A 261,862-nucleotide genomic window follows, 5' to 3' on the forward strand; every position below is an offset into this window, starting at 1 on the left:
GTAGCATCAACATAATTAAGTGGAAGCCAAAGCTCAGGAACATAGTAAGAGGACTTCTTAGTCTATATATAGCGAAGTTTTGCTCTCTTCTGGTGAATGAAGAGGTGGTAACAAAACACCATCCCATGAGTTCAGACGTTTGTGTTTCTTTCAGATGTCATCTCAGGGTATAGAAGGAATCCTGCGAATGAGAATGCCTGCTCCTGCTGAAAGTCTATGAGGCATTATGTCCAAAAGTGAGGGGAGCTGAAAACCAGGCATGGTTAAATAATACAAGTCACAGAAGGAGGGAGAAGGTGAAACTTGCAAATTCTAGGTTGGGCTCCATCGAAAGCATAATTTTGGAAGGAATATCGAAGGGGTAGTTTCTGGGTGCCTCTCTTGGAAGGGTGGGGTGACCACTGAGAGGCAGCATGGCTTCCCTCAAAATCACTCATTTCCCTTCCCATTGGCCATGGTTAGAATTAGTGGTTCTCAGTCCGGGCTGAATCACCTGGGTGCTGATATCTAGGTCTCATTGCAGAACAATTTTTAAAAATCTGTGGAAGCCCGAACAGTGGTAGGGTTTTTTTTTTTTTCCTAACAGTTTTATAGAGATATAATTCACATACTATACAATTCACTTATTAAAAGTATATAATTCATCTACAGCCATGCTTCCTGAACAAGCTTGATTCTGTCTGATCTTGGAAGCTAAGCAGGGTTGGATCTGGTTAGTACTTGGATGGGAGACAACTTAGGAAGATCAGGTGCTCTAGGCGTAAAAAATAAATTAAAAAACATAAGGGATTTTAAGCTGAAAAGGTCCTTGCAATCTGTGAGGTCAACCAAGGGTTGCCTTGCCTAAAAAATAATAAAGTGGACAATTCAATGGTTTTTATTATATTAGCAGAGTTGCACAACCACAATCAATTTTAGAATATTTCATCATTCCTAAAAAGAAACTCTGTACTCTTTAGCCTTCACCCTCACTCCCCCCATTTTTCCTAGCCCTAGGCAACCATTCATTCACTTTCAAATAGATTTGCATATTCTGGACCTTTACTAAAAATGGAATAATATATAACCTTTTGTGCTTGGCTTCTTTTACTTTCTATAATGTTTTCAAGGTTCATCCATGTTGTAGCAGGAATCAGTACTTTGTTCCTTTTTTACGGCTGAATAATATTCTATTGTATGGCTACACCACATTTTGTTTATGCATTCATAAATTGATGAACATTTGAATTATTTACACTTTTTAGCTACTATGAATAATGCTATTATTATGAACATTTTTGTAACATGCTATTGTGTGAATGTATGTTTTTATTTCTCCTGGGGATAGCCTGGGGTGGAACTGCTGAGTCACAGGGTAATTCTATGTTTAACTTTTTGAAGAATAGTAACAGTTCTGAAAAATTCCCAGTTGATTCTAATAATATCATTAGAATCACAGTCAAGGCTGAAAACTAATGATCCCAACAGAATAACGAAACAGAAGGACACACTCTGATAGCTTCAAAGGTGACATTTCATAATCTTTGGGGATCCCTGTGGAACAATGAGGTTGGTTCATAGATGATTTTCCAGCTGTACCCAAGATACTAGTGATTGCTGTTAACATGCAGGGAAATGTGCCTTAGCATCTTTTTCTTAATTCCATTCAATTTAACATTTATCCTAATGAGTTTGGGGGATGAGTATCTGGAGCAACAACTTTCATACTTTTTTCTAACTGTGCAATCTTTTATTCCAATGTGGAAGCTGAAACTGATAAAGGTGGAGTTACTCTAGGGACCACTGAGAAGAGGGTGGGTTCTCAAGACCCTGTTTGCTGGGCCTGTAGACACTTTTCTCTTCTAGTCACCCAGCCCCACCCCTTCTGAGCCCTTCCTCACAAGACCCAGGGATTTCTAGAGCATCATTTGAAAATCAGTGATCCAGAAGATATTTTTAAAATTAATGCATGGATAACCCAAACCTGAGAACATAAAATACATTTAATGACAGACTCAAGGTCAACATGAACTGTAATAGGGATCGATATAAAGTAAACAAAACCAAATCCAAACTGAACTTCTCTAGAGTAGGTTATCTTGAGAAGTAAAAAGTTTTCTTTCTTGCAAGGTATTTAGGCATATCCCAGGCGGCTTTTTCTATGAAGAAAACATAGAAGAGGATTCAAAACCAGAGGTAGTTGGCCTAAGTGATTTCGACAGTGGTCACAACTCTAAGCCTTTGGGCAACTAACTGCAGACTGCCAGAGCCACCTGTATCTTGAAGATCTCTGCTAGACTGGGGAAGGGCTTGGCTTGCAGGATAGGAAGCTGCTTTTCTCCTTTCTCTTCCTTCTGATTTTCTTAATCCAGTTTCACTGGGGTTTTGGCTTAAAAAGGGCTGGCAGTGATTGCACGGCATATCCGATCTACTATTGTTATTATTTAATATTTAATCTACTATTCTCCAACTAGATTACTACTGCAGTAAGGCTAGCATTTTATCTGCTTTTTTAGTGCTGCTCCTAGAAGAGTTCCTGGCATGTAGTAGTGTTGTAAACTGAATGTTTGTGTCTCCCCCAACTTCCTATGATGAAATTCTAAATTTCAGTGCGATGGTATTAGGAGATGGGGCCTTTGGGATGTGATTAGGTGAAGAAGGCGAAGCCCTCGTGAATGGGATGAGTGCCCTTATAAAAAGAGGCTCCAGAGAGCTCCCTTGCTTCTTTTTCTGCCTTATGAAGATATATATGTATAACGAGAGTCAGCAGTCTGCCATCTAGAGGAGGGTCCTCACCAGAACCAGACTATGCTGACACCCTAATCTCAGACTCACAGCTTCTAGAATGGTGAGGAATAAAATTCTGTTGTTTGTAAGCCATCCAGTCTGTGGTTATTTGTTATAGCAGCCCAAATGGACTAAGACAGTAGGTGTACAATAAATACATGAATGACTGACCAACTAGATAAAAGCTATTCAACAGGTGTCAGTTAAGCAAGATGAATATTTTCTAGAGACCTGCTGACAAACACTGTGCCAATAGTTAATGATGCTGTATTATATACCTAAAAATTTGTTAGGAGGGTAGATTTCACATTAAGTGATCTTACCCAATAAAATAAAATGAAATAGAATGAAATGTCATTTTTAACTTTTTTATGTCAGCATACCTTTTCCATTACCCCCATCCAATCCTTTATGGTTTCTCTCAGCAGTCATTCTTACTTCTATGACACACCAGGATGCAGCTAATGGAGAACTCAGTGTTCTATAATTCTTCCCGGTCTTAGCTCTAACCCACCGCCCTAACCCATTCCTTGCCCATCCTCCATTCTGGCCTCCTTCTTTGTGGTTTCTGATTCACATCTCATCCTCTGGTTTTCAACCTTACGTCACTTAAACTTGAGTTAATCCTTTATCACTTACTGTTCAAGTTCAAGCAAGTTTCCTAACTGTTCTGTGCCCCAGGTTTCTCATCCACCCAGGAAAAAAGCTTAAATATGTAATGAAGAATAAAGATAGAATATTGAGAAATACTAACATATAAAGGCTCAGACATAGCAACATCTTATCTTATAGATTGATTGAATGCATGTAAAGTGCTTAGTCTCTTACATATATCATTCAGGCAATAAATGTTAGTAATTATCACTTTTATTATTTTGAGACTTATTGTCTTTATTAGGATGAGTTACATCTTTCAGAGCTGATGCTCATCAGCACTTTGTTGATGATGACCTCGATTCTCCTTGGCCACAATGCAGTTTCTTCCCTCAACTCTGCTGCCTTGAGGAAACTCAGCCCTTAGGTTTCCTCCCTAGATGTTAATTCCCTCTGGGCAGCACCCACACCCTGTTACTTACCTTCAAAGCAGAAAGAAAACTCTGTACTACTGAAGAATAACAGTTGATTCTGCATTTTTGGTTGGGTATTGTGCACCTAGTTGAGCTAGTTGCCTGTTCTTGAAACTGCTTCGTGCCAGGTCTAAAAACTCAAAAACGACCACTTGTGATGATCTGGGTTGCAGTCAAAATTAGTTTAGTTCTATCAGCCACCAGCAGTCTCTTAGAATCTTTGCTGCTTATTTCAACTGCAGGTAGTTCCAATAGCAGTGGAAAATGCAACAACCTTTTTACAATTGGAATAGCATTTTGCCCTTGTTTTGAGAGAAAAAATAATTCCATTGTGCTTTTTCTAGGCTTTCTGTTGTCTTCAAGCCTCTGACTCACAATCCCCAGGCTTCAAAGCCTAAGTCCTTTCCTTTCTGCTCAGAAAGGCAATTTGATCTCTATCTTCTAACAAACTTTATCATTTACTGAGGCTTTTATGGCTTATGATCTCTCCCCTCCTCTAATGTAAACTCCATAAAGGCAGAAGTCTTTTATTTTATGATATATTCAAGGTTTTTGTAACAGTGCTCAGTTTATAGCAGTACTAAATAAATATTTATTGAAATGGAATAAACAAAGAAAACTTTGTTTTGAATGCTACAGAAAATTCAAGTAGAATAAGAACAGAGAGAGAGCCCCTGGTTTTAAAATAGGAGGTCATTCTCGATATTAGAGTGAGTAATTTCAGAAGAGTGTGCTGTGTAAGCCAAAATGAAATGTTGTTATTTTAAATTCAATTTTTGGAAAAGCTCATGAAGGCACATAGTTTCAAGAGGTAAGGAAATAAAGCTGCAAGGTTAGACTAGTTTTCTGTATGATAATTTTTTCATTTATTTTTACTGGCTCCTGGAAATTGAAATATATTGGTCTTTATTTGATGGGGATGATGACTTGAGAAAAAAACGTGCCTGAAATATAAAGCTAAATTCTCAACGGGCCATTCTACTCTACCTCAGACAATTGGAGACAAAATACAAATACGAAGACAGGAATTTCCATTTTCATTAGATAAATATATAACAAAAGATTTTGTTAATATATGCGAACATTTCTGGATCATGTTTCTTCTAGGAATATCTTAGTGCTCACTCATATATTATTGCTCTCTCGGCTTTGCTTCACATCCTAATAGAGCTGTTTCATGTGTTAAGCATTGTTTGACATTATTGTAAGTCATGCCCAGATTCCTATAAGCATGTGCTTCTTTTAGGGAGATTTATAAACAATGCGAGTAAATCTTTATCTCAACCAGCCATTGTTTTTCTTAGTTGCTCACAGAGGCGCAGATGGAGGATTCTCTGAAGTCATCATGACTGAAACAGCAGATTAGGACTGAATTCACATGCCATCCAGGTGTCATGACTTTACGACTCTTGCCTATGAATTTAAAATTTCTTTTAAGAATAAAATTCGGTAGTTTGTACACCTTCCTTTTGGTTTTGTGGCTGGAAGCTGTTCCCTGGCCTATCTGGTTTGGTGGCTGGAAACTGTCCCATGGCTTGTCTGGGGGTGCCCTGGGCCATTTTGCGTGAAAGCAAGTGGGTTCCTTGTGTTCCTCTCCCCCAGCTTCCTTGTCAGTCAGTCACACTGTTGCTGGTGACCCTTGTGAAATTGCCCCTCTGCTTGGCACGGCTATCTCTATGGGCACTGTAACTGCTACTACCATTTAGGTCTCAAGGAAGGGAGCTGTTCTGTCCTTTGCTATTCAGGCTCAAGAATGGACTCTTCTCCTAGGCCATCACAGTAGAGAACACACCTTATTGTTCTTTTACCATTTATTTACTCCATGTAAAAATAATAGAAGGAAAGTTTCAATCTGAGAATAATTTAACAACTAACATGAGATGTGGCTAGGCTTAGAGCTTACAGGCTTAGATCTATCATGTTTTAGGTGTGCTGCCCAGAAGCTGACTCAGAGGCACTGATTTGAGCAAGTAGTTCATTTGGCAGATAATCCCAGGAAGCATCAGTAAGAGAGTGGATAAGTCTTTAGGGAAGAGAAGAAGTCTAGATAGCGTGCACGGATAAGATTACCATTCAATCCGATTAGGAATCTTTGAGAGACAATAGAGAACTGCCCTCACCAAGATGATAACCACTAGCAACACATGGCTGCAGAGTATTTGAAATGTGGCTAATTGGAAATGAGGTCTGCTCTAAATGTAAGTTACACATAGAATTTTTAACACTTAGCACACAAAAATGTAAAATATCTAACTGATAATTTTTATACTGATTACATATTGTCATGGTAATATCTTAGATATATGGGATTAAACAAAATATATTATTAAAATTCATTTCACCAGTTCCTTTTACTTTTTAAAATGTGATTACTAGAAATTGTAAAATTACACATGTGAATCACATTATATTTCTACGAGACAGTGTTCATGTAAAAGATGCCTCAGAATTGTCTTACCTGAGAACTGAAGAAAGTTGGTGGATTTATCCACCTGCTCCAAATCATCACTGGCCAAACACTTTCTTGGGGGTGCTAACTCCTTGGTACTTCTGGCTGCCACGTGCAAAGCAGAATGTGCTTTTGAGTTGGAGAGGGCCCTAGGCAAGGAGTCAGTAAGAAGTGGTGGATGCCAAGGCATTTTTGGGGGGCACACACAGTGCTCGGTACACGCTCTCATTCCTATCTTCCATAGCAAAGGCCATCCTAATCAACAAACTCGAACTTCAAGGGAACACATACCTTCATTGCTAGAGGTGAGGTCTGGCATGCTGGTCTTCAAAAGACAAAAGAATGCAAAGCTTAATATCAATACATTTTCCAAAATCTGGTTTCCTCATTCAGTTTTTCAACAAGACATCGACAGCTCATCCCAACTTGTGCAGGACCAATCCAAGTCCAGCTACTTTTACTGCTTTCTCCTCCATGTAAGTTCCACATGTTTGTCTTGCAGCCCTGCAAGAAACCATGTCAAGAATACACGTCCACAATAATAAGCCTTACATTATGGGTGCAATGCCTAATCCAAATGGAATGGAATAATATTTTAAAGAATTATTTCTGTGTTCTCATACTGCCCCTCCCCCCCACCCAACCCTCACAACCCTTCCAACTCTGAGCACACTGATTTTCTTCACTTGCACTGGAAGATCTTTCTCCCAGCTCAGAAAACTAGATATGAGTCATCCACTGCTTTAAGGGAAGGATGTCACTCTTGAACCAAAGAATAAAGGAGGCAAATTTGTAGCATTGAAGTTCAAAAGTCACGGGTGCAAGTGTAGGACTGAAAGAGCCGGATGTATAACTGCCTGATTGCAAAGCAAGCCCTATCTCCCAGACTAAAGATTCCACAGGCTGGGGGATGGGGAGAAAGAAAGAACCTCAAGGACAGAAAGAAAGACAGCTGTGCTTCACTGGAACATGGCCCGTGGCCCATCAGCTCATACTCCTAGAGACTTTCACCTGTCCTAGAGACCTAGATTAGATGTCCTGTTCACCAAGGGCGAGGATGGCCTGTGGGCTGCAGCTCTATGATGATTAGCTAGGTCCAAAGACAACTACCTGTGCCCCAGGATTTTGTTCCGCTCTCTGCCACACCCATTCCGTGTGCAAAGACCCCTTCCAACAGATCAGCACACTTAAAAGCTCCAGGGTTAAAGTCTTGGTCACCTAGAGGGTCTTCATGGAGTAAGACCTGGGTAAGTAGTACCGCGGGACACGAGAGAATTGGTCCTAACAAGTCAGGACAGTGGTGGACGCACACCTGCATTACACTTCTTAGGGTAGGAGTATTTCTCCAAAGGAAATGTTATCTCTGGAAATCTGTCCACAGTTATGACAAATCTTACATTAATGTGCAACTTCTTTCCTTGAAGCGACCTTGTTTTAACCCTCACCTCCACCCCACCCTAGTCTATTAAATAGGCTTCCCGTGGCAGAGAAGCATTTTGCTCAAAGGTAAATCAATTGAAAAGTATCCAGTGTTCAAAAAGCCCAGAGTGTGATCTCACCTAGTGTCTTCTCGTATCACATATACTTGGACTACCTAACCAGAAAACCATTTGAATGAGTCAGACATAGTCAGTGAGAGAGGCATAAGGCTGTGTGAGCTGGCCTCATAATTACCCATGCAAAGGTATGTTTCGTGTGGACTCAGCATACACCGTCTTGTTTTGTTGAGGTGGTTTGACTCAGTGGGTACATTACAGCAGTTGTTTTTTCACGCCCCAAAATTGATTAAAGAGGAAAGTAGAAAGCTGCCCATGGGAGTTCTGTAACATTTGGCTTCCTTAGGCTAATTTTGGGCAGCACATGTTTCTCTGTCATTGACTTGTGATTGCTGCTTTAGATCTGCTAACACTGGAAACAAGTGTTCAGTGCCCTATGGATCCAGCAAATATTTCAGAAGGCAGCCTTTTATACTATATGCTTCCAGTGCTAGGTGATTGATTGTGGGTTAATGATAGAGAAGACAAATAGAAAATATCTGAAATATTTGAAAAGAAATGACAATAAATCGCTTCTCAGATATTTTTACAGTCTGGGGTACACCATCTGTTGACCAAGGTAAAGATGGTGAATGTTTTTGGAGTGATCCCAAGCCATATACGCCCTTCTCTGAACCCTGCACCAGTTGCCACACCCATACAACATGGCCCCATCCCCCATAACTGATTGGAAGGGATGTGGGCACCCAAGCTGGATCCATCGGATTTTCCCCTGTGGAATTGGGAAAAAGGCATCTGAGCCTCCTGAGCAGCCATATTTGGCTCCTGTGTACAGATCTGCAGTGAGAGCAGAGAAGGAAGCAGATGCACAGAATATAGGAGAGATGAGGATGGTGTGGCCAGACAGACAGCAGCATTGTAGCCTCTGGCCCCTGGCTTTCCAGGTCTGTGCCAAGCCCTCCAGAGGCCTCATTATGCTACCTATTCATGGGTGCCATGATGTATCTAAAATAAACCCTCCTCTCTGCTTAAATGCCTGAGTGTCTGTGCAAACCATGTCCCCATTATTTTAACAGAAACTCAGACTGTTTTTACTGCATACAGACAGCGTGACTGGAACTGTATGTAGGACGGCTCTGCATCTCTGGATCACCGCATTCCTTACAGCAGGGGTCTCCAACCCATGGGCTGTGGACTGGTACTGGTCTGTAGTCTCTTAGGAACCAGGCCACACAACAGGGAGTGAGTTGCAGGCAAGTGAGAGAAGCTTTATCTATATTTTCGGCTGCTCCCCAGCGCTAGCATCCCTGCCTCAGCTCCACCTCAGATCATCAGGCTTTAGATCCTCATAGGAGCACCGGCATTCTTTCTTCACATCTTGAAGGAGAAATAGGTCAAAACATTGCTCGCTTCCCTCACCTGTTCTCCCACTAAAGACGCCTTCTGGACCCTGAAGTCCACATGAAAAAGCCAGGAGGCAGGTGAGCAAAGGGCAGAACAGCTTCTCTTTTCTCTGTGTAGGTTCTCACCACTCTACATTTTAAAGTTGATTAAATAAGGCATAGGTGAGAAAGGATACACTACCTTTTTTCCTGTCTCTTTTTCTCCATTTACTCATTCAATTGAAACTTGTAAGGCACTTACCACAGACCAGGCACTAGTTGAGATACTAGAGATATAGTACCTCCTTGAGCTTATATTATAGTGTAGGGAGACAGGCAATAAATAAACGTCCAGCTGAAATGATTTCAGATCGCGAGGACCCATGAAGCAGACAAAACAGGGATGGAGGATAGAGAGTGATTGTGCATATGCATACATGCGTGCCAGTGTGTTGGCTCCTTCAGGAAGAAAGTCAGGAAAGGATACTCTGAGGCGGTGATGTTGGGTGGACACAGGAATAACAGAGAGAGGAGAAGCTGGTCATGGGAACTTGTGTGGGAACAGCTTTTTAGGAAGAAGTAGTAATATGTTTCAGGGTGCTGGGACCCTGTCCCTCCCCTCTGACCTCCCTCACTTCTTTCCTTTTCTTTGCCTTTCCTCAACTATTAACTGAGGTCCCACTAGGACTCGGGGAGCTAGCTGGAACAGATCAAAAGAATAGGACAGAGTTTTGCCTTAGAGGAATTCACCGAGTAGGTAAGGAGAGAGACAGAGGAGCAAGTCATTAAAATACAGGGCTATGTATGGATCAGAAGTATAAAGTGCTATTGAGATGATGGGAGCACAAGGGAGGCTGCAACTACCTGCCGGTTTCTCTTGAACACCTGCCAGCACCTGGGTCCTCGAAGGAGAAGGCTGAGCCTCTGAAGAATCAGAAAGTTCAGTTTCTTCTTAATGTAATGCTCTTTACCTTAATGCCTGCGAAACAGAGTGAGAAGTTTATTAGAACAATCCAGCAAAGCACACACACCAAACACTAACAGGGAAACCCAGTAGAAAACTGGAATTGATTCAAGTTGCTGAGAAAACAGGAAAGGTGACATTTATTTGCTGACACTAAACACACACACACACACACACACACACACACACACACACACACACACACACTGCTCAGGGAAGGACCTCTGGGGGGAAAGGGAGAAATTGGCAATCATCCCTGAAAATGTGTAATCCAAGAACGGAAATTTTACAGAACAAGGAAAAAAAAACCTTAACATAACACAGGGTCAGAGTGAACTCTTAGTACTTATGTAACTGATTGACGGTTTAAAGGAAATGGTGTATTTACTTAATAGTGTGACTCATTTAAATGGAACAGACTTTAAAAAGCCCACAATGATAAGGTTTTCCATTTATTGTTGTGGGTTCATGGGACACTTAATGACACTGAAGTCCAAAAACAGGGAAACTGCCAACAGAATGTGTCTGTGCAAAGACAAAAGAGGGAAAGGTTGTACTGTTTAAATAGTTCCAGAGGAAATGCTAACTCAGGCCATGCTGTTCTGCGTGTCCTCAGACTACAGCTGTTGGTGAGTAGGTGTTGGATGTTAGGTAAACGGAAGAAGTGACTGTAGTGGTGGGAGGTGTGAATGCCAGAGCGCAGCTTGGGTTTGCGGTAAACACCAGAAAGAGCATGGAATAGAGGTGTTTTAATTACCGTGTCAGAACAGAATTGATTATAGGGTAACCAGATGTCCCTCTTAAAGGAAATTGTCATTCTATAAACATTCACCTCAAGAAGACTTTAAGAGAAAAGACTTGGCTAGGACTGGTTTAGCAACGTTACTTCTTCTTGGTGAATTTGGTATGAAAAACTGGGAGCTTGGCTCAGTGCCTCGTTTTTCCTGCTTGAGAGCAGGCCGATCTGCTGTGAGCACATGTTCTCCTCAGCTCCTCGGGGGCAGGATCTGTCTCTGCAGGGCGAGGCTAGCTGTGGTTTAGCACTACCTTGAAAGCATCGTACCTAAAGCTGAGGTTCCATTTGCCAATAGGCACAATTTAGATCTTCTAACCTAAACTTTATCAGCAATAAATGCAATACTTTGGCTTCTAACTACTTGGTCTTTTGTCTTATTTCTGAATAGTTTCAGAACTCAAGCTGGGAAGCAAAACATCATTACACACCACACAGGAACCTGGGACAGGGCACCTCAAAGATTCCTCTAGAGCTTCAGTCAGAAGCCCATGCACCTGCCACTCTGGAGAGATGAGTCTTATATGTTAGAATAAAGGACACACTCAGTGGTTTCTGATCTGATCCCCAAATCAAAAGTCACAAGGACACTCTGCGTGCCGGGTGTGACTTGGTAGTTGAGCCACTTCTTACTTGAGCGAGTTTAGGTAGCGTGCTGCAGAGAACAGCTCTCAGGAGAACAATATTCCTGTTTCAGCCATGCTGGGAGGCCAGCTAGGTTTTAAAAATACCACTAATTCCCTTACGGGTTGGAATGTGCACGGACACCAAAACAATGACAACAAAAAAGCAAACAAGCAAACAAACAAAAAGCTCTTCAAAACAAAACCAACAAATAAACCCCTATATAAATAAAACTAGCACTTTAACTGATGGTGTGTGACATATATAGGCTAGTTTGGGTACTGAAAAATAAAACAATATAACATAAGTTCTGTAGGGCACCTTACAGTTAACAAACCACTTTAGATACACCCATTTATGTGAAAGGATGAAAAGAGGAAGAAAAATGGGAAGAATGGAGGGGGCCAGAGACATGGGGTGAGTTAGACCAGATTGTGGGCAGATTTGCCTGGGACCACCATGTACAGTTGTACTTGGCTATGTACTTGCTCATTCATTTATAGTGGTCTCAGAGATATCTGCCAGGTTAGAAAGATCGTAGACTTATGATACTATTGTCTTTTATATCTCTAACTACATCAGATTCCAGAAATAACTTATACAACTAAGTGAGGCAACAATTCTGCCATTCAGAAAGTCACATGACCCAAGTCTCATGTGCAGGGCCCTGAAAGTCTTTCTGGGCCAGTAGTGGGACTCCTCTTTATCAGGCTTGCACACCAGAGCTAGATTTCCCCATAGATGTCCATATAATGCTTTCTAGGGACAGGCCTGACTAGGATGGAAGAAAAGTTATGTTTACTGAGGACCTTCAATGTATCACAAATAGAACAGAAACATGCATATTATCCCCTGAAATTCTCTTAGTGACCTATATGGTAGGTGTACACTATTTTATAAATGAAGCATTTGAGACTCACAGAGGCTAACTGACTTATCCAATGTAACCATGGCATCAAATAACATCTGAAATCTCTAGGAAGAGCTGGGCAAATATTAAGATTAATGAAAGGAGTGCTTGCTAAAGACAGGGATGGGATAGGTAGATAGAAATATGCAGATATATGAAATGTGATGTTATACTTTGAAATACCAGCAAGAAAACTATGTGAGTACTTGCCAACAACTGACCATTTGCAGCAATTCGGTGAAGAGTCTGCCTGAGAAGAAAGCAACTCAAGAGGGACGTGTTTCTGAAAAAAAGCCACAGAGAGCAGATGCCACCCAGGTTGGGAGCCCAAAGACAGCACCCACCCAGATATTGAGAATGAATAAATTTTTGCTCTTGAAGTCATAGTATGAGAAATGACCAATTTTCATAGAATGCATAATGATATTATAGTAATATAGGAATGTGGTATTTTATGAGGCAAGTTAACTATGATAAGCAAGTAGTTTTGAAAAAATAACTTTTACTTTTTATTTTGGGAATAAAAAATATATAACTATAATGAAACCCCATGTGCCCATCACCTGCTTCAGTGATGACCAACATTCATCACACTTTTTTTTCCTGGAGTATTTTAAATGAAATGACTGTCATCATATCACTTTACCCGTAAATAGTTCAGTATGCATACTATAACAAAAAAGTTATTTTTAATATAATCTCGATGTTATTATCACACTTAACAAAAGTAATAATTTCTTAACATCGTTCTTAATTTTTTAATACCATTCAGTATCTATCTATGTTAAAATTTGCTGGATTGTCTTATAAACACCCTTTTATAATTGATTTGTTTGAATCGAGGGCAAAAAAAAAAGACTTATACATTGCATTTGGTGGTCATGTCTCAATGTGGAGCTTTTCACCCATATCCACTGCATACTTAATAAGTACCACATAAACTATAGCACCATGAGGAAGTCTGGAGTCACAGGGCTATAGATGAGTAACCACAGTATACACTAGGAAATCAAACACATGAAGAGCCCTAGAATTGTAATCAACTTAAAATGACAGAATTTTTTTTTTGGTAAAAAGCCTAAGTATTGTGCCCAAACTGCTTATGAACTATAAGTGGAAAGAGTGTGATGGTGGAGAGACTCAGCAGACACCAATCAAGTGATTATTAAAAATATCTCTATTAGTAAGACATATCAATCTTATTAACCTCTGGATACGATGAGAAGAACACAGTATCAAAAATGCATAACATGATTCCAGAAACAGAACAAATCCAGATTTGACAAAACAATTGACCAGGACTCTTTGAAAGTGTCAAGTTCATAAAAGACCGAGATACTTACAGACTGCAGGAAATAAGAAGACACGACAACTAAACGCAATGTGGGATTCTGGATAGAATCCTGGAACAGAAAAAGAACATTAATGGAAAAAACATGGCGAAATTCAAATCAGGTCTGTTTTTTAGTTAATAATATTGTACCGATGTTAATTTTCCATTCTTGATAATTATACTCTGATCATGTAAGATTTTAACTTTAGGGGATTGGGTTAAAGGCTATAAAATAATTTTTTGTACTATTTTTTGCAAGATTTCTGCAAGTCTAAAACTGATTCAAAATCAAAAGTTTTATATGCATGTTGGTTTCTGCATGAAATTATCCAGAAATGGTCAGCTATTTCTCCAGGTTGAGATAATTCATTATTTTGTTTAAACAACTCAGCCAGAATTTTAGTTTGTCTTTCTTCTTTGCTGGCTTCTGATGCATGGGAAGCATAGATCATAATCACTTTCTCCTGATAGTGTATACTGTCCCATATCCTGCTCCTGGTCACCACCATCATTAGCATACACGTAGGCTTTTTGATGAAAAAACTTTCATACTCAATTTTCTTAGTTTCCTATGTGTTCTGCTTCCCACCCCTGCCAATTCTACGACTCCTCCCCACCATCTCCCGGGCTTTGGGTGGTACCCTCAGGTCTTTCCCCTTTCAAGTGAACCAGGCTGTTCCCCACTTTCAATCTGGTCAAGGAGGCTTTGGGAGAGGATAACCACCACACCTCAAATGGCAGTGGGCGGCATGAGTGCCCATGTCCAGGCTCTGACAAGAAAAGCCTTGCAATCTGATTTCCAGGCAGTGGCATGTGCTGGAGTTTCTGGTGGGCTGGACTCTGACGTGCATTATCTTGTATTAATGGCAGCCCTGCCAGTCTTTCAGCAGAAGGGAGGGAGGGGGATGGAGAGCCAAAGAGCAGTGCTGTCTTGTAGATAAGGACAATCCTGACATTTCCATTCTTCATAATGGACTACGCATACTGAACTATGGACAATAGTATTGCTGATTCTCTGCTCAAATCTCTCCTAAGCAGAGAGGATGTTCTTCCTAGTCTGTTCTCTCTTTGAAGTGGAGTTTGGAGGTGGCAGGGGCTGTGATCATGAGAAGGGCATGGGACAGTACATAAACTCGCCGAGGGCAGGGACAGTGTTATAATCTGTAATCTTCTCTATAACACTAGCAATCGGTTGACTGCTGGCATCTAGTAGATCCTCAGTGAAATTGTGTTGAATGAAGGAGTCGAATGATGAAAGAAGGCCGTTTCATTTAGTGTCATTTCCTTAGCAACTTTTTCAGTTCAGATCTTCAGTGGCCCAGCGTCAGTCTCCCCAAATCAGTTTTCCCAAAGTCAAAGGTTTTTAAATTCTTCAACTTCCTGTTTCCTAAAGTTTGAGAAGTGGCCCAGGAGTGCCCAAAGAGGAGCTTGTGATTCAAAGAGCTTTCGTAGTCTCTTAATTTTCAGAGTGATATACCATGAAGAAATTAGCCAAGCAAAGCCAACTCTTGCCTTTCCGCTTTGGGTGCCCAACTCTTGGTCTTCATTGCCAGAATTCCCGTTTTAAAGAACTCAAAACTTATACATTTCATTGCTCATCCAATCAATATTCAAATCAATATTTATTGAGCTCCTTTGGTGTGTCAGGCCAAGAACTGGGACTGCAAAACTAGGCATTGCTTTTCCTCAGGAATGAACTATTCTACAGATTATAGCTGCTCTATGATCTTTGGGAAATACGTCTGCATCAGCTTGAACTTGGTTCCAGGTATCTGGGGAGGGGCCCTCTCTGCTCTCTCTGATGGGAACAATTCACTTCTTTTTGCATCCCAGCCATTTTCACCCAGAAACCCATGTTTTTTCCTTTGAAACCCTGAAGACTGGTCCTCTGACCCCTCAGAAAAGGTCTAGCAATGAAGGTTTCATTGGATTTGGTGGTCTGCTGGCTAGGATTCTGGCTAGAGTAATCTCATTCTTGGACCTGGATATTGGGCTCATGATAAACAATTGACAAATGAGTACAGGCTATGCTGCTTTAACCAGAGGACCGAACAGTTAAGTTAGAAGTTTACAACTCTCAAGGAAAAATCCAGAGATAAATGAGTGGTCCAGGGTAAGATCATCTAGGAAGCCAGGCTTCTTCTATCCTGTTGCTTCACCAATCCCAAGGGCTTGCCTTTGTATTCATGGCTGAACTTGCCTCACCAAGACCAGGTCTGGGTTTCAATCCATAGGAAGGTAGCAAACGAAGAGGACATATGACCTATAAATTGTTCATATCACTTTTATATCCTGTTGACCAGAACTTACTCTCATGGCTATAATGGAAAGAGGCTGGGAAATGTCTCCAGCTGAGTGGCCACACGCTGGGTAAAATTTCCAGGGCCTCTTACTAAAAAGAAGGGGATACTGGATACAGCTGGACAATTAACCAGTCTCAATCACACACTCCTTTAGTCCTTTTTCCCATTGCCCAGATTGTTTTGGCGATTGTTTTGGCATCCTTACATTATTGGCCTTCAAGTCTCATTCTCATGTTTCCTAACCCTGTGGCTCTCTCTGGACTCCTGAGCTTGGCCAACTCAAGACTGGTTCTTTCATCTCTTCCTCTGAGTTCCTGTTAGCAGCTTGCTTAACCTGGGTATGGAGAGGGGCTTCTCATGTGAGAGGTTGTCTCCAAGAGAGAAACAAGATGTTGACAGCAGAGGCTGGAGCCACCCAAGGCCAGATCCACTTATTTATTCTACAAATGTTGCAGGCCTCCTCTGTATATAAGCTTATAGAGATAAAACATGTATGAAGACATTGCTGAGACATTTCAGGGCTTATGAATAGGAGAGAAAATAGCTGAGAATGAGCACTTGAGGAAGGGTCCAAGTATCAGCTGGAGACTCTGTCCACCGAAGTCATGATTGCATCATCTTATTCCTCCTTCATCTCCTCTTCAGCCTCTCTAGCATCACTATAACTACCATTTATTGGGCACCACCAGTGCCAGGCATTTTACATGCATCATCTCTTTTAACCTCTACTCCAATCTCAAGAGGTAGACATTATTATCTCTGTCTTACAATTTGAGATCAAGCGAGGCACAGAGTGGTAAGGGCTGACTTTATATTGTTGTAAGGATTAAATGAGATAATTCATATAAAAGCAACTAGTTCATTGCCTACAAAATAAGAAGTATTCACTAACTATGCTAGCTTTTATTGTTTTAACAGAGGACGAAACTGTGGCTTACAGAAGGGAAGTATTTTTGGCTGTGTTGGCTCCAGATTTTACATAATGAAGGGGTTTGGGGTTCTGTTCTGGTTTAGGAGTGTTGGGGGTGCTGTTAGAGGACTCATCTCAAAGCTATGCTTGCATCAAAAGCACATCATGTTAACTCAGCTTGTGCATAACAACGGCACCAACATTTTCTAGTATGGTTATATTCATACTTTACATAAGATAGAAACTATTTTAATTGTTTATTACAATGATGATGATTATTATTTGGAATACCTTGAGGTCTGCTAGAGATCATGGGTGGTTAAAACCCCTCCAAGCTGCCTTTTGGTGTCACCATCGTAATGGCCCACGCTAGGATATGATGAAGCCAGGATGTGAGAGTAGCCCTGATTCTAGAGCCCATGTCTTCACTACTACCTGTGTCACCTCTGTGAGCTGGCAGATGTGACTAACTGGAGGTTTGGTTTTCCCTCAGCCTGGCCTCCTGCCTGAGGAGTTGAGGGTTGATGAGCTCATGTTTCTGTGGCTCTGTCTTGGGGCCACTGTCACCGTTTCTCACAAGTAAAACTGAGACACAGAAACCCTAAATGTAGATTTATCTCTCATGCATTTCCTGAAGAGCAGAGAGATTTCTAACACATAAGATGAACTTGGACTGGGTCTCTTCACTGTTCTCCATTGTTCTAGAAACTTGTCTCACAGCATTAGGGCAAATCTCCTGTCAGCTCAGCATGCTTTACAGCTGTGAGAATCTCCATTTAATCAGAAGTTTCATTCTTCCCAAGAAAAGCCCAAGGTGCTGTCTAAGATTTCCACTGATAGCACTAATTGTACGGCCTTCCTGGCTAGCCCCCAAAGGGGTCATAAAGGGTTTAACAGTTTCTGGTTAACTGCGGTGGCAACAGGGGAGCTGGGATTTTACAAACAAAGATTTCTTAAATCTGAAGAGAATGTCAAAGACATTGGTTTTTAAAAGCCTGTGTCAGATTCTGACCAGAGGTAAAAGTGTTTTTTGATTAGCTCTAAGTGAAAAGCAAAGCTAGCTCTGCCCTAGGGTCATAGATGGCTGACTCTAGCCTCTCACTCCTTGATTGATCCATTTATTCCTAAGTCGCCAAATATTTATTGAGAATCTACTATGTGTCAAACACCATACTAAGCTCCTAGAATGTGATAACCTCCTGGAATGTGATAACCTGCACAGCCTCTGACTCAGAGCTCACTGTGTTCCATAGAGAACACAGGTGTATAGTGAGTGAGACAAGTACTATATTTTCTTTATATTGAGCCCAAATCTGTGAGTTTCTTCATTTATCAGTTTTTGTACTTTTCGAACATCCTGAGCACTTGCTGTGTTAGATCCTGAGGGTATGATGTTAGGGAAGGCTTTTTCTACCCTCAACCTCTACTATCTAGGGTGAGAATAACCTGAGCAGGAAAAACCAAAAAGCAGTGTACTGACAAGCACCATGGTTAATTTCGTGTGTCAACTTGACTGGGCCACAGGGTGCCCAGATATTTGGTTGAATATTATTTCTGAGTGTGTCAGTGAGAGTGTTTCTGGATGAGATTAACATTAGAATAGGTAGACTGAGTTAAGCAGATTGCTCTCCCCAGTGGGAGGGCCAGCAGAAAAGGTAAGGGTAAGAAGGAATTCTTTCTCTCTGCCTCACCTCTCTCTCCCTCTCTCTCTCTCTCTCTCTCTCTCTCTCTCTCTCTCTCTCTCTCTCTCTCTCTGCCTCACTGTCTTTGAGCTGAGACATTGGTCTTTTCCTGCCTTCAGACTTGAACTCAGACTGGAATTCATATCATCGGCTTTCCTGAGCCTCCAGCTTGCCAACTGCACATCTCAGACTTCTCAGCCTCCATAATTGTGAACCCAGACTATACACCAAGCAATTGGGAGAACCCAATGGGAGCCCTTGAAATGTCTGGTGCATTGAGCAAAAGTGCCTTTGCAGGTTCATGCTTTTGAAGTGTAGGGCAATGAGGACTGAGTCAGACTGCAGAACGGTCTGGGCTAGCCTCCTCCCCTGCCGTCCTTTCCTCTGCTCTCGCCCCATTCCCTCTCCCCTATCCTCTCTTCTTGTCCCCTCCCCTGCCCTTTCCCTTTCTCTCCCTCTTCTCTCCTCTCTTTGATTCCTCTTCCTTTCTCTGTTTGTTGCCTTCCCCAGCTACTCCTGGCTTACATTATTCTTAGATTCTTGCCTTTCTTTTAAAACACAGGTTAGGGCCAGGTGGTAGTATTTCATATAAGATGTGAATAATTAATAAGAATTAAAGTGTTGTCATCCCCACACTTACCCCAGGGTTGGTGATTTTTTATTTTTATTTTTTTAGCAAGGGAACAAATCCTTAGCTAAAAAGCTGATGCTTCATGGGAGAAAATGCAGACATGAGTCAAGGAGTGGGTGGTAAAGGGGTAGTTTCCTGGCTATAAAGCCTCTGGACCCTCCCAGATTACAGTGTGTACAGATTTTAAATATCCCTGAAGGGACTTTGACTTCATTTCTGGTTTCAGCAAAGGCAAGAGAGGCAGTCACAGAATCTGCACAGGCCAGGTCCACAAGCAGGTCATAGGAAGGAAGGCTTTGTTGACCCAGGGGTCACATGCGCTACCAAGGCTACCAAGTCAGTAGCCACAGCAACTTATCTCCACTTCTCTGTGCCTAAAGGCCTCATGAAAAATGTAAATGACCACTTGAGGGCGCTGTTACTCCACATTTTGGGGGGGGGGGGCGGTAAAAACTGCAGTCAGCTAACAAGCATGTCCAGAATTCCTTTGTTTTGGGGGCTCAACCTAAGAATGCCTCCAGGAAAGAGGGGAAACACATACTCCTAGATCTGCATGAAAATGGAAAAACAGTGGAAGGGAAACTATACATTCTTAAAATGCCTAGGCGTGTAATAATTTTGAAATTTTAATAGGGCACCTGTTTTGATGTGCAGCTTAGAAGGCATGTCAAACAGAATCAGGGTTTGAGCCCCAGGGCCATACCTACTAGCTGTGTGATTTTGTGCAGTGACTGATTCTCTCTGGGCTTCAGCTTTGTCATTTGCTTCATAGGACACTTGTGAGAGTTAAAGGAAAGAGGCACATAACACCTCTGGGCACCATGCCAGTAATATAGAGCAGAAAGAAAGAAAAAAGAAAGGAAAGAAAAGAAAGAAAGAAAGAAAGAAAGAAAGAAAGAAAGAAAGAAAGAAAGAAAGAAAGAAAGAAAAGAAAGAAAAGAAAGAAAGAGCCATTGTCACTAAATTCTATTTATAAAATTTTTAAAAGTGACCAAGATAAGATTGGCTGGGGTCTAAATCTGTACAATTAAACTGTATGTAAAAGGAAGGGTTATTTAGACAGAGGGGTGGGCCACGTCTGGCCAAGCAAAGAAAATGGCACCAGAGAGGGTAACTTGATTTCTCCCTCCTCTGTACAAACATGCTGTATTAGTAGTACTGCATTCATAGGCTTGACTGGCAGAGAATCGGCTTCTTTTTATATTACTCTCAACCTTGTCATTTTGAGCAAATTTTATTCTCATCTGCTTTTGCTTATTCAGGCTGCCGTTCACAGGAGCAAAGTGATGGCCAAAATATAATGCAAGATTTGGGAACTTGAGAGGAAAGAAAAGATTACCAGTTAGCAAATTAATATACGGGCCATGTGGACTCCAGGGTTGATATAATGAGGAACTTGGTATGTGTGGTAATTATGTGCACTTGATTTGTTTTAGAAAAACGTATAAAAATAAACATTATTTCCTCTTTAAAAAGGCCGTGATGGCAAGAAGCATTCTGCAAGCAATTATTTTATACTCTTTGAAGGGTTGGGCTCTGTCAATGAGTTTTAACCACTAAGGAAAAGGAAATCTAATTGGGGGCTAAACTAGTTTTAGGAATGGCTGCTTCTGAGTTTTGTACTGACAGGTGCTGGTGAAAAGCTGATGAATCCCATTCAGGAATATAATAGGCTACATCTGTATGGCACCGCATAGAGTACCAAGTACTTTTATATATACTCTCATTCGATGTTCCCAACCACTCCCTGAGATATGAAGAGAACAAAGTATTATTACTGTCATTAAGAAAAATAGCTTTATTGAGATTTAATTCACATAGGAAACAACTCACCAGTTAAAGTACATAATTCAATAGTTTTAAGCATATTCATGGGTATATGCAACGATCAGCAAAATCGATTTTAGAATATTTTCATTACATCGAAAAGAAACCCCCTATTCCTTAGCTATCACTCCCTCTATCTTCTCCTTATTCCTTTCTCCCCCTACTCCCAGCCCTGAGCAATTACTAATTCACTTTCTGCCTCTATAGATTTGCCTACTTTGGACACTTCGTATAACTGGATTCATATAATATATGGTATTTTGCGACTGTTTTCTTTCACTTAACATGTTTGTTTTGAAGTTTCAATCATGTGTCAGTACTTCATTCTTTTTTATTGGTGAATAATATTCCATTGTATAGAGGTAACACGTTCATTAGTTTGCATACATTTAGGTTGTTTCCCTTTGTTTACTTTGAAAAATGTTGCTGTAAATAGTAATGTACAAGTTGTATGTGTGCGTGTGTGGACACATGCTTTTATTTCTTTTGTGTATATACTTGAGTAGAATTGCTAGATCATATGGTGATTCAGTGCTAAGTGTCTGAGGAACTGTCAGATTATTTTCCAAAGTGGTTGCAGTTTACATTTCCATCAGCGATGTATGAGGGTTCTGATTTCTCCACATTGTTGCCAATGCTTATTATCTGATTTTTTTTTTTTTATTTTAGCCATTCTGATGGGTGTAAAGTGGTATCTCATTGTGCTTTTGATTTGCACATCCCTGATGACTAATGAGGACAAACATCTTTTCATGTGTTTATGGGCCATTTAAATATCCTCTTTGTATTTATGGAGAGCTGTCTCTTCAGATTCTTTGCCTGTTTTAAAGTTGGCTTGTCTTTTTTATTATTGAGCTGTAAGAGTTTTTTATGTATTCAAGATATAATATCTTATGGGTATATGATTCGCTAATAATTTCCCCCATTTGGTGGGTTGTCTATTAATTTTTTGGATAATTCCTATGAAGCACTAAAGTTTTCAGTTTTGATAATCAATTTCCAGAGACTTTAAATGTTTGTTTTTAAAATAATAATCTTCATCAGTTATATTGGGGAGCCAGTTCACAAATCTCATGCTGTCATGCTAGACATGGAAACTTTATTATCATTAATTAATAGATTAGAACAATGTTTATACATTTGGGAGATGGAGGGTGGCAGAGGGCAAAGGAAAGTCACCTGGGAAAATCATAGAATTCCAGGGTGGTAAAGGACATTAGATGTTATCTATATCAGATTCTACTGAATAGAGCAATCTCTCTACAGCTACTCTTGGATGTGATTCTTAGGTCTCTACTTGAATCCCCCCAGGAACGAGGAACTCACTGCTATTAAATAGACTATTATCCCCAGGAGCAAATAACTAAGTAAAACCAAAGCAGCTTGTACTTAGCAAGGTCTGCTGTATGTACAAACAAAAGAGGAAACAGAGAAAAGAGGTTCTTTGGAGTCCTAAACAACCTCGTGTAACCAGCAGGTCATGGGCAATGCTGTAGAAAGGCAACTAGCTGTTTTTGGACACCAGGTGCCGAAGAGACTGCTCTAATTTTAGCATTAACACAGTGCTTACTAAAGAGGTCCAGGACTCATGGGTCTGGAATGTGACATTCTTTTCACCCTCAGGTTGTGCAGACTCATGTTCTACTGTTGATTTCCTCCAATCATTTTCCGATATTGAGAGAGAGAGAGAGAATAAGACCACATAACTGTCATGTGCCTGAAGAATTTGCCAAGAAATATGATTTCAATGCCAACATTGAGAGATAGAGCTGGCGATGGTCACTCTGACGGGCTATGAGCTCATGTTCATGCTGGCATTGTGCTGATTAGCATCTACCCTCTCAAAATCCTTTCTCTGCCCTTCTCTACCAGTCCTGGGACTGACGAGGTTTACCCTAGCTGGGGTCATCTCGTGGGCCCCGTCACTAGCCAGCTTGTAGTTTTTGTTCAGTCAGTAGGGAGCACCAGAAGATCAGAGAGTGAGAAGAGAGGCTGAGGCACTGCTTCCCTGCTCTGGAACCTGATGTCTAGCTAGAGCAGTGGTCCCCGCTCTGTGTCAGATCCAGTAGTATGATTTCCTGTCCTTGTCCCGTTGGGCCTAGGAGTACTGTTGACAGCTGTTTTTTGGGTGTCACACCATCTCTAGTCTGTTCCATTAATGCCCATACCTTTGAAACAGACCTTCACTGAAATCTCTTTATTTGATTCAAGTAGGGGTGAATCCTGTTTCCTATCAGACAGATTCTTTGTTACCATCTCACCATGGTAACAGTGTTCCATCCATCTCTCTCAATGATGGTCAAGCCCAGAAAGAAAGCAAGCCCCATGTTGCTGTGGTACCACTATCTCTAGGGGACCTCATCTGTTCATCTGGGTCCCAGGAAACAAAATAAGTAACTTTGTTCATATCCTACCCTGGAATTTCAAGCCTCTGTTGGATTCATGAATCTGTTCATTCCACAAGCTTCTTCCAGAGGTAGAAGAGCTAACATTTCTACATGGCTCAAATGCTGCTTGGACTCAGGACTTGTTCAGTTCCTGAACTCCCCTGCACTACTGTGAAATATGCAGAGTCTTTGTGCTGTTACCGAATAGTGGGAAATTTCGGCACGTAGCCCTTGGCATACTGGTTCAAGGATGGACATGATATCCCAAAGTCTGAGCTAATCAATTAATTTCCTTGCCCATGCGCAAGAACGTTTTAAAAATCAGTTTTGAAAGGTTTAAGCTTATGAAAAAGCAAACTACCTTCTTAGGTCTGTGTTGATTCACTCAAGCTTGCTCTTTGTATTCATAGTCAAATGACTAAGCCTTCTGTTTATAAATAGAGGAGTCTTCCCAAGACCTGGGGATCCATCATGTCACAAGCCAGCCCAGACTATATTTTACCAAATGGTTAGCTGGTATACTGATGTGAATCTTTTATTTATTTATAGTTACGGTAACATATTTGGTACTTACACGTTCTCCTAAAAGACTGATACCCATTATCTCATGCTATAAGTGGCCCAGCTTTCACTGAGTTAAAAACGAGTGTTTGAAGGGAGATGGGAAACATTCCAATTTGCCAACAGTTCCCTAATGGAAGTGTGTCTTTGGAGCAGCGGTGTCAGCTACCAAGGAAACCTGTGAATTCTCCATGGAAGCTGTCAGGCCAGCTTAGAGGCATCAGTGATGAAAATCTTGAGTTATTTCTGGAGTAGGTGATTGATGTTTCAAATAGAAGATGACACTTTGATGGGATCCAGACTTGATGTGATAGGAGTTAATGAGGATAATGGTGATGATAATGATATTTACATTATACCGTTCTTCCAAAGAACCTTTCAGTCCTTTTATCTTGTTCATATTGAAAATGTCCCTTTGGAGAGGGGGAAGGTGTTATTAATCTGTTTTTCAGGAGAGAAAACATAAAGAGAGTTAATTGCATAGCTTTCAGTTTGGTGGTGAAATTTTTAAATGACACATTAAACTTGGAGAAATTAAACTTAATGCCAGTTTCAGTTTTCATTCATCCAATACAATTTTGCTGTACCAAGCTCCAGAAATATCACTCCCTGACCCAAACAAAAGTCTTCAGGGGATCCTCACAGACTGCCAAATTCAGTGTACTTTAACAGTCAAGGCCCTTAACATTCCAACCTACATAACTTCACTATGTTCTTATATTTTCCTATGTTTCTGCCAAACGAGTCCACTTGCTTGCCCCTACCATCTGTCCTGAGCACCTCATTCTTTCCTAATGTTCATCACACTTGCAGTAACTTGTTTCATAACTGTCTTCCTATTCAGATGTAAATTCCAGGAAAGTAGGGACTGTCACCATTGTATCCCCAGGGCCCAGCAGAATTAGTTGGCACACAGTAGGTGCTTCTGGAGAACACACCATGCTCTCCTACCTCCATGACTTTGCTCATGCTGTTCCCTCAGCCTTGAATGCCTGCACTTCCGTCTTGGCCTGTTGAAGCCAGAGCTGTCCTTTCAAGCTCAGATCAAACCCAACTCCACTGTCTGGTGTACCCTGCTTAGCAACCACCATAGTGCTGTTCTTTTTAGTTCTTACTTAACTTTCTGCTGTGTCGTGATCATTTGTGTACACGTGTAGTCTTCCTTCTCTGCCCGTCTTAGACTGTCAGCTCTTGAAAGACAGGAGCTGTACCCAAAGACTGGCAGAAAGTGGGTATGTTAAACATGTGCTCACATAGCCAAAACTATTGTTGGCTAGCATTCTTCAGTCAGCAAAATTCCAATTTCCAGAATCTGCAACTCATCACAAGAGAGGATTTTTCTCATTCTTATCTTCTTCCATCCTTCTGGAAGGCCAGGAAGTCAGGGAACCCCTGCCAACTCTTCCTTTAAAGTGTGTCTCCCTTCTCCACTTTGAGGAGCACTCCGGCACTTAGATGGCCACAGAATGTGTGCAGGGATGGCTGTTGGCATTTTTTAGCTTCATTGCCCAGATCGATGACCACCTGAATAAGAAAGATCTAATCAATGCAACACCAGCTGAGAGGGTGTGATTGAATCAATGACCTCTGCAAGGATTTTTAGTACCCATCTGTGCTTCTGGTGAGCATTTACTCATACTGTTCAGTTATAATAAGAAGACACTAGTCTGCACTAACTCTGGGTGTGTGTGAAACTTTATAAGCCGTGCATTTTTGATAGCTTGAAGACCCCTCAGCTACTAGCAATGTGGGATACTGAACACCTGCAAGGTAACACACCACATGAATTAGAAAGAGCTACTTCAATAACAGTATCATGGAATATTCTAGGTTGTTAAAATTGATCATATAGATCTATATTTATTGTCATGGAGAGATGCTCTAATATATTGGTAAGTGAAGGAAGCAGGCTATAGAACAGCATAATTACGTAAAATTATTTTATTTTTATATCTATTCATAGATGTGTAGATATTTTCCAAAATGTTAATAGTAACTATCTCTTCTAGGTGATAAAACTTAAGGTAACTTTTTTTCTTTACTTTTGTTTTTATAGTTTCTTTTGTGTTTTTCAAATTTTACTTTTACAGTGAGCAGTTAATTTTACGATCAGAAAAAGAAAACAAAGCTACTTTAGAAAAAAATTGTTGAAAATAAAAAAGCCTCGCCTAAGGCCATGCTGCCCTGAACATGTCCGATCTTATCTGATCTCGGAAGCTGAGCAGGGTTGGGCCTCATCAGTACTTGGATGGGTGACCACCTAAGAATACCAAGTGCTGCAGGCATTACAAAAAATAAATAAACATAAAAAAGCCTCATTAAAGAAATCTTTAAATTTCCTAAAAGATGCTTATTGTCTAACAAACAAAAGCAAAACCCCAAACTCTTGGATGAGTGAAGAGAAAATTTGTTCGATTGCCTCTGTGCACTGTACTGACCAGATAGGAGTCAAAGGGAGCAAGGGAAACCTTTTAGGGAGGAGCACGGGTGAAAGCACGATCTTCTGATGCAGCGTGGAGGGCACGCGCACTTTTTAGGAGCCTGAAATAAAGTCTCTCTTCAACTATCATTTTAATCCAGGCTACTCATGGCAGTTGATTTATAGTCACAGTATTTCTAATTCCACAGCTTATAAGAGAAGAGAGAAAACTTCCCCATCTCTGAGAGCAAAGAAATTATGACTTCATTTGCCACAGCAGTTTCTGTTTGTTTGTTTGTTTGTTTTTTTTGTTCGTTTTTTTAAAAAGAGACATACACTGTTGATCACAGTACAACTCACACTTTATTCCATCGTGATTGGTATACTTGTAGGTTCAGGACAGCAAGAGACTAAAATCAGTGCAGAACTTCTCTGGACTACAGGGCTGTGAAAGGCATTACTGGTTTTGGCACACAGAGTGGATAACCATACATTGGCTGAAACAAGATGGTCAGTAAAAGAAAATGCACAAACCTAACACTGTGTGGAAGTCATGTCTGAGTTCTGTAGAATGTTAAAGAGTAAATAATTACAAAGACTACATGCAACTCTAAATAAGCCACGGTATTTATCTACAGACTGTTTTCTCCCCTTTGAGATGAAGAGATGGCCTTAGAAATCTGTTCACAGTAGCTTAAAAGAGCAATCAATACACATTAGTGAGATCTGCTTATTGATTTCTATAGCAATCCATCACAGTTGAAGAGATAATGCTAAATAATGTACTTTCTCTATATCGTTCTTATTAAATTGAATCTTACTGACTGACCAAGTAATTCAACTTTTACTTACTTACTTACAACTACTAATGTCTTTATAATGTCAAAAAGCAGTTTTTGTTAGTTAATCTATTCTTATAAATCACAAAGGACAAGAGGGGAACCTATGAAACAGATTATCATTCCTCTTCAAAGATAACATTATGCTGATGAGAACACCAAGGAAGTAATACTACTACGCTGCAAATCTTTTAGATTTTCACATTATCATATCACAACGGGAGTCTAAAAACCCAGCCTAGTTGGTGACATAGCAATGCAAAATAAGATTCTGTAGAAGAGGCACACAGATTCTAAGTGATTTCTTGAGACAAAGAGAAGGAAAGAAGGAAAGGAAAAGTGAAAAACAGCCTTCTGTAAAACCAATTGTTCAAAAGAAAAATCTAATCATTTGCAATTGACTAAACATACTAGAAAACCATTCTTTAATTTGGAATGCTAGGAGTAAAGACATTGGAAATTATATGCCGGTTAACTTTAACATTAGGCCTAATCCATCTGGTTGGGTTTGTTTTCCTGTGGTTGCATTGAGATGTTGAACTTTCAGAGGGGATGTCCCAGCAGAAGGCCATATTTAACCCCAAAGGGCAACCGTAACTGCTAAGGACAATTTTTCTTTATTAACTTGGGCATGTGGGTAACATTTATTTTTTCTTTCATAAAAACATATTATTCACCCATGATAAGACAGTTGGAAATATGACATTGACTAACATAAGGATTATTCACAGGATGCATATAATTAGATATTTGCATGTGAAGTGAATTTTAAAGTTAAGCAATAAGGAGGAGAAGAAATTCCTCCAAATTTTGGCAAAAATCATCAAATATATGAAAAAGACAAAAAGTGGTTAAATGAGTCCTGGTTTTCTCAGAGGTTTATCACTCCCAATTGCTAAGGGGGAGATGAAATGAATGAAGGTGACTGATTACATACACACAGGTGAGCAGAGCAAGTCTTGAAGTAGTATTTCTTAATCTCCCTGATTCTTACTCTTAAACAACAAGCCACAGGCAATACAGGAAAGGTGGAGATGACTCGGAAGTTCTATAACATGTCTGGATCAGTCACCATTCCTTGGAAAGTACCATTTCCTTGGTCTGCTAAAAGACATTTTTTTAATTGCACACCTAAAACTTACTGGATTTCGTTTACCAATGTCATCATGATAAAAATAAAATAAAAATAAAATATAAGTAAAGTCATTTCCCATCAAAAAATAAAATAAAATAAAAGACTGATTCTTTCAGGTTTAAGTAAAAGACAGCGATCTCTCGCCTCACGGAGGCATTGTTCTATGTAAGAGATTCATGTCGGTTTAAGGTTGTGCAATTTGAAGGCTAGAGAGAAAAGAAATTTTAATTGAATTCCACAGTAAATGTTCATGGATATTTTAAAGTGTAATTGTCCATTGTCAGCAGTTGGTTTCAAGCATCAAGCCAATCACTTCCTGAACATGCTCCATCTGGCTTGCACTGGACCATCAATAATCATTTTTAGATGTGATGTCTCTTTTGAAGTAAATAACTTTGCTAGGCCAGGATAACTGCTGGGGGTAGAAGGCTGGAAATAGGGTGAGTCACAATGGAAGGAAATAGAAATGAGCTGAAGAAAAAATAAGTATTTTCCCCAAGGTCTATATGTGGATAGTAATGAAGCAAAAATTCATGTAATGTGACTTAAAGACTTTCTAAAACGTACCCATGGGGTATTTCCACGTTTCCTGATCTACAATCCCCTAGCAACTGTCTGGTGCTGAATTTACCTTCTTAGGTGTGGTGCCCTACTTCTTCTGGAATTTAGATCTCTGGGGAAACCCTGTCAGGATGTGCCTCTGTGTGATGAACTCTCCCCCAAATAGCAGCTCTGATTTTGTTCACAGTTCTGCTGAGGGCTCTGTCTGCCCCTCTGGGGTAGAGTTGGGGTGGTGGCAGAAGATGTAGCCGTGAGGCAGAGGAGACAGGCGGCAGACAGGGTGAGCCTGCAGGAAAGAATCCGGGAGGCAAGACTCCTGATTTTACCCAAGGTCAAGGTGACTGTGATAGAAGTGAGAAAAGCCAAAGAAAGTAACTGGAAAAAAGGTTTTCAGAGTTGCAAGATAAAAAAGAGGGAAGGGAGGAAAATCCATGGGCCAGGGAATTTCACAGGAAGCAAAGATGATAAATGATACACACACACAAAAAAATACACCCCAGCTTATCTGACTGATCAAGAAGACCTTCTTCTGCGTATATTGGCAACTAAATGGTTTTCACACTAATAATACAATCACTAAATGAGTGTTTTCTTACAACCATTAATCACATTTCAATAATTCATTAGCTCTATATTTTCTAGGTTGCTTAATTCATTTAGCAAATCCACAGCTTAGCTATCACCCGGAAGGGGCTATCACCGCAAGGGGAGGGAGGGGAAGGTGCAGAAAAAAGCAATTAAAATTAAAATTAAGCTTTTGTAAACCAAAGTTAGTCACACAGTGGCACAGTAGATTGTCAATGAAAACGACAGGAGTGGGGACAGTTGTTGGCCTTTTGAGTTCAGTATTGCCGGCTGCAGGGACAGACTGCCACTCAGGAGTCTACCTTCTTGTTAATTAAAACCGAGCAGCAGGTGAGCAGCCCATCCACCTTTTCCAGTTCAGACAGGCTCACGGGGATCAGCATATGGTCCTTCAGCTTTTCATAAACCTATTGTAAAAATCAAGGAGAGCGAGAGAAGAATAATTATGTTTCTGCTTCTGTCTTACCACCTGTTGTAGAGAATTAATTTGGTTGTGAATTTAGGCTTTTCACCCATTTAACCCCAAGCTGTGCAAGCAATCCAGACCACACACATGCCCACAGAGCTCAGAGCATTGGTTAACCACTAGCTCTGTGCTTTAACTTCAAAGCCAGAGATGTGTCAGAAATGTGGTTGGTACCAGACATGCCTCTACTCTGCTGTTGTTGTTGGTAGATTACGTGATACAGGAAAGGTGGTGGCTGTGTTTTCAATTTGAATGTCACTTTCTCTCCACACTTTAAAACTCTCTCATCTATACTTTAACATTTCTTTCTTTATCAACACCACCAGGAAAAATGTGACAAAATATAATTTAAGCAAAGTATTTCATGTCATACTGCTTTTAAATTACAGTTATGAATTTTATAGCATCTTTCGACACTCATAGAAAGGGTGTGCCTAAACTTGAAATAACAGTCCACAAATTTTTCTCTAATAATCAAACAAAGCACATTAAAAAAAAAAAAAAACCCATCTGAAAACACAGTACCTAAAAGACAATCTACTATGCTCCTTTAGGAAGCACCTTGGTCCTTAAAATTCACTGCAGTGGTTAAGAGTGCTGGAGCCAGACAGAGTCAGGTTCCAAACCTACTTCTGTCAACTCACTACCTACACTGTGACGTCAGTCAAGTGACATCGGATCACTTTTGAACCGTGGATTATTTCTCTGAAAGACTAGCATAATAATAGTGCCCTCACAGGGCTGTTTCAAGGAACTGATAATATAATGCATGTAGTAGTGTACTTGGCACAGTGCCTGGCACAGGGAAAGCCCTCGGTAAACGTGGATTCTCTGATGGGGAGCAGCTCAAATTTGTCAAAAACCATGACACAGTTGACTTATCTAATTGTGTGCTTAATGAGTATCTGAGTGTGGGCAAGGGCATTTAATCAGAGCTGGAACACAAGTACTTATTTGAAAAGCTCTGACTACCAGGCATGATCAGCTCCATTACAGTGCATGCATTAGTGACCAATGACATGAATGAGGAAAGTGAATTAAATAACTTTTCTTGTGCCCTAAATTATATTATCCTTTCTGCTTTCTTAATAATTTGATAAGTATAGAGGAAAAGAAGTCCCTGTTATTTGTCGCTCCGACATAAAAGAAATCTCCAGGCAGGGAGACTGTCAGGGAGGCCTACCTAGGTGCAGTGGCCAAGAAGGATGATTTTTACCTTTGCACTTTCTGGATACTCTTCTGGGGTTCGGTACAGCAACACATGGCCTTTGCTGGGGATATTTAGATAGATACAGTTTGCAGCCACGTTATCAGGCACAGTGAGTTTGTCGTAGCGGTGGTCACTCATCTGTTGCATGGTCTACAAGAGAAACACAGCAGGTTTAAGCAGAGCGTCTCCCCATACTTTCAAATAGAAGGAAGGCAATGCGATGGAATATGAGCTTGTAAGCGATGCCTAAAACTTTCCTCTGTGTTGAAGTTCCTGTCTGTTACCCTTAGTAACTTAAAACCAGAAAAGGAAAACCTGATGAAGCTGTGATTCTTTGGAAGAACTGCAAGGGTTCTTGTTGTTGTTGTTCTTTTAAAAGCGTGTAGTCTCTAATTTTAAAAAGGTTTTAAAGCTGTCTATAATTTTTCTAGTTTTTGTTCATAAGACTTAACAGTAAGACACAAAATGGCCACATATTTGAAATACCCATCTGGGGTTTTGACATATCTTTGGCCGAGTAAGCAGGGCTGACCCGAACTATAGGAAAAAAAAGACCAGAACAATGATCAGATGGTCAATAATCTGATCTACACACACACACACACACAAACACACAAAGACACACACAGACACACACAGACACACACAGACACACACACATACACACAATTTCTTCTATGAACATTTAAACTGAATTCACCTGTCCGTTGGCAGGTTATGCCCTTAAACAATGAGTGAAAAAATCACCTGGGCTTCATCCTGCCACTGGATTCTGGGTTGGCAGATTTGAGGTGAGGCATAGAAATTTGCATTCTGAAAGCCCTCCAAGTAATACTGAGGCAGACCCCTGGACCACACCTAGATAAAAACTGATTTAGCAGGTCTATTAATCAAATAATGGGTTTATTAGTAACTTAGTATAAAATAACTTTTAAAACAACACAAAATTTAAAATATTGATACTCCATCCTTCCACCTCAACACAATCAAAACAACATCCCCCCAAAAATAATCACCTCCCCAAACCACACACATAACAAAAATGCACAAACATCAAAAACACAGCAAGTATTATTTTAGGTTTAGTATGTAGAGTCTTTCCATTCTTTATGAACATCTATATGTTTTAAGGAATCAGCCTAAACGTCATATAACGAAGCTATAGCAAGCTCTTTTCCACAATCTGGTTCTAATCTTCCTTTCCAGCCAGGTGTCCCTTTACCCTTCACTATTTTTGTGAAAATGTGCTTCTTATTATTAGACGCCAGAATCAGGTAGACTTGCCCACTTGGTTGCGGTGGCACCACTGGACAGTAAGATTTATGGTATGAAAGAGTGGAAGAGACAGAATGCTCCCAAGAGAACATGGAGAGTGGCATGTGGTAAGCTTTTCCTGACTCACCAATCCCATAAACCATTCACTTCTCCTAGTGTGGAATATGTCAAGGGCCGAGAAAGGCCAGGAGTAGATTGATCATGGAATATCCTTTGTAGGGAAGGAAGGAAGCATCATGAATGGAGAGAGCTTATGCACTACATCAAAAGCCAAGAGACACAAATGTGAGCAGGATATAGATTCAGGTTTTGAAGAGGTCACAGTGTAATGGAAGAGACTGACCATAACAAGCAGGGTACCATGCTAAATATTTTACCTTTTATTTAATCTCGAAATTCCCATTTTATAAATGAAGAAACTGAACTGAAAAAGGTCAAATCGCTGGCTCAAGTTTACATAGATGATTTCAAACCCAGATCTACGCAACTCAAACCTTTCTTTATTAATCATCTCACTTTGGTCTCTTTCTTGGCTTCCAGAGCTGCAGCGGCTCCCTCTCTCCTACGAACTACCATCAACATTTGGTATTTATTATTTATTCTCTTGTGGTATTATGTATTTTTTTTTTCATATGTAATCCTATTATGACACGGTACAGTTTGGTGTAGCTCCAGGACTTGACTGGGCACCTCTCTTGCACTTTTTAATTTAAATTGTTCTCTGAAAGGATAGGGCCCCTATTGTGGATCAACTGTAGGGTGGGTTCTTCTTTAGAGTTCTGATTGAGAAACCTTAGATCTATTTGAATATGTGAACAATTAAGAAGTTAAATTCCCTTTTATGTTGGTATATGTTTAAATGAAAAGTAGATTTGGGAAGAAAAATAAGATTAGAAAGGGGAAGTTGCGTTTTAGTAAACGGTATTAAAGGTTATTTTGATGGCAAAAAAAAAAAAAAAGATGTTAAAGACACTCCTAAAGATTGTCTATCCTAAGCAAATTAGCAACTTCTTCAATTTAGCCCTCTTTATAAAATAGATATGATCAGAAATAATAGGAAGAGGCTTATATAAGAGGAAAAAATCTTAACTCAAGCCGTTTTCTATTATGAATTGCTATTTAATTACATCTTATGTGGACTTCCTTTTGGGCTGCTTTCAAAACACAGCAATGGTGGTTTCCATTTATTATAGTCTTGGGGAGGGCACATTAAGAACATCAACTTGGTCTCAGCTCCAACCTTTAAGAGCTAGTAAGCTTTTTTAAGTTTTTTTTTTTTTTCTGACTTCTTGGTTTGCTCACCTATAAAATTGGGATAATAATAGTCTCTCATTCTTATTGTGAAAGTTAAATGAAGGTAATGTACATAATAAAGCACAGTAATAAGCTCTTAATAAGCCACTAATATTTTCTGACAGCATGAACAGACAAAGTTCAAGTTTCCAGTTTGCAAGCTCATTTACTATGCTGCCAAGCTTTAATCTTCAACCTCACTCTTAAAATAGCTTTTTTTTGGAGGTCAATCTTTACTTTTAAAACCATATAACACTGTACCCTCAATTTCCAATGGTGATTTCTTTAGCTGTTTTCTTTCTAAAACCTACATTCTTTCATACATAATCTAATGGTTTAGCATCTTTTCTGCTTGGATCCCCTAGAGAGAATCGCTAATATGTTCCCAGACTTTTCAAAATTAGGAAGCATTTTCATATGAGAGTTTTTACAAAGTTTCTCTTTCTTTTCCAATGGATTGCTAGCTCTTGAATACAGGTCCAGGCATAATGTAGTGAACAAAGCATGAGGTTTGGAATCAGAATTGCTCTGCCACACACACTAACTCTGTGACCTTGAGCAAGTCACTTAAGCTTTCTGAACCTCAATTTCCTCAGCTGTAAAATGCGATGACAACGTCATTACTTATTCCCCATAGGGCAACTTTGAAGATTATTTAAAAAAACAAAACAAAACAAAACAAAACAAACAAACAAACAAACAAAAAACCAGAATGAAGCAGAGAAAGGAAAACCTCTTCAATAAATGGTGTTGGGAAAACTGCGAAAGAATGAAACTAGACTGATATCTATCACTGCACATCAAAATTAACTCAAAATGGATTAAGGACCTGAATATAAGAGCTGAAACAATAAATTGCATAGAAGAAGACATAGGAACTAAACTCATGGACCTTGGACTTAGAAGATTTTATGAATTTGACCTCAAAAGCAAGGGAAGTAGAAGCAAAAATAAATGAATGGGACTACATCAAACTAAAAAGCTTCTGCACAGCAAAAGAAATTGTCAACAGGTAAAGAGACAACCATCCGAATGGGAAGATATATTTGTAAGCAATGCCTCCAATAAGGGCCTAATATCCAAAATATTCAAAGAACTCAAACAACTCAGTAACAACAAAAAAAGAAATGATCCAATCAAAATGGGCAGAGGACCTGAATAGACACTTTTCCCTAGAGGACATACAAATGGCCAACAAATATACAAAAAGATGCTCAATATCACTAGTTATTAGGGAAATGCAAATCAAAACCACTATGAGATACCATCTCACACCTGTTAGAATAGCTATAATCAACAGGACAAGTAATAACAAATGTTGGAGAGGATGCGGAGAAAAAGGAACCCTCATACACTGCTGGTGGGACTGCAAATTGGTATGGCCACTATGGAAAACAGTATGGATGTTCCACAAAAAACTAAGAATTGATCTACCATATTGATCCAGCAATCCCTCTACTGGGTATTTACCCTAAGGACTTGAAAACCCATATCTGAAAAGATATTTGCACACCAATGTTCATAGCAGCATTATTCACTGTGGCCAGGACGTGGAAGCAACTGAAGTGTCCTACGATAGATGATAGGTTAAAGAAGCTGTGGTACATATATACAATGGAATATTACTTGGCCCTAAGAAGAGATGAAATACTGCCAGTTGTGACAACATGGATGGATCTTGAGATAATCACGCTAAGTGAAATAAGCCAGACAGAAAAAGTTGAAAATCACATGATATCACTTATATGTCTGATATAAACATAAAAGCAACAAATGAACAGGACAAACAAACAGAGACTAATGGACATGGACAATAGAATAGTGGTTACCAGAGGGTGGGGTGAGGGGAGAGGAGGGAGGTAGATGGAGTAAAAGGGGTCAAATATGGTGACAGAAAGAAATCTAACTACAGAAGGTGAACACACAATGCAATATATATAATATATATATATAATATATATATGCCTTACTGTTGAATTGTACACTTGAAACTTACTGGATTTCATTAACCAATGTCATCATAAAAAATAAAAAATTAAAATAAAAAGAACAAAACAAAATGATCATGAATGTGATATGCTTAGCACAAATTCCTAGCACATATTAAGTGTGAAACAAATATGAGCACTCTTCCTTCTTTGTTTCTTGGAAGTCACCTGGCATATAGCAGGCAATTAAAATTTGTTTATAACTAATTGATTAATTTCTCCATTTCTTTCAAGGGATATAGGGAGCACACCAGGATGGACTTTGTGATCAATTACGTTTTTGAACAATTGCATTCCTTCAGGAAAATGAGATATGGCCTATTCCAGAAATATAAATATAGTTCATTACTTAAAGTAAATCAGGTTAAAATCAGTGAGGCCACCTTTGTCTTTTTCTTTACACTGTACAGAAGGGTACTGTACTCTATGGTTCTGATCCGAATGACTCTGGATGTAAGACAATAAGGAATGGTGGACCTGGGGTGAACTAGTGAGTGCACAAGCACCTAAAAGCATTAAAATAAAAGAGTAAAATAAAAAGCTTCGTATATAGCCATCTTCTAAGCAAGTGAGAGAATTGTGGGTAGCATATTTTGGTCTATCATAATTGTGAGAGCTAGTTGCTCCCACCATTCATAAGCTCTAGATAACTGCCAGTTGGTTTCCAGATTCACAGCCTATATATAATTCATTGCACTCTTTTCCCATAGGTAAAGAAATCACCTATGGCTCAGTACAAGATGAGTTAAAATAGAAAAAAGCATGGCAAGACCACACCTCATAGGCTGACTATACCTTCAATGGTCCTATAAGTTGCCTGGGCAAATTTCCTACCTCTCAGTCTGACTCATGCATGTCCGGTGTGACTATGAAGCAGAAACATGAAATATGGAATTGTTGCACATTCCAGAGGAAATGTTATCAAGGATCGTTATCGGTGCTGACTTCTTGTTTATCAGTGAGGGAACAAACTAAAATTCCAGGGTTGTGCCTACCTCAGAAAGTGCCCAGTTTCTTTGGAGTAACAGAGACTGTATGCTTCCTGCCTCTCCCTGCAATCGTTGTGCTTTATTTACTTGGGCTCAAGCTTTCTCCATGCTCCCTCCCATCCCCCCACCCATACCTCCTTGAGTGAAAAATCCCCTCCATTCCCTACATAGTTCCTATGTGTTTGCTTTGTTCTTCAGTTATTTGAAATTCTAATCACTGCTTCTCCTCACTCTTTAGTGTTTCTCTCTTTTCTGGGCTTTATATTTATAATTTATAGCTTCTGTTGGGGGCAGTCCTAAAATTACTGACATAAAGGCCAGTAAGCATTTAAAGTACAGTGTTAGAGAAAAGCTCTGCAGACACCCTGGACACCAGAAAGATGAACAAGTGGTTCCTAACCACTAAGCAAACTAAGCCTGAAACGTCATTGGAGGCAAAAATGACAAAACCGAAGCTGTCCTACTTTGGGTGCATTACGAGCCAGGGTTCTTTGAAAAGGAAAAAATGCTGGGAAATATTGAAGGCAGCAGGAAAAGAGGAAAACCAAATATGAGATGGATTAACTCCCTAACAAAAGCCATAGGCATGAGTCTACAGGAGCCGGCCAGGGCTGTTGAGGACAGGACATTGGGGACATCACTCACTGACAAGGTCGCCAGGAGTTGGAACAGACTCAATGGCACATAACACACACACTCCCAGCCTAGCATTGTTTGAGAATAGTTTCATTTTTTTTTTTCATTACTGTAAGGAAAGGAATTACAATATCCTTAGTGGGGAAATAACTTAAAGCTGGGAATGCATAAAGTAATTTACTGATAAATTCTACCGAGAGTTATTCTTAAAATAAATGTCTTAAGAAAACGAGCAAAGCCACCTTAGAAGAAGGTTTTCAATTAATTTATCAAGGCCCTCAGGTTATCATTTTAAGACAGGTTAGAAAATGTGCCAAACGAAATGACTTTCAATAATAGAATGGGCCCCATTTGGGACAGTGAGTGGTTCTGCTTAACTGTGAAAAGACAAAAAATACAAAAGCAGCCAGGTGTAGTCTTTCTAAATGAAAAGGATTTAAGAAGTGTAACTATAGATGATAAACAAAAAATACTTTTTATTTCTATAAAAGAGCTAAAGGTGTTTATTACAAACACAAAGAGTTTCTGTCTTTTGGAACAAAGCCCAGGTTTCTTTTTTTCCTGTCAGAGTAATTGTTTTCCTTTTTTTGTATATGTTGTTATTGTCTAAATAAGACAGCTTGCCATCTATTTATAGCTGGGTTCAGGAGATTCATGTATATACACAATGCAGGGTGCCCACCAGTTAGAGGAAAACACACAGAAAAAGATTCGGGAGACTGGATGTCCCTCTAACATCTTTGCCCTGCTGTATTGGAACTGGCACTGTGAGGACACACTCACAGGACCAACTCGCCTGGCAGGGCATCACCTCAAAGAGCTCAGACTCCCCAGGAAGGAGCCAGGGTGAGGTGGAGGAACAGGTTTTGTTTCCGCTTTGTGGATGCACAGAAGCTTTTGTTAAAATATGGGCATCATTTCAAATATCCTGAGAATGTAGCAATTTGACTGTTTAGTTTCATGTTCCAACTTTTTTTTCTAAAAAATGGTAGAGGAAGTGAATCGCTCCGGAGCACTGTGTAAGTTAGTGTTCTTTTAACTGCAGGGACTGTACTTATGGCCTCTCACTGCGTCCCTTGCCAGAACCAAAAAAAGAAAGCTTTATACCCTCCACAGCCACTACCAAGTCCCTGGAGACCCCAGACTCTGGAAAACACACAGAAGTTCCATAGCACATTCATGGAAGATCCAAGAAGTCAAGATACTGCTTCAAATACCTTTTCTGACTTTTACATTCTCCCTCAAAATTATTCCACTTTGTGTAAAATCGAGTAATTATTATTTAAATTGGATATAACTGGTGTTCAGTTCAATTCCATAGTCTTTGTGGAGGTTCCCCTTTGGGCCAGGCACCATGGCGATGGGAGGTGGGAAAGAGAAAGAGATACAAAGGCAATGCTGTCACAGGCTCTGCCTTCGGGAGATAATACTTTATAATTCAAGGCAGGACAAGCAAGTGAAGGGTATGCTGGCAGGAAAAAGAAAGTCAACCTCACTTCCATCATAGGCTCCTCCTTAAGGAAGAAGGCACGCAGTAGAGAGGAAACGGCTCTGAGTATCGTCTTGGTCATGTTGCGGTCTGTTACACAGCTGCTGCTTTGGCGGAACCGGCCTTGCTCCCCAGAGTGGAGCTGTCACAAAACAGAGTGGGAAGGGTCTGGCTTTCAGCCCAAGAGAATTTATATGGCTAGCTGCATTAACAATCAAGCATTTCCGGCAGTTCCCAACATTTCTGGGAATTTTCTCATCCAAAGGACTGGAAAGCAGCTCCATTTTCCCACTTGTTACTCATGGTTTCTTTGTATTACAAGAATTAAAAAAAAAAAAAAAAATTCCTGGGCTATGTCATTTCACAGAACAATTTAGGACAAATTGGTCAAATGCCGCAGTAAAAGAATATAGAAGGTATTTAGAATATTTAGGAAATATCTGGAGCACATTTTTGGCTTGCTCATAATTGATCTTCCTATGAAACATACATATGTACCCAACTAAACGTATCAAAACTGAGCCAATATTAAAAGCAACTGATTTTAGATTCCACTGAGATATACAATATATGGTGCTCAAGCACACTTTTCATTGCTATAGGATATCTAAAATCATTCATTGACTTATTTATTCATCCATTAAGAGTTTATTGAGGGTATAGCGATAGAGCGACCAATAAGTCTGGGCAGAACTTTTAAGGCTAAGTCAATATAGCTTATGGATGAAATTATAGAATTGATATCATGTTCTCATTTTTCATAGTCTTTCTGTAGATCAGGTCAAAATAAACAGAACCTGAGAAAGGTTATCTTTTAAACATCCTGTCTGAATTGATGGGCTGGCTGTACAGATTCCAAGAATGAGGTTACATGGTTCTTTTTAGTTAAATCTGAGCATACTTTCAATGTCAAATATTCCTTTCGAAGCTAGCTGCCATCTCCTCCACAAATTCTCTTTCATGTTTGAAGATGCTGCTTTTGCTCAGATATATGACCTACATGAATATGCGGAAGAAAGATTTCTGTTATTCAAACTACAACCACAAATCACATGAACCATTTTTGAAAAGACCCCCAAAAATAAGTTTTTGTGGAAGGCTGGGAGAACCTCCCACTCTAAGCTCTGTACATGAGCAAGAGGAATGAGATTCTCTGGGCGAGTCATAGCCCTGATTAAGTTTCTGATTTCAGAGGTGAAGAGGAAAGAAATTCATACCAAAGCACTCTTTTCAAAATGCAAAATCTGGGCTCCTACCCTCCCTTCTTACCCCTGCCCATGCATTCTCTAAGACTATGTGCAGAAGCAAATCTTCCACAGTCTTAGCGTTATGTTTTATATATAAGTACAGTAGACAGCTGTCTACTTGGCTATCAAAGTCATGCCCTGATTATGCTTGTTTCCCCAGATACCTGTACCCTAAATCTCATCGTCAAAAATTAATTCTGGGTATTGGGGGCTTGATCTTTCAGGTTCTCTTGGGTCATGTGATAGCAAGAAACAACTGGAGCATTAATGGAGGTATTTCCTATTTATTTATAGTTTATCAATTCTTGATTCATTTCTCAAAACAAAACATTTTTACAGATGAGAAAACCCAGGTTCAGAGAAGTTCAATAATTTGTTCAAGGTCACATGTTAAGGCAGTAAATCCAGAATTTGGGTCCAGGTATGTCAATATCCAAATGCCCATCTCTTCCTGTCACACTAAACTACCACGTTGCCAAAATACCTTGAAAGACTAGACTCTGAGCTCACAAACTGGCAGCCTGGGGGCTAATTTATTTGACATGCAAATATTTAAAAATTTGCATTTAAATGCATTTGCGACAGAGAAGGTCTAGCCCCTGAAGCCTTCCTAGTTGCTGCTGGATGACCTGGGTTGGTTTCCTAGAAGCTAGGATTATGTTCTTTAAGTAGATGAAAGAGGAGCAAAGTCTTTGGGAATGGAAGAAGACAGTGGGTGGCAAGGCATTATTGTTTCTGGGAGCAGCAAAGGGGCAGGGCAGGCTCCAAGGTAAGAGACCAGAAACAGCCAAACACACACACTTTACGATGAGGCTCAGGACCAGCCCCATTTACTCTGACTCAACTGCTCATGGATTAACGTTTATTCTCTGTATGAACAAATGATTCCCTGGTTATTTCATCAGTAGGGTATGCACTAAATTTTTTTTTTTTTTTTTTTGCAATAATTGTGACTGTTTTGCACTGAGTCATTCAAAATCCTCTACTCAAACTATTTGCCCATTTATGAAAGAGTTTTTACTGTGAAAGGGTTAGGGAAGAGACTGTGCCCACACAAAAGCATTCTTTTTTTTTTTTTTTCTGGAACAGGATGAAGAAAATCATCATCGGGACCTCCAGTCACGCTATTAAACTGTACTCAGCCTAGGTGGCTAAGGAAAAAGTCTTCAGCACATTTTAGTGTCCTGAGATCTTCAGTTCCAGGCAGTAGTGTGCTGGTGAATGTGGGGAGAAATCTATGTACAATATACCCATATACGTTTATTATATCTAACTGATATAAAGGATGGGTAGCACATAATTTATAAATAATAAAATGTTCAGTACTCAACTGTAAATGTCATGTTGCCAGTTGATTCTCACAGAATGCTTCTGTTTGTTTTTTCAGTGCTTGTGTATCTGAGGCCAACCTATAGTTGCATTTGACAAATCAGTGTCGTTCCCACATGGATGTTGGTTGATATTTTTTGTTTACACTAATGAGACAAGTGAAACAATGAAGACATATATTGGAAACTTTGCTGGTTTGGCAATAACATGAGTGAATTCTTTGCAGTACAACAGTTTTTGAATACTAAAAGAATATTTCTTCATTTTCCCTCTCAACGTAATGGCTACACACATGACTTACTTTTAAGTTTAATCTGCGGGATTAAATTTTCTGTCACTTTCTTATGTCTAGACAATCAATAAAATGATGAATCAAGCCCTGTTTTGTAGCGTTTGCTGATTTCTGGAATGTAAACATCCCACTGTGTCCAATTTCAAGTTACTAATGTGCCATATGAGTATGGAGTTGAGAATAGATGCGTAATGGCACACCATTGTATAATGTTACCACCATAGCACATACAACAGATGTAAATAACCTTAAGAGCACAGCCATGGTAAAATGGAACATACTAAGGAAGTAATGAGTTTTAAATATTGATTACCCTTGTTTTTAGTATAATAATATAATTTAATTGTTAAGTTTATATAATCGAATGTTTAATAATGACTATGTTTAACAAGCAGCTGGCAAAATTACTAAAAATTTAGCGACTGGCCCTCATAAAGTGGTAGGAGCTGGCTCCAGCAAACCACTGCCCTCCATAGGTGATTTCGTGGTTTTACAATACTTGGTTCCTAGATTTCAACGTAAGTTGGCCTTATGTATGGATTCACTTTAAATTACCTTCCACCCTCTGTTAATGCCCTGAATAAGTTTAGCTTTAAAATTTGGCCCTTGTAACTTTTGCTTCCTCATGGGTAGACAAACTCATTGGGGGTTAACCTTTAATGAGTTTATGAAATACACTGATGGTACAAGGTATCATGAACTCTTGGAAGGAATGATGGCAAATTGGATTTGCTAAATAGGAGCCTAAATTCATCAAAGCTTTCAAACATACAAGAGAAGGTGATGGGGTTTCCCTTTTCACATGGACTAACTGGAAGCTTAAAGTCTGAATGTTCCATGTGTAAACAAGGAAATGAGAATCCATGGTCTGCATTTTAAGACTTGGCTTCAGTTCAAATCATTGTTTCCCACTTTACATCACCTTTTCCTTTTATTTCTGGTTATTTTGCTATGGTTTACGCATCTTTCTAAGCCACTGTTACAAAATATGTTGAGGTATGATTATATAATTTCAACAAGTTCTCCTAAAAATATTTTTCTAATTAATGACAATACAAATTATAAACAAACTTACAAGCTTCATGTTAAAGATTCCAATACGAAAAGTTAAAGTTTTATTGGACTTAGTAGAACTGAATACACTTGTCGAAACTCATTGAATTGTACATTTAAAATTAGTAAATTTTACTGTATAGAAATTATATTTCAATAAAGCTGATTTAAAAAAATTGAAGTCCACACAGTATAAAAATATATATACCTTACCGTTAAAGTGTACAGCTAAAACTTATTGGATTTTATTAACCAATGTTACCATAAAAAAATAATAAATTGAAAAATAAATAAATAAACATAAAATAAAATAAATTAAAAAATCGAAGTCCTCTTTCTTCTCCCCTCTCTGTCCCGTCTTTCTATCTCTTCTCCCTTTCCTTATGGGTAACCACTGTTAAAATTCAATATGGGTCCTTTCGTTCTTTTTTTTATACACATACATGCTCAAAATAAAACTTGTTTACCACATGCCACTGCCAAATTTGTTAGTGAAGGAGCCTGAATATCCCAATTCAGAGGCCTCTAACTCCGCTTCCATCAAAGGCTGGTTAGCTCTGCACCCATGAAGGCAGTGACATATGACTTTGTTACTCAATTTCTGTGATTGTATCACATTTATTACATTTTTCCTATGTATACTAAGTAGTCCCAATGCATGAAAATAATATGTTACACACAAATCTAATAAATATTGGGACTGTATATAACTGTTTAATTCCCTGCTACTGAAAAACACTGTTGCTGGCATGGACTACTCGATGTTCAAGACTCACTGCTGTCCCTAAATGCATCAGGGAGAAGTACCCTAACTCTGATGCGCTCAAAAACTGAAATTTCTGTGAAACAGAGTTGACAGATCTCCTTCATATTTCAGGATGGGGTTTCTTAACCTCACACTATTGACATTTGTGGCTGGATAATTCTTCGGGGTGGAGGAATTGAGGGGGGTGGGGCCTGTCCTGTGTATTGTAGGATGTTTAGCATCCACTACATGCCAGTACCATCCCCCTATCCACCTCCATATTGTGACAAAAGTATTTCCAGACATTGCTGATTGCCCCTGGTTGAGAAATGCTGTCTTTAGGAGAAAGCCATAAAATCTATTCATATGTTAGGAAAAGACCAGATTAATGGGAAATAAGAAGGAAAATATAAAAAGAAAGAGAAAGAAATCAAACTTCCAAATAAGTATACTGTTTACTCTTCTGTTCTTCCTCTAAATTAATAAAATCCCTGAAAATAAATAAATTGATGTTTAAGAAAAACAGTTGTCCCCACATATCTTTTACAAGACACTCCTACAAATGACTATAACTAAGCCATGGCTAATGAAAATAGCCATCTCTACTTTGCCTACTCTTGTGTGGGGAGTTTCAAGTTTTATATTTCTGAAATGAAGAGGAGAAATCTTGGTTTATATCTGGATATGGTTTTTGTTAGTGTCAGACACTTGGAGGCTTGAATGTTGATAAGGTACTCTGAGCACCAGGGAAAGTGATGTCATTTTATAGAAAATTAAGAATTATAAGTTTAAGAACTAGGCAACAAACAAACAAACAAACAAACAAAACCCCCTACTCTCATAGGGTAATAAATTCTTCTCAAATTTGGCAGATTGGAATATGGCAGTAATATAAAGACTTAAAATTGAATACAAAATGTTGGTGTTTCTCAAAGACTTGGCAACTCTCATTTGTGATTCAGACCTCTTCCCTTCCTGTTCTTTCCTCTTTCTCCATCTGTACATTCCCATTGCTTCTAACAGAGGACATTTTTGCTTTCTCTTTTGCTGTATTTTCTCTTGCTGATCTCAAGTCTCCAAGTGTCTCACCTTTCACCCTAAAGGACTTATATTTTCCTAAATAAAGATAATTTTCCTCCTAAGAAGAATTGAGAGTTTAGCTCTTCCAAGGGTCTAAGTGGACATTGTGGCTGCTTCCATCACATCAATTCCCTGTTTTCTCCATAACAACTCCACTTTTCATTTGTGTACCCACACATTGCTGTGAAGTCAACATAATTGGGGGGAAGCTAATTCTACCCCTGACTCTAAGATTGCGACTCTAGGCCAGAGGTTCCTTTCCTGATTCACAGTACCCTTAGATTTCAGTAATATATTCATAGTGTCTCTAAGTCAAAACAAAACAAACAAAACCCCAAAACAAACAACCCCCCCCAAAACAAACAAAATAAACTCCACAAATCTTTCAAATCTAACACTTTTGTTTATTAAGTAGTTAGGCCCAAAAAACTTAGTAGAACGGTGTGTGAAATCTGAAAAGTGTATCTGTGTTCTTTCTGAAAATCTAAAATATGCCATAGCAGCCCCTTTGCTGCAATGTCCCAGCGTGCCTCAGTGCAGTCAGGGAATGTAGCTGCAGTATAATTCACCATGGGGTTTAGAGTTATTCATTTAGGAATAAAGAGATGACTGATTTGGACTAATAAAAATGATCAAGATCTGAAAGCAGTTTTCTTACTTTTCTGAGAGGACTGATGTCCCCCTCTCTGAATGTGGGTGAGGAAACACGCAGACAGACATTGCTGGCAGTCCCCTGAATAGGAGCTCATCTGTGAAAGATGGAAAAGAGACAAAAGAATCTGGTTCTTTGATGGCACCTTTAAGCAGACAGATCAAACCTGCTCCAAAGTCTGCATTACTTCAGAAATATGCAGATGAATCCTTACTGTTTCAGTTGCCTCGAATTAAGGTTTCTGTTAATTGCTAGTAAAGACAGTCTTTATCTTTATGTCTACCCCCTACAGTAACTTAAAAAAATTTCTTTCTCATGTGAAAGGAGTTTTGAGGTCATAGTGTAGTGTAGAGACTTGACAGTCATCAGGGGTCTAGACTCCCAGCTTTTTCTCTGCCCTACCTGAAATACAGCCTTTGTTCTCATGAAATGAAATAGCTATTGGTGTTTCAATCATGACATTTTTTTTTTTTTTTAAGCAGTAAGATTCAAGAAGGGGAGAAGGTCACAATTCCTCTAACACTTACACTTTCGCCTCATTGGGAAGTATTTAGTCTCATTGTTATACTCAGTACAAAGGAAGCTAAGAAATGCAGACTTAATTCCAAGTGGCAATGTGCTCATTTAAAACTCAAGGTTCAATTCATAAAGAAGGAAAGTTGGAGTGGAAATTGAAGAAGGCAACTAGCTGACTGCTATTAGCTGATTCAGAGAGTAATATTTCTTTTACATTCCCACTATACATATTTTAACCTCTGTCCATTTAGGCAATTGACATACTGTTTGAATTAAATTGAGCCAAGGTATTCAAGTCACCCCAGAAGCAAAGATGATTATCGAAAAGCTTCCAGGGAAGCACGATTACATCACAGGCCCTTTGTGCAGTGCCTTGCAACAATGCTTGACATGTGGTAGGCACTCAATACATTTTTGTTGAATGTTAAATGGATGAATGATCTTTTAGCAGTGCATTTCGATAACTCAAAATCTTCCTAAAATCTCTTACTGCAATTACCTATAAGACACGCTCACTCAGACTCAACCTTCAGTGAAGAGCAAGGAGTTGTAATCAATATTGGCCACTCAATCTCCGACTTCAACCAGCTTAGGTTGTTCTCCAGAGGCCTCTCTCAAATTCTCCCCAAGAAGCTCAGGGATGGGACCAGACAAACATCTTATCCAAATGGAGACTGGGGAGATTGGGGTTTCCCTTCTTCTTTCACTCTTCCTACTTGAAGAGTGTGCTATCATGTTTGTTTTCAAGCCACAGGACTTCAGAGCTGAGAAGGAACGCAGACTTCTCTATTCAAGTCCAAGGGCCAATGCACCTAATGAGAATTAGAGCAATGAGTACTCACTGCAGATACACTGTATTTAATATACGAATGTTATCAACAGTGAGAAAGACACTAGATGGAATGCATGATAAATGTCTTTTATTCTGTGAGCATGTCCCCCAAAAGACACAGTATCTAAGAGAAAAATTAGCTCTTCATAGCATTTGTATTTCAATGATCTAGCAGAGTTCTCCTAGATCTAATAGTTTTCTTCCATGTGACAGCTATTTCTCGGAAGTGCCAGTTATTTTACTCAATATGATATTATTTTGAATGATATTAAGTGGCATTTCTGTTTAAGGACATAACAATTTACTTTGGGAATAAACTTTCTCCCCCATCCTCAAATGCTAGCGTAGGAACTGACGCCCGGTGAATTCCAGACAGAGCCAATGTTTCTCACAGTGTGGTCTATGGATTACCTGCCTCTGAATCAGTGGTTCCTGGGTTCCATCCCAGACTTGCTGAATTAGAATTTCTTGTGGTGAACCCCAGGAATGTGAAGTGCATTTCGAATGTGTACTTTACGTGATCCTTGGGTACACTAAAGTTTGAAAACTACGAACTTAGACTTTTCAAATTAAATTAACATGATCTTCATACCTAAAAGGTATTATTACTGCTACTGATATTATAACTACCAGTAGCTAACCTATATAGAGCTCCACTTGCCAAGGTATGTATAGAAAAGGAAGTAAATGACTAGAGAAAGTGCCCAAAATGTAACAGATTCGACAACTTTCATCTAATTTCTAAATGTTTTGTTGTTTTTTTTTTTTAAATCCTCTGTATCATGAGTCACCTCTGGATATGTGGTGACTGCTTTGAACTTGGTCCCATTTCAGAAAGAGATAAAAGGGAATTGTTGTTGCAACCCATCTCCAAAGCTGACTTTCACATTTGTAGACAGATAGTTTCTGAGAAACACGGGGCCCAAACCACAGCATCCAGTGACCAGAAGTGAAAAATAGATTCGGAAATATTCTTTAAGATTTCTGAACTCAGAACACTGCGAGAGATGAAAACAAGGAGAAATAGCAAGTGGTTGTTAAGAGCAGGCTAATACTAGCAGAATAGTTTTGCAGGAAAGTGGTGGCAAATTTATTTTTAATCTGTTTCGCTTGCATGCCATTATTTCTAAGGATGATCCAAATCCCAGTATTGTAACAGGTACTGTGGATGTTTTCCTTAGAGGCCTGAGAATAATTCACAGTTAAAATATCACTTCTAATTTAGTGTCTACGTTTTACCATATGCTTTATTAGCCTTCAGCTGAGCAATAGGATACTCATCAGCACCTAAGGCATTTCTACATGTGATTTCCATGGAGAAACAGTAACCCAAAACTCAACCATCCTCCCTCCAGCTCAACTGACACATTTCCTAATCCCTTCAGTATCATGGGTACCGATGCTGGCATAGCTGAGAGTGTCACACAGGTCATGCTGTGATGTACTATCTCTGCCCATGAGGCAAGAATCATCTTGGCTTTTTCTCCAGCCTTTTGCCAACTCAAGTCAGCCAAGAAACAATAGGACACTGCTGGAGATGAAGGGCATATAAATGTTAATGTAATTGTTTTGTTGTGCCTAGAGAGTGAGTAGATAGAGACAATAAAAAAATAAATGGAAAAGGGTAAAGGAGAGAGACTGCAAATTTGGATGAGCCACTGACTGCTGCCAGCGGAAACTGAAATGGGAGCCAACCGCGTTAGTGTCTTACAGGCTTTGCCATCCGGCGTCTACCAGAGCTGCTGTCAGTTGGATGCGTTTGAGTATAGCGCAGTTCCCAACATGTGACTCTAGGTCAGTGAAATCCAGCAACATACTCTTGCCAAACAATTTTCTGTAATTTGTTCCTGTGTAGATGAGGAGAACTGAAGTCATGGTGACAGGGAGAGTCTGAACTCTTTTCCAAAAATTCCACCAAAGCCACCCCATCTGGTAGTCATTTCTGAAGTCATTTTGTCCATCACTGTCCCCCAGGGCCTAGTACAGTGCCTGGTAAAGTACAGTAGCTCTATAAATATCTATGGAAGTGTTAATCTGCTCCTTTTTTTCCCCCGAGCTCCTTCAGGTCCACCAGCCACGTCTCTAATAGACCTTAGCTTCTGCGTGGCCCTTTCCATTTCCATGGCTACTTCCCAGTCCAGAACCTTCTGCCTTTACCTACGGACTATGTATCTAACTAGTTTCATTACTCCTAGTCTTTCTTCCTGTTAAACACGACAGGCAGAATGTCAGACATCTTTCTGAAATACTGTCTTCGGCTTTTACACTTCTGCTAAGAAAACTCTGAGTGGCTTTCTACAGCCCGCAGATAAGAAAACCTCAATTCCTTGGCCTTTGGACCAGGCTCAACCTATATTTTGGACCATGACTCTCTTTCTTTCCTGGCACACACCCCCTTGTTCTAGCCATTGTCTTTTGATTATAGAATAGATATTCTCCCAGTTGTCTTATTTGTAATGACCCCTCCTCCTCTGTGCCAGTATATAGCCTGTTGTTCTCTCAGACTTTGACTCCTGCCTCCTGTGATCACACCATCCTCAGAACTCCTATCACCTCTGCTAGGACCCTGCACCATTTATCAGGCATTTACCTTGTGTTACACTGTGGCAGTATTTATCTTTAAATGTCCCATCCTGTCCCTACAGTTAAGCTGGAGGAACCCTGAGGACAGAGACTGTTTCTCACCCATCTCAGTGTCCTCCGTGTTTGGGACAGTATCCTTCGTATAGTTGCTGTTCAGTAAATATTGCTGTATGTGTGTAAGAAGCCTTGGCTTCAAGCTCAACTGTGATCTCCTTTCCATTGCCTTTTAAAAAGTCATTTTACAGAAAAGACAGTAATAAAAGGTTTTGGAAACCCTACTTTTTTTTTTCCCTATTAGATTTCTATGCATGAATTAGAAAATGATGTCATTAGTTATATATCCAACTTAATAGTTATACATGTCACTGAAACCTCAAAGAAAAATGGAACTAGTTTGGAGTCACCTGTGGTTTTCTGTCCTCAAACAGGCATGAAGATGTTCAGCTAAACACAAGTCTTCCATCACCTACAGCCACTGAAAGAATGATATTACAGTGGTCAAGAGATTACAGTGAACCTGCTTTGGAACTATCCTTATCACTGGTACTTCATAATTAAATGGTTGCTACTCTTTGCCAAGTATCTGTATACCCAAGACAGTCTTTCACTTTGACTGCATATCATGACATTTCCAATAGGGAGGAACGAAGCTCTCATTCCCTAGTGAGGCTGATTCAATTCTTTTTTTTTTTCAGGTCAAGACTGCGTGCAGGAAACTAGGGTCACACAAGGAGAGTGGGAGGTAGAACTGGAAAGACAACCTGTGGATTTGGATTCTAAGTTCTCTGCTTTGCCCTGGTAATTCATTTTGGCCTTCTAGACAATTATGCTTCTTTAGTAGAATTGACATGTTATTATATTAAAAAGTTAAGTTCTTTTCTAAAATCAGTAATGGCATGAAGTTTAATCTTTTTTCTTTGTCACAGATCTTCACACATCATGATCAGGTCTTGTGAGAGAACTGTGTGTGTGTTGGGAAAAGGAATATGAAAACATGAGTCAAATGCAAATATCCTGTTCTCAGAAAATGATAACATTAACAATTTTTGGTAGCTCAGAACACTTTAGTAAGAAATTTTAGCATGCTAAATGGATTTAATGATGGCATTTCATTTATTACCCAGTTAGGTATTATATTTTAAGTTTATACAAAGTTGAACTCTAGGAAGCAAAAAGGTAAGGAGTTTCTAGCTTTCTATGGCTTTAATTTGGCTACTTGCTCTACTTGTACTGCTACTTGGAGTATGTTATTTTGCACCTATATTACATAGTGGTTGGCCTCTTCAGGTGCACATTATTCAGGTGCTATTGGAAGTTTTAGGGATCCTTGAAAGCAGAGGCTTTCAACTTAGTCTGTGCACCAGAACTGCCTGTGGAGCTTTTAAAAAATGAGACTGCCTGGGCTCAATCCCAGACCCAGAACATCGGAATCTTTTGCCGTGTGTTTACAGAAAGTCCCTTAGGTGACTTTAGTTTATTATATTTACTTTATTTTTTTAAATTAATAATTTTTTTATGGTGACATCGGTTAATGAATCTGATAAGTTTCAGCTGTACGTTTTAACAGTAAGGCATATATATATTTACATTATATATTCACCTCCCATAGTTAGATTTCTTTCTGTCACCACATATTTGACCCCCTTTACCCTGTCTACATCCCCACTACTCCCTCACTCCCTACCCTCTGGTAATCACTAGTCTATGGTCCATGTCCATGATTCTCTCTTTGTTTGTCCTGTTCATTTGTTGCTTTTAGGTTTATATCCCATGTACAAGTGATATCATGTGATTTTCATCTTTTTCTGTTTGGCTTATTTCGCTTAGCGTGATTATCTCGAGGTCCATTCTTGTTGTTGCAAATGGCAGTATTTCATCTCTTCTTATGGGTGAGTAATATCCCATTGAATATATGTCCCACAGCTTCTTTCACCAATCATCTATCATAGGACACTTCAGTTGCTTCCATGTCCTGGCCACTGTGAATAATGATGCTATGAACATCAGTGTGCAAATATCTTTTCGGATATGAGTTTTCAAGTCTTTGGGGTAAATACCCAGTAGATTGCTGGACCATATGACAGACTCATTCTTAGTTTTGTGAGGAACCTCCATAGTATTTTCCATAGTGGCTATACCAATTTCTCAGGTGATTTAAAACTCTACCTCTCATTAGAAGTCACTAATTTAAGAACACTTAGAGATTTTTTCTTTTGCAAGCGGGAGTCTCAGATTGAAAGGCCCCTGAAAAGACTATTTGCTCAACCACCCAACAGATGCTTGAATACCCTCTACAACATTCCATAGAGCCTGTTGAATACTTTTTGGTGTCCCATCATGTAATGGACCAAATGAACAACAGTTTGAATATAATTTCCTCCTTTTTTTCACCTGACATTTTCTTGTATTTTTCAAGAGAAAAAAAAATAACGTTATGATTCCCTTTCTCCTACTTGGCCAGTGTTGCCTTCTTTCTGCCTTGGGATTAGTGTTGAAATTCATCATGGCTGTTTTGGTCTTATGGCTTCAGATTATTTATTGCCCTATTATGCCAATGCATTTTATTTTGGCCACCTTAGCCTTGTTGGCATACAGCTCTGGGAATAGTGTCAGATAAGGCAATTACTGCCAAGGAAAAGAAGCATAAACAGTTGTTACAATCTCAAAGGCTATTTGGTTTTATGTTAATTTTTTAATTCAGACATGGTCGTTTTTTAAATCATTGTTTTGTGGATCTGGTGAATACAACTGGAACAGACAACCAGATAATAAGACTAAATTAAGCCTACAATAAAATTGTCAATATGCCCTTCATAACAGTGATCCAACGTGGGAAATCTGTGGCTATACACCATGATTCTTTGTGACAACAATTAAAAATTCAGTCTTTATTTTTCCATTTCATTCACCCTGTTGATACTAGTTAGCTCTCATTTATCTCTTTAGTTTTTGCTATTGCTTTTCCTGTTGTCATTAAAGGAAATTCCAGGTAATTAAAAAAAAAAAACATACAAAATTGACGTACATTAAGGGGTTTTCCATCTTCTTTTTTTTTTATATGATCGTATATAAAATAACATGGACATTTTTGGACATAAAACTAATGCTGAAGCTGAGTCAGAATGAGAGGAAATACTGTCTGAGTGACTACTGTTATGCAGTCTTTCAGAAGAAAAATATGTTTGTGCTATGCAATTTAAATTAGCTGCAAAACAGCCCAAGTTTTCATTCAAGGAATCTTACAAATGTAGTTAGTTATTTCAGGAAGCAGGTAAGAAACCTAAAAGACATTTCTGTCAAAATGTATTATGAGTATTTTAATTTAAAATTACAAGTCTACTGGAATTATACTTACTTTATTTCATCTCCATTTACCTGATAAAGACAAAAATGGAGTAGTAACCTCATAATTCTTTTCTTACCACATCTTTTTAGTACTTCTATTAAAAGCATTTAAAATAATAATTCCTTATGATACAAAAGAATAGAATTATTAATAAAGGCCACCAAACAAAACTGCAGATGCCAAAAGGAAAAAATAACTGGTCTCCTGCATGGGGTTAGGAAGGTGAGAGTGCTCCACTTGTCCAGCCAGCAGACGGCACAGCCCCCAACTTGTCAGTACTACAGCCCCTCAAGCTCCAACTCTGAGCTCTGCTAAGTTAGCAACTTCCTCATCTGATTAGTTTCAGGAAAATTTTGGCTAAATGTTACTCCCTTCCCCTTTACCTCCCCGTCTTCTTTTCTTTGTCCTCCTTCCCTCCCTCCCTCCTTCCCTCCTTCACCTCTTCCCCCCTTCCCCCTTCCCCTTTTCCTTCCTTCCTTCCTTCCTTCCTTCCTTCCTTCCTTCCTTCCTTCCTTCCTTCCTTCCTTCCTTCCTTCCCCCTTCCCCCAACCGACTGGAGGACTAAATGCTATCAAGAAGATTGAGTTAAAAATCATTACTGTGAGTTCCTCCCAAGGGCAGGAATTACAACCGGTTCTCTTATGACGGAGAGCATGTAATTAATACAGGTTCTTTCAAAGGAAGTCGATTTTGAAACGAATCTAGAAAAAGAACGGCCGGGATTCAATGCAAATCTACTGTTTACTGTCTCATTTTTTTCCTCCCTTACTTTATTGAGGTATAATTAACAATTAATAATTGTATATATTTAAGTTGTACAGGGCTGTGGGGTGGAAATGGGGAGATGCTGGTTAAGTGGTACAAAGTTTCAGTCTTCTTTTTTCTTAATTAAAAAAATTTAAAAAAGGTTAGTCTGTGGAAAAGACAGGCTTCATATAGAAGGTAAAGTAGGGGTTTGGAAGTTAGACCTTAGCTATTGGAGAATTATTTCTGTAAGTTAATCGCAGCCCGCTTCCAACAATATAATGTATGTATTTTTCTTCTGAACTTAAAATTAAGAACAGACAAAGTGGCCCAATGGACCAAAACTCCCTTTTTCCTTCTTAAAGTAACCACTATCTTGACTGCTAACAAAAGAATAGTTTTGTCTCTTGTTAACTTTAAATGAATGAAATATTTATGTATGTATTTTTTGAAGATTGACATCTTGTGCTCGAATTACACTTGTGAGCAGCATTTCTGGCCGTGTAGCAACTAGAGCTTCCATATCTTTGAGAAGGTAAACATTCCTTCTGTAAGATACAAAATACAGGTCTATTGCTTATGTATGAATTAATTAATCTTACACTATTTTCATCCTTCCAGAGGGGCAGGATGAAGGTGGAAGTTGTCCAGGGGCATGAAGGGAATAATAAAAAAGTACAGGAGAAAAAATATAGAAAGGGCCAGTTGGTCTAAAGACTAATTTTGCTTGGATAATAGTATTTCTAACATGACATGCTAAATATCTTTAGGACTTTGTTCAATCAACCTAACCCCCATACTTTGGCCATGTCAACAGTAAAACGCAGTAATAATATGTCCTCCTTTTTGTCTTCCTTATATTAAACATACTCTGTGTTAAACGTCTATTAAATGTACACTGTATTAAAGGTGTTTTAAAAAAAATGTTCTAGGCTTTTTAGCAGAGAGTTGCTAACGTCTTCCTAGATGGATGATTTCACTGAAACATACAACACACACACTATTAAGTCTACTAAAACCTAAACAGGTCTGATGATTATCTTCATAAAAATCCACTTCATTAACCAAAAATAGATTGTAGGCCATTAGAAAGTGTTTTAAATGCAATAGGAAACCCTTGGGCTCTCAGCTTTGCATAAACATGTAAGAAGTAGTTTTCAGACTCTGAAGGAAACAAGTGCTCTGCAAGCAGTGACAGATGTAGGAAGTAATCAAGCTTGCAGTGTGCGGCACATGAAGGCACAATTCACCTCTGTTTAAATGCTATGCCCTTCAAAGAGATGCCCAACTGGCCAGAGGCTTCTCTACAGAGACAAGACTGAGACATGAAGATTTGCAAGGGAAAAACATATTTGGGACCGAACTCACATCTTTCCTGGATCCTAGCAAAAAAAAAAAAAAAAAAATGGGAAGAGAGGGATAACTGGAGAAAGGGAAGGAGAAAGGGGACGGTCCACTGGAACCAATCTATGGCAAAATAATGAGAAAGACTTCCTAATAGAAAAAGAATGCATGTGGGATGGGGTGGGCAACTGGAAAGAGGAGAATCAAGACCCAGGAAATCTGATTCTGAAACCATAAGATCCTATTCAAAATGCTTTATTTCAACTGATTTTGGTATTTTCACCTATGAAATGATAAAAATAAAACCGACATGCTTTCATGTCTCCAAAAATGCAGTAGGATTTACCCCACTACTAGTTTCACTGATTGTTCTAATAAAGGAACCAAAAATGTTCTCCATCAGCCATTCAGTTCTCTAATCTGGATCCTGCTGACCCACCGAGCGTTGACCTGAGAACAGGCCCTCACAGAAAGCTCATCATTCGGTTCGGTTTGTCCTCCTGTTTTTCATTGCAAGGTAAGAGGGCCTTTTTGATGTTAGAACATGGCAGGTGGGCATTTGCCAACTCCACAGGCCCCTGGTTTAGGAAGCACATCTGCTGATGGAAATATGATCTCCACAGAATGCCTTTCTAGTCAGTGAGGCTTATTTATAACTTCTGACACAGAAGGTTTTAAGGATAGAGCAAACATCACTATTAACACTAACTCGACTAAACATCACAGGAAAGAGGACTATAAAAGTTTGGTTGTCTTTTCTAGGTCATCAGTGGTCCTCTTTACTAACTGCAGGGTCTTCTCCGTAAATTTTTTTTTTTTTTTTTTTTGCAAAAGGAATGATGATCCAACGTTTCTGAAGCAATACAGACCCTTCTGCTCAGAGCCTCATGGGGTACCCAGATTCCTGCTTCAATGGGCATAAACTCATCCTCTTCCACACTGTTAAGTCCCTGCCTCTTCAGACATCACCTGCCCCATCCAGCTGTATCTCCAGGAGAGCCCATAAGAAAACTCTTTATTAGTTGGGTCAGTTTGTTCAGATCTCATGTGTGTACTTTGCTCAGTCTTTGCTGATACCATGTCTCTATCTGGAACAATCTCTCACTGAATCCCCCACTGCCAAAAATCTTTTAAGATCCACATTCAGCCCCATTTTTCTCCATGAAGCTTTCTCTGAATATCTAGCCCTCAAGGAGCTCCCTTCTCTCCTCTGAACGGTAGTTAGAGCGATTTCATATAACATAGTGCTAGTTTACCATATTGTATTATCTCTTAGTCTGTTATGTGTTAGTTTCTCTGGACTATTTGAGTTAGGGCGCCAAGATATTTGAGTTAGGAACCTGGTCTATCCAGAATGGCAAATGGGGCTACTTTTTCTAATTTGTCTACCCAGAGGAGGCTTTTTTTTTTTTTATTTTCTAATTCACGCAAAGGCACAATATGAGCCAGCTTCAGCCTTCTGCTTCCCCTGTAATCAATTTTAGACATGTGTAGATCAACCCACCTGCCATGGATAAACACCACAGTTAATCCCTACGGAGAAAAATAATCTTCCTAGACCCTCTGAGTGACAATATTCATCAAATTCTCTCTTTCAAGACACTATCTTTTTCATATGCTCAAAATTAACAAAGCCTTCCAGACGAAGAAGAATAAAAGACATTTTCTAAAGGAAACATAGGAAAGCCATCAAATTTAAATCCTGAGTCAGATTGTTCAGGAACAATTGTTAAAAGTCTTAGAAATACAATCTGTGATGCAGTTTGAAAAAAGGAAGACAGAAAGGCCAGGTGAACTGGTTGAATTGAAGAAACTGGAGATGATGAATAGGAAAAATTCAGCAATTGAGAGGCAATGACTGCTTCCCACACAAACCGTACCAAGTCTAGCACTGAGGTACTAGAGTAAAGACTGATAGGAAAAAATAAATAAATCGTGCACCTTGGGGCACACAGATTTCCTCTCTTTACCTAAGAGGAATTTCTGTCTTTGATCCTTTAGTAAGTCATGTAAGCTGTTGTGCAGGACCACTAGAGACCAAAGGGTGGTAGTCCCAGCCCACTCTCTGGGGTGAGTCACTTGATCTAGTTCTTATCTACAAAATGGAGATAATACCAAATCTATCATTCATTCATTCATTCATTCATCCATTCACCTGATATTTATTAAGGGTTTTCTGTGGGCTAAGCATAAAGGAATGCAAAGGTGAGCAAAACATACATGGTGTTTGCCCTTATTTAGCACCCACCTCATCTCATGGGGCTGTTAGTTACAGAGAAGGAAAATGTTTTTGAACTGTAAAGTACTGTAACATGGAAGGTCTTCTTCATTATCAATGAATTCCAGTCTTGATCTAGTCGTGTAACCCTAGACAAGTCGTATTTTTTTCCGGGCTTTCCTATTCTCAACTGTGAAATGAGAAAACTTTCTGTCCTAAAATTTAAGTATTCTAGATGCATATGAAGAAGTTAAAATTTTTAGGTACTTCTGAATCATGGCTTCCTAAAAGACTGTTGTAAAATAGTTCAGATATACAAAAGGATAAAAATAATATAATGACCCCTGTGTACCAATTACTGACTTAAGAGAGAAAGATCACAAGGAGCTCTCCTGGTGGCACTCTCACCACAAATCACTGTGATGACTTTGGTGTTTGTTATTCTGAATCATGGCCTTTCTAGGAAACGTGGTGTGTGAGTAAGAGTGGTTCGTCAGTGAAGAATTCCTCTTGCACTTAGGCGTTCTTGGTTCCTGATGAATGAGAGGTCATGACAGTGTGTGTCAGAGAAAGCTCAAGTACCAGATTGTTCTCTTCCTTGTCACTTCTGCTTGTTGCCCACCTAGCAGACAGAATTAGAAAAACCATGTGGCAGGCATTGCTTCCTGCATTTCGAAGGTGCCTAGTTTTGTATTTACCTTGAGGGCCTTCTGTGCAGATTCACTGGATCCGATTGCGATAAGGTTAGGCCCAGCCATGCTGCAGAAACTCTTCAAATGCAAAACATCACCTACTGGGACTGTGGAGACCGCATAATCCTATGCATACAATAGAAACAAGTAGTTCGGCATTGCAGAATAATTCTAAAACTGATTTAAACCTGCCTGAAACATTCCTGCTCCTTTGGAGGCTGCCAGGGGCCTAAATATCTGGAAGAAAACCTGGAATCCACAGGTTTTGCTATTGGCAGTTAAATGAAGACTGCATCTTAGAAGGAAGTACACAGCCTTCTTCCAGGTGTGTGTGTGTTAACAGCTTTGCTAGTTGGGCTTACAATGGGCTACTGCAGAAGGATGTGCCTGAATATCCTGTGCAAACTACAGCCTCACACCTTCATGGGGTAACAGAGCTTCATGGGGGTTCTAGCAATTCCTAAGCAGTCTGGTGAGCCACCTATTAATGAGCAATAGAGTAAAGAGAACCTGAAAGGATGTACGGCAACACCTGGAACAGTTTCTAGCTCATGGTAGGCACCCAAGAACAGGTGATCCTTGATTCCAGTCTGAAAAAATCCACATTTCATGTTTGGATCAATTCGGTTTCTGGATTTTTTTTTAAGTCATCAATTGTGCCATTAACATCTGCTTTTATGATTATACACTGGGAGAAAGCAGAGATCCATGATAACTTTGGTGCTGCTGGGTAGCCCATAATACCTATTTATTGAGAAATTTGAATTTGATAACTTCTAAAATTCTAGTAAACATACAAATATTAGGAATTATTTTGCAAAGCCAGTTACATGTAAATACTATTATTCATGACCTATCGATTTAATGAATCTATGAATATTTATTAAGTAATTATTCTGTGCCAGGCGTAAATTTTCTTTTACCTACCTTAAAAGTGTCAGCCAAGATTTCAGCACCTCGTTGATTTGTCCTTTTGGAAAGGCCCACAAAAAATTCTCTGCCTATAATAAATGTCATGAAACATAGTGAGTGGGTGGTACCAGTGGTGGCACACTATTTATTTATCAATAAATAACAACCTTAAAGCATTGCACAGTTCTTTTCTACCACAGAAGGCAGGTGCATTCATACTCTGACCGCTGCTTTCTTTACATAAATCCGATTTCAAACTATTGCCCTTAGAAATAAACTTTTCAAATTCATAAAGGTGGAAAGTGGAAAGGTAGCTGCCAAGGGCTGAGGGGAAGGGGAACTGGTGTCACTGTTCAATGGGTATGAAGTTTTAATTTGGGAAGGTGAAACGGTGCAGGAGATGGGTGATGGTGGTTGTACAACAATGTGAATATAGTTAATGCCTCTGAACTGTGCACTTGAAAAATTTTATGTTATGTGTATTTTACCACAATAAGAGAATAAAGTTTTTATTTAGGAAATAATAGAATTAAATATATTAATAATCTGTGATCAGAAATTAAGTAATAGCAATGACAAGTTAGCAGTGCTTCCTTTTTTCCCCTAAAAGAACGACACTAGACATTCTTGATAAAGTTGGATTCCTTTTCTTATAATGATGATATAAGGGCTGAAGAAATCACCTAGTAAAGTGAGTTTCCTGCTGATTGAGTTTCAGGTATGACTCTGAGCTGTCTTTAAAACTATACATCTATGTATTTCAAACCAAAAGATTAAATATTAAAGTTTAGGAAGACAGAACTTTCTTCTAATTTGTCTTTTCTGAAATGCTGCGATTTTCCTTCTTAGAAGACAAAACACTAAATAAAAATGGTCTCCTAGTTATAGGCAAACAAACAATTTAGAGTAGAGAGAGTTTGGCAAAACATAAACGTGGGGATTCTTATTCTCCGTTAATTCTTTGGAAAATAATTCTACATGAAAGGAGGGGAAAAATCTTCCAAGGTAAATCAGCATATTTTGCCCCAAAACAGTAGGGTAAAGTAGAAGAGTAGCCATGTAGAAAAAACTGCTTGATAGATTTTACAAATGTTACTACTTTAATCTTTATGTCATACTTATAAAAGGAGTAAATGACATATGTCAAATGATGTTATGATAAATTCTAATGGCTCATGTTTTTGGTAGACACAGAAATCTTTGGTAGCAAATTGACTTTTTTTTTGGTAATGGTATGACTGTGTTGTCCCTTAAGAAAATTCACTATGTGCAAATTAAGGCTTAAGTTAAGAAAACGTCTTTTATCAAATAAAAGTTGACTCACTTAAATTGTCAGCTACGATTTTAAAAAATTAAATCTCCTTAATAAAACAGATCTATAAATTAGACCTATACATGATTTTTAAGAAAAACATTTAATGCATTATGCAAATTTTAACAAATTTATAATGGGGCTTGTACACTATTTCCATCTGCAAAGACTAAAGGGAGATAGAAAAGTACAAAGAAAAGGAAACTGCATTTTCTTTTAAAAGTAAGTTGGACTTCTGTTTCTGGCAGTATGATGGGCTAGATCCCCTAAAGGGCCTTCCCAAAATACTAAAAATTTTTGTTTTGGTTGTTATGCCTCTTATTATATTCTTCTATGCTAATTTCTTTTCCTTCCTCATCTCATTCCTTATAGGAGAAACCAATCATTTGTCCTATTGACTATCCTGCATTCTGCATTTGGCGGATTGCTTCCTTGTGTATCATCTAACATTAGAGTGTTCCTTTATGCTTTATATTTTTGGTAAACAGAGTTTCATGTGGATGCTTAATGAGATTCTTGTTAATTTTTTTTTTTTTTTGATAGGAGTACTTCAGTGGTGGGGTTATGCTTCTATTACGCCACATCATGAAGCTCATGACTGACTGTCAGTTTTAGTGATGCTAGAATGATCAGTGTGTTCAGGTGGTATCAGCCTGATTGCTCTATTATATGAAGTTCCCCATCATTAACAGCCTTTGATGAACACTGATCCATTATTTTATTAGTGATCTACATTTACAGGCTAGACTTCTAAAAAGAAAAGCTTTCCTCAATCAAGTATTTGGTCTACTTGAAACAGAATTCATAAAAGAAAGATAGGTTACATGTTTGAGTCTTTGTCCCAGCAACTTAAAGTAATAACCAATATGTTTTTTTTTTTTAAATTATCATCAACTAACGAGTGGAAGAATAAATCATAATGAAAATCAGAAAACATTTAGAAGTAATAACAAAACTATTCATCTCAAAACATGAAGGATTCAGCTAAAGCAGAACTTGGGGAAAAGTCACATAGCTTTAAGAGATGGAAAGGCTCAAGATTAAAGACACAAAACTCCAACTTGAAAAGTAAGAAAAAAGAACAGAATTAAAAGCAAAGAAATCTGAAGGAAAGAAATAAAGGTAGAAACAGAAAGAGGAAAGGAAACACACAAAAGAGGGTTCAACAAAGCCAAAAGTTCAATCTTTGAAAAGATTTAAAAATTTGACAGATCTTTGGCAAGAAAAAAAGAGAAGGCACAAATAAACATTATGAATAAAAAGGGGACATATCTATAGTTGCTGTAAAGCTTAAAACATTTTTAGAACATATGATTAATTTCGTACCCAATATTTGAAAACTTAGATAAAATAGATAAAATTTTAGAAAACAACTCACCAAACTCACTCAGAAAACCTCAATAATCACATAATCATTGAAGAAACAAAGTGTTTAAATCTTCCCGCAAAGCAAGCACCAGCCCACAAAGGTCTGTTTATAGGTAAGTTCTATCAAAGGTCAAGGAACACACAATTCAAATAGTACTGACTCTAGAGAATAGAAATATAGGCAATATTCCCTAATACATTTTATGAGGTTCATATAACTCTTTTACCCAAGCCAAGCAAGAATAACAAGAAAGAAAAATTACAGGCCACAGAAACAAAAGTTTTAAACAAAATATCAGCGAACTAAATCCAACACTTTAGTAAAAAGAGAATATACTACGATGAAGTTTGTCTTCCTCCCGGGGATGCAAGACTGGTCAAATATCAGAAAATCAATTAATGTTATTAACCACATCAATAGATTAAAGGAGAAAATTATATCGTCATCTCATTGAAGCAAAGGAAAAGTTTTTCACCTGAAATTCCATTTCTAGCTTTTTAAAGAAACTCTTATACATGTCTCCAGGAGACACACATGAGAATGTACATAGCAACATTGAAGATACAGACAAAAACCGAAAAACACTCAGATATACATTAACAGGAAAATGAATATGTACATCATGGCCTATTCTTACCACAAAATACCACACAAGAATGAAAATTGATGAACTATAGCTACATGCACCAAACTTGATCAAAAGCAGAAAAATCTCACAAGACAATGCAGTGTGACTTTAATCGCATAAAGCTATTAGAAGTCAAACTAAACAACACATAATTTAAGAATATGTACATTGAGGTGAGACCCCAAGAAAGACAAAACAGTGATTAACACAAAACTCAGAACAGTGGTTATCTCAGGCTGGGAGGAGAGAGAGGTTGAGATTGGGCTTCTGTGGTCCTAGCAATGTTCTATTCCTTAAGTCAGGTGGTAGGCACCCAGGCGTTCACTTTATTATTGGTCTTTAAACTGTACATAAACATTTTATAACTCTTTCTTATATGCTCCATATTTCACAAAAATAAATATAAGTCGAGATAAACTGATGGTGTCTAAGAGAAATAGGATTAAAACAATTTCTGCCAGTAGCTAGCCGTTCACCCAATAGATTTCCCAGCGGAACTGGAGTTGGAAAGCTGCTCTCCTTCTGTCCATTTCCTCATCAATAATTAATGAAGCTGAGTTACAGCAGGAAAAGGACACAGAACACGTGAAAGTACTACAGATTCTGTTTCTTACCCCGCTCTGCCTAATTCAAAAATCGAGTGACGATGGTTGTGCAATATTGTGAATGTAATTGATGCCACTTGAATTGTACACTTCAAAATAGTTAAAATGACAAATTTTATGTTATATGTATTTTACCACAATTTTTTAAAAGGAAAAAAATTGAGAAGTAGGAAACAGAATGCCGGACTAGATATTAGGTGCAAATGAGATGTTAAGCAGATGAAGCTCTTAATATCCCAATATGATCTCAGCTTTGAATAAAATAACTTCTAAGATACTAACTTACATATTAAATATACCCCCCAAAAAGTTTACAGATAGTGTCAAAGGCAAGCCTCAATGCTGAGTACCTACTTAGAAGTTGGAGCAAAAACATTAGGCTTGAGATGCTGTGGAAAGACCTTTGACCAATGGAAGAGGTTCCTGGTATAAGCTACGCCATAACACAGATAAGATTTTAGGGAATCTGTTCAGCTCATCTGTTAAGATAACTAAATGGCTGTGAATACAGCTTGTTTTAAACCATAGTTCTAATATTATCAGTACTTGTTTAAAAGTAATTTATTAAATGGCTACATTCTGGCAAAAAGGAGTTTTATTGTTAGGAAATGTGATTTACACATCTAGCTTTCCACAAAAGCTTATTTTCTAAAAGAAACACGCTGTCATTCTGCTCTGCCAAAAAGAATGAAAGTGCCATCAATGAATATTCTAAGGGGAACTTACTAGGCAGATTCAAAGAATGCCCAAGTCTGCTTGGACACATCCGGAGTCGAGAATGAAGCGTTGGCCCCTTTGGCTGCTTGTTCTGTGTTCTTTAGGCTCCATGGGTATGCACACCAAACTCCAGAGGCAGGGCCTTTGCCACTGACAGTGGTAGCTCAAGTTGTGCAGTATACAACCCCAGGGTACTGTTCACAAACCTATAATAAGAATGGTGCCCCCTGGAGCTCAGCAACACAGTGATCCCACCCATAGGTACGTGACACCCAAATGTCACAGGATAAATCCTCCAGGAACATTATATCAAAATGTAAGTAAAGCAAAACATTATTTTTATTTTAAAAAGAAGATGGCTATGTTTTGTCTATATACATAGGATTCAATAAAAAATTCACATTGGCTAAAATATTAAACTTCCATAAAGCTTCATGCTTTCAATGGGCCACCTGGGGCTACACTCCAATATCTCTGGGGATCAGCCTCTGCTGTTAAGGCTACATCTGTGAAACAGGCATTAATTCTCTGATATATAAGGTAAAATGAACTCTCACTATAAATTAAAAATTATTATTGATTGTCTTGCTTATCGGTACAACTAGAATGAATCTTGGGATCCAGATTTTAACACATGATGTTACAAAACATCATATGATCATAAAGAGTTAAAAAGGTTAAATGCTGAAATTAGTGTTTCTTGAGTAACTGTATTAAACCTACTGTAAAAATTGATTCCAGTTAGACCAATAATAATATTAGGTATTCATATTTGTTGACTTTTGCTATTATTCATCTGCTTTAAGCCAAGTTAATTTTCATTGATAGTTATTTAAATTCATCTTGCCAGTTGGAATGAAAATTACTGTAAATGAAATATCTTGAATTAAGAATCTTTTAAATGCAAATCAGATATACTGCCACACAATGCAAAACCCATAAACTCACATTACAGAAGAACTAGTAGACAAAATCTATGGAACGATATGTACATACCGATTATGTTCTTGTAAAATATATGTAAATATATGCATACACCCAAAGGACATACACCCAAATATTGAAATGTTTATCTTTGAATGAAAGTTCATTTTTTGCTTTTTTTTCTTCTGTGCTTTTCTGTATTTTCCAAATTCTCCGCATTTAGCATTTTTGCTTTGGTAATTAAAAAAATCTATAATAAAACAAGAGAATATAAGCCAGATATTAGAAATATTTTTGTATCGCAAAAAGTAAATACAACTGTACCTGTGAATAAGACGTCTCCACCGTCTAAGGTTGCATTTTCATCTTTCATCTCTACTATACTGAGCTGAAGTTTTTCTAATGCTTCTTTTATCATGCCAACCTGTTGAAAATGATTCAGATTAATAGCCTACCATTTTCTAACAAGAAAATGAGTCATCTAAAACTTCTGAACATTGAATCATGCCCCCATGTGCAAACATGCATGCGCGCGTGCACACACACACACACACCCTTGTGAATATATGAATATATGTAGTATAGTCTGAACTAGTCATAATCATTTGCAAGAGAAAAAATTACCTATTAGAAATTCTCCCTTTAGTTCCCTCTAGTCTAAGCTCAAGTCAACGTTATAGTCCCTTTTTCTGTTGGAGGCTGACTAGTTAGGACACTGTTGGAGAGTGACTAGTTAGGGCGCATGAGTCAAGAAAGATGGGAGGCAGAACACCCAATCCTCCTAGCCTTGCCAGAAAGCACAAGATTTAATTTTGAACATTAAGTCAGTCAGAATTACACACACTCAGAGTAAGACGTGGGAGGAATATCAATGACAATAACCAGTACCTTAAAATCACTCGAAAGGACAGTCATTGTTTTCTATGCAGATATTTTCTGAAATGTTAGAATATCTAAGCCTTCTCTGTATATTTGAACTGTTATTTAAATTTAACCTAGATCCCTAGAGGAGATTAACAAATACAATAAGTATAATAAAACTAAAGAATATTTGAAAATAAATTTCAGGGACTTTCTATGATTCCAGGCTGTAGTCTCAAGCAGAAGAGATATTCTGGGCTGAACTAGGGAATACTTCTAAGGATGTTTAATACAAGAAAAAAATTTAACACATAGCAAATGCTCTTTAGAGTTCACAATTTAATGCAAGTCTTTCCAGCAGCTCAACGAAATGATTTAAATATTTCTAAAGGTTTGTATAAACTTTAACATGGTAAAGACATACATAGAGAAGACATGAATTGGGACTAAGGGCAAAACTGAGATCACATGACACTGAGAAAAGCAAGTAGTGCTGCCAAAATAATGCCCGGTTCACATAGTGAATTGTCAATGAAGAGTTTAAGAGACACAAATATAGTAGAGTAACTTCTAAAGTAATAAAATATGAAAATACTTTGACAACAAGTTTGACATTCATACAGTCAAAAAACATATGAGAGAGGATACAAAAGAAAATAAATATATCATCTCATCCTTGTCCTGGAACTCATGTAAAAATTCCACAAACCAGAGTGACTCAGAACAATAAAAAATTATTTCCATGGATAAAATGGTCTTAACGTTGTAATAAATACATCTAGCGACTTCTTTTAACAGTAGGTTTTCCTATGTAACAGGAAGTAGAAATCATTGGTATAGCATAAAAAATAAGCAAAATACCATTTACTATGACTAGTTGGGCTGCAGCGAACCCAGGAAAACACAACTGTTTCTGGCATCTGCCTCTGTGTCCATGGAAAATTCATTCAGCTTAGAGAGCGATCGTGAGAACTGAGCTACTATTACCTTTTAGTTTTTATTATGAATGCTACTGCTTCTGTTATAACGACATTTCAAAGATTACTAGATATTCAGCAATAACATGTATTTTGGTATAAAAGTTTATAACTAACTTAACTCAGGAACTTTATTCAACTCTTTAAGAGTTTAAAGAGAACAGAAGTTTCAGAAACATTGTATTTCTTTAAAAGTCCTACATCTTTCGAATTAAAGTTTTAGAGGATAAAATGCTTGTGGTTTCTTAAAAGTTAAAACAGCTGCACTGACATGAAAAAACTGGCTTTTGTGCAAAGGCAGTAGTACTTTAAAAAAAATATTCAGTCACATCTATATAAACAAAGTCATCAAGATAGGTCTATACCACAAACACCAATGACACTCCATTACTTTCAGAATGAAGGGGAAACACAAGTTAAAAAAACATTTTAAGCATCAACACAAGTTCAAAAAAAATTTTAAGCATCAAGTAAACAGTTTTGAGATTTGTATGACCATATGGCATCAAGTCGGCAATGCTAACCGCTGGGAAATTTCTGGAGAAGAAACGAGAGGCTAAACTGGAGGTCGTCCATTGAGAACCACATACTGTTGGCACCAGGGTTTCATGCAGCAGACAAACTCGGCTGCAAACAAGGCCCAGTGTTGCCCTGACACATGGACCCACAGCAAGCCTACGATTCTGGCAGGTAAAACACTAAACATAACTATAGATAGAAGTGGGAATTTTTGAAGGAGAAGATCCAAACCATGAGCCTTCAAGAAACTGCCCTTTCTGTGGTTACATAGCCATGGTTAATGTTGACTTAAATAGCTTGCAAGAGGAAAAAAAAAAAAAGACCAAATAACACACCCACCTTTCACTGAGACACCGTCAGAACAAACAGTATTAATTCCAAAGGCTGAGTTGAACGGGTCAGTTTAGCCAATGAAATTAGAAATAAATAGGGTAAGTTAGAGAAATGACATTAATTTATTTAAAAATTAACTATATAATTTTCATACTCTATTCTAAAGATTTACAAGACCTTTCTTCCCTTTTTACTCTACATGCATCGTTTCATCTTTTTACTTTATATTTCTATTTTTTTTTGCCCCATCTTTTTTCCTCCCACCCTTTGCTACAGATTTTTTCTCTGCCACAGTGGGTTCAGACCACCAATACTCCCAATCACTCAACCCATATCTTTCTTTTCAAGAGCTGGTCTAGTTTTTGAGGTAATTATCTTTTCCTTTTCTTCTTCCCTCCCTCCGCACCCCCTTTTTTTTCCTGGAGTACTATAATCAAAAAATATAGTTTTGGGGGTGATACATTCATGGTTACTCCACTGGAAAAAACTGTATAATGTACTGATCAAGAGCCTGGGATTCAAATCCTAGCTCTGCTACTTATTGGCGGAGTGACCTAGGTTTGTTTAATGTTCTGAGCCTCAGTTTTTACGTTATTAAAATGAATGGTTAGTCATCATAAACAGTACTAAACTCCTCTTGACCATTAAATACATTTTAAAGCACTTAGCACATAGTAATTGCTCAATAAACCTTAGATACAATTTTTATTATTTTGATGAATACCAGCTTGTGTGCACCTAGTGACAAATACTTGTGCTATGAAACTAACCCACGAGAGAAAGCTGTTTTTTTTTTTTTTTTAATTTGGACAAGTTTCTTGTGTTTTACCATCCCATGACAGATGTCATCTGCTTTTCAGTGTATTAAAATTAGTCTTTTCTACAAAGCCCATGTAAAGTTAGAGCACAAACACTGAGGACAGATTTAAATTTAAATCAATCCAATTTGATTCCTTCCAGATCCTGGAAGCTGTCAGGCTATGCGGTAGATTTCTTGTATAATCTCTGCTTTGAAATAGCCCCTGGAAGTACTATATAGGGTGGGAAGTGGGCCTGTCTAGTAAGATGTCCCATAGGACTCAAAAGAGTGTCAGCGAGATGAAACAGAATAATTATAGTTACCAATAAAGACATTGCCACTTTAAAGGATTCAGTCTAAAGAATTCCCTCTCTTTCTCAATGCTGGTCTCCTTTTCTTACCTTTTCTAACCTACTCTCTTCTTATCTTCTTTTATGGCTTTCATTTTTGTTCCATTATTTGTCCTATCATGTTTACATTGTCATCTTGTCTTCTTATTTCCCTCCTTTTGAGTTCTCATGGTGATGAGAAAGAACCGGGGATTTCAATACAGCCTATGTTATTTATTAGCTGTGTAAGTTAGGACGAGTTTACCTCTCTGAGCCTCAGTTTCCTAATCTGAAAATGGGATAACGTTTTCTAACAGGGAGTATGCAAGTAACAAATAAGCTAATATACAAAAAACACCTAATTTAGTGCTTGGCACATTGTGCTCAAAACTAGTAGTTGCTGAGATCACTATTATTTTAATCTAAATTAATTCAGTGCTTGGTTTGGATTCTGCTTACCTTTCAAAAAGAATTAAAAGATAAAAATGTACCATTTTCAGCATTAAATAAAACTCTTTTGATACCAACTCTCTTGTTCTTCTTGCAAAATCTCCCCCAAATACAAAATACAAAAACAAACATAAAACCTTATATGTTTTTATTCATAATAGCTTGCAATAGCACCGTAATTAGTTTAATATTCTATTTAGATATCAATATTTTCCAGTTGGCCCTGTCCAAAGTTGATTTTGTTGCGTATTTTAAACATATCGTTCACTTTGAATGTTTCACACATTCACTTTGGTTGCCATGAATGTTGTTGTGAGGCCTGTTGAGCAATTCTGTGCAGCGACACCATTAAAAATCTGCATCAACCTCTGTGTACCAAGCTGCTTTTCTCTAGCCGCTCCTGCTCAATTAGCTGCCAGATGTTATGACTACAAATACGGGCCATCGCAGTGGCCTGCCTGCAAACGATATGTCTCAATCACCTACTGTTCGGCCCTGCGGTGAGAGCTGTGCTATCACCATCATCACCACTAGGCTTTCAATGCTCATTTAAGTGTTCTGAGTCCCTTTTAACTTATCGTGTTTATAGGAGCTTTAAAATTACACTGTCATCCTATTCATACTCTTATCTAGCACTAAAAAAATGAATTGCAGCAGCCTAGCTTCATTGGTAGTTGGTAGTTGGAGATGTTTTCATTTTCTCAACTTGTTGCTGATTTTGTTTTGCCTTTTAATGTTAAGTATGACATACAGATCATGCTGAGAAAGCCATGCAAAAGGCTGATGTGACAGCTCTTGCATGTGAAAAGGTAGCTGGCTTGGAACTTGATGGTGCATCAAAGTTACACTGTGTCGTCCTGGTCAAACTCAAAAGGCTCTCACATTTCATTTGTTTGCGCCACCTTAATGTTTTGTGTTAATCAGCATATTTTTGGTCCTGTGGCCACTTGGAGTAGTACATTTGGCTGAATTTTTAACAGTACTTAATGTCCATATCGTGCTTTCACATGTATTTTCTTATTTGATCCACATTTTAGTTTGATAAACATTTAGTGGATTCCAAATATATATATTTTTAAATCAGGCCACAAATAATAATAACAATAATAATAAACATGAAACCACAGTCCTTGTCTGTGGGAAATTAACAATCTAATGGGGCAGGTTTACCTTATGAAAAATAATGACCATAAGATGAAAAATTTGTTGTGATGCTGACAGTAACTCCAAAAAGTAAGAAGAGTAGGCATCAGTATACGTATTTTACATGGGTGAACTGAGACTAAGGGAGGTTGACTGACTTGCTGAGTTAAGCCTCCTGAATTCATGCCCATGTCCATGTTCACTGCACTGTGTGATTATGATTCTCCTGAGGTCTCATCATGAAGCACAGCCTCATCAGAATTGGAGCACACGCCTTCTGTTTTCCAACTCTGTACATTTAAGTCCACTGGGTATTACGAGATCCTATGCCAAGGTGACTTTGGATTCCATTATCTCTTCCTATCAGAGATGGATGACATTTTTGTATGTGAGGGTCTTAGAATTCTAAGGTGCAATGTGATTAAAATGCTAAGTAAAATGAACATTACACACAAATCACATTAGGAATGTTCACCAAGGATGGCTTATATATTATTTACAACCCTTCACTGTGGGATGCCTTAGGTTCATGTTCAAAGAATGTTCAGCAGTTAATTCCTTAACTTTTCCACATGTGCTGACTAAATGACTAAAACTAACCAAAACTACAAAAGAAAAAAAAAAAGATCAAAAAGAGGTTTAATACTAAATGACTCAGGCTTAAAAATTCCTAAATAAAAACATACTAGAATCCTCTTTTGAACTCTAATTTTAGGACAAAACTCTTAGGAGGAATTTAGTTAGCAATATAGTAGCAAACAATATTTTCCTCCTATGTGCCAGATGCTCTCCTATGAGCTCATATTTAACTTATCTAACCCTCATAATCTGATGAAACTAGTACAAGCATTATTTCTGTCCCATAGATGAGAAAACCAAGGAAAGGTAATTGACTTGCCCAAGCTCTTATAGCAGTAGAGCTGAGATTTGAACTTACAGAGCTTTGCTCTGAAGTTTTTGACCTTATTTCTTATACAATTTTCAGTATCAAAAAAAAAAAGATAAATTAGGTATCTGCTATGCAGTCAAATGAAAATAAAAGTTACAATGACTGTGAGAATCTACAATATCTCTTAAAAAGAGATTATGTTCACTTTGTTTGAACAAAAATGTGGACTCAGACATTATGGAAGAATAAAGGGACAGGCTACAAATTGCAGCAATCTGAACTTAGGTTTGGTTTCTAAAGATTCTAATTTTTTTTTCCCCCAAGCACAGACAAACTAAGGTTAATTAATCTGGGAAGCCACTACTTCATCTTTCCAATATCTAGATCAGATTATTAGAAGGGGTTATTTGTGGAAAAATCTTTGTAAACAGTTGTATTTTAATTACAGTGAGATTATAAAGCATATGGACATGTGGACATACTCCATACCCAGGCACTATATTGACTCCAAACCAATCCGATTAATCTGGAAAGATGAGAAGGGTTTCTACTGCATTGGAAAGTATAGTAGGCAGAATTCTAAGATGGTGCTCAAGAATGCTACCCCCTGATGTATATTTTGAGTCAAAATCTCTCTTTGAATGTGAGAAGAACCTGTAAATACAATGAGATATCATTCTTGTGGTCAGGTTATGCTTCATGGCATAGGTAAGATATGTTGCTGATGTAGTTAAGATTTCTAATTAGTTGAGTTAATCAAAGGGGAGATTATCCTAGGTGAGTCTGACTTAATTGGGTGAGCCTTTCACAGAAGGTTTAAAGGTCAGAGGTGGATAAAGTCAGAGAAATATTCTATTGGTATGGAAGAAAGTAAACAACATGTAGGGAACTGCCTATGGAGGGGGCTGACACGGTGGCCTCTAGGAACTGAGAGTAACTCCCAGGTGATAGCCAGCAAAAAAAACTGGGGCCTTCATCCTGTATCATAAGAAATTGAATTCTGCCAACAACCTGAATGAGCTTGGAAGAGGACCTAAACTCCAGAGGAGAACACAGCCCAGGTAACAACCAGGTGTACTGTGCCCAGGCTTCTGACCTACAAAAATTGTGAGATAATAAATGGGTGCTCTTTAAAGTTGCTATGTTTATGGTAACCTGTTACATTGCAACAGAAAACCAATGCTGAAACCCCAAATTTAAACAGATTTTTTTAAAAAGTGTTTTTAAAGACCCTTCGTTAGAGGTGAAAAAGTTGAACTCGAATGTTCATTTCCAAGTTGTTTGTTCAAAATACTGCTCACATACTCTTAAGGTATTTTTAAGAAGTTACCAATAAAATAATGTTTTAAATGAGTTTAGGGTCTCAGATCCATCAATTTCCTTAATCTGTTATTTACTGAAATGTTGTACAGTTATATTTTAAAATGAGGAAAACAAGTTGCAATCCTGCTTTTTATTTTAGTTAAAAATCTATACATGCTCATAGAAATTAAAATGAGAAAAGTATATTTGTAAAAAGTAATACAAAGCAAGAATATTCTTTAGGTCATTCTAATCTTATCCTTGTGAGCAAGACACCATGCTAGGCAGTGGTCAGTTACCATCAAAATAGACATGGCCTCCGATGTATAGTGCCCATAAGGAGACAGACGTTAAAGATTCACACAAGTCAACAAACAGTTATACATTATAATAAAAGCTTTGAAGGAAAACAACAGCATGCTTTGAGAAATAGAAGAGGTACTTGATTCAGGGGTCAAACAAAGTCACTTTGAGGAAGTAATATTTAAGCTAAGAAATCAATATGTTAATAGTAGTTATCTATCTCTGTTCATGGGTCATCTGGAATTCTTCCTTAGAATCAAAAGGGATGTCTGAATGATCCTCAGATTGTGAACAGTTCAAACTTAGTCTATCAGACGATTTAGCAAAGGGTTTACTGTATTTAACAAATGGTCAATAGAACTGGAAATTCTTTAATATGTTAAAATCTTCAAAAGTTGTTAGGGTCAAGGACATGTCAATAATCCTGTAATCATTCTGGGAACTCATGATATTTATAGAATGGTTAACATGTACAAAAGTTTTATAAACTTCTGGCTCATTTTCCTCTTTTGTAATAATAATTGTTGCATGAATAACTCTTGAAACATTTCCCACAGACTATTAAATATCCATTGCATTTTTTCCCATTGATTTCTTGGATTTTTAAACCTACTGGTTTATTTCTAGTGGCAAGTTTTAAGAATTAACCAGGATATTTAGCATCTTTGTTTCCACATCTGTAAGATGAGGGGGCAGAGCTTAAAAATGAGGTAATTTCCAGCTCTGGATTTCTGAAAGTTGTAGTCTCAAAACAATTTTTGGCATTCATAAATGCGACTTTAACTGTAATTCTATCTCCTTTCCATGGAGTTTACTGAAAGCATACCAAAAGATTACTCACGAGTAAACTATGATGATGTTTAACCAAATTCAATCGGAAATCAGAGGTTGGGTATATGAATGGAGAGAAGATAGGGCAAACCCATAAGTGGATTTAAAAATCCTAGAAGGATAGGAACCCTCAGAGGTGAACAGAAAGATTCTAATATAGTAGGGAAAGACTATATCTAGAAAACAATGTGCGTAAGTACAACTTAACACTAACTTACGATACTTAAAAAAAATTAATTAATTAGTTAATTTTTTTTTATTATGGTGACATTGGTTAACGAAATCCAGTAAGTTTAAAGTGTACAATTCTACAGTAAAGCATATATATATTGCACTGTGTGCTCACCACCCATAGTTAGATTTTTTTCTATCACTACATATTTGACACCTTTTACCCCATTTACCTCCATACTTAGGTTTATTTTATTTTTTGAGTAAACCAAGGTATTTCTGATTACCTGCCAACAGTGGGAATACTTATACTATACAGAGCATCCTCAATGTCTATCCACAGGGCCAAATGTTGTCAGGCCCTGCTTCGCTGCTAACCTCTACATACTTTCTCATATCTACGTAAAGTATAGTAGGTTTCATCAACTTTGGATTAATCCTTACTCAATTCTCAGGATCAGCCATGACCTAAGAAAGGAAGATCTAAGAAGCTCCATCTAGGCACATGCTTTGGGATTTAGCATTAAATCATTCTTTATACTTTGTCCCACTTGAGACTGGACACGGGCACTGCTTTGGTTCTTTTCTCTGAAGTCCTGTGCTAGTAATTTATCTCAGTCTCTTCCTATCAACTGAGTCCTTCTCTGTGCTATCCCTAAGGATTTGAGCATTGGTTCTTCAGTCTAGCACTGTAGAGGAGCTTTCCAGGTGCCTGCTATATGCATACGATCCCTGTTATTTCTCTCCATCTCCTCAACATAGAATCAGTATCACCAAGAGCTAAGAATTCACCTCTTAACAATTCATAACTCTAGTCCTCTTTTATAATTTTAATGCCACAGACTTACCATCATTAATAGCAAGTAAAATTTATTAAGCTCTTTTTGAGTGCCAAGCATTGTGTTAAGTGATTTTACACAGATTATCTCATTTAATCATTAACATATCCCTTCAGGGACCTCCTAGGCTAAATCAGTTATGGCAATTCCACCTCTCTTGCCAGGAACTGGTGCAAATGACATAATTTTGGCCACCGAAGGGAGGTCTGTTGAGAGGTTTCTGGAGGCACAGAAAGAAACATACTCTCTTCTTCTTTTGGACATTGTCCTGTCTGAATAGGTGCTGATCTGAGACCACAGCCATCACTAAGGATGGCAGGACAGGGAAACTGAAAAACCTGGGTCTTTGATGATATTGACGAGCTGACGAGTTGATCCATTGATCAACCTCAGAGGCCTGGAGCTCTTAATTTATGAACTTTTGAATTTCCTTACCTATTTTTAATTGAGTTTTCTGCTAGCTGCAGCTAAAAGCAACTCACTTACTTATATAACCAAACTGACAAGCAGTACGATAAACCATATTACTAAAATTTGTTATATTTTGATGTAGAAACAACCATTAATGAAGGATTTTTCTTTCTCTAGGAATACATCCTGACTTACCATTCCACAAATTACACAATATGCAAGATGTGACTTTTTAAACTGTCTTGGTTGATAAGAATGCTGATCAAATGCCATTTATAACACTAAGACTATCCAGCTTACAGAAAACAGCAGATTATAACTAATACTTTGTAAAGCCAAAAGTGCCCAAGGAAGTATTATATTACTCAGTTCTGTAGATAAAGCGCAAATGTTATACTCCATATTTCAGACTTAGAAGTTAATGTTCCAACACTCATCTCTGAACCAGTGCTCAAATCTGGAGGATGTGGGAATAAGAAGGTTAGACAGAAATGCTGAAAGAAAGCTAATGGGGCTAGAGTACAAAGGAGAAATAAAAACAGCCCTGAATAAAAGTGAGAAAGATCCCTCTCATTATCTGGAGTGAACACAACAACAAAGTTCTAGATGGTTAAAAGTTCCTCCATAAAGATGTCATAGGAAGACACAGTCTTCCAAAAGAAGGCTGGAAGCAACGTTTAGCTTTTTAAATGAAAAACAGGGCAGGAGCTCTGCTGATGTTGTCTCCTGACATACAATGTACTAATTCGAGTGGTCCATTTCCTTGATGACAATAACGATATAACACATGTACTGAGCATGTAAGAGCAACTCACATTGCATCTGCAGAGAACAAATAAAAACATGATTTATCACTAAATACTGAATGAAAATAGGTATCAGCTGCCAAAAGGCCTGCAGAATTTAATATGTTGAGAACTAGGGAACTGACAAGTTTCTAAAATTTTAAACTAATTTTCCTGAAAGTTGAGAAGCATAATTTGCTGTTCATATTGTCCAAAATAAGCACTGGATAGCCTGAGGTGCCCAAAATTTTGTGTGAATTCAGAGAAGCTGCATGCTGCCATTTATAAAGGCAAACAGCCTTAAAGTATGAGAAATATTTTGTATGTTCAGTGCACAATTCATACATTGTAGGCATTAAGCTGCCTCAGAAGCCTTCTAACAGACCTCTGTTTCCACTCCAACTGCAGGCCCTGGCTGGGTTAGATATGCCTTCTTTGTGTTCCCATGTGCCCCAAGGTATCCTACTAACTAAATATCTGGCCCCAGTAGACTCTCTATATGTTTATTGAATGAACAACTGGACAACTTTGCAAGTTAGACAAAATTTCTAGAAATGCTATAACAAATTTCTGTATAAGGCAAAACTACCCACTCTATTTAGCCAAAGCATAGTAACAAGGTGGGGTGACCTCTTCTAGACAACTATTGTAACATTTCAAGGGTGAGCAGACTCATCTTTACTTCTAAAGACCTCCAAGTGAGAAAACTACCCTGCGTATTCATCATAATAACCACTAAAGGCCACTCTTCTCTCAACCTTCTCCAATAATTTCTTTCATTTACCTAGTCATTCAACCGAGCATCTATTCAGGATTTTTAATATACTTGGCACTATTGTAGGCCCTGGGACTATACCAGGGAAGAGAGAAGACCCCTGTGTATCATCTGGTAAGGATATAGAGAGAAATACAATAAATAATAAACATAAAAATTATTACACATATTAGATAATGGTAGGTACTATGCAGAGCTATAATTCAGGGGATGCAATACTTAAAAAGTGAGTGATTATTGTAGATTGGGAGGTCAGGAACAGCCTTTCTGGAAATGTGACATTTGGGCTGAGATGACCGAAATGACTGAATGACTGAAAGGACCAACCCTGTTGCCATCAGGGAGAAGAATGTTCCAACAAGAGCCAGGCAAATGCTTTAAGATGAAAATAAGGTTAACTAGTTCAAAGAACAGAAAGATAGACAGTATGAGGCTTACACAAATAAGGCAAGTGTTATGGGCTAAATTGTGTCTCCCCCAAATTCATGTTAGTCCTAACCCCCACTACCTCAGAATGTGACTATATTTGCAGTCTTTAATGAAGTAATCAGGTTAGCATGAGGTCACTAGGGTGTGCCCTAATCCAATATGACAGGTGTCATAAGAAGAGCAGATTGGGATACAGATAGCTATGGAGAGATGACCATGTGAAGACACAAAAGGCAGCCATTTACAAGCCAAGAGAGGCCTCAGGAGAAACCAACCCACCAACACCTTGATTTTGGACTTCTAGCCTCCAGAATTGTGAAAAAATAAGTTTCTATTATTTAAGCCACCAGTCTGTGGTACTTTTTTATGGCAGCTCCAGCTCTAGAAAACTAATACAGCAAGGTAGCAGACAAGGGGGGTGGCGGGATTCAGGAAGAAGACAGAACAGACAGAACTGTGTAAACCAGCATGAAGGGTTGGAATTTTAAGTGTTATCAGAAGGCTCTGGAGGTTTAAAGGAGGGGAGTGATGTAATCTAATTTACAAAGATAATTTTGGCTAGATGCATTGTGAAAATGGATTGGAAGCAGGGAAATTAGTTAAGAGGCAACTGCAGTAGTCCAAATGAAAGATAATGGTGGCTTGGACAAAGATAGTAATAGCAAAAACAGAATAGTAGTGAATATGGAATGTGTTTTGAAGGAGAGTTCATAGGACTTGGTGGTAGATTGGATGTGGGAATGAAGGAAAGACGGGAATCGAGAATAACTTAGATTTTTGTCTTGAGCAATTGGGTGCACAGTGGACTAAATTTGATATAGAAAAAGCAGAAGGAAGGAGCAAGTATGGGGAGAAAATTTAAGAGTTCTGTTTTGGCCATATTGAGTTTGAAATGCCTTCTAGATATTCAAACAGAGAGGCCAACACATTTTTCAGAACTACACATAAGATTTAGGGGTCAATACAAAGAATAGAAAACCTAGGGACATTAGAACTATCTCAAACTGTGGACTGCAGGAAGAGGCGTGAGAAATCTGGTCTTGATAATTCCTGTTAACAAGTATTACAAGAAAGAGACTCTTGGACATATTTTCGGTCCATTGCTATTGCAAGGTATTGTGGCTGTTTGCAGCAATGAATGGAAAAATCTCCCTTTGGCAGGAAAGGGCTTCTTAATGAACATTCATTATGATTGCACAGATAAAGGTCTGAAAACACAGAAATGGATTGTAATAAACTTTCCTAATATAATAGGTGCGTGAGGGTTTCAAGTGCTACTTCTTGCCAATTGCCTGTACCTTCTCTTGTTAAATTAAATTTTGTGGAAACTATAAAACATAATGGTAGTTAAAGATTTTATTCTTTCAGAAACCATCAATTTTGAAATTATGATCACTTGAACAGGAGATAAGGTGAAGTTCATTAAGCAAATAAATAAAGTAAGCAAGGCTATAGGAAGACCTTTCAGACACGTTTTAGATCAGCTCATCCAAAATACATTGATACTATAGCACCATAGGACTAAGGAATCCTTGCTGTGCTAATTAAAACACATTCTTATTTCCTTATTAAAGTAAGCCCCCTAAGATCTTGGCTCAGAAACTCTTCATTAGCATATTCTCAATGACTGCTGTAAAGTGCTAAAAATGAGCAAGGCTGCATTTCTTTAAAAAACACACTATACTTACTAATATTTTAACAATAGAAACACATTTTCTTTGTAACTTGTGCAAGTTGGTGCTTTTTTGATTGTACCACATTATCCAGTTTTTGAACACAATATTTAGGATGGTTTTTATAATACCGGGATTATTTTTTGGAATGCTGTTTTTTTTTTTTCCCCTTTTCCTAGTCATGGGTTTTTAGGTTTGTTGTGATTAAAACCTTCATTAGAGATGTTTGTGACAGGCTCCAATCAGGGCTAACAGATTACAAAGAAATTCATTCTGAGAAGCTGCCTTCCGATGCCAGGTTGCTGTGTGGCAAGTGATTTTGTAAATATTCACCCTTTGTCATATGTTCAAACATTTGCTTCTCTTGGAGCTTATTTTTAAAAAATGTTAATGAAAAAACCACCAGCTGAGTATTTATATGCTTATGGATATTAAATAAAGCTTATTTCCAAACAAGGTTTTACAAATTTGCTAGTTTCAAAAAAAAAATTGTCCTTGTGTTTTGACAGTTGTCCGTATTCTGACATGGTAGTAATAAAAATAGTGACTAATTTCTCTTCTCTGTTATCAAATCTGGGCATGATCAGCTGGACCGAGACTGGAACAGTTTGGTAATATTTTCCTAATAGAAATTTCTAGTCAACGTTTTACCAAGATAAACTAATTATTGTCTAACTAACGAGTTTTGCCTTTCCCAAATTACTTTAGAAAAATATAGTAACGTTCTTGCCATTATAGTTTTTCCTCCTCTAAAAAAGAAGAGTTTATTTTTGCTTCTTATTATCACTAAGTCATAACTAATTTTTAAATAAACCATTAATTTGAGGAATAGCTACCAGCGATATAACACAGAAAGGACTTCATATTTGGTTTTGAGTACCACTCAAAGTAAAATAAACTTTATGCCATCTAGTGTCTCTCCTTATGAGGTAGAGCATGATGAAATTAGATTCTCATAAATGTCATTGCCTCTATTTATTGTCTTTTTCCTTGAACCAGGGCTGAGCTGGCTAGGATCCATTGTCTCTCAACCAGACTTATCATGGATCAGGTGCATTCCATTTCACGACAGGAATGTGCTTATTATAAAATGTACAAAGCTCATAGTCTAACAGCGCACAATCTGTTGGCAAAAAACATATTGTTTAATAGTAGGTCTAGTCTGAAAGTTTTCCGATGTATTGAAACTAAATTTAATATCCCATAAGTTGACACTCAAACCTTAAAATAAATCTCTAATGAACACGGTAATGTTTATGCTGTCTAAACTAAATGCATTTTAGCATTATGGAAATATACTCCTTAAGCATTTCTTATTGACATTATATGTAGTTAGCTAGATTTCATTGTTGCTTCCATTTCTCCTGGATGATAACTTGGAAACTTTGAAAAGTAAATTAACTCTTTCAGGTCCACAGAGCACACTTTAACATACTGCTTCTTTAATTATTAGTGTCATTTAATATTTGTGCAATGCACTGAAGAGTATCCTTATAAATACCCAGGGTGAAACTAAGAGCGACCTTTAAGAATAAGAATGTGGATAAATTGAGCAATTAAAAGACTAAGCAAAAACTAGATTACAAATTCTTTTTACAAGTATGACTGTTAATAAAGACTAAAAGGAAATGTGCAAAAATGAAAAGAGCTATATCGCTGGCTGGTGGATAATGGCTGTTGTGTCACTGGTGGACGGAAGAAAGTGAGAAATGCCTGAACATTTCAAACTTCATCTAATACCTACAACTACAGGTGCTACTGCCCACTCTGGCCCCCAGGCAGATCTGTGCGTAGAGAACACGGCTTGTCGGTGCACGCTTTCTATTATTCTAAACTTCTAAATAATATTAATGTAAGTCTGGGTAAGAAATAGTGAACCACTTATAGCTGTATAGAAAAAGTTTTTTTTTCTGCTTGATCTTTCTGCTCCTGGTTCATCTATGTTTCACTCCATCCAAGCTATCATTATTGGGGTCCCCTTGCTTTTGGGGGCTATCCCCTTGGACTGGACTTGAAACAGACCCAGCTTAGCTTTTGCTTCTGCATGACCCATTTCCAGTCCATTCAAACATTTCCACAAACTCTGGCAGTGCAGCTATGCTCAACACAGTAATGCTTTTCTGACTCTCTAAACAGTTAGTCGCCCAGTTTCTTGCTCTCAAGATCTTCTAGGCTTGTTTTTCAACTATAGGGAATATACATATCAACTCTCTGAGGGGTCTCTTTAAAGCCCACTCTCTGTAGACATCTCATTCCACACAAAAATCAGAAAGTATAGATCAGTAAAAATAAAATCATTAAAAATCTTGGTAAACTTGACACCATGCAGAGATACCATTGTCACATAATTTGTCACATAAACTTTCAGAATTTTCTCTTGAAGTATTTTTACGAAAACATTTTTTGCTCATACCACTATAAAATTATACTCTAAGCAAACATAGTCTATATTTAAATAAAACATGGAGCATTATTATGAGGTAATTTAAAATAAAGTCACACTTTGGAGATTGCTTTAAAGTGGACTTCCTGAAATATTGTCTTTTGAAACAATTTTTTAGTTATTAGGTAATTCCAAACATAAGTAAAGCTCCTTGTATTGAATTTCAGAATGCTTCAAAGACTTAATCCTAAATAAAGGTTCAGATTTTTATGGTGGTAAGAGAATTTGGAAACAACTTTATAAAACATTTAAATATTGAAAGACCTCAGGATCATTTGGGATATATGTTAAAATTTTAAGATACAAAACTATGTCACAATTCATAGAGCCTTCATTCTCTGAACATGAATGAGCCAGATAAGAGAAAGAAAAAAATAGAACTATTTAGTTATCAAAACTAATTTTTCCTGAGACGTTAGTAAAAATTTTCTTATGTGATGGCATGCAGTTTAAGTCCTGAACCAAATGCTGGGAAAGTAACCTTATAAATGCAAAATGATTAATTATTAAATATTGGACAGAGAGAGGTCCTCTGTTTTTTGTAGATATGCACAGCAGACCCAGAAGGCACCTGGTGAATCCAGGTCCTCATTGTTTTGAAGACACCTGATATCCCATTTCATCCAACGAGGCTGCCAACTCCTTGTCTGCACCGACTACATGCCATGTCCCCCATGTTATGACTAAAAAGGATCTGAAATTCATGAAGCTTGTTGAAAGCTCAACTGTCACATTCAACTCATTCCAAAGGGTATGGGAAAAAGAGCAGAGCAGATATTTCAACTGAAGCTATTATTGTGCTTGAATAACCATATTCCATTAAACCTACCATGAGATGTTGATCACATCAGCCATACAGTTGCATTCCTTTCCTTTATTCCAACTTGCCCAATTTCATTCTATGCAGTATTACTCTTTCTGTGCCCTTTATTACAAGGTTGTCCAGAATTCAAAGCACTTATTCAGTAAGTTTGTAATCCAGTTTAGTATGCTATTAACAGAGTTCTTGAGAAGATCATGGAAAAAGAAAATCAAATTTATTTTTGGGTCAATGACCAATTTTAAAGGAAACACATACTAAACTAGCTTCAAGGAAAAGGTCAAAATCCATGAGGTATTAAATGAAAAAAAAAGAAAAAACATTCATTTCCACAATTTTCCGACATTCCTTAAAAATAAAAACAAGCCTAAGTACGGGATGGCAAGGTCCTGGTTCCCCTGTACTAATGGCAGTGAACAATCCTGCCATTCATAGGAAGTTAGAAAGCAAGGGTTTTTCTTCAACGCCAGGGAAGTTTTGGCTTCCTTTCCCTTCATTTATTCTGGGGTTCAAAATTGAGCCTTATAAATCTTGAGTTAGTCTCAGAACAAATAATAATATACAATAAATTAAATGCTTTAAAGCTTGCTTTTAACTAGCATAACTGTCTCTCCATTATAAATGGTATATTAAAACCACTGTTGTATTACAGTGCTAAATACTAAAAATATATAAAGCTGAATATATAACCTAGAGAATCAAGCATTTTAAAGAACTAATATTCTACATATACTACATATTACTCAATGACTAATTTAGTTTATTCCTCATTTAAAGGTTAACTGGAAATATATGATGGAAATTACACATTAAAGTTAAGGAAATAAATGTTTTACTTTTAAAATTTTTACATCAAACAGAAAGCAATTATTTTCCTATAATTTTTTTTTTCTATTAGGTATATCCATATAAGAGCCTTAGAAGAAAGGATAGATCTCCACGAGCTCAGGGTACCAAATACGTGTCTCTGTCCAGAAAGTTTTCCAGTGGGTAGAGTTGGGGTAGCATTTCTTTCTACAGAGCAATTGGTTTGAAATAACCTGCCAATGAACTCAGAACATTTTTTTTTCACCAGCAAAATTAAGCTGAATAAAAGTAAAATTCATTTTCTGGATTTTTTTATGATTATGAAAATATTTGTGTCTATCTTTTTTAGAGTGACCAAGATTAGGTATAGTGAAAGAATTTTTCCTCTCTGAAACACCTTAGTGAGAACACATAAAAACCAACTCTAAATCATGCACAAAGCCATAGTAGAGAGAAAGTAAATGTTAAAGCAACAATAACATGATTCAACAAAAATAAAAATGAGTAATAGCCTAATATAAAATGCTGGGAAATTACAGTAATGTCACAATCCATCAGAAACAGCAAAACACACCATTACTTTAACAAATATTTATTGATTACCTAATAGATGTTAAAGGTACATGCAGATATATGTGTGGTAAATTTCCAGACTGGAGAATAAATACATTAAATAAAAAGAAGCTAGCATAGTATATATAACTCACAGAATCATGGAATACTAAAATCAGAAGAGATTTTCAAAGTCGCATAGATTAGGAGACCAAGTTCCATTAGGTTTAAGTAACCCCCTAGTCATGGGAGCAGAAGCAGGGCTAGAACTAAATCCCTTCATTTAAAGTGTAACAAGATGCCTGGCTCAGAAGAAATGTTTTTGAGACAAAAAAATTAAAGGTTAAGACTATGAATAGATAGTTGTTTCTACTTAAGAAGTTTGAGAATAATTAATATATTATTAATTATATATACATATAAATTTAAATTGTCTTCTTAGACTGAAGTACGGATTACCAGATTTCACTTAAAGTTTTCATATTGGCTGGGATTTCACTTTTCATGGCATTAAACAAGGAAACATCTGCCATCTGACAAAACCGAAGACCACAGAATAAATGTGCCTTGGCCCCGGAAGACAAGAGTGAGGATCATCATCCTCTGTGTCAGTTTTAGAGGTTTCCACACAATGCAGAGTTAATGGTCCAGGTGTTCTTCAACTGTTTTTCAAATGATTAAAAAATCAATCAATCAATCAAAGCTATTCACAATGTCTGCTAGATTTTCCCTAAAAAATTTTTTGATGAAGCAAAACATCCCTCCCTCTCTCTCCCTCTCTTCTCTCTTCCCCTCCCTTCCCTTCTCTCTTTCCCTACGCCCCTCCCCCATCCCCTCCCCTCACAGACATACACCCCCACTCCCCTACACACACATTCTGTAAGATTTTGCAGTAATCTGTTTACGGATTTAAGATTTGGCTTCTCAAATAAGATGATGACCTCTCTTCTTCTTCATTAATATTTGAAGCCTGCCTACATGAAAAATTGGAAAATACATAGTTTAAACTGTGACACAGTTTTTGTATTTTGTTTCTAATTTCTGATAGATGGATATTTTGAAATGTACCTAAAGTGAATAAAAACGTGTCATATGAAGAAAGTTTTCGTCATGAAAATGAGGTAATAAGGTAATTAGACTGATTTTTATAGATGACTTAGTGAACTCCACCCCATTATTTCAACCATATTCTTCATATTGCAATTTACGAAGGACATAAGTGAAAAATAAATTTGTTTAATACATGTGGGTGGATGTCAAATTTTGAAAACTAGAAAAGGATAAGAGAAGTTAATGACAGTGAATGAAATCTCCCCTATTGGGAAAGGCAAAGTGATAGAGCAGATATAAGCTATTAAGAGGGAGTCCTTTTATATCTGCTCTTCTCCTTAAAGGGTGTTTCCTCATAAGCTTTTCTCCAGATATGCTGAAGGTATATAAGCTTTGTTTATGTTCCTATTAAAAAAAATTTTTGGAAACCTAATGAGATGAGGGTTGCACTCTGCCCTAAAAAGCTTATCGAAAAACAGTAAATTAGTCTCTTGTCTTTGGAACCTGGGATTCTTTCTAACGAGTGAAAATTCTGGCAAATAAAATACCCTATTCTTGTAAATGAAGCAAAGATCCAGACAGATGTTTTGTGACATCACTAAGCCAAGAGTAACAGGAGAAGTCTCCCTATATTTATCTGAAACTCTACAGAAATTTATAGTGACAGGCAAACAGAAAAAAAGCCACTAGAATAATGCACAGCTAAAATTCTAAATTGAAAAAAAATCTCCAGTGGCAAATTTCAAAAATCTTTTTACCTTTACCATGTCTAAATTCCCTACTGTGCTTTAAATGTAAAAATATGTTTTAGGCTGAACACATAGGTACTAAAAATGTGTTGAAGGTCATCGATTGCCTCTTCATTCGTGAATAAATTATTTTCATTTTGGTTTATTGTAGCAAAGTCTGCTTTTAGCCTCAACACAATTATACAATGGTCTAACAGCTGTATAGGGCTTCATAGAGAATTAACCAATCTTTTGTTTTCACAGGTGAACAAACTGAGGTCCAGCTGAATTTCTTGTTCAGAGTCACCAGCTATTACAGTTCAGAGATGTATGTTTTGTCACTCAGATCAGTGAGCAGTGCTCTTTCCATCATGTTCTTAGCACAAACAATGATGGCCGAATAGCTACATGCAATGATGGTGCCCTTTGATTCGCTCCATCTGGGTGACTTTATATTCAAGCTTCACAAAAATCCATGAAGTATGTTTTATTTTCACAACCATTCTACAGAAAAGAAAACTGAGGCACTGAGAGCTCCAGTAATCTTTTTGCAAGCATCTGCCTCCAATTCAGTGTGTCTAAACTGAGCTCATCTTTCCTGCAAAGCTGCTGACATCCTTACAACTCAGTTAATGTCATCACTGTTCTCCTCTCTATCTGCCTACAGCATCTGGTCTTCCTACCTAGGTGGTCTCCCATCCAAGTACTAACCAGGCCTGACTCTGCTTAGCTTCTGAGATCAGATGGGATTGGACGTGTTCAAGGTGGCGTGGCCGTAAATTCATCACTGTTCTCTTAGTCACCAAGCCTGGAACCTTAGAGTCATCTTCGACTCCTTAATTCCCTACCCTTCTCTACATTTCTACCACTACAGCAATTTCCTAAGTGTGGCCTCATTCTCCATTGCCTGAACAATTACAAAGCGTTTTAACTGGTTTTCTCTTAATGGCTTTTCCCGCTTCAATTCATCACGCACATTTTACTCAGAGTAATAATAAAATTATTAGTAATTTTCTAAAACAACAAAAATCTCATCAGTTTAAAAACCTAAGCCACCTAACATTCAAATTTGAAACTTTCTTTTAAATGTATAAAGCTTTTTCTTCTATAAACTTCTTGTAATCCTATACAGTTGTGTGCAGTTGGTCTTATTTTCTCTGTTTTAAAGGTGGTGAACCGGGCCCCATGACATTAAACATTACACTTATGTAGCAGGTCATTTAGAAATCCACAAAATGAATATAAAAATGCATATAAAAATGCACCTCTATTTTCTCATAACTGCATATAGTTTCCAGAGACAGAAAACAATCCAGGTAAATGCAGTTAAATGCAGTAATTTCTTAATCATTTAAACTTTAAACTCAGTTAAATTTAGATCCTTCCCCCTCCTTTCCACCTCTTTCTTTCTAGGTGGTATTAACACTGAGCATTTACACAGAATTCTGTACTGGCATCTCCCAGGATATACAACCACCCCACCACAGTCACTGCCACTGTCAAAGATGAAATAGTCACACCTGCACTACTATCTGGCTCCATCGTCCGTCATGCCTTTTCTAACCATGTAGTCTGGTCCTGACCATAAACTCTCTTTGCACTATTGGCTCTCTCCTTTCTCTCTCTCCCTCCTTCTTCCTCTTCCTTTAATGTGTTGGCTGTTGTTGTTATTTCATTGTTACTAATTTTGTTCTGTCACACACACCCACATACACATATTCTTCTCTGCTTACTCATGGTTAAGGCACAGTAGACTAGGGATTGTTCTATGAACATCAAGGCCACCAGAGTACGTGTTACACTGTTGCCATAGAGTCCAGGAAGATGTAGGTTATTTCTACTCTACTAAAGACTTCCCATGTGGATCCCTGGATTCCATGAGATCCGAAGTCTCTCTGGGCTTTGCCAAAGGGAGCTCTTGGGTTCTATAATGGCAGTGGATGGTGTCTTTGATAGAAAATACTGAGGATCCCTCCTCTTGGTTTCCTCAAAGAGAAGGCAGGGGTTCTTCCTGCTTGGGAGTGACTCTGTCACTTAATCTCAGCCTTCTTTTGGGCAAAACTGGGATAATAACATACATTTGGTAAGGATTAGAGGTTATACAGGTACAACATCTAGTAAAACGATGAACAAAATCTCTTATCCACAATTTTGAAATACCAAAGTTCTGAAAAGCAGGAGTCTTTTTTTTTTTTTTAATTTAGTAGCAAAATATGACTTGTGCTGATGTGAAGGTATTTATAGACTTATTTATGTCATCATATTCTGGCTTCCGGGGTTTCAGAAAAGTAATTGTGCACCTGAAAGAGATTTTCTCCGGATATAGAATTCTAGGCTGACACTTTTTTTCTTTTTTGGTACTTTAAAAATTGTCATTACATTGTCTCATGGCCTGCATTGTTTCTGATGAGAATTCTGCTGTCACTCTTATCATTGTTCCTCTATATTCAATGTTTTTTTTCCCTCTGACTGCTTTTAAGATTTTCACTTTATCACTGGTTTTTAGTAATTTGATTATAATGTATCTTGGCTTTATAATGTGGTTTGGCTTTCTTTTGTTTCTTTTGTTTGGGATTCATTCAGCATTTTGTCTGTGGGCTATAGTATTCATAAACTTTAAAAAATATTTAGCCATTATTTCTTCCTTTTTACTGTCCTCCCTCCACATCCAACTGTTAAGTTTTTTCTTCAGTGTTTTTTTCTCTCTGTGTTTCATTTTTGGAAAGTTTCTATTGCAATGTCTCAAAGTTCACTGATCTTTTCTTCTACAGTGTCTAATCTGTCCTTAATTCCATCCCGTGTGTTTTCCATTTAAGATTTTTTTTTTAATTTCTAGAAATTTTATTTGTCTTTTAAAATACATCTTTCATGTTTTGCTGAACTTTCATTTACATATTTATGAGATTTTATGATAGTTGTTTTAAGATTCTTGCCTACTATTTCCACCATTTCTATCATTTATAGGTCTCTTTCCCCTGAATTGATTTTCCTTCAGAATATGGTTCATATTTTTCTGCTTCTTTGTGTAACTGTTAATTTCTATTAGATTCTGGACATTGTAAACTTTTACATTGGGTGCTAGATTTTACTGTATTCCTTTAAAATGTGTTGGCTTTTGTTTCAACATACTGTTATACAACTTTCGATAAGTTTGAGCTTTTTGAAGATTACTTTTAGGTTTTGTTATGGTGCCTCCAGAGCAATCTTTATTCTGGTATTGATTTTCCTTCACTACAAAGGCGCCATTTTTCTGAGGTTCTAAGCAATGCACTCCATATTTTGAGATCTCTCCATTCTGGCTGGTGGGAATATGAACTGTTCCCATCTATGTGTGAGTTATGAGAATTATTTAGCCTGTTTTCTGGTTCTTTTTACAGTCATAGGTAGTTCTTATGCATGCACAAACGAATTCTCAGCAAAGGCTGAAGGAATAATTTTGTAGCTCTCTAGAATGCTCTATGAAACTCCCTTGTCTCCAGTACTCTTTCCTGAAAATTCTATCATCTTGGTCTCTCCAAATTCTGATCTTTGGCCCCTCACCTCAGCAAGACCACTGGGCTCTGTTCTGCTCCCCCTCCCTCTTAGGGGCCTGGAAACTGCCTCCAGAAAATAAGCTGGAGTAATTAAAGATCTCGTTTCAATTGCTTTTCTTCCCTCAGGGTCATAGTTCTGTTCTTCCTGATTTAGCCATTATTTCATATAATTGGTCCAGTTTTCTAATTGTTTACAGCAAAAGGGAAATTCCTGTAGGCTTTCATGGACAGAAACAGAAGGTTCAAACCTGTACATTTAAACATTGTTACTTTGCTTCCCTGCCAACCTCTGTGTCAATGTTATATAATTTCTTACAACTCCAATGACCTTTTTTCTCATTAAAATAATGAGGACTAATATAGTCCCCTCTATCAAATACATGGATGATCTAGAGATTACTTCTGTGAGAACACGTATAATGATTCTTGATGATATTGGTGATGTTAGCATGAGAGGGAGTGGACAGTGAATGTGATAAAATTGTTTTAAGATTTATTTAAATGTTATCTAAAATGTTAACTCTAACAAAGCTTGAAAGCCATTAAGGAGACCATTTGTACCTAGACAGGAGATGGTCCTGTAGCAAAATGATTAATAAGCAAATCTAACCATTGTATTAAAATTAACAGAGACCCTGAAGCACAGCTAATAATTACTGCTGATTCTTTTCCTCTTCTCTTCTGCAATATCTATTTAAGCTCCTGAATAAGACAACCTTGGCGTGCCAAAGTACCAGGAGTTAAAGACACTAGCACAAAACAAAGCATCTAGAAACTGGGTCTACAGCTATACCCAGAGAGCTTTCCTAACTTAATGCAAAAACAAAATCAGAAAAGCTCAGGAAAAAACATTCCATTTAGGCTTGGTGTAGAAAATCAGGAATATCTTAGAAGAAAATAAAAGGTTAGTAAAACAGGCACTAAATTTTATCTTAATGACTGTATTCTTTAATAATTTGCTTTTAGGTGCGATATCTCATTTCAAAACACATTTTAAAAGGATATTATCAAATTGGAAAACATATAGTTATCTTCCTAAATCATTTTGCCTGTGGGAAACCCCTATGTTTGGACTACCAGCCTCACATAATGGCAGTTTAGTCGGCAATTAGACCAGCCCTGCAAAGATGTAGTCTAGGAGAGTAATTGAGTCATGAACATTGAAATCAGCCAGACTACATTTTGAGTACAAGATTAACCACTTACTAGTAGTGTGACCTTGGCATATTAGTGAACCTCTCCAACTTTTGGTTTCTTGACCTGGAGCTATTTTACTCAATTTCACCAATTTCGGGGTCTTTGTCTTTAAAGTGGAGATTATAACAGTGACTGCTTCATAGGGTTGCCCTGATGATTAAATGAAATAATGCATGTAAAAGCCTTAGGACAATCCCAGGAACACAGAAAATTCCATTTTAGTTACTATTACTATTACTACTATCATTAAGAAAAAAACTGCCTTCTGAACAGTAGCTTTATAAATACAAAGTAAATGTTATAAACAATGAGATTACAAAAATAATCCGAATGGTTGAATAAAATAAAAAATAATTATATAAAAATAATTTTAATCATGCTCATTGTTTCCTTTACAAATGAAACTGGAAGCATGGGCAAAAACAACACATATCACTTGCTTCAGTTCCCGGACCTCACTCCACCCAGTTCCATGTTAAATCTGTTGTCCAGAATCATTAGGTCCCTTAGTAAAGTATATTATTATGCTTTATATTTAAAAAATCATGACAATTTTATTATAAGAATCCGTAGGCCCTTCTTCTTTAACTTATCTATCTGGATGTAACATCCGGGAAAATTCTGGTAGATACTATCATTCTAGGACAATCAATGGCTTTCCAAAACAATGACAAAAACAGAAGAAAGTGTCACCTTCCTTGTCACTCCTGAAGATATTTTTATCTACTTTCAATGTAGAATATTTTATTTCCTGACTGATAGATGGTTTCTTTGTTAAGGTCCCACTGTCTCAGGGTTCACTAAAAGAAATTCAAATAAACAATTCCCAGAAGCTGTACAGCAAAGTGTTTAAATTTACAAGCTTTGGAATCGGACAACTTGGAGAAGTTGCTAGGTGACCGGGCAAGTTATTTATACTCTGAGCCTGTTTCTTCACCTGTAAAATGGACATTTAAAGCTGTTTTTACCTGTCAGTGTTGTTGTGATTAACAAAATGGTGTATATAAATCATTTAGCATGGTATCCTACCCATAATCAACATGAAAAACTCAGAACATCGAGTATATGCCACTTTCATGATTTATTCATCCACCGAACAGACTCATGTGCGGAGTGGCTGGTGCTGTGTCAGGCCTGCGTGCAATTAGTTACTTAGTTGAAATCCTCTTGACACGAGGGTCTTCACCAGAGACTGTGAGGCCTGCGAGGGTGGTATGTATCTCTGCGTTCATGTTGACAGCTACATCACTATTGGCCTGGCATGGTGCCGACTAGATAAGAGATGCTAATAAGATGTCGGGGTTTTTTTTTTTTCTTTCTTTCTTTCTTGAATTGATAAATGAGTAAGGAATGAATGAAAGATGTGATACAAGGATGATTAAGATGAACTCCTTGACCTCAGGTAACTCATATTCTAGCTGGAGTTGAAATTAGGCCCATAGAAGGGAAATGGAAGCAGAGAGAGTTAGGGAGGGAATTTTAGGCAGTGGGAATTTACTCCCTATGAGTAAAATACCAAAAGTTTCTATTACGGTAATGTTAATACAGTTCGGCAATAATGGCACAAGAATGTGTAATCGAACTTGACATTTCTAGACCTCTTAATTTCTAACAACAACAACAAAACCCCCATAAATATCTTTATTACTTATCATGGAAAAAGAAACTCTGGTGAATTTTATATCTGAAATCAGAGAATAGAAAGGAATACCTTATCACATAGTCTTCTGTGTTAGCTCAAACCCAATCCTACCCCCAATGTCCCTATTTGCCTTTGGTTAGGGGTGCCAAAACTAGCCTTCTCCTTTCCTCCCCGCTATGGGTACTTAGGAAGAGACATAGGACAAATGAGGATCAGATATCAACTTTATTCAGAGTTCCCTGACAATGACCAAATTGAAGAACTGGTAATGTCTCCTACTTTCCAGACAGAAGTAAACACAGCCTGATCTGCAAGCAGGGTGAATCTGATTTAAAAACCCAACTGCACCATCCTCCACTCCACCCACCTGCCCCAAGGCATTCCACAAGGAAACAGGAAACAGAGGCACAGGGCATGCTCTGCTGTGCAAAGAAAAAAAGGTAGAACCTGTTTCCTACTTTTGAGGCAAAGTGACTCGCCAATCCACTCAAAAATGTGGCTGACCAAGGGGATTATTCACTTCTCAGCATGGATCAAAGGACCAAAATGGTTCACTGCAATAGTTTCCTTTATGGAAACATGAGGAGAAGCAATAAAGGTTCCTGCCTCTTGTACTCCCTGTGCAACTTTTATTTAGGAGAGAGATGATCCTGTACTGTTTTTGACTGAAACAGATGCTTGTTCTTCTGCTATAGATAGCAGAAAGCCAAGCATTCTGATTTATTTTATCCTTGACCAGGAATAGCCTGATAAGACAAACTTACTAATAACAGAGTAATAACCAAAACAAGGAACTACACTTCAAATATCCTAAAATCAAAGTTTATTTTATTGTTTATTTGTATTATGAGTAATAACCTGGGAAGAATCAAATCATTTAGTTGCTTGGATGTGCTGTTCTCAAATAGCTCATCTTGGAGACAACACAGAAAAATGGTATTGCCCATGTTCAATACACATTTTATTGAGATTTTATTTTGGTCACGAGGAGTCCAGATATAGGATCTTACATTATTTTGAGGTTGCATCTACATCAGCCCTGTTAAAGGAACAGAACTGTGAGGTTGTAAAAGCCACCCCCCCTTTTTAAAATCTATGTGCCCAAGTACACCCAAAGGTTTCTTTTCCCCTTTGGAAAACCTTGGACTTGTTTTGCTGTATTCCAGCCACTTTCTCATAATAAAATCTTGGGTTCATTGTTACTACCTATGAAAACAACCAGGGAGGATTGCCTGAAGACTACACAGTCTGCTCTTCTGGAAACTGTAAAAGGTATATCTGAATTAAGAGTTCACCTGCTGTAACACAGAAGTCAGCGAGTTGCACCTACTATAGGAATGTGATAGATGATGCTATTTATATCATCACACACTGTCCACATGGGATCCCCAAGAGAAATTCCTCTCTGAGCTTAGCAGAAAGAAGATTTTTCACTTCTCAGTAACCGATTTTTCTGTATCTTTGCATCCTTGCAGGCTGAAATACCTACCAGGTTCACCTCTTAATGCTAGCAGTTGGAAAGCTTAGAGTGGAATTTGTCATTCATACATATTAATTGTATTCCTGGCTTTACTTGATGTTAATTATTCTTATTTTTTCCTTTATTCATATTTTCAATGGATTCTATCTCATATTTTACACATCTTATGCCTCTCGTGCAGTATGATGATGCATAAAGGGAAAACATGAAAATGTAAGCAGAGATAAGATCCATGCCCACAATGTGATTATACTCTTCAAAGATGTGGTTGGCAAATGTCTGGGTTTCTAAAGGTTTACTTATACAATGCCAGAACATTAGGCTTGTGAACAATTCTGAGTACACTAGACTCTCTTTCATCACTAAATTCTGGTGCTGTGTAGAAACTGCCTTTGAGTACTTAAAAGTAGCTATAATAATATACTGTGTGGATACAGTCTGACAATAAAATGACAGAAATGTTTTTTTTTTTTTCCTAAGAGCCTAGAGCTCCAAAGAGAGAGGGAGACTACTATGAAAACTTGAAATTTATTAAAAGCGAAATCTTTCATTAGCGATCCCTTTTTACCTTAATTTATTCACTTTCTGGAAGCACAAGAGAATGACAAAATAAATCAGAAATATTAACATAGTTCTAATAGCATATACGGAATAGCATGGTTAATGTTTACCTTAAGGAAAAAAGGTTGTGATGAAGCTGAAATATAATTTTACTTTGAATTTTAAGGGAAGCAGCTTTTGAACTATTTACATTTTCTATCATTCAGCTGTAGAACCAGGTACTGTTATATGTAAATTTTTAAAAAGAAGCACTATTACTATCTTATTTGAAAGAAAACATTTTCATAAACTTTTCTGTACCTAGTTCTTTTTTATTGTGTCCTGAAAGTCTAGCCTTTTAAAAGTTCAATTATACTTCTCTTTTCCAGAGTCTGTGAAAACTTTCCCAATCAGTCTTTTACTTAATAGCAAATGAGACTACTTTCCAAAATTCTTTATAGACAAAACATTTTTAAAAGACAGTATATACAAATCTCCCACACTATTTTAGATTCAGATTAATTTGATAATTTGTTCTGAAATCTATAATTCCAGTTACAAATACCAAGTGGATTATCTGGTAAATACAGCTGACCTAAAGTTTCATTTCTAGAAAACACAATTAACTAATAAAAATATTCTCAGAATTCTTGCTTTTGCTCCAAAAATATTAGTTTAACCTCAACAGATACCTCTCTTAAGAGAGCTGTGTACGAGCCCATGGAAGAGTGCCTGTTCCAAGTGATAAGAAGGATCTGTGTGTGTTGGCAGTGGGCTGGGGCTCTCCCTTAAGGCCTCCTAGGATTTGATCTGGAGACTAATGATAGCAAGTTTAACGGAATTTTCCCCTTGGACATGTAAACTCCCAGGTTTACCAAACAGAATTACAGAAAAGAAGTAAAACAAATGGAATAATAGTTACATCTAGGAAAACTCTGAGATGAGCCATTCAGAACGTGCAAGACACACTGTACTTAAAATGTACTTGAAGGCTCATTTCTGTATGGGCAGCCTAAACATCCCTAAGCTCTACTATTCAGGAATTTTATTTCCAGGCACAGTGTCCTGGAGCATTTGCAATTTTTCAATTGGAACTCTCAGCACTTTACTTTAAAAATAGCCTGAAGTCAGAAACTGAAACACTGATTTATTTTTTTTTCAACCCCCAAGTTGCTCCTTAGTCAACATAACATTGAACATTTCTGAACAAAGGGATTCTTAAGGCTAGCTGTGGTTCGGGCAAGTCCTAAACTTATCAACAGGAAACTAAGTATTCACAAAAGAAAAAAAAATATGTCTTTCCTCAGTTGAAAAAAAGATCTATTTCTCCCTAATGTTGAATTATGTATTAAATCAGTTCCCATTTTATTTTGGACCATTAATCTGTAATTTAACATTGTTAAAAAATGGATGGTTTGGTCTATTCGATGTCAAGTTGTTTACAAGAAAAATAATGCAATGAGTAGAACCAGAAAATAAATATCATTTCCCTTGTGTGATTGTTTACAAATGGATACATGTGGTATTCTTGGCAAAGTTTACACGTTACATTTTAACCACGTAATTGATGACAATAAAACACTTCAGTTAATACAAAATAAGTTCTATATCTTAAATCATAACTATATCCATTGTTATTTTTAAAAGGCTAAAAATTTTTTCTACAGTTTTAATAGTAAATTTATAAAATATTTTAAAGCCCACACGAAAGAAAAAAAAGTTTATAAAATTTTCTTTTAAGAACTGCATATTGTATTTCACAAATAAACTTAATCAGAAAGATACAGAGCAAGATTACAATTCACAAGTATTAAGAATTCAATGACCTCTATTGCTAGGATCCCCTTCTTAGGTGATGCCACCGGATCATATAATGACCCATTACACATGAAACTTCTACCTGTCGGATGGCAGGTGACAAACCCTGCAAGACCACATTCTAGAAGGCACTGCTAAGCTTCATTTGTCCTTACCATAGCTGACTGCCATCAAACTGCCATCCAAAATTGCTTTAGGGAAGCAGTTCCTCCGCAATCTTTTCAACAGACTCCCTGTTTTAACATCCACCTGTGTTACTGCAGAACAGTCTGACCCGGATTGAGCCATGGAGCAAATAATAACACTAACGGCAACTCCAGACAGAAAAAAATAGAAGTTAATTTTCCAGACTCTTGTGGGAATACAGAGCATGTCTGCTGAAACTGAATCCAAGAGTTCAGCGATATTGTAGACTCAAGTATTTCTTTATATTCCACGTAATGGCTTTTCCGTTCTTGGTATTTTATAACACACTACTGAGCCATGATTTAGAATGTGAGGGAAGTTTTCTCTTTCTCCCTCCTTCTCTCTCTCAGGTTGAATTATACAACAATTATAACTACAAAGTGAAACTCTAACAGAAAGCCACAAGGGTTGTTCTATTCAGTGCTCTTACTGAATGCCACCACTGCAATTTAAGTTGGTTTATGACAATTTTGTTTGTTTGTGTGGGGCGAACATCATTTCTTTAGGCATTAAGTCTATATTTCTTTCTTTTGGGTTTTATGTTGCTTCATTTTTGCCAGGGAATGACTAACTCTACAATCTGCCCTTGGAGAGCCTGACATTACATCCTCACTCTCTGTCATTTTCAACTCTGTTTTATCTTCTTTTGGCAAAGACAAATGCTCTTTTGTTGATACTACAGTTAAGCTATCATAAGCCTTTCTCTTTTTGTTAATGTAGAGACTACCAAATTCTCTCTCAGTTTTATACAGTTGCCGCTTCACATTTTTTCTGAGAGTAGACATTCTAGCATTTCTCTTCAGTTTATCTATCACTCGGTAGGCCAAATGGGTTTGATTCCATTTGGTCTACAATCTAGCATAACAAAGATTACCTAAAAGAAATAGCTTCTAAACTGTATCTAAGATTACACAGGGAAATAGTGAAACACCTGAGGAAAAGATCATGTTTTTCCCTGACATTAAAAATCTTACTGTAAAAATAATGTACTTGGTTCTATAATGGGTATATGTTGATAAATTGTTAGTACAGACATGGAGATATTTCTTCTAAACAAACACAGGTGTCAGGAAGCTTAAGCATATAAACAGGGTCACTCCTTATTTTTCTGTAAGTTTGCTTTAAAGTCTTAAAAAGTAATGTCTGGATCAACAGAATAGGGCTGGTACTAAGGTGTGGTTCATTCCCTGATTCACATTTGCCTGGGGAAACACTTGATCACTGGCTGAAATTAAAGTGCCCTCAATGAAGTTCTGCTTTATAGTCAGAATAGTCAATTGGAGATGGCATGCCGGTATAGAAGTCTTGAAAAAAGTTGGGGTCCACATGAGAAAGAGAAGAACTCATCAAGAGAGAGGAGGCAAGAAGCCAAGAATTACAAATGTTTTGTTTCTCCTCAAGAAAGAAGGCCAAGGTGCAAGGCTCTGCCATGTGCTCTTATCCCAAGTTCCCCAACATGAAATGAACGATCTTTCTATGTGCCAGAGCTATGATGTTTCCTCATATAAATCCCATAGCAACCTGGTATGGTGTGCATTATTATGTTACAGATGTGGAAGCTGGGTCCCAAAGAGGGTGAATAACTTGTTCAAGGCTACACCATCTAGAACATGGAGCTGCAGGATCTTAACTCGGGTCTGTCCAACTTTAAAGCCCATGTTCTAGCTCAAAAGCTTCATCCTCATGAGAGATTTATAGAATAGAATTTTATCCTGGGAAACTAAGAAATAGACGCAAATCCAATAATTTTTTTAAAAACTTGTTTTTAAGTTGACATGTTATACTCTATCGCTCTCTCTTTTTAAATTTGCAGTCCAAATAATCCCTTTCCTCTCATCGAAACAAAAAAATAATCTCTGTGATAAATTATGGGATTCTCAATAATGTGAAATCATCACCAAGTCCAAAAAGAGCATAAATAAAACAACTATTATATATTTTTAAACTTGAAATATTCAGGAAGGAGATACATAGAACATAATATACTTTACACGTTCATAAATTACAAGCTGAAAAAATTATACTTTATTCTTTTATGGTAGTTCTTTTGTTTTTACGTTTAAAAATAGTGTGCTAAATTACAAAGAAAGTCTTTATGACTCAAAGAGTAATGATGATAATTAGAGTATATTTAATAAAAAGAACACCTTCATTTGAAACATATAAGAAGAAATACACATCATATTTCCGTGGGAGTTTAGACTTTCCTCACTGAGTTTTTGTTTTTGGTGTCTGTGTCCACTTTTTAAATGTTTCCATTTCCTCTGCACACATATTTCTGAAGAGTTACGAACAGGATGTTTTCTCCTGCCTCTTCCCAAGTAGATAGTCCTCCAGCTTCATATCAACTTTCCCATTACCCCGATATTAAAATTCTGGGCAAAGTTTTAATTACTAATTTAGGAAAGATGAGACATTTTAAAATTTAATACGTTTCCCCCCTTTTTAAGACTACGTAGAATGAAGCCTCAGTGTGCTTGAGAAATCTCTTAGCAACTGAGAGTGGAGCTGGCCAACAATGGATGATTCACTGATTTAGCTTGAGTGCGCAGGAACGTCTGCCAAAAGGTCTGAATAAACTCACATTGCTAGACACTATGGTAAAATGTACCCTGACCTCTTTTAAAACTCTACCAGAGCGGAAAGTCAGAACTTACAGCTTTCCAGCAATTCACTGGCATCTGGAAATATGATTGAATTATAACATCTTACTTTTACAACAATCAATAGACTTCTTTTAGTTTATCATCTTCACCTAATTAGACAACTGATGCTACTAATTGGAGATTTCCAAAGGAACAATGCCACTGTGTTTTTAAGCACTAAAAATAATGGTTGCCCATTTAATTTAAATCTGAAAGGAGGCTTTTTGAAATCTGAAACTGAAAGAACTGATTGTTGGTGTGCTGCAATATTGACTCAAGAATTATGCAAGATTACCCTAAACAATAATTTTCACACTTAAAATTGGTACATATCATGTAACAGATATCCAGTGTCTGTCAGTTTATACATATATGTAGCAATTATATCAGAACATCCTATCTTATGTTGATATACAATTGAAAAGACTTCATTTCTTTTGGTTACATCTGTCATTTGTCTCCCCCAACATCCTTTTTAGGGGGTAAGTATTATTTCTCCTGCTTTAGAGCTAGAAGATGACGCATATGGAATTTAAATTGTTTGCTTGAGCTCATAGCTATTCAAAGGCAAGTCCAAGTTTGTAGTACAGATTTTCTAGTTTAAAATTGGAAATTAGACCTATTGTACTATTTCACCAATCACAACTTCAGCAGCAATAATGAAAATAATTCATGAAACTAAAGCCTTCTTTCTCAGTGTTGAACAAAAGCATATTTTCTTTTGCTGTGGACCAACATTCATCTTATCCCTCTTTATCCTCCTCTTTCTCTGTCTTCGTCTTGCATTTTTGGGGGCAAATATTCAAACAATAAAGATTAACTTATCCTCCCTCCACTTCTGGTGGTCACTGTTATCAATTTGGAAAATTCTCTTTCATTTTCTGGGCATTTACATAATTACATAAATACATTTAAAAGATGTAACTTTGATTTGTAGGTTTTTTTTTCTCTATTTACTATATTGTCACATATTGGTCTACAAATTAAAAAAATGCCTCTTGATAACCTTCCTATATTTCTACATATAAATCTACTTTGCTTTAAGAATGCTAAAAAGTATTTCATAATAGGTATCTTACTTTCTGAAATGGGGCATATTACACGTATCCACTAAAAATATACCTGTGCTTCCACTTTAAGTTTCAGCCATATCAAACTTCCTATTGTTCCTTAGAGATGCTCTGTTATGCCCCTTTGCCTTTTCACATGCTGCCTAAAATACCCTTCACTTTTCTCCATATGGAACTCCTACTCATCATCCTAGACCCAGCTCAAACACTGCCTCTTTTGTGAAGGGCTACCTAACTCCCACAGCAGGTATTTACTTCTGTGCTCCCAAAACAGTTTGCATTTACCTTTGTGGCATTTCATGCTGTTTCAGCATTATTCATAATTCATATATGAGCTTTCAACACTGTACAGGAAATGTTACTTATTAGTTAAAACCAATTTTGATGGTCCTATGCTAAAATTGTTATTAAAACTTAAGCTGTTGGTCATGATTTACTATTCTATTAGTCTTCATCCCTACTTGAGTTGTTGGGCTAAAAGTTACCTGGGCTGATAAAATGTCTGTTGTAATCACAACAATTCTCCTTATGTATATACCAACAGAGAGTATGAAAAGACAGATCTAAAGAAATTCTTTTAAATTACTGTTTATCTTCTTTCGAGAAAAGGAAAGAGATTAATATTGAGGACTTTTAGGTTTAGGTACTGAATATTGTTTAGTTTAGAGTGTATAATTTCAATACATTTTTAAAGGTAATTTTGCAGTAGTAGACATGACCTAGTCCCAAGCACATTTTGATTTTCAATTTTACTTAACTTTATCTTATAAATAATTGAGTCTTTGCTTCTCTGATGGGATACCAAAGCAAGTATATCAATAAGAAACACCCCTTCGTTTCTGATGTACCAGTCTTGGGGAATATGGACCAATAAGAAGCAGGCACTCTGATGACGGAGGGAGACACTAAATAAGCAGAATTATCATCAAGGCGGGGGCTGGGCAGCTGTAGACAGTATTAATCATTCATGGGCTGAGATAATGTCTTAAGACCCAACTCTATCCAACTGTATTCTTCAGAGGTCCTCTGATTGAGTACCTAGAAGAGACCCAGACCAGCCAGTTTTGGTCTAACCCACAAATAATCATAGCATCACGTAAACCACTGTGGTGCCTGTGAAAATATTCGGCTTCTGTCACCCATGAAACAGACCACTAACAGTATGACAGAGATGCAGGAGTCTAAGAAATAGCAATAAATTGTTAGGAACTGTCCAAACTAAATTTTCACAAAGCTTTTTAAAATAGAATTATTGCCTAAGAAAAGAATTTTATTTTAGCACGGTTTTAAAAATAATTACCTTCAGAAAGTAGAGGAGCTAGGAGAAAGAATTATAAATTAAATGTCTGAAAAAACTGCAATAAATAGTTACGAGCAAGATTTTAGAAACAAGTGTTACAGTCAAGTAAGACAAAGAGAAGACTTCACATAGCTGGAAAAACAATTAGAAGGAAAAGGGACCTGCCTTAAGCAGGAGGCTTCTTGCCTGACAAAGTAAATGTTGACCTTGATGAAGGGACTGATGCCGTGTTGACTATCAAACTGTGCTGTCACTGTTTGTCTTTCATTTTTGAATCCCAGCCCTTACCAAAATGACTGCTCTGTGTACATCCAGATGCCAGGACAGCAGACAGTTAATTCTATTGGGCCCTAAATATAACGACTGTGAAAAAGACATCTACAGTTCCTGAGAGCTGCCATGATGACAACTGCTGAGCCATTTGAGGGTAAACGTGTGTTTCGCTATCATTCTGAGGCTCCCCATGGAGACTGCTGCTGAGGATTCCTTAGAAGTGCTCTGGTCATGCTGGCTGGCTTCTGCTCTGAAAAGGAAGAATCTTAAGAAACCAGAAAAAGATCAGCTGACACTTCTGCTTCAGCCCTGCAGAGGCCAATCCATAGCTGGAAAAGGAATTTAAAAAGGATGAAAGTGAACCTCTACCCGACCCAGGCCTGGAAGAATTTTCTACACTGATATTATCAGGGTTTCCTTCAAAATTATCTTGTCAATACAGAATGTACTTGTAGAATTTAAGAGAGAAAGAGGTATTGGACTGATTTTTTGATTTCTACATGTACCAAATTCCAGGCATAATATTAGTGGTAGAAAATAGAATTAAAAAAATAATAATTTAAAACATTTTGTTTTAAGGCCTGAGATAGTCTCTCAATTACTATAAACTGTCTTTATAATTCAAGTCTATCTAACAAGAATTTATTGAGTGTAAAGTCTATTATACCATAATACATGCTCTAATGCTATTTGTCAAATGATACAAATGAACTCATAAATAGCCTGCAGATGGAAGACACTAAATCTCACCTTTTAGGATCTTCTACCAATTGTGACCCCTCTTCACTTAGGGCAAGACCACCTTCTTATGACTATAGTTTCTTGGTCATTATTGCCTCTGTGCATTTATTTAGTTGTTTCCCCCATCTAAAATGTCTTCCCTTTTCCACTATCAATTGCTAGGATGTGGCTCAAAAATCTCCCTAATCCCACTTCTTCCTACCCTCATTATGCTGAGGGTATCTATTGATAATACCCCTGTCATCAGTTGGAGGGATGAGGTGGATGGAAAGGATGCTCTTTCCATTCTTTTTTTTTTTTTTTTTTTTTTTTTTTTTTTTTTTTTATAGCAGAAAAGAAAATCTTTTTTTAGAAGGGAAAGTGTACTTCCAGATGTGGAAGTGGGCCTGAGTAAGAGAATCATGGCTCAAAAGGCCTCTCCATTCTTGAGAAAGCACAAAGTTAGTTTTCTGGGAAATAATGAAGCCTCTCAAGAAGAAAACAAATAGTGAATACATATAAAATAATTTGAGGAAAGGTTACTTTGATGATGTATTCTGAAATTTATTGCTGGTATAAAATGTAAAATAAATTCATCATTGTGTATATATTGGCAGAATAAAATGTAAAAACTTAAATCTATATTACTTAACAGAACCTACACGTCACCTTGATATATAACTCTTACTGTTATCAAGCTACAATTAATTTTAATGGAATCAAGAAAATTCGGTGCCTTTTAAGCAACTGAAATGAACCTCTGCTAACCAGGAGGTAAAGAAAATGTATTTATAGGTTTATTTTTGAAAATTACTTATAGTTTTACCATATAAGGACACCAGATCCCAGGCCTGTGAACCTGTGCCTTCACACATATTTTTTGCAGCTGCCGATATACTTGAGAGCCAAAGCTGGGCTTTGAAAGTTTGGATTCCTGTGTGTTGTGATAATCAGCTGGGGTTTGGAAATGCCTTCAAAAATCTAATGCTTTGGCACTTTAACAAGGCTTCTGAAAAAACAATTTAACATCTGGAATCAAGTATTTTGTGAAAGTCCAAGACCAACAGAGCAAAGAACATTTCTTTTAGTAACAGTTAAACTGTGGCACTTCCTTCTCCATCAAATAAATGGGTTTATTTTATAAATATTCCGAGGTGGCTTATAATAAGTAAAACACGGAATAGAAACAAGATACAGAAAACTGGATGCTCTAGGTATTTATCATTGAAAGTCTTTCTTAAATATGCTTCTTTATTCTTTCCTATAATTGTCTCTTCCAAAATTCAATTATGAAAAAAAGAAAAAGAAAAACCTACCAAAGTCAAGCCTCCTTCATTTAGCCTTTCTAAGAGACTGCAAAGTGAGGATGAGTAAAGAAGCTATAGAGTTTATCTTTTACCTTTCCCTACATGCTTCAGAAGACGGCAAAGGCGACAACCATGCATATGTATTTCCTAAGTCTCTGGACAGCCAGTTAGCTCAGGTCGAATGGAAAAAGGAATGGTGATTTCTACTGAATGCTTACTAATTCTCCAGAGTTTTAAATATTATTTAAAACAACATATTAAAATGTGTTCCCTACTCAAATAATAATAAATGATATCTACTAGTGATTAATATGTGTCCAGCCCTGTGCATTTAACTTCCAAAATAATTATTATCCTTTTCTTTTAATGATAAGTAATTAATACAGTAGTAGAGTGGAACTGGCATAAAGAGAGACAATTAAAACAATAAAATAGAAGGAAGAATCCCTAAACAGATCCATACATATACATGGGGACATAACTCTTGGCAAAAAGAGGATTGTAGATTAACAGGTAAAGAAGAGACCATTCAGCTGTGATGCCAGAAGACTTCGAGGGAAAAAATAAAAGGAAAGGAATTGGGTCTTTTCCTCATATAATACGTAAGAGTAGGTTTCAAATGGATGTAAAGTCTTAAATTTGAAAGGCAAAACTCTTTTAAAAGCTTTTAAAAGACAAAAGAAAAGGAATACAATTACATTAAAATGAAAAGTTTTTGTTCATCGAAAAATACCATAGAGTAGAAAGGCAAGCCGCAAACTTAGAGAAGATGTTTGCAAAACATAACCAATAAAGGATGTCTCCAGAACACATAAAGAATTCCTCTGAAAAACAACCCAACAGAAAAATGGGCGATCGGTAGGTACAGATATTTGAGAGAAGTAGAAATGAAATCCAAACAGTGCTTGGCACAGGGGAGGTACTCAAACAGTATTTGTTGAATGAACGAAAACATAAGTGGCCCATAAACATATGAAAAGATACCCAATCTCACTAGTAATCAGGGAAATGAAAACGAAAATCACAATGGGGTACTATTTCATAATGAGCACACTGGAAAAAACTAAAATCAAATAACATCAAATGTTGAAGGGGATGTGATGCGATGGACACTTTCATCCATTGCTTGTGGGAACATAAACAGGAGCAATCGCTTTGAAAAACATTTTGGCATGACTTAGTATAACTGAAAATATATACACCTTATTACTCAGATCTACTCTTAGAAATCTATCCGAGAGAAATTCTTGCATATGTGGCCTAGGAGACATGTCTAAGACTATTTATTCCAGGATTGCTCATCATAGCAAGAAATAAGAAACAGCTCAAATGTAAATCAGCAGTAGAATGGATGAATAAATTTTATATATTTATACACCAGAATATAATACACAGTAATATTAACCAAAAGAAGTCAACACAAGGTATATAAACTATGATTCTATTTATGTGAAGGTCAAAAACAGACAAAACTAAACACTATAGTATTGTGGAGGAATATACATAGATGATCAAAGAAAAGGGACTTTGTTAACATAAAATTCAGAGGAGTAGTTACCTCTGTGGGGAGGACTGTGACCGAGAAGGGGTCTTTTAAGTTTTGATTTAATTGTGTAATAAATACATAAGTGTTCATTTTATTGTCTTTCTTTAAGCTGTTTAGTTATGTTTTATAACACTCTTCAGAATGTATAATGCATTTTTGAATAATTAAAAAATTATATGTGAGTCACATTTTTTAATTAAAAGTTTTTTTTTAATGGTGATGTCGGTTAATGAAATCTGATAAGTTTCAGTTGTACAATTTAACAGTAAAGCATGTACATATTGCATTGTATGTTCACCTCCTATAGTTAGATTTCTTTCTGTCCCCACATATTTGACCCCTTTTATCTCATCTACCTCCCCGTTCCTCCCTACCTGCTACTCTCCCATAACCACTAGTCTATAGTCCATGTCCATGAGTTTCTGTTTGTTTGTCCTGTTCGTTTGTTGCTTTTAGGTTTATACCCCACATATGTGATATCATGTGATTTTCAACTTTTTCTGTTTGGCTTATTTCACTTAGCGTGATTATCTCGAGGTTCATCCATGCTGTCACAAATGGCAGGAATTCATCTCTTCTTATGGGTGAGTAATATTCCATTGTATATAGGTACCACAGCTTCTTTAGCCAATCATCTATCATAGGATGCTTTGGTTGCTTCCATGTCCTGGCCACCATGAATAACGGAGCCGTATTTTTAAATAAATCGAATTCTACATGAATCCCACCTAGGAAATATCTATTTCTATAAATTATATCATGAGAGCCTTAGTAAAACAAATAAAATAATTTTCTAATTTATCTATGTTGATATCCATTCCTTTGAGCTTTGAGTTAGCATGAAGAAACAACAGAAACAAAATTCGTTTTGAATTTTTTTACTTGAAGGTTACTAATGTTATCATAGTCTTTGTGTAACTGTGATTTTTGTTTCCTACTTCAAATAGTATCTGATTAGTTTGATTATCTGCAGGAAAATGCTCATGAAGTTTACAACACATTCCTAAATACTTATTTTAAAAACAGGTATCCCTATTTTCTGCAGAAGAAAGATTTGAAAATGGTGTGGTAAGATCTGGAGTGGATCAGACAATTGAACTGGTGTTTTTAAGCAAGTTTCTCTCAGTAACTTTTACTGGGTAATATTCTTACATGTAACACCATGCGAGATAACATTGGATTATATTTTATTTTCTAGAAGACGATTTTTTTTGGATGAAATCCACCAACAGAGAAATGATCAAATTTCCAGATGAAAAAAAAATCTGATTTTAGTGAAGAAACTCTGTTAGTATTTGGAGATGAAATCTGAGGCTTCCGTAGCCAAGCTGGCTGGGCTGGAAGGCTGTGTGGAGCACTGCGTGCAGCCAGGAACTGGCTCTAGCCAAGGACAGCTGCCTCCTTGGATGGGTCCATCCTCTGCTGGATGAAGTGGGAGGGGAGGAAAGTAAAGCCAGGCCTGTGGTCAAGAACCCCATTCAGAGGGAGACAAGTGGGTTCAATATCTTTGCGTTCTAGGAACTTTGGTCTCTATTCCTCCCATCATACCAGTCTGAAGCCCAGGATCATCACCCCAAGACCCTCCAAATGTTGACAGGCCTCATCCCCAGGATAGGGCTCTTGACCCCTTGTGCAACTTAAATCGACTTAAAAGTCTAATAATATTTTCTGAGCATTTAAGCAAACAGTGTCCTTTGAAAAAAAAACCAAGGTTAGACTGAATCCCACTGCAATCTAGGGAAATCTTTAAAAGCCTTAAAAATAATTCCTCTTTATCGACCTTTACATACATGACTCTCCCTATAATCTATAGCATCTTCCTGCAGAATTATCCAACACAAAAAAATAAAACCATTTCTACTGTCATCTACACTCCTAAATGGCTTCTATTTAACTTATTTGCATTAAAAAAGCCATATTGCTCAAAACTGAAAAGCAAATTTAGAAAATCAACAGCAATGTCGGCAAAATAACCTCAAAAGACTCCTATTTGAAAACTAAAAGTCAAAAAAAAAAAACCTTATGTCATAGTCATAAACAATGTCTTAGAAATTTAAATTAAATATATTTACACACCACATACCATTCTCCTAATGATTACAAATAATGGTTGCCTTGCGGAAAGACTGTAGGAAGTGGCAGGAGATAAGCTTTCAAAGAGTTTGATTAGGATGGGCAAAATGACCAAATCTGCAGAGCTCTTTGAAAACACTAGGGTAAGAGGCTGAAACAGCAGCTTCGTCTCTTTGAACCTCATTTGTTATTAGCGTGCTGCTGCTGCATGCAGATAAGATCCAAGACCAAATACAAAAACATACATTTGATTCAGCAAGGGGCTTATCTCAGCAACGGGACCTACTCTGCTAAAAAAAATTGGCTCAAATAAAGCATTTTTCCTTTTTGTCCTAACAATTCAGGATCTCCCTTTGGTGTGAAAAAAAAGTAGAAACATGAAAGGCTCAATTTTTATTCTGTCCCATTAAAATAAGACCAAAAAACCTCGGGAAAACAAAAAATTTATGAAGTTCCTTAAAAACCAAATTTCTTTTTACATGGTTTTCATTATATAATTTGACACATCTGGGGTTTATAAGTTATAGGAACAAAAAGTGAAAGAGCATTAGTTTGGTCTGGAATGGGATAACTTTATGATCTCAAATCAAGTGAAATACAATTTATGGACCAAATACCAGAGGACGGTCTCACATTTCATGGGGATTTAATATTTCATTTACATATTTCAGAGTAGTCGACAAAGGTTTTTATTTTTCAGGTTCTCACTGAAGCAGACTAGAAAATGTATCATTTCTTCAGACGTCCGGAAAAGCCTTTCTCGGGGCTCAGAAATGGCACTGCCGGCACTTTCAACACAATTCCTACTTTCCCTGGGCTTTCCTGGCCCACTTGGGTTGGTTCCTGGTTCAGGGGATGAAGCACCAGAACTGTTGTTTGTGCCATACTGTGCTTCCTACCCCGTTACTCAGGCCAGAAGTGCGTAAAAGTGTAGCGTACAGATCACAGGCCGGACAGGTAAAGCAGATCAGATCTCCTAAACTTGGCTCCACCTTCACTCTGCTCATGTATGGTTGGGTTGATATCTGCTTAACAAGGGAAAAAAGGGTCTTTCCTACCTCTTCCTGAAAAAAACCTGGACACTGATCCAGCCAATCTTTCCCCCTCCTGAGGAAAGCAGTGAAGTAAGATCTAAACCAACTGGTGAAAAGTTACACAGGGAATACATAAGCTGATACGTGGCATATGTGATATTTTTCTTAGGAAAAAGCCATGAAATTTGGAGAGGTCGTGCAGCCTTGCACAACCCCAGGGGAGACCATTCACATTGCATTTTATATGAATGGTGTTTCCTGGAGTTGTGCAATGTAGCCACCCTTAGGAATGCAGCAGCAACAAAAAACAACCTAGATAATGTTTTAAAAATATAAACTTTATGGGTCAGTTTTAGATTTACAGAAAACTTGTGAATCTACTACAGACTGTTTATATCTCTGCAACCAGTTTCCCCTATAATTATCATCTCACATAATATGGTATGTTTGTTACTATATATTGGTACTTTGTTGATAAACTGATGCAGTTTTACTTACTAAAGCACATACTTTATTCCAGATTGCCTTAGTTTTAGCCTAATGTCCTTTTTGTTTCAAGATTTCCTCTAGGATACTTCGTTGCATTTAGTTATCATGTCTTCTAGGCTCCTCTTGGCTGTGACAATTTTTCAGACTTCTTGTTTCTGATGATTTTGACAGTTTTGAGGGCCGTTGGCCATGTATTTTGTAGTGTGTCCCTTAATTTGGACTTGCCTAATGTTTTTCTCATGATTAGACTGAGTTTATGGTTTTTGGGCAGAAAGATCACAGAGGTAAAGTGCCATTTTCATCACATTATATCAAGAGCACATACTGTCGACATGACTTATCACACTGTTGAAGCTGACTTTGATCATCTGGTTGAGACAGTGTTTGTCAGGTTTCTCTCCAATAATTTTTCTCCCCCTTTCTATACTGCACCTTTGGGAGGAAGTCACTATGTTCAGATCACATTTAAGTTGTGAGGACTTTTGCTCTATCTCCTTGAGGGCAGAGTATCTACAAAAATTATTTGGAATTCTTCTGTATGAAAGATTTGTCTTTTTTCCCACATGCATTTATTTATTCAATCATTTATTTATATCGGTAAAGACTCAAGTATATTTATTTTACATTTTAGGCTATAATCCAAAATACTTTATTTACTTTGTTGCTCAGATTGTTTCATACTTAGCCATTGGGAGCTCTCTCAGTTGGCTCCTGTGTCTCTTTGACATAATATATCACCGTGTGTGTGTTTCTGGCCCTATAAGATGCTCTAGGCTAATCTTGTATATTTCTTGATCTAGTCCTAGGATCAACTATTTTTCCAAGAGTCCTGGAAGAATGGTATTAGCACCAACGATCATACCTAGCACCAAGATCTGGGTGCTAGGTTTGATCGTTGCTGTTCGGGTGTTGTTACTTCTAGGCCCTCTCAACTGTTAAAGCAAGAAACATATTTGCATATATTAACTCATGTATAACATATGTCTATAAATATTTCTATACGTAACCATCTGTATTTACATTAAGCTAAACATAAATTCACACTGACGTCTCCAACTCTAACCTATTACCACAGTGATCATTCTTTTTCAACTTCTTATCTGCAATCTCTCACTCCGACAGTGAGAGACCTAGCTTCTAACATTTGCTATCATTTACTTAATTGTTCAATTTCAGTATATAAGTATAGCAATATGAGTACTGTTAACCTGTCTCTCAAAGGAAACAATTTTGTCAACTATCATATAGTGCTTATGTACTGTTTCTTTTGCTTTTAATCTTACAGATTCCATTCATTTCCAAAGTTACTTAGGTCGGCAGCTCTTCCCCACCACCTTTAGTGAGGTTGTTTCATACCTTGTAAGAGTTAGATTTTTTTTTTTTTTTTATCACATTCTGCTTTCCACCCTAGGACTCCCAACCTCCTAAATAATTTTTTTTTTAAAGTTTACATACATTAAATTTGCTCTGTGTTTTGACAAATGCATAGCGTCATGCATTTCTAATTAGAGTATTGTACAAAATAGTTTCACTGCCCCACAAAATACCCTGTGCTTCACATATTCAACCCTTCTCTTTCCCTGAATCGTGGGCAACTAATAATCTTTTCACTATCCCTGTGATTTTGCCTTTTTCAGAATGTCGTATAATTGGAATAATAAAGTATGCAGCCTTTTCAGACTGGTTTCTTTCATTTACCAATATGCATCTAAGATTCATGTCTTTTCATGGCTTTATAGCTAATTTTTTCTTATCGTTGATTCGTATCCTTTTACATGGATGTTCCATATACAAGTCCATTTACCTATAAAAGAACATCCTTGTTGCTTCCAGTTTGGGGCGATTATGAATAAAGCTGCTATGAACATTCACATGCATGGTTTTGCACGAACATAAGTTTTCAAGTCAGTTGAATAAATATCTAGGAGCATGATTCCTGGATTGTATGGTAAAATCATGTTTAGTTTTGAAAGTGCCAAAACGGCTTTGCTATTTTACACTACTATTAGCAAATTAATGAGAATTTCTATTGTTCTATATTCTTACCAGCAATCCGTATTGTCAATTTTTTGGATTTTCACCATAATAGGTGGGTAGGGGTACCTCATTGTAATTTGCAATTCCTTAACAAATTATGTTGAGTATCTTTTCATATGTTTATTTGCCCACTGTATATCTTCTTTGGTGAGGAGTGTGTTCAGATTTTTTGCCCGGACTTTTAAACTAGATTTTGTTTTCTTATTGTTGAGTTTTAAGAATTCTTTGTATATTTTGGAGACGAGTTCTTTATCAGATACATATTTTGCAAATTTTTTCTCCTATCTGTGCTCTACTTTCATTCTTTTAACAGTTTCACATAGCAAAAGTTTTCATTTTAATAAAGTGCATTTATCACGTTTTTCTTTCATGAATCATGAGGGAAGTTTTGCTGTATTCCTAGTTTGTTTAAAGTTTTTATCACGAATTAATGTTGGACTTTGCCAAATGTTTTTTTTGTTGTTGTTGTTATCTATTGATATGATCACATGATTTTCCTTTTTCAGCCTGTTCATATGGTAGATTATATTGAGTGACTTTCAAATGCTGAATCAGCTCTGAATATCTGAAATAAAGATCACTTGTTCATGGTGTATAATTCTTTTTATACATTGCTGAATTTGATTTGCTAATATTTTCTCAAAGATTTTTGAATCTACACCCATGAAAGATATTGGCCTTTACTTTTCCTTTCTTGTAATGTCTTTATCTGGTTTTGGTATTAGGTAATATTGGCCTCATAGAATGAGTTAGGAAGCTAAGAATGAGTTTCTGGAAGAGATTACAGAGAATTGGTGTCACTTCTTCCTTCAGTGTTGGGGAGAATTCACCAATGAAACCAACTGGGCCTGGTGCTATTCTTTTTCTTTTCTTTTGAAGGTTATTAATAACATTGGAATCAGATAGTGAAGGGACTGACTATGAGACTACTGAGACTAGAGTATATTATGGATTATGCAACCCTGACATGTCCATAGTTTTTATGCCCATAATGAATTAAGGTGATTTCTGTCAATATATGACATAAGAATAGATATAAATACAGAAAAGAAGATCTTAGATGCACATACAGTTTAGTGAGCATGATTTAAAAAAAAAAAAATTCTTTTTCTTTCCTTAGCCAGAATCTTCATTTTCTCAAATGCAAAAATGGGTACCATACCATTATCTCCCTCCTCTTTAGTTCATATGGGTATATAATTAGAAAATACCAATTTTGGGGGGAGGTTCTTAAAGGATCTAACATAACCATATATTCTACCTCTCTAAAGAAAATTTCTAAAATTTAAAATTTAAAAAGTTTTGCATTGTTCTATATTTTCCAAATTTCTCTAATGAGTATTTGTTTATTAGTTTTATAATTATAAATGAAATTTCAAAATAAAAAAGAATCTATCTTTGGCTTTCCCTTCCAGCTTATCAATGTAAAACAAGAAATAAAAACACATAGGAAAGAGGTAAGAATTGCATTAGTTATACAAACAATAATGAAAATTATCGCAACCATACAGTCTATTGTTACAGGCTGTTTGTCAGAGAGAGTATACTTTTTACTAAAAAATTACTTATGCTTTGCTGAAAAGCCTTTAATGTTTCAATTGTTGAGATCATACAATATCATTTTTAAATTAAGCATTTCTTTACAGTTAATTTCTAGGTGAGCTGTCATGTCATATTAATTACTGGCTGAAGTTAGGTGCTACATTTCACACTGCAATTCTTTCATATTGAAACCAATATCTCACTTTAGGATTGTGTGTTCCATATTTGTACTTTTCAAAGGCGATCTATCATTTTTTTCTTGTCTTATTTTTTTCTAGATTTTCACGGGTTCATCTTTGCAAGCTAGCAACTTCTGAATGACTCAGTTTTTCTTAAATATTTTATTTGACTGACCTGAATTTGCATTTCTCTCCCTCTACCCTGACTTCAAGCTTCTATGGCTAGTCATACCATTTGTCAGACTTTTATATTTCTAGGATGGATAAATTAGAGCTAGGCTTTACACTAAAATGAAACAACACATATTTAGAGAATATATTCTTAAACAGAAGTACCAGAATACTCAAACAACTGTTTTCCAAGCTTGGTCACCATCAAAACATAAGAATTATATCTCAGGTCTGGAATTTTACATCAATTAAATGTTCCTTTGCAAGAACCTAAATCTAAAATAAGAAAGGTTATTATGATTTTCCAAAGTAGTTTAAAATTTCCCCTAAAACCACATACCCTAGTTTGGTTGGTGGCTTGTTTTAATACAAGGATAGTTTATGGTCCTAAAGAATTCTGGATTAAGCTAAATTCAAATCTTGCATCTACCTTGCATTAGCTGAGTGACCTTGGTGAAGGATGGTAACTCTATTATCCTGTGCCTCAGTTTCTCTATCTGAAAAACAGAGATTCATTCATTCAAAAGATACTTGTGGAGTTCGCATTTTGTGTTAGGCACTATTCTAACTGCCAAGAACATAGCAGTGAACAAAACAGATAAAATGTCCTGTCCTACTGGAGCTTACATTACCTTCATCACTAGTAAGGATAATTTCAGTACCTTCCTTATAGGATTGTTGTGAGAATTACATTGGTTAATACCTATGGAACACTTAGAACAGTGTCGGGCACACAGTGAGAACTCATTACATATTAGCCATCACCGCCATCATCATCACTATCATGAGGATATTTAATTTTCATATAAAGTTTTCCCTTTATATTTTCTCCATTCTTTGTTTCATTGGAACCCAGAAATAACAGATTAAAATTAGTGTTCCATGTATATCGCTGTATCCACGTATATCAATTTCCTCATCCATAAAATAGCAATCATGTGTGCCCTCTCCACGCCACAGTGTTGGTATGAAAATCAAATGAAATAATTCATATGAAAGTGCGTTATAAACTACCAAGTGCTACATGGATTAAAGATGTCATTGTGCAAAACCTGACATAAGTCCCTGCACTCAGAAGTCCCTCGACACATATATTTGTTCCCTAAGCAATTGAATGCCACCGTTCAAGCAGTACCACCAATTTTTGAAACCTAAGGCACTGTCTTATAAATAGATAACTAGCTTGCAGGTTACCCAAACAACTTCTGCTAATTTAACATTGGCTACCAATAACTTACCTGAGATCACAAAAGTACTGAAAGTCATTACATTTTCTTTGCACATCCACTTGGGCTAAGGTTCTAAACTTCCTTGTTATCTTCTGGATGCTCTTAGTTTAAGTTCTTTATGGATAGTGGAGGCAAATAAGGCTCAGAAAAGTTAAGTAACTTCCTCAAGATTATAACTAGTCGGTGTCAGTGCTGGTTTCCAATTGACTGAAGATAAGTATGTGCTGGGTGCATGCGCATATAATATGCAGTACAGGTCTCTGATTCTCATTTAAACTCTATTCAATTCCATGGTATGTAAAGAGCTCATTATTCTTGTTTCTGGTTTTTGTTTTTTGTTTTTTCTTTTCTTTTTCTACAAACAGTGGAAGAGATGATAAAAAATGAACTAGAGAATAGTCTATATTATGACATGACTGAAAAATCTGTTCTTTTTCTGAATTTTTTTAAATGGAAACCTCTGATTTCCAGCTGTCAAAGAATCTGCTCAGAAGAAACAAACTAGTTAGGGAACTTGAGAGTTTTTTTTTATTATTATTATTTCAACTGGGTCATATGGCAACTTGCATTTAAGCAAGACTTTTTACAGCTTTAACATCTCTATATAGAAATGGCTTGTGTGAAATACTTGTGTCTTGCCAGTCCACGCAGGGCCAGCTCAAAGGGACAGACCGAAGTAGTCATTTATTTTCTCACATGATCGTTAAACTGGGTGTGTTTACATGACTGTTGTCAACTGCTCTTGGAAAACAAACAAACATGGTGTAAATATCATAACAGAAGAGAAAAAAAGTGGAACAGACAGAAGAGATCACAACAGGGACCCCTGATATTTGAACATTTTTTTCTTTTTGCATGCTTTCCACTCAGAAACATTTATGTGGTCCCTAATGTACTGTCCCCACAAATATCTCAGGTGAGTGGGGGCAGGAAAGGCTCTGGTCCTTCCAGTGTCAAATATCTCCTCCAACACTGAGATCTGGACATGAATGAGGAGTATAGTCCAAAGAACTGAGGCTCAACACTTCTGTTCATGGTACCAACTCATATCCCAGTCTTACTGGTTATAGAAGGTTACAGACTGCTGTGGCAGTCAGGTGTTAAACAGCTGAATCCTGGCTAACTGCCACTAAGTTGTCTATCCATATTAAGAACCCAAGAAGTTTGTGTCACCCAAGATCCTTCAAGTTATCCAACTGCCTTTCCAGACTTCTTAGATTCAAGGCTCAGGAGAGGAATGTTATTGCATGTGCAGACGTTTGCTTGGGGACAACTGCTACTTAAGAAGGGTAAGGTTGTTGTCAGGTCAGTGGAAAGATATCTGAGAAGGCAGTGGGAATGGTCTGTTCCTCACCAACTTCCTGTAGCAGACTCAAGACAAGTAATTCCAGACAACACAAAGAGTCAGCAGCTTGCCTGTTTACTCCTGTTTGTCTGGATAGCAAAGAAAGCAGCGCTTTATTCAGAATGATTAAGCATTTTAGCTCCAGAGCCTTGCTGGGCTACAATTTTCTAGTGAAAGTGTCTCCTACTGAGAATGATAAAAGATGAGAATTTGTGGCCATATGGCTAGAGATAGCAACACAGAGAAGCGAAGTAAGCAAAGAAAGTAATTGTGCAAGTCCAGAGCTATAGCCAAGAAGTCGGAAACTGCGGAGCGCTGTGGGGATAGGAGGCTTCTGAGTCCTGCTGAGGATAACTAGGATAGGTCTGCAGAGCAGGTGAGGGAAAATGCCTCACCTTCCGCTTGTCTGACAGTGAGAAGACAGAGGTTCCAGGAACTGAAGTAGACTAGGCTACTCCTTAAGCTAGAGTTCTCCTCTTGTGTCTAGCGAGGAAACTTTTCCTCGCTCTCTCCCTTCTTTTAAAAGCTCTATGATAGTGTTTCCTTTGTGCAGAAATACATATTACCCTATTAGGCATCTCTCGATCTATTACTGGGTAAGCAGCACCTCCATCCCGGCAAAGCTGATGCTTGGAGGAGTAAGCAATCTTCCTGACATACATTCACTTACAGTCTCATAAAATGAGCAGGAGAGTTAAGCTACGTGAGGTGAATGGTCTCAAAGTGCTCCTCCATTTCTCACCCAGGAGGTTGCTTTTGGGGTTTACAGGAGGCAGAGCACTCAGAGGGTGATATATCCTCCCACAACCTCAGGCAGTTGATTGCGCTAACATCCCCAGTGAGTACTATCTATAACTCAAACATGATAAGTTTTATAAAAGTTCAATATTTTGTTTAACCTTAAGTACAATAAAAGGCATTTCTGAAAGAGCCTCAGGAAATGTGAGGTGACTTTGCAGTTACAAAATTTCTTTCATTCAGAAAACCCTTGTTGAGATGATTGAAAAGTTATTCATTTATTTATTTTTATTAAATTTATTAAGGTGACATTGGTTAATAAAATTATATAGGTTTCAAGTGTACAACTCAATAATACATAATCTGTATATTGCATTGTATGTTCACCACTCAAAGGCAAATTTCTTTCTGTCACCATATATTTGACTCCCTTTACCTTTATCTACCTCCGCTCACCCCTTTTCCCTCTGATGTGTCTGTATTTGTGTCTACGAGTTTTTGTTTGTCTTATTCATTTGTTGCTTTTAGTTTTATATCCCACATATGAGTGAAATCACATGGTTCTCAACTTATTCTGTCTGACTTATTTCACTTAGCAAGATCTATCTATACTGTCACAAATGGCAATATTTCATCTTTTCTTATGGCTGAGTAATATTCTATTGTATATACGTACCACATCTTTATCCAATCATCTATTAAAGGCATTTTGGTTGTTTCCATGTCTTGGCCACTGTGAATAATGCTGCAATAAGAATCGGGGTGCATATATTTTTATGGATAAATATTTTCAAATTTTGGGGGTAGATACCCAGAAGAGGGATTGCTGGATATGATAATTCTATTCTTAATTTTTTGAGTAATCTACATACAATTTTCCATAGTGACTATACCAATTTACATCCCCATCAGTAGTGTATGAGGGTTCCTTTTACCCCACAACCTCTCCAACAGTTGTTATTCTTTATCTTGTTGATAATAGCTATTCTTACAGGTATATCATTGTGGCTTTGATTGGCATTTCCCTAATAGATAGTGAAGATGAGCATCTTTTCATATGTCTGCTGGCCATCTCTATGTCTTCTTGGGAGAAGTGTCTATTCAGGTCCTCTGCCCATTTTTAATTAGATCGTTTGTTTTTTGCTGTTGAGTTGTATAAGTTCTTTATATATTTTGGATATTAGCTCCTTATTGGAGTTGTTGCAAATCCCTTCTTCCATTCAGGAGATGTCTTTTTGTTTTGTTGATGGTTTCTTTTGCTGTGCAGAAGGGCTTTAGTCACATTCATTTATTTTTGCTTTTACTTCTCTTGCCTTCGAGGTCAAATTCATAAAATTCCCTCTAAAACCAAGGTCCATGAGTTTAGTACCTATATTGTCTTCTATACAATTTATCATTTCAGGTCTTATATTTAGGTTTTTGATTCATTTTGAGTTAATTTTGGTGTATGGTGACAAATAGCAATCTAGTTTCATTCTTTTGCACATGGATTTCCAATTTTCCCACCACCATTTATTAAACAGACTTTCTTTTCTCTATTATATGTCTTTAGCTCCTTTGTTGAAAATTATTTGCCCATATATATGTGGATTTACTTCTGGGATCTCAATTCTATTCCATTGGTCTGTGAGTCTATTTTTCTGCCAATACCATGGTATTTTGATTACTGTAGCTTTGTAGTATAATTTGAAGTAAGGCAGTGTGATAGCTTCCACCTTTTTCTTTTTTCTGAAATTTCATTGTCAGTGTACAGGTACACAGTGGATTTTTGTACATTGATTTTGTATCCTTCAACTTTACTGTATTTGCTTAATGTTTTTAATAGTTTTTTGGTGAAGTGTTTAGGGTTTTCTATATAAAGAATAATGTCTTCTATAAAAAGTGACAAATCTGACTTCTTCATTCCCAAGCAAGATGCTCTTTATTTCTTTCTCTTGTTTGATTGCTCTAGCTAGGACTTCCAATAGTGTATCAAGTAAGAGTGGTGAGAAAGGGCATCCTTGTCTTTGAAAAGACAAAGTATTCCCACTTTTTAGGTTCATGTCCTTTGCATCCTCTCGTAGACTATAAGCTCCTTGAGGGCAGAGGTCTAGCTCTGTATGGTAATCCTGGAGTGTAAATGAATGAACAAAGGCTCGAGGTAGCTAGATGGAGCATCACCAAACAGACAACTCCTTGAGGGTGTGGCCTCCCCATCTCCCATTTTCTTTTCCCAATGGGCTAACACAGTACATGGTATAGAGCAGACCCTCAGCTAACCTATGCTAAATCAGTGAGAAGACTCCCCAGTGTTCCTCCCAAGGCTATGATTCTGAGATGTCTAAGCAAATCCAGAACACAGAGATAATACAAATTCTGTTGTTACAGATGCTTCTAAATATAGCCAAATCTATTTTATTTTTGTGGATTATTCATGGCCAAATTTTCTGCCAGTGGATTCTACCCTGCTGGGAATGACGAAAGAACATCACATCCCTTAATGTCACAATTGAATTGTACTCAGGAAATGTGGTTATTTTAATATTATTGTAAACCAAACATAATTAAGAATGTGACTCTTCCCAAGAAAATATTGCATGACATACTCCAGAAACAAATATAAATGAATTTTAGTTTACTTGATGATTTAGTTGATCTATTCCACCTTCCATCAGTTAATCCACATGATTAGTGTTTAAGGCATCTACGAAACCAACAGTTTTTTTTCACTTTTCTTTCTGGCATTTTAGCATCTTGAAGGCAGACTGTGGTGAAAGCAAATTAGAGGCATGAACTGTTCGAGACTGGAAGTGACTCTCAAAAACACAAACCAACAAAACATAACAATACTCCAGACCTTACAATTCTCCGTTTAGTTTTGGATTAAACTTCTTGGTTCAGAGAAGATGACTCCAAACCATGGAATCCACTCTGACACTGATATTTACACTGTGTGATACCAACCCATGTAAAAAAAAACTGGTTCAGGGCCAGGCTGTACACACACACAGTATTTATTTTTTTGTTTTTGCTTCTGAGGTCCTGCAGGTGCCACTTAGCAATTTTTCATGAAAAGGCTGAGGTGCCAAAAGAGTTGTAATTAGGAGGTAAAACATCAAGGATCTGGCAAGGGACCCGAGCTGGCATGTCCGGAGGGAGGGAGCAGCAGGAAAGTAGTGTGGGTTTGAGCTTAGCTTGGTGGGGAGAGAGGACTTACTTCTTCACCTCTGCATATGAAATCTACCTCCCCTCATTTATTTCTGGAGAATACATCAAGTATTTGGTTGACAGCTACAGAGATTCCTGTCCTTAATTTTAAACAACAATGGCAATTGCACAGATCTAGCACTCAGTCTGAGAATATCCTTAGAATTGCCCGAAGGAGGCTAATTAGTACACGAAATTGTAAGGAATTATAAAGAATTTCACAGGTAATATTGCTAATCCAAAGACCAGTCAAACAGGTAACATATATACAATTTGTACTGAATTCTTAAGCTGGAAAAAAATTGAGCAAATTTTTAAAAATCTCATGCTTCCATATTTAATACCATTCTTTCTTAAGAATATCATCAAAATCATCTATGTTCTCTCATAAAACAACATCAACAAACTAACAACCATGCAGTGCAATCTAAATGTATGATTTGTAGCCCAAGCTACATTAATTATGGAGGAAAGTACTAGGAAAACTGTTTTACACCTACTTTATTCCTTCTACCCTCTACCTTAATAGCACATAAAAATGCCTTGCTTCTCTTTTCCTCAATGTTTTATTACTTTTTAGGTTTTACATTTAACATTTTGAACCATTCAACATTTATTTTTATATGTCTGTGATGCACAATTAAAAAAAAATGATTAGTCAGTTGCAGAGCCCATTGATTTGTGATGTCTCTTATCACATTTATTAAATTATTATGTACACCTGAGTCTGGTCCTAGACTATTCATTATACTTCCTTAATTTTAATGTCTACTCTTGCATCAGTACCACTTGAAGTATTACTCTTTAATATTATGCCTTAATATCTTATAATAAGGGAAATTCTCTAACCAGATACAACTCCCCATTCTTCAAAAGTGTACTTTGCTATTTTTGTCCACTTATTCTTGAATGTAGACAAACTTCAACTCATCTGTGAAGGCAAAAAAGCTCTTGCTGGGATTTGACTGGAACGATATTAGATATATAATATTAAATGATACTATATTAATTATTAAATATGTAAATTGATTTAAAAAAATAAAAATTTTCACAATATCTAGTGAGATTTAATAAACATCCAGAAACAAGTCCTTTTATCTTTTTCTTGTTTTATGTCTCTAAGTAAAGCTTTATAATTTTGCTTATGTGGGTCCTATAAGTTTTTTAATAAAGGTTTTCCCCAGGCATTTTATATTTGCAGAAGATTTTAAAAATATTTACTAATAGATTAGTGCTATTATATGAAATATCAATTAATCTTTCCACCTGATTTGCCATTAGTTTTAATAGTTCTCTACTTGATTGCCTTGGGATTTCTAGTTAGATAATTTAGCAAGGCAAATAATCATGACTTTGGTCTTCCTTTCCAAGTCCTTCATTTGATACATATTTGTTGAACATCTACTATACCAGGCATGATACTAGACAATGGGAATACATGTTTGTGTAATGTATATAAAAAGCCCCACCCTAGTGGAGCTTATATTCTAATGGAGGATAAAAACAATAAATAAACACAATAAATAAATATATTATGTGAGAAGGTGAGAAATTTTCTGAAAAAAATGGAGCGGGGAAAGGGAGACAGGTGTTGAAGGTGGAGGGTCTTGCAATTTAAAATAAGGTGGTCTGTGCAGAACTCTCTAAGTAGCTTGATGAAGAGAGAGGATGAAGCATACATATGTCTGAGAGAGAAGTGTTCAAGCCAGTGATACAAAATCCTGAGGAGGGAGTGTTTTTGGGCAGTGGCCAGATGGGAGTGAGTATGAGACATAAAAGTAATGAAGTAATGAGGCATCTGATCGTGTTGTGCCTCTTTTGTTTTATATTTTATTGCATTGGCTAGAAATTTAAGAACAACATTAAATAAAGGTGACAACAGGTCTCCTTAACTTGTAATAATTTTCAGTAGAAATACTTTTATGTTTTTATGTTGAGCATTGATTTAACTAGTTATTATTTATCATATTTTAAAAATCATGTCAATTTACCATATCGGCAGAATAAAGAAAACCACATGATTATCTTAATGGCTATAGAAAAGCCTATTCATGAAATCATAAAAACTCTCAGCAAACTAGGAATAGAAGGACTCTTTCTCAATCTGACAAAGAGCATCTATGAAAAACTAACAGCTAACATCATATTTAATGGTGAAAAAACTGAATACTTTCCCCTAAGATTAGAAATAGGTTAGAATTTTCATGCACATAAATTCTTTCAATGTCGTACTGAAGGTCCTAGTTAAAACAATAAGTCAGAGAGGGGAGGGAAGGAGGAGGAAGAGAAGAGTAGAGAGAGAATGGGAGGGGGGAGAAGAAAGGAAGGAAAGAAAGAAAAGGCATACCGTTTGGAAAAAAAGAAGTAAAATTATCTTTTTTTATGACATGATCATGTAGATAAAAAATCCTACAAAGTTTACACACAAAAAAGCTAGAATAAGTGAATTTAGCAAGACTGTAGCTACGAGGTCACTATACACAATTCATTTACTTATATTTCTATATACTAGCAAGAAATAACTGGAAAATAAATTTTAAGAAACAATACTATTAAAAATAGCACCAAAACTATCAACTAGATAAGGAAGCTACAAAAGTACAAAACATTGCAGGGCTACATTAAACACAATCTAAACAAATATTTAGGTTCCCTCTGATTCCATATTAGTAAGATGTCATTTATCCCAAAATTGATCTACAGATTCAATATAATCGATAAACGTATGATTAAAAGGTAAATGAAAAAAGTTGTGGAATTTCCTCATAAGTACTCAGGAATACTACTCATATAATGGATTATTATTCAGAAATAAAAATTAATGACCTACTGATACTGGCAGGAGCATGAAGGAATTTCAAAAGGGTATGCAGATAAAAGAAGCCACATACAGAACCCCTCATTTGGCAGTAATGAAGCAGTACCCTCATCTATCCCTTGCCAGAGCAGTGGTAGAGGAAGTCAGCTAAAACAGAAGATTCAAATAAGATCCAGTGTTTCATAATATAATACCTAAAATGTTCAGGTTTAATTGAAAATCACACATCATCTCAAGAACAAGGAAAATCACAATTTGAATTAAAAAAAAGACAACCAATAGATACTAACACTAAGATGACAGAGACATTAGAATTATGTGACAAAGATTTTAAAGTAGCCAACATAAAAATAAATGAATGAGCAATTATAGACATGCTTGAAAAAACGAAAAAGATAGAAAGTTGTAGCAAAGAAATAGAAGACATGAAGAACCAAATGAACTTGTGGAAGTATAACAAAAGTTCTAAAACTCATGTCATCAGAACCCCAAATGAAGAGGAGAAAGAAGGTGAGGCTGAGAAAGTACTCAAAGATATAATGGCTGAAAACTTTCCAAGGTGGCAAAAGACCAAAACGTACAGATTCAAAAAACTGAACAAATTCCAAACAGGATAAACTCAAAAAATCCTCACCAAGATACATCATAGTCAAACTTCTGAAAAATAAAGACGACAACAACAACCACAACAACAACAAATGCTTGGAATCTACGAGAGAGAGAAATGATACCTTATCTATAGAGGAAAAACAATTCAAATTAAAGTGGATTTTCATCAGAAACTTTGGAGGCTAGAAGGAAATGACAGAACATTTTTCAAGTACTAGAAAAATTGTCACTCCAATATTCTATATCCATGAAAATGTCTCTGAGAAATGAAGGGAAAATCAAGACATTCTCAGATAAATGAAAACTAAGAGAATTTGTTGTCAGTGGGCCTAACCTAAAAAAATAATAGCTAAAGAAAGTTCTTTAAACAGAAAAAAAATAATAAAAGAAAGAATCATGGAACATTAAGAAAGAAGAAAGCAATAGAAAATATGAGTAAATTCAATACTGTTTTCCTCTTGTGTTTTCTAAATAATGCTTAACATTTAAAGCAAAAATTATAATACCATTTGATTCCAAATGTATGTACCAGAAGGTAAGGGGAAGTAAAGGAGGAAAACGTTTTGATATTTCACTTAAACTGATAGAATGTCAAAATTGGTAGATTGTGGCAAGTTATGTATACATGTAATATAACACCTAGAGTAATCACTAAAAACCTACAAAGAGATACACTCAAAAACACTACAGATAACCAAAAATAGAATTCTAAAATTTGTTCAGGTTTTCAACAGGAAGGCAGGAAAATGCAGAGAAATAAAAAAACAAAAACAAAACAAAAAATAAAATGGCTCATTTAGCTCTAAAATATCAATAATTACATTAACTTCAAATGGTCTAAATATACCAATTAACAGTCAGAGATTGAAAAAGTGGATTAAAAAATCTAACACAACTATATATCATCCACAAAAACCCACTTCAAACATAATGATGTAGAAAGGTTGAAAATAAAAGAATGAGAAACCTTATATCATGCAAACCTTAGTCAAAAGAAAACAAAAGTAGCTATATTAAGGTTAGATAAAGTAGATTTTAGAGCAAAAAAAAAAACTACCTGAGACAGAGAAAGACATTACAAAATGTTAAAAGAGTCAGTCCTTCCAGAAGATTTAGCAACTCTATATGGCTATGCGCTAAAACACAGAGCTGCAAAATTTGTGAAGCAAAACTGGTAGAATGGAAAAGGGAAGCTAACAAATCAACAATTATAGTTGGAGATTTCAACATCCCTTTCTTGGGAATTCACAGAACAAGCAGACAAAATCGGGAAGGATTCAGGAGAACTCAACAGTACCAGCAACCAACAGAATCTAATCAACATTGATAGAATAAAGAACAACAGCAGAATATATGTTCTTTTTGAGATATGTTTAACTTAGTATATCCTGGACCATAACACAAACCTCATCAAATGTAAAAGAAGTGAAATTACACAGAGTATGCTCTCTGACTATAATGGAATCAAACCTGGAATAACAAGAAGATAATGGGAAAATCTTCAAACACTTGAAACCATACTTCTGAGCAGTCAACGAATCAAAAAGAAAGTCTCAGGGGGAAATTGACAAATATATTGAAATGAGTAATAATGAAAATATGAAATATCAAAATTTGTGGGACACAGGTAAAGCAGTTCTTTGAAGATAAAGAACAAAAATCAAAACATTGAAAACAGAAAAACAATGTTACAAAAAGCTGGTTCTTTGAAAAAAAAATTGGTAAAATTGACAATCCTCTAGCAACACTGACAAGGAAAAAAGAGAGAAGACACAATTTACTAATATCAAAAATGAAATAGGGAATAGTACTACAGATCCTGAAGACATAAGGAAAAATAAGGGACTACTACAAAAAAACTCTACACTCATAAATTCAACAACTTGAAATGAACCAATCCTTGAAGAACACAAACTACCACAACTCATTCAAGGTGAAATCAACCATGTGAATAATCCTATAACAATTAAGAAAACTGAATTGATCATTTTAAAACTTCAAAAAAGAACTCTCCTGGGCCACACGGTTTCAATGAAGAGTTCTGCCAAATGTTTAAACATTTGATAGCACTTCTACACAATTTCTTCTAGAAAACAGAAGATGGAACATTTCCCAATTCAATTTAATAAGCTATCATTATCCTAATACCACAACCAAAGACAGCACGTGTGCGTGCGCGCACACACACACACACAGAAAACTATAGACCAATATCCCTGAGACACAAAATTCCATAATGAAATATTAGCAAATAAAGTTCAGAAATATATAAAAAGAATTATGTACTATAATCAAGTTGGCTGGTTCAATATTACAAGACTAAATCAACATAACCAACCATATGAAAGGTAAAAGAAGAAAAATCATGTGGCTGTATCATTAGATGCAGAAGAGGATTTAAAAGAATTCAACATGCACTCATGGTAAAAACACTCAAAAATATAATAGAGAACTTCCTCAACTTGATAAAGATGGTCTATAAAAACCTTACAGATAACATTATGCTTAATGTTGAAAGAATGAATGCTTTCTTTCTTAGATCAAGAATAAAGCAAGGATATTTGCTATCACCATTCACTCTTATTCAACATAATACTATGCAAGTTTTTAAAGTTTCTCTGAGAGATAAATGTATACACACACACCTGAAAGTAACAAAACTATGTTAATAAATAAATGCTCATCTCATCTCAGAGGTCACTAATTGGTAAGTCCTCCTGGACCTATCTATTTTAGACGGGCACCCACTCTCATTTCAACTGTACTTGGTGTTTCTCGTAATCATAGTTCTTATCACTGTTACAGTTGTCTGGTTATTCTTCTTCCCACCCAACCCTAGTAGTTTCTGGTATAGTGCCTAGCACACTGAACTCGTGTAGGTCTTTTATCATAAGAGCTGGCTGGATGACACGACAAATTAAAGTCTAAAGGGAATTGACAAGAAGTTTTGTGGGACAGATTCCTCTCATTACCACTGACATTAGAGTCAGCTGACAAGGCTTGAAACCTGATTTTTCACTGCTTCTATGTGGGTATCGATCTGGAAGTCTCTGCTCCCTTCTTTCTTTCTTCAGCAACCTTTGGGTGAGACGGAAACAGCACACTTCACCCATCAGTTTCCTAATTTTTTTTTAATGCCTACAGTACTTGGTATTCCTAGGTGGTCTCCCATCCAAGTACTAACCAGGCCCAACACTGCTTAGCTTCCGAGATTAGATGGGATCAGGAACGTTCAGGGTGGCATGGCCACAGAGAGGTTCCTAATTTTTAAAGGCATTTCATGCTCAGTCTTATTCCTTTGACTAGAGCCACTCTTTTAGTTTCTCATAGTTAATCACCTCACTGAACTCTGCACAAGACTTTGACAGGCTCACTCATAAAATTGTCCAATTAACACAGGGCAGTGGGAAGCAGCCTGGGTCCTTCCTCCTCCTTCTACAGTCTCAGTGGGGCTGACTGTCAATTCTAGTGCTCCCCATGAGTTCGATTCACATATAAAAACATATTCATAATGTGGCAACACAATGTCACCAAACCCTATGAAGCTTATTTGGCCCTCATGCAAATAGAAACTCTGCAAACCCTCAGACATCTATTTGGATTGTCTTCTTAACTACCTCACAGTGCATGAGAGAAAGTGTTTATCTTACAGCAATACCGCTGCAAAAAAAAAAAAAAAAAAAAAAAAGAGCATCCTCTGGCAACTGGGAATTTTCTGCATTATGATAAGGTAGTGGGAGAGGGTAAAAGGACAGCAAATTAGTAAATTACTCTACTAATGGTTATAATAGAGATCAAGCTAAAAGCAGAACAGGGAAGTTAGAAGCAAGTTTTCACCATGTATTAGTAGGCAATCTTAGGCAAATCACTTAATCTCTTGAGGCCTTGGTTTTGCTGCCTGTAAAATATAGATATTAACACCTATGTCAGAGGATTAAATGAGACAAAACATTTCAAGTCCCTGACACAATGACCACTCCCTAAGTGGCACTAGTAATGGTCACAGTCAACCGTGTCTAAACTCAGCCTTATAACCTGGCGTTGTGGTAATGGGCCAGTATCCCCAGTGCAGGTGATTGCGCTTTTCTGGAGAGCAAAGATTGGCGACAGCTGCTTATGGAAGTAAGATTAAGTAGCATAAGACCCACTGCTCAGGTATAATGAAGTGATTAAGAATTAGGAGTTAAGGGCCGTGTCTACACTCCTCAAATCAAGTGCCATATTTTAAAATTAGAAAATGTACTTGGCTTGTGCCTTTATAGAACACTATGGAATGTATAAGACAATTAAAAACAAAGTGTAGAGTCATTGGCCCTAACACCATAAATCCTGCAGATTACTTCAGCTTCAAGAACACAATGGAATTTTGATGTGTGGGAAATAAGGCAGAGGACATTCCAGATAACACAGACAAAGCTATAATAATTTGTTTTAGTAGCACACAAAACAGTATTCCCTATTATTTCTCAAAGCTCTAAAAGGGTGTAGTACTTAAACTTTATTTTCTAAAAATGCATTTTCACAAACTTGAGAAAAATATGCAGCATAATTTATGTAAATAATGAGGTGCTGTGCTTTATTTCCCAGCACATTGAAATAATTGAGAGAGCCAAAGAAGAAAAATACTGCTTTGTCCCTGCAATCACTGTATTCTTCCTAGAAAAACTAACCCACCACTTTTCTTTGCCATCAAACAGGTATTTGACATACCAGAGCTAATATCTTTTATTAGTGCCATGTTGATTTAATGTTTCAGGGAACAGGAGAGTACAATATACTAAAATGGACAATGAAGGTTTTAGTAGAAACATACTTTCCAGTATCAACTGCCAGAAATGTAAATAGTTATTCTTCTATTCTCTTCGAGCCACCCCAGCTGACCCCAAGCAAAAAAGAGACAAGCTATTCCCACTAAGTCCTGCCCAAATTGCAGATTCATGGGCAAATTAAATTTTGCCATTACTTTAAGCCACTATGTTTTGGGATAATTTTTTATGCAGCATTAAATAACCAGAACAAGGATGAAGATGATGATGAGGGAAGATCTATATTCAAAGGGCCCTTGGATTTCCAAGTATGGCTAGCTGGAAGGAGCTCTATTGAGCAGACTAGCGTTGGCCAAAATATAACTTCTTATGAGAGACTAGTGAAGAAAGTGAGTTAAAAGTTTTATAACAGGACGGTAATTAAGAGAATAGATTTTTGACTCATCAGACCGATTTGATGCTAAATAACTTTGGTTTTTACTAAGTTTGTGATTGTAGTCAAGTTACCTAACTTCTCTGAATTTTAATATGCATATCTGGAAAACTAGTCATAATATCAAATTCGTAGAGTTATTGGAAAGATTAAGTGAACTGACAGTAAGTGCTTAATTAATGATGACTGTTATCATCATTAATTAATGGTGACTATTATTATTGTTATTTCTGCAGTAGTCGATTACTAATCTGTCAGCTCATACTGGTCACCAAAGCATTCTTTTATACAGACAATTCACCAAAGAACCAAGAATTTCCCACTGTATCCTCTATATTATCGGCATTGTGCTAACACTGTGGAAACTACTGAAGAATGTAGACTGTTACCCTGGGAAGCCAACAATCTAAATGTCCCAAACTGAGATGACATGTTGAGCAAGTGAATTCAGCTTCCCAAGTATTTGATGCAATTCCAATCTCCAATTCTTCCTGCCTAAGGGCTACAATGCTATGGAAAAGGCTTTCATCACAATCCCTGCCTGCTACGGAGAGTTCTGCATATTATACATATCACTAGTATTTAGCAATCGATACATTCTACACCATACTCTTTTTCTTCTTTTCTAATATCTAATATCAAATATTTCTGAAACTATCTGATCTTTAAAACAAACTTTAATTGTCTAGCTACTGCACATTAAAAGGTGCTTTCTATGGAGGATTTAGAAGCAACTGAACATACAGTTCAACTAACACTTGTTGAGCACCTGTTAGGACCCAGGTATAATCCAGTGAAGACTATGAAGCTGAGATTTAACTATAGTGGAGTAGCCTAGTATCTGATGAGGATAACAAGACAATTCCTTGGTAATGAACAAAGTTGGATGATTAATTTTCCTATTTAAGAGACATTAATAAAAGTATTTTAAAAATGTTAAAAAATAAAAAATAAAAGGATTTTAGAGAAGCCAAGTTTAATTTATAATACTAATAAGACTATGCATGTGTTCTAAACAATCAGATAGCAGCCTTTGATATGATGTGTCATAGCTCTGCATAGGGGAGTTTATACTTTTTCAAAAGAAATACAGAGCTGTAATTGAAGATCTGGATAATTGTCCATGTCAAAACAAAACAAAAGCTATAATTAGATTTAAAAACCTTTAGTTCCACATAACTTCTGACTAGCTTATTAAGATTTTGTCTTTCGATAGTATCCACAAAAATGAATACTGAGTCTCCAATGTTTATGAACATTAACCAAAAAAGAAACACAAAATATTGTGGTATAATTGAGGCACTTTAAATTCCTTATTATACTTTCTCTTAGTCAAGAGCATGCTTTTTTATTTAAGGGAAAGTCTGGTTTGTTTCTCGTTTTTTGTTTTTTATTTTTGATCCCCAGGTCAAATCTTTAATTTTCTTTACACTTCGAAACAACTCCATCTTCTCTGGCTATTAGCCTCTCTCCTCTCCAACTTTCCAATATCCCACTGAAATCGATGAATAATAATACCCCAATTGCATTGTGAGCTTACTGGGGTCTAATCAGTGGCAAGCAGTCAGGACGAATTAGTATATAGTTCTATGAATTATCTCCTGAAACTTCGAAGTTTATTTTTCATCCCTGGCTCTACACAGTAATACTCTCAATAACTCATCTTTGAAGGAGCTGGAGAATGTTATGTAAAACTATTCAAGCTCCAACTTTTCATAGGTCAGAAATACCCGGGGGCTTTGGTTTTTAATGTAACTTCCTTAGATAAAAACCAGTTTCCGTTTTCCAATCCGGGAAGTGGATGTCTGTAATACAACATAAATTACACAGTTTCTGATTTTACTGTCTAGACACCAGCAACCCCCTAACACTGCCTTCTCTGTCAAATATCTGGGCAGGGACCAAAAAAAACTGATGTCCAACTAAGCTCGGAAATATATTTCCTCCAACTGAAGTTGGCAGGACTTGGGTGAGCACATTTGAAGCCAACAAAAAGCAGGATTGGAAAATTAAGAATGGTTAAAAAAAAAAATAGAAAGAGGGCAAGTACGAAACCTTTTCACAAATTAACAAGGCTCAATGGCATCGAGTACTTGAAAGGTTTCCATCTCCACCTTGACTTCCAAATAAAGTAGCTTATCAGCCTTGCAGATAAATGCAGGCATTTTTATAGCCTTACCATTCTCAGTAGAGACTCCACTGTCTGACAGACATAGATAATAAGAGAATTAAAGTGCATGCTCAAGAGGATAGCAATGCTCACCTGAATTTTTACAGCTCCTCTTCTTTGCACTTAAAGTCAACCTGACAGCACACGAGTAAAGATTAGAGCATGCAGAAAGGAGCCAAGAAATCAGTCGCTCGTACAGAACTATATAAAGACTGAAGATTTGCTACTCTTTTCAGAAAACCCAACTGCTTTACTTAGAGCCAACTTAAAAAATGCTACATATCCTAATAATAGCAGTAGTAACAGCAATGGCAGCTGTTATTCACTAAGTGACTACTACACACCAGGCACAATACCAGACGTTTTGTATTTACTGCTCTTACAACAGCATGGCTTTCAACTCTATGACATGTTTGCGACAGAGCAGGATTCAGGAGAAGACAGGTTTGTCTTGGAGCACACATCTAAGGGGAATTATTTTCTGATTTTCCAAAAGGATGATTTTTATATCTTGCCTATATATAGCACTTTAACATTACAAAGGCTTTTCATATTTTTTTCATTTCATCTTCACAAAAGCCTTGAGCAACAGGAATCATTACCCTTATTATACATATGAGAAAACCAAAGCTCAGACTGTGACCAAAGCCACACAGGGAACAGGCAAGACTGGGACACAGTTGTCCTGACTCCAACTCCCATGCTCTTCCCACTACACCAAAGTTACCGCCTATGAGAATGGGTCCAGAGACTACTGTGAATGCTAACATGTATCGAACATATAAAGTCCCTTCAATTCAACTAACATTCATTGATTACTGACTGTGTGCCATTCACCTCACTCAGTGTTGGAGGCTCAGAAGTGAAAAAGTCACAGGTGATATAGGAAAAGAGTTCAGAGATTACTGAGGTAGACAATCATGCAAATAAGAAACTACAATACAGAGTGGTGTGTGCTGACTAAAGTACAGGAGACACAATAACTTTAGGATTTAACGAAAGCTTTAAGGATGAGGAATGTCTGAGCTAGGTTTAGTAGAATGAATTCAGGAGTTCAGCAAGCAGACTCTTTTTTTTTAATTGTCAAGAAAGAAGGGTAAAAGTGATTCATGCAATGTAAGCACTGTGCCCAAGCCCAGACCAGACCATAGGACATCAAATTAGAAGAGATGGTTAATGTTAGAAGCAAATGAAGATACACAAAAGAGTAAAGAGATCTTTCTCTCCTTTCTAATGGGTATGCACACTCAATGGAAGTATCATGTTTTAAAGCCAGATGAATTTATTCCAACAGTTAAATATCATCTCCAACTCTGACCATTGTTTAGAATGGCAAACTAAAATATTACATCTGTACTAAAATAGTACAGATGTCTGGAATATCCAACTGCTTGTTTTCTGGTACATGTCTAATTGGGGCTGATTAGAAGTTGAGACACTCATGCTGAGCTGTACTGCCCCAGAGACAGCTCATGAACTTGGAGTGCTTTTAGGAAGAGGGAAAGCTGAAAGCCAGCTTAGCTCAGTTGCTCATCTCCATTTCAATTCCACTTTATCTCTTATCTCTAGGCAATATTATTTCAAAGACATCAAGGTGGAATTCCTACCTTTGGGGCCCACCATGAAATATTCTTTCTTTCGAAATCCTTATTTTTCCTCTTGTTTTAGCCTACCTCCTTCCTTCTTCCTCTCCCTCAAACCCGGTGATCTAATTTATGGCTTAGCATCCTGGAGATATCAAGTTTCTGACTGGAAATCAAGGATTTCATTTCCAGTCAGCTTGCCACCCCCCCATTCTTCTTCTTCCCTTGTCCCATTTGCCCTCTTTCTTCTCAGTCACCACTTTTTTTGCAGCTTTTTATGTCTTAATTTTTACCTGGAGACAGGAGAGAAGTGTTCTCACTGAAGGAATATAGGACAGGCCACCTTCCAACAAGAGAGAAAAAGTCATCATCGTTGAATTTCAAAACTTGGAGGGAAAAGAGACCAGCCTGTGGTCTCCTCACCCAGTGCATTTTTTTTCTTTCATTACAGTGCAGTGTTCAGATTCAGTTACTAGTAGGAGGAAGCTAGCTATCCTTAAAACACCAACCATTGTTTATTCATATGCAAGTATCTATCTGCCCTGTCCACAGACTCTGCTGCTATAAGCAAACTTACTCTGGCCTTTGACTTCGAAGCAGATTGAACAAATATTGGTTTCCTAGCACAAACCCAGACTATTCTTAGGCTCATCCACTACCTATGACTTGGTTGTCTGGCTCAAAAATTTAATATACGGCCATGAGACTCCCCATTTGGGAATATGAAATTAAGAAACTGGAAGTCTAAGTCAGATTGATATGGCAGCTAAGTGAAAGGGATATGAGATAAATTCTGGATCACGAGGAAGCTAAAGTTATGAGGAAACAGAACAGAACGAAGCAAATCTACAGAAATGGAGGAAGCATGAGGACAAAGAGAAATTTCACATTCCTAATGATTTTGTGGTTTCAATTTGAGTATATCCTTGCAATTTTCCTCCTTTTCCTTGTACTAGACGTGGCTAGATCTCTGTTGTTTGCAACAACCATAAAAAATCTGACTAGAATTTTTGACCCGACCATACGATTGCTCATCTTAGCCTGGAGGTAGATCTGATATCTCTCTATCTAGTTCCAAATCTTGCCAAAGATTCAAATTGAGTTACCAGGAATTGTAAGTTTAGTCAGTCCGAATTATGCAAAATGTTAACCAAAAGTTACACTGGCCTTTGTTCTCTGAATTTCCTCATCCATAGGCTAATTCTCAATGGAAATACTGGAAAGATTTCTCCTCTGCAAAACTACCCTCTTCCTTCACATTCAATCATCAAAACGAGCCGGCTCTGTCCCTGTATTCATCACTTATTCTAATCAACTGGAGAAAAACATGGAGAACTTGTACAGTACCGTGTGTTCAGTAGTAAATATCAACCAGTTATGATCAGAAGCCAGAATCGTCACCATCTTTTCTTATAAGAACATCAAGGTCTATTAGTTTGAAGCTGTTATCTGGAATACGTATTAGAATTTATTATTGATAATTCTGCTCTTTAATTCTTTCAATCGCCTCTGTTCTAAAAGATAAAGAATGGCAGGAATTATTGAGTGAGAGGTTCTGAGAATCTGGTTTATTTTAGAGTTCTATGAAGTATTCATTTCCTCCTCACACCACCCACCTTTGTTTACAAGAGAATGTCTCTCTATTGCTCTCCTTCGGTGCAAATATTCACATGAAAAACATCTACATAAATGAGTGGTGTCATAATTTGAAGAAATGTGTCGTGCATCAACAGGAGCCATAAGTCCCCACTGTGGTTCAGGACACTCCAATGACTCAAATGACCTTTCTGCTAAAGGATTTGCATCACTTCCTTTGTTCTAGTTTTGAACTATATGGAATTACAATAATGTGAATAATTTTTCTTCTACAAAAACAACACAAAATGCAGGAAATCTATAAAAACAGTTTTGACAATTGAGACAATCACATTTTAATTTGTTTAATTAAACAGAGTAAGATTATTTTTCTACCAGCAAATGCCAATTTATTAAACTGTACTAAAGTCAGTTTATTTATTAAACTGAGCCAGAAAAGTAGCATTTAATTGATAGCTAATTACTACAGGAGTTGGAGAAGGAGAAGAAAAATTAAGGGTATACTGTCAAGTCACCTTACCCTAAACTTCCTAATAGGTCGAACCTAATAAAAATTTTAAAACATATGAGCATGTGTTGAATCTGAGTAAGCAGACTCGTCCACCAGGGCAAGGCCAGTGACTAGGGATGGTTCCAAGTGTCGGCAGAAGGAAGAAGAGTCAGAATGGCAGCAGCATCAGAGGCTCCAGCAAAAGGGACCTGGATGATAGGTTAACCAAGTATAAGACAGGCTGGTGTTTGGCCTGGCACATTTACCAAGCAGATATATGAGATATATGAGAGGCCTGGCACAACGTGGCACCAGATGGATTAGTAGTAAGTTTCAGAGATTTTCTCATACAAAATCAATCTTGAGGTCTTTCATGGGAATCCAGGCAAGAAATCGGCAAAGGGGATCAAGATATAAACCCAGTTAATGGAACCAGGGAACAATTTTAGCATATGAAATGAGCAATGGTCATATCAGACCAAGGCCAACAACAAAAAAGATCACTGACCAATGGGCCCTTTAATTTGCCCTGCTGATAGCCAGACTGCTCCAAGAGCTTCAAATAGGGCCAACATAGTTGGTAAGAAAGTGCTTAGAAACAAGAAACACATTGTGAATGAAAGGATTAACAGAGGGAAGGTGGTTTGCACTGGATGGGGTCCTGAGGGAACCTGAAACCTAGGCCTAGGCACGTGGAAACACGTATTTGGTGGGTGAAAGTCCACACAGGTTGGGAGGTGAGTTTGACACGTGTAAGCTGATGTGGTGGTGAAGAGACAGGCAGACTACATGGTCCAGAAGTCAAAGATGACAGAGGCAGGTCCCCATGGGGCTAGGGTACAAGGGCAGGACTCTAGTCCTCTACAGAAGGGAGAGAGACTATTCGTAAGAACAAAATCGGAGCTGTACAAACAGAAGCAATGGCATGGGTAATGCATTGATTTCTCTTGAATATGGGTAACATTGGTCCCAAGAGCAAGACTGAAGAGAGAGACAGAGCAAGGAGCCAAAGGCTTACTCAAGCCATCACAAAAATTAAGCATCTTAGTTGTGGGGTTGAAGGATGCTGGAACTCAAAACTGGGCGTGTCATCCTACCTTCCCTCCTCTAAGATACTGGGAGAACAATGTCCAGACATACTTCTATGTGCAGTCCCACTCTCTCAACCAAAATGCTGGTGCACAGGAACTAGCCAAGTTGTGTTATTTCTTGTATTGTGGATTGTATGATTATTTATCTTGTTGACTTGGAGTCTATGTTACAAACTGAGACACACACAGAGTTAGGGCAACATATATCTATTCCTGAATAGTGGAAATCTGTGTCCCTATCTTTTATGTATTTTTCATGTAATTTTCCCTTTGATGACACTCTGGAGAGACTGAACAAGAGTTAATGTAGGCACATGGATGGAATTAATCCTTATTTTTTTATTCCAAAGAGGCAGGAAGCAATGGCCCCTTGAGCAGGATTCCTGTTCAGACTTAATCAGCATGCTCTCCTATGTAACAGTTAAGGTCAAGATTCTCCATGGTTGTTAAATTCTTTGGCAAGGAACCCTGTCAACAAATGTCAAGCCCAGACTAAACGTATCTGAAGACACCGGTCAGGCCCTCTGTGATTCTCTTGGGTGGGGAAGGTTTCCGGGCTAGCCTCATGGATGAGGGGTAGAGGGATGAGTAGTTGCTGAGCTGAATCCCTGTCTTTAGAAAGAGAAGCCTTTGTTTCTCATTTCTATTTGTGTCCTCACTAATGGATGTGACAGCTGCCTCTTGGAAGCATCAAGACTGTGGCTGTGGTCCTTGCATCAATAGGGTCTCACTAACCCATATTCTCTAAAAGTTGGCATGGTGGTTTGTGCCTTCTCTGTAGTATAGTGGCCAATTGCCTGGGCTTTGCAGTCAGAAAGACCTGGCTCCCATCTCAGCTTCACTACTTAGTAACTATTTGACCTTAAGTAGTCATGTAACCTCTCTTCAGTTTCCCCATCTATAAAATGCAGGGAATTGTATGGATGAGATGAAGTAGGGTAAACAAAGAAGCATGCACAGCACACAATAAGTGGGAGTCATGTGTGTGCTTAGAGCCTACCCACCTCCTAAATTCTAGGTATAGGGTACATATTCTGATAGATTAGTCTCCTGGTTTCCTGGGTCTCTCAAAGCTAGAGGCCTCTCCCAGGAATCCCACAAACTAGCTAGTCCATTAACATGGGTAAAAAGCTTGGCACACTCTGTGCCACTTTTGTAGATTCTGCTATCAATGGTCTGAGAGCCACCTCAGGCAGGCCGGGGACTCCAAGGGCTAGTTCTAAGGCTTCTGCAGAGTATTATGGGACTGGGGACCCATCTTTAGGTGTTGTGGCAGGGCATTCTGTGGCTCAGGTCCTACGGGTACTGAGTTTTGAGTTCAGAGGCAGCCTTATGAGGCAAGTTGTCCTTTTCTTTATCCTTTGCAGCATTTACCACTGTTTTTAAGTACACATATATTTGTGATTATTTATTTTGTTTATCTCCCCAACTACACTGTTCGTTTACTTTATCCCAGTTTAACATACAGCAGGCACTCAACAATAATTGCTTATTGATTGAATAAAAGTCATGTTACCTTTTTTTACATATGACAAAATTGGACCCAAAGGTTATTTGCCCAAGTTCACCTTGCTAATGAGAAGTAGATCTGGGTCTTTAGAGTTGACCGAATATTTCTAAGAGTAGGCTTTTTCTTTCAGGGTCCCTTTCAAAGGGTTGTCAGAGCTTAATGGTCACAATGTGAGAGATATTGGCCAAATCTAGTCAGTCAGAAACATCATTAAGAATAAGCTGGCCATCTCCAGTCCATAAATAATAATGTCACTATTACCATTATGTACGATCTATCACTCATAGTAACAATGTTACCACTGTAATTGCATTTGTAAAGGGCATCACAGCATTCAGAACATTTGATCTTCAACATCCTTGGGAAGTGGGCAGAAAGATATTTTACACAAAACTGAAACTTGTCAAGTGCCCAAGATGATGTAACTGAGAAGTGCCAGGGAGAATTTCACCTTGCAATGAAAAGAATTTTAAAAGTTCTTAAAAAATGGAAAACATTAAAATTGTAAAGAAGTTGGAAATATGAATTTCAAATCTGAACACCCATACATGACCAATTCAAGATCAAATGGTAGGTTTAAAAGCAGATTCTCTAAGTATTCAGTCACTCAGAAGATCAGAACGATGAAAAGAAATTATGGAAAGGGCAGTATCTTTTGATTTGGTTAAGTAAGATGACTTACTCCTAAAAAGGTGAGGTGGAGAGAAGGCCAGCACCTGCCTTCCCAGTAGCACAGGGTGCTGGGGGACTGGCCTAGCTGCCCCCTGAGGCTCAAATGGGTGTTTCTAATGGTCTTCTCAATCTCCTGGCAGGTTTCAGGTGGAGTCTGCACAGAAGTTCAAAGCACAAGAGCCATGTATCCTGACTGCTAGGCAGAGTCTCAATGTCTGGGCAGGTCATAGGCAGCAAGGCCACAGCCAAAGGCATAGAAGTGTCCAATTCTCAGGGAAAGGAAATAGCAAGAGAAAAGCACAGCATCAATTCTTAGGGGCTTGAATGACTGCTCTCTAGAAAGACAGGCAGCAAACAACAGCAGAAAGAGGACAGATCACTGATAAAATTGCTACTCTTGCATGGTACTATAGGCACTTCAACATATTCATGCATCTAGTTATCATAACAAAGTTATAGGGTCGTTCAAACTCTGCTAGTTGTTACATATGATGAAACAGAAGCTCAACATGCTCAATGCGACGTAGCTAATAAGTAGTGGAACCACAACTTGAATTCAGAGCTGTCCTCTTCCACCGTCGGGGCACATGGAAAGGAGGAGCATGCACAACTCAAGGAGTGTTGCAAGAACCAGTGTGCTTCCTGAGCCAGTTCAAAAGCATATATCTCTAGGAACCAGGCTCTGTGTGAGAGATGTGCCTGCTGGAGATGATGGTGATTGAAGTACAAGAGATACTTTGGCATCTCAGGTGACTATAGATCTGGGGAGTGGAGCAAGCTGAAGATGCAGGTGGGCAGATCGGTGGCGAGCAGGGGAAAGAAAAATAAGTAGAAATGAGGCTTGGGCCAAAAAAACATAAAAATGTACTAGGGTCTAATGTGGCACTTTTAGTAAGAGATGTGCTTCCTGAATACTTGCCATCCTGGGCTGTAATAACAACATCAGAATTTGGTTTACAAATGAACGTATTACTTTTAAGTGTATGGAAGTATCCTATAGAATTTATGTGAAGGAGTCCTTGATATTTGAAGATGCCTGTTCACTGAGAAGAACCTAAGACTTTCCACAAAATTTTCACTACCTTCAAACTGTTTGCTTTTCTTCTCTTCCTCTAAATCTCTTTCACTTTGCTGCATTTAGATGAGTGGTTTTACCTTCCTACTAAGTAATAGAAAGAGCATCTGAGACCAAACTGCCCACTGCTCAATGAAAGTCAAGTGCCTTTGACACATATCAAAATTCTACTGTTGCTGCAAACAGTAAAGATTCTCAACAAAAGCCAAAATAATAGTTTATTTAAGTTTTGTTAGTTTCCTAGATAACTTTATTTCAATGACAATAACCCACAGTAAGAAATACACTTTACATTGGAATCCACAATACATATGGGAACATGTATATGCATGTATGTGTATAAATGAGACAAAGGTTACATGAAATAAACCTGTTGTCTTATGGGTAATGCACACAATCTAATAATTTCTATTGGATTCTCAAAAAAACAAAAAGTGAAGTTGACCCAGTAGGTTGACTTTATGATCTACTTAAGCATTGAAACTTGTAATTTGACAATCACTATCCAGACCCAGAATATGAGAACAAATTTATGGTGTTATAGGAACTGTCAAACAAGAGGGGTGTAAAGAAAGGCAGAAGTCCAGGAACTGTATATGCTCTCTCTCCTCTACTGATGCTCTAGAAAAAGGTGACTTTGAGAGGCAGGGAGGGTGACATGGCAGTGATCACAGACTGAAAGAGCCCAGTGAAAAAGCAGAATTCATTTAAAAACATATTTCTCCTGGCTAGTGGTGCACCAAAACCATGTAACTCAAGAATCCCTCTAATCATTTTTGATGACCCATATTACTACCAGGGTATTGTTAGAAAACTGATTTTATACAAACCTGATTCAGAATAAATATTATCTTCCCCCATCTCCTTCCTCTCTCCTTCTCTGTGTGTATGGGTATTTTTAAAACAGGCCATGGGACAGTAGCTGTTACATTGGTAAAATTTCCAGTCATTAGGCTGACCTCAGGGCAAGCGTTTCGAGGAGCTTGTACAGATTCATAATGGAGCCCTCAGCTGCATTCAGGCCAGTGAGCTCTATCTTGAATGTTTTCCTGTGTTTACTTTCAAGAAAATGTTCTCACTTAAATCCCTATTACTCCCTACACCCCTACCAAGAAGTTTCTCTCTAGGGTCCAGTTTGGAAGCAATATTGATCCTCAGTTTTCTTGCAAACTACTCAGAGACTTCAGTTATCCAGCTCATTGCTCACAAAGAAAAATGCAGACATGAACATGACAATCACACTACCCATTTTTTTCTCATGTAATTACAGCTCTAAGATGCATAATTCTGTGCCCTATTCCTACAAACACACGATTTCTCCAGTCACAGCCACGCATCGTTTGCCTCTGTTATTAATGTCTTTTGTCAAAATTTTCAAAACACTCCTTTTGGAAGGTGGGACAAAAGAGCACGTGTGAGGGAGTACACTCCACTCTTACTACTAGGCAGCTCAGCTGTGAAAAGGGGGTTACCCTGAAAATCGGATGCTCTGTTTCCCTGTAGTCACAGACCATCTCAGTACTAATTAGCCAAATACACTCTATCAGAATGAGCTACAACCTGTAGTCAACCCAAATATCTCATACTTAATGGGTACCATCACCATCAAATATTGCTGAAATGAGTTACTTGGGGGAAAAGATTTAAATTTCTTTTGAGCATTCCTCCATAAAGGATAAATGATACATTTCCACCTATTTAGTGTTGCAGAAATATGAAGAAAAAATGGTAAAACCAGTGATTTTCAAGGTTCTTTCTCCACTGTTAGGCAGTGGTTTGAGAATGACATAAACATTATAATTGTTTTAGCACATTCTGTGTTTTGACACATTCTGGGGTTCTTTGAACAAAAAAAATTGTGCTCGAAGTTTCCATCCCCACCTGGAGGCTGCTGTTAGAGAGATGTGAGAGTGCAAGCCCTCCCGATGCAAACGGTTCAGAGTGTGCTGTCGCTACTACTCTGAAAAAATGAAAAAGATACACGTTCACATGGAAACTGTGCTTTTCCGTATTAATCAATGTAACCTTCCCTTAACTGGTTTAGAATGTCACCAAAGAAGGAGAGGTAGAATCAGCTTCTAGCAAGTAGCAAAACTGACAATCTTCTTCCTCCTCATGTTCCCTCATTTTCCGTCCTTCTTTCTTTCCTTCCTTCCTTCTTTCTTTCTTTTTTCTGGATGCACAGGGATTCAAACAGCCAGGACATCATCACTAGAAAAAGTCAGCTTACGCAAGTAGAAATCAGGAGTGCATAAGAAACATTTGAGATTTTGACTATGATTTCCAGAACCCACTAGCCAATAGACATGGCCCTCCAGAATTTCTATAAAGAGGCTAAGTGGTGTAATCTGGTTGAAAGGAGATACACTGGATTTTCACATTTTTTTACCATGACCCAGAGTAAGAAACATATTTATAATATATAATTAGTACACTTACAAACACAAATGTATACAAATAAAAAAATTTTCATGACACAGATGCAAGAATCCTGAATAAGACATTAGCGAACCAAATACAGTAAAATATTGAAGAGATTATACACCATGATCAAGTGGGCTTCATCTCAGGGACACAGGATGGTTCAACATATGCAAAACAATTAATGTGATACACCACATAAACAAATTAAAAAGAATCATATGATCATATCAATAGATGAAAAGCCTTTGACAAGATACAGCATACATTTATGATCAAAACACTTAACAAAATCGGCATAGAAGGAAAGTACCTTAACATAATAAAGGCTGTATGTGACAAACCCTCAGCCAACATTATATTTAATGCTGAAAAACTAAACACCTTCCCTCTAACATCAGGAACAAGGCAAAGCTGTCCACTATCGCCACTGTTATTCAATATAACATTGGAAGTCTTAGCAAGTGCAATCAGACAAGAGAAAGATATAAAAGGCATCCAAATAGGAAACAAAGAAGTCAAACTGTCACTATTTGTGGAAGACATGATTCTCTATATAGAAAACCCTAAAGACTCCACAAGAACACTACTAGAAACAATAAATAAATACAGTAAAGTTTCTGGATACAAAATTAATGTTCAAAAGTCCATAGCATTCCTATACTCTAATAATGAAGTGTCAGAAAAAGAAGTGGAAAAATAATTCCTTTTCCAATTGCAACAAAAAGAATAAAATACCTAGGAATAAATCTAACAAAACGTGTGAGGGACCCAAATGATGAAAACTACAAGACACTATTAAAAGAAGTCGAAGAAGATACAAAACAATGGAAAGATATTCTGTGTTCTTGGATTGGAAGAATCAACATAGTTAAAATGACCTTATTACCTAAAGCATTATACAGATTTAATACAATCCCCATCAAAATTCCATTGACATTTTTTAATTAAATAGAACAATAAATCATCAGATTTGTAAGGAAGCACAAAAGACCCCAAATTGCCAAGGCTATCCTGCCAAAAAAGAACAAGGCTGGAGGCAACACTCTGCCCAACTTCGATTATACTACAAAGTGACAATAATCAAAACAGCAATGTATTGGCAGAAAAATAGACACACAGACCAGTGGAACAGAATCGAGAGTCCAGAAGTAAACCTATATTTATATGGGAAAATAATTTTCAACAAAAAAAGCCAAAACATACAGTGAAGAAAGGAAGGCCTCTTCAATAAATGGTGATGGGAAAACCGAAAAGTTACCTGGAAAAGAATGAGACTAGACTGACTCAAAATGGATTAAGGACCCGAATATAAGACCTGGAACAATAAATTGCATAGAAGAAAACATAAGAACTAAACTTATCGATCTTGGACTTAAAGAGGTTTTTATGAATTTGGCCTCAAAGGCAAGGGAAGTGAAAGCAAAGAAAGTAAATGAATAGGACTACATCAAACTAAAAAGCTTTTGCACAGCAACAGAAACCATCAACAAGGTAAAGAGACAACCATCCACATGGGAAAATATATTTGCAAGCAGCGCCTCTGATAAGGGCCTAATATCCAAAATATACAAAGAACTCATACAATTCAATAACAACAAAAAAACAAATGATCCAATTAAAAAATGGGCAGAGGACCTAAACGGACACTTCTCCCTAGAGGACATACAAATGGCCAACAAACATATGAGAAGATGCTCAACATCGCTAGCTATTAGGGAAATGCAAATCAAAACCACAATGAAATATCATCTCACACCTGTTAGAAAAGCTGTTATCAACGGGACAAGTAATAACAAACATTGGAGAGAATGCAGAGAAAAAGGAACCCTCATACACTGCTGGTGGAACTGCAAATTGGTACAGCCACTATGGAAAACAGTATGGAGTTTCCTCAAAAAACTAAAAATGGATCTACCATATGATCCAGCAATCTTTCTACTGGGTATTTACCCCAAAGACTTGAAAATTCATATCCGAGAAGATATTTGCACACCGATGTTCATAGCATTATTCACGGTAGTGAGGACATGTAAACAACTGAAGTGTCCTATGATAGATGTTTGGCTAAAGAAGTTGTGGTAATATATACAATGGAATATTACTCAGCCATAAGAAGAGATGAAATACTGCCATTTGTGACAACATGGATGGACCTCAAGATAATCATGTTAAGCAAAATAAGTCAGACAGAAAAAGTTAAAAACCACATGATATCACTTATATGTGGGATATAAACCTAAAAGCAACAAATGAACAGGACAAACAGAGACTCATGAACATGGACAATAGACTAGAGGTTACTAGAGAGTCAGGGGAGTGGGGAGGGGGGAGGTAGATGGGGTAAAAGGGGTCAAATATGTGGTGACAGAGAGAGACCTAACTATAGGCAGTGATCACACAATGCAATGTATATATACGCCTTACTGTTGAACTGTACACCTGAAACTTATTAGATTTCGTTAACCAACACCACCATAAAAAATAATTGCAAAAACAAAAGTTTCATGGAACAATACTGACCTTACTATGTTGCTGTGCTTTATTTAGAGTTAAACTGCTTATATATTGTGGGTAGCTTGGGAAGCTTGGAGATTAAGGGAAGCCTAAATCTTTAGAGATGTTTAGTTTGAGGGTATCAGTGAAAAATTAAGAAATCAGTGTCCTTTTTGACTAGAGACAATCTCTCTCCCAACATTATATTTTTCAGAAAAAAGGGAGTTGGAAAATCAAGGCCCTTGATGGAGAACTAAGACAGCAAACAGAAAGTTAGAAAAATACTAAAAAGCAAGAGAAAAGATGGTTTGAGTATCTCAAAATAGAGCGCTAGAGTTAAATTTTTCCATATAAAACTCTTGAACTGGAAACACGTTTATATCATAAATGGCTTAGAACATGACACAAAACTAAACTGTAGTTATATTATTCTTTCTTCATAAAATGATAGTTCTCTTATGACTAAACAAAAAAATAATAATAAAATGGATGTTTTTTCTATAATCATGTAACTGCAGTGAGATTATTTAATTAACTAATTCTAGGTTTTCTTAATCATTTCAGTCTAAAAATGTCTAGCATACGACAAGCATATTTGCAAATTTAAAAAATAATTATATTAAAATCTTACTGTGTTAACCGTATTAATTTTGTACATAGCTTACTATAGAAAAGCTACATTTAAATAGGTGCCTTTTGTGTATTTACTCAGAAATATAACTATGCAGTTTTGGAAGACGAAAGTCAAAATTTGGAAAATAAATCTCAAATTTTAGCACCAGGAACAGAAATCAGCACCTATGTTTATAAGAAAGAATGGCCATGGGCAAGTCAACTTCTAGTTATAACAGAAAACACAACTCACAGCATGTACCTTGGACCTACTTGCCTTCCATTTCTTTGAGTCATTGCTTCATATTTACTGCAGAAACATCAACTGGTAGACATGGATAAAAGTGATTTGTGATGTTAGAAATTATGTGGGTGCAGGAGTTTAATGCTCTTTTAATGGCTTTTATTTAAAGTTTTCTATAGGAAAAATTATTTATCAAATGTGCTATATAAATGGTTAAGCACAGTTTCTGAAATAGAATTAACAAATTCAACTTCATTTCATAATGGATTATCATTAGCAAGGCAGGAGTTTATATGACTGGTTAATTAAGTAGAACAAGTAAAATGTCTTAGGTTGAATGAAATCCAATATTTTTATTCATCAAACCCTAATCCCATCTCATGAATGTAAGTTATTATAATTTCTCCTTCTATTTCTCCCCATCTACTCTTTTTCTTTCCCACCCTCCACTTCCATTCCACGATACCCAGAGTTCCAAAAGGAAAGTATAGCATCTCCAAGCTGGATAGACTATTAGATCTAATCACTGCAAAAATCAAAACTAGTGTTCCCTAACCCCTAAACAGTGTTGTATCCCTACCATGCTGCCTACTGCAACACGTACAAAACGCAACCCATGATTACAGGCGCATGCTCAGTTGAGGCTGCACTCGATTCACATTAGTGTGAGATTCAAAGGTGTCTACTGCCAAGATGGGGACATTTGTGAATAAAAACAAATTTTAACAAACATCAAATAGGAAATAGTCCTCCGTTACTTGCCATTGACATGGATAAGGTTATATACTGTTGACCCTTGAACAACATGGGTTTGAACTGTGCAGGTCCACTTATAAGTGGATTTTTTTCAATGAATATACGGTTGACCCTCTGTATCCCCAGGTTTCATAACCATGAATTCAACCAACCGCACGTCAGTAGTTTACATCCATGGCTGGGAATCTGCAGATGTGGAGGGACAACTGTATACGTGTTCTACACTATTTTACATAAGGGACTGCAGCATCTGTGGATTTTGGTATCCACAGGAGTCCTGGAACCAATTGCCAGCAGATACTGATGGACAACTGAATGCTTGAGGAATCAAAAGTTATACATGAATTTCTGAGTGTCCAGGGGTCAGTGTCCCTAACCCCTGCATTGTTCAAAGGTCAACTGTATGCTATATATTACACATGCCAGGTTTGCCTGACATACCCTAATATGGCAAATTTTGACCAAAGGGGAAAAATTACTGCCCAGTCAAATGACATTCTATCTTAAAAAATGAGTCTTAAACTTAAAGTGGGCTTCAGTCCACTCCAGAGAAGGCTACATTGCTCCCAAACTGTTCTGGAGAAGAATCATGGAAAGGATGCCAGATCCTTATGGAGCACGTGGTAGGAGAAAAGATGGGAGTACAGTTAGAAATGGGGTGTGCTAGGCCCCAACTCCTCCAGGCCAAATCCCTCTTGGCCCAAAACAGTAAATATGGTTTGATTCTCTTAGTGAACTTCAAACTTGGAATCCAAAAGCTCAGAGATCTGAGAGGGCAAAGAGAGGGCTTTTTTTTTTTTTTTTTAAATCCTGTATCCTTCTCAACATTAATGAAATTAATTCTTACTGTACTATCATCCTCATACTGTCTCATAATGCCCTCTATCTCTGAAGACTGCCTTCCCCTGGGTACTTCTAGCTCATCACTTCTTCTGAGAAGTCATGGTGTGGGTCAAACACACCTCCTGGAGTTTCCATAGCACCAGAGTTCTGTCATAAATCCTGTCCTCTTGTTCTGAGTGTCTGCCACTGGCCTGCCTCCCTTGCTGGACTGTGAGGTCTTTACAGGAAACAGTGGAATCTAATTCACTTACATCTCCCCAGCACCAAACATTGGTCCTGGAAAGTAGGAGACAGTTGCTGAATGCACAAACACGTATGAGTGATACAACTATTATTCCTTTATTTTCATAAGCAAGGTCATTTTTAATGCAATCATGGCACTCATAATTACTGCCAAAAACAAATTAGAAAACTTTAATATGTCTTAAAGAAAATAAAAACAAAGGAATCGAAGTCTATTTAACAAAAGTAAAGGTTTATTTGCTTACACATATTCAAATCAAGCAAAATATTGATGTATTCATTTTCATTGGAATGACAACTTACCCCTTTAAGTCCATCCAGCTGCAAAAGCAGATTAAAAGTTGTATTCCTTTTAATTTCCTAACCTAAAGTAGTCATGTTTGCCCACATGAATTTGCTGGGCAAAATTAAACCAACTCTGTAATAATTTGTACTTCTACCTTCATATTCTGCTGTGCTGATTTCTCTGGTCATACTTGCTTGGATGATCCAGACACATAGAAACAGGAGTCCAAAGTCTGGTGATTTATTCCTTTCCATGTGATGCTACTGCTCCTTTAGCACTTGGCTTCAGGAAGACAATATACATTTTCAAATATTAAATTATATGACAATGACAAAGTGAACTAGGATGGCATTACATGCACACATTTTTTTAATGGAATTTGTTGCTTGAGATTATTCCTGCTTGTCTGTTCGAATGAAAAGTACTTGTTTATGAAATGAGCCTGAGGGCTCTGACAGATTTAATACTTAATGTCAGTTTAGAGAAAGCACGGGAAGCCAACTTCAAAGGTCAGGGGAGTGTTCTGATGGAACATCGGGGATTTAATTACGGTAAATAAATATTTATTGACTATTTGGGGTGAACGATGCACTGTGTTCTGTATAAGATATAAATGAAACCTTTCTCCTTCTCATTAGATTTGTTATTTTATCTTTAATTATGATACCTCTTGATTAAGAGAAAGAACTCTACCACATGCCCAGATCTCCAGTTAGAAAACTAGGCTTTCTGAAGTAGTTATAGATTTTAATAGCAAATGCCATAAAATAAAATAATAACCAGCTCTCAATTCTTAATACTGAGGTTCATAAGAGGCCATGAATAATTTATTTATGATGCAAAGGTAGTAAATGTGTCTGTTCAAAAGTCTTAAGTAGATTTCTCTGTGTTGTGGTTTATAGTAACAGATGAATACCTACCATTACTGTAATAAAACTAATTTTGAAGAAATCTGAGATCATTAAGAATTCAAAAACACGCACAAGCAATTTTCCAGCATATCTGAATTATAAGGGATCCAACCCTGTCTTCTTAGTCTTATAATGATTCTCTAATGATTCTAGGAATGTCTGCAGAAAGCTCATTTTCGCTAATAGTATCTAATAGAAGTCACTCCCTACTCATCATGTTCTTTATTTTCAAGGCTTTTAAGATCAACTGCACGGAAATAGATTACATTATTGGATGCATCCCAGTTTCCAAGATACATTAATTTCCAAAGGTTTATTGCCAAGGCCATGTAGAAGAGTTGAAAAAAGAAACACCCTGAAAGGGAGCAGTTGTTCTAACCAGTTGCAGGTGACAATTTATCAAGAGCTGATAATCTGCTGCCATGTGAAGAGCCTCCAACCCGTTCACCTCCTACCTTGGTTAGAAAGTAATTTCTAATTATGGTTTACAGCAGTTTTCTCACCTAAGTTAAACAGAAGTTTGAGGAAATGTGTGCATTTAAAAAAGCAATCTTCCAGTCTGCTGGTAAATAAGACAGAATTATGCATAAACTGTGCCTAGGCAATCTTGGGGTTTCATGTAAATGACTGAATTATTTTGAACCAAAATGAAAATAATCTACTCTCATTTATGAGAGGAGGGAAGTAAAATAATTCACTTAGTTAACACTCGAGTTAGATTATATATAGTTAGTGTGTGCAAACGGGATTCAGGTAGCTAGCTGTTCTCTATTGATTTAATGTTCTGCTATGATTGACCACAACTGGCAACAAGCACTTCAAGCAAAAATGACCTTTACATTTTCATGAAAACCTCAGTTCTGCCACTTATTAGCTATGTGTGACTTTGGACAAGTTACTTAACTCTAGTTACCTAAGTCTCAGTTTCCTTACTTTTAAATAGAGCTCATAATAATAACATCACCTTTAGGAATTATATACACACATAACTTGGCACATGTTAACTTGTCATTAGACATGATGTTGATGCTCACCTTGCCTCTGGGATTAGCATAATTATGCTTTTTCCTAACCAAAGAATAAACCCAGGGCTAAAATACGTAGGTATGAATAGTTAAGTGCCCCATCAGAAGGGGAATTTCTATTTAGATATGTATTTCTCAGCCTTTCCATTTATGTCCACATGCCCCACCTTGACATCTAATTCTACTTTGGAGATTTATTACCTTGTTCTAAGCATTGCCTTCTTCTCAAAGAGGTCTCTAACAATGCAAATGCTCCAGGAAAGGATCATTAAAGCCATTATTACTTTGTGAGAATGAGTTTGTGTGATTTTTTTTTTCCAAGACAAAATATCCCACACACTAATACTTGGTACTTGGGAAAAGACAAAAGCGCTCTGAAAGAAGGGCAAAAGAGCACAGGACGTATTTCACAATTTTGCTTGCATAAGCTTTGTCAATTATCATTTATTAAGTACTAAAAACCCAGAAGGAATCTGAAGAAAGTGGTATTAGTAGTTGCCTATGGAAAAGGTCTGGGAAGTCAGGTACAAGAGTTGGGAGAGGAGGGTGAGACTTACTTACAATGCATATCCTTTTGTGCCTTTTGAATTTGTCACTGCAGGCACGTATAATCTATCAAAAAATTTTATTTTTCTTAAAAAAACCCAATCCTTCCACCCTTTCACTTGTCTTACTTCAGCATTTAGATATTTATTTACAGGACTTTGACATTTAGAAATTGACTTTTTTTTTTTCCTCTAAAAAGTCAAGTTAGATTCATTTAAAATATGACTGGCTTATCAAGGCTAACGTACTTGTTTTCCAAGTATTAAATATATTAAAATATTCATGTTCCTGAATACAAAGAGTTATTAGACAACTAACATTATTTTCTGACTTTCTGTATATATAGTTTTTTAACTAAAATTTAAGCCTCCTGCAGACAGGGTCTGTGTTTTATTAACCTTTGGAGGCCCATTGTGGCAAACAAAGAGCTCTTATAGAAGGCTTACTTTCTTGAGTTCTGTTCTCAGTCTTTTCTTCTGAGGAAGAAAAGTCATTAAATATAACATGATATTTTTATTAAGAAGGAACTTCTCAGGAATTTTATTAAAACAAACTAACAACAATAAGAGGCAGAGACAGAGAAAGGCAGAGAGTGAAAAAACAGTTTAAATCACCCACACTTGTCATGAAACTTTTGGGACTCATTGAGAATGCTTGCAAAGTACCAACTATGTCATAAGGAGGGAAAATTAAGGTTGAACTAAAATCATGGACACATTTGTTCAACAAAACATTTGCTGCATAACTACTGTTTTCAAGGCCTTGGGGATAAAATGTTGAACAATGCAGACATGATCTCTGCCCTCATAGTTTTCATAATAGTGGGGGATACTGAACAGTAAGCAGGCAATTACCATGCAGTATAATAAATACCATAAAAGGAAGCACAGAAGGTTGTAGGTGTTCACAAAAGGAGAACAAAGCCTATGCTTGGGAAGGTGATGAGTTGAAATCCTGGTTTCACTGTTTCCAATCTTTAATCTTGGCCAATTTATTTAATCTCTCTAAGCCTCAGTTTCATCGCTTTAAAATAGGAATAATGGTAGTATTGAGCTGAAAGAGTTGATGTGATCATTTATTGAAATGCATGTCATAAATCTGGTACAATGTCCAGCAAATGGCAAGCACCGAATAAAGATTAGCTAATAATATTAATAGTAATAGTAAGCTGAGAACTGAAGCATGATTACAACCAGGTAAAATGGAAGAGAGAAAGAAGAGTGTCCCAAGCAAAGGAGAAATGCACACCCAGAAAAACAATAGCATGGTGAGCTTAAGACACCTGGGGTGGGATCAGAGGTACAGGTGAAGCTGGAAAGGCAAGCAGAGCTAAGCTCAATGAGTTTATCAAGCTCATTAAAGGCCCCTCAAGAATTTTAATCGCAGGAGGGACAGAATAGGTTTGAGTTTTAGAAGGACCAGCTCGACTACCGTATGGAGAATGGAATGGTGAATGAGGAGACAAGAGGCAAGGGGGTCAGTGATACTTTTTAAATAATGTCTCTGCTGTTGTGGAATTTCAGTTAGGGAGGCAGGTGTCACATGAAACATTTATTTATATATATATACACACATACACACAATCCAACAAGGACCTTAAAGTAGTTATTGTCAGCTTGTTGGTATTAGGTAATTAGCATTTCATTCATTCATTCATTTATTCAACAAGCATGTATTGACACCAATGAGGGCAGTGAACTGGTGCTCTGAAAGATTTCAAAGAGAGTTAGTTATTCTGCATGGCCTGCCTTCCAGAAGCAACCCATCCAACCTGATTCCCTGTATTCCTCTCTCTGGCTGAAAGGTCTGTTATGCTGGTGAGCCATATCATGTGCAGTGGCAAAGTTATTTTTGGGAGAAACCACACACCAGCAGGAAACTCAAGCTGGGAGGCAGTACTACAGAGCAGATAAGGATGGAATCTAAGGTGTGAAGATGACTCCCCTTCACCCTCAGAAGGGGAAATGTCACTCTAACTACAACAGTGTACAACAGAGTTCTTACTGCTCAAGAAGGAGAAAAAATCTTCCGTGATCCATTGTTAAGTGAATAATATAACTAATATTCATAGAATGTCAAGTCCTATAAATTTCAGGGGGATTAATAAATTCTGCAACAACTCTATAAAATATCATTATTATAAGAGAGAAAACTGAGGCAAGAGACACTCTCCAGGCCAAAGAATTAAACCCAGTCTGATTTTCTTATTCACTGTACTATGTAACCTCTAGCAGTGGACCACCAGGCTGATACTAGAGTGAAGCTAATGTAAAATGAATGCCTCAAAAACCTGACAAGGAAGAAAGATCACTGCCCACTTTAGCATCAGGAAGCCCAAAATTTAGAAAGTTTTATTAGAGAAATAAAATGGAATGGATGATTAAATATGTGACAGTCTCTTAAGAGGAAATTGGACTACCTTCATCAAATAGGTACCATTTTGAAATGGTTTTTGAAATCTATTTTACTCTTTTAAGTATAAAATATGGCCTAGGACACATTAGAAAGTATTCAAATGGGGTTCCATGCTTATCACTTTAAAGTAGAGTACGTCATCTCACAGACTCAAAGATGGAGAGGTGTGGCAAAGGAAATAAAAGAGCTAAGAGAATCGGACCTGTTACTCTTTTGGTTTTCTGCTAAAATAGGGTGAAAAAAAAGCTGATTATCTCATTGAGAATTAAATGGAATATACTTATTCTCACAGACCCTGTAAGGTTCTATCAACTAAGTAATGAACCATGTGTAGAATAAGCTCTGTGGGGCATTTGCAATATGAATTGAATAAAGACAAAATAGGGGGGTGGGGAATCCCTAACCTTCCAGATTTGAAAGAAACCACCAGCTTCTCGCAATGCCTCTTAATGCCAATAGCAACACAGAGTCTTGAGCCTGGGCTCTCAGAAGTCAATGGGAAGAATCCCAGGTCAGATGGCATTTTAAAATCCAATCTCACTCTACTCGTCTCTTCCCACTAACCTACCTTGTATTTAAAGCAAGCACAGCCATTTTCACAAGCTGCGATGTTTTAAAGTAGTCACTGTCCCCTGAGAACACACAAAGCTTTAATTGTCATGAGTTCTAAAACATTGAGAATAAAGATTATGGAATTTGTGAAATAACCGTTTCTAATTAACACACATGCACCACCGAGTACAGTTTTAAGTCTAGCCTACATGTGCACATTCATCCCAGCTCACCAACAAACCACTCCCCTTGCATATCATTCACTCGCCAGTCCCTTTCTGTGGATTCACTTGCCACCACTGTAAAGTAACTTGGGACGCCCTAAGTCTGTGGCACAGACACCTCCCAGCTTCGGGGAGAACTTGGGGGCTCCAGTGTTACCAATTGGCACTGTCTCCTGGAGTCCTCGCCCTGCATCCACCCGCTTGCCCGGAGCGCCACCCCTCCATGCCCCTGGGAAACACTCAGAGTTGCATTGTCTTTGCTGCTTTTTAATCTTTACAAAGAAAAAATGATTGCGAGATGGATTCTCCACCCCACCCACCTGCCCGAGTCCACAAAACCACACTCAAGCGGGTTGTCTCCAAGGCAGCCAACCTGCGCCAACAGCCGGGAGGCGTGAACAATGAACTTCTCTCTCTCTCTCTGACTCTCAGGTACACACCCTCTCCCCGAAATGGGAAGTTTTGAGCTGGCCAGGGGTCCAATTACACGATTCCCAAGGCAACTCGGGCGCGGACAGCAGGGGAGGGCCCAGCGCTCATCCCCGGCCGCGCCCCTCGCGTCTCCGGGCAGGCAGTTACCTCCTTCCTCCGGCTCGGCGCCCCGGGTCGGGTGATGAGGGCCGTCTCCTCGCACACCACGGCCACGTCTTCCACGAACACGCAGTCCGGGAGGCTCTCGTCGGCCGGCAGCATCACCACTTGCAGTCCCAGCTTACTGCCCAGCACGCCCACGTAGAGCTGGTGCTGCCGCTCTGCGCGGGCGAAATCCACCTCGTCGCCCTTGGTTCTCCTCAGCGCGTGCTGGCACAAGGACTCCGGCAGCGCCCGCACCACGGCATGGGTGGCCCGGCCGAAGGCAGCGGGGTGGCCGAGCGTGGCCATGTCTCTGGGCGGCGGCAAGGACGCAGCAGGGGGAGCGGCGGCGGGTGCGCCCGGCAGCTCCCCTTGGCAGCCGATGAATGTGGTGCAGGAACCCGCTTGCGCCCGGAGCCCTGCCTGCGCGACTGAGCATGCCCAGAGCTCCGGGCGCCGGCCCGCGCACAGCCCGCGCACCCACCGTGGCGCTCCTGGCTTTTGCGGTAATCCCGGCGCGAGTTAGAGTGCAGAGCACAGCGCGAGGAGTGGGGCTGGAGGAGGTGACCGTGGCGGGGGTGAGCGCGAGAGGTGGGTGTAGGTGGGGGAACCTCGATGAAGAGTCGCCCGGACCTGACGTTACCTATGTTTCGCCGCAGGTGCACACCTCGCAACGCCTCCAAGGCAAACTTGGAGAGCGTCCATAGTCTGGATAGAGCGACTGGAGGGCTTCCTGGTGATCAGGCAAAGGTTGGGATGATTCTTTTGTAGATCAGTACTTTGACCTCTCTTGGTACTTACTCTCCTGTTCTCAGGTTGCTCAGCGCGTGGTACCCCCCCCCTCCACCCCCGCCCAGTCTGAGCTTGAGAATCTCTCTGTACATCCAAGTCCACATTACCTTGACTTTCTCTGCAAATGACCTCTCATCCCATGTGAGACTCGAGGTTATAAAAAGATTGTATTTCTTTCAGTCTTCTAAAAAAGAGCAAGAGTCCAAAAAGCACAAACAAAAAGAAAAATAGAGACATAGGAACTCAAAGTATTTCAAGGACAATCAGCTCTCACCAACTTTGTGATTCTGGAGTGTTCACCTCCAGGGACCACAGAGTTAGGGAGGCAAAGACCAATCTTGCTTCCCCCGCAATAGATACGTGCTCACTTTGTGCGGTGTTGGATGTGTAGCATCAGAACTCCTTGTCGTGGAGAAAGAGAATTTCTAACTCCTCCTTGGCCTTCCCCTCAGTTTGTACAGACTCCGTGGAATTCCTGTGATATCTGTTGAGCGATTCTTTTCCCATACCCCTCAGGAAGTGCCTTTCCCTTCTTAATGGTACTTCTGCTCTTTTTGAGGGGAATATCCACTTCAAAAACCAGATTATAACGCCAAAATAATCTCAGGTAATAACCCTCTTTCCTCATGCTCTATAGTACATTTCTAATTTAAAGATTGAGTAGGTAAATCATAGAACATTAGATTTGAATGGGACCTTAGAAACTCTCTCATCTAACTTCCTACACGATGTTCTTGAATCCCAGCTAAAACATCCATGATAGTTATTGAATCTTTACTTGAACATTTTAAACCTCACTTACTTACAAAGTGTATTCCACTTTTGAAGAACAAGATGGTTTTCATTTTGGGGTTAAATACCCTTGGTCTGAGTTCTGCCTTCTGACATTACCTAACATGCTAATATTCACATATCTGAAGATAGTTCTGATATTTCTTTTGCTGATACTACTCTCCATCCTGACACCTTCCAGAACTTAAGCCTGAAACACCCAAAAAATAACTAGTGATTTCATTTCTAAGTCCATTCAACATTCTGGTCATCCTCCTTTCGATAAATACCAGTTTGCCTTTATCCCTTTTAAATCATGGTATCCAGAAAAGAAACAATTCCTCCTGTGTGGTCTGGCCCTGCACTGACTATAGCAAACCCCTTGTTCCAGATTCTTGGCTTTCATTAACACTAATATTGTATTTGGTTTTTCAGTGGTCTGGTGCCAAGGCCCAGGTCATAGCCTTCTTGCCAGAACTCTGACTCCAGTTTTTATGAAATGAGGGTTTCTAGGAGCAGATCAATCTCAGGATGGTGGAACAGTTGTCCCAGCTGAACCCAGAGAAGATATGATCTGCTTTCTCTCCCTTCTCCCAAGGGTAAAAACTCGAATTTACCCAGATCATGTGGCATTTCTCACCTTCAAAAAATGAGGGGTCTAAGTGAAGGACAGCTATGACCCTGACACTGGGGAGTGGGACCACAAGTAAAATAACAAACTTTTAAGACCTACTAGGTTCTACTTCTGAGGCAAAACTCTTAAGAGGACCCAGGCTGCCCTATTTGCATCAGCCTCATGTCATAAATCACTGAATATTCCCACTATTGCTATAGGTGAAAGATGACCCATATGCTGAGCTCGCCCAGGTTAGAATATGGGACTTTGTTCACTCCTTTACCCCAAACTGAGGCTCCATACACCTCCAACTAACCTCTACTTGCCAACCTTAATTCATGTCTGTGCCTTGTGAGAGCCTAAATGCTTTACCTGACACCTAGTTCCCTGACCCTAACTATGAACAGAGTCCTATATACCGCTTTGGGCTCATGTCAGCCTTGCAGCCAATTAAAACCTGCAAGTTTTTTCTTACAAATCGATGTTAGCCGTGTTAAATTGGGTTATTGGTTTTTAAGGTCCAAATTTGTATTTATCTCTATTAAATGTCATCTGCTTTGTTCCAACATGTCTAGTTTTGATTCTGTCATCTCGTGCATTATTTATTACCTCTCATTTTGTGTCATCTGAAATTTGATAAGCATGCCTTCTGTCTCCTCTAGCAGTTGTCAAAAAAAAAAATGTTAGAATGTGTATATTGGTGAAAAGAATAATAAAAACACCAACTGCAGTAAATTATAGTTTACATGCCTTCTTACTTGAGCAACGAAGAACTGTTTTTAGGAAAATGGACTTCATTGAGTCTTACACATTTATAAATGCATTTTCCCCACAAATATTTATTGAGACTTACTGAGGCACAACACCATGTTATGTACTTCAGAGTCAAACAAGAAGCATGAAAACATGATCCTTGACCTTGAAGAGCTCACAACTTCATTGGAAAAACAAGACATCCAAAATTGGAGCTATGATAAGGGCACATAAGCAGAAGAGATAACAAAATGCTACAGGAAGTTGAGGGAAATAGATATCACTGTGGATGATGGGAATGGAAGAAAGCTACTTAAATGCAATTGGATTTGGTTTAGGCCTGGAATAATTTTTAGGATGTGAATAATGGAGAATTCTAATGAAAAGTATATGCAAAAGCCAGACACATGTTCAAGGAACAATTAGATCAGCTTGATTCACATATGTATGGGTTAAGGTGACTCTAGCTACTTTAACAAAGCAACCCCAACACATATAATGGCACAAAGTTGATAGAAGTGTATCTCTTGTTCACTTAAAGTCTAATCATGTGTTCCTGATTGGTTTCTGACTCCTCAAGCACTATTCAGGGGTCCAGAATTCTTCCATTTTGTGGCTCCAGTTCTTCAGAATTTGGCATCAGGTTCACCATGCTCAGTTTACTCAAGCTGAGAGAATGGGAAAGAATATGCCATACCATGTGTGAGAGACTTAATAGGCCAGGCCAAAAACCACAGGGAGGGTCTGGAAAATACAGCCTCTGTGGACCCTGAAAGAAGATGAAATGGATTCGGGAAACAGCTAGCTGGTTTCTTCCCCAAAGTACAGTGGGTGGGGGTGGGGGGAGGAATGGTAAATAAAGGTAGAAAACTGAGCTAAGCTTTCATCACTTGAGCAATGGAGAAACACAGTCAGAAGACTAAGTGTAGTTTCTAGATCCAGACTTTGTGGATAGAAGCTTGGCTCTGCTATTTTCTTATTATGTGATCTTAGACATGTTACTTAAAAGCTTTTGGTCTCAGTTTCATCTTCATCTATAAAATGGGAAACAATAAGCTCATTATTATAGGGTTATGGTAAAGGTTAAATCAATAATGCAAAGTGCTTATAATGGTATCTAGTGCCTAGTAGATGCTCAATAAGTATTATCCATCAACAGGTTTGGACATGATTTCCTACCAAAGGCCAAACCACATATCCACATCCACTGAATTATCAGAGTCCTGCAAATATCCTAATGCCTTCCAATAGAACCCAAGTTCTTCCTAAATTGACAGACCAAAGCTCACCCATAAGTTTAATCATAGATTCAATACATATTTATTGGACTCTTGCTATATGCCAGGTACTGTACTAGGCCCTGGGGATGTACTTGTGAATGACAATGTGGGGCTTATGGTCAAATTGCTCCTTTTGCTCTTCCATGCATTTCAAGGCCTTTGTAACTACCTAGAGCTGTTTCAACACTGACCGAGAGGCAATTTTTCTTTTTCATTGATACTATTACTAGTACCTGCATTTGAAGTCAATTTTAGATATTTTAGGATTTAAATAGACACTCCTGCCTTACTCCTTTCTTACTCCATTTTTAGCAAATATAACATTTACTTTTATTGGAGATGAGTGTTTGGGGGTGGTCATGGGAATCCTAAAAGACAATGAGGGCTCAAGAGTGTCTTTGTTCATCCCGAGTGCTAGAAATACTGGATCAAGTAGGCGCCTGGATAAGTCTACAATCTGACACTATGTCCTGAGTGTTTCTATGTGAAAATCATTAAATTTGACACAAAAACCTTTACTGTGGCAGAAATCCATTGTGCAGTATTTCTTTAATAACAAAGGAGTGAACGAACGGGCAGGCACTGGGTTACAGATGGTGCCAGGGTAGCCAGGGCTCTGGTTCCTAAAGTCGTGATGTGTAGCCTCCTAACCTTGGGTTCTTCAACTTTCATTTGGAAATTCATTCATTAAACAAATATTTACCAAGCACCTCCAACGTATATGGTAGAGTATTATATAAAAACAGTGAAGAAGGCATCACGAACTTGACTTTGAACACTGGCTTTCCTGCATTCTAGTTGTGTCACACTGATGTGCTCTAGACCCATGCTACACCATTTTCTGTCTTTCTCTAAGCCCTGGAGGAATGGCCTTCATGGATTGTGTGATCTGCGATCCCATTTTGTTGGCTTTGGCCAATGGGAGGCGCTTACAAACGATTAGCGGGCAAGAGGAGAGGTTAATGTAGTCATTCCTCTCACTCCCTTCCCTCTTTTTTGTGGTTCTAGCAACAGCTGTGGCCTTCTATAACCACTGCTTCTGTCTGGTGGCCTCTGTTTGGTGATTCCAGCTCCTCGCTAGGTTCTGATAACCCCATGTAACTACCTACATGGAAGTAAGCAGCGCACAGTTCAAAGTCCACTTGATGTATATATTTTTAAAAGATGTAAAAAGAGGTAATTTTCAGAGAGAGTATTTGGCAATATTCAATGCATGCGGAGGCTGTGCCTGGGACCAACCACTCTCTCCAGTTTCTTAAAGTGTGTCCTGGCAATGTGAATGTCAATCAGAGTAGCTGTGGAAGTGATCAATGCATCTGACGTAACAACCATCAAGTACATGCCTGTTGTAAAAATGTTGACAAAAGCAGCCAAGTTAGAAATGCTAACTTTCAGACTCTAGAAAGAAGTGGCCAATTTATTACACCTCAGTATGAATTGCTTGATGATGTTCCTGGAGTTATTTATGTGTAGGGGTGGTAATGGCTTCTCATTTTTGCTAGATCCTGGGTGCTTCAACATCTTTTGTTGGTTTTCTTTATCCAGCTCACATCTCTATAAACATTTCTTTATTAAACATTCTCTTCAACAGTCTTAGTTGAGAATGCCATTTGTTTTTTTACCAGAGTCCTACTTGGGTGAGTCACTTGAATTTATGTGTAACATAGTAGTTACAACACCTTGTTGTCTGAGTTGTTTTGAGGCTGAAATGTGACAGGGTATATAAAGGGTCTTAGCATAACACCTGAAATCAGGAAGTATTTAATTAATGATAAACACTAATATTAATTGCTATTGTGTTCTTGTTACCAGATGTGATGATGAATACCAAAGTTTCCACCTGCATCTGTGTAAAATGCCCATTTCTACCATCAACATATCCAAGTTCTCCAAATGAGATAATACATAAAGTGAGTGCCTACCTTAGTAACGGGCACCCTGTAAGCACTCAATAGGGCTCTTGGGTCTTCAAAACTCATGCTTCTCTTCTACTCACCCTCTCCCCCAAAGCAACATTTCCCTTTCCTGAATTTCTATAACTCTTGCGCTGCTTATTACTATCTTATAGTGGTGTAATAACTTATTGATGTCAGAGTCATCAATTTCATTACAACCACATTAGGGGCTAATGAGATCATCGAAGTATACTGGAAAGTACAAAGCACTGTATAGATGTATTAAGTTTGAAAAACAAGTTTGTGATGTGTTATAATGACATGCAGAGGTTAGTGTGGCCCTAAACTTTTATAATTCTTTTTTTTTTCAGTTTCTCAGAGCTTTCTGCAATATTATCTTTCTAGAATTATTTCTAGCAATTATTTCTTACCCAAATGTATGTTTGTGGGGGAAGAAATAGATTAAGGGAAAAGCCATTTCAAATTTTGGCAGTCTAAATATTGAAAAAAAACCCCATTTCTTTACAGTTGAAATTGCTGTATATGTGTATATGGATATATGTGCACGCAGGCACGCGCGCATACAAACACACACACACACACACACACACACACACACACACACACACCCCAGGGCTCTGATAAGCACCCTCATTTCCTTATGAAATAAAGTTACTTTATTTCCTTATAAAAACAATACAATACCAGGGAATTGTCATGTTTGTTCTTGTGGCATCGACTCATAATTATTTTAACGTAGCGTTAGAACACACATCCCAGGAACCTTCCTTCATGTTTTCTTCTTTGCATCAGTGACACTGCTCTCTCCTGCCCTCTTTTTCCCTCTCTCTCTCTCCTTCTATTTCATCGCTTTTAAATGTTGATGTTTCCCAGAGTTACCTGGCCTCACTCTCTTTTCCTCCAGCAGTACATGTTCGCTCCTGTGGATGAATTAATCTATGCCCATGACTTCAAATGCCACCTCAACGCCAACGATGTCCAAACCTTCATTTCCGGCCCTGTGCTGTCTCTCGAGCTTTGGAACTGCCTAAAACACATCTGTTTGGCTGTCCCGCAGAAGTTCCAGAGTCAACACGCCTAAAGCTGAACTCATTATGTTCTGCCCAGAATTGCTCCTTCTCCCCTTTCATTTCCTCTTCCATTCACACAGTAGCTCAAGCCAGTGATCTGAGTGTTATCCTTAGTTTCATTGTCTCTTTTGCTGCCACATTTAATCAATCATCACTTTCTGACAGATTAATCTCCTTAAAATGGCTCAAATCCTCCCATGTCTCTCCACCCACTCTGCTATCACCTAGTCTAGAAAATAATTATTGATCTCTGGATTATTGCAACAGCCCTCCTATCCAGAGTGGTCTTTCTAAATTGCAAATCTGACCATGTCACTCCATTGCCTAAAGCCCCTAGTGGTTTTCCAGTACCCTCAGAATGAAGTCCAAAGTCTTACCATGGTTCACAAGAACTCTCCCTGTCCTCATTCTAGTCACTTCCCCCAGCCTTTCTCAAACATGGGCCTCTGCACATGGTGTTTCTATCACCTGGGGTGTGCTTGACCCATCCCTGCTTGGGTAACTCCTAACCTTCCTTTCAGAGTCAGTGAAGGCATCACCCCTTCCAAGAAGCCTTCCCTCACCCCCTTCCCCCTAGCTGCATGTGATGTACCTGTATCTCTGTTTTCACTCCCATCACATAGTACTGTATTATTTGCTAATCTGAGGAGCTATTGGCAAACAAACACATCTTTTTATTGCTGAATCCTCAATTCAGGTGTTTAGAGAATAGCTTACTTAAAGCAATAGATGACATTCACCTCTCTCTACTCTCACTACCCATATTCATAAGAATGGGTTTCTATTCTTTCAAACTAAGAGGATTATATCAGACCCCTTCTAGTTCCAGGAGTCTATGATTCTATTGTTCCAAATTTATTCATACAGCTAACATTATTTACTGACTGGGGGGGGGCGGGAAGACAGGTATTAATAAAAGTCATATAATTAAATACATATAAACTAAGTGCTATAAAAGAAAAGGACCTGATATCCTGAGCATTATGATAATAGAAAGTCCATCTATCTGGGGAATCAAGGAAAGCTTCCCTGAGGAGGTAAAGTTTGAGCTGAAACTTGAAGAACATTCCAAACTAAGTGAACATATGAGCAAAGGCAACAGGTGAGAGAGAGCTTAATGTTTTTGAGGAAGTAAAAGAAGAATCCATGTGCTATAGCTGGAATGTGGGTATTATTGTTAACCTCCTCATAAAAGTGAGGAAACCGAGGGTCAGCGCCCAGCTGAGAGCCTGATACAAGGTAAGGGCTCCACCAAACATGCTTCCTTAGTGATGGGACGTTTGCCAATGATGTGCAACCTGCCTTCAGGCCTCTTCCATAGCCTTTTACAACTAGAAGAGCGTTCCCTACAAACCTAATGTTGTTCCCTAATGTTGTCTTCTGTGAGCATCATCCCAATTTAGAGAAATCGGTATAAAAAAATCATCTAAGAAAACATTACCTGCAGAAAATATAACACATCCTGTTGGTATTACAGGTAAGAGTATAGTTTAAATGTAAATCAAAACTAACGCATGCCAAGATTATCTAACTTTTTAAAATGATAAATGATTCACACTATTATATCCATTACATATATTTCAACTTTCATGTGAAAGCTAGAGTAAAATGGTAATTTGTTTTCATGCAGGTCGCATAAGCAGCTACTTACTAAATTTCCCAGAATTTATTTAAACACTTTAGTAAATCGATATATGCATTAATATAACATGCTGCACAGATTATCTATAATTTAGTGGTCTATTTTTTAGATATGTTATGCTTTTACACCCTAGTATATCAGCTTCAGTTCTCTGTTTAGTTCTTAAGTTATTTTTAATGTATTTATTATAATTGAAAAAATTAATTAACTATGCCTTCTGCCAACTCAAAAGTGGGAAGAAATTGGAAAGGCCTTTAAATAAAAACGTATTTAAAAATATGGGAAAAAAAAAGAAAGCAAGAAGATTGCTTTAGAAAAAAAATTTTTTTCCTGTGGGATTGCTCGTGATAGATAAACTATCCTGGGGGAAAGGGGACAAGAGTATTATAATCTTCCACTGCCCCTTCCACAATGTATCTACAGCTTCGCTTTCTGCATTTTCAGTTACCCAAGGTCAATAACAGTCCAAAAAATTAAATGGAAAATCAAGGAATAAAAATTCATAAGTTTTAAATTGTGTGCCATTTTGAGAAGTATGGTGAAAACTTGCTCCATCCTTCTCCATCCTGGCCAGGGAAGTGGGGCATCTCTTTGTCCAGTGCTACCACACTGTATATGCTCCTCATTAGTTAGTCATTTAGCCATCTTGGTTATCAGAGCCATCTTGGTTATCAGATCGATTATCAAAGAAGAGAGAGAGAGAGAGAGAGAGACCACATGCATATAACTTTATTATAGCATATTGTTGTAATTGTTCTATTTTATTATTAGTTATTGTTGTTAATCTCTTACCATGTCTAATTTGTAAATTAAAATTTTTCATAGTTGTGTGTGTGTATATGTATGTATGCATAGGAAAAAACAGTATATATAGGGTTCGGTATTATCTGCAATTTAGGTATTATCACTGGGCGTCTTAGACTATATCCCTAGCACATAAGGGAAGACAACAATAGAGAAAAATCTGAATTGCACTTTTATGGAAAATCCATGAGTTCACATAAAAAGACTATATGATTCATCTTTAAGAAGAAAAGAAAGCTTTTTGCCAAGAACTCTTACTGACATCCTAATTAATTTTAGGGTTTGTCTTTTCAGTTGTAACTTTCCTTTTGCAACTTACTTTCTATTTCCTGAGCTTTCTGATATTGTCTGCTTCCTGGCAATATCATTCTAATCCTCATCAAAAATGGTCATCAGCTGGTAAGATGAAGATCAGGGGAAGAAGCCTGGCATTTTCAGAAAAGACTGATGAATGTCAATTGATGAAAAATGAGCTATTAACATTTGGGAGAATAGTCCTTAGGATCTACTGCCACTCTATAATATTGTATTCACCCAATTTTGTGTTACTTTATAATATTTATTCTAAGGAATATGGTGAGACTAATATACCCTTTAAAAGGAATTATAGTTTTATTGCCTTCTGAAAGTTTAAACATTTTTATTTTACTTTAATTTGCATTTTGCTTTAAAAAGATTCATGGTTTGCTATAGCCTAAGAGGTAGTAACTGAAAATTTTAAAGTGGTTAATATCTTGGGATTATTTTTTCACCCTCTTGTTTCTCTTTTTGAAAGAAAATTATTTGTTTATTTGTTTGTTGTTTTTGTTTTTGTTTGAGGTTATGACAAGGTCGCACAGTCTGAGAGTAAGGTAGGTTAGATCACAAATCAAAACAGGCAGTGTTAGTTCTATATGATGCAGGAACTGGTATTCTGGAGGTGGAGCCCATGTGAGTATCATCAAAATGTCAGACAATAAAATATTGCTAGTTCTGTTTGCTGGGTCTTGTCTTAATCCCTTTAGGGTGAAGATGGTGTTTCCAGCTTCCATCTGTTTGGCTCTGCTTGGCGGAGAGTCCTGAGGAGCTGGCCTACTCACGTTTCCCAGAAGAGGTCACAAAGATCTCATTTGGGAATTTCCAGAAATGACTATGCCCATCTTAACACATACCGGAATCTAAGATAATATTTCTTTGCCATATTGTTCTGAAGCAGATATTTGATTAAATTCAAAGAGCACATGTCTGCTCTCCAAGGAACAACTGCAAGCAATTAAAAGAGAAAGTAGAACATGTGACAAAATAGCTATTTCTTTAGAAAAGAGAGAGAATGAAAACATTGCAGATAGCTCAACACTTCTATCAGCAGGTCGAACTGTGTGATAGTCAAAATTCTTCTTAGTATTTTTTAATGTTCCCAACCCACATACTATTAGCAACTCCCATCTCTGTGTTCCCTCCCTTAGCTGAGGCTTAAACCACTACTCCCTTCCATAACCAAGTTATATTCACTCTGGAGTTTATTCTTTCAGATCTTCCTAAATATCTAATTAAACCTAATAAACCAACTTGTACTAGAATCTTAGTAGATGAGAATAACTTTAATTAATGACATACTCTTTTGGTGAATGACTATGTACTTGGCACTGTGGCTAATAACCTGCTTAAGAAACAGTTTTTTTAATACAAAATAATATTAAATGTCAACCGTAATTAAAATATAAAAAAAAGAAGGAACAGATAAAGGAGAATAAGAAGTCCAATTTTCCAGGTATAAAAGAAATAAGTCATGGAGATGTGGTGTACAGCATAGGTAATATAGTCAATAATATTGTGATAGTGTTGTATGATCTCAGATGGTCGCTGGACTTACCATGGTGATCACTTCTTTAGGTATATAAATGTTGAATAACTATTCAGGTGTACACCTGAAACTAATATAAAATTTGATATTAGCTGTATTTTAATAAAAATCTTTTAAAAAGAAACAGTTTATTTATTTTAAAAATTGGGAATAACTAGGAAGCCCTACAATAAAGGAATAGTTAAATAAATCATGGTACACGCATACCTATGGGACACTCTTCGGCCACTAAAAATAATGCTTTTAAAAATCATACTTCCCAACCGAAGTGTCCTACGATAGATGATTGGCTAAAGAAGCTGTGGTACACATATACAATGGAATATCACTTAACCATAGAAGAGATGAAATCCTGCCATTTGCGACAACATGGATGGACCTCGAAATAGTCATGCTAAGTGAAATAAGCCAGACAGAAAAAGCTGAAAATCACACGATATCACTTATATGTGGGACAGAAACCTAAAAGTAACAAATGAACAGGACAAATAAACTGATTCAGGGATATGGACAATAGACTAGTGGTTACCAGACGGTAAGGGATGGGGGAGGAGGAGGGAGGTAGACAGGATAAAGGGGGTCAAATATGTGGTGGCAGAAAGACATCTAATATGCGAAGTGAACACACACATATACATATGCCTTATTGTTAAAGTGTACAGCTAAAACTTATTGGATTTTGTTAACCAATGTCTAAATAAATAAATAAATAAATAAATAAATAAATAAATAAATAAATCATGCTTCCATTCATTATGGATGTTAACTAAACTTATTGTGGTAATCATTTCACAGTACATATCTATGCTAATCACTATGCTGTACATCATAAACTTATACAATGTAGTATGTCGCTTATACCAATTCAACTAGAAAAAGAAAACAGTACTTTAGCATAATACTAGTTCTATTTTAAAAATATGTATAGGAAAAAAGACAATAAAATATACTAGTGATTTTGGTTATCTTTAAGAAGTGGGATTATATGTGATTTCTATTTCACTCAAACTTTTACGTACTTTCCAAATGTTTTTCAAGGAACATATACGTGAGTTTTAATCAGAAAATAAATAATAAACATTATTTTTTAAAGATAATTTCTCTTTGGAAGAGTTGTCAGTTTAATCCAGAAGATACTGGATTGGAAACAAATTATTAGTATGTTATGGTAAATGTTACAATAGAGTTTCTACAAAGTGTTATGAGAATAACTAGCCACTCATATACATAATGAAAGATTGAATATGCTATTGTCCCCAACGAGTTTTGTAGAAGTCTTTATTATTATAAGAAAAGATATAGTTCACAATTCCCTATCCAAATTTTACTTCCATGTGTATTTCAAGCTGCAGACATTTTTGGATTTTAGAAAGATAATATGGTTGAGTATATGTGTTTACGTAACACCCCAATGGATCTGGGCCAGCAACCCATAATCCAACATATTAATATTTCCATTTAGTGAGATGAGAATATTAATTTAGTTCCCAATTTTTTATTAGAATAAGGATTACAAGGCTTGTCATCAGGTTAGGCCATCAAATTTGTTGCCTAAAAGTCTTGCTTTCTGGAACCCTTTGGATTTCTGAATTGCAGTTAAAAGATTATGGACCTGGATGAGAAATAAGGAGACTCAGTACCAGAGCCTGTGTAGGGTGTCATCTGTTATCTGCGTCTCAGCTCCTAGCTCATTAAGGCTAACACTTGTTCTAAGTTTAGGAATCATAAAACTGATTGTGATTCATGTTACAGTTTGTGATAGTATTTGATCATAAATATGTACTCCAGGAGTGAAAATGCTCTAATTCTGTCTGAAGACATGAATGCGTAAGAGGTCTGCGGTTGTTTAAAAGGAGAAAAAAATGTTATTATAAACACAATTTACAAATATTGTAAAAACATCAAGAAATATGTGGGTCGTATTAGTAGAAATTATGTTAATAGAGCTGGCAAAATATATTTCTCAGTACTTTTTAATGGTTGTCCGTAAGCCAAACATTTCCTAATCTCTCTTGAAATACTGACAGCTAAGCAATCAAAAGGCTGTAGTTTCAAACATTAGCTATAAAACTGCTGAGTTTATTGATATGTAGCCAGTTTAGGAGAAATTTTATTTGTTTACTTATATGTTATATATAATGTGGTTTTTTTTCAATTCTGTGGTATAATGAATAGTATGCAATGTCTGAACTACTATTGCATATCACTGAGGATCAGTAGCAATTTTCGTGAGGTGACAGATAAGTGGTTTTACGCCCAGGAGATTCATCTGAAATAAACCTTGATGGTTTTCCTGCTGACAAGACTGACAGAAAGGAGGCCTAGAACAAAGATCAAAATCTTCACTTCTTGAAAACTGCTTTAAGGCTGGCTCCTCTAAGTTCTGTTAGTCCGTCTAGATGAAGCATTTAATTTTCTCTTGTGGATACAGTCAGGTATAGCATACTGAGCTTTTGACAGAAGAGGAATTTCTCCATGGTTCTACAAACCATACATTCAATGAATGTTGATTTGTTAATGCAAATTGACCATCAAGATTTAAATTCCTCAAAAATTCCTCAAAATAATTATTTAGTAATCATTACCAGATTCACAGTATCCTTATTACCAGAACTACCGGTTATTAGAAAACTAGTTGATTTGACCTCCTGTATGCCTTTTTAGCCTCTGGCTGGAGTCATAAAAGCAGAAACATGGCCCTAGGGCAAAAGCAGGTGATCACCTTAAGGACACATGTACCTTATGAGTCACTGGGAGTTGGCTATTTTGAATATTTGTATCACTGCTTTCACATAATACTAAACTCTTCTTAGCAACTGGTACAGGCTACTGTTGCTGTGAATAGCAAACTGGAGCTTCGATAAGGGGTTTTTTTTTTATGTTAAATTCAAATTTTATCAGCTTACTATAGATTCCTGTCTTTATTACTACCTGTTTAATATCAGCTAATATTGTGTAGGCTGCATAGAAAATAAATTAAGGACATGTGCATCTGGTCTTCTGGGACCTTACAGTTTTGAACACCAAACAGACACATAAGCTACAGAGTAAATGATTGCATGAATTAAATATGTAAAACATTATGTTGAGAACAAACAAGATAGTTAGCTTAGGTAGACCTTTAGTTGATGAGTGAAGAAGCAATTATAGAAGCAACCCACAGAGAACTGCTGGTTTTTAAAAAGGCGTAATTAATTATTTAATTAAGACATTCTTGCCTGGAGGGAAAAACCAGAAATTTTGCAGGTTTAGTAACTGCAAAATAAAGTTCTGGGGTGGGAGAAATATTCCAGGCCTCCTATTATTTTTATCTCCAACCTTTGAAAAAAATGGCATCAGAACTAAGGTCTAGCAAATTTTGTTGGATTTAAGTTTTGCTTTCGGCCACATATCATTATTAGCAAATATGCTATTTATATTGAGAAAAGTGTCAGTGTTGTGCTCAACACTGACTTGTGACAGTGCTCATTACTATAAGAAATGTTTAGGTTTTTTAAGGTGAACACAAATAATATATTTTTATGAAAAAAACTCCGTAATATCCAAATTAAAAAAACATGTACTAAGTGGCATTATTTCACATTTTTGCAAAATGGTGGACAGCTGCATTCTCACAACCCCTTCTACATTCACTCTATTGCAAATGTTTTTTTTATACATTTGTATATATTTAATGAGTACAACATGATATTTTGATAACTATATACATAGTGAATGATTATTACAGTTGAGCTTATTAACATATCCATCTCCTAACATAGTTACCTTTTGTGTATGTGTGTGTGTGTGTGTGTGTGTGTGTGTGGCAAGAATAGCTGAAATCTACTCTCTTAGCAAATTTTCAGTATACAATACAGTATTATTAACTACAGTCATCAATGCTATACATTAGATCTCAAGACACTATAGAAAATGAATACTAACACATTAGACATATCAGTGGATATATACTTCGAAAGTATCAATAGGACAATTAAAGTAAAAAAAACTCTGAAAATGAATTCTTATGAGGCCATGTTTATACAAGAATGTCTGAATAGTTGGAGTTCAAGCATTTATTTTATCTAATTTGTTCAGGGTAAACTGAATTAACAAAAGATAATGAGCTTAATTCTAAAATCTGTCTCACTAGAGCCTTTATTGACACAGCTGAAACCTTCCAAAATCAGCCCCTTTCACTTGGAAAGTGAATTCTGTCAGCTATCAAATAGTAATGATTTGTTTTCTGCATATTTCACATTTTAAAAGGACATATTTGAGAAAGACACTCGAGAAAGTTATCTAACTACAAAGTGGTAGAGATTACCTCACTGTCACTCTTGCTCTCCGGCAAGCAAACGTGGATCCGAAGTCCTAGCCAAAAGGTCATTCTACAGGGTGATTTCTATAGATATGTAACTTTACCACAAAGCATAAGAAATGTGGTTTCCTGGAGATAAGGATGAAAGTCCATTGAATTGAAAGCCATCATCTATACTCTAAAATGTTAGAAATAAAATACTCTTAAACAGAGAAGATCCTCAAAGAGGTGCCTTAGTATGGGGATGTCCAGCAGGGTTTTCAAACCACACACACAAAAAGTCTACAAACTTGAAATCTTTTCAAAAAAATTAAAAGGCTCCTGCAGAATTATTCTGACAGAATTCAACTCTTACAAGTCAACCAGAATTGAATAACTCACAATGCAGAGTTAGAATCCTTCTACAAAGAATTTTCCCTAAGCATTGGTTAAGATTTTCTTATATGGTATTACAATGTTTTTATCTTTAACATTTCAGCCAAATTGTATATTTTGTCATTCATTCAACCACCAAGTTACTACCAGATAGACACCTTCTCACTGTGCCCTCACTCGGCAGTGAGACAGCCTGCTCTCTAGTGTCTCAAAATAAGAACAGTAATCTCTCTGTGGGGGTATCACCTTCATGACTTCATCTAACTCGAATTACCTCCCAAAGGCCACATTTCCAAATACTATCACATTAGGGGTTAGGGCTTCAAGGTATGGGTTGGGGCAAGGGACCATAACAAAAATCTTCCCACATGAACATATAAAGATCTTCTCTATTCTTTTTAGAGCTGCACAGTGTGCTACTGTTACATCATACATCTTTAATGTTGAAACTGGGAAAACTGAAGCTGTGCTTAATTACTTTTGTTAATAAGAGCTGCGGCAATAATATAAGAAGACATGAGTCTTAGATTCAAAGGTGATATTTCTGATGAGGTTACACATAAGCTTGAATTATATTCAGATGATTGCTGAAAATGTACAAAAAAGCAATAATGTTTAGTGTACATTCATTAGCCCGTCATTATATCCTTAAAAGTTCAGCTTTCTAAATTAAATGATTGAAACGTTGTCTTAATATGAAAATAATGACTGTATTTGAAGGTGCAAATTATAGTAGTAAAACAAAGAGCTACAAAATGTATTTTTTATGTCATTTCTTATAAATGGTCAGTTTATCCCTGACTATTAATTATTAGGCATGTCATGTGGGCTATTCTAAATACATTAGTGTATATTTTGGTTCTAAGGAGAGTATTTGTGTAGAAGAAAATATAGTGATCTCTATAGATAAAGTTCAAATGTTTTGCCCGTTCACAGTCAGAGGCAGAAGGAAAAAGATGAGCATTACAGGAGAGAGAAGAATGGTCAGAGAGAGAGAAGGTGAACCAAAGTAGTGAGGTTATGGAAACCAAAAGAGGAAGGCATAGTCAATTGTGTCACATTCAAGAAAAAGTAATGATCTGGATCCCCAAAACAATACATCAGGAGACAGAAGTAAGATTTTTAAATATTAAGTAGTGAGCTGAATAATGAGAAAGTAAAATCAAAATTCTTTTTGGCTCTTTAACAATGCTATTCCATATTTATATTCCACTTTAGAGTAACAGAGTACTTCCACATAAGATATCTTTTTATGATATCTCAAGGAAATAGTCTTGTAGATAGATAAATGGAGAAAGATGCAGTAGAAAGAGATAATTAAAGATGCAAATAAAAGATAAAGTAATAGATGAAGTTAGTTTCCTAGGAGGAGAAAGAGGGAACAATTTAGTGCAGGAAAAGAGTGGGGATATTTTTAACTTTGAGTCAGAAGGAAGAAAAAGTGAGTTGGTGAAAAGTTATAAACATTTTAAGATAAAAATAGTTTAAAAAGATGTATGACTAAAGACCTGAAAGTAATCAAGGTAACATTGATTTGAGGTCCCAAATGGCAGGAGAAATGTGAAATGAGTGGGGAAATAATGATGTTGACATAAAATGTCAAAACAGTGACTCTTCACCTAGTCACAAGCTCTTCAAATCTCTAACACAATACAATAGTCCTTCCACTAATGTAATGGTAAGTGGACATTAAAATAATAGAGCCAAGAGCAAACTTCAAACTTGAAGTTTTAAATAACCCCAGCAAAGACTTTAAGAGAAGATCATTTGCTACACAATTCAATTTATAAGTCTGCTATGAGCTCCCATCCCCAGCCCACTCCACAGCAAGGAAATGCATTAAGAAAGTTGTTAGAATAACACACTCCCACAGGACAAGACACCCTGCAGTTTTTCAAACAACAGGAGTGTCAGTCTGTGGTCCAGTCTCCAATCACCCTCTTTAGAGAGTTCCACTTTTTCTACTAGTACTCAAATGTTTATAACTTTCTCCTTTAAATGTATGTATATCCAAAAATAAATTTAAGTTTGTTTTCTATGAGCTAACATATTGACAAACAAAAATATGATGGCTTTCCTTCTTGGCTGAAAATCCACGTGGCATGTCCATTTGGGCCCTATGCTACCTCAGCCAGAAATCCTGAGATTCTAGTCTTTCGGCTCTTTAAACAAACTCTACCGTTAACATATTAATTTCTTTATTATGTCTTATAGAAGGTAAAATTTGGCTATGGTCATGCCACCCTGAACAAGCCTGATCCCGTCTGATCTTGGAAGCTAAGCAGGATCGGGCCTGGTTAGTACTTGGATAGGAGACCACCTAGGAAGACCAGGTGCTGTAGGCATAAAAAATAAATTTAAAAAATAAGGGATCGTAAGCTGACAAGGTCCTTTCAATCTGTGAGGTCAACCAGGGGTTGCCTCGCCTAAAAAAAAAAAAGAAGATAAAATTTACTACATATACAATACACCTCTCTTTCTCCGTGGGAAAATAAAACAAAACAAACACACACATGCTAATGACAAGCATAGACATGTGTTTTTGAATGGACCTATCATGTTACCCTGTCTTCCCGTCTTGGTGGTTGGCTTGGGGAGAAATTTGTGACTTAAGTTGATCCAAAGCAAGTAACTTGAGATTGTTTCCAGGCTAGAGCCAAAGAGGACGAAATCCTCTTTCTTTGCTAGAATTGCTGCTGGGATGAGATGAGAGCCCAGCGTTGTTAGGAGCCTTGCTCCCAATGGCATGGAGAAAGCCATCTGCAAAGGGAAGCAAAAACAATAGTCAGAAATAGACAGCATGAGCCCTAAAAGTGTTCCTGCCACTGAACCCAGACATCCCCAGGACCAGATCCCTACATCCTGTGTTTGGGTTACAGAAGCCAACAAATTTTCCTTTTTGTGCAGGCGAGTTGGGATTCTGTCATTTGCAACCCAAAGTGGACCAACTATGCACACAATACCTATACTTACAAGGTGCTCGATAAATATATGTCGATTACATGGTTGCTTCTATGTCAGCGCTTTCTCTGTACCTTTTGCTTCTGCACTTCCTTTTTGTCCTCATTCTCAATAAGGTTTAATCAAAAGTAAGGCTGTGATTTTCCAGTAATCACTGGGTGCTCTAGTCCCTTGACGCTGTCCAAGGTCATTTAACATGTTTGTGTTTCAGTTTTCTAATTTGTAAAACATGGCAAATAATAATAGCATCTATGTATTTAGCACCTACTATATTCCGGGTACTGAATTAAAGTTTAATGTGCATTATTTTATGTCCTACAGCAATTTGGTAGCATGCATAACAATCCCCATTTTATAGATGAGGAAGCTGGAATGCAACAAGGTTAAATGAATTGATCAAGGTCATACAATTTGAGTGACAGAATTCTGGCTCATACCCAAATTGGTCTGAGTCTCTGAGCCTGTGCTTTTTCCAGTGTCCTATGATGCCCTACTTATTCAAAGAGGTTCTTTGTGTGTAGTAAGATAATGCAGGTGAAGTTGCTCTAAAAACAGAAAATGATCAAGAGTCATTCTCCAATTGACAACCAAGTTGTATGGAAGTGAGCTCAACTATTAACAAGGAAGATTTGGGTTATGAAGAACATTCTGACTAGCCCAGTTATAGCATTAGAAACAGTTATTAAAAAAAAATAAATGAGAATCTCATATAAATGAGAAATTTTATGAAGACAAAGAGCAGTCGAGATTCTGTTTCATTTCTGAAGCCTCAGTAAAACTTAGAAGGACATAAGTAAGCTTTGCTAAGCTTGGGAGAATCAAACCTCATTTCTCATTTTCCTCATTGGACCATTAATACTTATAGCCTGTCATTTGTGGCCCTGTTGATGAAGTGTGCTTATAAAATACAGACATTTTTACGTACAGATCTGGATGACAATATCAGTGGTATTTGAAACGAGCAAACATATAATCATACCGTTTATGTACTATTAAAACATGTACAAACCTTGTTTTTGTATAAATTTAACTGAAAGGAGGATAGATCAGGTCTACATGTAAAAAATAGTTCTTAGTAAAACTCTTCTGTTCTTCAAGCTATAATTACTATATCAAAAAACTTCAAGGAAACCACATTATGAACTGTTTTATGTCCATTTTCTTCATTAGATTGTGAGTGCTTTAGAAATAGAAATGTGTTACTCATTTTTTATTTGTAGAATAAATTTGGCATAGGTTGCACTGTGATTTTCATGAGTCCTGGGAACCTCTTCCTCCATAAAAATATTAAAAATTATATTTTTAATGCCATAATAGTATAAAGATGAATATATTAATATTCTATATTAAATATTTTCTATGACCTAAAATCTCATTTTTTTCTTTTTACTCAAAAAATTAAACTATTTGCATCATATTGTGGGCTTCAGATGCTGTGCTTATCTTGCATATGGATAAGTCAGTCCTGATAAGTATTAAATACAATTTTGTTGAATGAATGAAATGAATGAATGATTTAAAACTAACATTTCTCTGGTGGTAGTGATTCTTAGAGCTTTTATTTCAAAGTAATTTTTAGCTTAAATACTTTTCAAAAGCAACTAATTAATAAAATCATCACGAAGTACTAAGATTCATTTAATCTGAAGCCAACTATTGAAATATACTACTGTAAACAAAATTAAAACCCAAGAGCAGCGTAGAAGTCTGTCAATGTGGCAAAATAAATATTTTAAAATAATATCAGAGGTTGCTGTAATTTTGAACAAATACAGCACACCTCTGAAATAGTAAAATTTAAATATTTTCTCTTTAAAACTCTGACATTCCAAGAATGTCCGTTCATAAGGTGGACATACAAAAAAATGTGTGTATGTACTTGGAACCACATAATTATTGACTATAATTTAGTGAAACGTGTGCCCAGAACACTAGACCTGCTGCCTTCCCCAACATTGCTTTTGGAACTCAGTATTTCCGGACTGTTGTTTCCAGAGACATCTTTTTTTAAATGGAAAATTGATTGATGAAATCTTAGGCATTAATAAATGCTAATGCATATCATGAATTAAAACGCTGTCATTTTATAAGAAAGAATTATTGGCTGTGTTATTTCTTCTAGTAATTCCAAGTCTAGTGTTTAATTTACAGAATGAAATCTAGAAATCAATTATTCTGTTCATAGCACGGTAAAACTTATTTTTAAAATTATGTTTTAGAGGCTACCAGACTGGCTTATCCACTAACTTATAATGTAGAGTGTCATAACTGAGCAGTTTTTTCTTACTTCGAAATATATTGAACAGAGGAAGCATTTTTGCATTGTCTGGACAGAATTGTGTGCAAATTAATATCTGGATAATAATTCCGATTCACTCCTCCACAAAGGACATTATACATATAAAGTAGTGCTAGTATTTATGGGATGGATAGTTACCAGAACAGCTCTTAAAGGCTACATAATAAAAGTGCATTAAAGCTGCCTAAATTAATTAACCATAGATACTGAAATGGATTCAGCTAATGGATTCTGCTTCCCCAGAGAGTGCCCTCTTTTAATAATAAAAAAAAGCAAAACACATGTTTTCCTCTTCTTTTTTATAACATCCAGCCTCCTGACCAAGTGGGACGGAGTGGGATGGAGACTGCACACACCACCCCTGAGCCAGCAGGAGGGAGAGGTCATCTAGTGATCAGACACTCTTGCTTCTCCTCTCCAAGGGCAAATGGGCTGCCTTAGCAGCTGTCGCATCCCTTCGAAACAGGAAACCGGTCTAGAGTTTCAAACTTATCTCCTGTATTGCATTACCAAACTGGCAGTCTTGCCAGATCCTTGTAAATCCTGTTATGTATGAAGGTGGTGAAGGCTTGAGGGACTGGTGAACAGGGAGGGTGTTTGCGTTTGGGAGGGGGCACTACCTAGCTCAGCTAGTTGCCATCTGGAGATGAAACAAGCATAGAAGAAGAGAAAAAGGCACCAGGTCATTTGGTCTATCTCATGTCAATAGGCAGAATCAACATCCCAGTGGAAACAATAAAGCATCTTTGTGATAAAGTTGCTAGTTATCCCAGACATATAACAAGATGCTTCAAAAAGCCAGGCTGTGGACTCAAAAATCAGTTATTCGGCTTGCTTTTCAGTCAGACAAACCCCTTGTTTTCCTACTTTTCCCATTCGATGTTCTGCTTTAGGCATCTCATTGCTCATTAGCAGTTCCAGCAGAGGGCAGGCAGGAGAAAGGAAAGAAGGCATGTATTATAGCAGATGATCTCGAGTCTTCTGAACATGTTAAGGAAAATTTTCTTAAGAGCAACAAAGGTCTCTCTGTTTTTTTCTTTTTTTATCTGCTGCATAAGATGTTATCAATTTTCAGGGTCTCTTCTCTCAGGGAATTTATAGTCTGATCTGAGAAGGGAAACTGAAGGCCTATGAAATAATGAGAAAGCCATGCTCTAAAGCCATCCCAAGTTATCCCAAGTAAAATCATGGGTTTTAAGAAAAGGAAGAGAGGTCTTTGTGTGCTGAAGTTGGTGATAGCATTTATAGATTAAAAGTATACATTGAAGTAAACAGTGCAGAGAAGTGAGAGTTCAAGTTTGGGCAAATGTAATTGTGGAAAATTCTCTAAACAGGCTTGAGTGACAGCCTCTCAGAGAGAACTTGCAGGCATCCTGTTAGAATTCGGTTTATGCAGGACAGGTCTCATCGGATCTCAGCACCAGACCTTTGTGGCGACCAGCCAGAGAGAAGTGACTGGGAAGTTAGATTGGTTGGCATTCCAGGAAGAAGAGTACTCAGTATCTTTCCATATTATTCATTAAGATCTGTGTGACAATGTCATGAGCAACTCACTATGGGGAGGTCTTCATCAGATAAACAGGGCTGCAAAATTCATAGCGAAGGAATGTGGACTGGAGAGGCACTCCCAGCCACAGCTGCTACCTGAACACCCAGGACTGGCTGAGAACCAAGGAGACATGCTGAAACCAGGAGCCTCAGCGACGAATGGCAGTGTTACAGCCGCTTAATCTTGAAATGAAAAGTAATTGCTTCTGGCTTAAAGAATAAAGGAAAAACAAGATCAGCCTTGGCTGAATTACATTTTTTTTTTTTTTTTCAAAAACAACCATGTTGTAGACCAGATTCTAAAACTTGCTTGGTATTTGAAACTGTGAGGAAATGGATGTTTTCTGTCAATGTAATTTAAATCTATCCTCCAGAGTACTGATATATAAGAACACTTGAATGCAAATACATTTTGATTAACATGATTAAATCAAATGTGTTTACTTTTAGCTATAAGGGATGACATCTAAAATTTAACTTACCTGAATATAATTTTAGAAAGTTGGTCTTCAAAATAACTATTGCTTTTTTTTTTTTAAAGCATTTTCCTACCTCAAAGTCTCAGCAGAAGCTACCAGAACTCCTTTTCTGTGTAGATGAAACTGCAGCTGGAGAAGTATGGAAAAGGGGGGAGGGAAAGGCATTTCAATACTTCTAATATATTTCTATGATGGAATTGTCTGCTCTATATACAAAAGTATTTGTAAACATTCATAAAGGAAGAGCTGCAAGTTCAAATTATTGTCAGAAGGATCGAAAGATGGCTTTAACACCCAGCTGAATAAGTAATATTTGTGTTTTTATCTGTTTACTTCTCAAGGGGCTAAAGAATGGCGAATGTCAGTAGATGTTCTAATTATACAGTCTCCATTTCCTTGAGAGTAAGGGAGCAATGACAGAGAGTAAAAACAGAGCAAGAATGAGAACGAATAAATCTTGCCTTTCGAGTTTCAATTTTTAAATTACATGTATTAGTTAAAAATATTTGTGACAGACTCCCAATGATGTACAGAGAACTAATTCAAATTCATATTGTCTCCTAGAGTTATGTAAAATTGCCTATATAAATAGCAGTTTCACATGTTTTAATCTAATATTATAAGTCCTCACAGAATTATCATCAACCAATAATAACCAATTAGGAATAAACTCAGTTTGTCTTCCTGCCATCATTCTGTACAAACATGAATATTATAAAAATAATGACACATGATATCTTCTTATAGGTGCCAACATTGAGGACAGTCCTTATAAAAAATCCAAGGCTATTTATAAACATTACTCATAGAATATGTTTCTGCTTCATTAATTCAAAACAGAAAAAAAAAACTCATACTAGAAGTTTTTTGGATACCACCAGTTTTGGGGATTTAACCTAATAGAACAGCGTCATGACACTGATGACTGCACTTGCTTTCTCGTGAGCTCTGGCCAGTGGACAGCTGGAAGGTCAGCTAGAGACCCAATGACTTAATGCGCAAGAATTACAAACCGGGGGCTTTTAAAAAAATGAACAGTGTCATACAGCCCATGAGGTAGAGAAACAGCCATAAACAACACTAAGAATGCAAAGAATGTTCACAGCTGGTGAACCTCCTTCTACTGGTATATGACACATAGCCAGTGACCCCTAAAGCCGCAATATTTCCAAAGATGAAGGATTACAGTACTTGGTAACACTTTAAATATATTTTTTAAAGCAATCCTTTTTACACCAATACTCTATCAATCTTTGCCAAGAAAAGGTACTGAGTGTTGAAATACCCCCAATTTTCTCTTTTCTACTGAGCATGATTCAGATGTCAGCAAGGTTTCCATTCCCATTATTGAGAAGCTTTAGACAAGAATTCTGTTCTATGTCTCCAAAAATTACAGCTTTAAAGTATAATGTAAACATACATTTTCATGGAAATACACAGCGATTGAAAACTTTTAGATGATTAGGAAGTGTCTGGTATGTTGTAAAATACACTTTTAACCCAAACATGTCACCTGCAGATTTAAGGCAAACACAGTTTTCTATGTAAAAACAAAACAAAATTACAATTACAAAAACATAATCTCTCATGTGAAATATATTTTCTTTTTATCTCCTTTTACTTCTAACCTATTGTGTCTTTATGCTTATAGTTTATGTTTAAAGCATTTCTCTTATAAACTGTATAGAGTTGGTTCTTGTTACGTTTTTGTCCAGTTTCATGATCTCTGAATTTTAATTGGAGTGTTTAGTTCAATTACATTTAATATAATTATTGATGTTGAGTTTACATCTGCAATCTTGCTATTTGATTTCACCCATCTATTTGTTTTATCCTATCTGTTTTTTGGTATTTCCTTTCTTCTTTTCTTCTTTCTTTTGGGTTCGTTGAGAATTTTTAAATATTCCACTCTAGCTCCTCAATTAGCTTAAAAGCTATATCTTCTAGTTTTATTTTTTAACAGCTGATCTAAGGATTGCAACATGCATCCTTAACTTATCACTACTTTTGAAGTATAAAAAAAACTTACAAAAATACACTTCCTGTTCCCCAACTTGTCCTTTGCACTATTCATGTCATACATATTTCTACAAATGTTAAAATCCCCACAATAAATTGTTACTGTTTTTGCTTTAAACTTCATAGTAGTTTTAAAAACCTATAGCGAAGCAATCCTGAAAAACTTTCTAAGTTGATCCTCTACTAGCTTTTTTAAAAAAATTCTTAAACACATTTATAAGAGCTACTGTAAAGTCCTTGCTTGCTAATTCCAACATCTCTCTCATCTCTAGGTATGTTTAATTTTTTTTTAAATGATGCTGAAAGATAAATAAAACCAAAATGACAACAAAAGCAATAACTCTTGCAGAGATCACACATACTCAACTGCTGAAATTCCAGGTCCCTGAGTCCCTTCTTGTCACCTGGGAGTATGTGAAGAGTCAAATGTTCCCCTCTTTGCCACTTGCTTAGCACTGCAATCATTGCCTCCTTCCCAAGTCCTTATGGCTTGTGCATGGTGGGAGGCTGCTACGCATGTCAGCATCTCCCTGAGATGTTGTTCTTCTGGCACCATACACTGCTAACACCAACACTATTGCCATCCTGTTTGCAGTGCTGCAGCCACTGGCACAGGGCTACTCCAGGCCAGGCAGCTTCTCACTAGACCCTAGGCCAGTTTTAAGAGGCTCCTTTTGCTGTTTCACATCTGGGAGCTAGAGATGATGGGCCTACCTCTCATGCTTCCTACTGTCTCTCTTAGCAGAGCTGCAGGAGAGCCCAGTAGGAGCCCCACTGCCAGAATACTCAGTGCCTCTCATCCGCCCTAGACCCCTGGGGTTGGTTATGCTTCTCCTCCAGTCGGATTTTCTCATTGACATAGCTACTGGTCAGAGGATTTATGTCCCCTTGGTGGTACCTCTTGTTGAACAAGTGCTCATTAAATGGGTAAGTATTTGCTAAGATGTGTATAGGATCCTATTAATTGTCAAGAAATAATTTTTAAAAACTGAACAAATACATAGACTAATAACTTAAATCCAAATATTATGTTTAATAATAATAATAATAATAAAAGTCCTCTGCTTTTAAAAAGTTGAAACCTGCTGAATTCTATAGGTCTTCTTTAGTCTATCTGCAAAGTTCATTCACTAATGCGACAAATAAATACCAAACAAATGAAATGTACCAGTTTTTGTACCATGTGCTAGGAATACAAAATAGACAAGATGCCTGCTCGCCTGGAGCTTCCAATAAATGAAGAAGCTACTATCAGTTACTTACAAGTGCAATATCAGAGAGCGGTATGTGATCAGAAGAAAATAAAGCAAAATGATAGGGTACAAACTAATGAGAGGAAAACAGTAGATGAAGAGGTGAAGGAAAATCTCTGAGAAGGTGGCATCTGGGCTTAATGAAAATCTAGGGAAAAGAAAGTCCAGGCAGAAGGAAAAGCGAAGTTATGAGAATGTAATGATTTAGGAAGTGAATGACAAGAGATGATGTCAGAGAGACAGACTAGCCGACACCATCAGCCTACAAAACTATGGTAAGGAGTTTGGATTTTGTTCTAAATATAGCGGAAGCATTGGAAGGTTTCAAATGGGAATAAAATTCTGTGATTACATTGTTAAAAGACATGTGTGTGTATATGTATGTGTGTATTTTAAAAGTCAGAGAAATCATGACTATTCCCACCCAAATATGTATCTCCTATAAATAAAAATTTTATTCTCTATCACCACAATGTCATCATCATATCTAAGAAAACTAATATTTATTAAATATCATATAATATTATTTAATATGTAGCTCATGTTCAAATTTTTTTCAATTGTTCTCAAAATGTATTTTAGCTGTCTTTATTAAGCCAAGAATTAATCAAGGTTCGCATATTGTATTTGGTTGTTACGTCTCTTCAGTCTCTTTTAATCTAGAACAATTTCTCCTACTCTTTTTCTGCTGCTGATAATGACTTTTGGAAGAATCCAAAAAAAGTTAATTTAAAAAATATCTCACATTTGGGATTCCTCTGTAGGTTTCCTTATAATTTGATTTTTCTTTGAGCTCCTGTAATTTTTATATTTTTGAAGTTAGTTCTAAAAGCTTATTTAGATTCGGGTGAAACATTTTTGAATAGTTTATAAGCACTTCTGTGACTTTTATCTGCATAACATCAGGAGGAACGATGAAAGAACCCCATATTATCAATGCTAAGATCTATCACTTGGTCAAAGTGGTGACTGCTAGATCTCTCCTTTGTGCCCTTTGCAATTAGTATGTAACCTGTGTGGTGATGTTTGGTCACTCTGTAAAGATCCCGTTCTGCAATTATCTTTCATCATTGTTGATCCTTGCCTGAATTAATTATTTTGTTGGGGGTTGCAAAATAGTGACCTTCAATTATTACCATTCCTTCTTTGGCATTCTTTTCTAAAGATGAGTTTTCCCTAATCGATTAGAATGATATGTAAAATTCCTACTAGAAAAGCAAGGTAAATGTTCAGTTATTTCCCTTTTACTACTAATTTTAGAGTAAAAATTTCTTGAATAGTCACTTCCAATTATGCAAATGAGTTTTTTCTTCTTTCCTTCATTTTTTGGATCACCACTATGAACATATGGATTTCTATGTATTCAATATTTTACCATCAATTATAGATAGTCAGCTTCAAATTGTCCAAAAGTTTTCTAATGGGAATCTTTGCAAACTAGCACTTGGGCCCTTTTAACATGTTCCCATAAATCACTGAGCACTGTTTCTGGTACAATAAGATATCCTAAACTCACCTGGTAGTTTTCCTTCTCAACAACTAGAATAAACTAAACCAGTGTTGTTTTTAGTAGGTAATGGTGAGTAGAAACCAAATCTGCCTTTGAGGTATGCTTATTGCTAAAGGTATGTTATTGCTTCTATGTTCTTTCAGCGTACAGAGCTAGAATAGATGATACATAGATGATAGATAGATAGATAGATAGATAGATAGATAGATAGATAGATAGAGATAAATAGGTGCATATAGACATACATGTACATATTTTTAATTCATGAGTCCATGTCAGTATTTTTAATTCAAATTTAGTATTACATTTAATCTTGCAAGTCTTTTCTCATTAGATGTTTTAAAGGAAGAATAAACAGAAGAAGATAATGAGTGGATGTGTAAATCAAGGGAAATAAAGGGTCAAGAGTGACTCCCTAGTACAAGCACACAGAATATAATCAATCATATTGTAATAACTATGTATAGCGCCAAGTGGGTACTAGACTAATTGGGGGGGATCACTTTGTAAATTATATACATTTTTAATCAACTCAAATTGAGAAATTAAAATTAAAAAAAAAAAAAAAGGAATGGCTCTCTAAGTTTTTACCTTGAGAACCTGAACCCGGATGGTTGCTGCTCCGGCTACCATTTTATCAAGATGGGAAGTAAGAAAAAGTAGAAATATTCATGGAGTGGGCATGAGAATGAGAAATCAATTATATATAGTTCAGAGTTTTATTTATTAGTTATAAAATCAAATAATCTATTTAACAAGTGGCACAAATAGATGAGTCAGAGACTAGGATTTTACATAGGTGTAAAATCTTTATTCAATTACCAGTCAAGATTCATCTGATATTGGGTACCCTTCAAATACTGTTAACATCTGTAAAGTCACTTTACCCTAATATGTGGATGAATCTTGATACTTGAACATGACTTATTAGGGCAAGAAAATCTAGGTCAAGCAAAGGAGGAAAAAAAAAATGAAGGCGAAGATTTCGGGGGTAGTAAAGAAGAAACCTTAAAATGATCCTGGATTTAAAACATGGCATATTAGTTTGCTAAGGCCGCCTTAACAAAATACCACAGATTGGAAGGCTTAAACAACAGGAGTTCATTTTCTCACAGTTCTGGAAGCTAGTAGTCCAAGATCAAGGTGGTAACAGGTTTGTTTTCTCTCAAGGACTCTTTCCTTGACTTACTGATGGCCACCTTCTCCTTGTTTCTTCACATGGTCATTTCTCCATCTGAGTTTGTGTGTTCTAATCTTCTCTTCTTATAAGGATACCAGTCATACTGGATTAAGGCCCACCAACATGACTTAATTTTATCTTAATTACCTCTTTAAAGGCCCTATCTCTAAATATAGTCACATTCTGAGGTACCGGGGGTTAGGACTTCAACATACAAGTTTTAGAAGGACACAATTCAGTCCATAACACATGGGATAAAAATAAAAGCTATATGCTAGGATGAAGACACATGCTCAAGAAAGTTAACAAACAAGTCTTTTCAACAGATGGGTCTCCTTTATGACCGGGCAAAGACAGATTGGTGGCTTTATTACTCTACTAATGCTCTAAGAAGTTTGAAATGATGATTAAATGATGAGCCACACATTTATCCACATGTCTATGGTCAATGATGAGTATATACAGAGAAAAATAGAGACAGAAGAATAAATCTACTCCATTTCCACCAAGATTTTCTAGGCTTTTAACTTGAGTCATTATGCTTAGCTTGCTTTCTGCCAGGGGGTTGGCATTTTAATCATTGCTCTTTCCTTTTTCTTTCAGGACAAGTATCCTTGTGCCAAATGACTCATCCGATACCAGCCTTAACTGTCACAAATGATATGGGAGTGGCAGGTTTCATCTATCTTAGCATAAGAAAAATTAAAGAAGAGGAAATCAAGTTTTTTTAAGGATGATAGACTGGCACTTTTACAGATGGGAAGAGCAAAGGCCAAAGGCGGGCCTGGTGAACTGACTTGCCCAGGGACTCAAGGACTTGCTCAGCTAGTTAAGGACACAGCTAGTGCTCCATCTTTTGACTTATATCCTAGTGTTCCTTCTGCCTCACCACAACTAAGTAGTTCTGTGTTTAATTTTTTCTGTTGAAAAACATTCTTGAAAGTATTGCTTACGAATGGTTTGAAATGCCAAAGAACATTCTGATATAGTGGTTAAGAGTACAGACTGGTCAAACAAGCCTGTGTTTGAATCTCAGTTTTATCATATACTACTATGTAGCCTTGAGCAGATTGTTTAACTTTTTAAAGCCTCAATTTTCTCAACAGTGGAATGGTGATAATAATACTGCCTACCTCAAAGAATGGCCCTGAGGACTTGAGTTGAAGCATTTTTTTAAAAAAGTAAACAGCGTCAGGTACATCATTTAAGTGTTCAATAAATAGCAGGTGTTATTATTCATTATAATATCCTTATTTTATCAGAATTCAAGATTTCCATTCTGGTTTCCTACATAAAAATGAAGCAAAAATAAATAAATAAGTAAAAGAACAAACAAATACCATTAGTCAGACATCAATCTGTTTCATAGGTAAAAGGATATTTATTACAACATCCCAAGATCTAGCAGTTGAGCACAAGGGCAGCTAACAAGTATAATAATTGAATCAAAAGTTTTCGCAAGTCTAAAGGTGAAAAATCACAGCCTAAGGAGGAAATCAAAATCTCCTAGGCAATAGGGTAAAAGGAAAGGAAGCTCTGAAACAAAAGAAAGAGCCTGGGGGAAAAAGAAAGATATTGTTAGATCTACAAGCTCAACAAAAGTATTGGTGAGGGCCAGGAGTGAAACAGACTACTCTCCAGGTAAAAGAATGATGTTAAGATGCCCAAAGAAAGTAAAAGTTATTTCCAGCAAAAAAAAAAAAAAAAAAGACTCCCTGTTTTTCAGAACCTGGGATCCCTTAATGTCAAGAGGTTTATTCTGATACAGAGTCATGGGAAGCATTGGTCATAAATTCTGATTAGGCCTGCTTCGGTGACCCCCATAAAACACCAGGTAGTCACTGAGCCCATGCACTTGAGCTGGTTGCTATGTTAATGTTCTTTAATCAGTGATTTTTTTCAAGAGTTGGGTTCCAGGACCCTGCTTGAAAGCCTATCACTCAAAATTAATGAAATACTATTAGTATTTTAAAGTATCTAATTGTGCACGTGGGAAACTCCAGCTTCGCTTGAAGTACCAGAGCATTTTAGAATGCATGTATAGTACAAGAGATACTTACTGGAAAAGGCTATTTATTGTTGTTAGTCTTTATTGCCTCAAAGGCCAAGAAGCAAAACCCAGAAGTAAAAGCACTAAATGAATTTATTCACAAAGTACATAGAGAAGACAGAACCCGAGAAGCTCTTCCGGAACAAATGTCTGCAAGTTCCCCAGTTAAAAGGAGAAAGGCACTTTCAATTATGCGGTCACTTCACTTCTTGGCTTTGCTGAAATGGTCTCCCAATGAGCCAGACTCATCCTTACTTTTTGTTTATTCTTTCCCTACTGATTCCAGTTCTCATCTAAGAGCTGTGTTGGGAACATTTTACAAGGCAATTTGGTACTATTTATAAAAATATTTAATATGATTATTCTTTGACCCAATAATTTTAGGAAATTTTTCTATAGAAATTCTATCTTAAGTGTTCAAAGATATAGGTATTAGGAAACATAGTGTCCCATTGCCTAAAATACTGTAAATTGAAAGCAATCTATATGTCCAACAATATGGACTGGCTAAATAAATCACGATGTAGCCATACACCGAGCCTGGAGTCAGACCACCTGATATTGAGCTACTATTTTACCACAACTTACTAGTTGTGGCTACTTATAGTTATTTTATGTTACTGCCCATCAAACCACAACAATTACAGAAGTGTAAAACAACACAAATGTATTATGTTACTGTTAGGTAGATTAGAAGTCCAAATTGGGTCTCAACCGTGTTGGCAGGGCTGGGGTCCTTCTTGTAGAGTCTAGGAGAGAATCTCCTTGCTCATTCAGGGGTTGGCAGAATCCAGTACATTTGTTGTAAGACTGAGGTTTCTCTTTCCTTGCTGGCTGTCAGCTGAGGACAGCACTTGGCTCCTGGTCCTTGCACATAGACCCCTTTTTCACAAACAAAGTAGTGGAGTTCTGAATCCTCACATTGCCATGTCTCTGATCCTATTCCCACCATCATCTCTCTCTCTAACCAAGCTGGAAAGTGTTTCACTTTTAAAAACTCAAGTGATTAGATTGCCCCGCCCCCCCTCACCCAGATAGTCCAGGATAATTTCCCCACCTCAAGGTTTTAACCTTAATCCCACTTGCGAAGTTCCTTTTACCATGTAAGGTAATGCATAAGTTCGGGGATTTGGATGTGGGGACATCTTTGGGGGCCTTAATTTTATCTACCACCCCTCTCTAAGCCTCATTTCTTCATTTCCAAAATGGGATTTTTCCCACATATGGTTTTTGTAAACTAAGATGAAACAAGCTCTTGCCACACAGTAATCACTCAGCAAATGTTAGATATCGTCATCGTTACTACATAGGCATTAAAAATTTGAGACAGAACCCATATTGTTGACATAGAGAGATGTTTAAAAGATATATTTGAGAAAAAGTAAGCTATAAAAGAATGTGTGTAGGATAACTACTTTTCTTTAAAAAAAAAAAGGAGAAAAGAGAAAAAATGTATTTATATTTGCACAGGAAAAAAAAGTCTAGATGGATATCAAAAGACTGAGATTGAGAATGCTGAGTAAGGACGTGGGATTTTTTTAATAACACATATTTTAAAATTTAAAGTGATAACCACGTTAGGAAAATAACTAGAATGTTTAATGTCCAAATGAGTGTGGGAACAAAAAGGAAATAAAGAAATGATTATTCACAAAATGACGAGAAGGGAAAAAAATAGCATTGAAAAATGTTGGAAAATAATAAATTCCAAGTAAGATAGTAGAAATAAGCCTAAACATGTCAATAATCACAATAAATACAAATAGATTACATCTGCTTATTAAAATACAGAGATTCTCAGTTTGGAGAAAATAACAAAATTTAGATGTGTGAAGTTATCATTAAGGTAAAATTTTTAAGCATAAACATTAATAAATATATTGATTATAAGACAGATAGTATGTAGTGAAAGTATAGGAACAGAGATAGTAAGTAAAAACACCAGTTTCAGGCTTGTGGTTGCTTTCAAGAAGAAAAGAAGGGAAACAGTGTGAGAGAGGGGTACAAAGGGGTATCCAATGATATCTATAATATTTTATTTCTTTCTAACAAAAGTAAAATATCCAAAATATATGTTACATGATGTTTGTCTTTAAAATTCTGGATTGTTACATTTTCTAGTTTTCTGTGTATATAAAACACATATTTTTTAATTTTTTAAAGAACTGTACTGAGAAGTCAGAAATAGGGATGGTATCCTGAAGGCACATGTTTTTTGGATTCTGAAAAAATTCTAAAATTTTAAAGGAAACATGAAATTAGGGCAGACAGAAATGTATTTCTACTTCCTGTTCGTTGGTTAAGGTTACCGTCGATTGAACACTAGAACAAGGTTAAGAATGAAACTGTTTGAAAATGCCCAAAACATGTACATGAAAATGTTGAAGAAGACGTAAACAGAAACTATATGCAAATTTAACAAGTTCTTAAATGTTGTCAAGAAGCAAAGAAACAATTGAAATTGTAACTAAATTTTTCAGAGAAATTTAATTTTGAGCCAGATTCTGAAGAAGAGGTTCATGGATTTCTAAGAGAGAATAACTCATATAGGAAAATAGACTGTGCTGAGGCACAAAGAAGGGATCTCATCAGCAAAATGCAGGGGGCAATAGCAGATTAAAGTGATTGGAGCAAATTTCCTTCTTGAAATTCTGTAGAGCTATGAAGACAGATATAGATATTTACATGGACATAAGCACCGAAAAATGTCAATATACAAATAAATAGAAAATTTAGAAGATTTAGGCTACCAGAAAAATAGATCTGACATCATAGATTTATAGCAACTATGACAATCACTTTCTTCTCTATATGTTGGGGGACTCCAGTAGAGCCACAGTGAAAATGTAGGCAAAGAGCCAGTATTTATGAGTTGCTTTGAAAGAAAAAAGGGGAATGCTGATGGAGAAACATGAATGACCCTAAGTTCATTCTCTTTTGGAAGTGATAGAATTACCCCTCTAGAGTTAGGTATAATTTCATAATTTAACAGATAAATATCTCTCCCCCATCCCCCCAAAAACCACAGTCTATTTTGAAAATATCTCATTTAATTCCATAGAAATATCCTAATGTTAGGTTAAATACACCTTCTTGCCTTCAGATTAATTTGAGTAAAAGGCTTAACCTAATTTCTGTTGGGGACATGTAGGTGGCCATGACCACTAAATGGAAATTTCAGTCAGTCCAGACGTGTTGTTTACATCACAGAGGTCACCCCATGAGCCCCCTGGTCATTCACCAGGTCCTGTTGTCTCTGCCTCCTCATCAAGGCTCATGTCCTATTCCTACTACTATTGTTCCAGATCCGCCCTCATACCTGAACACCGAGGCAGCTTCCCCATGGTCTCCCCACCATACTGCCTGTCAGAGCGAACTCTCTCCCACTCTCTCTCTCTCTCTCTCTCTCTCTCTCTCTCTCTCTCTCTCTCTCTCTCTCTCGGCCAACCTGAACAGACATCTGCTATGCTTTAAGGCCTTCTGCAGTGACCTCACAATGGGGTTGCCTCACACTGATCTGTGTCTGAGTTGTGAGATGGGTCACAGGCCATGTGTTACTGATGAATAAAGCCCCAAAGACTCCAATGACATGTTTGTTCAGCCCTGGGTCTAGAATGCCCTACCCTCGTATCTCAGTCACTGGCTCTGCTGCCTGGCAAACTGGCTCCTGCATGTTTCAGCTCAGATGCTCTCTCCTCTGTGAATCTATATTCCTGACTTCCCCAGCCAGCTCACATTCTTCTCCTAAAGCCTTGCTGCACTTTATATAGACTTCTGAAAAAGACTCATCTTGTTGGATTGCAATTGTTTATGCAACTGTCTCCCACTCCACTGTAAGTTCCTTAAGGACAGGGACCAAGCCTTAGTGCTTTTTACAATGCCAGTAAATAGCAGCTTCTAGTACATTCTCGGCACACAGTGAACACTAATGGATGTTGAATAAATAAATGAGTGCTACCACTTACGTAACGTAAAGAGATGACCCGGTTAATTAGATCAACAATCCCTCCTCCCTCCATTCCTGCTATACATGGCAGCAAGGAAAAACCTTTCTTCCTAATTATGTCACACAATGCTGTCCCATGAAGTCCGCATTTTGAGAGTAAAGAGTGAAGGAAAATATTTTCTTTTATAAAATGAAAGACCTTGATTATTGGCAAAGTGAGAATACTAGATGCATTAGAGGAGAGAGTGGCCTAGCTATCTTTTCTATGTTCCTGTAACTAATTACAGATGAGTAATTAAAGAACATTGGTATCCATAAAAATCGACCACAAACCAATAAGGACGATTAGCTAAATCATAAAAATTCCATGCTATTTATATTTTCCCCCACACATTCAATGCATTATTCTAAATGGAAAAGTACAAATATTGGGATAAAAACATTTAAACTACAGAAACAAGAAACTCCAAATGCTAATCCTGCCCAAAGGGCAGAATTTAATTCTGTGCTAAACTACTGTATGTGGGATTAAGAGGCATGGTTAACCAAACATTTGAGAACAAGTAATTACACTGAAGCTCTCTATCACATATTTGTCTCACACATAATTTACACAACAAGCCCACAGAGGGGAAAAATAAAATGCTGTTTGAAAGATTTTTTTTCAGCTACAAATTCTTCAGGCTGACTTTTTTTTTTCTCGTAGAAAATTATTTACTCTTATGGTTTTGGATTGGACAGTAGTGGGATATTTTCTCTCTGATATGTAGGGGCAGAGAAATAACATCTTTCACTTGTTATTCTTGCCTATATCCTTCCAGCCAATCTTGGGCATCTAAATGTGGAGGTTCATGGTCTCCGTAGTTGGTTTATGTAATACTTTCAGAGTAGAATGGATATGCAAGGGAACACTTTCATTTATTTATTCATTTCTTCAATCAACATTTATGAGACACTTTCTATGTGCCCAGAATTGTGCTGGGCTCTCAGGATACAAGTGAACAAGATAGTGTCTCCACCCTTGATGAGCTCATAGCCTGGTAGCAGAGACAAACCAACAATTACGATGTAGAATGACTTATAAGGGACTTATAAGGATCCAACACCTGTCTGGGATGGTCAGGAAGGGCTTGCAGGAAGAAGTGCCATCTAAGCTGCATCTTGAAAGACCTGTATGGCCCAGAGCAGGGTAAGGAAGTGGAAAATTCAAAGCTGAGGGAAGAGCTGGGAGAGATCAGAGTAGAAAAATGAGAGTAGGTAGGGCAGGGTGTGCTTACACATGGAACAGAGGAGATACTTACAAAGATATAGAGTCTGGGTGTCTAAGTAAAAATTTTCTGTGCTCACAAGCCAAGCAACAGCTTCTCCAGTCCTCCTTCCTCTCTCTATTGGGGACACCTATGATAAAGGGGAAACCTGAGAGCTCAAGTATATTTGAGAGAGACATTAAGCTTCTATGCAGCAACATCTTGGCTGGACTGATTCTGGCATTTGCTCTTCTTTTAACATTTTTCCATGAAGGAGGGAGATATCTGCCATCTACTATAACTTCTTTGCACCTCCAGCCCAGCTCTGGCTGTAATTTGGTACTTGGCAAGAGCCTGACCTGGGGCAAGGGATTTAACTTCATTGAGTCACAGTGCTTTGCCTCTAGAACAGATTGCATTAAATATGTGAGTGTATGTAAAGTGCTCAGAACAGAGCCTGGCACTAAGCAAATGCCCAATAAATATTAGCCATTGTTATTTTACTCCCGATATGGGAAGTTCTGTTGCTGTTGCTGGTAGTTGACCAGTTGTTTAAATAATCACCATGTCATTTATAGAAACGGCTCAGGAGTAAAGTAGTTGTTTAACGTCTTTGGCACCAACAGAAGATTAAGAAATTTAGCCCTGTGAACACAAAGACTAAACCTTACTGGGCTTTCAAAAGAGTTATGTTACAATGGAATTTTTTGTATGTATCTATTCATTAAACATTCATTATCCCCACAGTTATTGGGTGTCTACTGAATGCCAGGCCTGAGGGTACAAAGACATCTGAGTAGGACTAGAAATATATTATTCATTCAATACAGGTTTAGCAAGTACCCAGAAGTGCAAGTCACTAGTGAAGATAAAATGATACACTTACACCCTCCAGCAGGAAGTAATACATGCTACAAAGAAGAAGGGACAATAGCAATGAACACCTGTTGAATGCTTTCTTTTCACCAGGCTCTGGGCTAAGTAACTTACTTGGATTATCTTCAAGTGCTATGGGAGTTGAGAGGATGGAGACGTGGTTCCGAGCTGGGGTGATTAGAAAAAACATCGACAAGGAGGCATTAGAATAGGATCTAAGAAAATAGTTGACTTCTGGAGCACTATGCTCAACCCTGGTTTTACAATCGAAAGGATCCAATGGCTTTTTCTGAAGATGTTTCTTGGTACAAAGATTATTTTAACGGAACTATCCAATCAAATGGGATTGTTTCTAGTAAAAACTTTCATCTGATGATAAGTAGAACTACTACCAACCTGAGTAAGAGTCCAGGTGTAAAATTAACAATTTCTCATTATGTCATCAAGCCCGCTAGTCATCTCGCCTGAATCAAGGTTCCAACTCCATTTCTCCCCAAATGTTCCTTCTTTCCCACAAGTCATCGGGAATGTGTTCGAAGTACACTCTGGTATCCTGTTCCCAATTATTGCTTGTGTAATCTATTGATAAAGTGAAGCCAAATATGAGTAAGAAGGAAAGCCTAATTAGAAACGAAGCACTCAGTGTCCTGATGGGGAAAATTCCAGGGCTTAAAAAAATTAAAAAAATCAGTGATGCATAGTTTAAAGGCATTGTCACTGAAGAAATAATCCCAGTACTGAATAAACTAGAAAATGGATTAAACAGATGGGGAGAGTTGTCAGTGGCAGAGAATGGGCACCTACAGAGAAATCTAATTATTTAGAACATCAATTTGTGTCTTGAAATGAATGTTATAGTAAATCTATATGAAAAGGAATATAATATAAGCCACAAAGAGTGAACATATAACAGGTTACGGAGTGATATAGAAATGCTGGAACTTCTTTTTTGATTAATTAATTAATTTAGTTAAATAGTTGATTTGCATGACTTTTTCCTTTTTGAATTTACTTGAGTGAATCAACTAAAACAACTAACTTTTAGTAGAGTCTGGATGCAGCTTTATTCTGCTATACATACAGAAACCCTTTTTCATAAAAGAGAAACCACCTCAACAACACATGTATCTAATTATGCTTCTCTATCTACACCTATCTGAACACGTTTCTATTCAGTTGACCATCTGCACTTAGGTCAGCTCATAGGACTTGTATTTTGCCCTATAAGAGAAACAGTAAAGACTCCGTATATTTAAAAGTCTTAGAAAGTTATAGTACCAAAAGCTCAGTTTTGAGTGTCAGTGAGTTGCTGGATGATCCTTATCAGATCACTTAGCTTCTATGTTTTCTAATTATTGTATTGCACAACTAAAAGAATGCTACACACACAGACACATACCATATTCTTAAGCACTGAGAGACAATAGATTAATGAGGAGGCTCTTACATCCACAAGACACAGAGCACTGGAGGCAATCTTCTGAGTGATGGCATAACAAGTTGCTATTTATATTCCATCTTCCATCCGCTGATGCGAACTAGGGGTCTTTCCTTGCCAGAGAATAATTTTAGGAAATGAGCTTCCTGGTGAGCTCACAGCTTAACACTGCTTGTATCACCATCTTGAGTCAGCAGTGGATAATGCTGTGCAGAATAAAAAACTAATTTTAGTCATCTGTGGGATCCTTGTAAACACTCCATAGTGACTGTTTTAAAAGTCAGTGTGAACTTGCTATCTCTGCTTCGTTTCCTGCTCCCAGTAATCCACCAAGGGTATTTTTAGGTGATGACATCTTACAGGACTTGTCTAGGTGAGTTTCTCTATTTCAGAGCTGATGTTTGAAAATTTTGCCACAGATGTTAAAGTCAGAAGGCCTTGTAGTTAAATGAACCAGAAAAGTGACTAACAAATATGGCAACAAGGGACACGGACATGTAAGTATCCTATACATGCTATAGGAAAAAGTGCTACCTATTATATTCTCATTTTAGCAACACTTTCAGTGAGTCCCAGCCCACAGCTGCATGAAGGGAGATGAGAGAATAATGCTTATCCCAAAGCTAATAGCTTTCCCTCCAGCTACCACACTGTACATTTGGCGTGTGAAATGATCCCTCAGCTTCTTCATCATCTCCTTGTTCTGTAAGGCACTCCTGGGCTCTGAGTCACATTTCATTGGCAATCACATGCTGAATATAGAGTACCTCTAATTTGTTCAGTATTTCGTGGGTCACTGAGAAAGAATAGGGCCTGAGGACAAACTCGACTGGTCAGATCGCCCAGATCCAGATGTGTTTTCTTAGCCTGCACCGCTTGGCCAAGAACTCATATTTCATGGAGTGAGAATTGTATGTTAAGACCTTGCACTTAGCTTTTGTGTTTCTGAGAAAGATGCTGTGTTTGGCTGTATTTATCAAGGAATGTGAAAACCAAGAGGAGGGGCCAAATTGGGAAGAAGCGGGTAAGGAGAACTCTCGGCAAATGAAACCTCTGAGGTTAGCAGTGAATCACCCATCAACCGGAAAGAATGTGAAGGAATCTAGTCATATGTGAAAGAAGTTTTGTTTTTTGTCTTTTCCTTCTTGAAAACCTTCAAGCCTGGAATGTTTGATACCAATTTGTCTTGGTCTGAAAACAAAATAGAGAACTTAAAGTGTGTGAGAAGCAAAGGGAGGAGAGTAGGGGTGGGGGGGGGTGGGAGGAAAGAGGCAGAATCAGAAATATTAATAGGGAAAAAAAGGGAAATGGTGTGTCCTGGAATTATTTTTATAAGAAAGGCAGTTAATAAGAGTTCCAGTGTAGAATTTCTATTTCTTGAATTTGTTAAAAGTAACTTTGAGAATTTTGGATTGCGGGAGAGGCGAGACTTTGCTATAGGAAACTTCATTTAAATGCTCTTTCCAAAGAAAACATAGAATATACCAAGATATACAATCTCTGTGTGGCTTCGCTGTGCTGCTGGAAACTCAGCCCCACTGATTGATTCTTCTTTACCAAGAATTCCAGTGTCCTCATTTACCCCTCTAAAAGCGAGTTTGATGGACTCCCAGTTGAGTAAAGCAAGTCTTTCAGAGCAGTGAGGTAGCTGCCACTGTCTGACCCATCTGCTAATGAAAGGCCCATGCAGTGGCCTCTGTGAACCATGCAGGCAGTGCTCCTGCAGGATCCTAAGAAACCAAGCCTTTGAGGAACTTTGTGTTAAGGAATGTCTGGAATGTTTTTAGGCCTCTGAGGAGCCAATATGGTCCATGATGAAGAATGGGCAAATCAATATTACAATGTTCAGTAAGATCCATTCAGATCAGAAAGAGCTCAGGAGATAAAAATCATTAAAATGAGGGATAAGGTTGCCTCTTCTCAACCATTAAATGAAATTTCAGAATTTCTTTCTGGATTCCAACTGTATCACACAGACCATCCACTACCGTCTGGGGCTAATGAGAGGGTAGGTGCTAAATAGGCTTTAAACTAAAAAAGTAGCTACTTGCATTTTTTTTTTTCAAACTACCCTGTAGCTTTGTATATGAATGAGTGAACATTGTTAAAATATCAGCATAACTACACCTTTGATTTTATGTTATTAATTACGGTTATTCATGGAATCAGGAAATTCTATTTCTAATTACATTTTAAAGGCTTTAAATATATTTAAAGGTTTTTAAAATTCTATTTATAGGTGTCCATATGCATGTATATATACACACACACGTATGAATATATTTTGCCTGAATGCCTCTTTTGTTTATTATAACTGTAAATTTGCTGAAGCTGAAAACATTGCTTTAATAAAGATATTTAGTATTTAAAATCATATTTAGTGTGTAGAGTGACATAGTTATTTGTTTTTTACTTTTTATTTTACATATTCATCTTAAGATTTCTCAAACTTTTTGTCTACATTCCACAGAAAAAAATACACTTAAAATGTTTACATTTAATTTAGTACATTCATGTGTTTATGTTTATATGCTATTTATATACATATGTAAGTATATATATCTGCAACAAAATTTCATAAAACAAAACCTATCTTTACAAAGTGTGATACGCTCTGGTATTTTTTAGTTTATTCTATTTCTTCTTTTGTATAAAATATCATTCATGATAATTTCCCTACTCACTAATGGGACTTGACCTACAGTATGAGAAACACTGTTCTACCTAGGCCTTTAAATAATTTTATAATCTTATTAAAGAAAAGAAATGTTATAATGCAGTAATATGAGTACCCATTTGAAACGGTTCAGGAAATAAATGAGTACTAATAAAAGGACTCTATCTTTTTAATTTAAGGACTCCATCTTTTCCTAAACTAAATTATAATCATTATTGTTATGTTATCATACTCTGGAGAATATTAACTTTTTAAAAATGAGAATAGGCATATAACTCCTTTCTTCTTTTAAAAGAACATTTTCACAATATTTCAAACTTAAAAATTAAGCTATTTCTTTCTTTAGGTTTCCAATCTCCACTTCTAATTTTTTTTAAAAGAAAGATAACATTTAATAGAATACAAAATTAAAAGTCTGAGTTTTACCATAATAGACTTCTAACTTCTACACGTAACTTTAGAATTATAAAATATAGTCTATGCCATGTTACCCTGAACAAGCCTGATCCCTTCTGATCTCAGAAGCTAAGCAGGGTTGGGCCTGGTTAGTACTTGGATGTGAGACCACCTAGGAAGACCAGGTGCTGTAAGTGTAAAAAATAAATAAAATAATAATAATAATAAAGGACTGTAAGCTGACAAGGTCTTTGCAATCTGTTAGGTCAACCAAGGGTTGCCTTCCCTAAAAAAAAAAAAAAAAAAAAAAATGGAATAATTATAAAATAGCTGTATGCAGCATGAAGATAAAAGCAGAATCAGGCTCTGAGCACTGGGTTCCTTAGAACTGATATGTAAATTTAACTCAAATTATTTATTTATTTATTTTCGCATCATTGCAATATAAATTTAACCTTTGAAGATCAGACATTAACTATCGAAAAGGGTAATTATTAAAGAAACTTTGTGGTATCTCTGTGAAAATGAAGAATCATTCTGTAGTGTGAATAATGATTCCCTAATACAGAGGTCTTCTACTCGATAAATTTGATGGGCTGATCAGAACCCAGTAAGCTGAATGCCTCAAGAAGACTACTTTTGAAATATACTGTGTATTCCACTTTAACATATCTAATTTACAAATTTAGATTTTTGCATATTGAATAAATTGAAATGGGCCCCCCTTGTACTTTTTCTTGACATTGCTGCCTACAGAGTTCACAAACTGGTGTGGAGAGAGAGGTAAAATGCCAAGTACCACAATGTGGGTTCCCTGAATAGCAAGATGGACAAACTCTGCTGATAAGAGTGACCCACTGAAAATCATATTGGACTGGATCCCTCCTCAGTGGCAGGTGGAGTAGAAACACTGTACAAATTTCTTTCCCATGCAAAATGGGAAATTTTGACTATACAACTTGCAACAGGCCCTTCTGTCCCCCACTTCTACCTGCCTTTTTTTACACAGCCTCCCCTGACTCACCCACGATGGTGCTCACCACACCCAATTGTAAGTGCCTGTTGACTTTTGCCTCTCTCAATAGACTCTTAAATTGCAGAGGGCAGGCAGGGTGTTTATCCTGTCTACTGTTGCATCTCCAAACTAGCACAGTGATCTGGGCACATTTCGGGAACATTCCATAACAATGTGTTGAGGGAAAGTATAGATAAGTGAATGCATTTTAAATTAAGCATCCACTTTAACTTGTATCTTCCTCAGGAGTCAACCTTCTCCATATACCTGGCTCAGTACAAAGCAACTGCCAAGCACTCTTCAGGGGAAGTGCCCCCACAACACTTCCCCGGCTCTGCCCCTTAAAAAGCCAGCAAGGAGTCCACTTCCAGGGGCCCTCCAGGCAGCAAGTGATAATAGCTCCAGCTCCATGACAGCAGCCCTGGGAGTCTCAGAGGGTGTGGAAACTGCTGACTCAGGTTATCTGGAAAATTCCTGTAGCAGAAGTGATGACATCCAGAATCTGAAAGAAAAATTCAGATGTTATTTTTTGCTTTATCTTCCTTCAAACTTTTTGCAGCAAGTATTTCATTGTTAAAATGAGAAGGAAAGAATATGTTCACCAGGTAAATTGCTATTGGCAGCATTGTCCAAGGCATATAATAAGCTTTCCATAAATATTTGTTCAATGAAGGTATAAAGCAGAAGAATCCAGTTCCTACACACGAATTGCTCTCTTTCAGGTATTAGGAAGAAGTACCTGAACCAGGTGGACACAAATGGCATTTGCAATCACTATCCTATTAGATTGAACCACATGAAACTGTCATTTTAGTAGGTCAAAAAGAGTCCAATATCAGCAATTTCATATAGTTCAACCTATTAAAGCTTTAAATGTGTCACATCATTGCTAGAAACAAGTCAAGGATGAATCCTGCTGATAATAAGAAAGCCTGAATAGCATAGCAGGCCATTAGCAGCCTTTTGGGAGAACTAAGAACTGAAGTGGACATGAAGGATGTACAATCACCCTAAGTCCATTCTTCCAAAGTATATTCTAAGTCAGTAGTTCCCATCTTTTTTGGCACCAGGGACCGACTCGTGTTCCTATGAGAATCTAATGCCTGATGATCTGAGGTGGAGCTGAGGCGGTAATGCTAGTGCTCGGGAGCGGCTGCAAAAACAGATGATGCTTCGTTCACTTGCCTGCCACTCACCTCCTGCTGTGCAGCCTGGTTCCTAATAGGCCATGAACCAGTACGAGTCCCAGTGGTTACGGGTCCCAGGGGTTGCGGTCCCCTGTTCGAAGGCATTTCAGTTCTGCAGACATTTTATGAGGAAAGAAGAAGACTGATTTAGAAAATGCTGTGAACAATATTTTTTTCCTAAAGTTTCAGAATTTGTATTAAAGGATCACATTAGCATATCAAAGAATCTGAATGGTTTGACAATAAAGTCACTTGACCATGTTTAATCCAGGACCTTCCAAATTTGATTACCGAAGCTTTATTTGAAAGCAATGCCTACTGTCACACTTAATAGTCTGGGATTAGCAGGACTACTGCCCCATGATCCAGGGCCCTCCCAATCTCTAACTCCTTACACATGGATCCACTACATGAGCTAGAGAGACCCCCTGACAGAGGTCCATTTCAATTTCTCACTGTTTCTGAATAATGGGAAAAAGGCAGAAGCTCAGGATACTCCACAGGTAAATACAGAATTTGATTTTATATTCAGTTCGTGCATTTCTCACAATGCTATGAACCTGGCATTTATGTATTTTAGTGAATAATATTAATAGACACTTAAGAATAACAATACCTACCATGTTTGTATATTTACCATCATGTACTTTTCACATTATACCATGCTTTACATTTTCAATATCTCTAATGCACATTTCATCGCTCACACTGAGCTGAGAATTAGGTATTTTGCCCCCATTTTACAGACAATCTTCAGTGCCTCAAAGGCGTTGTTTGTGGCCCAAAGTCCACAGCTGGAATTTGATGACACTAGTTCCTGTGCTCCCTCCACCACAGCGATAAGAGTCACACTTCTTTGGTGCTTCTTATGAGTCAGGCACCAACTTTTAGTCGTTTAACTCAAAATAAACCAATGAAGTACTATTACTATCCCCATTTTACAACTGGGGAAAGAGGCTGACGTTAACCAGTCTTGCTTAAAGTAACAGCTAGAAAGAGGTGGGGCTGGAAAAAGACTAAGGCTGATTGAAAGCCATTTAACCACATTTAATCCAGAACTTTCCAAACCTGTTTGACTAGGAGATCATTATTTATATGACTATTATTACAGTTAACAATTTAGGAGAACATAGTTTGGGAATCACAGGACCAACTCCCTCTCCTGATCAGTCATCTCTAGCCTCTCCCAATCCAGAGTCCACGCCTTTACCAGCGCACCCTACTTGCTTCTAAAAGACTCCGCAGTCTCCACCAGCATATATGTCTCACCAATCTAGTCTCCCAGCCCCAGAAACTAGAAGTCAAAAACTGTCCATTTGTACTCTTGATTCTCTCTAAAGCTTTATAATGTGACCAAATCGATATAGCCAATTTGTAAAGGTTAACGTAAAATAAATTATAATATAAAGTGACTTCTACCTCCACAGTCCATATGGAGAAAAATAATCTTTTACGGTATGAGTAACTAAAATTACTTAGAACCCTCGAGGTCTCCAGGGTTATGAAACCACAAATTAGTGTGAATAGAAAATAATTCTATGAAGGTTGTGTAAAAGAACTGAGTTCAACATAAGTCGCCTTCAATTTCACCATGGCTAGGATAGATAAGATCTACCATTGACTGGATGTTTATATGGGGCAGACACTCTGCCATGTGCTTTCCACAGATCATCTTATCTCACAACAACTTTATGAGATACATATTGTTGTTATTCCCATCCTACAGAAGCAAAATCCACTAGGAGTTTAAATAAGTTGCCCAAGGTCACAGCTATTTAGCAAGTGGTAGAGCCAAGAGATGAAGGGGAAAACCTGATTTTTAAATGTCCCAAGCCATTTTAGATGCTAACTCTGGGGTACACAAAGCAAGGCCAAGTATGAGGCCCTAGGTTCTAACAAAGTGATCATTTGCTTTTCACAAGCCTTACATTAAAAGGTACATGACTTCTACCAAGTAGTTACCCTTGAGTAACCTTCAAAATCTGTCAACTGGAAATAAGATTCCAGAGAGGGAAACCCTAAAACCTTTAATTGTTCTAAGATGATATGTTGGTTTGGTAGATCTGGCTCATCTTAAAAGGAAGTTTTTTGGGAAGATTATAACTGAATAATATGGCATTAAAGAAACATGATTCGAGTTCTCATGTTTATAAAATCATAGTTGTCATTTCTAAGTTTCCCGAAGACTATTTTGCAATCTTTTGCTAAGCTGGAGAAAACCAATACTGTACATACTTAGGTACATTCTGCACTTTTCTTCCCTTCAACAAAAACCTCAAAGGGTTTTGGTATTTTTAGTTACTCACAGCACTCAAAAAAGGAATTGTTTTTCTCTATATAGAAATTAGAGGGAAAAGTCACTTTATGTTCTAAAATAATTTATTCTATATTAATCTTTATGAATATGCCACATTGCTTTGGTTACTTTATAAGGCTTTCAGAGAGAATTAAGACTAAAGTAGGGAGAAGGCAAGAAAATTAAAATGTTAATCAAGCCACATTCAGAGACTGTAATATGCTGATCAGCCCTGCAGCCAGGACAGCAGGAAACCTTGGGAACAAAGGAAGATTTCTGCTGAGATTGCTAAGAACCCACTCCCCACACCCGTGAATGACCAACAGTCATTCCCTATGGCTAAAATCCTGAGGATCCCATGGATTAAAGGCCGGGAACTGCCAGCAGGCCTTTCGCTCTACATATTCTCACTTTTCGCTCCTAAATACTCTTCCTTTTCTTCACTGTATGAGCATATCAGAGGAAATGGGTTAACAAAGTCTTTTAAACTATAACTCACGGGAACTAAAGAATGACACATAAACTGAATTCCCTGAACACTCACGCCCCTACTCACTGCCTTTCCACGTCTCTCTCACTATCCCTCTCATTCTCTGCCTCTGAGAGGAGACCACATTCTGTCTGTGGAGTGTTACCCTTTTTCTAATAAATTTTCCTTTTGACTCTAACTTTGGCGTGTGTGTTAAAATTCTTTCTACACTCTCCACCAAAGGATCCTCTTCTTCTCTCGGTACAGGGTTTGGCCTCCCCACCACTTGGGGAAATTTGCCCTGTCCTGCATCAAGACTGCACAGTGTTGGAAAACCTAAAATAACTGCAGACTCAAGTAGTTTATTGTTTCTTAAAAACAACTACGGATGGACTTTTTAAGGAGGCAAAAGAGATAAAAACAGAAGATAAAATGATAATTTAATGAGGCATAGAGGTGACCCTGAGAATTTGCACCTAAAGAAAATCTCTAAGTCAAAAAAAAAAAAAAAAAAAAAAAACCCACCATAAAATAAATAATCCTGGGAGGCAGTAAAACACGAGATTAAAAAAAAGGCTCTGCTTCCCACAGCCTAGGTTCACTCGTTAGGTATGTGACCTTGGGCGAGACACGTATCCTCCCTGTATTTAGTTCTTCTCTATTTAAAGGAGGTTGTTAACAAGACCTACCTCATAAGGTTGCTTGCTGAGAAAATTAAATAATTTATAAAAAGCCCTTAGGACAATGCGTAGTGAGTGCTCAATAACTGTTAGCTATTTAAAAACAGAAAATGTCATTATCCTTGTAGCCTGTAGGAATGGGTATGGAGAAGGTAAGGTAAACAAAGGCACGTTAAGAAGGTAAGCTAAGTTCAAACAAAACGAGGATAATCATAGGTAGAGTGCTGAGACCTAAATGATAAAATTGACACATTGTAGGTGCTCAGTAAGTATTGAATGAATGAATGAATCAATCAATCGATCAATCAGTGAATAAATCTATAAATGGAGTCACAGAAAGGAAGTCTTACTTTCTAGAAAGCTTAATTCTTTGCCTTCTGCAGGCCTATTGATCCCATCTAGTCTATCCATTGGACAGAAATCATCCACCATAATTCAGAATAGTCTTTCTATTCCTCATGCAGCATCTCAGTTCGATGCAATCATTTTAATCTTTTTCTAAAACTAGACTAAAATATACACAATGATGCAACGAACTTATAAACAAAAACTGTGACTTTAAGTGACCTCAACATCATGATAGGAGAAAAAGATATTTAAAAATGAAGTAATATTTAACACATATTTCTGTCTAAATAGTGTTATTTAAATGTATAAATGTCCTGTATGGGGGGAGGAGTAATGTGTGTGTGTGTGTAGTATTTGCAAAAAGATAACTATAAGGAAAAAGGAAGGTGCGTTGAGTGAGGGGGTGGACAGGGGATGCTGGAATATTGGTTCTTTTCCTGCCACTTATTCCATGTTCCTGCAATTCAGTTACATACCTTCAGAAATTACTCTTGGCTTCTTTTTAATTCTGAACCATGAGCAAAATCACAAACACATTCGACAACAATATGTTCCTCTTGCGTAAATGTCTCTTCTAGGCCACATACATAATTAAAATCCTGTTGACTCAGGAATAATGTCTCGGAACTGAATGTCCAAACTCTGTAACTTGCTGCCTTTTCTAACCAGACAGCACAGCTGCCAAGAGCTTCTGGGCCCTCTGCCTCTTTTCTCCATGTATAATTATTATACATTATGTAGCATATATTTGATTTGCCAAAGCCTGCCAGCAAAGCTTCCTGTGACTACTTATTTGAACTTTGTTGTGTATACATGTGACCAAAAACAAAGTGTACCAAAGCAAAAGAAAAAAAAAAAAGAGGTGGGAGGGTATGTTCTTAACAATTCTTTTCTTTTCATGGAAATGAGATGAAAGTCTTAAGGCAAAGAAATATACACGTTTTGTAAAGCGAAATTCACTTAAGCTGAAGAATATTTTAAAAAGTAATGATGCCATATTATAACACAGATCCTTGGTTTCTAATATTTAAAGTGAGGAAATAAACTTTAAAAGGTCTTCAAAATATATATGAGGCATAAAATAAAGCACTTTGGCTTTTCTTCACCTTTGGGCAGTATCAGATTTAAACCAGACATGAAAATCTATCCCATTTTTAAAGATCTCTAGAGAAAGAGGTTGCACAATATTTCTTAGGAAGTTGTTCCAATATTCCTCCCAGTCATAAAACTCTTACATTCTAACCTAAATCCCTCACGCTCTATTTTCAGCCCATTTCCTTTTGCTCTTCCTAAGGAGGGTCGAAGAACAGTCACTCACTTACCAAATCAACATTATGAGGATATTCCCTGGGCTGTGTATTTTTTTTCAGCAATGGAAATTAAACACACAGTCTGCAGTTGCCTGAGTCTCTTCTACTCCTTCAAAAATATTTAGATGTGATATTGGCTCTTTTTCAGTTCTCTGAAAGTTCTTCATTCTTCTACAAATTTTTAGAAAGTCAGGTCCGTCTTTTAAGGACTACTCAATTATTTTAGTACATGTCAATAAGCTACAAGTAATTGCAGATTTTAGTATATCTAGTTGATTCAAATATTTTTACTAGATAGCTCTCTACTTATGCTCAGTTTTTTGTAACTTATTCTAGAACTTATTTCAGAAAAAGAGTAATCATCAAACTTTGGTGTGCATTGGAAAATTAGGGAAGCTTCTTTCAAATAAGATGCTCAGGTCTTGACTCAATAAATTATAGTCTTTTGGGCCCAGACACCTTTCAAATGCTCTCAGTCAGAAGCTAAATTTGGTTTAGTTATCAAGGACATTTTTTAAAAAAGTTATCAAGCCTATTATTAAAAATGAAAAACAAACAAAACCACTAAAATAATAAGTGTGTTTTCTTTCTCTTTGGTAAAGTCAATTCTGCTTTTGCACTTAAAACTGACACATTAACAGAGTCAGGTATTTGGTGCTGTACTGAACGTAGACATCCCAATCCCCATTAGCAGGAAAATCAAAACCAAAACTAATCCACGCCTACAAATTTCCCACACTAGAACTAACTGCACTGCCAATCGGCTGTTGATGTATAATACGTTATCACATAAAAATGTGATTATGACAAATATGAGACTAGCACTGTCTGCAAGTATATAATACATTCAACACAAGTTACACAGTTCAAATATAAGCTGGTTTCAGTGGACATGAGCTCATTTAAAGGACTCTGAAAGACAAGGTAAAGAAAAAGCTAATGACTATAAAATAACATGTAAGTAGAAACATCAACGTAGTGGAAAGAGCTGAAAAGGAGTTGGAAGTTTCTACACGAGAGGCGAAATCATCTTTTTCAGGATATTTTAAGGTGAATCAGGGTAGGTCTGTGCTTAGATACTAAACCATATGATGTTGTTATTATGAGTGTTGGATTGCCATAAAAGGGGAACACAGGGGCCGGTCTCAGTGATTTGTCCAAGTGTGCTCGGTTTCATTTCTTTCTCAGATATTTTTAAGTATCAGTGAGTGTTGGATTACTCTAAGGGGACTGCCTCAGATAATCTGTGCTCTGCATTTTCACATAAGTAAACAGGCAGAAGGGAAAATCAAACCAAACCAAAACAAAACAAAACACTGAAAGTTACTAAAGCAACCACACATCCGTGCAGGTCAAAATGAAAGGTCTCAGAAGTTGCTGCAAAAGGAAAGAAGAGCAGCAAAAAGATGGCAGCCAAAGGCCAAGACAGTCAAGGACAACTCAGGTGTGCAAATACAGAGATATCCCTTGAAGATCTTTTCACTTAGCAACTTTCAAATATACAATGTACTATTATTAACCATAGTCCCCATGACGTACGTTATATATGCAAATATCAAATCGTTAGGTTGTACACCTGAAACTAATGTTATAATATATGTCAATCATATTTCAATAAAAATGGAGGTATATATTCATACCAATTTGTCCATGAACGTGTTCTTGTGCAATCAACTATACTTAGCACTGTTGACTGAGCTTTTCTTTTCTCTTTGGATTCAAGATCATAGTCCTTTTCTAGTTCTCCAAACTTTCATATTCTTCCTTCTCTGGTTCCTCTGTTTTCTTTTCAATGAATCATCTACATGCTGTTTTTCACTAGAGTTTGCATTCTTAATTCTCTTCTCTTTCTCCTCTATATCCCCTTTGTTTAAAAATCTTATCTGCATCCACAGCTTCAACTATCACCTAAATGAAAATGACTAAAACTACATCTTTACCGCCATATTCTTCCCAAAATGAAATTACAGATTTCTAAATGCCTCGTCACATCTCCATGTGAAGTTGGATTCAACGTGTCCCAAATCAAACATGTCAGTTTTGCTTCCATACTTGCTGCTTCTCCCATAGATCACCAATTCCAGCACCTGTGTGGCGGCAGCACGGTTCCCCACCACACCACCAAGCAACTCTCAGGGCTTCAGCTGGGTGTCATACAATTCAACTCAATCATGACACTATCCACCTGGAGATAGATTCAACAGGTTAAGGATTCAGTCCTACAAGACTGCCTCTATCCCTACCCCACTTCAAACGCCAGTCACAAACCAAGGTGCTTCTGACTGACAGGCTATAGATTGGCAGGACCCATGACTCCTTCCTTGGACTCCAGATGCCAGTTGTAAGTTTAGATTGTTACCTGTACTTCTGACCAACTGGCTATAAATCAGAGGCTCCTCTAACCTCCTCCTTGGGTTCGATTAATTTGCTAAAGCAGCTCACAGAACTCAGAGAAACATTTTACTTACTAGATTAACAGTTTATTATAAAAGGATATATCAGGAACAGCCAAATGGACAAGATGCATAATGCAAGATATGGGAAAAGGGTAAAGGGTTTCCATGCCCTCTTCTGGTGTACTACTCCCCCTACGTCTCCCCGTGTTCACCAACCTGAAAGCTCTCCAAACCCTGTCCTCTTGGGTTTTTAATGGAGGTTTCATTACATAAACATAGTTGATTAGATCATTGGCTATGGTGACTGATTCAACCTCCAGGCCTTTCTCCTCCCTGGAGGTCAGGAATGGGGCTAAAACTAATGACCCTCTAATCACATGATTGTTTCTCCTGGCATTCAGCCCCTTCTTAGGTAAGGTCCAAAAGTCTCCTTATTAACATAACGAGAGACACCATTGTCACACTCTCTATGCTTAGGAAATTCCAAGTGTCTTGGGAGCTGTGATCTGAATGAATAAATATATACTTTTCCTATAAATCACAATATCATAACCTGTATCTTCTGTTTCTCCAGTTAGCAAGTCCTGTTGATGGCATTTCTAGGCAAGGCATACTCTCACTGGTGGTCCTCCAGATCACCCCTTCCTTAACTCTTGCCTAGGCTATTGTAATAATGTCCCAGATGGGTTCCATACCTAAACTGATTTTTGCAATTACTGGCAGGTGATTTTGATGGCATGGTTTGATTTATCATCTCTCTTCTTTTTAAAATCTTTCTGTACTTCTCCACTGCCTATCAAACTTACTTTGACTCTATTTTTATAAAAATAGTAAGTTTATTGAGCATACTATGTGACCAGTGCTTTACATGTATCATTTTATTTATTTCTCCAAAAAGTTTATAAAGCGGGTATTTGTGTATAAAATACATAATTATAATTATAAAATATTAAGATATTTTCATCAATAGTGGATCTACCATTGATTCAATCATCTCATTGTAGATGATGAAGAAATAATACACCAAATATAAATATCAACTTTATAAGATTTTTCTTGATTTCAAAAACATTAAAATGAGAAAAAAAAATATTTTCAAAGAAATACAATATCATCCCATTTTATACTAAGTAAATGCTCTTTCCAATGTACTATTTCCCCTTTTTCTTTGGCCTGTGGTTCAACTTTTTAGTCTTATTTCCTTCTCTTCACGTTCCTTACATTGATCTTCTCCTTGCCTTGGCCTCAATTTCTCCTATACCAAAAATATGAGTTCCTTCTTACTCCACATGTCCAAAGACCGCCATGTTTCAATGCCTGGCTCCCTCCTTTCTTAACTCTTTCCTGATTGCCAAATGAAAAGAACCTCTTATTCCTCTGAATTACCATGCATTTTGTACTCTCAGATGAGACTTCTGTTTGTATCTTGTGATAGGGTTATGTATACTCTACTTCTCCACTAGAGTGTAGGTTTCTTTGAGCTCCAAATTGTAAATCATACCTCTTTGCACAACTACTCCCAATGCCTTCCTCCTGTCACCCCTATTAAACCTAGCAACTTCTTGCATATAATAGACTCTTAAAAATATGTATCAATTGGATGATTAATCAGAACACATTCTGATTTCCCTCTATCATTCATTATGACCAAATGAAGACTGGTGGTCCCCAAGCATTTTGCCATTGCTCAGCCAGGAATCAAGGTGTAGGACTTCAGGAAAAGCTAATTCTGCCATAATCAAGTCACAACTTGACAGGCCCACCAACTGTACTTTTTCTAAGTGATAGTCTTTTTATTTCTCTAAGATTACAACTTTTGTTGAAGGAGGCTCTTTAGAACTTAGGCTGAACCAATCTTCCTTTCAAAAATATGAAAACCTTTTAAGCAACAAACATGAGAAATGCCCTATATGCTAAAGTGAATTTTTTTTTTTTTTTTTTTTTTTGTAATTTTGTTCTTGCCATTGCTTGGAGGGGAAGTTGTGGGAAACAAAAATATTTCTTGGCCTTAGCCTGAATATTTCATAGGAAAGTGTTATATTAAAAAAAAGTATTTCACAGGCATTTGTTTGTATTCCTCATTATTGTAGTCTCAGACATTAGTAAATGATGCTGTATAGATTTGTATTTGTTCATTTGTTTATGTTTTATAAAATATATCAGGATCCTGTGGTGGTAAAGCTTGGAAAAACTTTTAAATCTTATTTTCTCATTTAGTTCTCAGAATAATTCTTTGACGTATTTATTAATATGCACATTTTGTGAATGAATCATCTGAGGTTCAGAATTCTTAAAGACTTCTTTTGCCCAAATCACATAGCTAATAAATGGCAGAGGTTGGGTTTGCACCCATATCTCTTTACTCTATGGTCTAAATGTGGTCCATAATTCTACAAGAGGTCATATGAGAAACTGATGTTTTAAAATATGACACCATTCATGGAAGAGTCTGACAAACTGCCATTATATCCTGACCTTTGAAAAGACACCAAGAGTGAATAATCTTAAATGCTTACAGCTTGGACATGCAAGAATCTATGAGGTTTTTAAATGTTTTTCTTCAGCCCATGACTGCTTAGATTATGAAGAAATCAGAATCCTTTATCTTCTCAAAACTCGTCTCCAAGTTCTCCTATTTCCATCTATCTGGCTTAGAATTCTTGTCACAAGAAAACAGATGGTTTATGTCACCTCATATCTCAATTTCTGAAAATCTTCCAAACTCATAAATCTAGATTAATGGTGATAAGATATGAGGATCCAAGAACTAGATTAATGGTTTTCCAGGTTTTTTAAGGGAACAACCCTCTGTCTATCTGCACCCTCAATCAACATATAGATTTATGAAAAGCCACCCACAAACAGGGAAAAAGCGATGGCACCAATACTTAGGCCCACCTTTCTAACACCAAAGTGCACTTGTATACACACGCCTTCCAGCCATCCTCCATTCCCTTTCTGCCATAGTTAGTATTATTATTTGGGTAATAGTTGTTAAAGACGAAATGAGAAAACACAGGCTTTCAGACCACAGCAGGACATCACTGAAATGAACCTATGCTGAGTGGCTACCACTGAGTGATTCCACAAAAATTTATGAAATATATGTTTATGCTTGACCTTGAGAGATGGGCATAATTATTCTCATTTAACAAATGAGGATACTGAGGCTCAGCAAGATTAAATAACTCACCCAAGATTATACAGCTAGAAAGTGGTGGAATTGGGATCCAAACTCTGTCTTCCTTCAAAGTCTGTGCTATTAATGATTCTACTACACTGGTTCTCAGATCTATTTTAATATGCTATTAAGATGTATATGAAATCTAATATAATATATTGACAGATTATCCTCACAAAGAGCCAGCAAATGTGGTAGTAAAAGACAAAGAATGATTCGGACCCTCTATTGGTTTCTATTTCTTCTCTCCTCTCTGGAATTGCTCTTAATTAAATTTTTAGTCAGAACTATCTATATACATCTAACATACTGAACCTTAAAAACAACAACAAAACAACAGTTCAAACGTTCTACTGTTTTGAAGAAAACAATAACTACAAGATATGAAGAATACTCTGATATCTATCTGAGTAAAGGACTTTTCCAAGACTGGTATGAGACTTGCTCATATGTACACAGGAAACAAGTAACTGCATCTAAACCTTCTACCAATTCCTGTAGTTCTGGACCATTGACCAATGCCAAAATGTTATTCATTTTAAGAACACATGCCTACAACAGCATGCAATCCCAGTATCTGGTAATTCCTGGAATGGTTTAGAGGACATTTAGAAAGAAGAAACATAGCACTTAAATTGGTTATGGTGAAATTGGATAGTGGTGGGTACAGTTTTCTGTTTGGGTAGCATGGTGCCATCTTTGGATAAAAATACTTATTTAATTATTTGCATATTTTGATGGGCCTTATCCATATACATTTACAAAAGTGGGCTGAAAATGTAAAAATAAATAGTGATACTATTGATAAGAAGTGTAAGTCTCAAACTTAATACACTTAAGATGAAGGTGGAAACGAGTGACCAGGGCGGATGCAGAGAAACCTTTGCCTCAATTGGATGACGGTTGGACTTCGGCCAGTACTCCATGTGTCTGGTAGTGAAGGGAAAGAATTAAAGAGCACAGTAAAATGTTAGAAACATGTAATTAAAGGCTATTTCTAAAACAAGATGTATTTAGAGACTTGGTAGCATTTAAGTTCTTTGGTACTAACATACTGTTTGCAACAGGTAAATCTATTATTTGAGTCTTGCGGATTTGTTCATATTTTCAGGAATGCATTATGTACAGATGTACATAGAGGGCTTTTTGTACCTAATTGTTTTGTCCCTATGCCTATTTGTTTAGGCTAAACAAACAAATTGGGTGTCAGAGTGATGAGGGCTGCATAAAATGCATAAGGAAAATAAAACAACTTCAGATCCAGGAGCTGAGGCGAGAATCCAGATTTCTGAGTGGGGAAAAGCTGAGGTTAATGCAGCTGCACACCAACACCCAACAGAGGCTCAGGCACACGCAGGCAGCATTGCTTGATGGACATAAAGCCTTCAGGGTTGCTGCCTTCTTTCAGATGTCGTGGGAAAAAGAAACTAGACATATGAATTGCACTCAAGTTCACATTCTAAAGAACAGCTAAATAAACAACCTCTGAGTACAGTGTCCTATGAACCTAGTCCCAGGAATTTCTCGAGCTGGGACAAACATCTGCCAGTTAGTACCCAATTCTGTCACCAATTTGCAGTCATATTTTTGTTTGTTTGTTTGTTTGTTTTGTTTTTCCTTTATTCAGACATCCAGAAGCCATTTTGTAGGTGTGGTTTTATTGGCCAGCCCTCCCTACCTTCATCACACTGCCTTCCCTTGCACTAAATAAAATAGAGAACAAATTTCTACCCACCAACTCAGCAGTGACTACAAGACTCAGCTCACAGCCTGCAAGCCTCAGGATGGATGGAACATGAATCCTTTTAACTACCTGGACACAGTAGCTGACTATCAGGAAACTGCCTGTGGCTTCTACACATTGCCACACTATTTGCACAGCTGATGGAAGTTTGCCCTGATTTGAGGAATTTGGCTCTCGAGGATCCCCCTTAGTATTCCCCAAGGGCCCATTCACCCTGTCACACCCGCACAGATGCCTGCGGAGATAGGAACAGTGGGTTCATTTTCTAACTTCCTCTATACACACTATAATTCTACACATTTATTTAAAAGTGGGGGGTCGCAGAAGAGCTTGGGGAGCTGCAAAACCTATGTTATATGAGATATTTAAAAAAAAAAAATTAAGTAAAATCAACAACCCCCTTCCTCTGCCACTCAAACATTCCTCTGCTTCATCTAGCATCCTAAACTCGGCCTTTCACATTTATTTGTAAGCATGAAGCAGGGCTGGGATGTGACTCCCAACAGAAAATGAACCTTTCCAAGGCGGAGAGAGGGAAGCTCAAAAAGTCAACCAACTCTCAAAACAGAGAGGAGAGAAGCAGCAGAGCAGAGGCCTTAACGTTTTTCTCTTTTAATAATTTAAAGCCTTGCTATTAGCAGGGGAAAATAAAATGTCGGACATATGATTTTATTGTGACAGTAAGACATAACAGAGGTGATAAGATAGAGGGAATAATTTCCTGAGGCTTTCATGCTTTTTTAAAAGATAAGAATCAATTTTTAGCTTGTCGATTATTAAAATGTTAAAAATGACAGTAAGCTATTAATTTCTCCAACTCTCACTACTAACTGTGATTGCAGTGGCAGTTAAATCTTGCCAGTGGTGGGGCCTGCTTTTCCTAGCTGTGAATAACTTCTTTCACTAAGAAAATTGGTCAGGGAACAACTCTCCATTTGAGAAAGAGGTGTATATGAGATGTAAATGTATATCCAAAATGTTCCCGTTCTTAATTTCCTTCTCTTGCTGCTAATTTTCTCCTAAACTAAATAATTAATCTCTCTACACTGCTCAGATAAACTCCATCTAAATCAGCTCAATTTGAACAAGGAGAGAAAGGGAAGGCTGATCCTCCCACATACGTCTCACTGCTTTTCTTCAGAGGAAGTAAAACTATAGTCTCAATGTCTTGTTTTGTTGCTAAACTCTTTGAGTTGGACTCTTGACTCTCCTCAATGACTATGCAACTTTGGACAAATTACTTTCACCTCAATTTCCTTATTCGTATCCATTTCCTTTTGTGTAAAATTGTAACAATAGTAGTTTCTAACTTTTGTGGTGGTTGTGAAGATTAAACATAACACACCGTGAATGGTACCTGAAACAACGTGAGCTCTAAGTAAAAGTTCATGATTACTATTATTGGTTCTTCCATCTCTAAATGATCAGATTCGAGCAGATCACACAAGGATAGAAGGCAAACGATACTGAACTGAGATAGAAAAAGTCACAGAAGAGTTCTGAACTCACAGTGGAGTAGAAGCAAATGAAAGTCAATGTAGTCATCGTTTATTAAAAATCTAAACATGACGTTATACTGGTGATGATCCATAGGCTAATGATTTGTAAGAGGTGGGGATAAAATGGCTTTTTTGAACACATGATAATAAGCAGAATTTTTTTTGCAAAATAAGAACTTGGAAAAAAAATTTTAAAGACTGAAGAATTAAAAAAAGAAAAATGCTTTAAAAAGAAAAGGTTAATGAATAAGCAACAAACTAACTTTCTGTTCAACTGATCTCCATAAAAATGCTAGTGTTTGGGGACAGAAATAACCTCATATTATAGGCTTTCTGGGATTGATTGAGTGAGGGAGTTGCACTATAAATTATCCTGTACTCTGGGGATTGAGTTAGACCCACAGTGTAACTCAATCTCTGCCCTCACCCGTCTCAGAAACCCTTTCTCATCCTCTCAAAAGAGAAATTTGGCCTTGTGATTAAGAGAAAGGAGGTTACAGGGTGGGGAAAACCCTAGCGAGAGGACTGAGGCAACCACTTGCTAGCTATGTGGTAGTAGGTTACATAAGCTTGCTTAGCCTCGGTGTTCTCATCTGAAAAATGGGGCTACTCATAGTACCTGCCTCAGAGGGCCGTGTGAGCATTCAGTGTGAAAATGCACATTAGGGATAAAGGTCTCCCACCACAAGGGACAGTAGGCAGAGCCTAACCCGATTGTTCACTTTACAGATAAGAAAACTGAAATCTAGAGAAGCTAAAATCTAGCCCAAGGTCACACAGTAAATTTGTTTCAAAGCCTGGATTAAATTTAAATCCCGATTCCTAATTCAGTATTTTTGCGCTATACATGCTTCCTCCTCCATGAAGCTTTGCAAATATTCTCACACATTGATTTTGCCCCTTTCTGAACATCAACTGCATTTTCAACCAGTACCATCTGTATAGCTCTCGGATGCTCTCAAATGTTAAGTGTGTTCCCTCAACTACGTTATAAGTTCCTTGAAGCAACAGAAGAGGTTTCAAATGTCTTCTATTATCCAAAGATGTTGACTCTAATGCTGGGCACTCACATTGTTAATTGATTAATAGAGTGGTTTCTTTGGGAAGAGGTTTTACTCTGAATAAAATGTTACTGTGAGGAAGAAGCTGACCAGTTGTTCAGGTCTGCAGAAGATTAGATAAGAGGAAATGGGTTTCAAACATGCCCAAGGAGGCACATAAAAAATTAACTGCAAGGGAATTTTAACACAGGAATAATGGAACAAAGAAGGCTGAGGACTCTCTCTTCATGGAAATGTTTTTAAAAATAGAGTCTATTTTTAGACAGAAATAAGTTGACACAGGCCACTGGTTCCTAACCTATAGTCTGTAAACCTGAAATGTTGCAGTTAATTGCAAAAGATCTGCAAATCAATTTGCACATCAAACATTATAGAACGAATAAATAATGTTTTGCAACAATATGGAACCCTTTTTTTCACCAAAACACATGTGTAGTCCATTTTGATTTAATAAGATAAAAGTTTTTTTAATAGCATTGTGGATTTGGTTGTAATTTTTGTCTATTATGTATTTTTTTAAAATTGATCAATAAGAAAGGAGCTAAGATTTTTTGAGAATTTACAGTGTGGCAAGCACAGAGCCAACTGTGTTAGAGAGATTATTTTGTTTACCTCTTAGTAGCACCCAGAAGGCATGCACAATTGTTATCCCTGTTTACACATAAGAAACTGAGATTTGTAGAGTTTAAGTAACTCACCCTTTGGTTTTACTGGTAATAAATCATGGCCCTGGAATATGACTCCAAAGCTTGTAGTATTACCCATGGTTAGGCCACTTTCTAATTGATGGGTGTAAAACATTTTACCTAATTTCATCCATGTGTACATATGTAGGAGGTGAGTGTTTGCTCACGAAATGTGATATTTAAAAAAGATTCTCCTATCTGTAAGGCTTAGAAACAACACAAACTGAAGGTAAAAAGTGACCCCAGAATAATTAGCTCTGTGACTTTGGGCAAGCCAGGTGCTCAAAACTAAGGGAACCAACTGATTGACTTCTAGAGATAGCTCCAAGTCAGAAATTCTAGCATTCAATACTTCATGTCAGCATTTCCCAAAATAGATTCTGCAGAATTATGGTCCCATTGGCTGCTTCACAGAAAAAGGTTTCCATAGCCAAGCTAGTTTGAGAAACACCATAAATTAAAAGAACCACCTTACACAAAAGAGAATATACCCTTTTGGACATTTATGATTACACTTGCACATATTAAAGTCTCTGAGAAGTCCTGCAGAGCACTGGATTACACGAAATTAACTATGGTCTCTTTTTGCAGGACTTCTCAAAAAGAAAACCCTTTTTATTTTGTGCGACCGAATACCCTAAAAATATTTGGGCATCAATGACCCCTTCTGTACATAACTATTTCATAAAACTAGTTCCATAGAACATTTATAGGTTATAACCCAACTCTGGCAGTTAAAATATCCTGTATTAATGTGGTAAGCTATGAAAAGTGACCTTTATAAAGTTTTCCAAATATTGTCATTCTATAGTGGTACTGGCTTTCAGAAAGCTCTTCAGTCTAAAGGTATATTTACTTAAGGACTATACAGACTGTTTTTGTTTGTTTCTCTTTAAACATAGAAGAAAATTTGTATAACAATGACACTCTGAAAGTTATGTTTTTCTATCCTTCAAAACCTATCCTAGATTAATGGTTCTAAACTTTACCATCATCAAAATCACCTAGAGGGATTGTTAAAACAAGAAGGCTGTGCCCAACCAGGAGTTTCTCATTCAGCAGATCTGGAATGAGGCCTAAGAGTTTACATGACTGGCAAGCTCTCAGGTGGTGCTAATGCTGCTGGTCTAGGGAGTATACCACCCACCTAGAACTCTTGGATTAAATTTAGATCATGAAGTAGAAGATGGAAAACATTTGGTCTCTGTTTCCATCATCAAGGGCTGTTATCTTTTCTCTTATTTTCTGTAAGTTTGAGTCTAGGATATTTAGCCAAATATCTATGGGGTTTTCGTTGTGCTTTAAATTTTTACCTATGAAAGTTTCAAAAGATTCAGAAATCAAAGATGAAGATAGAATGTTTTTGATCAAGTTTTAATAGAAGAAGATATTCTGAACAGATTCAGTATCAATCTAAGAGCTAAATCTTTTATTTATTATTTAATCATAGGGATTAAATTTCAGTAGCATAATTTATTCTTATCCCTTTGGAGGAGTGATTAAGTAATATTCTGTAGACAAAATATTACATCACTAACACTTGGGCTGGGAGTTCATTCATTGGAACCCATAAACCTTTAATTTTAGAACTTAAATTTTTACAATAAAATTTCTATGGTGCTAGAGAAGCTATGTAGTCAAGGGGCCCTTTAAAATAATGGCGATTATACATGTAGCTGCAGAATCACAAAATTGGCACTGCCTGGTATAATAGATGTGTTCCTATGAAATAGCTCGTCAAATTACTGTCATTTGGATCCTATTTACATATTTACACATTCTAATTTTAGATATGCCCAAATGAAACTGTTTCCTAACTCTGTAGTTTGAAGTTTCTGCTTATTTCGTCCTCCCTCCACAGCCCTACTGACTTTTCAAGGAAATAAAAACAGAAACTAATCTTTACTGAGCATCTTCTAGGGGCTACATCATTTTACCTACATCAGATCTGAGATGAGGAACTGATTCCAAGAAAAGCTGAGGCCCAGAGAGGTTCCAGTCCCATGGATACATGCCAGCTGTGACCAGTCCAAACTCTACCTCGCTTTCACCCACATTACCAACTATTTTCTTCAAGTCCTTAGTGATCTTTGGATAGAAGAAGGGAGGTCTCTCTTTAAAGGACAACTGTAGGAAAGAATTATTTGGTGTTGGGATGAATTACCCATACTCTATAAGCTTTAAAATGCTTATTTTCACATACGTGTCATTTTAGGTGAAAATATTTAAAGTTGAAATTAAGGGAGAGAGGCAGGATGGGTGGGTGCTAACTGATGGATACAATTAAATCAAAACATTTTACTTAGAAGGATGCAAAATGTTACACCTTTACAGATTCTTGTTTAATAAGCCCGGCAAAAAACCTAAGGATCTAAAACATAAATAGTACAATTTACAGGTTCTCAATGGGTGCATTTACATTAATCTGAGACTTAAGAAGGCACATAAGTATTCGTCTATCTGTTCTAACCATAGTGAAAACGCCACCTCCAACTCATCAGCACTGCCTCGGTTGCAGCAGGGTTCTTGGTTAAAGAGAAAACATCCTGTGGACCCAGGCTCTGAAACCTTGTGTAAACAAAATCCTCCCAAGTAAGCACAGCTCTGCCCACAGGGCATTCTTTAGCATTTAGTATATATGTAAGCTGAGTTTCCCCCCATTATCCTTATGACAGGAAGGACTTTATGAAAGTATGTTTTTTTTTTTTAAAAAAGAGGACCACAGAAGTTGACAATGACCTAAACTACTAACCATTAATGTCAGTCAGTCAGTGAAGAGAATGTTACTAAGGAATCTAGGCAACTACACAGGGCTGCTCCTCAGCTCTGGAATGAGGCAAGAAATTGCCAGTTTTAATAGTTCCTGGGTATGAGAGATGTGGAAATTGGGCTGTTTATTATACCTCTGGGAAACTTAGGAATAAGCAGGTTTGTGACTAGAGCTCTACTACTCTGGGATCTGTTGATTTTCGCTGGTTGATTTTCCAGATTACTTGGGTAACCTTATAATAACAGAAACCCCGCTTCTTCTGAGTAGACTTATACATCACCATTCTGCATTAATGGTACCAACTCCTTGCTCAGACTGTTGTAATTTCTAAATGAGAAATACAGACCAACATTTACATTCACAAGAGTCGAATGAAGCTTCCATTTTCCTTCCTTGTATAACATTTACTGACTACTAACTCCTGTGAGAGACACTAGTGGTACAGAGATGATAAAATGTGGTCTGTTTCCTCAGTGGTGTCAATCTAATCCACTGAGGAAACATAAATGCATACGACATAGTAATGGGACAGATGTTACAACAGAAGACAGGACATCATGGGAGACCAGAAGACAGCAGCCTATTGCATCATGCTTCACAGAGGTGACATTTCATTTGGGTATTAACTGGTAACTATAAATTTGCCTGATGGAAAAAGACTGACTAATAGAAAGAACCCTTTATGCAGAGAGATCATATGCAAAGACGTAGCAGTGGGACATGGAGTGCTAAGGAATAGTGAGAAGTTCTGTGTGCTTGCGGCAAAGAGTTTGAGGAAATGATGGAAGAAACAGCAGAAAGTTTAGACCTTCTCAGCTAGGGCGAAGGTTTGAGGGTGGGCTTGGGAAGTTGAAGGCAGGTGCCTAACACTGCTGAGGCATAGATTTGCTGGGATGGGGAATGGTAAGTGGGATAAAATTGCAAACGGATGACTAGTCCTACCAAGTATCCAATCCAAATACATCTGGACAAGTTTTTGCTGAAGGAAGGTCCAAGACTGTAGATGAACAGTACCAGTTTAAGCATTATCTCTGGTGAAAGAGTCACTGCTACTGTTTCTCTTAAAGATCAGAAAGCTCTCTCCTTTTCCTTCATACATACTATCTACATACTTTGGCCATTTTTCACCCCAAATCTAACCTCCCCAATGCATCTTCCACATTGCTGCCAGAGTCGTCCCCCTGAAACACAGCTTTAAAACCTGGCTTCTCGATGGCTACAGAGTCTGAAGCTTAAATTCTTTAGAGCTTTAGCTTTTCCTCATACAACATACCTTTCTATACTTCTATGTTTTTGCTCATGTAGGAATGGCATGTCTTTCTCCTTTATTCTCAATCTGTCAAAATTCTACTTGTTCTTAAAAATCTAGCATAATGGTTACCTCCACAATGAAGCCTCCCTTAATTCTTCTGGTCATGATTATTTCTTCCCATCTGACCCATATTCTCTTGCTGATTCCAGTGAAGCACCTATTTAGTCAGCCTTGTGTTTTAGGTGATCTTTGGAAAGATTTTTTTGGGAGTAAGTAGGTGATCTTTTGGAAAGATTTTTTGGGAGTAGGGAGAAAGAAAGAAGGGAGTGAAGAAGGTTGGCTTCTGAGTAAGCATAGCAACTGATTCCTAGACAAGAATCAGGTATTCAGAGACAGTTGAGCAATAAATAAGTGAAACATAATTAGAGGCCAAAGTGGAAAACTTTATTTTCCAAAGGTGGCTGCAATAATAGTCCCAATATCTTCTACAATGTGGCTTCCCATTGAGAGATGGAGTATATTCCTTCTCCTTAAATCTGGGATGATCTTATGACTCACTTAAAACCAATAGAACGCTGCAGAGGTAATGCTGCATGACTTCTGAGGTTAGGTCAGAAAAGGTGACACAGCTTCCTTCTGGTTTTCTTAGGACATTCGCTCAGCCTCCCTGTAATATGTTCAATCACCCTGAGACTGTGGTGCTGGAGACACCACATGTAGGTGCTTCTGTAGACAGTCCCAGTGGAGCTCACACTTCCAGCCATCCCCACAAAGGTGCCAGGCATTAGAGTAACATCATCTTAGCTCTCTTGAGCAGTCCACCTGCCAGCTAAGTATCACTGAGTGACCTCAGTCATCTCAGGAGGAACAGAAGAATCTCCCAACTGAGTCCTGCCCAAAGTCCTAACTCACAAAATCCATAAGTTATAATATAACGGGTACCGTTCTAAGTTACTAAGTTTTGGAGAAGTTTAGTACATAGCAGTAGATACCAGAAAAGCCAGGAAATGAATCCCCGACTTTACTTTTTATTCTTAAAGCTAATCAGTCTTCTGAAAGACTTGCTATCACTGACCACTTCACAATGAAGACTTCTGGGGCAGTTGGTGAGAACCAGGGAGGACCTTGGGTCTTAATTGTGAACATAAGGCCAGAAGCCACTGAGGACCCAGAGTTTACAAGCAAAGAGTAGCGTTACCAATCTGGCCAGTAGAAGTTGTTCTGCCATAGGCCTACGGAAGCTCACTGCACTCTGTGGAAGCACACACTGGTGGTCGGAGATTCTTTGTACCTGACAGATGGTAGAGACTAGAGGATCAATAAATATCTGCTTTGTGAACTGACTGAATCTAAGGGCTGGTGTCAATATTGATGGTACTGTTTACTGAGAGGCAATAAACAACTGGTCACCATAATAAGTCTGTAATTGGGTATGTGATGAAGATCTAGACTCTCCTTCTGAGGCATTTTAATTAGAGTGCTTGCAGGTTGGAAGTTGCAACCAGCCTCCTAGACTCTCTGTAGAGATTTTATGAGGATGCTAGCTGGGAGTCTTGCCCTCCTAAGGTGATCCAGGCCTTTGTGCTTACCATGAGCATTATCATTTGAAGTTTAGCTTTGTTGCTCACACAGTATTTACATTTCTCTTCCCTTCATTCTGTGGAACTTATTAACTAAGTGTTAGCACACACAGATGCCCCCTAATAGTTTTCAACTATTATTCCAAAAATTAAATAAAAAGTTCCCCCTTTCTGAACTTACAAAACCCTCTTTTTTTCTAAGGACTTTATTGAAGATCTCTCATCCAGATTTAACCCTATTACTGCCCCAAAGAGAAGTCGACTGAAGAGCAACGTACAGGTTCTTATTGTTTTCCTGAAAAGGAAATTGTGAGATTTTTGATCTCTAAAGAAGCTTTCTGCTCCTGGGAAAAGAGGTTAGAATCATGTCCTATATTTTCATAAGAATCTTTAATATTTTTATTCAAGGAATATTTTTGAAGCCATAATTATGCCTGAGACTGTGCTTTAAGCTAGAATTTTATGAGTAAGATTTTGCTGTGATTTTCAAGTGGCTGGACATTTTATTAGCCAAATACCTTATTTTCATTAAATTGACAACAAATTACATACTGTTCAGGATTATAAACTACATATTTCCCTCACATAAATATTAAGATTCCCGGTCTCCTGGAGAAATCTCAACTTTGTCTCTGTTTTTAGAATAAAGGCAGAGATTTGTTAACTGTACTGCAACTAAAATGTTAAACAAAAGAGGCTTTCACTCATGGATTCAGGCTAGGAAAGTGTTAAATCAAAACAAATGGAGAAATTGGCTTTCGGAGCAGACTGAATCAATTGTATTCAGGTCAGTTTTGGTCTGAGGATTCTAATGAAGACTGATCACTCAACAAGGGCTGAGATTAGCACACTGTCAGTCATCATTAATCACTACAGTAACCGGAATGGCCTGCCTTGAGTCAAGACACCTTTGCTTTCACATGTACTTCTCAATATTCTTGCTAAAGGCATACATGTTAATTAGTCTATTAACAGGTTAATGCATGTTAATTAACACATATATTATTATTTAAATAGTTAGGAGGGACTGCTAAGTCACTTTTTAAATGTGATATTATTCTCAATGATGCAGTCATTTGAAGCTAAATTTTAAAAAAACAGGCAATGCATTCTTTCAGGAGTTTATCTGCCTCCTTGTACCCTAAATTCCTTGAGGGCAGGATCTGGGGATGATTCATCTTTTAATGCTTCTTGGTGCCTGGCACTAGTGGCTTGCACACTGGTGTGAAGCCAATCATTTTGGAATGAATGAAAGAAGGCTCTTTAAACAGGAAAGGATGGATTCCACTTGAACCATAGACTGGTTCTCTTGATGACCATGTGATTTAAAAGGAACATTTGTAAAGCACTGTATAGTTTGCAAGCATTTTCACACACTTATTGACACCCAAAACCAAGAGTTAATAAACTTATTTTACTGCTGAGGAAAATGATCTTTAGAAAACTCATGGGATTCATCCCAAATTTTCTGATTTCCTAGTTTATAGAATTAGAAAACAATCCCCTGTCACACACACAAATACAGAAATACAGTCATCTGCAAGAATTCTTTCAATAGGCCCACGTTTTTAACATCACTTAATCTACCCACCTCGTTATTGTCAAAACTATATTTACAAGGGGAAAACATTGGACTACATATCCAAAAGATCACTTTTTTCGACTGCAGCCAGATATGCTCATACCCTATTCCTACAGAACACAGAGTGGCTGATGGAATCTGATACGAATGAATCTGCCAACCCAATTTCCAGTGTATGCACATAAAATTTGCTGCTTGGCTTTGCAAACACTCAACCATCAGATGCAATGTAGGGAGATTGAAAAAATCAATTTTAGCTTTTAAAACCTAAAGATCTAGTCCAGAAGAAAGCCAAAATGAAGTATTCTTGATCAGAAATGTGTATACCTGCCTTGCAATATTAGAAATGTGTCAGTAGGGTAAAATTCTCCATGGTACTTATTTTGACCTGTTTTTAAGACTGATGTAAATACATTTTCATCAAAATGATTTAAAGGCAGTCAGCACCCAGGACAGAAAAATGTGCTCACCATCCTCCCACTCCCTGCAGTTGTGCAAGTGGGAGGTGAGTGGTAAGTCGAGCAGAAGGCACGAGCAGGCTAGGGAGTGTTGCCTCTCCTTCTGTGAATCAAAGCCAAAAAAGGTTCCTCACTGCTGCTGGTCCTTTGATCTCTGGCTCCCTATTTTTAGAACTCTTCTGTCCAACACTCTCTGCCCCATTGCCATGACCTTTCATGACACACTTCTCATGGTGGTTATTTTGGGATCATATTCTTTCCCCAAAGTATTACTCCAACTAGAATTAATGTATGAGGTAGACCAGCATAAGTCCTTGCTTGAAAAAGTACCTACAGCACATGTTCTCAAAGGAGGGTGAGAGAGCTAGTTTACAAAAGACAGATACATCATCCATATTTTTAGTCATCAAAGCATTCTAGAAGGACTGCTTAATGTAGTAGATACCATAACCTCACAAAAGCATTATCTATGTGCAAAATCTAGGCATGTGGATTTAGAAAATGTGTCTAGCACAGCTAAAAGGAAAAAAAGGGAAGTGTGTGTGTGTGTGTGTGTGTGTGTGTGTATGTGTGTTGTTTAAGGGGCAGAGAAAGAGGAGATAAACATAAAGAATATGTAGGATTTGTCACTTCAGGTTTCTTTTCAGACTTTACTCTCCCTAAATCTATAACCCATATGTAAGAATCAGTACTCACAATGAAGAGGGATCAAGCATGCTTTGACTGTTCAGTATCCCTTAGAAGAGTATTTCCACAGAGAATTTTAAAAAGGAGAACAAAAGTTTCTTCACCATAAATAAAAACAACACATAGATCCAGAGGGAAAATCCCTACTCAGTGAAGACAAAGACTATCTTTAGTGTTCATCACTATATATATCTTGACTGTCGAGTACAGTGTTATAGCTACATTAATGAGATAATTTGATATAACAATAATAGCTAGGCTTTATTGAGTACTTAGTGTATGCATATGTAACAAGTAATGTTCTACAAGTTCTGCATCAATTAAGTCATCGAATGCTTGCAATGAACCTATGATATGTATGCTTATATTGTCCCCATTTGAGAGACAAGGATAATGAAGAGAAGCAAGATATCTTGTCCGAGGTCAAACATCTCTTAAAAAAGAGATCCAGAATTTAACATCAGGCACTTTGGATCTAGAGCTTACACTTGTAAAGAAATGATGAGGAGACTCGAAAGTATTAAATTGTTTCTCACTAACTTAACTATGTTCCAGAACAAAATCCAGTGGGTTTAGGAATATAAATATATGTAGCACCCCAAAAGGTAAATATCTGACATACAATCAAAAGTCTGACATATAATAGAAAATTACCAAGCATACAAATAAGCAAGAAAATATGATCTACACTGAGGAGATAAATTAATCAATAGAAACACTAAGAAATGACACATTTGATAGAATTAGCAGAAAAGGACATTCAAAGAGTTATTATAAATATATTCCATATATTCAACAAAGGCATATTAAGATTAACCATGTTAAGTAGCAACATGGGAGATATTTTAAAAGACCCAAGTCAAGCTTTAGAGTTGAAACTACAACGTCTGAGATGAAAAATATAATACACGTGACTAATGGCAGATTACACACTTATGATAAAAAAGATTAATAAACTTGAAGATATAGCATTAGAAATTATCTGTAATAAAACATACAGAGGAAAAAAAAAAGACTAAAAGTAAAATGAACAGAGTTCTAGTGAGTTGGTAAAAACTTCAAGTGACCTCATACGTATGTAACTGGAGTCTCCAAAGTACAGAGAGGGAGTGTGGTGAGACCAAAAAATATTTAAAGAAATAATGGCTGAATTTTTTTTCCAAATTTGATACAAATTGAAACCCACAAATCCAAGAAACCCAAGCACAAGAAAAAGGAAGAAAACTACATAAAAACACATCAGAATCAAATTGTTTAAAACTGGCAATAAAGAGAAAATTCTTAAAAGCAGCCACAGAAAAGTTACATGGGGAAGAACAAAGAACGTCATCAGATTTCTCATTAAAAACAACACAAGCCAGAGCAACATTTTGAAAGTAATGAAAGAAAAAACTGCCAACGTAGAAGTCCAATAACCAGTAAAAATAACTTTCAAATATGAAGGTGAAGTAGACAAATGAGTACATGAAACAACTGGTAAAAACTGAATAAAGTTTATAGTATAGTTAACAGTATTGTATTCATGCCAATTTCCTGGTTTTGATATTGTACTACAGCTAAAAGATGCCACCGTTGGAGGAAGCTGGGTGAAAGGTTCATGGAACTGACTCTATGTACTATTTTTGGCAACTTCTCATGAGTTTATATTATTTCAAAATAAAAAAGCTTTAAAAAATGAGAATAAAACAAATACTTTTTCAGACATACAAAACCTGAAAGAACTCATCACCAGCACACATGCAGAAGAAATATTAAAAGAAGTGATTTAGGCAGAAGCAAAAATAATACCAGATATAATTCTAAATTTAAGTAAAGGAATAACGAACACCAGGAATGGTAAATATGAGAGTAAATATTTTGTTTCTTATTTTATATGTCTTTGAAAATATTAGCAATGTATCATAGGGTTTATAGAATATGCAGAAATAAAATATATGTTAAAAAATGCACAAAAACAGAAACAGGTGAAATGGAAGCACATTGTCGTAAGCTTCTTATACTACATGTAAAATAGTATAAAATAACTTAAAAGTAAACTGTGGTAAATTTTAAATGTATACTCTAAAGTCTAAAGTAATCACTGACATAAAATCGCAGAGTTATATAGCTCATAAGCCAATAAAGGGAGTAAAATAGAATTATGTAACAAATCAACTTAAAAAAGGGAAGAAAAAGTGCAAAATAAAAATAATGAATAGATGGGACAAATTGAAAACAAATAGCATGATAGATTAATCTTAACTATATCAACAATCACATTAAATGTGAATGATCTAAACACCTTAATTAAAAGGCAGAATATAGCACATTGTATAAAAAAGCAAAACAAAAAACCTACTTTAAAAATATAAATGTCTAACTGCTGTACTGTATACATAAAATTAATATAATGTTGAATGTCAGTTACAGTTGACATTCAACATTATATTAATTTTATGTATACAGTACAGCAGTTAGACATTTACATAACTTATGAAGTGAACCCCCTCGACAAGTCTAGTACCCCCCTGATGCCGTACATAGTTATTACAATATGATTGACTATTCCCTATGCTGTACTTTACATCCCATGGCTATTTTGTAACTGCCAATTTGTATTTCTTAATCCCTTGACTTTTTGCACTCAGCCACCAAGCCTCCTCCCATCTGGCAAGCATCAGTTTGTTCTTTGTATTTATGAGTTTGTTTCTATTTTGTTTGTTTTGTTTTTTAGATTCCACATATAAGTGAAATAACAAGGTACTTGTCTTGTTCTGTCTGACTTATTACCCTTGAGGTCCATCTATGTTTTCACAAATGGTAAGATTTTATTCTTTTTTATGGCCGAGTAATATTCCATTGTATATATGTATCACTTCTTTATCCAACTGTCTACTGATGGTTGCTTCCACACCTTGGCTATTATAAATAATGCTGCATCGAACAGTTGGATTAGTGTTTTGGACTTTGGATATTCAAGAGTCAAATTGCTGGGAGTATGATAGTTCTATTTTTAAGTTTTTAAGGAACTTTCATACTGTTTTCCACAGTGGCTGCACCAATTTGCAATCCCACCAACAGTGCACAAGGATTCCCTTTTCTCCACAGTCTTGCCAACACTTGTTTGTTAATTTTTGATGATAGTCATTCTGACAGGTGTGAGGTACAGTTTTAATTTGCATTTCTCTGATAATTAGTGATGTTGAGCATGTTTTCATATGTCTATTAGTCATCTGTATGTCCTCTTTGGAGAAATATCTGTTCAGCTCCTGTGCCCATTTTTTAATAAGATTGTTTGTCTTTTCGGTGTTAAGTTATAAGAGTTCCTTACATATTTGAAATATTAACTCTTTATCAGCTGTATTCTCTCATTCAGTAGGTTGTCTTTTCATTTTGTTGATGGAAAAACTCAATTTTAAATGTGAAGACAAGATGGATTAAAAGTAAAAAAATGAAAAAATATAGCATGTTAACAGTAATCAAAAGAAAGCTGGAGTTGGGAATATATTTCAAAGCAAAAAAATATTACTAGGGATAATGAGGATGTATTAGAGTTCATGAGAGAAACAGAACAAATTGGATATATATACATACAAAGAGATTTATTATAAGGAATGGGCTCATGTAAGTATGAAGGCTGCTAAGTTCTAAAATCTGCAAGACCCAGGAGAGTTGATGGTGTAGTTCCAGTCCAAAAGTTGGCAGGCTCAAGACCCAGGAAGAGCAGATGTTTCTAGTTCACGTCCAAAGGCAGGAAAACTCCAGTGTCCCAGCTCAAAGGCACTCGAGCAGGAGGAATTCCCGCTTACTTAGCCCTTTAGTTCTATTTGGGCCTTCAACTAATAGACTAAGGCCCACTCATATTGGGTAGGATAATCTATTTTACTCAGTCAACCAGTTCAAGTGTTAATCTCATCTAAAAACACTCTCACAGACACAACCAGCATCATGTTTGATCAAGTATCTGGGCACCGTAACTCTCAGTAAGTTGGTAAGTAGAATAAACTATCACAGAGGGTTATTTTATAACTATAAAAGGGTCAATTTATCAAGAGGATGTAGCAATACTAAATGTTAATGTACCTAATAACAGTAGGTTAAAGTACATTAAGCAAAAACTGACAGAACTAAAAGAAGTAGACCGATTCATAACTGTAGTTGATTTCAATACTCCTCGCTCGATTTCAAATAGGCAGACAAAAACAAAAAGAAAAACAAACACAAAAATCCAATGAGGATATAGAACACGTGAACAACACTGGCATACAATTTAGCCTAATTGACATTTATACAACACTTCATCTGCAACAGTATAGTCATTCTTTTCAAGACGGTTCATATTCTGGTCCATCAAACAGGTTTCAATTAATTTTTAAAAATTCAAATCATACATAGTTTACTTTCTGACCACAATGCAATTCAACTAGAAATAAATAACAGAATGATGCCTAGAAGATATCCACATATTTGGATCCTGTATAACATACTTCTAAATAACCCAGGAGTCAAAAATAAATCAAAAGGGAAATTAGGAAGTCCTTTGAATGGAGTGAAAATAAAAGCATAACATCAAGATTTGAGGGATGTAGCTGAAGCAGGATTAGAAGGAAATCCGTAGCACTAAATGCTTGTAACAGGACAAAGATTTTAAATTAGTGACTTCAGCTTCCACCTTAAGAAACTAGACAAATAAAACTAAACCAAAGTAAACAGAGGGAAGGAAATAAAGCCAGATGGCACACCACAGACAATGGTGGAATCAAATTAAATGATACCCTATAATGCTATGAAATGTAATGAAATCCAGGAGTACGGTTCTCTCACTCAGCACGCCCTCCCTTCTTGTCCACTTCCTTTGTGGTTCACTACTTAGGAAAAGATCTTCAATCTGGGCTCACCTTCGAAACTGTATAACAGAAATGTTGATATTCTCTGTGTTCCATTTAAGGCCAAGAATATAATTCATATATCCACTAGCTATCTTTGGAACACCTGAAGGTATATGTTTACCCAAAAGGCTGTAAACATCAGAAAGCCTGGATTGCTTACCGAAAGGAAGCAGAAAGGCATTCAAAACAAAAATATCTAACCCCTTATTAATGAGAGTTTGTTAGAGGCCCCTTAAGGCTTATTGCTGATACTATGTTCTGAGCATAGTCAATTAAATCTAAGCAGAGAAAAATATAGCTTGCTTTTCCAAGCTTTACAGAGGTATCATTGACAGTTCCAAGAGCAATACCATCCAGGGCGAGGAGACCTCACCCTTAGTATGAGGCCATGTTCAGTCGGGGATCCTGAAGCAGTTCATGCGCACTGTGCCTCTATGAAGGGAATTATTACACAGTATTCACACACATATATGCATACAGACACACACACTGTTTACACATGCTCTCTCACCCTTTTCGACAGTGCTGTCCTCAAGGTCATCTTAGTCTTCTTTGTATCCCCAAACGCCAGCATGGTGCAATCGCCTAATAAATGTGCTTTAAAAAGCAAGTGTGAACCCCTTAGATACTTAAAGGGTTATAGACAACATCCAATGTGATAGCATAGAGACTTAACAGAAAACAAAACATGGTTTCAGATCCAAGTTGAAACAAAAAAACAAAGGTTGTTGTGTTCTAATTGAACTCTTTTTTCTGAGTTCAACTAGACTTTTAAAACATTTTAAAGATGGATTTTTTTCTAGCCTTCAAAGAGAGTTTGGGTGGGACTGAGATGTATCTAAACCAGTCTGCCCATCCTTTTCCCACGGTGTTCTGGAAGAAAGCAGAAAGCGATGACTCACAACTTGGCACACTTCTTAGTTCCTATGCACTGACACCAAATTATACTCCAAAAGAGAGACATTTACAGAGGATCAAAACTCGGATGTCCTGGCCCTGGATGTGGTTCCCATTATACGCTCTCCAACATGGTGCTTAATTAACTGCGTCTGGTCCCAGATCGTTAATGGCTATTGAATGGAGAGGTGACTTCAAGTGGAAATTGTCTCAAGTTTTACTTTATGTTGCTTCAGAAGTCTTCCCTGAATTTGCTCCTACCACAACCCTCATTCTCTCCCTCCCTCCCTGGCCCCAGCTTTCAGGGTAGCAAGCCCTTGAAAATACTGTTTGCAAGATGGCCCAAGCTATGAAAGTAGGTCTTTTCTGGTTACTTTTTTGGACTGAGATTCAGGGACTTCTCTATTCAAAATAGAAAAGCAATGACCTTGAAAGTGCAGAAAGCCCAGAGCAAAGGAAGGTGAATGGAGTCCAAATTAGTTATAACAGGAAAATACAATGAATCCCTGGGAATGTCATAATTCACTATGTTCTTCTCATTCCACCCCTCCTTCCTTTCCCCAACATGTGAGCATGCAAGTGGGCGCACGCGCCCCCCCCACACCCCTCAATGTACTTGTCCAAAACCCCCTTTCTATAGCCATCTACCTTCCCTCTCTCAACAGTCTTCCAAATGACACGGTAGTACTCTAGGATAGCCTTAAGCAGCCATGACATTTCCTGTCTGTCTTTCAAACACAAAATCCCCAGATTGTACTTTCTTTATTACTTCTAATTAAATTCCACATCCTTTGGAACTTGTCATCTGTCCCTAGAAAACAGAAATCAGATATATCTAAATCATTCTGCATAGTACCTAGCAAGAAAGTAAACGTAAGTGCGAGCTTAATATCACCATGCCTGTTCTGATTATAATGATGATGAGGATGATGTTGACATGATGGTAATGATCTTATTCACTTTAATTTGTACCTCCTTTTAGAAGCTAGACTCACCAGTGGCTCAAAGACTTCAACGTCAATGGATCTGAAAGTGCTAAGAAAAGGTTAAAGGGCTGGCTGTACAAAGGCAAGGTATTAACAATAAAAAAAATAAAAATAAAAAAAAACAAAAACTAACACTCATAAAGGGAGTGGAAACTCAGGGAATCAGGATACTCTAGCAGAAATGTAGAAAGGGCACCAGCTTTGAAGTCAGTCCTGGGTTAGAATCCTTATCTGGTCACATTCTGTTTGATATCAGTGATGTTACTTAACTTCTCTGAACCCCTATTTCCTAAGCTTAGAAAGATGTTTAAATGTTCATTTTAGAGGATTCTCTTGAACATTAAACGAGGTAGCCTTTAAAGCATTTGGCTTGTGACAGGTTCCCTGTAAATATTAGTTCCCTTCCCTTCCCCTTCAGAAAGCAAAAGCTGTAGTGATAAAAATCTTCAACTGCACCCAAAGGGTCAGTCGTCTGTAATCAATGCATTTTAAAAGGCTCATCCTAAGGTTCTCACTTTTAGCTGTTTTCTCATGTCTCTTGAAGATGCACATGTTCTCTGCAACTACCAGCTTCGAAGGGACATGTACGTTAGAAAATGACTGTGCCTAACCCTTCCCATTTATCAAGATATACAAATCAAACAAGACCTCACATCTTTAAAGGGTGGGGGCTCAAAGTTAGATGTCCCTTGTCCATATTCCCAAAGCAATTTAACTGCACTGCACCTAGAACACCAATCACTGTTTTGTGTGTTTAAGCAACTGCATCTTCTCTAGGCTGTGAGAGCCATAATGACAAAATCTAGATATTATTTCTCTTTGCATCACCATCTAGTATGTAGTCTGTCATGTGTTACATTTATTGAATTAAACTGAACCATCTACCTTCTGTATTCACAATGCTTTACTGTGTGTTGTACACTTTATAATTCCCCTAGCAGCATTTCTGAGCGCCTCTAAAATTTCAAGCACTAACCACATATTGTCTTTGTCCTTTAAGAATTGACAGTTTAGATGACTAAACATTACAAACTTCCAGTTCTAAAATAAATAAGTCCTGGGGATGTATTGTACAGCATGTGATTATAGTTAATAATACTGTATTGAATCTTTGAAAATTACTAAGAGAGTAGATCTTCAAAGTTCTCATTGCAAGAAAAAAATTGTAACTATCTGTGATGATCGATGTTTACTAGACTCGGCAATCACTTCACAATATATACATATATTGAATCATGTTGTACAACTGAAATTAACATTATGTTATATGTTAATTATCTCTTAATTTTTAAAAAGTTAAAAACAACTATAAAAACCAGAATTGACTGTTTAAAAACAGCTGGGTTTTTTTGTTTGTTTGTTTGTTTTCTCGTGAAAGCTAAAACCTAATCAAAGGAGAGGGGTAAAAGATTTCGAAGAAGTGCCTGGGACTAACTTCAAACTGCTCCATGCTTTTTATTTATCGCCATAACCTTGGGCATCCTGCTCCACACCCCACATCCAAGGCCAGGGACACCTTTCGTAAGGCACATGCCAGGTGTTCTTGGTGAATGCTGGCAGGGTTCTATGCTTAGTAACTCCGTTGTGAAAGTGACCACAGGTCATGGGAGGTGACAGCTCCATCTGCCTCAAGTAATAAAATCAGTGGCGGTGACTAAGTTAGAGTAAAATTATCTCTCAATCTCTGAGTTCCTTCTCTGTTCTGACACATCTCTTTTTCTTCAGAGGAAATAGGAACAAGCTCAGGCAAGGGTCCCTGAGGAAAGAACCCTCTTTTATTGTTTAACTCATTCATTACCAGACTCATGAAGAAACTGCGGTCCACAACTACTGATAAGCTCAAGAAACATTAAGAAATATATTTAAGTGACAACCACAGTCAGTTGTTAAAAGGAAATCAAGAAGTTGAGGAAAAGTTCCTAAAGTTTTAAGGCAGATTTCGTGGAGGGTGAATACCATATTCTCCTTCAAAAGAATGGTCTTTGGAGCCAGATATTTGGCTCTACCTTAACAGCTCTGTCTTTGCACCTGTTACTTGAGCTAAGCCTCAGTTTTCTCACTATTTAAATACAAATAAAATTCCCTACAAAATTGTTTATAAACGTTAGATGAGATCACTAACTCATTTATATATACTAACTGCCTGGTCTTTGGTAGGCAAAACCCAGGCCTCACAGGTATAACCATTCCTATGGCTCCCCAGTGCTGAGGCCAAGTGTCCGCAGTATTAATCCTCAGGCACAGCATTTTGTACCTGGCTAATCACCTGACTGAGTACATGTCCCATGAACTGGGGCAACCCCACTACCTTATAGATGTGGAAACCAAGACAAATCGCCTCATGGCTTACCACTACCTGTAGGCAAAATTGAAATTCTTTGACAAGCAAAGTCATTTGAGTGCTTTCTTAGAGGGTCACTAGGGACCCAGTGTAAGCCAGAATGCTGGTCTGGATGGGTCTTTTAAATCACATCACCTGTATGCCATTTATCAAGTGATTTTTAACTAGAGTTCATTCAGTCTAAAGTATACTGAATATTCTCTAGAGAATAAGGCTAGCTCATTCTATGCTAATCATTGAAAAGTAAAGGAAGGTAATGTTGTTTCTTAGTAGTAGATAATCGTAAATTATTAAGCACTTACTATGTGCCAAGCATTCTGCTAAGCATCAAAAATGTTTTTATGTCTTATTTCACATAATTAACTGATAGAATTTTCCTTTATAGTTATTCCTTGGACCTGCAGAAAGCTGGCACAAATAAATAGCTTTAAACTTTCTGTATGATCTACTTGAATATATACGTACTATGCCCCAATCAAATCTTTTCTAAATTCTAAATGTGGTATGTGGGGTTTTAAGTAGGCAATGAAGAGACAGGTATCTTTGGAAATAAAACACAAAAGGTGGACGTGAATTCTTAATTCCTTGAGTCTTGTGCCAACCTATTTGATACTGACTTATAATTAATAATATTTCATATTGCTCAATCATGTCTAGAAGATGGATTGCAGGGTGGAGTGGGAGAGGTGCCTTCTGGTTCATTCCAGCGAAATGTTTCTGCGTTATCACAAAACAAGAAGTTTTGTAAGGTAAGGGGGTTAGAAGTGCCTGGCTTCCTGTGGACAAATGCCAGGTGGAAGAAATAAACAGATATAGTTCCCACTGAATATGAATGACCTAAAAAAAGTGTTTCTTATCATGCTGCCAAGGCAATGCCAGCTGCTTACAACATAAATTTGGGAGGAAAAGAAAAAGGGAGACTGAATAGTGTTTGAGGAGTGAGTAAAGTAGAAAATGAGAAAAGATACTGATTCCAATTTTGTTGATAAAGTATAAACGCCTACAACTGAGTCAAGTGGCAACTGAGTCAAGTTCTAAAACAAATGAAAGTCTAGCCCATTAAATTAAACCTGACAAATGGAGCCCAGGTGCTATTCCTCGATATTTAAGGAGTGGCTGGAAGTGACAATGCTGGAGCAGGACAGTTCTTAGACACGTTCAGTGCGGAGATCACAACTGGCAGCCCCCCGACATTGTCTTCTTTGGTTTTCCTACAATTAAACTAAAAGGCATTTTAACATCATTTTAATTAATTGCCGACAGTTTAAAATTAAAAGACCTCACATAAAAAAACCCATATTTCTGGCATCTCTTTTAAAAAATGAGCCCATGGGCAATTACCGGACTCACATTTTCACCTACCAACCACTCAGCACCCACATAGTTCGTTCCAATTATCCTAAGTCCAGGTGTCAGCCAGTCTGAGTCCTTGAAATGGCATTTTGTTACCTGGCTAATCCCTGTGAGCCCTTCAGTGCATGTCTCATGAGCTGGGGCAAACCCATTATCTTACAGATGAGGAAACCAATGCAAAACCTCATATGGCACTGACTGTAGGCAGAGGCTCAATGCCATAATAATCAAGGCCATTTGAAGAAGGTCTCAGCTGATGTCTCTTGCCAGTTCCCCAAATGAATCCTATGGTCCAGCCACATTAGGTAGACCCTCATTATGCATGGTCAAGGTTCCGTTCCCTCTGTTTCAAATGCCCGTCCTCTGTCAGATTCCTGCTCATGCTTTCAGACTCAGATTAGTTCCATCCTCACTCCCCAGGCAGAGAAGTGTCCATATAGCATGTTGCACTCACTTCAGCAACAGATCGTATAGTCCTCAAAGGGAAAGAAAGTCAATGTTAAACTCCCTTTTTAATGTCACCAGTGCCTACCACAGTGCAATGACAATAGTGAACTATGAATAAATCTGAGGTTCAGAGTGGGAAAACAATCTGTCTTCAGACACATAACTAATTGTACTCATAACATATTGTTGGAAAAAAAACAGATAAAGCATATCCAGCCCAAGAAGAACACGTAGACTGATGAACCACCATGTAAATGACATCGAAAACCTTATCTCAGTGACAAATGCAGCTCCCACCAGGCCAAGCCTTATTCCAGAAGTAAGGACTGCCTGATCAATGTGGCTTGTGAAGTGTCAGAAGGACCTCAAAGGTCCCAGATAACTGGGACCTTCAGGCCCCATCAGCCTGCCAAGGCACCAAAAAAATCCACTATGTAATCTTATTTCGTTTAAGTTTTTTTTTTTTTTTCAGTTAAAACACAACGCCTCTTGTCCTCTCCTCTGAAAGCCAGTATATTAGGCAATTCTCAAAAGGTTAGCACAGCTTCAGTTAACTCGTCAACTATTTTTCTATCTGATGCATTTATCCTGGAATATCTGGGTAAGTTGTGATAGAGTTACATAAAAGTAAAGTTCAAGCAGAGGGGACAGGCCTGAACTCAAGTAAGAGATGTAGAGCAGGCAGTATAGCACAGTGGTTAACTGCAATGCCTACTGAAACCAAGGTGCCTGGGTCCAGTTCTGCTATCTGCTAGCTGAGTGCCCTTTAGCTAGTTACTTACCTGCTGTATCTCCATTTCTTCATTTAGATAGAAAATGGTGTTGACAGGAGGATCTTCCTCAGTGGGGCACTGGAGAATTAAATGAATCAATATATAGATAGTAGGCACTCGAAACAGTGCCTGACATAGAGTGAGTCCTATATAAGTGTTTGCCTCTGTTGTTATTAGAGGATGGCATGAGATTTGACCCTGAAAAAGATTGCTCTATGTTTATTACCTGCTGTCTCCTTTCTTAATTTACTGATAAAGGATACAACGTCTGGAGAGGATGAGCAGCTTAAGAAAAGCTACAGGCTAGTGGATAACAGAGCTAGGGCTTCCCATCCAGGGTTTCCTTCCCTCTCCATCTTCCATGGAACTTACTGATGAGGAAGAGAGGAAGAGGTTGTGGGAGACCAAGAGAAACCAAGAGTGACCTCTAGCATGTCTCCCTCCTATGAATAATGGGACCAGGTCCTTTGGGACTTCTCCCTAGAGTCAATTCCACATGCCTGTTCTCCGGGTGGGTTCGATGTCTCAGCAAACGCTGCCCTTCGACACAGACACCCACATTCCCGTGCCTGAGCGTACTCTCTAAGTCTAGCACAGTGCAGCAATCGCTGCCTCGCTGGAAGGACGAGTCAACAGAGGAGTGGACAGGAAAAGTGACGTCCACTGGAGGGGTGCGAGAGGGGGTTGGGCGGTGGTGGTCTCCCCAGGGCCCGCGAGCGCGCTCACCACACTGCCTGGGGCCTGGCGGCGGGAAGCCTGGGCGCCGGTACCTTTCAGCAGTGCAGCGGCCCCGCGGTGGCTGGGCCCACTCCTAGGACCTCCACCCCGCCCCCCGGAGCTGGATGACGGAGCCTTGAAAGACTTTCACCAAATATGGGCTGGGGCTGGAAACGTCCTGCGCCGCGCGCCGCCGGAAACCTCGAATCCTGGCAACCGCGGCGACTGGGGACGCTCAAGCCTGCAGGGGGCGGCGAGCAGCAGGCGGCCCGGAGCATCCCGATGCTCCGGCGGAGTGCCCCCTCTCTGCGCGTCTGCTACCCAGTTCCCGCCGCCATCCCGGCTTCCTCTAGCTCTCCCTGCCCTCACTCCACCCGTTGGAGGTGAGGAGATGGAAGGGTGTGGAGAGCAAAGGGATGGCACTGGGCGCCACTTTAAAAGTAGCCTTTCGCTATCACCATAAATTGTTCAGTTCAGTTCGGTGGTATAAAAAGCGGCATTGTAAGAGTTGTGCAGGCGAGTACCTAACTAGGAGGACACGTGTGCACGCGCATACACAACTATCACAGGCACTCCTGTCCTGTCGTCCAAATCAGTGGTTCACAGGGTGTGATTTCCCGCATGAGCAGCAGCACCATCACCTAGGGACTTGTTAGAAATGTAACTAATAAATTCTGGGATGGGGCCCAGAAGTCGGTCTTTGAACCAGTCCTCCCGGTAATTCTGAGATAACGCTTAAGTTTGAAAACCAGTAGTCCAAGAAACCGGAGTCGCCAGGTTTAAGGCGATTATTATTCTCAGTTGCCGCCAGACAGTGAACCCTTCATTTGGTAACCTAAAATTCCCTGGCAGCAGCGGGTGAGAGACGTCCCTATTTCTCAGCGCAAAGCCAGGAGCTACAGAAGACAAGCAGCCCCTTTTCCCGCTCTGCAGTCCTAGGAAACAAGTTGGCCCGTTATTCCCTCTTGGAGCACCAGTATGGGGGGAAAAAAGGAGGAAATCGAGCAAAAGAGTCATGCAGAATTAGCACTCGAAACAACACTTACCCATAAACATTTGCACATTTCCCCTCCAATCTGTCAACAGTGAACTGATCTGCAGCTCTCAACAGAGGAGGTGAGAAGGCGACGGGATGTCTGGGGTTTCTGGACGGTCCTTGAACAGGACATGAGGAGCTGCTGTTTGTTCCTCTCGCCTGATGCTGTGGTTTACTAGCAGGCGCACCAGGACATAGTATATGGAAAGGCTGTGCACATAGGTTACTCCAGTCTCTCCCACTCCCCCACCTCCTGGCCCAGTTTGCTCCAGCTTCCCAAACCCCCTCCCACAACACACCCCCTGCTTTAAATAGGCAGTTGATGGTAAGGTTCTCCAAGTTTCTCCTCTGGTGCAAACTCATCTTCCAAGATTCCCTAGTTAAAGTTCAGAAACAAACCCACCCATCCTTATTAGAAAACTTTAATTTTTAAAGGAATCTCTGGAATGGCGTGTGCGCGAATGCTATTCAATGAACTGAATCTCTTTGCCTGACCCTCCTCTTCCCCCACCCCCCACCCCACACACACTTCAATAAAAAGGAACATGGTATATACACAGGCCAGTTGGGTCATTCACTGTAATTTTATTTTAAATCATGATAGACAGATTGCGTGAAAAACAAGGAATTCAAAAGAATTTCCTGCTCTGGGAACAGAAGTTAAGTCTATATTTAACAACATTTGAAGCTGTCAAGAATGCTTTGTGGTTGGATAACAGGCAGAAAAATGTTAAAAACGCAGGCTACTGCTATACCCAAATATGGAAATATTGTTACGTCTGGTGTCTGATTCACCATCTGGAAATACTTACAACCATGAAGTCAAATAGAAAAGACATCACAACAGAAGCCAGGAACGTTCCTCTCCATCCATTCTCCCTCTACCATCTCCTCCACCCTGAACTGCCCCTACTCACCCCAACAGTCGCCAGTCACTTCATGAAGAAGGAAACAATTATGAAACTCTAATACAGGAAAAACCATTTTTCTAAACAATGATGAATTGGCCTGGGTACAATGTAGGGTCCAGACCTTCTTCACTTTATTTGAATAACACCTGACAATCTATTGTCTTGAAAAGTAAGTCCCCCATCCCAACACCCTCCAACAAAAGCCTTTGAGATCCCACTCCCTCTAGCAAAAAACCCTCTTAGACTTATGAAAGGGGATTTTGGAATGAATGAATGAAACTTAACTCTTTCCTGTCTGTTCTCTTCATTGGAGAATGTTTTCACTGTAATACCTTCTCATTGTGCTTATCAGAGTCATTCACAGAAAAGTCTGCACTGAAGAAGGCCTGCTTAAGCAAGACTGCTAACTTATGAAGACTGAACAGCCCTAAACATGAAAAAGGACAACATAGCAAAAAAGCCATGCAGTTCTCCTAAAGCACATATAAAAGGGAGACTAGCATAATTACTTGTATATGTTTTTATTAACACAAGAAGATATTTTAGAAACTTTGAGGGAAAGTTTATCAATCACACCAACAATATTGATGCGGTTAAAGTGAATTGCTTTTGGGGAGGGGGTCTACTGACTGTGTTGCAGGTAGAATAGGATCTTAAAACCTGCTAACTTTTTATTACCGAATATTACATATTAAGTCTCTTAGTTCTATGTACTTGGAGAGAAAAGCATTGCAATTCACTTGAAATGACAGGTTTCTAAGTGATCTCAAGGAAAGGAGTTTAGAATTCTGCAACACTTTCAGCTTTAAGGAGTCTGCTTTTTCCAGAGATCCATTGAACACAACGGTGCTGGAATCTAGTTTGGCCTTGCAGTATATATATACAGGTGATGATCTCAGAACAAATCACTCTACGGTGGTCCCTTCTGCTTCTGGCTAGATGCTTACTGTGCATTGCCTCCTGCTCGTGGAGGGAGGCTGGAAGCTCTTACCCCGTCTCCCACATCCGTGAGGAAGTGCAAGTCAGCCTCCCGGAGAACTCCCTCTGTCCGTTTCCTCTCGGACTTCCAACCCAGGCAGTGGGCTGGAACTAAAGTGGAAACCTCCAAAAACAAACAAGTGTGACACACCAAAAAAAAAAAAAAAAAAAAAAAAAAGAAAGAAAAAAAAAAAGGCGGGGGGCGGGGAATGGAAGGGGGAAGACCTATGCCTGGAAATCTGCCAGATATGAAGAGAGTTAATTTTCCACCTTCTCATTCATAAATGTCACTACAGGTATTAATTTGCACTGAACTTGGCTAATAAACACCATGCCAAAGCTTTGGGACTTGATCCGAGCATACCTCTATGAAGTCCACAAGTAGATTCCTGGCTCAGAGACACACTTCCACTTCCCCTTCCCCATTCGCCTCTCTCAATAGATAACTTGACTCTCACCTTGGTTGTAAACAAGCAAACAGTTCGCTGCCTTTCCGAGGGTGAGGGCTTCCAAAGCTGTCCGGTCAACTCGGCATCACCAAACAAAACGACTTTTGTTCCTCCCTCTCAGGTCCTCCCACCCTCCCAATCCAGACAAAGTTCTGAACTCTCCCCCCGCCCCCATCCCTTTCCACCACCATCGCGCCAAAAAGAGCCCTCCCCAATACAAGTCGTAATTTAAAGTGAAAAAACGGAAGATTGTTTTCTTGGGTCCAGGACCAAAAAAAGAAAAAGGAAAAAAAAAAAAAAAAAAACAGTACAACGGAGCCAGGGGAGGCGCTTGGCAGTAGCCCGCGCCAACCAGCATTCCTGAGATGTTTGAGAATTCTGGAACGCGCAGACAGAGCCTACGTCACTGCAACACGCGGCGCCCAGCCGGCCCGTATAAAAGGCGGGCTCTGCGCGCTTGGGCAGACCGCGAGCGAGAGCGCCCCCGAGCAACACTCGTGCCCTCCGCGCCTCTTCGGAAAGGACCTCGGCAGGAGGACGCCCGCAGCCCGCTCGCCGCCCCGGCCCCTCGCCTCCTTGCCACTCGGCCCACTGCACTGCACCGCACCCGCTGCCCCGACGCACACCGGTGTGTTGGCGTCTTTGCTTCCGCGCTTGCCCAGGCTTCTCCTGCGCGCCACAATGAGCTCCCGCACGGCCAGGACGATCGCCGTCGCCGTCACCCTCCTCCACTTGGCCAGGCTGGTGAGTTCTTTTGCCACCGCTTCCGCGTCCGCTCTCCCAGTCGCTTCTCCTTTTCCCAGATTGCCCACGGCAGCAAAAAAATTAAACTGAAAAGTTTGGGGAGCGTTTTGGGGGTAGCTCTTTCTTTAAGCCCTCCTTAAAGATGTGTCTGTGGCCTCCTGGCGGACGCAGCGCTGTCCGGGATGAGCCGGCCGGACGCGATCAGAGACCCCCCTGCCGACAGCGTCATAGACCCCCGTCCCTTCCCTGGGCTCCCCGCGCCTTGTCTCACGTGAGTCTTTTCTCCGCTCTAGGCTCTCTCCACCTGCCCCGCCGCCTGCCACTGCCCCCTGGAGGCGCCCAAGTGCGCCCCGGGAGTCGGGCTGGTCCGGGACGGCTGCGGCTGTTGTAAGGTCTGCGCCAAGCAGCTCAACGAGGACTGCAGCAAAACGCAGCCCTGCGACCACACCAAGGGGTTGGAATGCAATTTCGGCGCCAGCTCCACCGCTCTGAAGGGGATCTGCAGAGGTAAGATGCTTGTGGTTTGGCCCCTTTAAAAAAATAATAGTCCCCGTAGTCCAGAAGTTTAGTAATTTTGAGACCATGTATGGTGATGCTTTGTTGTTGGTAGCTTGGCAGAAAGGCACATGATTTCAGCAGTCTGGAATGCAATTCAGTGTGTCTGGACCTAACGAAAAGCGCATACGGAAAAGTGATTCCTGACTAACTTATTGTTCTGGTCTGGAGTCTCCGGGGAATTGTAGAGAACTTTACCATAAATTGAATTTAACAGCAGAAAATATGTATGCGTTTCGGGCTGTGGTTTGGAATCTTAACTTGATTTTCTCTTCCTTTTCTCTTTTGGTGCTCTTTGCAGCTCAGTCAGAGGGCAGACCCTGTGAATATAACTCCCGAATCTACCAGAACGGGGAAAGTTTCCAGCCCAACTGTAAACATCAGTGCACATGTATCGACGGTGCTGTGGGCTGCATTCCTCTGTGTCCCCAAGAACTTTCTCTCCCCAACCTGGGCTGTCCCAACCCCCGGCTGGTTAAAGTTACCGGGCAGTGCTGTGAGGAGTGGGTCTGTGATGAGGATGGTGCCAAGGACCCCCTGGAGGACAGGGACGACCTCCTGGGCAAGGGGCCCACATTCGATGCCTCAGAGGTGGAGTTAACGAGAAACAATGAATTAATTGCATTTGGAAGAGGTGGCTCCCTTAAGCGGCTCCCAGGTAAGTTAAGACAGCCTCCAAGACGTAGTATTGAAATACATTCCTAGTTTAAAGCTATAAAGAAATGAGTACTTGAATCTGGTTGTGTCAATATGCCTCTGAGAAATCTTCCCTCTTGTTTGTCTCTCCAGTTTTTGGAATGGAACCTCGCATCCTATACAATCCTTTACATGGCCAGAAATGTATTGTTCAAACTACTTCATGGTCCCAGTGCTCAAAGACTTGTGGCACTGGTATCTCCACACGCGTTACCAATGACAACCCTGAATGCCGCCTGGTGAAAGAAACACGGATTTGTGAAGTGCGGCCTTGTGGACAGACGATGTACAGCAGCCTGAAAGTAAGTTCCTGTGGTGGCCAGTAGACTGTTGCTGGACACTTGGGTGAGATGTGAACCTCTCTTTTAAAAAAGAGAAACATTACCCCTAACTTTCTTTCTCTCCTCTTTCTTACAGAAGGGCAAGAAATGCAGCAAGACCAAGAAATCCCCAGAACCCATCACGTTTACTTACGCTGGATGTTCAAGTGTGAAGAAGTACCGGCCCAAGTACTGTGGTTCCTGTGTGGATGGCCGATGCTGTACGCCCCAGCAGACCAGGACTGTGAAGATGCGGTTCCGCTGTGAAGATGGGGAGATGTTTTCCAAGAACGTCATGATGATCCAGTCCTGCAAATGCAACTACAACTGCCCACATGCCAACGAGGCAGCTTTTCCCTTCTACAGGCTGTTCAATGACATTCACAAATTTAGGGACTAAGTGCTACCTGGGTTTCCAGCACAAGGGTGGACAAATTGGGGAGAAGAGTGCCAGAATCACGGAAACATGGGTGGGGGCGGTGGGGGTGAAGGGACTCATTGTAGAAGGGATGCATTGCTCATTCTCGAGTAGTATTAAGGTATTTCGAAACTGCCTGGTGTGCTGGTGCAGATGGACACTAAGGCAGCCGCGATTGGAGAATACTTTGCTTCATAATATTGGAGCACATGTTACTGCTTCATTTTGGAGCTTGTGGTGTTGAGGACGTTCTGTTTTCTGTTTGTAAATTATTTGGTAAGCGTATTTTTCTCTAGGCTTTTTTCCTTTCGGTTCTGCAATTGTAAGAGATAATTAGATTAGTTGGACAGGTAAAGCCTTCATCCTTTGACAGAAGTAAATGGGAGGGGGTTTCATCCCTTCCTGAAGGTGACACTCCGTGAGTGTCTGTGAGAGGCAGCTATCTGCACTCTAAACTGCAAACAGAAATCAGGTGTTTTTAAGACTGAATGTTTTTATTTATCAAAATGTAGCTTTCGGAGAGGGCGGGGAAATGTAATACTGGAATAATTTGTAAATGATTTTAATTTTATATTCAGTGAAAAGAATTTATTTATGGAATTAATCATTTAATAAAGAAATATTTACCTAACATCTGAGTGTATGGCATTCAGTATTTTTAGAGACTGTCCAAAGTCATTGGGAATAATCCAGCTTATTCATTCAGTCATTCAAACAGGATTTATTGGGTGCCTGCTTTGTGCCAGGATCTATTCTAGGTGTTTGTGATAGAGCAGGAAAATAACCTACAAAAAAATGAGACAATGATTGTTTTATATTTTTAGTAGAGATAAATCTTTGCATTTACAGTAATCTGTATAAAACCACGTATTGAACACCTGGAATTGTGAGATGCACAAGAAGGAATCCGAAGCCAAGTTTATGATTTTTAAATAATAATGCTTTATTTTTATAAGAATTCAAAGCCTAAGGGTTTCCATCTCCCAAACACTGTGAGGTGGGTATAGTAGTCATTTTATCATTTTAATTACTAGGTTATTATGCATGCCAGTTCAGTAAAGGAGAGAAACTTCAATGAAAACAGTTCATAACCCAGGCTGTGCATATATATGTCCATCGGCAAGATTAAGTATGGTTGAATAATGTGTTATTATAAAAGGTCACTTGTTTATAACTTCATATTTTCCCAATATTGTTCTGAAAACTTAGGAGGACTACTTAAAAACTTACCCTAGGCTGGGATCAGAGAAAAAAATGTTTGAGTCTCAAGGAGTCAGTTTGTTTTCATTGAATGAGCTTGAAGCAATGACTTGTGTTAATCCTAATAAGCCGGTGATTAGGTAAACATGCTGTTAAATGCAAAAGAATGCAAGGAATTTCAAGTACTTTCCCAATAGCGTGAGGACCAAGCTATCCCATCCCCCTTTCCTTTTTATAATATACATTATATTGATGGAGGAGAGAACAGTTAGAGCGGGCTATCCAGAAGGTCAAAGGCTAGATGCAGAGCATTCCTAAAAGGAAAGGACCTGAATCACAGGTCTAGGAGAGGTTGAGAAGGCTGCGTCAATGTTTGTGAAAATGTTGGTAGCCCGTTTTAGAAGAAACGACATCTTTAGAAAGTGCTGACAATAAACCTTTTACAGAGAGTTTTCCTTTCATTGACCCTCTTGGCTCCTGTTCAAATCCATAGTGAAATATTTCAGTCTGCACTTGGTTAAGAGAGTACTTGAATTTTTAGGCAATAAGAGAAAGTGCTTTAAAAGGGGAGGAGGGGGACAGCTCCTGGGGTTCTGGAAGGGTGGTTTTTCAAAATAGTTTAATATTGATGCTTTAATGAAGACCCACAGAAAAGCACTGCCTAAGCATCGGTTTTAAAGCATTACTGAAATTCGTAAAGGTAATGTAAATGTGATAGTAAAATCTATGGGCAAAGGCCTTCATTCTTGATTTTGACAATGTCTTAACTGAAATATTACAACTTGTGCCTACTGAGTAGTCAGTTTTTCTTGCCTGAGGCATTCAAATTTTGAGGTATTTGGGAATTTAAACACCACCTGGTTCAGTCGTGCTTGCAGTTAAACTGTCAGTGCAATATAACAAGAGAAATGTAGTAAAGGTGTGAGGTTTCTGAGGTGCTATCTTGTTGAGCAGACACCTAAATTCATAGGTAAGATTTACAGATTCCCATGCACCAATCCTGAGGTATTTCCCTCCCATATTAGAGCCCAGTGAATTACTTCTTACATAGACATCAAGGGGTAATATTTTATAGATCCTTTAAGTGTGTAGGGAGTTGATATTTGTCCAAATAAGCTCAAGTGCGAAATGAAACTCGGCATGTGAAAACACTAGCTCTTTGGGTTATTAATCTTACTGTAGTAAATACAAAAAGAATAATGCATAAGTGCTGATTGTATTTAAAGAAGAATGATCAATAAAAGAAAATAAATACTGTCCATCTCATTTCTCTAATTCAAATTCAAAGTACTTGAGAATGAAATTATATAATTTAGAACATATAACTTTTATCTAGTTCCACATGGAGCTCTGCCTACTTCAAAAATTGAGAAAACAAAATAAAAAACCATACATCTGCATATATGAAATAGATGTTACATAAGCATTCATCATAATATACACATATATATACGTACCCCTCCACACAACAGCAAAGAGCATGTATTCTCACTTTCCAATCCCCAAGCCCCTAGTGGTCTTGACTCGGGTTTTTGTTTGTCTGATCTTTTTTGATAGGGATGTAAGAACTGAGACTTATAGGATCACCTCAGAATCTTAGGAATTTAGTGAATTTTAAGAAATATTCAATTGGACATTAAGAACTATAGCAAAGGGTTTCACCATGAAGATTTTTACATAAATGTGTGTGCTGTCCACTGCACAAAGAGCTGCGACTAATTCAAAATTAGCAAAGCATATTTTAAAGTTATTTTTCCAGTAGAGACCAGACTTGATTAGTTCACAACCTCTTCTCCTGTCACTTAGCAGTATTTGAATGTCAGTTGAGCAGTAGCAAGGGTCCAGTAGGAGCATAGCACAGAACAAAGCTGTGTGTTGTGCAGAGTGGCAGGTGATGCCATGGAAAGAATCCCAAAATGAAATCCAGAGACATGTCTTTTGGCACTAGCCTTGCCATTAATTTACTGGGTGACTCTGGGCAAGTTTATGGATTGTTCTCTCCTGTCTTAAAATGGAACAATAGCTTCCAGCATTTTTTGTCACTCAAAGCATTCCTTTTCATATACTCTCTTTGGTGCATTGATTCCTGTACCTTGAAAACTTTGTTTCCTCAAGCGACTGAATATATGAAGTGAAACTGTTCAGATCTTTCTTGGGGCAAATGAACTCATCTCTATGAAACCTCTGAAAATATAATATCACTGAGCCCTCTTTACTCTCTAAAGCACCCCTGGTTATAGAATGTGGCAATTGTACTGAGAAGCATTTGGTAGTGCTTTATCATTTTCTTACATTATGCTCGTATACTATGAATCTACCCTTTTTCACGTCCAGTGCAAGCATCCGAATCTAAGCCATCATCATCTCTTGCCTGAATTACTGAAATGGCCTCCTCACTTGGGCCATTTTGTATTCTCCAAAGGTGGCTATCTTCCATGCTACATGCCTTTCTTCGTTGTGACCCTATGGCTCCCCCATCAGAAGATGAGGTCTAGTTTTCCACCCTCTTGGCTGTGGGTGGGCTCTTAGGCTGCTTTAACCAATGAATATCTGGGAAGTGATACAATGTAATATCAGTTCTAAGTGTATCACTGGCTAGGACCTCTTCTTTTCATTTTGAAATGAGCTTCCATGTAAGTAGTACAATTGCCCTGGAATCACCAAGCTGTGAGAAACCCATATACCACATTGATAGGCCCTACAGGATGCGATGCCATGTGGAGAAAGAAAGATCAAGGAGTACCTGGCATCACACACACATGAGGAAACCATCTAGAAAGTAGATTTTCCAGCCCCAGTTGCCTCACAAGTCTTGTGAATCAGAGATGAACTGCCAGTTGAGTCCTTACTAGAATTCCCAAGCCATCAAATAGCAAACTAATATGGTTATTTTAAGACCCAAAGTTTTGTTAGGTGTTGATTGTTACACAGCAATAACTAAACATCATTGGGTTTCATTCTTGCCCTGCAATGATCCCTTTTCCTTCCAGGATCCAGAGAGAGTCTTTAAAAATGTAAATCAGAACACATCAGTCTTAGCTTAAAGGCTCCATGGCTTCCCATTACTCTTGGAATAGCAATCTACTCCTTACTCCTTACTTGGCACATATGTCCCACTCACCCTCACTCACTATAATCTCACTTGCCCTTTCCTCTTTGAAATAAGCCAAGTAAGTTCCTCTTCAGGGCCTTTGCACTTGCTGTTGCCCTGCCTCAAATGCCCTTCTCCTTGATCTAAGCTGCTTATCATGCAGGTCTTGGCATAAATGTTACCTTCTCAGTGACCTTTCCTCATCACCCAGTCTAAAGTAGTTCATTACATTGAGTGACTTTATTTTCATTATGGCACTTAGCACTACATGATATTTTCTTGTTTATTTATTATGACCATTCCTTTTAGAATAAACTCTATGAGAGCAGAAACCTTTGTGTCTTTTTCACTACTATAAAAGCATCACTTGACACTGTGCCTGGTATAAAGTAAGTGCTCATTAATATAGAATTAACGTTGTCTTAAACTGAAACTAAATCAGAAGGCCCCCCTACATTGGCCCAATATCTTCCTTCTAATTCCCCTTGGGCTTTTCCCTAGCCTGTTGGCCATTCATTCATCTTTTCATTCTTACATCCACTCAATAGACACTACATTCCAGGCACAGTGCTATGCAGTAGTTGAAGAAGCATAGTTCCTTTACTTTGAAGCACACATGTAAGCTAAAGTTTGTTAAGATTGGGTTTAAGCTGCAAATAACAGAAAAACCAAAAAACAATGCCTTAATTAACATAGAAGTTTATTTCTCTCATGTGAAAGTCCAGACAGGCAGTGCTGAGCTGATGTGATTCCCCCAAATTTTCATGGACCAAAGCTCCTACTATCTTGTAGGTTACCATGCGTAGCCTCTATTCCCTTGTTCGCCTAATAACACATGGCCTCATCTAGCTAGCTGCAAGGGAGGTTAGGAAATGTAGTTTTTATCCTGGGTTGCCATGTACCCAGCTAAAAATCAGAGATTCTGTCACTAAAGAAGGGAGAACCAGTAGCCAGTACCACATAGTCAAAAAATATGATGCAATAAGTATAACAGGGCACAGAGGAGGGTTGAAGAGAAAGCTACCAACTGCCTGGGGCTGGGATTATGAGGGCTTCCTGGGGGAGCTGCCACCTCAATTGTAACTTGAAAGATAAATAGGTTGGAAACTATTCAAAGCTCTTGGTGCTTAAGTTGAAATTTTCTGAAATCCAGTGGTACCTTTCTTATGTCAGCCATAAAAAGAAATAAAAAACACCTGCACCACCTGGATTTAGAGACTGACAGGACATTAGTATCTGAAACAGTTTGTATTTTTCCTTTGAGTTCAGAAGTATCATGAAGAAGACACCTGTATTAGAGTTCTCCAGAGAAGCAGAACCAATAGAATACATGTATACATATGTATATGTGTACACACACACACACACACACACACACACACACACACATATCTACAGAAAGAGAAAGAGAGATTTATTTTAAGAAGCTGGCAATCATGGCAGATGACAAGTCCACAAGCCTGAGGACAAGCCAGAAGGCTGGAAGCTTAGGTAAGAGTTAAATTCACAGGTCTAGCCAGACAGGCTGGAAACTCAGGCAGGATTTCTATGGTGCTGTTTTGAGGCCAGATTCCTTCTTCTTTGGGAAACTCAGTCTTTTCTCTTAAGGCTTTCAACTGATTGGACGAGGCCCACCATGTTTGGAGAGTAATCTATTTTATTCACAGTTATGAATTTAAATGTTATTCACATCTTAAAAACAGATCACAGCAACATCTCTACTGGTGTTTGACCAAACAAAATGGTGCCATAGCCTGCTCAAGTCTACACATAAAATTAACCATCATGGTATCTGTGTAGTAAAACCTTTTGGGGGCAAGAAACTCATGTCCACTTTCTAAAATGGAATGAATTTGAGCAGAGTCAGAGAATACAAAAGTTTTGCTAGTTATCTCTAAGATTTCCTCAGGCCTGTCATTATGCTTGTACATGTGTGGGGAAGGGCTCCAATATTTATTTTATATTGACCGAATTCATGGAATATCTCAAGAAGGTTCCTAGACACTGACCCTAGGCACCATACAAAACCAGCAGGATCTATCTCAGTCAGGATGGCTGCAAAGCTGAGGAGTGGAGAGAGAGCCTTATAAAAGATCTAGAGAATGGCTTTCTCCAAATCTGCATGGATGTGGTAGGACAGAGTCCATCACTTGCACACACTCCAAGACAGACAAACAGTGCTCCTTTCTCTGCCCATTCAGGCAAAATCCTCGTTGTCACAATGACACTACCACATTGTGACTGGGTATTTAACTGTTTCTACCAGATTTTAAACTCCTTCAAGAGTCTTGTCAGTGAATGAGTACCAACGAAGAATTGATTATAAAGAGTTTGAGAGCTATATTTCGGTATTTTCAGATCTTCATGAAGAAGAGAAGGCAAGTTTGTTCTACATTGGCCCAGGACAGAGGTCTCAAGCTGGTGGTTCAGGTGGAATTGGGCCAATACACAGATACACTTTGTTCAGCCTGCTTAGGGTTTGTAAAACCTGGAATTTCTTGCCAATATATGAAAACTGAGAGATTAAAAAAAAAAATAAAAAATTCTGGCTTCTTTTGAAAAGTCATAAATATGGCAGCAGTGGATGGTGGTTTCTACGTGGCAGTTTCTCCATGGTGGGAACTAAGTTGCAGCTTCCTCAGTTAGAGTGAGTTCTCTGCAGTTCACCAGTATAGATCAATGAAGAAGAGATACATGTGTGTATGATTGTGCTTGGGAAAGTGGAAAGTCAGGAAGAGGCAATCTTTAAAAATCTAAAAAAGGCACAACCTAGAGCACCACTTTTACTACATCAGTGCTTAGAAAAACAATTTTAGGCATGGAAGTGCCAAGTTACAAAACCAGGAAAGAATAGAGACCACTTCATTCGTTTCGCATGTCATGGAACTGTAAGCACGCCCCACTCCCCAGCTTCTTTCTACAATTCTAGTATGTATTTTTGTGAAGTGTACATATTCCATTTATAATACCATGTCATATTTTCCAACAGACGCTGGGTAAGTTGATCAAAGATATATATTGCATCCTGAACCTCTGCTGAATTTAACCAGCTATTTTTATAGCAACCAAAGAACCTTTCCAGGGGAATCGCTACAGATAGCCAGGGGGTTTGTGCTAGAATTTTTTTTTTTAATGACTCAAAGTTTTTCCTTCAAGTGCTATCACAGATAATACTCATTTTTCAAAGATAATCAATGAACTCTGAAGAGATTGAGGCCTCGCCTAAGTCCAGTTACTTTGCCACTAGCGTAGCAAAGTAAGTGGAAGGTAGACCTCAGGGGATTTATTTTCCGAGCCTCTCCCTGACAGAGGTATGTGGGGTACAGGAATGCACTTGGGTTGCAGGGAGGTTTGACTGGTTCTTGGCGTCGGCGTGGCTCTTGGGTGGACTTCCGCCAATGGGTTTCTTATAGGCAAATCAGCATTGTCAGCCTCCCACAGCAAGGACGATGCCCTTCTCCAGCAAACAGAGAATGATTCAACATGGTAAAAGTTAGATCTTCTGTTGAGATTTACTAGCTAAAGAAAAAAAGTTGTTCATTCATGGAAGGAGTTTAAATTCTGGGTTCATGAACAAAACTATTCCGAACTAGTTTTTTTCTTGGAGAGGACATGTCTTTAACTGACTTCTTGCATTTAAGATGATACTTGGCCTCTTAAATTGTCTCTTTAATGTTTGGTTTTCTCCTTAATAAAAAGAAGGCATACTTATACAAATTTAGTATTATGGGAGAATGTCAAAAACGAAGGCCCCTAGTAACTTGACACACACACACACACACACAGCCACTATTAACTGCATATTTTTATAGATTTTGGAATATGCTTAACCTAGCACATTAATATTAGTATTATGAATAAAAAGATAAGACTACATGTAGAGCCTTACATTTACTTGAAATTTACCTTGAAAGTCAATTAATGTTCATACATGTAATTCTCCCTCAGTCACTGTAATAATTTCATAGGCTTTTGTTCTATTATTGAGGTGCTATAAATTATTTAAATACTTGGTGTGGCAAACACTACTAGACATCTCCCCGTTTCCTTGATTTCTTGCTAGCAAAGCCTCATTTTTTTCAGGTGTTCTCCCTACCACGTGTTCAGGAGAGGAAATCCTGATCCTCGCCCCTAACCCCAAGGACTGTATCAGGACTGGCTTTACTCAGCATGACCGGCTCATTTTCTTACCAGTGGTAGGTTGTGACAGTCCTGATCAATGACACTCGAGGGAGAAATATTCTGAGGGGAGGGAGAGTTTCTAAGAAAGAGTTTTCTTGACACTAAAAATGACGCTAGGAAAGGAAATACCTTTCTTCTTTACTGGGTATCACCCCTTCTGAGCCCAGGAGGGAGAATCATTGACATGTAGAAGATGGCAGAGCAAAAGGTGGGAAGACTTTGGGTCCCTGACCAGATCACTGAGCTGCTGAATCACCCGACCCTGGGGCCACCTGACATCCAGATGTCTTTTTTGGTGTGATAATAAACCTCTTATTGTTTTTGTTAAGTCAACTGTTACTTATAGTGAAAATCATCCTAATTGATAGTTTAACACTTGCCCCTTTTTGAAGCCTATGGGCTTTACAGATACCATAATGATAATCAACTCCAGAAGAAAAGAAAGTACTTTTAGATGTGGATGAATGAACCAACAAATAAATATTTGGCAGGAATTTAACCTTCATTCATTTACTGAGTATACAGCACTTAACAGTCCATATGCCAGCCAGACATGGTGACAACCAAGAAAATAATGAGACATAGTCCCTGTCCTCAAAGATGTCACATCTAGCAGAGAGAGCAATGTCTACAAATAATTCTGGTGCAGTGTCAGAGAACCGAGGAACATAGAGTGAAGTCAGAGAAAGCTTCACAGAGAACAAAACATCTGAATTGGTTCTTAAAGGATGAATAGGAGTTTGCTGCTTGGAACCACCTCCAAAATTAGAAAACACCAAAGTATCTGAAGCCTGAGAATCCTATCAAAGACAGCATACTTCTAGCTTTAGACAAGACCTGCGTAGTAACAGCCATTTTGCATCTTGGTTTTAAGACTGATAAAAGAAAAGTAGCTCTCAGCAGGGACCTGCAGTAGACATGCCCTGGTGATTGGGACAGGCTTGTCCCTTCTGTGAGAGTTACCTTTGGAAATCCCCCATCATCACAGTGGTAAGAGCTGCCAGCCTGCAGAGGATGGGTTAGCATCGGCATCATTAAAAATGAGCTGGAAATGGCTGAGTGCAGCCACTGCCCCAAACCACCAGGAGACAAATTAGTCTGCTTTTCCCACATGACGGCCTCAATATGACAAGTTGATCTCAAGCTGACAGGACCCAGCCTAGACCTGACCCACTGGCAGGTCACCTGAGACAGCCCCAGGGACTACTTGGACCCAGCAGTGAAGGCAAAAAGCCAGAGAGAAGTGGCCTGAGTGACCTAGTTACTGCCACCTGACACTCTTGTGTTTGTGCCACAAGTCAGATTCTCCAGAGAGGCCAGTCTCTGCATGGCTTCCGGTTCCTCCTGGAGTACAGCTCATGCTTACCACTAGCTGTGCACAGCTCTCTTGTTCAGGATTTTAAGGCCTGCAGTAATGTAATATATAAACAAAAGGCCATAGCAACAGGTCCATGCTGTGTCTTAAATCTCATCCATCTATTCCTCCAGACACAAAGGAATATCATACTTGCACTCATAATCAGAGCGAATATCAAGAAAATGTATAACTAAACAGCCAAGAGTCTTTACATTCTGTATGGACAAGAATTTAAAGTAATTCATGATCTTTATGGTCCTCATAAATGATAACTGAATTAGAGGATTTGGATTATGTTATTATGTCAATGCACTTGTTCTAAACCATTCCAGGTGTCCATATATGCTCCTAAGAACTTATTTAACCCTCATGGTCACTCTCCCTGTCATCTACCTAGAAGCTGTGCATTCTTTATGCTCTCCAAAGTCAGAGACCAAATCCCTTGGCATGCTGTGAGAATATAGCCACTTAAATAAATAGAACATGGCAATAATTCAGCACCAGCAATAGGAACCACTGCTTTTTCGGGGGTGGGAGGGAGTGAGAAATGGTAAAGCTAAAAAAAGGAAAGAAAGAAATCCCCTGTAACATTAGACAGATTGTAAGAAATTATTCTGAATTTTGGCCAAGAAGTTGAGATTAGCAATTACATTCAACTTTTTTTGTAATAAAATTTTGACCTTAATAATAGAAATTTATTCATTTGACATATATCTGTACATTTATTTATGTCTATCTACACACACACACACACACACACACACCCACTGTTGTTTATATTCACATTTGTTTTATGCCAAGCACAGTGCTGGCTCTTGGAAGGCACAGATGACCAAGGACTTCCCACTGAGGAGTCAGAGAATCAACATCAAGTTTCTCATCCCGGAAGGGCTGCTACCCAGACCTGTTTCTGTTACTATGCTCTTCTGGTTTTCTCAGGACTTGCACAGATGGAAATCACGACCATTCCCTATTCCCATAATATAAGAAGGATGAAGCCACTTCAGCCCAGCTGCCCTGGATGGCTGTAGAAAAGGACATTATTTCAAACTTATCACTCACATTTTCTGCAAAAAAGAAACTCATGAGGTATGTTCACTCAGGGGCCCAATTTTATTCTTCAAACATCAAATCCCACTTGGAGTCCTGTAGCATTAAACCATCACTCAGCACTTTTATATACCCTGTTTCATCTAAGATACTGACAATTACAAGGGACACCATCATTTTATTTACCACTAAGAAAAACCCAGCCAATTTCTTGGTATAAACTATGTCATACCATCTGCAGTAAGATACATTCTGATTTCGGAGCTTAAAGGGTAAAAAAATGTACTTTCTAAAATCAACGACATTCGGGGCTGGTCTCTCCAACTAAACCATGAGTTCCTAGAATACAGGAATACACCTTACAACCTTTCCACTCTGCCGTGCCTGGTGCAGCGTCACGCACACAGAAAGTATGTTGTAAACACTCTTGAATGAATGAATGCATAAGTTGCTGATACAAATCCTATGCTTCCCTTACAGGAAAATATGCTGAGCAATCAAGTAGAGGCAGGAAGGTCCAGATGGGGCCTGGTTCTTCCTGTCGCACCCAACATTGGAAAAGTCAGACTTACTGAAGAAAGGGGGCGTTCCTGTGCTCCTCCAGCACTCACAGCGGCTTGAGGCCCACTCACCTTAAGGTCTGGTCAATGAGCTGCTGGCCAGACACACTGCGATGCCGGGCTCCCCAAGGACCTATTTATGTTTCTCCTGAAAACCGGTGTGTAATATCAAACTCTTGAAAATAAAATCACAGTTTAAGTGCACTGTGGGAGCTGGCTATTTAGAGCAACCTGCTGGTGAGTTCTCTTGAAAAGTCAATAACCACCCCAGATTTATCCGTTTTATGACTTTGGATTTTTGTGTATCGTGTTCCCATCAAGCAAGGCACACCCTTATATCGAGTTTCCCCACAGTAGCGTCTTTGTGCTGAGTCAGTGGCTTGAAGGGTTTGTGCCATGACCGGCATCTCTCCCTTGAGGGTTTCTGGTCTGCTCAGGCCCCAGTTAGACTAAACCCCCTCCCCCAGCTGCCAGGGTTTCCCCGTTGTTGAAGGAGCAAATGGAAACTGCATCTTCTTTGTTTCATTTACTTTAGAATGAAGTTTTTTATGACAAGGGTTGCATTCCATTTAGAGAGATGGTCCACAGAGATAATACAGGTTGTGTGTGCCCTGCACAAAACAGAGGATAAGTGTACATGCCGTACGTGCATAGATAGAGAGGGAAGGCGCTTCACATATTTGACTCATGTGCACTGAGCACAGGAAACATTCCAGGTTCTGTGCAATTTCTTTTGGGAAATAAAGAAATGAATAAGACTCAGCCTCTGGCCTCATAGTCGGTCTAGTTCCAGTAAGCTGTGCTGAATGGTACAATGCAGGTCTGAGGTTGTCTCATCCTAAGAGAGTTGGGGAAGGTTTTACATGGAGTAGAATGTGGAAGTTGGGTTTTAGTAGAAAAGGGGATGAAGAATGGTCAACCCAGTTAGTGAGAATAGCTTGTGCAAAGGCACAGGTGTGCAAGAGCATAAGAGCCCTGGAAGCTGTCAGGCAGAGGGCACTCTGCAGGCCCTCCTGTTATTCCCACTCAGAGCCATCACATTAAGGTAAAGGACATCCTTTGACTGGGCCCGCAGCTGCAAGGTCTCCAGGGAATCCTACCCTTGACCTCCCAGATATCCTGTTTCTTACAGACCTATGAACCTATAGTCTCTCTAGTTCTGATGCTTTTGGAACTATAGGACCCATTAACAGAAAATTGGGTCCACACTCCTGAAAAAAAATCCCTCCTGAAGTTTTGCAGCCTAGAGGGTGAGAGAAGCAAGAGGGATCCAGTTAGGTTCTCTGATGATGATTCTGGAACAGGGCTTTAGTACCAAATCAGGAATGCCAGATAACTTCCTTACACTTGTTCAGTTCCCTTCTCTAGCCTTCCTAAATGGTCACATGTTTATGAAATCTGCAGGCTCATATTAGCCTAAACTGCTTCTCTGAGTCCGCCCCGGGTGTGTGCTAAATAATCCTTAGAAAACACAAAATCTCATGACCCCTTGAATTCTCATACCCCTAATCTCTGGGCTCAGTCTCCTGTCATCATCAGTGGACAATTCCCCCATTCATTGTTGGCAGGGGGATGTCAGGTGTTTTACTTCTTAATACTATCCAGTTAGAATAAGGATAACAGAACTCCAGGGATGAGTCATAGGACCTTACACTGGGGAGAGACTTAGAGGTTCCTGGTTCTAATTACTGCCAGAACCCCTTCCCCACTTCCTCAGCTAGGGGCAATCTGGAAATAGCAGCCACTCTGCCTCTTTCTGGAGTTCATGCTCCAGAAGTGTTAGCCATTCTTCTAAATATTAACTTGAAATCCATCTTCCTATAACTTTTAGTAACTGTTAATGGTTCTCCTGGAATTCCTCAGAATGAATTTAATCCAATTCCACTTGTCATATTTAAGTCCTCAAAATTATGTGCTCCATATGCACCTGTACTCCAAGACTTTCTTTCCTTCATCTTCTTTTTTCCTTCCTAGAATATACATTTACAGTGGGTACAATTATTTCTCACGTGATCTAGTCTTCAGAACTTTGTTTCTCTGATTGCTTGCTTCCAGATACACTTGAATTTGTCAAGGTCACTCAAAAAATGGGATATTGGGGGCGGGGGTGCATAAACAGAATCCACTAGATCTTCTTTGAGTGCCAACTCCAGTAAGTTTATCAGTTCCCTTAAAGGACCTAAGTATACTATCCACCTTCCCTCCTGAACTGTGAGCATTTATTCTCTTGTCTTGCCAGACCTCCGCACAAGTACAGACTTAAATTTCAGAATCCAGGAGACAATATGGTGCAGGAAAATTGGGTCTTAATTTTTTTGTTATTCCCAGGTCCCAGAACAAATCCTGGTAACCAGCAAACAATTAATAACTATGATCGATCAACCAATTCATTTGTTTAATAAAAGCAGGCTAAGCTTGAATTTAGTTTCTTAGCAGTACATCAATACTTATGATTAACTGAAATCTCATGGTCTTTTTCCTATAAACTTCTGTAAAAATAATCTGCCACTCCTATTTATATTGTTGGCTTTTCTTAATGTAAATTTAAGACTTGGCATTTTTGTAACACACTCTTCCAGAACAATGATTTATAATTTGTCATGATTTTGTTGGTTGACTAGGCTCAGCTGGGTGGTTACTCATTTAATTACTCACTCAGCTAGGAGCTTGGTTGGGGCTGGAATGTCCAAGGTGGCCTCTCATCCTCCAAGATCTCTCTTCTTGTGGTTACCCATCATTCAGTAGTCTAGCCTGAAGAAGAAGAGCGGGCTTTTAAGAGAGTGTTCCAAGAAGACAAGTCTCAATGATCAGGCACCTATTAAGCTTCTGAGTGCTTCACACTAATGCCTTGTTGGTAATGCAAGTCACATGATGAAACCCAGAGTCAATGTGGGAGGGCACTGCACAAGGTCATGGATGCCAAGAGGTGTGGTTCATCGGGGGCCACTGATGTTACCATCTACCACGTTTATCCTTATTCAATTCTATTGTTATACTTTTGAGGAGTATTTTTTTCTAATGTTTTTATAAATCCAAAGTTTTCTGGACATAGATGGGCAAGCCTGATAATGATGAGGAGGAGAATGCATCATTTATTGTCTACCGTGTGCCAGGTTGTTCTTTACACTCCTGTGACTATGAAAAAAAAAAAAAAAACCCAAGGACTGAATTATTACTCTCATTTTAGAGAAAAGAAAAGAGAGGTTCAGAGAACCACAATAAGTTCCTCAAAGTCTCACAATTAGCTGAAGGCAAGATTTCAACCTATATCTCTAATTCCAAAGCATGTTTTAATCACTGTATCATACTTTCTCAAAATTTGAATTTTGACTCAAAGATATATACAATATCCTACAAAAATATGTGTTTTTTTTCCCTTCAAATTCTAATAAGGAACTCAAGAAGTTGGAAAGTGCAAAATAACTTTTCTTTCTCTAGAGTTCTTTAAATGTTTAAATCTAATTTTGTCATAGGGTATTTTGGTTTCTTTGGTTTTATATAGCTAATATTCCTGAGTAGTAAAGGAGCTATAAGTGCTGATCATACAGTAGAGCTGAGATGTTTAAATATCTGAATAGAGATTCTGATAAGGCTTTATATACATAGCTATAAGGCAGGGCTCCTATACAAAAAAGCTTGGTTTGAACTTAAAGTCAATCTTAACTCCATCCATACTGTCTGAATTGCCAGCCTAATAGGCCTCCAAGTAAAGAACTATGCTTTTTTCTTTATCTACCCTGGTAAATTATTAAAGGGCTCTTCTGCCTAGAGGGAGATCATTAACTACCTGGGAGGTTGCAGAAGGCATCTGGCAGGTGTAGCAAGGTGAGCCAACGAGGGCAGCTCCAGTTGAGATGGCCTAACTAGGCTTCCTCAGGCAGCTTCCACTGGTTGTCCAGAATGAAAGAAAGGCCACCATTGGTTGGGGGTAGGGGTGAGGATAAGGCCAGTGGGCAAGAATAGAGACAAGGATGAGAAGAAGGAGGAGGGCCTCCCCTGTCCAAACTGCAAACAGGTTTTAAACTCATTAGGTAATAAAAACCCCATTTGCCTGATTGAATGTATGTCATATGTACCTGCATTTATCCATACTCCCTCTTGGAGGGTGAAATTATTGGGTGACAGCCCTGTTACATGTAAAAGTGAAACTGGGGTGACTGCAAGATGCGTCACTGGAGAGACATTAGTGTAGATGACATAGGAGAACATGAGAAGTGGGAAGAAGTCATAGACTATCACCTAACCTCTTCACTAGTCCAACCTCTTCATGTCACAGATAAGGCGACATGGGAGGTTACGTGGCATGGCCAAGACCGCTGACTTCATTAGGGTCAGAAATGGGACTAGAACCCACATCTCCTATGTCTAGGGCAGGGCTTTTCCTCAGCATTGGTGCTGTTGCCAATCTCAGTAGCTTTAATGACTGTACTGGGTGGACAGTTGAAAGCACTTTTCCCAAGGAGTCAGGGGACTGGAACATCTAAATCTTGGCCTTTAGATCAATAACTCACAGCCTGGTTAGTTCCATGACCTCATTCTCTCCTTCACTTATTGGAAACTGGTGCAGCTATTGGACTACTCTCTTGCCTGTGAATCTGCTCTCTGTTTTTCCATCCACAAAGTGGGCACAAATACAGACTTTCACTCTTTCCCTGTGCAAGGGTCTGGAAAGGATTCCTGAGGTAGCTCGTGGTTCATCTTGAGTGAGAGTCGTTCGCCATGATTCACCTGCGGGACGTCAGAACTCACTCTCATGCAGCCTCTGATTTGCTCTCATCCTGCAAGGCGTACATGAGAAGTCACATTTTTTTTGACTTAGTGGATGATATTTTCCTTTTGTGGGTGGTTGTACACCAAGCCAACTATAGGATAAAACTTGGTGACAAAAGGGATGGATGGAGGCACGAGCCAGGAAGAAAGATTTGCCTACAATTCTTTAAACTTATTTAAAAATATGTTAATTGATCTCACTGAGAACAAGGTCCAGGATTGTTAAGTCCCTGTACTTTGAAGGTTACCTACCATCTGTGGAAGAGACATGCAGACGTAAGAAAGGTCCAAACCTGTAGAGAATTTTAAACAGTTTATTTGAGCCAAACTGACAACAATTGCCGGGAAGCAAAAATCTCAACAGATTAAGAAAATACTCCAGAGAATGGCAGTTTTACAGCTTATTTTATACATTAGGATCAAAGGAGGAGACATAATGAAGGGCTATGTGAAATCCATTGGTGGTAGATTAAGGGGATGGAAGAAAGCAAAGCAGGGAGATCTTAAAAGTTAATTATTATTCATAGCACATAGAGATGGTATGGGACAAGATAACCATGAGGGGCTCTGTGGTCTCTTGCTCTGGTGCTGTGGGTTGTGCCCTGAGAAGTCTGTAAAAATGGATTAATTACTCTGACATTCCAAGAGTATGTTATCTTAGATGCAAAAAAGAGAATAGACAGGCTCACCCAAGGTCAGGATTGACCTTTGTCAAGAAAGCCACAGGCCCAGGATGCAACTGCCTCCATGACCTGGTTTTAGTTAGGAACTTTTAGGTTTAGACCAGCCTATGTGGTTACATTCCATCTCTGAGTTTGTAAGGCCCATCATGCAGGCCTCCTCTGAGCTCATCAAGTTAGTGTATGGCCCCCTTTACGTCCACAGACCGATGAAAACAAACCATTTTAATTCATGAGGAATGTGAGGTGTGGAGGTTACATGGCATGGGCAAGGCCAGAGATGGGACTAGAACCCACATCATCTTCCACCTCCCAGGACAGGACCTTTTCCTCAGCCATGAAGCTGATGTTAAAAGCACTCTTCTAGGGGCCAGGAGCCCTGTAGAGCCAGACCACAGAGTCTCTGCTTCTGCCTGGAGCAGCCAGAGGAGGTGACATATCAAACTTTGAGAACAAGTTGAAAGGACTTAGGGAAAGCCATTCCAGGCAGAAGGAACAGCCTGGGCAAAAGCGAGAGGCACTCTCGGCAGCCATGGGCCACTTTGGCTAGAGATCTCCTTCGATACAGGAACCAGGTGCAGAATGCTAGGCCTCATTTTCTTCCTTGTGGGGGGCCTCCCAAGGACACCTGAGAGCTCAGCCTCAAGTTCTTATTGTCTGAGGTCACCAAGCCTCCTGAAAGTATTTCAGGAATGTGGAGGCCTGACTCACTCTCTTCCTTCAGTTCATAGTCTGAAGTTCACAAAACCGCTTTCTCCTTTAGTCATTCTTATTCAAACATCGGCCCACATGCTTCACAGATGGAGCTGGCAGGAGGAACCCAGGGACACTTTTTTTGCTCAGGATGTGAAAGTAGATGAGGAGTTAGGGAGATCAAGGAGACATTATTCACCAGGGGCTGTCTAAATGCACAGAGAATGTCTGGCTTGTTCAGAGAACAGACTCCTGGCAGAATGGAAAGCTATGGAGGCCATCCTCCCTGTGTGTAGATTTTCTTGTCTATAAACAAGGACAATAACCACACTTACTTCAAAGAGTTGTGATAGAGATTGAGTTAATCCTTGTGAAGTAAATAGAATACTGCCTGACGTATAATAGTAAATACTAGTTTATTATTAATATTATAGCTCAGAGTTGGCAAAGAGTGAGTTTTCTAAACACAAAATGACGGGGGAGAGAGGAAGTCTTCCTGGAACAGCACTATGTGGGTTAAACCTGAAAGGAAAACGTCCCCTGCAGCGTGTGGAGCTGTCTGGACAGGAGGACTTTGGACATGGCGTACACACAGTTGGAAGGGCAGTGCCAAAGTTTAGAAGAGAAGACACCGAAGTGTCACACCGGGCTGGATGCCAAAGACAAAGTTGTAACTAAAGTGTTTCTTCCAGGTGGGAAACAGGTATCAAAATATCCAGAAAATAAACACAAGGGCACACAGAAGAGACATTTGGAGTGTGAGCTGGGCATACAAATATCTCACTTCAAGGTCCCAAATTGGTATTATTCACCTTATTTCTCCTGCTGCTATGGAGCACTGAACTAATCAGTGAGGCAGGCCAAGAATACTTTTTGACTCCCTCTCACTTTAGAAGATTGACAAGTGCCAGGAGGATTCCAGATCAAAATGCCCGTCCACACTGCCTTCTCCTTGGAGCTGGTTTTCAGATCTATTTTCAAACACATCATCAGTTGGTCCTGACACCAAGATTTGCATCTAAGCAGTCTTACCGCTACCAGAATTCTATGCGGTAAAGGTGAACCTCTCTCTGCCTTTTGGAACACTCTACAGGGAAATTCTCACTCCTGCCCAACTTAGACAAAGGCACTTGGTACCCCAGTGGAGATACAGAGGAGGGAGGCATGCAGCCCTAGGGAGCCTTTGGAACTCATTTTGCTGGAAGAGTGCTTTATTTCTTCCTTCTTCCTCAGCTCCTCAGTCCCCATCCTCACTCTCCTCCCTACTCTAATTGGAAGGGTCCGGCACTTGCCATGGTGTGCATCTGTCATTACAGTGACCACAAAGTAAGAATCCTACATGAATTTGAAAGTCCTTTTTAAAAAGTAAAAATAGTCCCAGTAGAAGAGATAATTCAAGGGTTTCACTGGAGGGAATTGAAAAAAATAATTACTAGCTCAAAGAAAAAGATGGTTGAATAGATAGGAGGAGAAGCAACGTCTGTCCTGTTTTCAGACCAATGAGCAGATATAAATTACATGACTCTCTCGCTTCGTGAAAAGAAACTGGAGAGTTGAGATGAGGTGATTCTTGAAAAAAGGAAAGGTTATTAGATTCCTTACTATTAATCATTAAAATTGCTCAATTTTTTATTAACCAGCTTTTTTCCCCTAATAACAAAATACATGCTTATGGCAAATAATTCAAACAGTGTAGAAGGGAATGAGGTGAAAAGTAAAATTCCTTTTCTCTACTCCACGCCCTCCTCTCCACCCCTGTGTCCCACCCCTGCTTAGCAGAAACCACTCTTAACAGTTTTTCCCCATCTTTCTAGAATTTCCTATGTACATTTTAACCTCTTCTCACACTGTTCTCCTTCTTACTCACCTGCAAGAGACCTTCAACCCTGGGATCTTGCAGCATTCTACTTGCTTTGTCAGGAAATCTCTTATCATCTTTGTATGGCCGGACCTTTCCATATGTTGCTACTATATAGTCAATATATCACCTACTTTCAGAGATCTTCTGTGACGTCTCTATTTAGACAGGAATCCCAACAGCACTACCGTTCTCTATCCACACACTCCATGCTCACCACTGTCTACCCAACACCTAGCGCAATATCCATCACAGAGAGGTTTTGATAAATGTATGATAGATGCATGGGTGAGTACATTAGGCGCACATGTGCACACACACACATTCTTTCCACAAAATATAAATGGGATGATGGCACGGGAAATATAGTTAGCATTAATATGATAGCTAGGTGGAGGGTCAGGGGAGAAAGGGAGCAATTGAGGGGATCGTTTTATGAACTATGTAGATATCTAACCAATGTACTGTATACTTGAAGCTAACCTAAATAAATTAAAAAAAATAAATGGGATGATACATATATAGAATTCTGCAATTCGCTTTCTATTTACAATATATAATAAAAATAATAATAATGAGCATTTCTTAAGAACTATGTTTCGAGGATGATTCTAAGCTTTTTACATGTATTATTTCATTCAATTCTTACAACAACCCCATATGATAGGTCCTAATACCACCCCACTTTACAGATGAGGAAATAAAAAAAGTAGGGACACAGGGAGGTTAAGTAACCTTCTAAGGTCACACAGCTTGCAAATGACAGAGCCAGCATATATAAATTTACTTCGATCTTCAAATAACTGTTTAGCTTTAAGTAATATATTTAATTTTTTTTTTTTTACTGTGGCAAAATATACATAACATAAAATTCATGAAATTTACTATTTTAACAATTTTTAAGTTTATAGTTCAGTAGCATTAAGGACATTCACATTGGTGACAACCAACACCACCGTCCATCTCTGGAACTTTTTTCATCTCCCCAAACTGAAACTCTGCACCCATTAAACAAAAACAACCCACTAACCCACCCCGCTCCATCTAGCCCCTAGCAACTGCCATTCTATTTTTCTGTCTCTGTGAATTCGACTACTCTTAGGTACCTCATATAAGTGGATGCATAAAGTCTTTGTCCTTCTGTGCCCTTCGGTGGCTTCTTTCTCTTAGCATAAAGTCTTCTTTAATTAATGTTTTAATAAATAATTTTACTGACTAAAATATTTGTGCATACAATATGAAATTCAAAAGGAACAAAAGGACACATAGTAAAAAGCAAGTTCTCCTATTTCTGCCTGCAGACACTCTTGGGCAAACACTCTCAGCACCCTTCCGAAGATGTTCTCTGTATATACACTTATATGCCTACATATTTCTTTTATACAAATAATAGCATATTTTACATATGGTTCTGTTTCTCCATTTCCCATTTAACTGCTGCATATACCTTGGATATCACTCCATGTTACTGTACTTAGAACAGCCTCTCAGTAAATTATTTATTGAAATATAATATACATAAAGAAGAGTGCGTATACTGTAAGTGTACAGCTGGATAAACTTTCACAAACTGAGCACACCCATATAACCAGCACACTGATCAAAAAACAGGGGAACATCACCAGTTCCCCGAAAGTCCTTCTCATGTTCCTTTCAGGACACTACTCATCCCCTCACCAAGAACAACCACTCTCCTGACTTCTTAACAGACTAGATTAGTTTTGTCTGTTTACATAGTTTTTTGGAAAAGAATCACACTGCACATACTCTTGTGTCTGGCTCATTTCATTCACTATTATGCTGGTGAAATTCATCCATGTTACTAAATTCTCATTGACACTTAACAGCGTCTTTGAATAAGTTAAGGTGCTCGCTGCCAATGATGAGACCGTACCTGCTGGCTTGAGGTTTTGTATGTCATACACACATTCTCTCAATCTCATCCTCACAGCCCTCAAATTTCTGTAATAGCTTTGTAAATGCCTTAAAGAGTCCACAGATAGCTGAAGGGAAGAAAGGAGCAACAGCCTTCCTTTCTGATCAGCATCTTTGCAGCCACAGCTCAATAAGACATGCTTTTTGAGGCCTCATTCACTCAGCCAAGAACTTAACTCTCAAATTTCCTAAACACAAGGAATCATGACAAAGCACTGGTTTGCATTCCCTCTGCAAATGTTACTTTTAAAGTGGAGTCTAAACGACTTCCAAGTAAAAAGCAAAGCCGCTTTAATATCAGCAAAGGGCCTAAGAAAAGAGATGTAGCTAATGTGTTCCATCTGTTTGCTCTCTTGTGCCTTAAGACTCAAAACAAAATACCAGTTTGGGAAAGAAATCATAATATACAGGGCAGGAACAAGGTACCAACAAGGCGGAGTTGGACACACTGTCTAACTTGTGTTTCCCACTTACGAATTTGAAATCCCAAACTGTCAAACCAGTCCCCAGCCTGACTGCCATCCTTAGCCTGGCAATGACAGGAGTATCTATTTCCAGATATGAGCTGTTAAGTAGCAGAACCAATCTGCATGTTCATGTGGGACCCATCATCACTGCCCTGATTGGTTCAGGAGGCAACATGCAGGACTGCATTCTTGTGGTTCGCCCTTTCAGAAAGGCTTTTCCCAAGCACCACGCGTTGTCTGTACTGGGTCCAGCAGAAGGGGAGGAGGCAAAAGATGTGCCCCATGGCAGACTTTTGCCAGAACAATACTGGCTTCTTGCTTTGGCTCATTGCATTCTTTCTCCCCACATGAGCCTTCTCCTGGAAGGTTTCCTTGCATAGACCCCAAAAGACCTCTTCTCTATTTATGGAGAAGAGCATGGAGATGAGAAATGGCATAAGGTAGGTTTTCATAGGGGGCCACAAGCTGGCTGGAATCTGAAGAGGTAAAATATAAAAGGAATGTTAATCCTCAATGATTGAACAGAAGATAAGCAAACATTGAGTGACAGAGCAAACATGCAGGAAATATGACCTACGTACCCTTGGAAAGGCTATCATTTCTGAATTAGTCTTGAAATGGGAGGAGGTTCTTACCGACTGTGGGTTTTTGAACCCCAGCTGAGCAAAAGCTTCGGTCTTGATTTCTGGAAGAACAGAATAGAGTGCCAGGGTCATGGGATCTCAGAGCTGGTAGAGTCTGAGAATCAGCCTCATGTGAAAAGAAGTTCCAGGAGTCAACTGTAGCTGGCAGCAGACAACCTCTCTGGGTTTGAAGATGGCAGAATCCTTGACTATTAGTCAGAAAGTATCTTACAGATGGCCCAAGGCTAAGTCATTCATTTTCTAGATGAGGAAACCTAGGTCCAGAATGGGTAAAAGGATTGCCCAAAGTCGCACAGCTGGTTTATGGCACAGCTGGGAGCAGAGCCACGGTGAGCCAGCTGATTTCCATTCCCACACCTCAGCCAATGTGTAACTCAAGATCAAAATAGTTGGGGGCAAAAAGAAAAGGAACAGTTATGGGTTTTGCAAGTTATTAGTAATCCTATCATTAGACACACAGTTAACATTATTAGCCAGCTAAATATGTTAATGTCCTTAGCGTGAGAGACAATATATACTGCACTAATGAGATGATTAGCACCATTAACCATTTATGGCAGACATTTTTTTTTGTTTGTTTCAAGTTTAGGGCTCTAGAAAAAATACATATATAGAAAGAGATTTCTAAAACATATCTAAACACACGTGTTGGCCATTCTATTATGCAGATTGAATGAATGAACATTGAACCAGTGAACATTTGTTCCTTATCTTTGCCAGATAAGAAAAAAACCTTTAAATGAATTATAAACAGAATAATGACAAAGGTATATAGTTTAAAAACAGAATTGATTAAGTTCCCCTCCGCCTTTCACTATTTATTAGTTTTAAAAGTGATTTGAGTCATAATGAAGGTGTTGAAAAAGCACATGCAAAGATAAAAGTTCATTTGGTCAAATCTACACATGCTCTGACAAGGCGAGACACAGTTTGCCCAATTGTTGAGTCCCCAGGTTGGGGCTAGGAAGAAAGGCATGGGTCAACTAGTGTATTTTACATGCTTATTTTTGAGGCCCTTCAAGGGGCCAAGAGAAACTAGAACATCAGGTTTAGAGGATACAGACTTCTTTTCTCATTGTTCCCTAATGTAAGTTAGAACATCAACAGTCTAGAATACTGAAATAGACCTGTTGTATTCTATTCAAGATAGATGAATGACAGACATAGTCACTTAGGTCTAGAAGGACCTCAGAAATCGCCTAATCTAGCATCATTGTTTCCCAGATCAGAAAACTTGGAGGCCCAGAAAGATCCAGTAACTTCATTAAAGTTAGCACAAGCTCTCAGTGTGGTTTGCCAACCTCTACTTTGCATATAAAAGAGAAGCCTGGGGGTAAGGGCGGGGCAGAGAGCATTCCAATAGGTCTGTGAATCTTTCAGAGTGCAAACCAGACAAAAAGTGTACCCAAAGTACTTCCGTGGCAGATTTCTATCTACAGGAATTTACTTGAAGATTTAAATAGAGATTCAAAAATGTTACAATTATAATAATTTTCTGTCCCTCCAAAAGTTCAATCAGCGTGGGTAGCAGGTATGAAAACTCTGGAGATGGGTCTTCTGTCCTCTAAGAGGTGCTGGAGCTTGTGAGGGGCTAGACCACTGCTGGCAACATGGGGACACCAGAACCAGATGCTGAGAGGCCACACTCTTCCACCTGGCACGTGTCACCAAAATGCTACAGCTCAGCACCTAAACTATTTGCAGCAGATGACCTTTCAATTCCCTTGATAGCTAAAGCCTATACTTTCCAGTGATCATCCAGTCTGATGATAGCCATCCATGAAGCCAACACTTGGCTTCAGGGAAGTGCTCAGGCCTAAAAGCCCAAAAGATAGTTCTGTGAATGAGCCCACACCCTTGGAGCATAAGTGAGACTGCTGTCACCACTTCAGAATGATGGCTACCATTTATTGAGCACTTATTATGTAAAGTACTCAAGACCTGTTGTCTTGTTTCCTCTCAACAACAGCAATACATGATAGGGGCAATGACTCCCTGTTTCAGAGATAGGAAAGCAAAGGTCAGCCAAGGCCCAGTAACTCACAAAGGTCACCTGGCTAGTAAGTGGCAGACTG

At 37.9% G+C, this 261,862-nt stretch overlaps 2 protein-coding genes, 4 long non-coding RNA genes and 3 pseudogenes across 6 annotated transcripts; 5 read left to right on the forward strand and 4 right to left on the reverse strand.

The window, feature by feature from the left end:
• Positions 1 to 6,303: 6,303 nt before the first annotated feature.
• Positions 6,304 to 10,145, reverse strand: LOC118602932. Its single transcript, XR_004951024.1, has 3 exons — positions 10,025 to 10,145; positions 6,574 to 6,786; positions 6,304 to 6,431 (listed from the first exon to the last, which is right to left on the reverse strand). It is a non-coding gene; the product is annotated as an uncharacterized LOC118602932 (long non-coding RNA).
• A 16,703-nt stretch (positions 10,146 to 26,848) lies between these two features.
• On the reverse strand, positions 26,849 to 151,048 carry DDAH1 (dimethylarginine dimethylaminohydrolase 1). The gene is made up of 6 exons (XM_016146039.2): positions 150,576 to 151,048; positions 64,435 to 64,534; positions 58,571 to 58,644; positions 57,650 to 57,769; positions 31,307 to 31,450; positions 26,849 to 30,031 (listed from the first exon to the last, which is right to left on the reverse strand). Exons 1-6 carry the CDS (start codon positions 150,876 to 150,878, stop codon positions 29,915 to 29,917), a joined length of 858 nt encoding a protein of 285 aa, XP_016001525.1. The 5' UTR covers positions 150,879 to 151,048; the 3' UTR covers positions 26,849 to 29,914.
• Positions 41,350 to 42,134, forward strand: LOC118613584. The gene is made up of 2 exons (XR_004955535.1): positions 41,350 to 41,434; positions 41,605 to 42,134. It is a non-coding gene; the product is annotated as an uncharacterized LOC118613584 (long non-coding RNA).
• On the reverse strand, positions 124,172 to 124,290 carry LOC118606796 (annotated as a pseudogene).
• Positions 151,049 to 168,957: 17,909 nt separating the features above from the next.
• LOC118606602 lies at positions 168,958 to 169,076 on the forward strand (annotated as a pseudogene).
• A 23,613-nt stretch (positions 169,077 to 192,689) lies between these two features.
• LOC118605211 lies at positions 192,690 to 192,807 on the forward strand (annotated as a pseudogene).
• A 31,475-nt stretch (positions 192,808 to 224,282) lies between these two features.
• Positions 224,283 to 232,233, reverse strand: LOC118613599. The gene is made up of 3 exons (XR_004955536.1): positions 231,203 to 232,233; positions 230,486 to 230,554; positions 224,283 to 224,552 (listed from the first exon to the last, which is right to left on the reverse strand). It is a non-coding gene; the product is annotated as an uncharacterized LOC118613599 (long non-coding RNA).
• A 787-nt stretch (positions 232,234 to 233,020) lies between these two features.
• On the forward strand, positions 233,021 to 233,799 carry LOC118613601. Its single transcript, XR_004955537.1, has 2 exons — positions 233,021 to 233,309; positions 233,493 to 233,799. It is a non-coding gene; the product is annotated as an uncharacterized LOC118613601 (long non-coding RNA).
• Positions 233,800 to 235,026: 1,227 nt separating this feature from the next.
• Positions 235,027 to 237,931, forward strand: CCN1 (cellular communication network factor 1). The gene is made up of 5 exons (XM_016128080.2): positions 235,027 to 235,311; positions 235,605 to 235,818; positions 236,168 to 236,524; positions 236,656 to 236,864; positions 236,980 to 237,931. Exons 1-5 carry the CDS (start codon positions 235,249 to 235,251, stop codon positions 237,280 to 237,282), a joined length of 1,146 nt encoding a protein of 381 aa, XP_015983566.1. The 5' UTR covers positions 235,027 to 235,248; the 3' UTR covers positions 237,283 to 237,931.
• Positions 237,932 to 261,862: the final 23,931 nt, after the last annotated feature.

This window comes from Rousettus aegyptiacus, unplaced genomic scaffold (genome assembly GCF_014176215.1).
Source record: "Rousettus aegyptiacus isolate mRouAeg1 unplaced genomic scaffold, mRouAeg1.p scaffold_m13_p_1, whole genome shotgun sequence".
Taxonomy (NCBI): domain Eukaryota; kingdom Metazoa; phylum Chordata; class Mammalia; order Chiroptera; family Pteropodidae; genus Rousettus; species Rousettus aegyptiacus.

Bases quoted from the DNA above. Each gene is read 5' to 3' on its own strand.
- DDAH1 (XM_016146039.2), bottom strand. From the start codon at position 150,878: ATGGCCACGCTCGGCCACCCCGCTGCCTTCGGCCGGGCCACCCATGCC. The intron at 31,451-57,649 runs GTAAATACAAAA...TTTCTCTTGTAG, and splicing joins CTGCACAGAAGGCCCTCAAG to ACCATGCAACAGATGAGTGA. The intron at 30,032-31,306 runs GTAAAAATCATC...TTTTTACAATAG, and splicing joins AGTATCCAGAAAGTGCAAAG to GTTTATGAAAAGCTGAAGGA.
- CCN1 (XM_016128080.2), top strand. From the start codon at position 235,249: ATGAGCTCCCGCACGGCCAGGACGATCGCCGTCGCCGTCACCCTCCTC. The intron at 235,819-236,167 runs GTAAGATGCTTG...TGCTCTTTGCAG, and splicing joins TCTGAAGGGGATCTGCAGAG to CTCAGTCAGAGGGCAGACCC. The intron at 236,865-236,979 runs GTAAGTTCCTGT...TCTTTCTTACAG, and splicing joins CGATGTACAGCAGCCTGAAA to AAGGGCAAGAAATGCAGCAA.